This window comes from Acinonyx jubatus, chromosome D3, assembly GCF_027475565.1.
Source record: "Acinonyx jubatus isolate Ajub_Pintada_27869175 chromosome D3, VMU_Ajub_asm_v1.0, whole genome shotgun sequence".
In the NCBI taxonomy this organism is placed as follows: domain Eukaryota; kingdom Metazoa; phylum Chordata; class Mammalia; order Carnivora; family Felidae; genus Acinonyx; species Acinonyx jubatus.
This window is the reverse complement of record NC_069392.1, coordinates 28,276,196-28,564,553: the sequence shown is the minus strand read 5'-3', so window position 1 is coordinate 28,564,553 and position 288,358 is coordinate 28,276,196. Positions and strand designations below refer to the sequence as shown.

The 288,358-nt window shown below is 44.7% G+C and overlaps 5 protein-coding genes, 1 long non-coding RNA gene and 1 pseudogene across 13 annotated transcripts; 3 read left to right on the top strand and 4 right to left on the bottom strand.

Moving 5' to 3' along the window:
• Positions 1-62,871: 62,871 nt before the first annotated feature.
• On the bottom strand, positions 62,872-67,480 carry LOC113596443 (uncharacterized). Its single transcript, XR_003417180.2, has 4 exons — positions 66,399-67,480; positions 65,180-65,255; positions 64,158-64,248; positions 62,872-63,101 (listed from the first exon to the last, which is right to left on the bottom strand). It is a non-coding gene; the product is annotated as an uncharacterized LOC113596443 (long non-coding RNA).
• A 35,130-nt stretch (positions 67,481-102,610) lies between these two features.
• CLDN5 (claudin 5) lies at positions 102,611-104,130 on the top strand. Its single transcript, XM_027049654.2, has one exon. It carries the CDS (start codon positions 102,815-102,817, stop codon positions 103,469-103,471), a length of 657 nt encoding a protein of 218 aa, XP_026905455.1. The 5' UTR covers positions 102,611-102,814; the 3' UTR covers positions 103,472-104,130.
• A 2,610-nt stretch (positions 104,131-106,740) lies between these two features.
• CDC45 (cell division cycle 45) lies at positions 106,741-140,137 on the bottom strand. 2 transcript variants are annotated; one of them, XM_015081823.3, is made up of 19 exons: positions 139,757-140,133; positions 139,565-139,624; positions 138,707-138,799; positions 137,126-137,263; positions 136,017-136,163; positions 130,009-130,064; positions 128,354-128,402; positions 126,525-126,586; positions 124,744-124,794; positions 123,232-123,351; positions 121,507-121,638; positions 121,138-121,236; positions 120,387-120,548; positions 115,013-115,151; positions 114,846-114,929; positions 113,125-113,243; positions 110,514-110,590; positions 108,475-108,541; positions 106,741-106,876 (listed from the first exon to the last, which is right to left on the bottom strand). In XM_015081823.3, exons 1-18 carry the CDS (start codon positions 139,805-139,807, stop codon positions 108,477-108,479), a joined length of 1,704 nt encoding a protein of 567 aa, XP_014937309.1. In that variant the 5' UTR covers positions 139,808-140,133; the 3' UTR covers positions 106,741-106,876; positions 108,475-108,476. The 2 variants fall into 2 exon arrangements, with proteins under 2 accessions (XP_014937309.1, XP_053062302.1); XM_053206327.1 differs by lacking the exon at positions 121,507-121,638 and having other exon boundaries at positions 123,238-123,351; positions 139,757-140,137.
• A 408-nt stretch (positions 140,138-140,545) lies between these two features.
• On the top strand, positions 140,546-167,360 carry UFD1 (ubiquitin recognition factor in ER associated degradation 1). 3 transcript variants are annotated; one of them, XR_008291807.1, is made up of 13 exons: positions 140,546-140,707; positions 143,927-144,059; positions 144,438-144,470; positions 148,009-148,130; positions 151,265-151,395; positions 153,754-153,826; positions 158,149-158,217; positions 159,519-159,584; positions 159,855-159,902; positions 160,681-160,769; positions 162,183-162,264; positions 165,728-166,493; positions 166,936-167,360. XR_008291807.1 is itself a non-coding variant. In XM_027049626.2 (12 exons), the coding sequence occupies exons 1-12, from the start codon at positions 140,705-140,707 to the stop codon at positions 165,800-165,802; spliced, it is 924 nt and encodes a 307-aa protein (XP_026905427.1). In that variant the 5' UTR covers positions 140,546-140,704; the 3' UTR covers positions 165,803-166,713. The 3 variants fall into 3 exon arrangements, 2 of the variants coding, with proteins under 2 accessions (XP_026905427.1, XP_053062303.1); XM_027049626.2 differs by lacking the exon at positions 166,936-167,360 and having other exon boundaries at positions 165,728-166,713; XM_053206328.1 differs by lacking the exons at positions 165,728-166,493; positions 166,936-167,360 and adding an exon at positions 162,372-165,537.
• On the top strand, positions 166,988-271,923 carry LOC106983596 (protein HIRA). Of its 5 annotated transcripts, XM_027049623.2 has the most exons (27): positions 166,988-167,122; positions 167,839-168,489; positions 168,637-168,804; positions 201,110-201,172; positions 202,923-203,033; positions 204,273-204,363; positions 205,693-205,787; positions 213,105-213,200; positions 214,368-214,528; positions 216,349-216,516; positions 218,213-218,326; positions 220,302-220,372; positions 221,024-221,129; positions 222,984-223,199; positions 224,131-224,216; positions 228,620-228,817; positions 229,966-230,127; positions 246,924-247,128; positions 247,529-247,633; positions 248,892-249,040; positions 250,230-250,391; positions 250,984-251,042; positions 251,414-251,519; positions 253,399-253,521; positions 254,024-254,187; positions 256,302-256,390; positions 271,044-271,923. In XM_027049623.2, exons 3-27 carry the CDS (start codon positions 168,669-168,671, stop codon positions 271,158-271,160), a joined length of 3,153 nt encoding a protein of 1,050 aa, XP_026905424.1. In that variant the 5' UTR covers positions 166,988-167,122; positions 167,839-168,489; positions 168,637-168,668; the 3' UTR covers positions 271,161-271,923. The 5 variants fall into 5 exon arrangements, with proteins under 5 accessions (XP_026905424.1, XP_026905423.1, XP_053062299.1 ...); XM_027049622.2 differs by lacking the exons at positions 166,988-167,122; positions 167,839-168,489; positions 168,637-168,804; positions 256,302-256,390 and adding an exon at positions 180,082-180,220; XM_053206324.1 differs by lacking the exons at positions 166,988-167,122; positions 167,839-168,489; positions 168,637-168,804; positions 201,110-201,172; positions 256,302-256,390 and adding an exon at positions 180,089-180,220.
• Positions 175,814-179,758, bottom strand: MRPL40 (mitochondrial ribosomal protein L40). Its single transcript, XM_027049627.2, has 4 exons — positions 179,014-179,758; positions 178,603-178,686; positions 177,501-177,659; positions 175,814-176,207 (listed from the first exon to the last, which is right to left on the bottom strand). Exons 1-4 carry the CDS (start codon positions 179,064-179,066, stop codon positions 175,883-175,885), a joined length of 621 nt encoding a protein of 206 aa, XP_026905428.1. The 5' UTR covers positions 179,067-179,758; the 3' UTR covers positions 175,814-175,882.
• Positions 262,069-262,807, bottom strand: LOC106983586 (60S ribosomal protein L17-like; annotated as a pseudogene).
• Positions 271,924-288,358: the final 16,435 nt, after the last annotated feature.

Genomic DNA, 288,358 nt, shown 5'->3' with positions numbered 1-288,358 from the left:
CCATCAGTGGGCGACAGAAAGGGTGTTGGTGAACAGGCGGGAGAGGCAGGCAGAATTCTCTATGTCTGCATCTTTTTACACTTCTGGAATTTTGAACATTGAGACTCTGTCACCTACCGGAAAAAAGTTAAAAAGTAGATTGCTGAAGGGAGGCCAAGCGGAGGAAAACAGGCAAAGCCCCAGGACCAGGCTGCTCTGCCCCACCCCACTGCGGGGAGCTTGCTTGGCAAGGAGGAGTCGGGTGGCCCTGGAGGAAAACCGACTTTTTGTGCAGACACAGCAACCCTGCCCCACACGCAATTCTCCAGATGAAAACTTGAAGCTCCCGTTCTGTCAGGAGCTGAGTAATGGTGACGAGTGTCTGCATACCAAGCCAGGTCAGCGGGGAAGGAGGCGATTTTGTTTTTCTCCCCCCACTCCTAACCTTGCAAGTCTTTCGCTCAGAAGTCTGGCAGTGTGGTCGGCCTGGCCCCAGTGGCTAGACCAAAGAGACCAAACATATTTGCTTAGGCTGTGGAATTCTGAGCAGGAGGCAGGGCAGGAAGAACTCTGGCGTTCCCCAAGGCAATGCTCAAACCCAGAGCACAGACTCCCAGCAGAAAGCTGCATCTGGACCTCTACCGGGCAAGAATCTTACATAGGGACGGATTAGCCACAGCGGAAAGAGTGAAATGGAATAAGCAGAAAAAGCCAAGGTTTGTGGAAATGCAATTAAAATCTACTTAGTGTAAAGTCAGGGATGTTAGCACAGACACATCTTTTAAGAAAAGAGTTAAAACCAAAAAACCAGAGTTCATTTTATTCAGAATTGTATTCCAGCAGCCCAAGACGCCAGGCACTTAATTAAAGAAAAATAATAAGACATAGAATAAGGCTTCTATTTTTATTTTTACATTTCAGAAAACTTCCAAATAAGCTATTACAAAGCTGGTTTGAGGTTTGAGAATCAGAAGAAAATTCAGTATTCAAATTAAGGAGTCATTTTACAGTATCCAGCAGATGAACAGACCTCCAGTAGCAAAATGAAGGAAAGATACATTTTCCTAGACTGAATTCCCCCCAAAATAGAAATTTCTCATGCTTTCTCACCTGAATTCCAGCTGCCCCTGATGCTTCGAGAAGACAGGTCCTAATGAAAAATAAGGATATTCTCTGGGGAGAGAGGCACCAGCATTGAGCAAAGTTAGCCTCCACACGGAAAGAATAAAATCCTTTTGGGACATGCAAACACCGTCTGCACCCTTATAACTACCACAGTGCACGGCTGTCCCCGAACAGGAGGGCAGGAGGGACAGGATAGCACAGTCCTTCTTGGCCACGAGTGGCCGCCGAGCCCCTGGGATGTGGCTGGTCCTGATGTAGATGGGCTGTGAGAATAACACAGCCAAGCTTGTGAGCAAAAGAAGTCAGGTTACCTCATCAATCATTCGCCTATATTGACTACATGTTGAAATGATATTCTGGCTACATGAAATTAAAAAATATTAAAACTGGGGGTGCTTAGTCAGTTGAGAATCTGACTCTTGATCTCAACTCAGGTCTTGATCTCAAGGTTGTGAGTTCAAGCCCCGTGTTGGGCTCCACACTGGGCATGAAGCCGACTTAGGAAAAAAAAAAAAGATTCATCTTACCTGTTTCTTGTTATTTTTTTAATGTGGTTCTTAGACAATTTAAAATTATACATGTGCCTGGATTCTATTTCTACTGGTATAGAAAATTAAGGAACATTTGGAGATTCAGTATATGACAAAGGCAGGGGAAAGACGGACTTGTTAAAAGCAAATGACACTATGGGGTGCCTGGGTGGCTTAGTCGGTTAAGCGTCTGACTCTTGGTTTTGGCTCAGGTCATGATCTCAGGTCATGATCTCACAGTTTTGTGAGTTTGAGCACCTCATCTGGCTCTGTGCTGGCAGTGTGGAGCCTGCTTGGGATTCTCTCTCTCTTCTCTCTCTGCCCCTCCCTGCTTACCTGTCTCTGTCTCTTTGAAAATAAATAAACTTTAAAAAAATAAACTTAAAAAAAATTTTAAGCAAATAACACTAAAGTCATTTATTTATTTTAAGTTTCTTTTTGAGAGAGAGTGCAAGTGGGGGAGGGGCAGAGAGAGAGAGAGGGGAACAGAGGATCTGAAGCAGGCTCTGCACAGACAGCAGAGAGTCCAATGGGAGGCTTGAACCCATGAACTGTGAGATCATGACCTGAGCCAAAGTCTCACGCTCTACCGACTGAGCCACCTGGGCGCCCCTAAAGCCGTTTAGGAAAAGGCAAAATTGGATGCATACCTCATACCTTCACAAAATTAAACTGCAAACAACGCAAAGTTCTAAACATAACAATGAAACCATACAGAGAGGATGGGGAAACATGGCTGGATTCCTTTGCAGACAGACTCGAAACACCATGCAAAAAAGAAACGATTAAAATTCAATGACGTGGGGGTGGCTGGGTCGCTCAGTCGGTTGAGTCTGACTTCAGCTCAGGTCATCATCTCACAGTCTATGAGTTTGGGCCTTGCATCAGGCTCTGTGCTGACAGCTCAGCTCTGTGCTGGAGTCTTCTTCAGATTCTGTGTCTCCCTCTCTCTGTGCCCCTCTCCTGCTCATGCTCTTTCTCTCTCAAAAATAAATAAACATTAAAAAAAATTCAATGACGTGGAGAAAAAAAAAACAACAACGCTGCCCGTGTTGAAAGTTGGCAAAGGTAGAGATGGATGAAACATAACAAATGGAGAGTACCTTCAGGTTATGTGCCAATATCCCTAGTATATAAAGAACTCTTAATAATCAAGTGTGGGGACAGATAGGAACATGGGCAAAAGATAGACAACACGCAACATGCAGTATAAACACGGTCTTAAATGCACAAAGAGATGCTCAAATTCATTTACAAAGACGAAAGTGCTCATTGACCCACCCTGAGATGGCTCAGCTGACACGACAGCTCCCTGTGGGGTAGATGCACCTCACAAGCCCAGGCTGCAAATTTCTCTGCGCCAAGGGGAATCTGGGGTATCTAATGGGACCGCATATGCCTTTACCCTTGGATCTACAACCCTGCTTCTGGGAATTTGCCCTGAAGATACACCTCCAACAGTGTGAAATGCATGGGAACAAATATAGTTATTACTGGCCATTACAACTATGGGAATAATCTGGAACCATAGAGCAGCAGCCATGCAGGGGAATGTCTTGGGGTGGGGTGACCTCCTGGTCCATAAGAAGTAGGTCCAGACTACATTGACAAGCATAATTAATATGCTACCTTTTGTTGAGAAAGAAAAATAAGACCACATGTGAAGATATCTATCTCCTGATATATGCAGAAGAAACCATATCTATCGCTCTGATTTTAAACCTTGCTAATGTTTGCTATAGTCGTAAGTAACATTCAGTCAAGAACAATGGATAGGGTACCCTAAAATTGAATACAAACGGAAAGCCAATCCCAACCATATTTCAAATGATTAAGAAAACGACAGAGATGAAAACAAAAAACAAACTCAATTAATTTCTAAACACAATACTGTCACTACAGACTCAGTCTAAAGACAAGAAGAAATTCAGACCAAGCTTTGTAGGTTTGCCATTTGCGGTGGTGGGTATAGCAATTCTAGAACTGTCTTGTGTGTTCAGAAGACAAACTAGATAAGAAATACAGGGATTCTGTCAGAAGTTGGGGAGGTGGTGCAGATGTGGTCTGGTGGACGCAAGGAGGAATCCGCAATGTTAGGGTGGGGCTAGAAGTGACAGCGTGAACTCATGGTGCTATTCATTATACTTCTTTCTAGCACCCAGATGACACCCTGGTGAAAATGAGCACACCTAGCTCCTAGACCTGGTGTTGAAGAAACATTCTGCTCTAAAGGAACCCCGGAGAAGTGGTGGAATCCAGGGCTAGGGCAGTGAAAGTGTAAGCTGGATTTGGAGCAGATTGTAGTGGCAGAGAGCAAGGAAGTGCTCAAAAAGGATGGGGACATGTTGGAGGACGCGGGAGCCAGGCTGACAGCATCAGTATAAGCAATGACAGTAACGGATTATAACTTCCTGAATAAAGCAAAAACCTGCAAGCCCATATCGCAACAGACAAATGAGACCGGGAACCAACAATTCTTCCTTGCAGTAGAATGTCAACCAATAAATGGAGAACAAGAGAAGGAGTTTAAAGACCATTATCCTGCAATCACAGTAGTAATAATTGACTCAGGCAAGAATTGCCAATAGGTGCTAGAAAATGGTTGGGGGAGAGGTCCCAGGGAGATGTTTACTTAGCCTCAGAGTTTCTCCCATTGGCTCCTTTATCATTGGCACAGGCGAGAACACCTGGCAGGCATCACCTTTGCCTGGAGTGTTCTGGGCCTTTGGGAAGGGACTCGGTGTCACTCATAATGTGTGGCCATGAACATCTGACCTGGAAGAAATGGTCAGACATACCAAGCAAGGGACATGCTGCAGAACAGGTGGCCTGTGCTCACAGATGCTAAGGTCAGGGACACAGTAGCCAAGGGGTCACTCCAAACGCCTGACAGCAAAATTCAGGGCATGGTCCTGGACGGGAGAAAATAGCTAGAGAGAATATTATTGGTACAACTAGTGGAATTTGAATATGAACTATGTATCCATAACAGTGTTGCATCAATGTTAAATTTCCTGAATCAAATACTTAACAAAACCACGATGAGATATCACCTCACACCTGTTAGACTGCTGCTACCAAAAAATACTAGAAATAACAAGTGCTGCTGAGGATGTGAGGAAGAGGGAACCCTTCTGCACTGTTGGTGAGAATGTAAATTGGTTCAGCTTTATGGAAAACAGCATGGAGGGTCCTCAAAAAATTAAAATAGAACTACCATAGGATCCAACAAGCCCACTTTTGGGTATTTATCTGAAGAAAATGAAAACACTAACTTGAAGAGTTATCTACACCATTATGTTCATTGCAGTGCTATTTACAATATCCAAGGTATGGAAGCCAACTAAATGTTCATCAATGGATGAATGGATTACAAAAATTATTGTATATGTACACAATGGAATATTATTCAGGCACAAGAAGGAAGGAAATCCTGCCATTTGAGACAACATGGATGGAGCTTGAGGGCATTATGAAAAGTGAAATAAGCCAGGCAGGGAAAGAAAAATTCCGTATGATCTCTCTAATATGTGGAAGCTAAAACAAAAAAATAATGAACTCATAGATACAGAGAACAGATGCATGGATATGCAGAAGCAGAGGGGAAGGGAGGGCAGTGGGTGAAACGGGGGTGGGGGGGGAGAATACTTGAGCTGAGTGTTCTTGCTCTTAAGTGAAACACACCGCAGTTTTAGGGCTGAAAAACCAGACTTCCCAAGTGCCCAGGAATAACACTCATCAGCAGTGTGATGGGGCCATGCATATTTATACAGAAAGTGAGAAAGGAAATGAGACAAAACAGAAACAGGTGGTAAATGAGGTAAAGCGTTAAGGAGCTCGCTGTACTTTCTTTTTCTGTAAGTTCCAGCACACCCCAGAAGGAGCCTGTGCCCACTGGGGCTGTCTGGCCACTAAGAGGGGAGGCTGTGGCCCTGATCTGCCACACCATTTGAGGTCCTTTGCAGGAGACAGCCAGCCCTCTGCTGGCGCAGATCAAGAAGAAGCTGACTTGACCATACAGGACATCAGGCTCAGGGAGGGACCAGGGGTGAGACCCTCTGGCCAGCACTCAGTTCCATGCTGTCTTGCAGAGGCCTCCCTGCCCCAGGCACCCGTCCCCTCCCAAGCAGCATGATCAGGTTCCCACCCTGACCCATGAAGACTCAGCACCTTGGGCTCTAAACATTGCACTTAATTAAGGACCAGGCTGTGGTTTGGCCTTGACGGGACAGCACTGACTGAAACAAGCTTCCAAGCACATGTGATGGGCTGTGCTCAGTTGGAAACGTTGATTAAGTGGGAACAGGGCAAGGGGTGTCACATCAGAATCTGAGCCTTATCTGCACCATCACCTCCTGCGTCTGCAGAAGCCAGGGTGGGGAGGCATGTGACAGTGGGGTCTGTCCCCTAACCCAGGGAGACAGGACCCCTCTGACTTCATGTATTGCCATTGTGACCCCTGACCCCTCCCCCACCCATGGAGCAACACTGACCACTCCCAGCACCTGGTGTTTCCTCTTGGTGCAAGTTGGTCCCTGGTTGCCCGTGAGCAGAGGGTGGCCAGAGGAAGAGGAGCTGGCAAAGGAGGGCCACAGGGAACCCAGAGGGCACAGAGACAAAAGCCAATGTGTGGGTCTGGAGACAGACAGTTCTGGTGAGCCAGGAGGGAGGAGGGCCCGGGGCCCCAGGGCTGAGGGCAGGGCTCCCAAGGCCTGATCCATCACATCCATCCTACCTCTGCCCTTGGGGGCATCGGTTCTGGGGGATATGACATACCATCGAGCACCCTACAACAGCTACAAGTCCCGGGAGGCCAGCAAACCCTGCCTCCAAGCCAGAGAAGGCCGAGGCGCAGCAGACAGAGCACTTGGGAAGGGTTCTGGGTTCAGCACTTGAACCTTGGAAAAGAGGAGGTTGGCGAAGCAGCGTGTGGGCCTGGACTGAGGGGGTCAAGGACCTAAGGCTGTAACATGGCGAGACAGACCAGGGTGGTTCTGGGGTGGGTGGCATGAGCAGACCAAGGATTTAGGGGGAATAACTTGGTTGTGGCAGCAGCTCCCCCTGTCCCTGGGAGGCAGGGTGATGCCAGATGGCTGAGGCCGAGGGGCCAGTTAGAGAGAGAGCGGGCTGTGGGGGGAGATCGGGGACAATGAGCCTGGAAGGAGGGCAGGAGGGCAGGGCAGGGATGGATAGGGAGATGCAGAGTGAGGACCCAGCATGAAGCAACCCCAGCAGCTGGATCCACCAAAGTCGGTCCTGCTGTGGTTTCTACACACGCTGGCTGAGACCATAAATCAAAAAGCCGACTGCAGACTCAAGGGCGCTGTGGCTGAGACATTCATTCCTCCAATCTCCTGCCAGATGCCAGTCCGCCTAGCAGATTCCTGTGCCCATGCACACAGGCCACAGGGCTCCACAGGCAGGTAGCAGGTAGGAGCACTCTGCACAGGGCGTGGCTGTGATTCCAACACCCAGTCGTGGGGAGGGGAGCCTGAGAGGCAGGCTGGTCGCGGCATGTGCGCTGGGATGCCAAGAGGCACCTTCCAGCCTCCCCAACAGGTTCCTGTGGCGGAAGACCAGCCACCTCCCCAGATGTGTGGAAACACACAGGGCTGTGTTGCAACCCATTTCTTTAGCAAGTATGACCCAAGAGGGAGTCTGGCCCAAATGGAGGGCAGAAGATAAATGGGTTCCTTGACGAGGATGTCCTTGTCACAGGGGGAGGGAGATGCACTGTCTCCCCTCTTGTGCAAGGTGATGAGCCTCCGTGGGGCACCCATGTGCCATGCCATTGCTTAGGGCTCTGTAGGCCCCAAAGGGAAGCCGGACTCCTTGAAGGGAACCTGAAGGAGGAGGAGAGGCAAGTTTTGCAGGAACATGGAGGCCACAGAGAGGAAGGGGCAGAGAGAGCAGAGCTCTGAGGGGGCAACGGTGGGGTGGGGACAAGGAGAGAGGAGCAAGGACTGAGCACAAAGGAATACAAACCCATGGCCCTTGCCCCAGAGTGAAGCTGAAACGCTTTAAAAATACAATGTGTGGGGGCGCCTGGGTGGCTCAGTAGGTTGGGCGACCGACTTCAGCTCAGGCCATGATCTCACGGTCTGTGGGTTCGAGCCCCACATTGGGCTCTGTGCTGACGGCTCAGAGCCTGGAGCCTGCTTCGGATTCTGTGTCCCCCTCTCTCTCTTCTCCTTCCCCTCTCGTGTTCTGTCTATCAAAAATAAATAAACATTAAAAAATTAAAAACAAACAAACAAACACAACACAATGTCTGGGTGCTTCATGAGAGCTCCTGATGGGGTCTCTGAGGGTAGCCTCAGATTCTAATTTTCAAAAACTGCAGATACTAGTTTATTGCTAGGCTTGCAGTTAGATGAACACCAGCCCCAGAGTCTGCATGCTTGAGATTTGTTCTGATCCGAATGACACATTGTTACCTGTTCTGCACTTAAAAAAACTTTTTTAATGAAACATTTTTTTGACATAATTATAGGTTGGCATTCAGTTGTAAGAATACAGAGAGGCCCCCTTGCACACTTTCTCCAGTTCCTTCCAGTGGTAACATCTTGCAAAACTGCAGCACAACATCAAAGCCCAGATATTGACATTGGTGGTGTCAGGTCACCACAGGCTCCCTCCTGTGGCCCTTTTATACCCACACCTACCCTCCTCCCACCTCCTGACTCCTGGCAACCACTAATCTGCTCTCCATTCTGGTAATTTTGCCATTTCAACAATGTCATATAAATGGAAATGGAATTATCTAGTGTGTGACTTTTCAGGAGTGGATTTTTTCACTAGGCATAATTCTCTGGCGATTCATCTAGATTGTTGTGCATATAAACAACTCAGTTCTTTTTTCTTCTCTCGGCCTTGTGCACTTTTCTGTGTCCACATTTGGTGTATGTTTTCTCAGATGTACATCCAAGTTTTTGCTTTTTGAGCATTTTATTTTATTTTTTTAATGTTTATTTATTTTTGAAAGAGAGAGAGAGAGAGAGAGACAGAGTGAGAATGGGGGAGAGGTAGAAAGAGAGGGAGACACAGAATCTGAAGCAGGCTCCAGGCTCTGAGGTATCAGCACAGAGCCTGATGTGGGGCTTGAACCCACGAACTGTGAGATCATGACCTGAGCTGAAGTCTGGCGCTTAACTGACTTAGCAACCCAGGTGCCCCCTTCACTTTTTGAGCATTTTAAATGGCATTGTATTTGTTTTAAATTTCAGCATCTATGTATTTACTGCCAGCCTATAGAAAGATAATTAATTTGGGAAGGATGTGTATGCTGGGTGACCTTGCTAAATTCACTTATTAGTTCTCAGAGGGTTTTTTGGTAGATTCCTTAGGATTTTCCCTGAAGACAGTTATGTCATGTGCAAATAGGGGCACTTTTATTTCTTCCTTTCCTATATTAGTGACTTTTATTTCCTTTTCTTGCCTTATTGCACTGGCTAGGACTTTGGCACTTGATTGAATAAGATTGGTGAGGGCAGACATCCTTGCCTTATTCCTGACCTTGGAGGAAGAACATTTAGTCTTAATGTTACCTGTAGGTATTTTGTAGATGCTCTTTACCAAGCTGAGGAAGTTCCCCCTTTATTCTTACTTTTAGAATTTTTATCATTAATAAAAGTTAAATCTTTCCAAATGCTTTTTATGATCATTTGATAGGATCATGTGAGCTTTCCTCTCTGCATGTCAATATGGTAGGATACTTTGATTACTTTTTGAATCCTGAACCAGCCTGGTATCCTGGTATCGCGGTATCCCAGGAATAAACCCCACTTGTGCCTTGGCCTCCTCTGGCTGCCTCCCCATTAGCAGACACCTGAGAGGTTCCCAGTCTCTTAGATAACTGGGACAATAGAGAATGACTTCCAGATCTAAGCTAAGAGTGTCTGCCAGGGCCTTGGGGATGGTCCACCCAAGGGGCTCAGTTCTGGACTAGAACCAGGGCTCTGAGGACAGTAGTCTCCTGCAGGCTATACTGCCCTCTGGTGGCAGGGCCTGACTAGAAATGTGCAGGGGCCTTATTAAGGCCTAGGACCTCAGGGCTGTGGGCTGAGACCCCTGGAGCAGGTACTAGAAGTGGAGATGTATACAGGGGAAATGCATATACTTTCTAGAACCCTCTTCCAAGGTTTTGTGATGCATGAGGGAGCCCCACTTGTCTCAGAGATTCATTGTCCAGGTGGCAGGACTCCAGATGGCCCAGGTCTCAGAACACAGGGAGTGAGACCCAAGAGTGCCTTGCTGGGCATTCATTCCAGCTGGGGCCCTGAGAGGGGCAGCTCGACATCCAGAGGCCAGATGCTTGGGTGTTTTTGAACACGTTCTGGAGGTCAGGACCCCTCTCAGAGAAGGGACCCTCCTTAGCAACCTGTCTCCATCCATCTGGGTCTGGTGATGCTAAGCCTGGCGAAGCCCAAGTCCTCCCCAGGGCTCCTCCCTCCCAACACTGCCCAGGAGCCTCTTCAATTTCTGCACCATCCTCCCCTTCGTTCCTCCACCAACCTCCTCGGACCCTGCACAGGGCCTGAAGAAGGCCCAGTCTGGCCACAGCCCAGGATTGCTGAAATGAACCCCTCCCCTCCTCCAGATAACTGGGAGCTTAGGCATAAGTGAGTGTGAAAACTCACATAAAAAGCAAATAGGGTTGTCTAATCATCATTGAAGAAAGTTTCCACTCACTGATTTTTTCCCCCCTGTGGTAAAATATACAAAAGATTTATAATTTTAGCCGTTTTAAAGTGTCCAGTTCAGTGGCATTAAGTTCACTCACACTGTTGTGGAACCATCACCATTACCCATCTCCAGAACTCTCTTCATCTGGCAAAACTGAAACTCTGTCCCTTTTAAACAACGTCCTCCCCTCCTCCTTCCTCTGGCCCCTGGCCCCACCATCCCACGTTGTGTCTCTAGGAATTTGACTACCCCAGTAATTGCATCATACAGTATTGGTCATTCTGCGACTGGCTTATTTCACTTAACACCATATCCTCAAAGTTCATCCACCTGGTAGCATGTTGGGACTTCCTCCGTTTTTAAGGCTGAATAATATTCCATTGTATGGATACATATTTTGCTTATCCATTTTTCTGTCAATGGTCATTTGGATCGTTTCTGCCTTTTGGCTATTGTGAATAATGTTGCTATGAACATGGGTGTACAAGTATCTGTTGGAGTCCTTGCTTTCAATTGCTTTGTACATATACCCGGAAGTAAGATTGCCGGATCAAATGGCAACTTTATGTTTAGCTTTTTAAGGAACCACCATACTGTTCCCCACAGTGACTGCACTGTTTTACATTCCCACTGGCAAAGTACAGGGTCCCAATTTCTCGACATTATCAAAAACCCTCCTCCTCCTTCTTCCTCTTCCTCTTTTTCTCCTTCTTCTCCTCTGTCTCCTCCTCCTTCTCTTCCTTCTCCTCCTTCTTCCTCTTCCTCTTTTTCTCTTTCTTCTCTGTCTCCTCCTCCTTATTACTATAATTGCCATCCTAATGGTTGTGAAGTGGCCTCTTACTAATTTTTACAGACATATAAATTTAAACAATGTTGACATACTTGGCCTATCCACAATAGAAACTTTTTTAAAATTAGAATACCCAAGGATGGACACTTCTCTCCCATGTGGGTGCAATCTTTTTGGAAAGTGGTTGGTAGCATGCCCAGGAGCTTCCAAAGGCTGGTGTCTTTGACCCTGTAATTTCCAGTTCAGAAAATCTAAGCCCAGAAAATGTGCCCACGTGAACAAAGATACACATGTGCTTGATATTCTATGGAGTGTTATTCATGTGAGCAGAAAGATGGTTATACTAGTCAATAAAATTGGGATGACTGTCCAGCCATTTGGAAAAAAAATAAAGATTTCAGTCATATATCCCACAGAAAATTGAACTGTAGACTGAAGAGCTCTAGGGACATAGCAAAACCATTAAACTAGTAGAAGAAATGACTGGAACTTCAGGTTTTAACATAGCCAGCTTTATCCTGGCTCCATCCTTAACCCCCATTAAAATGACAGCAAGAGACTGAAAAGAGCAGATTTGGGCCCCAGAGCGTGGGGCAGGGAGGGAACAAAGTAGCACCAAAAGCAAGTGGAGACCTCAGCCCTGGACATAGCGAGGGGGCACCAGGATTTGGAGGAAAGGCTGGGAAAGGTGGGGAGGCTGGGCACCTTTCTGGGAATCGGCTGGTCCTGCCAGACAGCAAGATGGGTTCCTCCCCTGGCAGAGGACAATGCGTTAAACAATGTCAGTGCTCGTGGAGGTATGAGGAGGCCTTACGGAGAACTAGTGTGTGTGTGTGTGTGTGTGTGTGTGTGTGTAAAGATCTGTATGAGAAATATACAAAAATATTATGTTATGTCTCTGTGCCTTAACATAATATTAAATTTTTACAGTTTTTTTGTTTTTAAAAAAGTCAAAGTTCCCTGTAATCATTAACATTTATTACTGTTTTCAAAATATTATGTTTTTAATAATATTATATACTATTGTAATAATATTATATATTATTATGTTTTCAAAATATTATGTGTCACTATTTCTTGCTTTAAAGCAAATATTATATTCTCTGACAACACTTTTTGACATCATCATTCTCAAATCAGAACAGAATTATGAATGTCTTTTTTTTTTTTTTTTTTTGCCTAAACTATAATTGGATTGGATTCCTGGCATCTCCACTGCCTAAAACAAAGACCCATTCCTTCATCTTGTTAAAGCAAGGACACTAGGAATAATTTGATCTGTTTGTCATCCTCTAAATTTAAATTCATTCAAATCTATTGTCAGAGTTCTGTTGTTTACTAAGTTCAGGGTGAAAAGAGAAGAAGGAAAAAACGTCCAGTCAAAAAAGAATTTCAGCATGCTTAGGTTAATGATGAATAAACTGTGTTATGTTTCAATCATCGTGTGCTTTTTAGATTACAAAATACTCATGTTCATGCCCAAAGATTGGCATAACAACTGTCTACAAAAATCTTTTGTGTCTGGGCTTAAGTAGGCTTGTCAATTGCTGATATTTATAAATCAGTTAAGGGGATAAATCAAAAACCTAGAGATTTTCTTCTTTCTGGATAATGACCAAATGAATCACTAGTTGTGCATTGCTTCAGTTGGGGATTCTCTGTTCTGATAAAGTGAGTGATTATAATAGATGAATCTGGGTCACTTAGTCTCACTGTGGATGGGGGTTTCTTCTTGTTACTTACACTTACCTCGAGGATCCTGATGTACATGAAAGTTGGGAGTTGAGCCTGTGAAGAGACTTCATAAAAGACTGTCCCAGGAACCTGTGACCAGTGCTGCCACAGAGCAGAGCCAGTGTCACCACCATGATCCTGAACCTGGAGCAGGGGTCCTAGGACCATATGGTCCGTGGCAGAAGATGACATGAAGAATGCTCTCACCCCTGCCATGGGCTTCTCTACATGTTTCTGTTTTTTATTTTCTTGACCACTTCCCCTTCTCTGTTGATTCAGGTAATACATCACTAATGAACACTCCTAGTCTTTAGTAATGATATTCCCAGGACCCTGGCCCTTGACAGGCACCAGGTATAGAATGAATTCTTCAAATGCTAACAAAGCTGAACAAACTATATTCAGATCAAAGGGTCATCTAAAAAAGATCCAAATCGGGTCGCCGGGGTGGCTCAGTCGGTTAAGCCTCTGACTGGCTCAAGTCATGATTTCACAGTTGGTGAGCCCTGCGTCGGGCTCTGTGCTGACAGCTCAGAGCCTGGAGCCTGCTTCAGATTCTGTGCTTCCCTCTCTCTCTGCCCCTCACCCACTTGCTCTCTCTCTCTCTCTCTCTCTAAAATAAATGAACATTAAAAAAACCCCAAAAGTTTGAGAATATTGAGTAATAGCAAGGATGATGAGAAATGGTACTCAGATACATCACTGGTAAGAAGGTAATTAATACAGACATGTCAGAGGGCAATATGGTATTATTAATATGACCAAAATTTTAAATATGCGTCCCTCAGGATCCAGCAGTTCTGCTTCTTGACTTCCCCTACAGAAAGAAGACTCGTGTGTGTGTGTGTGTGTGTGTGTGTGTGTGTGTGTGAGAGAGAGAGACAGAGAGAGAGAGAGAGAGAGGCAGTGTTGCTTATAAAAGCAAAATCTCTCTGGGTGCAATCTAAACGTTCATGCATAGAGGGAGGCAAATGAAACACTGTTTCCATTGCTTGGAACATCATGAAGCAATGAAAAGAATGTGCATCAGCAACATGTCTGGTCATGGAAAGATACTAAGACATATTATCAAGTAGAAAACTGGTAAGCCACAGGATGCCGTGTGTGGCGGGATGCCATTTTTATTAAAAAAAAAATCCAAAACTGTATTGTTATTAAATATGTAAGTATGGAAATTCAGAGAAAAAGGCCTAGAATGCCATGCACCAATCTGATGACAGCAGTCTCACATCGCGAGGGGCATGGGGTGGTCAGAGTAATCCAAGTAACTGGAAAATGGTGTTGACATTACCTGAGGGAGAGCAAACATAGGAAAACACCCCAGGTTACAGCCTCACCCACAAGGGATGATGCATTCACAGTGCTTAATGATCAGAGTGAAAGTCAAAATCACCCCTGAGCTGTCCCAGCCCCTCCTGCCAAGCTCAGCTCCCTGAGGCTCCAAGGGGCAGGTCTGGGTGGGCCCTGCCTGTGCCCTGGTATAGCTCATCCCACTCCACTATTCTGACACACCTAGGTCAGCTCCTCTGCTAGAGTTCTGCCACCAACCAACATCACTTTCAAAATCAGATAAGATTTCTTTTTAAGAGAAGCCAGAAAAATGTGTCTGTTCCTTTGTCATTTGAGCTGTCCCTTCTTCTCTGGACAGTGTGTGCCAGCAGTCAGACACCTTTATTCCTGAATAATAAAAGCCCAAGTCCAGGCTAGGGCCTCTGATCTGCCCCTACTCCCCAGGAGCTGGAGTGGGTTTCAGAATCCAAATATTCTGAAGGAATCCTCATGTATTTCTTGCTACCAAAGACTCCAAACAGGGCTTTGTCCCCACTGTATCAATAGGAAGCTCATTCATTCATTCAGCAAGAATTTCTGGGTGCCTGCTATGAGTCAGCTGCCTTGACCAGCTCTTTAATGCTTAATGCTTAACACATCAAATCTAAAACTGTCACAAAATGGCACAACAGTTGCCATGATCCCCATTCTAAAGAGGAAGAGACTGAGGGTCAGAGTGGTTAATTGGATTGCTAGAGGATCCGGAGTCAGGACTTCGTTCTCGGTGCTCCCCCTCTGGATGAGGAACCAAAGCACTTTCTGCGAAGGTTACCACTTACCACACCCATAAGATGAGTACATGCACCAGCAAAGGGCATGACCATTGTTACATTGTGTTGTGGCCGACAGCATCTAAGACGGCCCCATGATTCCCCTCCTGGAAGGCATGGCCAGTGCAATCCCTCATCCTTGAGTAACTGCTTTCTAACCAACAGAATGCGGCAATGTCGCGGATGTCACTCTGGGATTAGATTACAAAAGACTCAGGACTCTCCATTTTGCTAGCTTTGATGAAGCAAACTGATGTGTTGGGGAGGCTCCTGTGCCAAAGAACTGAGGGTGGCCTCAGTCCAACAGTCCACAGGAACTATGTCCTGCCATCGACCACGTGAGTGAGCTTGGAAGGGGACCCCACCGGTGGAGCTTTCCGATGAGACCACAGCCCCAGCCAACACCTTGACTGCAGCTTCACAAGAGACCTCAAGCAGAGGACTGATGCTCAAATTCCTGACCCACAGAAACTGTGGGATCACAAATCTGTGCTGTTTTGAGCTGCTAAGTGTGTGATAATTTGTTGTGCAGCAGTTGATAACTAAAGCACCTCCATAACTTAGTGATTGCTGATGTATTTCATTTTTGTCTTGCTTGTTCCAGCTAGAGCATGCAGTTAACTGACGAGTGGGGGCATCGATGTCTGGCTGGGAGGGGCAGGGCCACTGGCCCACCCACTTGCGCTGCCTGGATGTGCCATACAGTCTGGTCCTTTTTACCTTCTACCTCGCTTTCATAGATCTGGGGCAGGAGAAAGAAGAAGGAATAACAGTTGGGGAAGGCCAGTTTCCTCAGTTCTATCCATGTTTCAGTCTGAAATCGAAATGAACAAAAATAGACATCCCATTGAGTGACTTTGACTCTTCAGGGAGGAAGGTTGGGGGTGGGGCTGGGTTGATTTTAGACTACAGACACGCCAGCAACTTCAGGATGTTCCCACGATACTGGCTGCATTTGTTAAAAATACCTTCAATTCCAAAAATTACAAAGACTGTAACTAATCCTGTTCATTAAAGCCAAGAAAAACACACCGAGTCAAACACAATGTATGGCTGAAAGAGAGGGATTTCCACTAAGAAGGGGAACGTGCAGCTGCCCTATAGGCCTGGCTGGTCCTACATGCCTTGTGCTCTGCCCCTGGACCCAGACGGCAGAGCCCAGCTCTTCCTGAGAAAGCAGGCCCAGCCCCCAGTCTTGGCCACCTCTAGGGGCTTCTCCGAGGCCCCATATCCTCCACCCCCCAGACTCTAGCCCACATAGGCTGTTTCTACACCCAGCAGAGTCCTTACCAGGCACCCGGAACACACCAGGCACAGGGATGGGCCCCTTGACCTAGAGAAGAAAGCAAGTCACTACTTTAGAGTGGTTGCTCCCCTGCCCCCACCCTCCCCACCAACATGGGGGAGCAGTCCAGGTGGCTGCAGGATCACAGGCAAAGGAAAACAGAATGTTCCAGGTGACAAGAGCAGACCAGACTGTGGACTTGGCATGACCTTCCACATGAGGTTGTCTCTGCAGCCCATGCAGCCCTAGGGTCAGGTCTGAGCACCGCCTAGCTGTGCCCTCCCTTCCACTGCCCACAGCATCCTCTCCCGATGCTGGCAGGGTCTGCATGCTCAGGGCTCCCTCCCCCTCGGCTCCCCACCCGGCAAACCTGGGGGGCACTGGCCAGCCACAGCTCCTGAAGGCTCATATCCTGCAGGAAAGGGACAAGGCCTTTCAGAGGGAGAACTTCCTCCTGGGCCTTCCTCATGCTAGCTACCCCCCACCTCAGGTCAGTTCTCCCTCTGATCTGCAGCAAAGAGTATGCCTGCCGGTGACCTGAAGTGACCGTGCCAGAGAGGCCCGGTGAGGCAGCAAACGGGCCGTTGGCACGCACAGGGATGAGTGGGAACGGCCGGCACATCCACATTCTCAGAGGCGGCTCTCTGCAGACTCCATTGGCTCAGCAAGCCTTCTTCTCCCCGACGTGTGGGGACTGCATGCACGGTCTCACTCTGTGCCTGGGACCTACCTTAGCAACCCCACACTGTGAGCCAGTCTCTCTGAGCCTCATATTTACTTTTTTAAAAAGTTTTAATAGACTCTTTTTTAGAGCAGTTTTAGGATCCCAGCAAAATTGAGCAGAGAGCACAGAGATTTCCCACACACACGCTGTCCCCACACACGTAAGCCTCCCCCACTATCAACATCTCCCACCGGAGTGCGACATTTGTCACAATTAATGAACATACAGTAACACGTCACTGTCACCCAAAGTCCATAGTTAATGTTAGGGCTCAGTCTTGGTATCGTACATCCCATGCATCTTTATAATATACAGACTAGTTTCACTGCCCTAAAAATCCTCTGTACTCTCCCCGGCAACCACTGATCGTTGTATTGTCTCCACGGTTTTGCCTTTTCCAGAATGCCATATGCTTGGAATCATATAGTATATAGCTTTTTCAGATTGGCTCCTTTTACTTGGTAATATGCATTTAAGGTTCCTCTGTGTCTTTTCATGGCTTGCTAACCCATTCCTTTTTAGTGCCGAGAAATATTCCACTGTTTGGATGGACCGTTCATTTCCTGCAGGACGTCTTGGTGGCCTCCAAGTTCTGGCAATTGTGAATAAAGCTGCTATACACATCCACGTGCAGGTTTTTGTGTAGACATACATTTTCAACTCCTTGGAGTAAATACCAGGGAGCGTGGTTGCTGGGTCATGGGTTAAGAATACGTTTAGTTTTGTAAGATACCACCAAGCTGTCTTCCAAAGTGACTGTAGTGTTTTGCATTCCCACCAGCAGTGGAGGAGAGTTCCTGTTGCTCCACACACACTTACTTTTTAAAGCAGCATTTATTGTTTTTTTTAGTATAAAATGTCTTCTTTATAGAAAATCTGAAACCCAAAAGGAAAACATAAAGAAAAAAATGAAAATCACTAGCGATTCCCTGACCCTTCCCTTACTCAAAAACAAATGAGCATCTGCCACGAGGACCCCGTTCCAGGACCAGGCAGTGACCTGCCCGACCTGTCTTCACGTAAGGGAGGAAGGGAGGCCGACTGTTCAAATACCAGTAAGTCCTTACTCAGGAAGCCTCAGATGGTGAGGCAGCAGGAGGAAAGCAGGGAAGTGCCGAGCAGAGGAACAGCCAACTACCCGCTCTGCATGGCACAGAATGCATTTTACCTAATTGCACGTTTCCCTGCTCCTGGCTTGTGCTGATTGATCCCAGCCCACTCAGCCACTGGCTTCCCACCAGGCTGCATCGTGACTTTATACGGTGGCACAGCAGTCCCCGGAATTCAGCCAGCCCCCTTCTGAGAAGTGTAGGCTGCCAGTTTTTAAGATTTGGCCACGGGTAGATAATCCGACAGTGAGTCCCTTGTTCACAACAGGCTATCAGCTCAGGCTAGTGCCCTGGCCACCGGACAAAAAGCTGAGGCATTTTGGAGTTTGATCTTATTTTTATGTTCATCTCAATAATCTATAGGGCTTCAAAACAATTCTTACAACAAAAATCTATAGGGCTTCTAAATCCCATTATTCGATTTCATTTCTAAAGCGACGGGATCATAACATCCTGTATTTTTGTTCAAAGAGAACAAAATTGGGGCACCTGCTGGCTTGGTTGGGGGAGCACGTGACTGTTGATCTCAGGGTGGTGAGTTTGAACCCCACATTGGGTGTGGAGATTACTTAAAAATAAAATTTTTAGGGGCACCTGGGTGGCTCAGTCAGTTAAACACTCAACTTCAGCTTAGGTCATGATCTCACAGTTCATGGGTTTGAGCCTCCGCGGGCTCTGCGCTGACAATGCAGCCAAAGCCTGCTTGGGATTCTCTCTTTTTTTCTCTTTCCCTCCCCCGCTTGTGCTATTTCTCTCTCTCTCAAAAATAAATAAATAAAAACATTTTTAAAATAAATAAAATAAAATCTTAAAAAAACAACAAGGAGAGCAAAATCATTTAGAAGTAATGAGTTAAGTGGGAAAAACACCTTTGAATGTGCACTTGCATGCAGGTACTTTTTCAATGGAAAATCTTCATATTTAGAAAGATATAAATTGAGGTATAGATATAGATATTTATTAATAAAACGTTAATACCTTTCAAATCTAGCTGATGAGTATGTGGGGTTCCATTTAACATTTTCTTAGATGGCTATATTAGATATAACACAGATATAGGTATAGGAGAATCCATTTAATATTTTCTCACATAGATACAGATATTAGATAGATAGCTATAGATTAGATATCTATATCTGTGTACCTATATGGATATGTATATTAGCTACATAGGTTAGAGATATATGGATATATCTTTATCTATCAATCTATCTATGAGAAAACATATACTCGTCGGCTAGATTTTAAAAGTATTAACATTTTGTCATATCTGCTTTATCTCTTTTTTTTTCCTTTGCACAAGTGTTTTCCAGCACAGCCCAGACACATTTTATCCTTAAATATTCTAGGAGACATTAAAATGTAAAAATTTTAAAATATTACCCCAATCCAGCGATCACATCTGACAGTATAACAAACAACAGAACACAATTCCTTTCAATCATCTGACATGAGCTGGCATTAGGTTTTCCCCGAGGGTTCCAGAGACGCCCCTCCGCGAACATTTCGAATCTCGCTCTGGGACCAGGCCCACCTCCCAGCCCCCCAGCAGGCAGTGCAGTGTGGGCAGCAGTGGCAGACAGACACTGCCCCCGTGTGGCTCCTTCCAGCCCCAGAGAAAGGCCTCTGCATGGGGGGACCTTCACCCCACCAGGCACAAATACGCTCCAGCAAACCTATTCATAACCAGAAAGACATTTATTTTACTTTGAAAGAGTTTAGAAAGAAACATAAAGCATTTCAACCAAACTGCTTTTTACGTTACTGATTTTTTATTTATGAGGAAAATGGTCCAGATCTATTATTAGGACCCTCACTCTTTAAGGCACACTTAAAACAGGGGCTCCCTGACGAACAGACTTGCCTCACTTCAGCTGCACCGTCACAAGACACCCACGATCCTTCTAGGCAGCAGGATCAAGACCGTCGCCCTCTTTCACTTTTTGATTTGGATTTCTGGGGTGTGTGTGTGTGTGTGTGTGCGTGTTTAATGTCACATAATTCATACACCACCACCCTTTTAAAGTGTATGATTTAGTGATTGTTACTATATTTTAAAATCTGTGCAACATCGTGAACGATCTGGTTCCAGAATCTTTTCATTAAATCCCCCAAAAGCTCCATACCCCATCAGCAGTCACTTCCCATTACCCTCCTCCCCCTACTATCTCCCCCCACAACCACGAATCTACTTTATGTCTCTATAGCTTTTCTTATTCTGGACATTCAGTAAATGGAGTCATACAATATGCGGCCTTTTGTGTCTGACTTCTTCCACTTTGCCTAACGTTTTCAAGGTTCATCCATTTATAGCATGAATCAGAACTTTAATTCATTTTTATGGCAGAATAATATTCCATTGCATATATATACAACATTTTGTTTATCCACACTTCAGTGGATTGGCATCTGGGTCATGTCCATCTTTTGTCTCTTATAAACAATGCTGTTAGGAACAGCTGTGTACAAGTTTTTGCATGGGCATATGATTTCAGTTCTCTTGGGTATATCTATAGGTGTCGAATTGCTGAGTTTTATGGTGACTCTGTGTTTGACTTTTTGAGTAACTGCCAGACTGTTTTCCATAGCAGTGGAAATGTTCTCATTAGCAATGTATGAACGTTCTCATTTCCCCATGTCCTTGTTATGGTATATCTTTTTGATTATAGCGACCCTAGTGGGTGTAAAGTAATATCTCATTGTGGCTTTGATTTGCCTTTCCCTGATGGCTAATGATGTTAAGCATCTTTTTATATGTTTAGTGTCCATTTTTATACCTCTTTGGAGAAATATTTATTCAAGTCCTTTGCCTATTTTTAAACTGGATTATTTAGCTTTTTATTGTTGGATTGTAAAAGTTCTTTACATGTTTTGGATACCAGTCCCTCATCAGATACACAATTTGCAAGTATGTTCTCCCATCTTGTGGGTTGTCTTTTCACTTTCTTGATGGTGTCCTTTGAAATACGAAAGTATTTCAATTCTGATGATGTCCAATTTATCTATTTTCTTCTTTGGTTACTTGAACTTTTGGTATCATTTATCTAAACCATTGCCAAATTCAAGGTCATGAAGATTTATACTTATGTTTTCTTTGAACAGTTTTATAGTTTTAGTTCTTATCCTAGTTCTAAGTTCTTTCTTTAGATCTTACCAGTCCTGATCAATTTTGAGTTAATTTTTGTATAGGGTGTGAGACGGGGATCCAACTTCATTCTTTTACATGTGGATATATCCAGTTCTTCCAGCATGATTTGTTGAAAAGACTTCTTTCCCCCATTGAATTATCTGGCATCCTCATCAAAAATCTGATTAACCATAAATGTGAGGGTTTATTTGTGAACTCTTGATTCTATCCCATTGATCTATATGTCTATCTTTATACCAGTAACTCAGAGTCTTGATTATTGTAGCTCTGAAATAAATTTTGACATCAGAAAGTATGAATCCTCCAACTTTGTTCTTCTATTTCAAGATTTTTGGTTATTCTGGGCCCCTTTAATTTCCATATGAATTTTAAAATCAGCTTGTCAATTTCCCCAACAAGGTCGAATTGCATTGGATCTGTAAAACAGTCTGGGGGTATTGCCATTGTTACAATATTACATCTTCTAATCCACAAATACAAGATGTCTTCCCATTTACTTATGTCTTCTTTAATCTCTTCAACAATGTTTTGTACAAGAGCACTTCTTTGCAAGTGCAAAGAGCTAGTATGAGTGCGAGAGCACTTCTTTGGTTAAATGTATTCCAAGTATTTTATTATTTTCATGCTATCGTACATGGAACTGTTTGCTTACTTTCATTTTCAGATTGCTCATTGCTAGCGTGTAGACACCGAATTGATTTTTGTATATTGATCTTGTATCCTGCAACCTTGCTGAACTTGTTTATTAGCTCTAATCACTTTTTAAAATTCTTTAGGATTTTCTATATATGAGATATGTTATTTGCAAATAGCTTCATTTTTTCTTTTCTAATCTGTCTGCTTTTTATTTGATTTTTTCTTTTTTAAAAAAGATTTTATTTTTAAGTAATCTCTACACCCAGTGTGGGGCTCCAACTTACAACCCCAAGATCAAGAGTTGCATGCTCCACTGACTGAGCCAGCCAGGTGCCCTGGCTGAATTGCCCAGACTAGAAGCTTGAGTACAATTTTGGGTAGAGTGGCAACAGGGAATATCCTTGTCTCGTCTTATTCTTACATCTTATAATGTAAGCTGTGAGGTTTTTTGGTAGATACCCTTTATCAGGTTGAGGAAGTTCCCTTATATTCCTGGTTTGTTTGTTTGTTTGTTTGTTTGTTTGTTTTTAATACAAAGCTTGCTAGATTCTGTCAAGTGCTTTTTTTCTGCACCTGTTGTGGTGGTCAGGCATTTTTTGTTCCTTTAGTCCATTATATGGTTATTGCATTGGTTGATTATTGAACCAACATTTGTGATACAAATGTCACTTGGCCATGGTATGTAATTCTTTTTTAGATGCTGCTGGATTTGATTCACTAGTTTTTGTTGAAGATTTTGATATCTATATTCTTAGGGGATATAGGTTTGTAGTTTTCTTTTTTTGTGATGCTTTTGTCTGATTTTACAATCAGGGTAGTTCTGGTCTCATAGCATAAGTTGGGGGGTGTTCCCGCTTCTTCAGTTTTTTGGGAGAGTTTGTTGTGTTCATGAATTTCACTATCTGGCCCTGGGCTTTTCATATGGAAAGTTTTTGATTACTAATTGAATCTCTTTACTTGTAAGTCTATTCGAAATTTCTATTTCTTCTTGAGTTAGTTTCAGTAGTTTCTATCTTTCTAGAAATGTGTCTACTTCATCTAGGTTACCTAATGTGTTGGCATATATATTCCTTTCTTGTTGCACTAAAATAAATGATCACAGATTTGCTGGCTTAAAATTTAATATTATTGAGCTCCTGAGGTTAGATATCTGAAATGAATTTCGCCGAGCTAAAATTAAGATGCCTGCAAGGCTACTTACCGTCTTCTTCTTCTTCTTTAAGTTAATTTATTTATTTTGAGAAAGAGAGGGAAAGAGAGAATCCCAAGCAGCTCCACAATGACAGTGCAGAGCCTGACTTGGGGCTCAAACTCATGTACTGTGAGATCATGACCTGAGCCAAAATCAAGAGTCAGACACTTAACTGAACACTTACCTGACCAAGCCACCCAGGTGCCGCTACATACCTTCTGAAGTCTCCAGGGCACAACGTGTTCCTTTGTCTTTTCCAGCTTCCAAAGTTCACTCGTATTCTTTCAAGCCAGCAGTGTAGTATCTTCAAATCTCTGACTCTAACCCTCCTGCCCCCTTTCTTTTATAAGGACCTACATGGTTGCGTTGGCCCACTCAGATCACCCAAATTAATATCCCCCATATCAAGACCCTTGATTTAATCATATCTTCAAAGTTTCATTTGCCATGTAAGGCAACATATTTATGGGTCCCAGGGGTTAAGACGTTGATATTTTAGGAGGAGCATTATTCTTGCCACCATGGCATTCAATTATTAGTAGTATTCCTTCCTAGTCTTGTTTAATTTCTGTAACATTGGCAATAATGTCCTCTCTTTCATTCCTGATTTTAGTAATTTATGTCTTCCCTTCTTTTTTGGTCAGTGTAGCAGAAGATGATCAACATTGTTGATCTCTTAAAAAAAATCAACCTTTGATTTTGTTGATTTCTCTATTGTTTTTCTATTCTTTTTAATGTATTTTCATTCCAGTCTTCATTATGTTCTTCCTTTGGCTTGCATTAGGTTTAGTTTGCCCTTTCTTTTCCAGTTTCTTAAGGTGGAAATTTTAGGTTATTGATTTGAAAATTTTCTTTTTTCCTAATATAGGTGCTTAGAGCTTTAAATTTCTTTCTGAGTACTGTGTTAGCTGCATCATGTAAGTTTGTTGTATTTTTTATTTTCATATATCACAAAGTATTTTCCAATTTCCTTTATGATTTCTTCTTTGATACAGTGTTTATTTAGCTCAATGTTGTTTAATTTCCACATACTTGTGCATTTCCCAAATTTCCTTCTGATTATTGATTTCTAACTTTATGCCATTGTGGTTGGAGAAGATGATTTGTATGATTTCTATCTTTTAAAATTATTGAAACCTGTTTTATGGCCTCATAGAGGATCTATCCTGAAGAATGTTCCACGTGAACTTGAGAAGAATGTAATCACCTCTTTAAAGGTCACATCTCCTGGGATGCTTAGGTGGTTCAGTTGATTAAGCGTCCAACTCTCGGTTTTGGCTCAGGTCATGATCTCACAGTTTCATGTGTTTGAGCCCTGCATTGGGCTCCGTGCTGACAGCGCAGAGTCTGCTTGGGATTCTCTCTCTCCCTCTCTCTTTGCCCCTCCCCCACTCCTACTGTCTCTCTCTCAAAATAAACAAACTTAAAAAAATGTTTTAATCTTAAAAAGTAAATAAATAAAGGTCCCATCTGTAAACAAAGTCACATTCCAAGGTACTGGGGGTTAGGATGTACGAATGTTCAGACCACACAACTCAGCCTATAACAATGCGCAATTCATCTATGTCCACGGCACCTGGCACATGTACAAACTCACACATATACCGAAACCGATTGTAAGGTAATGATCATAGTGTTATGCACGGAATCACTCAGCAGCCACAGCCTTTACTGGAGAACATGTTCTGAGACACGGCATGTCCTGCTTCCATCTCACCACTAGAGGGAAGTAAGTGCCCACGAACTCAGAGCCCGGGACCCTCCCTGGGGAGGTGGCATTCTGAACCGCGCCTTCATCACCAGGATGTTCTGAGTTTTCCTCTTTTCTCTGTGCCCTGCTGACCCAACATCATTAGTATGGGCCCCTGCTGTCATCAGTGAGGGGAGAAAACCATCTGTCCTCAGGCTTATTCTGTGTAGGATCACCGTCTGTACACACGCCTTGAAGGACAGTCACCACCATGTCCTAGAGATGGATTGCAGGTACCTGAGACTCAGGACAGATTCTAGATGGATTTAGAGAAGCCAGCGAGTTCACTGAATTCCAAGTGGTGGTATTACTGGCTAGTAATCTCCTGCAATAAGACAGGGAAAGGGGCTTCTCTGTCACTTCTCTTGAACCTCCTGTGCCAATTTTCTGGTACTCCCAGGCACCCTTTCTCTCTAACCAAGGGCTCCTCGATGCCACCTCCCTCTCAATAACTGCACTGTCCAAATTGTTGAGCCCTTAGCTCAGCTTTCTGCAATGCACTTGAAGGTGGCCCTTGCCCAGGGATGACCTGGGGGTTGGGTGGCATTGCATCTAATCCCCGTTCCTGTAAGAGGCCACTTTCCATTCCGGGATGTCAGGGGAGCACACGCTTCTCTTAAGAGAGTATCTGGCTGAGTTTTACTCTCAGTTTTACCCTGTGATTTAAGGTCTCCATGGCACTTCAATCTGCCTGGTGAGCTGGGGGGACCACTGGCTGCTAATGGAGTACTGGCCCAAATGAGCACACAGGTTACCTCATTGGTGTCCCAGGTGACCAAGTGTGTTGGGAGCATGAGGAAAACTAAATGGACTCTTGGAGCTAAAATGACTTGGGGTTACTGCCAAACCTCTTCCAAGTGTAACAAAAAATCTAAAATGTTAACATTCATAAAAGCAGGAACTTTTCAAACCTCTGAAAGCACCCTCCTTGCACTTTTGTTCACAGCAACAATGTTCACAACAGCCAAAAGGTGGACCAAAAGGTCCACAGACAGAAGAATGGACAGACACAATGTAGTATATCCATACATTAGAATGGTGTTCAGCCTTAAAGAGGAAGGAAATTGTGACACCTGCTACAACATGGATGAAGCTTGAAGACATTATGCTCAGTGAAACAAGCCAGATAGAAAAGGACAAATACTGTATGATTCCATTTATATGAGGTCTCCTAGAGTCATCAAATTCATAGAGACAAAAAGTGGCAGGTGGCTGCCAGGGGCTGCTGGAGGGAGAGGAGAATGGGGAGTTAGTGCTTCATGGGGACAGAGTTTCAGTTTTGCAAGATGAAAGAGTTCTGGAGATGGATGGTGGAGGTGGTTGCTCAATGTGAATTTACTTAATGCTACTGAACTGTACACTTAAAAATGGTTAAAATGATAAGTTTTATGTCATTTTTTTTTTTACCATAGTCTGAAAACAACCACACACAGAAAGTACTCTCTTAAGACGGTGCTCCATCAAGAAGGGACCATGAGACCTAGGAGCTGGCTTTGTCCTTCCCAGCTTGGAAAGGTACTCTACAGGCTTGTGGGGAGGCAGCGAACAGAGGCAGAGGTTCCAAGTCATATGCACACTGTGGAAGGAGCATCACACCCACAGCATGAGAGATAGAGTCTTTTCAACTCCAGGCCACAGAGGAGGACTGAAGGCTGGTCTGGAGCACATCTAGGGGGCCCTATGATCCTCCCAAGAGCCTGGGTGGAGAGGTCAGCTGTGTGCACACTCTTGCAGTGACATTCAGTAGGATGGCAAACCCCAGGGGAGTGAGGGAGGTTGTCTTACATGCCAGGTGGGACAGTGTTCCCGGGTGGAGAGCCCCCTCTTTCTATATTCCTCACTTGGGTGATGGGTCCAAGGAGAGGTGGCCAGAATGGGAGCAGGCGTGATATCTCATCCGTATCGAGTTTGTTTGCAAGGGCGATCTGCCAGGCACAGGAGCAGGAGTCACCCCTCAGCCCAGGGAACCTCCGGTGACTGCTCAGGACCCCCAGTGGCTGCACAGAGCTTCCCTCTGAGAGTCTCAGCCCTGGCCCTGCTGCCAAGAGGAGAGCAGGGTTCAAGAGATAGGTGAGCGGGGAAGATAGGTGGCCCCTTCTGTGGCCCGTTCTCCTGGACAGTCCCAGAGGGTCATGGCCAGATCTTAATGTGTTTCCACCCCAAGAGGGTCTCAGAGGCCACATGTACTTTTACATGCACTGTATCTTTTTTTAGAAGGAAAATAGAAGTGGATGCCAGACCAAAGCCATCCCTTCTGGACCCTGTTCTGCTGCTCTGTGGTGTCACCTGGCCTGGAGAAAACAGGGAAAGTGGCCATACCCTAATTGGGAGGTGCTTCCGCCAAAGCCCAGGCTGGTGGGTGTGACATTCAGGCTCTCAGATGCTTGTTCGGGGTGCAGGAAGCTGTGTGTCATGGCCTCATAAACACTGCCTGGGGTCCCCCCTCACATAACTGGGAGTCCTTGGGTGCTGGGAGCCTGCTGCCACGCACCTGTGTGGCCAGCGTGCCAGGCCCAGCTCTTGGGGTGGGCCTAGGCAGCCCGCTGGGCACCTGCTGCCACCTCCACACGCTGCTGTCTTGTGTGGCCTCAGGTGGTCGACCTGTTGTCTCTACTTCACAGGTGAGGTGCTGTCTGGTGTTCCTAGGCACAAGGAAGGCTGGAAAGAGCTTTATGTAGAAAATATGTGTTAGATGAACCTTGTCCAAGCCTAAGTCAGCCCTGTTGGCTGTGAGTTAAATGTTAAAGAATCAACATATAGGGGTGCCTGGGTGGCTCAGTCGGTTAAGCTCAGGTCATGATCTCATGGTTCGTGGGTTCGAGCCCTGGGTTGGGCTCTGTGTTGACAGCTCAGAGCCTGGAGCCTGTTTCAGATTCTGTGTCTCCCTCTCTCTCTGCCCCTCCCCCACTTGTGCACATGCAGTTTCTTTCTCTCTCTCTCTCTCAAATATAAATAAACATTAAAAAAGAATCAACAGTATATATTCAATACAGTGTCTTTACCACAAATATACATATGTTATGTATTGATTGATGAATGGATGTCACGGCCAGCGGCTCGTGAGAGGCCCTACTTTCCCTGGGAACAGCAGTTCAGTATTTGCAGGTTAAAGGTTTGGGTAAGACAGTTCCAAACAAGGTTGGATTCCTGGAGTGCTGCGTCCTCATTCCCCTGAGCACGGCACTCTCCCCAGCCTTCCCGGACCCCTGAACCCCCAAGAGCCCCGAGTGACAGAATTGACACTGCAGAGGGTCTGTGCCCCAGCACACCAGCCAGGGAGGATGTGACGTCTTTCTTCTCCCAAGATTAAAAGACAATGCCATTTTAACAAAAGCAGAGCATTGCTGACACTCATGACTACCACAAACAAAGACATTTTCATGTGATAAATGCTCCTTCTAGATGACAGCAGATGAGCAAGGTTGGTCCCTGCTTCCATGAGTTACCTGGACAGCTCCATCTGGGAGCTACTGGGGCAGAAAGGGGACCCCACACCTCCTGCCTCCTATCCCCTCTCCTCGCCTAAACTTCCCCACTGTTGAACTTCTTTGCCCCAATTCCCACACATTTAACTGCCCTCTTGCACATGAAAGCATTTCAGTTCCATGGATGATGCTCTTGGTTCCCTACCCCTGTCTTGGCATTCAAAGGCAGTACCCCAAGGCCAGAATGCTGTCATTTCTGCCTGTGGTTGCATGTTTCTGTACAATAAATAAATGCTTTCTCATGACCAGAGGCACAGGGCAGCCCAAGTGTTCACACGCAGCAGGCCAGACCTCACTGAACCCCACCACCGAGGAGCCCACAGGTGTAAAGAGAGGCTTTTGATCCACGGTGGATGCCTGCCCACCCGCCACCAGGCTGGGGAATGTGGAGCGGACAATCCAGAGACACTGCCGTCCTGCCAACACCTGAACTGGTTTCAGGGCTGCTCAAGGCCGTTTGCAACATGAAAGGGTGGTGACGGGGCCACACACCATCACCCTCCGGGACTCTGGGCAGAGGCGGGTGGTCAGCTCAGTGGCGGGAACAAGTACATGAAACAAGAATGGCATTGAACTTGACACAGATCTCGGTGATAAAAAGGCAGCTGGAACAATGGGGGGAAAGCCAGAACCAGGGGGTGCAAGAATAATCTATCAGGGCTCCTAACCCAGCGCTTTCCTGAAGGGAAAAAAGAAAAGCAATAAAAACAAACTGTAGTTCATGATGGCAACAATGAAACAATCTCGCTTCTCTTACCCCTCCATTTTATTGGCCTCCAGAGGTTCTGTGTTTCTACAGATTAGCCTTCCCTTGGGAAATGAGAAAAACAAGAAGAAACGGCAAATACTAGCTCTCCTCTCATGAAGTCATTCTTTTGAGCGGGTTTGCTCAGGAATTCTACGTGGCACACAGCTTGTGAAACTGTGTCCCAGGCCCTCTCAACTCAAGTGGGGGAAAAGGCTTAAAAAATATCTTTGGATTCCAGCAAGACAAAACAGGAATGGCCCCAAGCCGTGCTTCCTTCTGAAAGTATTGCACGAGCTCCTGGGGCTCAGCCTGAAAGAATGGGACCCAGAGCTCCTGGCGCGCCCCCAACGGGCCCGCCACTCGGCAGCAGCAGCCGCATCTCACGACAGCGGAGGGTCCAGCTGGGCCAGCGGGACAAATGCTGATTTTTACTCCTGATTAGTAATTGTGCGGAGAGATGTTTTCAGCTGAAATAATATACAAGTGTTTCCCCAGAGAAAATATACACGCTCGCTTTTTGGAACCACTTAACACAACTCTGTAGCAAGCAAACGTACATTTGGAACAACATAACACGTTTCTTAACTTGGAAGAACAGCCTGGTACAAATTGATGTCATCACAATAGAGATTAATGTGCCCGTTTTATTAGCCTCTCAGGCCGCAGGTGAATGGTGAGCCATTGTTATTCAACTAGTTAGTATTATTTTTACATAAATCAAGGTAACGCCTAACAACGTCTTGAGTCTTTAAATCAACCCGCCTTTTCCTATTTGGAACATGAAATTGGGCCATTGCCAAGAGCGCCGGGAAACAGTGGACTGAAAGTGGCATTTCAATAAGGAACGTACCCATTCACGACAGGATGCCGGGCTCACAGCTCACAAGAACTTGCCAATATTACAAGTAACTCTTGGGAGAGTTTCACATTAATACTGACAGTGGCATACGACTGCTGGAGGTCATAAGTGACTCATGTGGTTGTACTGGAAGAAAGGAGGGGTCGTGGGTAGGTGTACTGGGGCTGCCAGAACCAAGTACCACAGGCTGCGTTGCTTACACAACAGAAATGCATTTCTCACAGTCCTGGAGACTGGAAGTCCTACACCAAGATGGCGGCAGGATGGTTTCTCCTGAGGCCTCTTTGTTCTCCTGTGTCCTCACATGGTCTTTCCTCTGCCTGTGTCCTAATCTCCTCATCTTATGAGGACCCCAATCAGATTGGATTAGGGTGCACCCTAATGATCTTGTTTTAACTTAACCACATCTTTAAAGACCCTGTGTCCAAATACAGTCACATTATAAGGTATTGGGAATTAGGGTTTGGGGGAGGGAGGGCAATATTCAGCCCATACCAAAGGGACACAGAAAACCTTTGGCATCTTTTTGCTGATGTAGAAGGGAATGGAAAGGAAGAAACGAAAAAGAAAAGAATAGATGACACCCAGTTCCCTGCTGCTGTTTCTACTATGGCTTGATTGGCATGGCCAGGCTTGGATGGACAGATGTGAGGGAGCATGGGGGAGGGAGGTCTGCCCCCGAGACCCCCACTGAGGCTCTCTAATGCCAGACAGATGAGCTGGACAAAGGACTGTACGTAGTTTTCTGTTTGTGGCATTTCTTGCAGAGATAGACACCAAGGGGTGAGGCTAGCCCCATATGTGGCAGGGGAGGGGAACGTCCCACTGTAACACACAAGGGACAGCAACTCACTCTCCCCGACCCCTGGCTGCCCAGAACTCCCAGCCCAGGACCCAGAACAGAGCAGGGCTCCAAATGCCCTTTGAGTACCGAACAGGGTCAGCAACTTCTGGAGTTTTTTTCTCATACTAGTCAAAATTATGTCTTCGTTTTTATTTTTAGCAAACCAGTAATGCTTCCTTATTCAAAAGGGCTTTGCTGTCTTTGGAACTGATGCTAAGATCTGCTCTCTCTGCACTGCCCACATGGATCCCACAGAAAGATACCTAGGACCAGCTGCCGACCCTGGGTTCCTTCAGGTGATGGTATCAGCTTTGGCAAACTGATTTTGCCATGAAGAACTTTCATGAATTCCAAGTCTGAGAATTTCAGACAGGAAGGAAATGAGAAAAGTCCATCAAACGTGATCAGAGAATAACTGGCTTGACATTGCATCACCAGAAATAAGAGAACCCCATACCGAATTTTGGGCCCATACAGACATATAGTCAACAAAAACCAAGCCGTACAGGACTATATCAAACTTCAAAACTTTTGTTCATCAAAGGATACATTCAACAAAGTGAAAAGGAATAAGAGAAAATATTTACAAATATCTAATAAGGGGTTAACATCCAAACTATATTAAGAACTCCTATAACTCAGGGCGCCTGGGTGGCTCAGTCGGTTGAGTGTTCAACTTCAGCTCAGGTCATGCTCTCACGGTTTGTGGGTTCGAGCCCCACGTCGGGCTCTGTGCTGACAGCTCAGAGCCTGGAGGCTGCTTTGGATTCTATGCCCCCCTCCTTGTCCCTCCCCCACTCATGCTCTGTCTCTCTCTGTCTCTCAAAAGTGAATAAAGGTTAAAAAAAAAAAAGAACTCCTAGAACTCAACAAAAATCAAATAGTCCAGTTAAAAAATGGGCAAAGGACTTGAACAGACATTTCTCCTAAGATGATGTGCATATGTCCAAGAAACAGGAAAAGATGCTCAACATAATAACCATCACAGAAGTACCAATCAAAACCACAATGAGACATTATAATACCTATTAGGATGGCTACTATGAAATAACAAGTGTTGTCAAAAATACGCAGAAAGTGGAACTGTTGTGCATTGCAGGTGGGAATGAAAATTAGTGCAGCTGTTATAGAAAACAATATGGTGTTTCCTCAAAAAACTAAAAATAGAACTACCATATGGTCCAGCCATCCTACTTCTGATTATATATCTAAAAGAACTGAAAACACAGTCTCTAAGAGATATTTGTATACTCACGTTCATAGCAGCATTTTTCACAATAGCCAAGAGGTAGAAACAACCGAAGTATCCATAGACAGATAATGGATGAGAAAACTGGAATATTAGTCAGCCTTAAAAAGGAAGGAAGTCCTGACATGTGCTACAACATGGTTGAACCTTGAGGACTTTATGCTCAGTGAAGCAAGCCAGTCACAAAAGGACACATGCTGTATGATGCCATTTATCTGAGGTTCCTAGAGTCAAATTCACAGAGACAGAAAATAGAATGATCGTTGCTGGGGGCAAGGAGAGGGCCTGGGGAGTTATTGTTTATGAGGATGGAGTCTCAGTTCTGCAAGACAATAAAATTTTGAAGACCTGTTGCACAACAATGTAAGTATGCTTAACACTACTGAACTGTACACTTAAAATGATTAAGATGGCAAGTGTTATTATATTGTTTTTTAACACACACACACACACACACACACACAACCAAACCATAGTGATAGTGCTCCAATCCCCAATTCATTCCGATGCCTCCCCGGTATCTGGGCAGTGTCTGGAATGCCAACACAGCTCCTTCCTACTTCCCTACTTTTAGGTAAAATAGCAATACCAGCTTCTTCCAAATGATATCACACTCCTCCAGGAATGCAGACAGAGTCAACAAAAATTTTCATCCCCCAAACCACTGCGATTGAGGTGGTCATCTGACAGCTTGGGAATGACTCCCTTTCCATGGCAGCTTGTGGTGTAGCTAGGGATTGCTGCTAACACAATCCCAAGAAATGCCCCACCTTCAGCACATAAACTCCCCTGCCCATGACCTTCCCAATCGCTGTGGGCCGGTCATCCGGGATAGGGCAGTGGTGAGCTCACCACGAAAGTGCTGTTAACACTGCCTGTGACACAAGGAAGGATGGTCCTGGGCAGTAGTGGGAGGAGAGCCATGGTTTGCACCCTCTGCCCATCTCAGCACACATAGCAGGGAAGAGAAAAGAGGGCAACAGCAATAAGAAATTGTGTTTAGAAAAAAAATAGAAAAAATGAGCTTAGGCTTAGGCGTAAACTGCAAGCCCTAACTTTCTGGGCTGAACACATACTCCCCCTCCTTGTCTTGTTAGATGACAATGGCAGACAACATATAAGAAGTCAGATGTTGTTCAGCTTGGGTCAGAGGCAAAAGAGACAGAAAGAAGACGTGATTTTTCTTTTTTTAATTTAGAAAGTTTTGATAGGGGGAGATCCTAGGTGGCCTCCTGCTGTCCGCTCTATGGCCACCAGGCTGGAGACCCAGCTCTGGAATAACAGGCTTAGGCTGTAACCCCAGATGTGTCTTTTCCCCCCCACTGCTACCCTACATTATTTTCCCTTATAAAAGGCAAAAAGTATCATGAAAATAATTGTAAAAAAAATACAGCAAGGGAGCAAAAAAATATGCCTGTTTCTTTTAGATTCAGATTTTGGAAATTCTATTTTTCCCGGGAAACTGTCCATTTCAATGAAATGGTCAAATGTATTAGCACATAGTCGTGCATCACATCCTCTTATTATTTAAAACATTTTTTCTTTTAAGTGTATTTATTTTGAGAGGGAGAGAGTGCATGATGAGCAGGGGAGGGGCAGAGAAAGAATCCCAAGCAGGCTGTCAACATAGAGCTTGACATGGGGCTTGATCTCAGGAACCATGAGACTGTGACCTGAGCAGAAATCAAGAGTAGGATGCTTAATGGACTGAGCCACCCATGTGCCCCTTAAAATTTCTGCTGTATCATGCCTGCTTTCACCCCTACTTTTCAACATGGTGGTGAAGGTCCTAGGTCATATTAAATGTCAATGAGAGGGTGTGAGTGTCCAAAAGGGACAGATAGATGGACTCGTGTGGCAGGTCATGGCTGAGTGATTGTCAGAGGGAGTGAAAGAGCTGACAATATCAGTACTGAAACTCAACTTTATCTGTACTCACTGGCACCATGATTAGGAAATGTGGTTTTAAAAAATATCCTTGACATAGTAACACAATTAAAAGGTACTTAAGGATAAGTCTAAACACTGTAAAGCCTTTACAAATAGAATAATAACATTTCACTGGAAATATAAGGACTCTAATAATATTTTTAAAAAATGCAAGACTCAATATTATAATTATGTCTATTCTGTAGAAATTACTCCTAATTTCAAAGCAACTGTCACCCAAACCTTGATAAGATTTTCATTGGAACTTCACGGGCTGATTCCAAAATGTGTGGTAAGAGAGCAAATTGCCCAGAAGAGCCTGACCTATTCTGAAGAGCAAGGCTGGGGTTCCCCACCCCTGGATATAAAGATGAATCAGAAAGCTGAACTAACTGAAGGCCTTCTGGCTTAGGAGAGATGAGCTGTCTTATGATTGAGAACAGAGCCCAGGACCAGACCCGAGGAAATGTGGAAACGTGGTAGATGGCCGTGAGAAGGGCTTTACACTTCATGTCCCAGGAGAGTGGGTTATCTACATGAAGAAAAAAATAGAACTGAATCTCCACCTCACACCTTACCACCAAACACCTAAAGATAAAGCCTTATACCCTGTAGAAGGAAAACCAGAAGGTGATCTTTATGACTTTAGGTGGTGTAGAACTTCTGAGCTAAAACACTGAGAGTACAAAGCTCCAAATATTAAAAGACACTTCAGGGTAGTGAGAAGTCAAGCCACAGATGGGGAGAAAATTTGTGCAGGGGGCAGAGCCAACATTGCATTAGGATCCGGTGGCAGAGTCAAAGAATCCTTACACATGAGTCAGAAAAAGACCAATAACCCAACGGAAAAGGGGGAGAAGATAAATTGACCATTCATCATCTGGAAATGGAATGGCCAATAAATACAGGGGAAAAGCAGCTCTCATGCCTGCCAGTGGGAGGTGACCTGGAGCAGCTTCGGTGGGCAGCAGCTTGGTGGCATCCAGGAGGACTGAGGACGTCCAAGCTGGGCATCACGGCAAGTCTGTTTCGTTTTACTTTTTTCCTTATTTTTTTTCTCCAAGTTTTTGTTTAAATTCCAGCTAGTTAACACACAGTGCAATGTCAGTCTCAGGCATAGAATTTAGTGATTTATCACTTACATACAACACCTGGTGCTCATCACAAGTGCCCTCCTGAATCTCTATCACCTGTTTAATCCATCCCCCCCCACCCGCCTCCCCTCCAGGAACCCTCAGTTTGTTCTCTATAGTTAAGAGTCTGTTTCTTGGTTTGCCTCTTTCCCCCTCCGCCCATGTTAATTTATTTTGTTTCTTAGATTTCACATATGAATGAAGTCATATGGTATTTGTCTTTCTCTGACTGACTTATCTAGCTTAGCATAATACTCTCTAGCTCCATCCACGTCGTTGCAAATGGCAAGATTTCATTCTTTTTGAATACTGAGTAGTATTCCATTGTATATATATAACCACATCCTCTTTATCCATTCTTCAGTTGATGGATATTTGGGCTCTTTCCGTAATTTGGCTATTGTAGATAATGCTGCTCTAAACATTGGGGTGCATGTACCCCTTTGAATCAGTATTTTTGTATCCTTTGGGTAAATACCTAGTAGTGCCATTGCTGGATCATAGGGTAGGTCTATTTTTGACTTTTTCCCCTCAAAGTCCCTGTTTAAATATATATCCTTAGAAGCCTCCATGCCTGCCCCAGAGTGTTGAGTAGCTTTGCTATACAAACAGAAAACTGGAATCCTCTGAAGGTCCACCAACAGAAAAATGAGTGAACAGACAGGCAGCATTGCTGTGGTAAAAAACAAAATCCAACTGAGTACATTTTAAAGATCTTATTAGTTTTATTCAGCAGTTCATGAATCGACAGCATCCAAATTGGCAGATAGAAAGGGGCTCTGAGCAGCTGAACAAAATGAGAGACTTTTATAAGCAGAACCGAGTGGGAACAAGGAAGTTATACTAGGCAAAATAGCAGGCTGATTATTGCAAGGTCACTTTCCTTTAGGGGATACATGGTCCTATCAACTAGACACCCTTTGCTTGTTTCTCCTTTGACACCATTGCCAGGAAAAATTTCATTTAAAGAAAGGTTTTGTTGGGGCGCCTGGGTGGTTCAGTCGGTTGGACGTCCGGCTCAGGTCATGATCTCACAGCTGGTGAGTTTGAGCCCTGTATCAGGCTCTGTGCTGACAGCTCAGAGCCTGGAGCCTGCTGTGGATTCTGTTTCCCCCTCTCTCTGCCCCTCCCTAGCTTGTACTCTCTCTCCCCCTCTCTCTCTCTTTCTCAAAAATAAATAAACATTAAAAAAATTATTTTAAAGAAAGGTTTTGCTATTAAATACCAAAACAAACTGAAAGCCATGGTTTCACTGCATTTTCCCCCTTGTTATATGATGAGCAGAAAAACCACAAAACGAAAGAAATGATAATCACCGATCAACACAGGCCTCAAATTTTCCGCCTTGCCAGCCGAAACTGACCATCTGGCCCACTGTGAAGCAGAGTGTGGAATTACAGATATGTTAAGGACCAGAAGTGTGAGGCCCTGTCGTACACCGAGCCTTCCCAAAGTGCTGGTGCTCACTGGATCTATGTGGGTTCCTCGTCCCTCCTGTCATCCTGGCTTTATAATAGTTCGGGGCCATCAGCTACGTACTCAGAAGCATGCAGGTAGCAGGAAACAGCCCCTGGACGCATCTACCTGGTTAAGTCGCTGGGCTGTGCCCCTGGGGCCAGTGACAGGCTACCATGGTGCACATGAAGAGGGGCAGGAAGTACCTGGGGAGAGGCTAAGACAGAACAGAGTAAATGCTGACTTCTGGCCGCTGATTTTTTTTTTTAATGTTTGTTTATTTTTGAGAGAGACAGAGTGCGAGTGGTGAAGGGGCAGAGAGAGGGAGACGCAGAATCTGAAGCAAGCTCCAGGCTCTGAGCTGTCAGCACAGAGCCCGATGCAGGGCTAGAACTCATGAACTGTGAGCTCACGACCTGAGCTGAAGTCAGACCCTTAACCGATTGAGCCACCCAGGCACCCCTGGCCGCTGATTTTTGAAGAGAGCATTGCTCTGTTTATTTTATTCCATTTTATGTTATTTTTAAAAAGAAACCTAACATTCATGCAAGAATAAAAGAGGTTCAAAGACTGGTCACCCAGCAATGCAAATATACTTAGCACTGCTGAGTTTTGTACTTAAAATGGTTAAGATGATAGATTTCATGTTGTGTATATTTTACCACAATTAAACAGAGAAAAAGGGGTGGGAGATGCTCAAGATGGAAAGCAGAGCTCTGAAAGTGCACTGCCTCCTGCATTCCACCCCATTTTCATTTGCTTTAACACATTTGAATTTACTGACCCTCACTTTGAAAATGAGATCTCAGGAATGCATGATGTGGTTGCCAGCCACCATCTGAGGACACGAGGCAGCCTCAGAGCCAGGCTGGGAGGCACCTGAGTACAGAGGGGATGCTGTGTGTGATGGGGTAAAAGGGGCAGCATGCCCCGGTGAAGCCAGTGAGTGGGGACTGTGACCCCTGCCCCCTGAAGTGTCCAGACATGAGTCCCACCTGGCATCTTTCCAGAAAAGGAGCCATGAATCGTGGCAAAGTCATCAAAACCAGTGTTAGGAAAGTTGATTTTAGGGAAGAGAACTGAAATAGAAATTTTAATCTCTTCCTGCCAAGCTAATGAAGGCCCTAGGATCCCAGCCACTAAGGCTTGAAAAGACAATTCTGGGGGTGCCTGGGTGGCTCAGTCAGTTGAGTGTCTGACTCTTGATTTTGACTCAGGTCATGATCCCAAGGTTGTGGGACTAAGCCCTGCATCTGGCTCCATTCTCTCTCTCCCCCACTCTGGACCTACTTGCTTCTCTCTCCTGAAAGAAAAAGAAAAGACAATTCTGGTTCTGAGTCATATCACTGCTCCCATGAGCTCTCTCCCAGGCTGCTGGATGTCTACTATGCCCCCTCCTCCCAGGAGCAGTGACTGCGGGACTGTCTCTGAGTGTCCCTGTGCTGTCCCTGAGCTGTCCAGTGACTGTGCAGAAAGGCCTGCCTGCTGAGCCCTTCCACACACATCACCTTGGAGATGGCTGTATCCTGAGCCCCAAGACTCAGACACCTCTGCTTGTGTCACTGGTAGATCCTACCCATCCTTCAGGTGTGACTTCCTCCCAGGGACCCTCCCTGACCACCCCTGATCTGAATGTTGTCCCTTCACCACACTTCCATAGATATTTAGGAATTGTGCTATCACCTGTTCATGTCTCTCTCCCCTACTACCTGTCCTGCTCAATTCCGTGTGACAAGCGCCTGGCAGAAATAATCGTGTGTTGAAGTATCAATGAAAAAGCAAAGTTCTGAAAGAGGAAAAGACTTCTCCACTGTCACTCAGCAAATCCATGGTGAGATAAGACCTAGTTCACCTCTAGGCAGCAGCCTGGACATGGGAATGGCAGCTTTTCAGGAACCTGCTGTTCATAAAAACCTCACTGTTTTCAAAGTTGAGCATATTTGGGGAAAAGCTATTGTGAGCATTGCTGACATGTTATTGGCTCAGTGGTCCAGCCCTGTCTTCGGGAATCTTCCCCCCCCAGCCCTGCCCGGGAAGCACCTGGGCTGACCTCACTCTCCTGTCATCCAGCAGAAGACAGTGCATCCTGTGCTGAGTCCTCCAAAAGCAAACACAGCTCTGCTCTGAGAAGCCAGGAGCTGGGGCCCAGTCCTGAGCCTAAGGAGACTCTGCATGCTGCAAACGAAGACAGCCCCCACCCCCAGCCCCAGCTCCTGATGGCACAACAGGGACTTCTTCCCCAGAGAGGAGAGTGGCCCTGACCCCACCAGACACAGGGAGGCATGCTTGGGTCAACAAAACTTGCCACAGTCCCCACAGTGTGGGGACACCTACATCGAGTCAGAGGACGGGCACAACCCATCTGTGGTGACTGCTGGTGGGGGGGGAGGGACTGACCTGAAAGGCAGAGAGGGAAGCTTCTGAGTGCTGGAAATGTCCTGTCTCTTGATGGGAAGTGGATTTCATGAGGGTGTTCACCTGTCCAAGTTCCTCTAATGGGAAACAAGATGTGTGCATTTCATTGGATGAAAATTATGCCTTATTTAAAAACAAAACAAAATAAATCCACCCCACCCCTGTTAGGGTGGCTGCTATAAAAAAAACAAAAACAGAAATAGCACGTATTGGCAAGGGTGTGGAGAAACTGGAACCCTTGGGCACTGTTGGTGGGAATGTAAAATGGTGGAAATTTTTTCCTTCCTCAAAAATTAAAAATAGAGGGGAGTGTGGGTGGCTCAGTCAGTTAAGCATCCAACTTTAGCTCAGGTCATGATCTCACCGTTTGTGAGTTCGAGCCCACAACACTCTGTGCTGACAGTTCGGAGCCTGGAGCCTCCTTCAGATTCTGTGTCTCCCTCTCTCTCTGCCCCTCTCCCATTCACACTCTGTCTCAAAAATAAATAAACCATTAAAAAAAATTAAATATAGAAATACCATAGGATCCAGCACTTGTAGTTCCTGGTATAAATCCCAAATAATTGAAAGCAGGATCTCAAAGACATATTTGCACACCTATGTTCAAAACATCATTATTCACAACAACCAAGCATTGGCTGCAACTCAAATGTCCATCAACGGATGAATGAAGAAGCCTTATGATAAGCAAAATATACATATGACGGCATGTTATTCAGCCTTAAAAAGGAAGGAAATTCTGATACATGCTACACAGTGGATGAACCTTGAAGACATTATACTAAGTGAAAGAAGTCAATCACAAAAGGACACATACTGTATGATTCTACTTATGTGAGGTACCCAAACTAGCCAAATTCGTAGAACTGTCATTGCCAGGGGACAGGGAGAGGGATAGGGAGCTGGTGTTTAATGGGGACAGAGTCTCAGTTTGGGAAGATGACAAAGTTCTGGAGATGGGTGGGGCGACGGCTGCACAACAGCGTGGATGTGCTTCATGCCACTGAACTGTGCCCTCAACAATGGGTAAGGTGGTAAATTTCATGCTATGTGAATTTTACCACAATAAAAAAATGGGAAAAAAATACAAACAAAAACCCAAAACCAAACAAAGAAAACCACAGTGATGGCAAACAGATGTCTACAGTGTGGGCATTTTGCTCTGCTGCCAACGAGCGGCCCCAATGAACTATGGTAAATCCAGTGTATGAAACACTTGTTGCAAGTTTTCTCCTACTTCATTAGGTTGCCTTTTCCATTTGGTTGACAGAAGGGGAGGGTTTTTTTTAATGTTTATTTATTTTGGGGAGAGAGAGCAAGTGTGAGTGGGGGAGGGGCAGAGAGAGAGGGAAAGAGAGAGAATCTCCAGCAGGCTCCGCACTGCCTGCACAGAACCCAATGCGGGACTCGATCTCATGAACCATGAGATCATGACCTGAGCTGAAATCAATAGTCAGTTGTTAAACCGACTGAGCCACTCAGGCACCCTCAAGCATATGGAATATTTTCAAAAGAAAGAGTATTTTAACAGGATAGTGTTCAGGCAGAGGGATGGCAAATCTTGAAAGTTTAACTGTGTTTATGGCTGGATCTTGTCCAAGTGTGCATTTTAATACATTACTAAGTTAATTTCTTCTACTGAAGAGATAATTCTACAACCAGCCTGGGCTACCTGTGTCATGATTTTTGGTCCTATTTAAGATTTCAGACATTCTGAGCTTGAAACAAGTACCCTTCTAGGTCTGAGAAGCTGTAGGCTAGCAGACCCTGGACTTTTCCCACCAACTTTAATGGTAAGCATTCAATAATTAATCTGGGAAATCTGTCTCTCACATAATAGTTGTTGTTTTGTATCTTTGATGCCCAACATACTGCCCAGTATACAGTAAGCACTCAATAAACATTTGTCAAAGGGAGGAAATGGTTAAGATGGTAAATTTTATGTGTATGTATTTTATCACAATTTTTTAAAAAGCTGCCCAGTGAAAGGGGGCAAAGGGTCTTTGCAAAGCCCACTGTGTCCTCATCATCAATTTTTGCGTGAATGCTGAGGGGGCACCAAAATGCCACATGGCTCTGTCCCTTCCACGTGAGTCCGGCTTTCAGAGGAGCTACAAGTCACCAAGGGCTGACTCCAGTCCTGCTTCTCCACCGACTAGCTCAGGCCCTGGCCAGGCCCTCAGTGTTTTCTCAGCTCTTCCTGCCATCTCAAGAAGTGGCTTCCCAGGGCAAATCTAGAAATGCTACCTTAGGAGCAGACAGTGCTGTGAAAGACATGGAGCCATCGTCACATGGGTGGACTATTGTCACACACACATTTACACACACACACACACAGATAGGTCAGGACAAGCGGTTCTATTGGGATCATTCCAGCAACACAGGGAAGTCTCCCCAATCAGCATGCCTTTGAAGAGCATCCCATGAGCTCTGGACACAGGCCTGACTGACTACTGGGGCCCTCCAGCACAGCCCAGTCCTCTCAGTGAAATACATGTGACCCTAATTGGTCTCAGGCCCTGAGCAGTCAGAGCTGGGGACCATCAGGGCACCCATGAACCCTGCCGTCTCTCTGGAAGCCCAGAGGTTCACCCTCCCCACACCTTCCATTTTTTCCCACTCTGATTAAGAGCTAGAGATTTGAACTGACCATGTAAAACTCTACTACCAACCTGAATTTCTGTCATCACAGGAAGGAGGACTCTGTTCCTGGGGTTGGCAAACTTTGGAAAAGGCCAGAGAGGAAATATTTTTGGCTCTTCAGGCCACATAATCCCTAATTGTACTGAGAAAGCAGCCACAGGCAATCCTTAAACAAACGTGTGACTGTGTTCCAATAAAGCTTTATCGTGGACACTGACATTGCAATTGCATATAATTTGCAGGGGTCATGAGATCTTCTTTTGTTTCCAACCATTTAACAATGCAATGGCCATTTTGAGCTCCTGAGCCATTGCAGAGTGACTGGGGGGATCGGGCGGCGGTGGGGGCGGGGGCTTCAGCTGGCTGGTGGCCTGCAGTGGGCCCTCAACACCCCTCTCCCCAAGGACTAGCCTAGGGCAAAATATGAAGTCACAATGACATCAGCTGCAGAGGAAGCAGAGTGGATAAACACAGAGACAGCGGGGCCAGAGGGTCAAAGCCCACGTATGCCTTGGCCTGGAGCTGCTCCCAGAGCTGACGTTGTCAGTCACTCAGAAAGTCAGCTGCTCCAGCCCCGCCCGAGATCTTCGACATCATTCTTTCCCTTTCCCGAAGCTGCTCACAAAACACACGTACTGATTCATGTCCCCGAAGGCCTGTAGTGGACCTTTGTACTAGAAAATCAACCCAGAAATGACACGTCAGTCTCTGTCCCCCGGGGGGGAAGCCACTCTGAGCACACACTCTGGGTCTTGAGGCAGGTGGTGGCCCAGCCCCCTGACAACTCAGGGGCGACAAAGGTCCAGAGACACTCTGGCACGGTCCATGGCACAGGGCTGAGTCGTTTCCGCACCAGCCTCGCCTCCCCTCCCGCCATCCATCCACGCACACCTGTGGCAGGTGTAGCGGGACCCGAGACCACTCCGCAGCTGCCGGCCCCCAGCTTACGCAGGAATTGCCAAATGTAGAAGAATGCCCCCTTTGACTCTTGTCCTGGTCAGGATCCAGAAACGCACCCTTAGATTTAACTTCTCTGTGCCTATTTTCTCGGATGCAAAATGGCAATGAGATATCTCTGGTCCTCATGGGTCGTTGTGGGGATTGGGACTGAAACAGAATAAAATAAAACCCCAGCCTGGCCTCGGAGAGCCGCTCCCTCTCCTTCACTCCACAGTCAAAGGTGTGACTTAATGAAACTGGCTTCCTGCTGCATCCATTCTGTAAGGACTAGACCAAAGCTGGTTGAAAGACAAGAACTGCCTGCAGAGGGCTTTAAGACAGTGCCTAGGAACACAGGCGCTCCACGGGTTCAGCTTTGACCTCTATAAAGATGACTGACATCTGACAGATCCGCTTCCTTAAGATGCAAGCAGCTGTCCTCAGCTCCATCCAGGACCAGGACAACGGGTGGCCAGCCCACACCAGGAGGAATTTGGGCCAGGACACAGGGCCACCCTGTATCCCATGCATGGCTGCAGAGATGATACTTCAGCTGTAGCCCCTGGGTGCCTTGGGTGGGAGGCGGCCCTCAGGCAGGCTCCCCAGAGAAGCATGGGGATCAGGGAGTTCATGTGTAAGGGGGGTAGTGTTTCCACTGAGGAAGATGAAAAACTTCTGGAGATGCATGATGGTGACGGCTGCACCAGAGTTTGAATGTGCTTAATGTCACTGAATTGTGCCCTTAGAATGGGGGAATGGCCAATTTTATGTTATGTATATTTTACCACAATAAAAAAAAAAAAAAAACAAGAAGGAAAAATCACCTTGGGGGAAAAAGTTTTTAAAAAGAATACTGTCCGGGAGCATTTCCAAGGTTATGCTTAGGTTTTTTTTTTTTTTCTTCCTAAGCCAGGAAACATGTAACTTGGCGTTTGATTTATTCCGTTCCCATCTTATCAGCACTTCTAAAGAAGTGAAAACGGAATTGGAGCGCTCACAGCCTCTGAGCGAAGACAGGCAAAAGATGAAAGTGCCCAGCACCCGCCGCAGCCTGCCAACCCGCTTCCTGTTAGGCCTGCCCCTGCCCAGTACTGGGACCAGGACGTGGCCAGCCCCTCAGGTCCCTGAGCGGAGTGTGGGGGTTGTGACTTTCACCCAGGGTCCTCATGGCCTCTCTCCAACTCATGTTAGGTCAGATGGAAGCCCCGCCAGAAAGATGCTGTCCTGTCCGCGCTGCGCTCCCGAGAGGCCTGTGACACACACACACTTTGCTAAGCCTGCACATCCAGGGGCTCTTGGTTAGAGGCCTCTTCATGGCTCCCCCAGACCATGATGCTAGGCTCCTCTGGGCCACGTCCAGCCCAAGGCATGCCCTGTGTGTGCCCTGCACCCCAGGCACTGATTGGCATCTGGCTAGCCCTGAGTGACCCCACCCCCAGGCACTCACCCATGCTCTTCCCAGCAGGAGAGAAGGGCTTCTTGCCCGGGTCCAGCGCGGCAGTGTGGTGGCCACATGCATACAAATCTTCCTCTGTTCCCTGCACGTCATGCCAACCAGCAGCAGAATGCGTGAATGGCCGTCAGGGCCGAGGGCGGAGAGGCCGGCAGCACGGGCTTGGACAGGGAGGCTGAAGGGCCCCAGCAGAACCTTGGGGGACTGTTTGGTTGTTGTTGTTGTTGTTGTTAATAAGTGAACTTGCTTCGGAGTCTGGTATGGTAACATCTTTGCCCTAACATGTTGTGTGATGGGGATCTGCCCTGCACATCCCTGGGACCACTGGATTCTGAAACCCACACACCCGCAGCCCTAGGAGTTCAGTTCTGGGGAGAGGCCCCGCCCGAAACAAGCTGCTTGTCTAGGTGGAGTTTCCTAAACCCGATGAACCTGCAAGAAAACCAAGCGATGAGTAAGTATTTAGTTTTCTTTCCACTGCTCTTTGCAACAACCTGCCATTTGTGATAAACATTTCAGAGAACAAGTTAAGCAGTGTTAGAGAAAACAGGAAAAATAAACTCCGAGTCTTTATATAAATATATATTCTACCAAAGCCTAAATTTAATCTATGAGCTGGCACAAGACAAATGTAAAGGTCACCTGGAGTTCTCTGCGGCTACTCACACAGAAAATAATATCCCAATGTTGTACCACTTGCTTCTATACAATACGAAACTTTGAACTGTTTATAAAATAATACAACAGACGCCCAATCACTCAAGAACATAGTTACTCTGCCCTTTGAAGCCTGCAGCTCAAGTATTACACAGGCAGGAAGTAGAAATCAGTGCTTTGATTTGTTTAAAATAAATTAAACACAAATGGCAGCCATATTTCCTCTTATTCAGAGGAAGTTACAAAAGGTACAGAAGACCAAAAATACCAGGTGACTTTGAAATGAAGAGCCAGTCTCTTCATGTGAAAAAACAACAAAAAACAAAAAAAAAACCCCAAATACTCACCTTTAGCATATATTGGAAGACCTTGCATGCACAAATTTTAAAGCGTTATTGCTGTTCAAAATAATTCAGAAATCACTCCGGGTTTCTTTCAGTTTTAAGAGTAAGTCGTTCAAATAAATGTGCCTCAACATTTTAGAATCGAGTCCTTTTTTTTCTTTTCCTTTGAAATCCAAACCTATACTGTGTTTCACTGCATTGGACCTAGCCACTTCCAAACCTATGCATGGAGGAAACCGTGAGAACTTGGTGCCAGAGGCAGAGTGCAGGAGGCGGAACAGAGTGCCGGGGTTCAGTCTGAAAGCCAGCCCTCCAAAGACAATGGGGGGCATCTGTTTCTGAGCTGTAGGGAGGCAGGCAGCCCAGGGCAAGGGCCAGAAACCTGAGACCAGGGTTCATTGGCCTGTCCTGTACTCCGCCCGTGCGATCAAGACAGATCCATCCATGCTCATTGTGGGCAGCACAGTGAGGGGGGCCCAGACCTGGCCTTGAACCTACCTGTACCGGGTGTGTGGCCTTGTGGGGTATCAAGAAAAGCAGGCACAAGGTGCAAATCCCCAGGGGCCTCCTGAGTCATTATTTTCATCATCCTAAGCCAGAGCAGCAAAGCATGGTATGGAAGGGCATGGGCTCAAAGCCTAGCGTCACTGTGCAGAACGTGGCTTCAGTTCTCTCATCTGTAAAATGGGAATAATTGTACCCACTTCAGAGAGTTGTGAGGGCAAAGTGATTTAATATTTATGAAGCTTTTAGAGTAGCGTTTGGCACCTAGAAAGCCCTCCAGATGGTGGTGGGGGAAACCACATGGCAGTTTGGTTCCTTCCGTGCAAAGCAGAAGGTGACAGTAGGCTGATGTGCAGCAGCCACTGTTTGTACGTGTACAGGTTCACGTTGTTTACACGGTCCAGGCCTTGCTCACCTGTCTTCCTCTTCTTTATCTCTGGGGCACCTGCTTCTGCCCCTATTGCTCTCTGATCCTGCTTGTGCTTATGGGGAGTCCCGCCTTCACATATGTTCAGCATTAAATAAAGGCCTGTGTGTCTCTGCCTTGGATCCTTCATGGTCCAGTCACCGTCCCATTCCAGATTCAGAATGCCATCCCTGGCATTCTCCTCCATCTTCCTACCAACTTGGGGTGGTTCTTGCCTTCCCCAAACTTGTACTTCCACCTCTAATTCAATGACTCCCCAAATTGTGTCTCTGCAGCCCAGAAGCCCTCCCTGAGTTTCAGACCATCTATCCTTCTGACTGACCTTTAGATGTCCTGCAAAAATCTTTCAAGCCAAAACAATCCATTCTCCGCTGAACTGGTTTTATGTTTTGTCAAAAATCAATTGACCACACCTGTGTGGGGCTATTTCTGGACTCTGTATTCTGTTCCATTGATCTGTGTATCCATCCCCTCTGCCATGCCACACTGTCTTGATGACTGTAGCTTTGAACTCTTGAAATCAGATGGTGTGTGTCCTTGGAAAGCCCCATGCAAACCCATAGAAAGGGTTGTTCTTCTCCTCTGAAGTTGTCTTTTGGTGTGAACTTCAGAATTGGCTAGCCAGTGTTTACAAAAAAGGCAGCTAAGATTTTGATTGGGACTCAGTTTACTCTCTACATCCATTTGGGAGAACAGACCTCTTAAAATAATGACTACTCCAACCTATGAACACAATATATCACTCCATTTATTTAAGGAATTCTTTGATTTCTTTTCAGCAGTATTTGGCAGTTTTCAGCAAAAAGCTTTTGCACCTATTTTGTAGGTTTTATTCCTAGGTGTTTCATGTTTTCTGGCGCTATCATAAATTGAAATGGTTTTTATTTACATTTATTTATTTATTTTGAGAGAGAGAGAGAAAAAGCACACAAGCAGGATAGGGGCAGAGAGAGAGGGGAGAGAGAGAATCCCAAGTAGGCTCCACGGTGCAGAGCCCAATGTGGGGCTTGGACTCAAAAACTGTGAGATTGTGACCTGAGCTGAAATCAAGAGTCGGACGCCTAACCAACTGAGCCACCCAGGCTCCCCTATAAATTGAAATGTTTTTAATTTCAACCTCTGATGGTTCTTTGCTAGTACACAGCTAAGTTCACTTGTTAGTCTTAGCTTTTGCATAGATTTCATTGGGTTTTCCTCATAGAAAATCATGTCATCTGCAGATAAAAATGTTTTTATTTCTTCCTTTCCAATCTGTGTGCCTTTGATTTCTTTTTCTTGCCTTTGCCCTTGCTAGGACCTCCAGTACAATGGTGAATAGAAGCGGTGAGGTCAGACATCCTTGCCTTGTTCCTGATCTTGAGGAAGAGCATCCAGTCTTTTACCTTTAAGCATGGGGCCAGCTGCAGGCACTTGCTAGATGCTTTTTACCAGATTAAGGAAAATCTCTTTTAATCCTGGCTTGCTGAGTTTCTTTCTTTCTTTTTTTTTAAATCACAAATGGGTGTTGAATTTTGTTAAAGGCTATTTCTAGATCTATTAAGATGATCATAAACTTTTCCTTTTTGAGTCTGTTGATATGAAGAATTCTGTTGATTGACTTTCAAATGTTGAACCAACCTTCTATTCCTGGGATAAACTCTAGTGACCATGATGTATTATCCTTTTTATACATGGCTGAGTTAAGATTCGATAATATCTTGTTGAGGATTTCACATCCGTATTCATGACAGACCTTGATCTATAGTTTTCCTTTCTTCTGTGTCTCTTTAAGGTGGGAATTTAAGTCCCTTCCAGATTTTTTTTAAATTAATTTATTTATTTTGAGACAGAGAGAGAGAGAGAGAGAGAGCACAAGCAGGGGAGGGGCAGAGAGAGAGGGTGACAGAGGATCCAAAGCTGGCTCTGTGCTGACAGCAGAGAACCCAATGCGGGGCTCGAACTCACGAACCCTGAGATCATGACCTGAGCCAAAGTCAGTCGCTTAACCAACTAAGCCACCCAGGCACCCCACATCCCTTGCAGATCATTAGCTTGACCCTTTCAAGACTTGTTTTTAAGCTTTGTTGGGGAGGTTCAACATACACTCACTCTAGGGCTTGTTCATCCCACTACTAAAGTGGAACTCTTTGAGAGTCTCTACAGCATGCCAGCAGGTCCCTGAGAGCTGTCCGCTGAGGTTGAGCTCCTGGAATTGGCCTCCTTGCAGCTCCCTGGCATTTGCTCTTGGTCCATCTCCATGGCATCTCACATTGCACATGCACAGCTCAGTAACTCACGAATGTTCAAGGCACCTTGAGGATTTCTGGAGCTCCTTCCCTGCAGAATTCCCTTCTCTCCAGGACTCTGTCCCACAAACCACAGCTGAGTCCCTGCACTCCCAACTCCACTTCTCAAGGCAGCTAAGCTACCAGACACAGCTTGGGTCCTTGTTCCCCAGCTGTGGTCCACGCAGTAGCCCTGGACAGAAACCCACGGCAACATTAGCACTTACCTTTCTTTTTCTTTTCTAAGGGATCACAGCCTTATGCTGCCTAGTGTTCAATGTCTGAAAATAGCTGATTTATGAATTTGTCCAGGTTTCCATTTGCTTAGTGCAGCAGAGTACATGTGGTACAGTTACTCCAAACTGTTGACCTGATTTGGTATGGCCAATACTAGGACAGTCCAGTCATGGACCTGTGCTTGACCAGCCTTATGGCGGGCACTGCCCCAGAGAGCCATGTGTCCAGCCCCGAGAGTGGCCCTCACTAAAAGGGTATGTCTTTCCAAAATGCTGCTTCGGGGGCACTCCTTGCTGGTGGCTCTCTCTAGAGGTCTGATACAACAGGGATGAAGGAGGATGACCTACTTAGAAAAGTTCCAAAGGATAAATTATGAAAAATGATTTGCATTATTCAAAATAGATGTCAGTAGAATCATGTCAGTCATTTGAATACAATTGAGTCTGGGGCTCATTTCAATTAGTTTTAAAAAATTTTTTTAAATGTTTGTTTGTTTTGAGAGGGAGAGACAGACAGAGTGTGATCAGGGAGCAGGCAGAGAGAGAGAGGGAGACACAGAATCTGAAGCAGGCTTCAGGCTCTGAGTTGTCAGCACAGAGCCTGATGTGGGTCTCGAACTCACAAATCGCGAGATCGTGACCTGAGCTGAAGCCGGTCGCTTAACTGACTGAGCCACCCAGGCACCCCATCATTTAACAATTTAAATGTAAGCCTATATTTGTTACACACTGCATAAAACAATAAAATTCATGATCGTAGAAGATTGGGAAACATTAAATGCCAGTTAGAGAAGAATGTCTAAATAAATGATGATATATTAACCCAAAAGATTATCATACAGCTATTAAAAATAAGTAAAGATGGAAAAGATATTTATGAGCAAAGCTGAGCAGAAAGAACCTAAATTTCCCATGTACAGTGGTTACAACAATGTAAAATATGTGTCGGTAAGAGAAAAGACTAGAAGAAAGTCTGGAGAAATGAAGGCAGCTATTGTGCTGTGATGGTGGAAATATGAGTGACATGTCCTTTTTTCATTTTTTTTCAAATGCTGTGATAAATTTTAATAATTAAAAAGGTTTTAGAAAAACTACCTAACGCTCAGCCAGCAGTCCTATTCAAACTTAGCAAACAATAATAATAGGAAAGAGCCAGGAAGTGACCCACCAGCTCCCACGAGGGTGAGAGCCAAGCCCTTGTTGGCAGACTTCCTGTGTACCCGGCGGGCAAAGCCCATGCTGCCCTGTGGACTCAGCAGGAGTCAGAACACACAGCAGATGCGTTAGGAGTGAAGAGGAACAAAAGTACCGGTCCGACCCTCCAAACACAACACACATATTTTTGCCTTGTAAATGCCAATTTTTAAAAAGTGAACATTTATCCTGCTACAGAGTTGGAAGTTTACCATTTGAGGGCTTTCTATATATAATATATGAACAGCCTACAGATCTTCACTGTAGACAAGCCTGCAGGAACAGCAGTGACAATTGGGTGTCAGCACCACACAACACAGAGCACTCACTCTTGTTCAAGAGATCTTGAGAGAATATGCATATACTGTGACCACAGTCACCACATTGCTGAAAACAGTCCTGAGGCAAACCACATATGTGAACCCCATGCTCAGGTCATGGTCAGGAGCACCTGCAGCAACATCATGGGCTTGCTTTCACCATTAAGGTGATTCCATCAGGCTCTTTGCGCGCACCTGGCACGCATGGGAAGCAATGTGCCTTGCTGCCTGCTGTGCTTTCCAAAGCACTTGTGAAAAGAGAAGGGCCGGAGCCAGGACCCCTCAGCCTCTTGAGCCTCCCCTTCCTGCTTCATGAGAGGAAGGGATGTGCTGCCACTCCCCTGTGCTATGTGGCCCCTTCCATGAAGTCCACACCTCCCGTCTGTTCATTGTGCACATCTCCAGGGGTTCGTCTGACTCAACCTCAGCTTCCGGCCCCTGGCCCACTGTGCTGCTTTTCTACTACAGTCTCCACAGAGCTCTAGGAGACCCAGGGAAGGGGCATGGATGGCAAAGTTTGCAGATTTCAGCCATAGTGATCTTCATTAGTAGTGACAACGGTGATGATACCAGCTAGCATTTATTACAGCATTCACGTTTACAGGCATTTACATACATTTGTGGTTTGTTTGTTTTTTTTAATTTTTGAATGTTTATCTTATTTTTGCCAGAGAGAGAGAGAGAGAGAGAGAGAGAAGGGGAGGGACAGAGAGAGAAGGGGACAGAGGATCCAAAGCAGGTTCTGTGCTGACAGTCCTATGCAGGGCTTGAACTCAAGAAATGTGAGATCATGACCTGAGCCAAAGTCGGACGCTTAACCGGCTAAGCCACTTAGGTGTTCCTACGTACATTTGTTCATTTAAATTTCTTAACCACACTAGAATGATAATATTAGCATTTCCTGCATTTTGGAATGGAGGAAAGCAAGGTGTAGAGAGCTTAAGTTGCTGAAATTGTGTTTCACCAGATCAGAGATTTTAGAGAGATTGGAACCCTCCTGCACAGTTGGTGGGAATGTAAAATGGTTCAAACTGCTGTGGAAAACAGTTTGGTGGTTCCTCAAAAAGTCAAACACAGAATTTACCACATGGACCAGCAACCCCACTCCTAGGTATACATGCAAAAGAATTAAAAGTAAGGACTTGAAAAAATGCTTGTACCCCAATGTCCATAGCAGATTATTCATAATTACCAAAAGGTGGAAATAACCAATTGTCCATGGATTAACAAAATGTGGTCTACCCATACAATGGAATATTATTCAGCCACAAAAAGGAAGTTCTGACATGGAGGAACCTTGAAAACATGCTAAATGAAATAAGTTAGACACAAAAGGACAAATAATGTATGATTCCACTTGTATGAGGTTCCCAGAACAGCTGAATTCATTCCGGTTTAAAGATGGATAATGGATGGCAGGTGCAAAACTAAAGCAAAATGGGTTTCTGCAGTAATTCGGGTGAGAAATGAAGACTTGCTTGTAAGTGGCTGACAAGATTGATTTGAGAGAGATTAGGAGACTGAAACTGGGCATGGTGGTTCTTGGATTTGGAAAATAGAAGGAGGAACCAAAAATGATCCCTAGGTTTCTGGTTTGGTCAACTGGACAGGTCACTGCTCTGCTCACTGGTTTAATTATCCAGGAAGCTCCCATTCATCGTTTTCCAGGAGTTATTAGCAGGTAATGAGGAAGCAAGTAATGATTTTTAAAAATCATTTGAGGAATACTATACTACTCAGAAACCAAAGGAATGCATGTGGCAACATGGATAAATCTGAAGAATATTGTGTGAAAAAAAGGTGCCAGACAAGAAAAAGTATACATTGGATAACTCCATTTATGTGAAACTCTCGAAGAAGATAAATCTGATCCGCAGTGTCACAAATTTGATCAGTGTTTGCCTGGGGCTTGAATGTGGAAGCTGAGGGAGACTGGGGCCCAGGGAAGTTTTCTAGAGTGATGGGAATGTTGTATATTTTGGTGGTGATGGTGGTTACATTGGCCACTAGCATTACAATTTACTTAAAACAAATGTATTTTATTGTATATAAATTGTACTTCAATAAATTTTATCTTAAATTTTTTTTTAAGAATTAGAACTTTAGGCAAATGTATTCTCTTCCTTTGGAGCAGGAATTGTCCTAGATAACGTCATGGAATTGAACTAGTAACAAATCTTTGCAGTCACATGGATTTCTACTTCTTGAACCTATTACTTAATGAATCTAAGGTTTAAAAAAACATATATATGTGGTTCCAAATCTGTGAGCTTTTCTTTACATCCCACTCACTGAAATAAGTTCAACTGTATTCTTGAAGTTAACAAAATTTAATTTCTTGGATAACTGTTGTTTTAGATTATACTGAATGTCCATGACTGGGATTACTGCACTGCAGCAAGCAATGTAAGAGGACAGATGGAGCGTCTTGCTTTGAGAGGCACACAGCCTCTGCTTATGTGAACACCCTTATATTTAACCCTCGTTTTCAAAAGAATTGGATTTTTGCTGTGACTTGGGTATGATTAGGAAAGTGTGGATGGGAGCAATATGGGGCTGACCAGGGCCACACCACCTGCCAGGACACACACTGCCCCTGGCTCCCAGGGCCGTGCACAGGAGGACACTCCTAGGAAGACTCCCCCTCATCACTCAGACTTGAAGTCTAGCACTGCACTACCCAGCACTTTGGTTTCCTTAGTACTGTTTCCAAGTCATTTGGCAGTCCCAGACTGAATGGCACATTTTTTTAGCGTCATCAATTGTAAATCAGAAGTTTTGGTTTCTGTTAGGGAACAGGTGCCCATGATGAAAAATTCAAGTGTCTCTCCCTCTCCGCCTATCCCCCATTACCAGGGGAACTTTTACAAGCAGATTGTGTACACTGATTGACATGGACAAGCATATGGGTAAATAGATCCTTTGAAAAATGGTAGCAATCTTTATGTACCATTCTGGGTTTCCATTCTTTTTTCTGATATAAACTGTAGTTATTTTAGAAAATCCAGAGTAGAGGGGCACCTGGGTGGCTCAGTTGGTTAAGCATCAGACTCTTTGACTTCATCTCAGGTCATGATCTCACTGTCCTGAGATTGAGCACTGCATCAGGCTCGGCACTGGGTGTGGATCCTGCTTAAGAGTCTCTCTCTCCCTTTTCTACTTCCCCTCCCTTGCTCTCTCTCTCTCTCTCTCTGTTTCAAAAAAAAAGAAAAAAGAAAAAGAAAATACAGAGTAACTATACTACTGTACATAAGTTTTTTTTTTTACCTTGGTTGCATACAAGATTTTTGTGAATCAACTTTATTAAGGTATTGTCTATATACAATAGAGAGCACTTAGTTTAAGTGAGTTTCACGAGTTCTCACAAGCGTGTATACCTGTGTAAGTAACCATTGTCACAATCAAGACATAGAACACTTCAATCGCCCGAAAAGTTCCTTTGTGACTCTTCCTGGTCAATCCCCTCACCTCCCAAACCATGCCCCAGGGAACCACTGACCTGTTTCCTGTCACTCCAGATTGGATTTGTCCTTTTTAGAGTTTCTATAGATGAAACCACGCCATCTGTGGTTTGTTTGTTGTTTTTTTTTTTTACTTATTTTATTCAACATAATGTCTGTGAGATTTATCCACTTGTGGCATCTTCAGTAGTTTCTCCTTTTTATTGCTAATAGTGTTCCACTGCACCACTATACCACAATTGTTCATCACATGTTGATGGACATTGAAGTTGTTTTCAGGGTTTTTAAAAAAAAATTTTAATGTTCATTTATTTTTGAGAGGGAGAGAGAGACAGTGTGAGCAGGGGAGGGGCAGAGAGAGAGAGGGAGAGAGAATCCAAAGTAGGTTCCAGGCTCTGAGCTGTTAGCACAGAGCTGGATAGGGGGCTTGAACCCAAGAACCGTAAGATCATAACCTGAGCCACGATTGGATGCTTAACTAACTAAGCCACCCAGGCGCCCCAGTTTTTGACTATTATTAAATAAAGCTGCTGTGTGAGTCTTTGCAAGGACAGATGTTTTCTGTTATGTATTACATAGCAAGGAATTGCTGAGTTGTAAATAGGACATAAATGTTTAAGAGTGAAGAAAACTGCCCAACTTTTTCAAGCATACCATTTTCTTTTTTTTTAAATGTTTATTTGTTTATTTATTGAGAGAGGGAGCTCAAGCAGCAGAGGGGCAGAGAGAGAGGGAGAGAGAGAAACCCCAAGCAGACTCCATGCTGACAGCACAGAGACCGAAGTGGGGCTCCATCCCACAAACCCATGAGATCATGACCTGAGCTGAAACCAAGAGCCGGAAACTCAACGGTCGGAGCCACCCAAGAACCCCACCAATCATATCATTTTTCATTCTCAACAGTAACGTATATCTCCTTGGCAAAACTTGACATGGTTGATCTTTTAAATTTTAGCAATTCGAATGGATGTCTCATGCTATCTCACTATGGTTTCAATTTGTATTTCCTTTATAACTAGAGATATTAAACATCTTTTCATGTGCTCATTGGTCACTGGTATATCTTCTGTAAAACACCTGCTCAAATCTTTTGCTTAATGCATAAGGAAGTTTTGCTTTTTTCTGATTTTTGAGTTATACATTCTTCATGGATTCTGCATAAAAGTCCTTTGTCAAATGTACAGTTTTTGGCTCATCTTTTCCTTTTCTTAAGGGTGCTTTTAAAATAAGTTTTTAATTTTGATAAATTTAAATTAATCAACTTTTTTTCTTTTATGGTTTATGCTTTTTCATGTTCTAAGAAATCTGCCAAGGTGGCAAATATTTTCTTCTGTGTTTTCTTCTTCAAGTTTTATAATGTTAGCTTTTATATTTAGCTTTATGATCTATTTCAGGTTAATTTTTGCATACTTTATCAGATAGGGATCAAGATTCATTTCTTCCCATGTTGATATCCAACAGTCCCAGCATCAACTGTTGAAGAAAAAACTGTCCTTTCCTCCACTGAATTCCCTTGGCAACTTTGTCAAAATCAATTGACTCTGTATCTGTGAGTTTATTTCTGTTTCATTTATCTATATGTCTACCTTAATGTCAGTACCACACTGTCTTGATGATTATAACTTTGTGTGAGTTTTGAAATAAGATAGTGTAGGGGCGCCTAGGTGGCTCAGTCGGTTGAGCGTCTGACTTCAGCTCAGGTCATGATCTCGCAGCTCGTGAGTTCGAGCCCCGTGTCGGGCTCTCTGCTGACAGCTCAGAGCCTGGAGCCTGTTTCAGATTCTGTGTCTCCTTCTCTCTCTGTCCCAACCCACTCACATTCTGTCTCTGTCTCTCTCAAAAATAAATAAACATTAAACATTTTTTTTTAAATAAGATAGTGTAGATTTTCCAATTTTGTTTTTAATTTTTTTTACATAAAAATTTATTTTATTTTATTTTTAAAATTTTATTTTAGATAAACTGAATTATTTACATTATTTAAGATATGTAAGAATTTTTATTTCTTTCATTTTCTTTTTTTTAATTTAAAATTTTTATTTTTAATTTTTTTTTTCAATATATGAAATTTATTGTCAAACTGGTTTCCATACAACACCCAGTGCTCATCCCAAAAGGTGCCCTCCTCAATACCCATCACCCACCCTCACCTCCCTCCCACCCCCCATCAACCCTCAGTTTGTTCTCAGTTTTTAACAGTCTCTTATGCTTTGGCTGTCTCCCACTCTAACCTCTTTTTTTTTTTTTTCCCTTCTCGGATGTGGAGAAATGGGAACCCTCTTGCACAGTTGGTGGGAATGCAAATTGGTGCAGCCGCTCTGGAAAGCAGTGTGGAGGTTCCTCAGAAAATTAAAAATAGACCTACCCTATGACCCAGCAATAGCACTGCTAGGAATTTACCCAAGGGATACAGGAGTACTGATGCACAGGGGCACTTGTACCCCAATGTTTATAGCAGCACTCTCAACAATAGCCAAATTGTGGAAAGAGCCTAAATGTCCATCAACTGATGAATGGATAAAGAAATTGTGGTTTATATACACAATGGAATACTACGTGGCAATGAGAAAGAATGAAATATGGCCTTTTGTAGCAACGTGGATGGAACTGGAGAGTGTGATGCTAAGTGAAATAAGCCATACAGAGAAAGACAGATACCATATGGTTTCACTCTTATGTGGATCTTGTTTTTAATTTTCAAAAGAGGTCTGATTAAAAAAAAACTTGGCTTCAGCCCTTTGCATTTCCACACACTTTTTAGAACAAACTTGCCATTTTTTACATAAAAGCTTCTGGGATTTTTATTTGGGATTGTATTTAATCTATAGATTAATATGGGGGGAATTGAAAACTTAACAATATTAAATTTTCTGATTCATGAATTTGGTATATCTTTTCATTTATTTAAGTATTTTTGAATTTATCTCAGCAGTATTTTGTAATTTTTAGTGTACCTCTCTTGCATATAGTTTGTTATAGTTCCCCTTTAGTATGTTGTGTTTTTGATGGTATTGTAAATGGTATTTTTAAACTTTTAACTTCCAATTGCTTATATCCAGCATTTGAAGAAACAACTGATTCTTGAATATTAACTTTGTGTCCTATGATTAGCTTATTAATTCTTAATAGCTTATTAATTCTAGATTTTTGATAGAGTCCTTGGAGTTTTCATGGTACATGGTCATGTCCTATTTAAGATGGACATGGTGTCTATCAATAAAGATAGTTTTACTTCCTTCCAGTTTGTATACTTTTCTTTTTCTTGCCTTAGCCCACTGGCTAGCATTGCCACTAGAATGTTGAATAAAAACAGCAAGAACATCCCTGTCTTGTTACTGACTGGAGGAGGAAGTGTTCAATTTGTCCTATAATATTAGCTCTATGTTTTTAGTATTTGCTCTCTACAAGGTTATGGAAACTCTCTTCCCTCCTTAATTTGCTGTGCGTCTTTTGTTGTTGTTTTGATTTGGTTTGATTTAATCATGAACAGGTGTTGAATTCTGTCAATGCCTTTTTTTTTGCAACTGTTGAGATAATCATGTTTTCTTAAATTATTATTCTGTTAATATAGTAAATTACATTGATTTTTTTAAATGTTAAATTAATCTTGAGGTGCCTAGGTGGCACAGTTGGTTAAGCTTCTGACTCTTGATTTCAGTTCAGTTCATGATCTCATGGTTTGTTAACTCAAGCCTTGCTTTGGGCTCTGTGCTGACAGCACGGAGCCTGCTTGGGATTCTCTCTCTTTTTCTCTCTCTCTGCCCCTCCCCCACCTGTGCTCTTGCTCTCTCTCTCTCTCTCTCTCTCTCTCAAAAATAAAATAAACCAAAAAAATCAATCTTGCATTACTGGGATAAACTCCACTTGTCCAGGTTAATAGTCTTTTTTTATGTGTTGCTGGATTCAATGGGCAAATATTTTGAAAGAGTTTTAATGTCTATTTACATATGAGATACTGGCCTGTAGATTTCTCCTAATATTTTCCCCAGGTTTAGGTATTAGGGTGGTGCTGCCTTCATAGCATGAGCTGGGAAGTACTCTCTCCTCTTTTGTTCTCTCAGAGATATTGTGTAAAATTGGCACTATTTCTTCCATAAATGTTGGGTAAAGTTAATCCTTGGAGTCACATGGGCTTGGAGTTTTCCTTGTGGGAAGGTTTTCAAATATAAATTTAATATCTTTAGTTCATGCAGGGCTACTCAGATTTTCTCTTTCCTCTTGAGTCCATTTTGGTAATTTGAGTATTTAAGTAGTTTGTTTTATCCAAGTTTTTGGATTTACTAGCATAAAGTTGTTTATAATTTTCTCCTATTTCCCTTTTAATGTTTGTGGAATCATTTCCTGCCTTATTGCCTATACTGGTAACCTAGGTCTCTCTCTTTTTTTCTTAATCAGTCTAACTAGAGTTTTATCAGTTGTATTGCTCTTTTAAAGAACCAGCCATTGGGGCACCTGGGTGGCTAAGTTGGTTGATCCTCCAACTTCAGCTCAGGTCATGATCTCATGGTTCATGGGTTCAAGCCCTGCTTCGGGCTCTGTGCTGATAGCTCAGAGCCTGGAGCCTTCTTTGGATTCTGTGACTCCCTCTCTTTCTGCTCCTCCCCCATTCATGCTCTATCTCTGGCTCTCAAAAATAAACAGCAATTTTCTTTTTTTAATTTAAAGAAACAGCCATTGATTTCACTGGTTTTTAGCTATTGCTTTTCTGTTTTATTTTATTGATTTTGGTTCTTTCATATTTTCTTCTATTTGGGGTTTAATTTTTTTCTTCTTAAATGTGAGGCTTAGATCATGGTTTAAAAGGCCTTTCTTTCTTCCCAATAAAAAAAATTTAAAGTTATAAATTTCCCTCTAAATACTGCCTTAACTGCATCCCACAAATTTTATTACTATTTTTTTAAATCATCATTCAATTCAAAATATCTTCTAATTTTCTTTGTGACTTCTTGAACTTTGGGGTTATTTGAAAAATGTATTAATTTCCAGATATTTAGGAGTTTTTTCCAGATGTCCTTCTGTTATTGATTTCTAATTTTCGTTGTGGTCAGAGATCATACTATGTCAATAAAGTCACACTGATAAGGTTGCTCATGTATTCTGTATCCTTATACTGATTTTCTGTCTACTTGTTCTATCATTTACTGAAAGGTGTTGAGATGTCTAACCACAAGTGTGTATTATCTACTTATTTTAATTTGGTCACTTTTTGCTTCATATATTTTGAGTCTCTGTATTGGGTGTATATATATTTAGAATAATTATGTTTTCTTGGTAAGTGTTGATCTCTTATCAATATGAAAAATCCCCATCCCTATTCCCCCTGCCCCTGACAACCACCATTCTACTTTCTGTCTCTATGAATTTGACTGCTCTAGGATCCGCATATAAGTGGAATCATAAAGCATTTATCATTTTGTGTCTGGTTTAGTTCATTTAGCATAATGCATTCAAGTTTCATCCATGTTGTAGCATGTGTCAGAATTTCCTTCCTTTTTTTATGGCTAAATTCCATTATATGTATATACCATATTTTGTTCATCCATTCATCTGCTGATGGATATTTGGGTTATTTCCACCTTTTGGCTATTGTACATCATGCTTTCAACTCTTTTCAGTACCTAAGAGTGGAATGGCTGAGTCATATGGTAATCCTATGTCTAACTTTTCAAGGAACTGCCAAACTTCCAATTTTCCACATCCTCTGAACACTTGCTATTTTTTCATGTTTATTTCTATATTTTTGAGAGAGAGGGAGAGAGCAGGAGAGGAGCAGAGAGAGAGGGAGACAGAGAATCCCAAGCAGGCTCTGCACTGCCAGCACAGAGCCTGACAAGGGGCTCAAACCCAGAAACTGTGAGATCATGACCCAAGCTGAAATCAAGAGTTGGTCATCCAACCAACTGAGCCACCCAGGCACCCCTTGACAGTAGCCATTCTAAGGGGTGTGAGATGATATCTCATCATAGTTTTGATTTGCATTTCCCTAGTGACTAGTGATGTTGAGCATTTTCCATGTGCTTAGTGGCCACTTGTATGTCTTCTTTGGAGGAATGCCTATTCAAGTACTTTGTCTATTTTTCAATTAGGCTGTTTGGTTTTTTGTTGTTGAGCAACATTCTTTTTTTTTTAATGTTTATTTATTTTTGAGACAGAGAGAGAGCATGAATGGGGGAGGGTCAGAGAGAGAGGGAGACACAGAATCTGAAGCAGGCTCCAGGCTCTGAGCTGTCAGCACAGAGCCCGACACAGGGCTCGAACCCACAGACTGTGAGATCATGACCTGAGCCGAAGTCAGATGCTTAACCAACTGAGCCACCCAGGCACCCCAACATCAGGTTTTTTAAAAATACATTTTAGGGGCATCTGGGTGGCTCGGTTGGTTAAATGTCTGACTCTTGATTTCGACTTGGGTTCGTTAGTTCGAGCCCTGCATCTGGCTCTGCACTGTCAGCATGGAACCTGCTTGGAATTCTCTTTCTCCCTCTATCTCTGCTCTTCCCCCACTTGTTCTCTCTCTCTCAAAATAAATAAATAAACATTTTTTAAAAACCCACATTTTATCTTGATTTGTTTTGCCAACCGAGAGATGTTTTATTTTCAGCATCAGAAGCTCAAAATAATAAAAAAAATAATATCATATTCAAGGCCACATTTTTTCTCCCATAATTTTTAACAATTATTGACATTCCACTGAAGTGACTCAATGTGTATAAATATGAGATTTACATTTCCCTCCATCATTCATGTAAGAATACACATTTAGCAATGTGGCAGAAGACCTAAAAGCATACCTGTTTGTATATAAACTAAAAACAAAATCTGTTTCTTCCTATCCCACTGGAACATTAGCATTCCTCATATTACTGATACTCATGATTTTGACCACAATTTCTAATAAATATGTGGCACCAACTCTGAGAGTAAGTGAATGGTTATCAGATCAACATACCACTCTTCCTCTCTGTTTCAAAACCATGACAGGAAATGGAAAAAAGGAAAACCCCTCAGAGTTTTTGAGCTGGTGACAGTGTCCCTGACCAGCACAGGAAGGAAATGACCATGGAGACACCTGTGCAGTGGCTAGAGCCAGGCTTGACCCTTCTGGATGTCATGCAAATAGCACACACACCCACTCAGGGCGGGTAACATAGTATGCTGGGCACCATCCCACTGGGTCAGCAGAACATGGGAATTAGCAGTTCATCTCTCCCTCAGACTATCTTTCTAGAAGCCTCATTTTGAATACAAACTGAAATACTTAAGGATGGCATATCTGTGGTTTGCTTCTAATTAACCCAGGAGTGGGGACAGGGGGCTGGATGAAACAGGATGGGTGTGAATTGGGACTTGTTAGGGCTGGGGCAGGATCATGGGAGGTCACGTGCTATTCTGTTTGTGCATATATTTGTATTTTTCTATAACAAAGTTGTTTTTAAAAAGGAAGTTTCCTCCCTTTTTTCCTCCTTGGCACTTTCTAAATATCCAAATGTTAATCATGCTCTCTAAGCAAAAACTAAAGAGTGATCATCTCAGCAGAAATGACTCAACCCTAATCAGCCAGAAGTCTTACAAATGGGGGTGCCTGGGTGGCTCAGTTGGTTAAGTGTCCGACTTCAGCTCAGGTCATGATCTCAGTTTGTGGGCTTGAGCCCAAAGTCGGGCTCTATGCTGACAGCTTGGAGGCTGGAGCCCGCTTCAGATCCTGTGTCTCCCTTTCTCTCTGCCCCCTCCCCTGCTCACGCTGTCACTCTCTCAAAAATAAACAAATTGTTTTAAAAAGAAGTCTTACAAATGAACTCTATACATTTGTTCACTCCATGTATATTTATTGGGAAACTACACTGTATCAGGTCCCCTTCTGTCACCAAGGAGCAGCAGGGAGCAGATGTCCTATGGAGTGGCATGAGGGACACAAAATGTGGGCAGAGTGGAAAGCAGAGCCAAGTGAGGGTGGTCCTCAAGGGCTGGGGGTTCTGGGAAGCCACAGTGTGGCCAGGCCAGGCTGGGTTGGGTGGGTGGGCCTGCAGGTCTGGAGAGACTGTGGTTTGTATCCAGGAGACGTGGACACCTGCCTTTACATAGGCCTGACTAATCACTAACCACATCTTAACCACAGCTCACCATGTTACCAAGGGATAAAGAGGGACTCCACCCAACTGGGATGTTGGAGCCCCAGGGAGAAGACAGGAAGAACCCAGCTCTGGCCCTCTCCACAGCCTGGCAGCCAACAGGTACCAAACAATTGGCCCAAGGAAGCCTGTGACATAGGTCATGCCCAGGGTACAGAGCTGGGCACTGCAGTAGCGGGAAGAGAGCACTTGGCCTCCAGTCCCCTGCACAGACAGGCTTATACCCTCTGAGAGGCAGAGGCTGACTTCCTTTCTCCTGGATTCCATAATGTCAGAACTGCCAAGTGCATGAAGGAGCCAAACAGTCCTCATGAGGACAGAAACCCAAGGCCCAGTAGGACAAGGGACTCTTCCATTGTGGCCCTGACTTTCCATATTCACACTAGAGCTGTTCACTTCTTCTTCCAGCAGATACTTACTGGGTGCCTACTCACCACCAGCAGATACTTACTGGGTGCCTACTCACCAGAGAAAGCAGACTCTGAGCAGCCCTGGGAGAAGTGAGTTGGGGACAGAGCCTACTCCAGACAGCAAGGACAGTCTGCTGTAGGGAAGGTTCTGCAGCATGTCCCGAATCTTAAGGGACCAAGAACAGAGTTGTCAAGATTCTTCAGAGGAGAGCAAGCAGGACCTAGGGACAACAGACAGACACAGGGTGCTGGGGGTGACAGAGAAGAAGGGGAGGTTCTCAGACTGCAGTTAGGTTGGGTGCATCCTTAGACTAGAGCTGTTAATATCCATATCACATAAAGAACTGTTATAGCTCAGTAGAAAAAGGAAAGTAACCCTAAAGAAAAATGGGCAGGGGCGCCTGGGTGGCTCAGTCGGCTGGGCTGGGTGGCTGACTTCGGCTCAGGTCATGATCTCGCAGCTCGTGAGTTCGAGCCCCACATCGGGCTCTGTGCTGACAGCTCAGAGCCTGGAGTCTGCTTCGGATTCTGTGTCTCCCTCGCTCTCTGCCCCTCCCCCGCTCATGCTCTGTCTCTCTCTTTCAAAAATAAACATTAAAAAAATTTTTTAAAAAGAAAAATGGGCAAAAGATACAATTTTCTCATGAAAACTGGCTACAGCCAGTGGACATTTTAAAGGATACTTACATTTGCAAGTAATAGATGCTATGTAAATTAAAGTGTCGCTAAAATAAGACTTTTCACCCAAGAGACTATGAAAAACTCAGAAAGGTAAAGTCCAGGACTGGTTAAAGGGAAATGGGCCTTCTGGAGCAACTGGGCAATGTCTGTTAAAACTCTGAAGTGTGCACGCACTTTGACCCAGTGGTTCCACCTGGAAGACTCCAGCCTGCCAAAATACTCACAAATGTCCACAAATGAAAACATGCCCTCAAGGACCCCCACTACAGTGCTACTTTTTAAATTTGTTTAATGTTTTATTTATTTTTGACAGAGTGAGAGACAGAGCATGAGCAGGGGAGGGGCAGAGAGAGGGAGACAGAATCCGAAGCAGGCTCCAAGCTCCGAGCTGTCAGCACAGAGCCCGACGTGGGGCTCAAACTCTCGAACCGCGAGATCATGACCTGACCCGAAGTTGGACGCTCAACCGACTGAGCCACCCAGGCACCCCAACACTACTTTTTAAGAGCAGGAAATCTGTAGACAGCCTAGGCGTCCTGTAACAGAGGAAAAATTAAATAAATAGCGATGCATCCGTATAACAAGATACCATACAAGCATGGAAGAAAAAGTTGAAGGAATATGTCAACGGCGATGCCCTCCGGAAGACAGGATTGTAGGAGGAGACTTTATGATACAGAAACATCAGGAAAAAAATTTTTCAAAGCAAACAAGCTGCTGAGTTGGTGGTGTGGGTAAATGCTGAGTAAAATTTAGGTAAAATGGAAAACCATGTGTGCGTGCACATATGTACATATGCAGAACAGTACTGGCTCTGTAAGGGTATGTGTCTGGATGCACGTGCCATGGCTTAACATCTTTATGACAAGCATGCTCACGCATAACCTGTTTGATTCAATTTATTGTTTTTATTTTTATGTTTACTTATTTTGAGAGAGAGAGAGAGTGAGTGACAGAGAGCAAGCAGGGGAGAGAGACAGAGAGAGAGAGAGAGAGAGAGAGAGAGAGAGAGAGAGAATCCCAAGCAGGCTCCTCCACACAGTCCATGCAGAGCCCAATGTGGGGCTTGAACTCACGAACCGTGAGATCATGACTGGAGCCAAAACCAAGTCGGATGCTTAACCAACCGAACTACCCAAAGGTCCCATAACTTGTTTAATTTTAAAAAGGAAACTACCCAAGGTGGGCTGGAGCTGGTCACTGTTGTCCTATCCTAGTTTCTCACGGAGGGTTCCTCTTTCCAAGCAGCTCTGACTCCCAGCACCATGCGCATGTGAGGAGTCACCGGCTTCTTCCCTCTGCCCACATCTCAGCCCTGAGCTCCAACCCCATGTGACCAACTGTCTCAGCATTATCTCCCTCCACCTCTACCAGACCAAACACAGGGCTTCTCCTCCACATCAGGCCCTCCCTTCTGGTGCCCATCTCAGCACATGGCGGACCATCACCATCACGCTGACCCTCCCTCTCCCTGACCCACATCCACATGGTCAGCAGCTTAGATTCTAGCTGTTAGACACACCTTTGTCCCCACCTCCACCCCAGACAGCCTCAGTGTCTCACCTATATGACAACTCCTGCCCCCCACTCACCCTCCACGCTGTAGCCAAAATGGTGCCTGGGAAGGGGAGGTGGATCCATAGCTACTTCCTGCTTCAGCTGCTTACTAGCTGTCCATTGCTCCTAGGACCAAGGGAAATTCTATAACAAGGCCTGGCAACATGCCCAGCCCACCTCCGAGCCACAATCCCCTCCCTTAGGACTTTATCACCCTGACCGCTTCAGGTCCCTGGCACTACACAAGCCCATCTCACCTTCTAGAACTCTCTTCTCCCTTTCTCCTTGGCATCCAGTTAGTCACGCTTCAGACTTCAACTGGGTAAATCCTTCTGTGAAGGAAGCCTTCCTCCCCCTAGCAGTTTCTACTATTCAAAGTTTTCCTAATACCTCATCTCTGTGCTTCAAAGAATGCCTCTCTGTTTGATATTCAGTATTTGTGTGATGTGAGATTCATGTCTGTCCCCCATCGCTCTGAGCACCGTGAAAGTAGAGAATTGTCACTGCACCCAAACACCCAGCACAGCGTTTGCAGCAGAGACAGGGTGCAGTGAGAATTGCACGGACCAAACATTTACACAAATGTTTAAATACCGCACATATTTTTAAACATACACAAAGAGTATGATGAATCCCTGTGTGGCCACTATCCGGCTTCGCTAACTATCAACATGCTGCCATTTCTCTCTCCACCCGCCACGCCTTTTTGCTTCTTTGTTCTTTTGCTTGTTCTACTCACAAAAACTTCACTATGTACACAGTGACACTTTTACACACACACACACACACACACACGCATGGACAGGAGGAGCTTTGTGTATCTGCTCGGAACACACCGTGAGCAGCCATCACGCAGCACACGGGGAGTGCCACATAGGGCCATCTGCTTCCCACATACTCGGTTTCTCAAGAAGCCGAGACTGGACCCCTCAGAAGAGCTGCCTCGTACCTCAGGTGGAAAAGTTATTTGGCTGTAAGCCGAGTATCTCCCAGTGCGCTGTCACACCCTTCCCGACCCGAACAAACACAAAGAGACGCGTCCCATCAAGTCACCTACTTGGCTGAACTGTGCACCTGGTCACCCTCTGAGAAGCTTCCTTCGTGGGTATTTTTCTCCCCTACACAAAGCATGCCTACGAAGTAAACGGAGAATGACAAAAACAGGAAAGCCCAATTTTGCAGAGACTGAGGAGCCAAGGCCTGCCTGATAACGGGGCCCAAACTCGTAACTTGGATCCCAAAGAAAACAAACGATGCCATGGTTTCTGTGTCCACTTCCAAACTAAGAAATACACTGCAGGGAATAAATCACAGTTTCGCACATAGGAACTGCTAGCACTTACCGATCATATAATGAATAGGGACAAATGTGTTTATCCTTAACAGTCACAAATAATTTCACAGCTGTTAGTTTTGGCAGCCACCGCTTTGGAGGCAGCATGGGCTTGTGACACACATCTCCATCACCGGCAAAAGTCCCATATGCCAAAGGTATGTAATTGTCCGGAGGAAAAAGAGGCTTATGTAATAAGATTTTTAATACTTAAGAGTGCCTGGGTGGCTCAGTTGGTCAAGTGTCAGACTTCAGTTCATGTCACAATCTCACAGTTCGTGAGTTCAAGCCCTGCATTGGGCTTGCTGCTGAGTGCCGAGCCCGCTTCGGATCCTCTGTCTCCCACATGCGCGCACTCTCTCTTTCTCAAAAATAAATAAACATTAAATTAAAAAAAAAAGATTTTTAATAGTCAACACTTAAAAGCACATGAAAGTATTTTTTTAAGACCCATAGTAAATTCAGAGATGTGTGAGGATCAATGCTTTATCCATTTACCAATCCAGATCACATGGCCGCTTCCCACTGACTCTGTCAGGACACTAGGCACAACACTGCAGACAAGCCCAGGTTGTCTGTGCTTCTGCTGCGGCCCCCACCGAACCAGCTTACCTCCAGCCCTTCTGCTCTAAATGCTGCCCTGCCCCCCACCCTCCAGCCCCCTAGCCACCAATAGGCTCCATCTCTACCACCATTATTTATACCTGAGAGTCTGGAAGGCCAGACACTGGCAAGTGACGCTATGTGGTCAGAGAGGTGGCCCTCAGCCTTCCCAGATTAAGCCAGTAGCTGAGAAACTCAGAGGTGTTTGAGTCACTGGATCTTATTTTGCGGGGGTGGGGTGGGGGGAGGCATTTCAGAAAATTATCTTCTACACACATGCCAAATCTTTCCGAGTTTTCAAACTAACACCATTCGCTGAACCGACCGCACTGCTGCCTACCTTGGGATGCCGGCTCAGATGTTTCCCCCCTGAGGGCAGAGGCCAACGCTCCTTACTGCCTCGGCTTCCGCAAACCCAAGGCTGCACAATTTGTGTGTGCCCTCAAATCCTCCAGCAAATTCCCATTTCAGTTCCGTCGAGGAGAAAAGCTGCCCCTTATTTAACTTGAACAACAAAGAAGGATAAGAAGGTGTACCGAGATCTTGCAAACAACAAAAACAAAACAGTTTTGGCTGCTGAATGATTGCTGTTCCTAGTTAAGATCACAAAGACAAATCCTATCGGAGGTGATGTGCCTAGTGGTCAGGAGCTGAGGTTCTGGGCCTAATATCCTGAGTTCAATTGCTGGTTCTGCCTCTCACTGACTAAGTGACTTGGACCAGTTACTCTACCTCGCTTCTACCTCACTCCATTACTCCCCCTCACTCCAACCTTCCTCCCCCTAGCTCCCACCTCACTCCATCTCAATCCAAATTTACTTCACTCCAACTTTATTCCACCTCACTCCACCCCATTCCAATCTTACTCCAACTTTACTATCAGTAAAAATAGTGATAATGATCACACCTAACTCGTGAGGTGTTGCAAGATTAAATGAGAAAATGCACATGAAGTACCTATGGACGCATAACCCCTGAACAACACCGGTTTGACCTGCATATGTCCACTTAGACAGGGATTTTTCTTGATAAATACCAAAGTGTAAATGTATTTTCTCTTCCTTACGATTTTTTTTTCTCCAGCTTACTTTCTTGCAAGAATACCATCTACAATACATATAACACACAAAATAATTAACTAAGTGTTCATGTTATCAGTAAGACTTCTGGTCGACAGTAGGGCTATTCATAATTAAGTTTTGGGAGAGACTTAAGTTACATATAGATTTTTGACTGTGGGGAGTTTGGTGTCCCTACCCCCATGTTGCTCAAGGATCAACTGTACTATGTTTATGAAGCATGCAATAAATATTAACCACTATTTTTATTAGTCTTTGAAGATTTGAAATTCAGTTAAAAATTATGAATAAAACTCAAACTTTATTTATAAATATATGATAAATTATATTTATAAATTTATAATAATTTATAAACTTAAAATAAATTTATAAATAAAATATATAAATCATTATTGCTACTTCATTTTATTTTAAAATGTTTATTTATTTATTTTTGAGAGAGAGAGAGAGAGAGAGAGAGAGAGAGAGAGAGAGAGAATCCCAACCAGGCTCTGTGCTGTCAGCACAGAGCCCGATGTGGAGTTCCATCTCATGAACAGTAAGATCATGCCCTTGAACCAAAATCAAGAGTTGGATGCTTAACCTCACTGACTGAGCCACCCAGGTGCCCCAAGCTACTTCATTTTAAACAAAACATTAATTTGTTATTTACATTCATCTGAGCAGAGCTTTGAAATACTTCTGGGACACAGATCAGATAGTCAAGAAAAAGAAAAAGTCCCTCAGATAACTGTATCACCTCTGGCAAGGTACCTAATCTCTTCATGCCTTAATCTTCTCAACTATAAAACAGAACTACAGTTAGCCTACTCCGAATAGTGGTGATAGAAGTCAATATGCCCCTCTTAATGCACCTAGCAAGTACACGATCATTGGAAAACAGTGTTTTAAGAGAAGGCAGGCCCCTGACAGAGCTCCACAGAGCTGGAGTCCTCCCGGTAGACCCCTAGGATCTTGGTTCCTTGTGGCTAAACTCTTAGGGTCAGCTATTCCATGAACAGAAATGGAGGCATCCAGGTGATCACCAGAAGTTATGACACCAGGCAAGAGGTTAGAGATCGCCCCGTCCCAAATCATTCTTTTAAAGATGGCCTTGCCAAGACCATTCAGGCATACATGAGTGCTCAGTTTCTTCCACAGCCAGCTCACTGTCACCAGGCAGCCTCCATCTTGCCCTACAACTGGGGGAATCTTGTTCACTCAGTGCTCATCTGCCTCTTTTCTGGGAACTAATGGGGATGACAGCCAAATCTGCTTGTGCCCACCTCTAATTGTGCCCTCTTTTTTTTTTTTCAACTTAATCTGTATGTATTTCCTCTATATTTTACACTGCAGCAGTTCAGCTGTATCTTGGGAATTTAGAACACTGGAAAGTGCTCAGTAAATTTGTCAAATGAATCACCCCGACATCATGAAGTGAATACTGCCATCCCTAGTTGGCATGTGAGGAGACAAGCTTATCAAGGTTAAGTGAACTGCCATTCTGCTTAGCCAGTAAACTGCCAGTAGGTATCTCTACTCCTCCTCCTCAAGGCCCCATGCACCACCCCCCTCCAGCCTCCAGTTCCCACCCCACTACCCCCACACCAGTCTTCTTCTTGCATGCCCCACCATAGCCCAGCTTCAGCCTCCACTCTAACTTACCAACACCTCCTCCATGGAGAATAAAACTCAAGCTCTACCTCCCACCTCACACTCCAGAACTCAGTTCTACTAGTTGATCTAGTTTTATATTCCCACATCTGCATCTAGTGCTCTAAGCATATCACAAATGGCCTGGCCTTCCCACCCGTGCATCTTCTGTGCCTCAGATGCCCACACTGCTTAGGAACTCCCGTTTCCCTGAAATGCAGGCCTCTCTCCTCCAGGAAGCCCTCCCTGCCCTCACCCCCACCTCAGTCTCAATAAAGACACCTGTAATGCTGTACACCACATGGATAAAGACATAACCATCTAGGTATGCATCCATACCTAGAAGGCAGAGACTAGGTCTTTTCTGGTCTTGAATGTTGAATACCTGGCAAAAGGTCTGCACTTGGTAGAAACTCAAATGTATTAATGACTCATTCCCCCCTGGTTTTCCAGACCCTGGAGTCATCCTACAGTAGGCTGTACTGGGGAGACACTGAAGCCTGTCAATTACTATCTTCAAAATCTCCCTGAAATCCTGCTTCTGTCTCCATCCCCACTGCACTGCCAGGCTCAGGCCCTCATTACTCCCAGGACTATGAGATTAACTTCCTTCCTCCAACATCCCCTTTGTATAATTACAATTCCTGTCTGGTTCCTGCCAGAGATACTTTGCTGAAATACACATCTGAGGTCAGTTCCCTGCCTGTAAGACTCTCTGCAGTCTTCCCTCCCTGGCCTGCAGGGGCTTTCAAGGCTCTCCACACTCGTTCCTTACCTTCCCCTTTCAAGCCCACCTATTCCCTCCCCACACACCCCAACACTGGTCTCACAGCTATTCCCAGAACTCTCCAGAAACGACGACAGCCTGCCTGTAGAGGCTTTCAGGTATCCCTGTGCCAGGCGCACCTCATTCCCATCTCATCCTTCAAGGCTCATTTCAGAGGTCATCTCCTGGGTGAAACCTCTGCTGACTCTCCCCCTCCCATGCATAACTCACACCTGGCCTCCACTCTATCCGGTACTGTGCTTTCAACATTACTCGTGTCACCACAAGTTCCAGGCTATCTCTTCCCTCACGGGATCCCTGCAGGTGAGCCAGGCCAGACACAGGCTGTGACATCCAATGCAAGCGCATGCATAAGTCAAATGGCCATCTCATTTCCTTCAATTTAATAACCTGTCGTGTTGAACAGAGGCGCACCCTCCCCCTTTTAACAATGGGAATAAAGAGCTCAGGAATATGACGTGCCTGGCCCAAAGCCACGGTGTCAGGCAGAGCTGGCCCTAGAGCATCCGAGTAGAAATCTTATTCACCAACAGTTAAACAAAACCTCCGCACTGAAGGCGACGGAGGGTGCTAAGAAACCACCGGCGGCTTAGGAGTGGGCCCCAGCTGTTCCACACGGGGGGGGGGGGGGGGCGGTCCGCCCCTTTGCCGCTCCAAACCGCTGAGCCCGGGTGTTCCTGGGAAGTCTCCGCTTTGGCAGCCAAGGCCAGAGCTCGGGGGAAAGTTGCTGTTCAGGGTCCCGCGACCGCAGGGACAGGCCAACACCCAACTGACGGCCCAGCACACCTGAGCTAAGGGTGTCTCCTGACTCCGGCTGCGCTCCGCGCGCATGCACCGCCCACCGCCCACCGCCGCGCGCGGGTGTACGCGCCGCCACCCACGCCCCGCTCATGCGCAGCCCTCGCTCTGGCACGAGCCGGGGGCATTGTGGCCGCTGCCTGGAGGCGTGTAGCGGCCAACGTCGTCGGGAATTGGCCCCTGATCCGGGAACTGCCTTGGTCCCGGGAGGCTGGAGAGGATGGAGCGGTCGCTGCGCATCCCCGCCCCCTCCGCCCCGCCTCTCCTCACCCCGGGGGGAAGGCTGTTGGATCCGCTGGGGGCCCTGAGCGCCTTTAACAGGATGGGCGGGTGCGCCCCTCGGGTAGGGGTGCTGGGCAGAGGGGAGCGGGCTGCGCAGCGGGAAGTGGGCTGAACGTGGGGGGAGGGGGGTGTCAGGATGCGCTGGGGCTCCCCCTCCACCACCGACAGCAAAGCAGAGCGACCAGTCGAGATTTGTACTCTTTTGCCCCCAACCGTGGACTTCCTTGTTCATACTTGACTTAGCCAAATACGCAGCTAAAACTTGAGCTTTGTGGGTACAGTTGTCTTGTGTCTTTTCTACGTGGAAGGCAGCACAGGTGGTGCCTCGCATTGTGGACCTGAGCCAGACCCGCTGAGTCAGATTGAAGCTCTGTGGCTCACTAGCCCTGAGAGATTGGCCAGTTTACCTTATCTCTTCTGTGCCTCAGTTTCCTCAGCTGGAAGAAAGGGGTTAGGGATCGTACTTCACAGGCCAGGCTGTTGTGAAGATCAAATGAGTTAGTGTAAGAATGAGATTGGTGCCTGGCAGACACTATATGAGCTTGTGGGTGTTGTTATTACTCTTTTTTATTAGAGCTGTGTGTAACAGGATGTTTAATGGGCCTTTTCCTGTTACCCTAGAATTTATGAGTCAGGGCACAAAGATGACCCAGAGGTGTTTAGTATCCTACACAGTAAAGAGAATATTGGACATATAAGCAGAACTTATTAAAGGGCTGTGGAACCAGACCTGCCAGAAGAGAGTATGGAGGAGTTTGGGGACGGTGATGGGAATATTACATATCTTGATTGTCGTGGTAGATTTTGTAGAACTCTAAACCTAATAAGAATGAGTGTTACTTGTGCAAATTAAATGTCAATAAACCTGAAGAAAATTAATTTTTTTAAAAGACCTGTTAAGACAATGTAAGGCAAGCCACAGACTGGGGGGAAATCAAAACACATATCTGATAAAGAATACATAAAGAACTCAATCCTGTAATAAAACTACAGATAGAACAGATATTCCAACAAAGAAGTTGTACACATGGCAAATAAGCACATGAAGGATGCTCAGTCATCATCAGGGAAACACAAAGCCACAGTGAGACACCACTGAACCACGACACATTCACTCAAATGGCCAAAATTAAAAACCCTGACAACATCAAGTGTTAATGAGGATGCAGAGCAACTAGCATTCTAATACATTGTTGGTAAGAGTGCAAAACAGTACAATTTGGAAACACTTTGGTAGTTTCTTATAAAGTTGCCATACACTTACCATTCACACCAATCCTATTCCTCATTTACCCAACAGAGAAGAAACATGCCCATGCTAGACCTGTAGGTACACTAAACTGTTCACAGAAGCAATATTAATAGTCAAAGCTAGAAACAACCTAAATGTTATCAATTAGTGAATAGGTAAATTGTGATAGATCCATACAATAGGTTACTCCTCAGCAAAAGCAGGAACAAACTACTGATACATGAAACAACATGGATGAATCTGAAATTTGTTAGGCTAGATGGAAGAAGCCAGACACCAAAAGACTACCTACTGTAAAATTCCATTGATAATGAAATTCTAAAGACAAAACTATAGTGACAGAAGCAGATCAGCAGTTGGGGGTCGTGAATCAGGGGAGTCAATTCTCTGCAAATACTGCAGTCAGTTCTTGGCAAAGAAGGTGAACTCCGGGAGTGGTGGGAATGTTCTACATCATAATTGTCGTGGTGGTGTTTACCGGATTTCATTTGTCAAAACTCATTGAATTATACTCCTAAAATTGGTGAGCTTTGTTGTAAACAAAGTATACCTGAATTTTTTAAAAAACCAATTAGTTTTTCCTGAGAGGAAACTACAAGCAGTGGCCCTTTAGGTAGCGAGATCTTTACTCTGCAGTAATTCATTCTCCATGACCCAACACCAGAGAAGCAAGATCCTAAGGCAGGTGGAGGGGAGAGGTGGGTAATCAAGAGGCAACCACATCCCACCCTTCGTCTTAAGGTTCTAAGTCATAAACCCAGCTGGCAATGAGAGTGGGCAAAGGTTTAACTTGTATTCAATATTGAAATGGCTGGACTTTGAATAACTGCTAGGCATTAGGAAGTTATACGTTCTGCCCAAAATATGATTAAGGGGAAATGTGGGAAATTCGATAGGGATTGATTGAAGGCAACAATCAGAGAAAGCAATTTATATACCTCCTGAGATGAGAGAATTGAATCATTTGATTGCATATGTCATTAAGTTAGTATAATAAACTACAGAACATAGAGTGTGTGACTCATCATACATAATAATGTATTGTTAAATAACAAGATTTAATGGAGTAAATATTAAAGATATAATTGGCTTTATTAAGTGATTCATGAATTGAGCAGCATCTCAGCTAGCAAGTAGAGGGGGGCTCCAATGGGCCACAGAAAGGGAAAGGTTTTTAAAGGCAGGACAAGGAAGTCATAAACAGAAAAAAGGATTCTTTCAAGTGAGATCACCTTCCTTTGGGGAAAAAAAGGGTCTTAGTTAGATTACTTCATCTTCCTTTGGGAGATGGAGAGAGCCCATAGGACTGGTTACCTTATTGGTGCTGCAGAAAATTCCTGATGGACCAGTTAAGACTACATTTCTGGGAGAGCTTGAAACTGCAGTTAGGTTAGGTATTTAAGCCCTGGTTTGGTGATGTGGCTTAGCGTAAGTGACTCCATTTTGGGCCTGTGGTTTTCTTTTTAATGGTATTTTTCAAGTGTATGTAGGCACTGTTCCTGTTAATAAAACACAGAATCACTTAAAATATTACTGAACTCATACCTTTGTCATTATTTATTCTCTTGATCAGCAGGTACTCCAAGTATAACTGCTATAAGGGGGAGTCCCTACCCGCCCCCCCCCCCCACCACCAAATTTTGTCTGTAAAAAGGAGCACTTGTCCTTGGGAGCACTGGTACAGGAGAACCATCCCAGTCCTTTGGGAACAAGAATGAGAATGGATCCTGCTGGGGACTGGAGATATCAAGCAGGAGAAAAGAATGAGGATAATGCCATGTTGTGGACATTATAGGTGAAGAACTTTTCAAGAAATTGGGAGTTTGGGAGCCTAGTTCTGATCCTGAGCGCAGCCTGACCTGCCATCCTACCCACAGGCCCAGACAGGCTGACCAGTCACTGTGGCCGTCCAGCTGTATCCCTATACCTAGAACACTAGAAAGTGCTTGGTAAATATTTTCAGGTAAATAAACAATGTTATGAAGTGCGTACTGGCATCCCCATTTTGCATATAAGGAGATGTGTTCACTAAGGTAAAGAGAATTGCACTTAGCTAATAAATGGTAGACTTGAAGGTGGGGTTGAACCTAGCCCTATTGAACTCAAGAGCCCAAGTTCATGACTACTGTGCTAGTGGCCTCCGAAACATGCAAGGTACTGAGATGAGAGGCATACAGCAGTGTGGCTGCTGCTCTGTGTTGAACAGGGATATGCTTAATGTAGAAGTGGCAAGGACCCAGGGTGGGAGGGTGCCCTTAGAGCCAGGCTCCTAGTGGCCAGCCACGTGATGATGGCAGGTGTCTGGGGCCAGGATACAGAAAAGGAAGATGCCTTGCCATCACCAAGGCCACACACAAGCTTGGAGAGGGGGTTGAGTGGGAAAGGTATACAGCTGTGAGTGATCAAGGCCACAGGGCAGCTGCAGGCCTGGTTCTACAAGGACTCTAAGGAGAAATCAAGGCTGTACACCCATCCACCAACATCTGGCTCCTCCTATGCATCCCAAAGACCACTTCCCAGCCAGTCTCCACTCTCCCTGCAGGCTATGTGGCTGGTTTCCCCACTTGGAGGCCACTGTGAAGCACACGTCCCACTTTTAAATGAGGTGAAAAGGTCGGCCATGACTTTGGGCATGCTTACCTGTAATGGTTTGTAGAATGTTTGCCCTAACACATCTCGGGGACACTCTTTAACAGACTTACACAGGTGACCTTTGAACAATACAGCTTTGAACTGCATGGATCCAGTTATACGCCGATTTTTTACAAAGCAGTGCTGTAAAAGTGTTTGCTCTTCCTTAGGATTTTCTTAATAACATTTTCTTTTCTCTAGCTTACTTTATTGTATGAATGTAGTATCTGATATGTATAACATATACAATATGTGTTCATCAACTAACTGTTCATGGTATCATCAAGGCTTTCAGTCCACGGTAGGCTATTAGTAGTTAAGTTTTGGGGGGAGTCAAAAGTTATGTGTGGATTTTCAACTGCACAGGGGTCAGTGCCCCATCTCTTACCTTGTTAAGGGGTCCATTGTATTTGAGAAACAAAAATGAGCAATTATAAGACTATGCTTTTACTTCTACTTTCTTTGCTAATTCCCCAGAACATGGTTCACCAAAATGGACTTATTTTCTGAAATTTAAAACTTCTAAAATTAAGACTTGAAAATATGTACAGTAATGATAAAACTTGACTCTGACAGCATCCTATTTTTGCCTTTAATTTTCCACGACTCCCCCATTCCTCTTTACTGTGGATGCTAATCTTCTCCCTCCACCTTCAGAAGGCAGCGCCTCAGGCATGTTTCTCCCCTGGTATTGCTGAGATAAAGCTCCCTTTGTTCTAGTGGAGACAGTGATGTTGGGAGATGGCAGCCATGCCCTGCCTCTACACTTCCAAATCACTGCACCACTCAGAATACCCTGGTCTTTCCCATTGTTAGGAAAGACTTGTCCCACCTTCGTGGCCAGCGCTGGCTTTCTCTTTTGGGTGGGCAGCAACAGCTGACAGCTCTCTCTGCATTTGTGTATTCTTTGGGTTCAATTTCCCAAAGGCCTAACATGGCAGACAGAGCTCGGAAGGCAGACCCTCAAGATTCCTTCCCCAGGTTATTCAGTCAAACAGGACTCCTGGTGCTCCCGTGAAGGGCCTCAGCTGATGGAGTGAAGGTTATGATAAGCTGACCTTAAATGAGAGCTGTCATCCTGAATGGCTCGGGACACAATGGAATCCCAACAAGCCCCTTAGAAGCAGCAGCAAGAGGCAGAAGACGCAGAGCCAGAGCTGCAGTGGAAGGGAGGAGACGATGGGGGTGAAAGAGAGCCACCAAGGGGTGGAAAGGACTCCACCCGCCACTGGGGGCTTTGAGGGGGCCATGAGTCAGGGAATTCGAGCAGCCTCTGGAAACTGATAGTGATGTCTAATTGACAGCCAGGAAGGAAACAGGGACCTCAGTCCTGCAACTTTGTGGAACTACATTTTGCCAACAACATGAATGAGTATGGAAGGGGATGCATCCCAAAGCACCCAGAAAAGAGCGTGGCCCTGGCAGCACCTTGATTTCACCCCAGTGAAACTTGAAGCTGAGAAACACCTATGCCTTTTGAGTGTTGAATGGGAGTAGAGTATGCCATCCCAAAATGTGCCACTTTGACATGTGGACTATTTTGAGCTAAAGTCAATAAAGACCTAGCAGACTCAAGAAAAACTTTTACCTCTTTCTTCATTACTTAAAAGAATTTAGATAGGGGGCCTGACCCAGAAAGGGAGCTATTACCAGAAATGACTTTTTATCTGGAAGACCGATTTGTTTGACAGGACACACATCTAATTACCAAACATCTGCTCTTTTTACAGTCCTGCAAATTACCCTCCTCCCTTTTTTAACATATGTATATTAAAAAAAATTTTTTTTTTAATTTGAGAGAGTGTGTGTGTGAATAAAGCAGGGGAGAGGTGCAGAGGGAGAGAAAGAGAAAGAATCTTAAGCAGGTTCCATGCTCAGAGCAGAGCTTGACACAAAGCTCGATCCCATGACCCTGAGATCATGACCTGAACTGAAATCACAAGTCAGATGCTCAACTGACTGAGCCACATGGTGAGCCATCCAGGTGCCCCTACCCTCCTCCCTTTTGAAGCCAGGCCCCATCCCATTCTTTAGCTCAGGATGGCAAATAAGCCTCAGTTGTGTAACTTGCCCTTGAGTCTCATGCCTGTGGGGCTCCTGTACATATGAAATAGTTTGTTTTTCTTCTGTTAGTCTGCCTCATATCAGCTTAATTAATAGACCAGCCAATGAACCTAGAAAGGAAGAAAGGAAAATTTTTCTATCTCTGTAGTGTGTACACTGTTTCCAAATGTCTCACATTTTTGTTAAGATCTCCAATTATGAGGGGCGCCTGGGTGGCTCAGTCGGTTGAGCGTCTGACTTCAGCTCAGGTCATGATCTCACTGTTCGTGGGTTCGAGCCCCGCGTCGGGCTCTGTGCTGACAGCTCAGAGCCTGGAGCCTGTTTAGGATTCTGTCTCCCTCTCTCTCTTTCCCCCACCCTCCCTCGCTCACACTCTGTCTCTCTCTCTCTCTCTCTGTCTCAAAAATAAACATTAAAAAAAATTAAAAAAAAAAAGATCTCCAATTATGATATGAAGGTTGTAGTTGGTCACACTGACTCAAGCACTTGTCACCATTTGTTTTATTGTGGCTCCTGAGGACATGTTGGTACCTTTCTATTAATTTTATTCATTTCCCTTGCCATTATAGTAACAGTCTATTTTATGTACTGGAGGTTTGTGGATACTCATTTCCATTCTTTGGTTAGATCCTGACAGTGCCATTCCCTAGCCCCATGAAATGTCACCATGTCCTTCTCTCGGTGAGTGTGCTGATGGCTGTGCCCAAGGGTTATAGAGTCTGTGATATTGTGATTTATACTAAATATTTATTTGGCCTTCACCTTGTTCCCAGCACAGAACTCATAATAAACTCTTGGAATTTTGTAAATGAGAAGAGTACCAAAGATGTCTTTTGTTATCTTATTGAGGTGACTTTTGGAAGCACCAAAAGTGGGAGCTGGTTGCCAAGGGAACCAACCCTGTAATTAGAAGGTTGGAACCTTCATCCCCACCTCCCTGACCTCCAGGAGGGGAGAAGGATTAGAGATTGAGCTCAAGCACCAATAGCCAATGATTTAATCAGTTGTGCCTATGTAATAAAGCCACCATGAAACCCCCAAAAGACAGGATTCAAAGAACTTCAGGGTTGGTGAACACAAGGAGATTTGGGGCAAGTGGTGCATACAGAGGGCATTAAAACTCCACACCCACTCTCCAGACCTTGCTCTGTGCATCTCTTCCTATCTGGCTGTTCCTGATTTATATCCTTTTATAATAAACCAATAATCTGGTAAGTGTAATGTTTCTCTGAGTTCAGCAAGCCACTCCAGCAAAATACTCAAACCTCGGGAGGGGGCCATGGGAACCTCTGATTTATAGCCAGTGGGTCAGAAGCATAGGTGACAACCTGGACATGTGGTTGGCATCTAAGATGGGGGCAGTCTTATAGGACTGAGCCCCTAGCCTGTGAAATCTGATGCTGTCTCCAGGTGGATAGTGTCAGAATTGAGTTAAACTGTAGGACACCTAGGAGAATTGCTTGGTGTTGGGGAAAACTCCGTGTGTCAAAATTGGGAGGGGACTCAGAGAATCGTATATATGCATCACTCTGAACAGTGCCTGGTGCACAGCATATGCTGGGTGAGTATGCTTGTGGCTACTGTCATCAATAAGTCACTGACCAGTCAGCTCAGATGGGTTTTGGCACTGTGCTTATGAAACCTGGGACACACCTATAGGTCCATTTGGCAGGTAGGTACAGAAGCTGGAGGTGGAAGAGGCTGACCACACCTTCTGAGAACTGAGGAAGAGCCAAAGCTAGTTCTCACCATCCACAAAGCCAGCGGGGAGAGTGGAAGAACTAACATCAACAAAGACATGAATTCTTTTTAAGAAGCATAGCATTTGGGGGCACCTGACTGGCTCAGTTGGTAGAGCTTATGACTCTTGATCTCAGGGTCATGAGTTCAAGCCCCACATTGGTTGTAGAGATTACTTAAATAAATAAATTTAAACCTTTGAAAAAACGCTTTAAAAAAAAAAGCAAAGAATTTGCCTTGTGGACTGGGAGCTGGCAGGGGCCTCTAGGTGGGACCATATCTGATGTTTTCTGTGGGGTTCCCCTGGCCTCCCTGAGCTCAATTCAGGAGGCCTGTAGAGCAAGAGTCAAGGTTGGCCTTAATGGCAAGCCATGTCATGTCACTATACCTTCTTGCCAGTTAAAGTAGGAACACTCCTCTCCCTTCCTACATCCAGAGCTTGGCTGCCAGGCTCAGCTTATGTGCTGTTTCTTCTGAGAAGCCTCTCTGCTCCAGTAACCCTGCCAGACTTCTCACAGTACTGTGGGAAACCCCCAACACTAACTCCTGAAGTATCTTGCTTAGCTCATCAGAGCACAGCATCACCCTGGCTGGGAGTACCAGAAGGCTCTGGTCCCAGTCTCACCTCCCATTGATCCCTCCCTCCCTATCCCTGCTCTTGAGTGGACTGTAGGCTCCATCAAAAAAAGCTCTTTGACTTTTCTGTTTGGAGGTGCTTCCCACGCTAGCACAGGATGTTTGGGAAGGGAGAAACACCTCCAACCATGGAAAGGACAACGAGTCTCTGGCATTTGCTTTGGATCGGAGGGCTTTGGGCTGGATAGTCTAGATAACCTTCACCCTGAAAACAACCCTGCAGAGCAGGGGTGCTGAGGGAGCCACATCCCTCCACTGTGCAGGGAGGAGCACAGCTGTCATCACCTATCCCTTCCCCAGAAGCAGCCATCCAGCTTGGCTCCCCAGCATATCCTGTCAGGTGGCCCCTGCCCAGGCCTCTGAAACAGTTGGCTGGTGAATCCAGGGTGTAAGCTAAGCCAACTACCCACAGCCAGCTTCCAAGCAAAGTTTGTTTTTGATTTTATGCTTATGTTTTTAAGCTCCAAAGGCTACTGGTTCTGGGAAGGACTGGGTCACTATGTGACTTTGGGAAGATCCTTTGCAGCCTCTGTGACTCCAGGTTGTAACTCTTGGCTTCTTTAAATCATGGTGTTCTCCTCATGTTGTTGGCACACACTTGCTAGCACCCTCTTCTCTGAAGCGAAGTGGTTAGGACATGGCCCATGCTAAAGGAGAGGAGCCCTGCTGGTGCCAGGATGCATGGTGCAGTTGCAGCCCCTGGCCAAGGGATGGTGGGCAGGACTGGGCTGGCTGAGGTACCAAGAAGGCAAAGCAGAGTTGTTGGCCAGTAGCCCCCTCCTACTGACTTCCCTATCACTTTTGTTTGTATCTGTTTTATTATAAAGAATAACAGTTGCATTTGAAAAAGGAAGTTCAGGGGCACCTGGGTGGCTCATTTGGTAAGTGTCGACTTTGGCTCAGGGCATGATCTTGCAGTCTGTGAGTTTGAGCCCTGCATTGGAATCTCTGCTGTCAGCATAGAGTCCACTTCGGATCCTCTGTTCCCTTCCTCTCTGCCCCTACCCTACGTGGGTGCTCTCTCTCTCTCTCTCTCTCTCTCTCAAAAATAAATAAACATTAAAAAAAAGTTCAAACTGTAAGGAAAAAAGTCAAAGTTGCCCTGTCTCACTCCAGCCCCCTCCCTGAAGGCCACCTCCCTTCACCATTTCTGTTTCCAGTTCTTACTATGGTTACCTCCGTAACTGTAACCCATACACCCATGTCTTGATTTCTCAACTTTAGACGGTTTCTCTTGGCTGTGGTCTATGAAAAATATGAAATGAGCACATTTACATGATCCTTTACCTTCCAACTTGTTTGTTATTACTTTTCATTCTTTGAATCCAGTGCTTCTCAAGGGCCCACTGAGTGCCTGCCTGAAATGCAGACTCCCAGGCCTGGGGCAAAATTATCTGAATGTGTGATGGGACCTAGGAATACCCATTTATAATCATCACCTCTAGTTAATTCTTATGTACGTTACAGTTTGAGAACCATCAACCTAATGCCTACCTCTATAACTAAATACATCTCTTATCAGTTGGGGTGCTTTTGTCTACTCTATCAGAAACCCAACTAAGGAGCGATATCAGCAAAAATGGAGAAGTGGGGAACTCCACATTCCACCATGCCATAAAACAATGATAACATGGGCAGAAAATTTCAGGATCAACTTTTTTGGAATTCTGAAGACTAGCCAAAGGCTTGCAGCAACCTTGGAAAAACCTATTCCAGAAGAATAGCTGATGGAATGAATAAGTCACAAGAATGAAAGGTATAGCATAGGAAATACAGTCAATGGTACCGTAATAGCATTGTTTGGTGCAGATGGTAGCCACACTTGTGGTGAGCACAGCATATAGTTCAAACGCTATGTTGTACACCTGACACTAATGTAACATTGCATGTTCACTATACTTCAGTGAAAAAAATCAAGGCTGAACTCTTCCCAAATTTGATGAATTTTAGTTAGTAATAAAAAAATGTCTAACAAAAAAAATCCCAGGGCCAAATTATTCTAGTAGTGAATTCTACCAAATGGCAGTACTCACCAAATTGATCTTCAGATTCAGTGCACTACTATCCAAACTCAATCTTAAAAACAATTTAAAAAGACTGATTCTAAAGTTCATTTGGAATTATAAGGGATACAAAAAAGCCAAAACAGTCTTGAACAATGTTAGAAGACTCATAATTTCTGATTCCAAAACTTAATACAAAACTATAGTAATCAAGACTGTGTGGTACTGGCATTTAGACATATAGACCAGTGGAATAGAATTGAAAGTATAAAAATAAATCCATACATTTCTGGTCAATTGATTTTTGACAAGGCTTTTAATGGGGAAAAAAAGAATCTTTTCAACAAACAGTGCTGGAACAACTGGATAGCCACATAGTGAAGGATGATCTTGGACCCCTACTTCATATCATATATGAAAATTAACTCAAAATGGACTACATACCTAAATGTAAGAGCTAAATAATAAAACTCTTGGAAGAAAACATAGGTGAAAATCTGCATGACCTTTGATTAGACAGCAGCTCCTTAGACATGACATCAAAAAACATAAAGCAATCAAAGAAAAAAAATAGATAAATTGCTCTTCACCAAAATTAAAAACTTCTGTGCACCAAAGGGCATTATCAAAAAAAGTGAAAAAACAACTCAGAATGGGAAAAATATTTGTAAATCATATATCTGATAAGTGTCAAGTATACAGAATATAAAAAGTACTCTTCCAACTCAGCAAAAAACAAAAACAAAAACAACAGCAACAACAAAACGACGACTCAATTAAAATGGGCAAGGAACTTGAATTGACAGTTCTCCAAAGAAGATATACAAATGGCCAATAAACACATGTAAAGATTCTGAACATCACTGATCATCAGGGAAATGCAAATCAAAGCCACGAGACACCACTTCACACCCATTTGACTGGGTAAAATAAAAAAGTAATGACAATAGCAAGTGTTGATGAGGATGTGGAGAAATTGGAACCTTTATACATAGCTAGTGGGAATACAAAATGGTGCAACCACTATGGAAAAGTTTAGCAGGTCCACAAAAAGTTAAACATAGAATTACCATATGACCCAGCAATTTCTCATCTAGTTATTTGAGAGAAATGAAAATATATGTCCACCAAAAACTTGTACACAAATGTTCATAGCAGCTATATTCATAGTAGCCAAAAAAGTGTAAATAAGCCAAATGTCCATCAACTGATGAATGGATAACAAAATGTGGTACAGTAGTTCCCCATTATCTGTGGTTTTGCTTTCTACGGTTTCAGTTACCACAGTCACTTTCAGTCTGGAAACAGTAGTGTCAGAAGAGCAGTAGTAGCCTAATGCTACATCACAATGCCTACATCATCCACTTCACTTCATCTTGCCACATAGGCATTTTATTAGCTTACATCATCACAAGAAGAAAAAAGGTGAGCACAGTACAATAAGATATTTGGAGAGAGACACTACATTCACATAACTTTTATTATAGTATATTGTTATAATTGTTGTATTTAATTACTAGTTACCATTGTTAATCTTTTACTGCATCTAATTTATAAATTAAACTCTATCATAGGTATGTATGCATAGGAAAAAAACAGTATTTATAGGGTTTGGTATTTTCCACAGTTTCAGACATCCACAGGGGATCTTGGAACATATCCCCCATGGATAAGAGAGAACTACTGTATATCCATAAGGTGGAATATTTTTCAGCCATAAAAAAAACTAAAGTAGTGACACAGGCTACAATGTGGATGAACCTGGAAAACGATGCTAAGTGAAAGAAGCCAGACACAAAAGACCACAGTTTATATGATACCACTTATATGAAATGTCCAGGACAAGGAAATTCATGAGACAGAAAGTAGATTAGTGGCTGCCAGGGCTTTACTAGTATTTCATGTTGTCAAGCTTTCTAGAGTTTGCCTTTGTTCTCTCATTATCAGGCTTCCATCTGAGACTTCCAGATTGGCTCTACAGTCATTGTGGTGGCTGGCATGGGTTTCTCTCATGGTCATGCTGGCCTACCACTCCCAGCAGCTTGGACCTTGTGCAGGAGGGTGACTGTGGGTTGCGGGGTCCTGGGCAGGGCCAGGCTGCTCTATAGGATGTGTGGTGGGGGCTGCTGGTGGGGGCTCTGCCCCACATCATCCAAGCCCAGAGAATCTTACTTTATTTTGTCCTTTTATTCTGAATGTTTATTTATTTTTGAGAGAGAGAGAGAGACAGACAGACAGACAAACTGTGAGCAGGGGAGGGGCAAAGAGGGAGATAGAGAATCCCAAGCAGGCTCCACACTGTCAGTGCAGAGTCTGATGAGCGGCTCAAACTCAGGAACCATGAGATCATGACCTGAGCCCAAATCGGACGTTTAACCAACTGAGCCACTCAGGCGCTCCTCGCCTTTCTTTAAGAAAACATGCTTTTTTATTCCGAAAGATAACATTCAACATAAAGAGCTTCACAAATTATTATAAAGCAAACATTCATGTAGTCACTCCCCAGGTATCTCCTCAGGGTCTCCAATGTCCTTCCACTCACCTTTTCCCAGAGGTAAAGCCTATCCTCACTTTCATGGTAATCATTTCTTTGTTCCTTATAGTTTCACCATGTGTAAACGCATTCCTAAACAATATGGTTTAATTTTGCCTGCTTTTAAACTTCACAGAAATAAAATCTGGTTATCTATCCCTGTGGAGCAAATATCCCAAACCTCAGGGGCCTGAAACAGGGATAATTCTGTTATTCTCTGGCAAGAGCTAGAGTTGATTGAGCTCAGGGTGGGTGATTCCTGCTCAAGGCCTTGTAAATGGTCATGGGGGTGAGGGGCACCTTTGGAATGCCCTCCCTCTATCCCTGGTAGTTAATGCTAGTTGTTGGCTGGATCATCCACACATGGCCTCTATATCTGGTCTGAGCTTGCTCACTACACAGCACCTGGGTTCCAAGAAGGAGCTGCTGAGGGAGACTGGGAGGAACTGTACCACCCTTTAAGACCTAGCCTGGAAGTCACATAGCATCATTCCTGTTTTGGCCTTCCCAGATCCTAGGGGAAGAAACATAGACACCCCCACCCCCCACCCCGCCACCTTTCAATGGCAGGGGCTGGGGATGGTAAGTCAACATCCTGTGAGAAGAGCATGTGTGTGTACACACATGTGCATGCTGGCATATTGCAATAGCCTAAAGATGGAGGCAGCCCAAGTGTCCATTGATGGATGAATGGATGAACATAATATGGTCCATCTATACGCTGGAATATCATTCAGCCTTAAAAAGGAAGGAAATTCTGACCTGTGCTACAACGTGGATGAACCTTGAGGGCATTATGATCAGTGAACTAAGCCAGTCACAAAAGGCCAAATACTGTCTGATTCTATGTGCATGAGGGACCTTGAATCAAATTCATAGAGACAGAAAGCAGAATGGTGGTTGCCAGGGACCGGGGGAAGGAAGGAATGGGGAGTTATTGTTTAATAGGTACAGACTTTCAGTTTGAGACGATGAAAATGTTCTGGAGATGGGTGGTGGTGATGGTTGCACAATGTGAATGTACTTAACTTTGCTGAAATGCACACCCCAAAATTTAAGATGGTATGTTATACGTGAATTTTACCACAATTAAAAAAACTTTTTTTAATGTTTACTTATTTTTGAGAGAGACAGAGACAGAATGCGAGTGGGTTAGGGGCAGAGAGAGAGGGACACAGAGAATCCGAAGCAAGCTCCAGGCTCCGAGCTGTCAGCACAGAGCCCAACACGGGGCTCGAACTCATGAGCTGTGAGATCATGACCTGAGCCCAGTCGGACGCTCAACCAACTGAGCAACCCAGGTGCCCCTTTACCACAATTTTTAAAAAATTAAGTTACATTTCAAAACGGAGAGAATATGTGATAAACGATATCTTCAGATATCCCTGCATTTATGCATCTTTGGAAAATATAGTCTGCCACAGAACACGCAACTTACAGTTTGGGGTCTTGTATCTCTTACCCAACATTGAATCTGTAAAATTCCCACAAGTTGTGTGTTGCTAAGTTTCCGAGGCTGTACACTATTCCCCCATGTGGATATGTCACAAAATTTATCCCATCTCCTGTGGATGGACATTTGGGGCACTCTAGCTTGGGGCTAATAAAAACATTGCTGCTATGGATATTCCTGCACATGGGCACTTGTTTCTCTGGCTCATGGGATAGATGCTCACTTAACTTTTTGAGATAATAGCAAACTATTTGCTGAAGTGGTTGTACCAACTCACACCCCCATCAAGTGTGCGAGAGGACCTATTTCTTGATCTCCTCCCTGACACTCTAGGGGCGCTAGGATACATTTAACTGACACTGCTTGGTTTCTTTCCTGGCAGGGCCTGCCTTTCTCACTCCAGCTGCCCTGGTGGCGGGCTGGCACTTACAGAGGTGCATGTCTGCATCCTTCCCAGCCACAGCCCACCCAGAGGGGCACTCCCAGGACAAACTGGCTCCCAGGGATACACCTGGATGCTGCAACCCTCTTTCCTGGCTCGTGGCTCCTGTCTGCACACAGGGTTGGCATTTACTTCCATTGCAGTTTATCCCTCCATCTGATCCCATCTCCTTCCTGTCTTCCAAAAACTCTTCCAAGTTCCTCAAAATTTCTGGTCTGCTGATGCAATTTTAAATGATTTTGCATGTTGCCATGAGTTTGTTTATTAGCTCTCAGTATCGTGATTGTTGTACATAATGGGACACACTATAATGGGAGGGAGGGGAACACGTGGGTGGGTTCTGTCTGCTGTCTTGAACCCTATCCTCAACCCAGGGTCTCTGATTCACCCCAGCCTCTCGGGCTCTGAGCTTGTGAGCCCTCAGAGCCCAGCATTCAAGGGGATGATCGCTGCCCCCTGGGAATAGGAGGCCTACTGAGTTTATGTCTACTCAGCTGAAAGACTACGTCTCACCTTTCCCAGCAGCTAGATGTGACCATGTGACTATTTTGGAATGGCAACTTCTGGAACCATAGGCCCTTGGCTTTGTCTCCTTGAGTTCTCTTCCAGGCACCACCCAGGCCAAGTCCAGCCATGCCGGTTCTTCCATTGTTCTACTGCTGTTTCCCCTAGCCTACCCCAACTGTGCTTGTTACTTCTCTGTCCCAGGGTCTCCCCTCGCCCAGAAAGCCAGTTCCCATCTTCACCCTAGTAAACCCTAAAAAGTAAACCCATGTAAATGGCAGCTCTTCTCTACAACCTCTCAAACTCCCAAGTAGGTGACCGCGTCTCCTCTGCCCAGCACTTCTCCACCCACTGTCACTCAGTTTATGCGGTCTGAGACAGTGTCTTTGTGGATGTTCACTTGACCAGCATATGCTGCAGGGGTCAGGCCCAGCTAAGGCCAATCACAACACAGGGAATCCCCAGCTCTGCCTCTTTGGTGAGAGTATGAAGAGAAGGGGGTCTTCAGGGGGCAAACAAGGGCAACTGAGGGGTTAATGTGCATACTCCAGACCCTGCCAGACTCCCTGGGCATGCAGGCTAGTGGCAGGCTGGGAGGCACCACATCCTCCCAATCCTGGGAAGGCGGCAGGCTGGGAGAATGTCCCCATGTCCTTGGCATGGTCAGCCTGGCCCTGGATGTCCAGCTCTGACTCACTCCTTGTTTGGGCAAAACGCTGGCTTGGGTGCCAAGTCCCGAGAGCTTGACAAAGGCAAAGGGAGTAACAAGATAGGATCTGAGGGTCAGCTCCTGGGAACAGTGTGGGTACCCAGCCTGTGTTTACAGCTGCTTCCTGCTCTGGCTCTCCGTCTGGTGAGCTGGGTGCGGCTACCGTCTGAGGAGGTGGGGGATCCTCTCCCAGCCCTCCGGGTGGACCCTGCACACCAGTCCTGAGTGTATGGAACAATCACAGGGCAGTGAGGACAATAGCATGAGAGCCGGTGGCAGATAACAGGATTAAAACATTCTAAGGTTTTGGTCTTGGTGGGAGGAGAGCAACGATAGCAAAGATATTAATTTTAAGTTTATTCACTTCAGAAGGTGACTGCTGAAATAGGCAAAGAAGGTATCATTTGCAAACAAGTAAAGGAAAAAAATATGAAAGAGACAAAAACAATTAATCCAAAAAAAGACAGAAAGGAGGAGTAGAGAGGGGGATCTGCACATAAGCTGTTACAAATAAATCCAAACATACCTGTAATCACAAAAAATGTAAAGGGACCAAATGCTCCAGATACAGAGAAAGATTGCCACATTATATGAAAAGCAATCCAGCTTTCTGCAATTATAGGAGACCCTCCTGAAGCATAAAGAAATACAATATTGAAGGTCAAGAGAGAGAAAGATACACCATGCAAAGACTAACTAAGAGTGAACTTGTGAGCTATGTCAGATGAAATACAATTTAAGGCAGCAAAGTCCAAAGTTGATTTGTTGGAAATACAAATATAAAGCTAAGTTTCTGGTAATATTAACAAGAAAAAGAGAAGGCACTAGTTAATAATAATAATAATAATAATAATAATAATACCAATAGGAAAGAAAAGGAGACAACCATACATGCTCCAGCAAGTAAACAGAAATAATAAGGGGCTATTTGTCAACTGTATGGCAACACATTTGAAAACAGACAAACTGAATAATTTCTTGGAAAACACCATTTTCCAGAATGGAATCCAAAAGAAATAAAAAACCTGATTGTCTTACAATTAAGCTCAGGTCATGATCTTGCAGTCCGTGAGTTAGAGCCCTGCTCTGGGCTCTGTGCTGACAGCTCAGAGCCTGGAGCCTGCTTTGGATTCTGGGCCTCCCTCTCTCTGCCCTTCCCCTGCTCGTACTCTGTCTCTCTATCTCTCTCAAAAATAAACATTAAAAAAAAAAAAGGTTGGTATAAAATTACCTAATGTAAATCAACCCTGTTAACAGAATAAAAGAGAAAAACCACAGTAATATGTCAACAGATGCAAAACTGTCCAATGAAATTAAATACATTCAAAATAAAAAGTTATAAAAAGAATGAAAATAATAATAGAAGCTAATAAGGGGCACCTTCCAAGAAACTACAGCAGACAACATAGCAATGAGAGCATTCCCTACAAGACTAGAAGCCTGGCTTGATGTCCATAATGAAGACTTCTCTATGATGATCTACTGGACATCCTAACTGGTGCAGTAAAATAAGAAAAGGAAATAAAAGGTAATGGATTTAGAAAGAAAAACACAAAACTCTCATTATTTGCAGATGATATGACTATAAGGAAAACCCAAAGGCATCTATAGAGAAATTATCAGGACTAAATAAGTTTGTTGGATTCAAAGTAAAATTCATTTGCGTTTCTAAAAATTGGCAAAAATCTCTTAGAAAATACAGTTTTATATTTATTTTATTTTATTTTATTTTATTTTATTTTATTTTATTTTATATTTTATAGAGAGAGCATGCAAGCGGGAGAGAGAGGCAGAGGGAGGGAGAGAAGGAATCCTAAGCAGGGTCCATGCTCAGTGCTGAGCCTGACATGAGGCTCGATTCCATGACCCTGGGATCATGACCTGAGCCAAAATCATGAGTGGGACCTTCAACCAACTGAGCCACCCAGCTACCCCAAAAATACAACTTTAAAAATATACAATCTAAAATAGCAGCAAAAGGGTCACCTGGGTGGCTCAGTCGGATAAGTGTCTGACTCTGGATTTTGGCTCAGGTCATGATCTCATGGTTTGTGAATTCAAGCCCCACATGGGGCTCTTCATTGGCAGTGTAGCGCCTGCTTGGGATTCTCTCTCTCTCTCTCTCTCTCTCTCTCTCTCTCTCTTAAAATAAATAAATAAACTTAAAAAATAATGAAATAACAAAAATATAAAGAATCCAAGAATGAATTTTATGTATATATAAAAAGTATAATCCTAAAATTTGGTAAAAATATTATCTGTGGCCTTTCTTATGGACCATTACTGCTCTAAATCCATGAGCTGGTTTAATCCTCACCATGTCCCAAGAAGAAGCTGTCCTTACCTTTCCACCTGGTAGCTGAGTGAACTGGTCTACCCACCTAGCATCTGGGCACCTGGTGGGAGGATTTAGGTACAGATAGCCCAGCCACACAACCTGGGCTCTAGCCACTATGTTTTCTTGCCTCTTGTTGGTATGCATTGCTTCACAGTAAACATAGTACCCACAGACACTAGGAAAGTTAATAAAAGAAAATTTAAAGAAAATAAGATCAGCTCACCACCCTTGTTCACCTGTGCTCCTCCTTGCTTCTATTCCTGTTCATTCCCATATGGTGTGGGCGACTCCAACTCTGGGTCCCACAACCCCTCCTCAGAGCCCAGGCAAACTTCACCCTAAATTCTCTCAAGTCTGGCCAATGGGATAAGAATTTTTCTTTGGCTTGCTGTTGCCTTAAATAAAATTATTCAAAATCAGAGATTTTCTCTACTTTACTACTATAAGACATATTCCTGTCCTCAAAGATGCTTCCTGGGCCAGGCTGCTTGTTATGGCAAAGTCCTCCTTGCCAGTGACCCCCAGTGGCCTGCTATCTTTCTGCAGAGAGAGCTCTCCCCTTGGCCTCTTCCAGTTAGCAGAACTCCTGACTAATCTCCTCTGATGGTGTTGTGAATGTGCCAGGTATTGTCAGAGGACCTCCCACTAGCTCCAGGGAATGAGCTCACTTTGGCTGTCTTCTGTTGCTATGTTGGGTGTTGGGAGACACCAGATGTGTGTCATCTACTTCTGGTGGGTGGGGGACATACAATTCCTGACATTATGCTGCTCTTTCAGTTCTGGATCCCCAAACCACTTTCCTCTTACTACCTTTCAGAGTTCTCCTTTGGCTGTCTCTTGAATTATTTCCAAAATTTAACATTGTACTTGGTGGAGAGGAGTAAGATCTATGCCATCTTGTCCAAACCAGAAGCATCTTTTTACTTTGACCTATTTGTATTTTCTATTAAAATTTTTTTTAATCTCAAAAATAAATAATTGAGGTGGGGGAGGCAGAAAGAAAGGGAGACACAGAATCTGAAGCAGGCTCCAGGCTCTGAGCTGTCAGCACAGCTCAAACTCACAAACCTTGAGATCATGACCCGAGCCGAAGTCAGATGCCCAACTAACTGAGCCACCCAGGTGTTCCATGTATTTTACTATTTAGAATGAGTTTCTTGTAGACAACATATAGTTGGATCTGTTTTTTAAATCCAATTGAACAATCTCTGTCTTTTAATTGGGATGTTTAGACCATTAATATTTAATGTGATTATTAAGATGGTTGAGTTTAAATATACCAGCTTGCTATTTGTTTTTTTTATTCATCCCATCTCTTATTTGTTCCCCTTTTCCTAAATTTTTTTTTGTTTTTTTGGGGTTAAGTATCTTTTAAGATTCCATTTTATCTCCTTTGTTTGCTTGTTAACTATATTTCTTTGGTCCATTTTGGTTTTTTAGTGGTTGATTTATTATTTGTAGTATTGATTTTTTTGACTTAGCACAGTCTACATTCACATCGTATCATATGATTTCACATATGCTTTATAGACTTTACACTAATATACTCAGCCTGTATGGTGACAGAGGGTAGCTACACTTGTGGTGAGCATAGTATAACATATAAACTTATCAAATTACTATACAGTACCCGTGAAACTAGTAACATTGTATGTCAATTGTGCTTCAATAATAATGATAATAATAATAATAATAATAATAATAATAATAATATATGTTCAGCCTTTGTGTAAATATTGCACTGTCAGCACAAAGCCCGATGTGGGCTTGAACTCATGAACCTTAAGGTCATGACCTGAGCCGAAGTCTGACATTTAGCCACTGAGCCACCCAGGCACCCCAGCAATAAAGTATTTTAAAAGAGGCTTTAAAATAATTTAAAATTTGTCAAATTGACTCCCATATTTACCATTTCTGGTGTTTTTATTCCTCTGTGTACTTTCATATTCCCATCTGGTATCATTTACCCTGTGCCTAAAGGACTTCCTTTAATATATTTGTAGTGCTGGTCTGTTAGTGATGAATTCTGTCATCTCTTCTATGCTTAAAAAAGTCTTTATTTTTCTTTTAAAAATATTTTATTTTGAAGTAATTATAGATTCATAGGAAGTTACAAATATAATATAATAGAAAGGCCCTGTGTACCTTTCACTCAGTTATCCCCGGTGATTACATATTACATAATTATAGTGCAGTATCAAAATCAGGAATTTGACAGTGGTACAATGTGTGTGTGTAATTCTGTATCACTATGTACACCCAATGTGTATATGTAATTCTATACATGTAATTTATCAAATGTGTAGATTCATGTAACCATGGCTGAAATCAAGATACAGACTACTGCAGGGGTGCCTGGGTAGGTAGCTCAGCTGGTTAAGCATCTAACTTCAGCACAAGTCATGATCTCATCATTCATGAGTTCCAGCCCCACTCTGGGCTCTGCACTCTCTCTCCCTCTCTCTCTTCCTCTCTCTCTGTACCTCATAGGATTTTCTTTCTCCCTTTCTCTCTGCCCTTCACTCCTTCATGCTTGCTCTCTCTCTCTCTCTCTCTCAAAACAAACAAACAAACCTGTATATATAGACTACTCCATCACCACAAAGATCTGCCTTCTACTATGCCTTCATATCCATATCCACCCTCTCCCTCTGCCATAATCCCTAACCCCTAGGAAACACTAAACTGTTTCCATCTCTATAATTTTGTCATTTTATAGAAATGGAATCAGAGTATATAGCAAATTGCGGTTGGCTTTTTTTCATTTAATACCCTTGAGATCAAAGTTATTGTGTGTATCAAGGGTTTGTTGGTCTCTTATTGCTGAGTACTATTCCACACTATGGTTGTGCCATAGTTTTTTTAGCCACTAACCTATTAAGGGACTTTTGCATTGTTTCCAGTTTGGGGCTGTAACAAATAAAGATGCTATTAACAATTGTGTACGGGTTTTTGTGCACTCATAAGTTTTTCTTTCTTTGAAATAAATGCCCAGAAGTGCAATTGCTGGATTATAAGGTATACACTACCATATAGTCCATGTTTAGTTTTTTAGGAAACTGCAAAACTGTTTTCCAGGGTGGCTATACCATTTTATGTTCCCACCAGCAACGTGTGAGAGATTCAGATTCTCTGCATCCTCACCAGCATTTGGTGTTGTCATTATTTTTTTATTTTGGCTGTTTTAATAATTGTAATCTTATTTCATCCTTAGATATATAATGATCATGTCATAGTTAAAAATTTAATTTTAATTTCCCTCATAGTGATTTGAACATCTTTTCATTGGGTCACTTGCCATCCTTTTTGGCAAAAGATTTCTGTGTGTCTTTTGCCCCATTTCTTCTTTTTTTTCAATGTTTATTTATTTATTTTGAGAGAGAGAGCATGAGTAGGGGAAAGGCAGAGACAGAGGGAGAGAGAGAATCCAAAGCAGGCTGTGCACCATTAACACAGAGACCGATGCAGGGGTTGATCCCATGAACTGTGAGCTCATGACCTGAACTGAAATCAAGAATCGGAGGCTTAACTGACTGAGCCACCCAAGCACCCCTGCCCCATTTCTAATTTTTTTGCTTGGGGGGGGGTTTAATTAAATATTTTCATTTTTTTAAATTAATTAATTAATTTATTTATTTTGAGAGAGAGAGAGAGACAAGGCACAAGTAAGTAAGGGACAGAGAGAGAGAGCTGAAAGAATGCCATGAGGGGCAGAGAGAGAGAGTGAGAGTGAGAGACAGAGAGAGAGAGAAGTGGGGCTCACCTGAACTCGGGGCTCAAGCTCACTCAATGTGGGACTTGAACTCATTAATGGTGAAATCCTGACCTGAGTCAAAGTCAGATGCTTAAAGACTGAACCACCCAGATGTCTTTTTTAAAATTTATTTTAGAGCAAGAGAGATCGAGCACGTACGAGTGGGGGAGAGTGGCAAAGAGAGAGAGAGAATTTTAAGCAGGCTCCACACTCAGTGCACAGCCCCAGGTGGGGCTCTATCCCATGACCCTGGGATCATGACCTGAGCTGAATTCCAGCCCAATGTTCAACTGACTGAGCCACCCAGGTGCCCCTGGATTGCTTTTTTTTTTTTTTTAATGATCAATTTTCAGAGTTCTCGACATATTGTGGATATTAGCCCTTTGTTGAATATGTGGAATGCAAATATTTTCTCCCACTGTGTAGCTTGTCTTTTCATCTTTTTAAAAGTATCTCTGGGTGCCTGGGTGGCTCAGTGGGTTAAGAGTCTGACTTTTGATTTCGGATCAGGTCATGACAGCATGGAGCCTGCTTGGTATTCTCTCTCTCCTTGTCTCCCTCTGCCCCTCCCATATGTGCACACATGTTCTCTCTCTCTCTCAAAATAAATAAACCATTTTTAAAAAGTGTCTCACAAAGAAAAAGTTAATTTTGGTAAATTTAATTGGTCATTTTCTCCATTTATGAGTATGCTTTTGTATCATGTCTATGTCCCAAAGATTTTCTCCCGAGTTACTTTCTTTTTTCCCCCTGAGTTACCTTCTAAAATTCTTTAGTTTTACATTTTACATTTAAATCGGGATTCATTTTGAGATTTTTATTTTTTATGGTGTGAGGTTTAGATTCAGGTTGGTTCCCCACCCCCTGTTGATATCTAATTGCTTTAGCATATTGTTGAAAAGATTATCCTTCCTCCATTGAGTTCCTTTTTATTTTATTGTGGTAAAACTTACAATCACATAAAACTCATCATTTTAACAATTTTTACAGTTCAGTGGCATGAAGTACATTCATATTGCTGTGCAACCATCACCACAATCCATCTCCAGAACTTTTTCATCTTCCCAAACTGAAACTCTGTCCCCATTAAAATTCCCCATTCCTTCCTCCCCTGGCCCCTGGCAACCACCATTCTGCTTTCTGTCTCTATGAATCTGACAGTATATACTAGGTACCTCATGTTAGTGGAATCATACAATACTCTTCCCTTTGTGTCTGGCTTAGTTCACTTAATGTAATGTTCTCAGCCATGCTGTAGCATGTTTCAGAATTTCCACATTTTGGCTGTTATGAATAATGCTGCTATGAATATTTGTGTACAAATATCTGCTCAAATCGCTGCTTCCATTCTTTTGGGCCATTGAATTGCCTTTGCATGCTTGTCAAAAATCAGTTAACTATACTTGTGTGAGGCTGTTTCTGGGTTCTCTGTTCTGTTCCATTGAACAATGTCTCTGTCCCCTAATAAGCAATACATTAACATCTATATCATAAGTCTCAAAATCAAATAGAGAGATTCTTCCCAATTTATTCTTATTTTTTCAGAATTGTTTTAGCTATTTTAATTTATTTTCAAGTTTTAGAATAATCTTGTGTATATCTATAAGGAATCTTGCTGGGATTTTGAAGGGAATTGGCATTATAAACATCTTTGTCACATTGAGTTTTCCAATCAGTGAACACACAAAGCTTCTCCATGTATTTAGATCTTTGATTCTTTTCATCAGTGTTTTGCAGTTTCCAGCATACAACTTTTGTTCACATTTTGTTAGATTTACATCTATGTACTTTGGTTTTTGAGGGATTGTAAGTGATGTTGTATTTTTAATTTTGATTTTCATGTGTTCATTGCCAGTGTATAGAAGTGGAAATTGATTTTTGTACTTTGATCTTGAATCTTTGTATTTTGCTGAATTCATTTATTAGTTCTAAGGCCTTTTTAAAACAGTTTATTTATTTTGAGAGAGAGAGAGAGCACATTTGAGAGCGGGGCAGAGGCAGAGAAAGAAGGGGAGAGAGCCATAAGTGCAGAACCCAATGTGGAGCTCGATCCCACAACCGTGAGATCATGACCTGGGCCAAAACCAAGAGTCAGATGCTTAACCGACTGAGCCATTCAGGCGCCCCTAGGCCTTTTTTTTAAAAGTTTATTTATCTTGAGAGAGAGTGCATGCATGAGCAAACATGAGCAGGGGAGGAAGAGAGAGAATTCCAAGCTGGCTCTGTGCTGTCAGTGCAGAGCGTGATGCAGGGCTCAATCCCATGAACCATGAGATCATGACTAGAGCTGAAATCAAGAGCAGGAGGCCCAACCAACTAACACTCAGGCATACCTATCTAGGACTTCCATAGCTGGATGGAAGGTTGTTGCTTTTTTTTTCTTTTAATGGCCCAGAATATGGTCTGTCCTGGCATAGGTTCTCTGGGCACTTGAAAAGAATGCATATTCTGCTTTGTTCGATAGTATTATATAAATGTTGATAAGATCCTGTTGTTTAATAGTGCTGTTGAGTTCTTCTATCTTCTTTCTGATTTTCTGTCCATTTGTTCTATCAATTGTTAAGAGAGGAGTTCTGAAGCTTCAGCTATAATTATCAATTTGTCTATTTTTCCACTCAGTTTTATCAGTTTCACATTATTTCCTAGCTCTTTTGTTTGGTGCAAATGCATTTGTGATTGTTATGTCTTCTTGACACGTTGACCCTTTGTAATTAGGTAATATTTTCCTCTGTTTCTGGTAATTTTCTTAGTGAAGTCTACTTTATCTGATATTAATACAGCCACTCTGCATTTATTGGATTGATGTTTGCTTAGTAAATCTTTTTCTATCCTTTTGCTTTCAACCCACACATAACATTGTATTTGAAATTTAGGTTATATATTTTTGTCTGCTCTACCAATCTCTGTTGTTTAATTGTATTTAGACCACATACATTTAAATCAATGTAATTAGAAGGGTGCCTGGGTGGCTCAGTCAGTTAAGTGTCTGACTGCAGCTCAGATCATGATCTTGTGGTTTGTGGGTTCTAGCCCCACATCAGGCTCTGTGTTGACAGCTCAGAGCCTGGAGCCTGCTTCAGATTCTGTGTCTCCCTCTCTCTCTGCCCCTCCCCTGCTCGTGCTCTGTCTCTGTCTCTCTCAAAAATAAACATTAAAAATTTTTTAAAATAACGTAATTATTGATATGATAAAGCTTAAGTCTGCCACTTGATATTTGTTTCTGTTTGCACTCTCTCTTTTTGTTTCTGTTTCTGTTTCCTGCCTTCCTGTGGTTTACTTAAATATCTTTTAGAATTCCATTTTGAATTATCTACAGTGGGTTTTTTTTTTTTTTTTGAGAGAGAGAGAGACAGAGAGACAGAGAGAGCAAGCAGGGAAGAGGGGACAGAGGGAGAGGGAGAGAGAAAATCTTAAGCAGTCTCCACGCCCAATGCAGAGCCTGACACGGAACTCAGCCTCATGACTCATGAGATCATGACCTGAGCCAAAATCAAGAGTTGGACACTTAACCAACTAAGCCACCTAGGCGCCCCTATAGTGTTTTTGCGTGTATCTCTTTGTATAGCTTTTTAATGGTTGATCCAGGATTACACTATTATACACATAACTCATCAAAGTCTCCTGGTGTCAATATTTATCAGTTGGAATAAAGTGTAGAAACCTACCTCCCTTTATGTCCTTTTATCCTCCCCTAATTATAGTATAAATATCTAGATATCTCCTCTACATAGACCAAAAACCGCTTGAGGCAGTGCAATAATTTTTGCTTCAAGCATCAAACATAACTTAGAAAATTCAAGAAGAGAAGGAATCTATTATATTTATCAGGATTTTGCTTATCATTTTCTTCTTTCCTGATATTTCAAGATTCCTCCTCTTATCATTTTCTTTCTGTTTAAAGAACACCCTTTAGTCATTCTTTTAGGGTACATCTGCTGGTGATAAATTTCTTAGTTTTCCTGCATCTGAGAATATATTCATTTCCCTTGCATTCTTGAAGAATAATTCAGATATCAAATTCTGGGTTGACATTGTTTTTCTTCCAGCACCTAAAAAAATATATTACTTATCCTGTTCTCCATGGTTTCTGATGAGAAATCTTTGATCATTTGATTTGTTTTCGCCCTATAGGTGAGGGTGTCTTTTTTCTCTGATTCTTCTTAATATTTTTCTATGTCTTTAGTTTTCAGAAATTTAATTATGATGTGTCTTGGTGTTGATTTTTTTGGGGTTTATCCTGTTAGGAATTCGGGCAACATCTTGAATCTGTAGGATTTTTGGTGTTGTTTTGTTTGCTACATTTAGGAAATTTTCAGCTATTATTTCTTTGAGTACTTTTTTTCTTTTTTTAAAATCCCTACCCTCTTTCTCTTCCCCTTTTGGAACTACAATGGCATGGATGTTAAATCTTTAGTTATCATCATACATTCATCATACATTTCCCCAAGGCTTTCTTTTCTTAATTTTTCCAGTCTACGTTCTCTTTCTTGCTTAGATGCAATAATCCTAGTGTTCAAATTTACTTATTCTTTCTTCTATCCCCTCCATTTTGCTGTTGAGCAAAACTCTAATCTTAGTTTAGTCCCATCTACCTTGGTCAGAATGGGAAGCCCTCCTTGGCATGAGTAGAAGCAGAAGACAACTATAAGAAAATATAATTTAACTTGTATCTTCTACACATAGAAGGACTTTTTAACAGTTAAAAATAAAGGTAGGTAGGGGCACCTGGGTGGTTCAGTGAGTTAAGCATCCGACTCTTGATTTCAGCTCAGGTCATGATCTCATGGTTCGTGGGTTTGAGCCCCATGTTGGGCTCTACACTTATAGTGGGAGAGATTCTCTCTCTCTCTTTCTCTCTCTCTCTCTGTCTCTTTCTCTCTCTGTCCCTCCCCAGCTCAGTCTCACTCTCAGTCCCTCAAAATAAATAAATAAACTTAAAAAAAAAAAATAGAAGGCACAGTGAGAAAACCTAAATAGATTCAAATACTCAAAAATTCAAATTTCTGTAACATCCTGAAAAAAATCAGTAACAGATTTCATAGCAAATGGCAAAAGGTATGTGCCACATATATGACAGCATGTAATGTTTCTAACATATAAAATGAGAAAAACATCAATTCACCAAAGAAAAATTCACCAGAGGAAATAAAAATAAGCAATATAAATTAAAACAAAATTTTAACACATTGCTATTCAAAGCAAGTTAAAGATACCATTTTCTGCCATCCAATAAGTAAACTTTTAAAACTGTGGATACCCAATGCTGGTGACAGGCAATGCAAATGCATACTCAGATAAGAGGTCTATGTGATACAACCTCCTGGATGTGAGCTAAAATTCTTGGAGGAATTTTTCCTTAGGAAATCACTCAAAATACCAAGACCTACTTTTGCAGCAGTATTATTTACAACAGAAAAACCATCATTTATCAAAGTATGTCTTGAGGGATGATTGCATAATTAATCATCATCATTAATGTTAATCCAGCATTCACCTTGAGCTAGGGAACACTGTCCCCTTGACAGCCCTTTGACAACCCTTTGATCCTTATCATCCCCATTTTACAAAACCTCAGAACAGATTTCCCTGGTCACATCCTGCTCCTGGGAATGGTGGAGATAGATTCTATCCTGTCTCTGTCCAACCCCCAAGGCCATCTTCCGGGCAGTTAAAAACAATAGTAATCATGAGGGTGTTTTTAACAAAGTGTAGACATGCTTATTATATGATGCTAAACAAAAAAGGCAGGTCTAGAATCACTTTATGATTTTAAGTGGAAAGAATATAAAATTGTTGTAAAATGCAGCATGCAGAGAAGGAAAGAATAGGAGAAGGAAGCGGTTTAGGGAGAGAAGGTGGACAGAGAGGCCATGGAGGCAGTGCAGGCATGAGGGGTGAGGAGTGGGAGTGGGGTGGAGGACTACTTCTGGTCCCTGGAGGCACTACTGCCATGGGCTAGCCTCCTCCATGCTCCCAAGGTGGCCTATGCAGAGACCACCATTTGGTACAATCTATGACGTCATCAGGGGCCTACAGGACCCTGGGTCTCTGTCAACCAGAGCTCCCTGCTCTTCACTCCCCATCCCACTGGGGAAGTAAAAGCCACAATGTCCTCCAATTTGAGCAAATAGCCAGTGGCACCTGTTCTGAGGACTGAAGTCAGATGAGCTGCAAAGATCAAGGGAGCCAGGGAGGACATCTCAGGAACCCATAGAGTGATCAGGAATGGCAGCAGAGGACCCAGGATTGGTGACAGTCTCCCCTCCAGACTTGCAGCCTCCATTGTGAGGGCTTTGTTATCAATGGGGAAAGTAAGACAAGGAGAGGCCAACTCACTAGTTTGAATTGTGAATTCACTAGCTGTTTGTCAAAGGGTGCTCTACATGTCATCACAGGCCCTGTGCCCCTAGTAGGCCCCCAGAGCAGGGCCAGATGATGTGGGGATTCATGCTGCCTCTGGAAGCACCAAGAAAGGGCACCAGGAGGTGTTCTGTGATCAGACACTCTACAAACATCTGCTGCACTGAGGGAAAACATCCTTAACTGTTTCAAAGCCAAAAGATAGAAGGTTGTTTTCACTTCCTGTGCAATTAAATTGGCTACTAGGAGCTTCCCAAGCCCCAGTCCCTAGGAATCAGGAGCCTAAATTTAGACTGTCCTTGGAAGGTCACCAGATCACCCCTGGCTCTGGGTCAGTCAGCAGCTGCTCAAGATAAACTTTACTTTCTGCTGACTCAGGCCTTTCCCTCAAACAATTAATGAGATCCTGCTGCACTTCCCCTGGGAAAGCAGAACAATAGCTGTAGATGAGCAGGTGGCCTTGGCTGGCACACTGGTCTGGGAGCTCCTCTCCAGAGATCAGGGATTCATGGCCCTGCCCAGGCCTGGACCCCTCTGACCTCAGCCTGCAGGCCCTGGCCCACTATCTTGCCCCAACCTCATCGGGCTCCATTTGCCCCCCCCCCCCCCCCCCCCCCAGTCACCGTGCTCCTTCCCATCTCTGGACTATGACATGGAACTTCTTTCCTGGACCTTGGCTGAGCTGTCACCTCCTCAGAGATGGCTTTATCACTCTGCATCACACTGCCATCTCTTTACCCCATGGCCATGGGCACATCTGAAATGGCCCTACCCAGTTACTGGTTGAGGGCAGGAGCTTGCTGGGTGTGTTCTCCACCCAGAGACCGTACTTGGTGCACAGCAGGTTGTCACAAGACCACCACGAGTAGAAGGAAGGGCAGGTGCACACTCACGCCCCTCCTAGGTCTGGGCTGGGCTTTCTCTGTGCTGCTCTGGTTCCACCAAAGGCCTAGGCCACAACCAACACAGTGGTGTTGGGATAGAAATCAGACTGTGATAGGTGGAGACTGAAGCTTTTCCATCAAGTCCCCAAGATACTATGAAGCTGTCCCCAAAGAGACAAGGGCTCACTGGGGCCACCCTGGGGTGCCAGGCTGGAGGTGGACCCTGGGAGAGCCACGGTGAAGGAGGCAGGTGGGCAGGCAAAGGGGGAGATCCTCATGCTGGCTGCAGCTCCAAGCTGGCTGGAGGGGGTGGCAGTAGCCAGAAGTCAGCCACAGATCACAGGAAGCGCCTTGCCACGGACAGATGCATGAAGATGGTCACTGTGTGGAGGCTCATTCCTGGATACTGATGGGGAAAATCACTAAGCAGAAGGACAGTTCTAACTTGGGCATCTGAGAGTAGGGTTGGGGGACAGAGGCAGAAAGACATCCAAGAGCAAGTGATCTCAGCAGCACAACTTAGAAGATGAGCAGCCCCTACCTGAGGGACACACACTGCAGGCAGAAGAGGCTACGAGTGAGAGCAAGATCAGCCTGAGGGCCTAGAGAAAGACAAGTGTGGATGGAGCATGGAGTGTGTGCTGCTGGACTGGCCAGGCCCAAGGCAGGCAGGCAGGCAGGCAGACAGGCAGGCACACATCACCCTGGGCAGCTCCCAGGAGTCAATGCTTTGATCACTTTGTCATGTGAGTCATGACAGATTTCAGGCAGAGTGTGACCTGGGAGAGGGGCCTGCAAGCATGGCCTGGCTGCTCTGAGAACATACTGAGTGGGCAAGGATGGGGTCCAGACGGCCTGAGAAGGCTACAGCAGTTATCCTGGGAAAAGAGCAGTGTGGAGCATGGTGGGGGACTTGGGCAAGGTCCCTGGACTCAGGCCCAGAGGGAGCAGGATTGGGAAGGAGGTGGGTGGTGTAGCTGGGCCCCCTGTAGTGGACAAAAGGAGGGCATGTCCAGGAAGGTCTGCGGGGTGGAAGGGGAATGGCCCATGAGTCTGCAGTGGGAGGGAAGCAGTGAGGTGATAGCTGGGAGAAGGCGGTGGTCCTCAGAGCCCCATCCTGTGCAGGGATAAGGAGGTTGGGGGTGAGGAAAAGGTTAAAACTTCTCCCCTCTCTCCACCTTCACACACAGGGCCCAACAAACTTGCCTTGGGTGCCTCTCCATGCTAGCTGAACCGGGCATTGGCCTTATCTCAGAGCCAAATGAGGGGGGGGAGGAGAAGGAACCAGGTCCCAGGAAGGACAGATTTATCAAAACTCCTAGGCTGTGGCTGGCCTCAATGTCAGGCCTTCTCTGTGGAGGGCCCTGTCCAGCAGCACCAAGCACCTTGGACCAGAGGAAAGAACCCAGGTCCCAGCCACCTCAGTCCAAGACATTATAGATTTTGCTGGAAACAAAAGGGCTGATGGGGAGTGGGGAGGGAGCTGCCAGAAAGGGGCTGGTGCCCTCATGGGGTTCTGGGCTGCAGGGTCTGTTGCCCCCACCTGAGTCTCAGGGGGACCCAGTGTCCATCCCAGCGGGCCTTTCGAGAAACGGCTGGGCCATTGTGCAGAAGAATGCCCGGAAATCCCGCGCCTCCCGCCTCCAGCGAGGATGGGGGCTCTTCCTCCTGGCCAGGAAACTCCAAGTTAGCTTCCGGGAGGGTGGCCTGGGGCCTGGGGTGCCAGGGGTACCACTGCCACTGGTGGGAGGGCAGAGCACAGCACCTCTGTGTCCCTTGTGTTTCTCCTCCCTGAGGGCTAAAGGACGCCCCCAAGCCCCCGGCCACAGGCTGCTCCTAGGAGGACAGCATGTTTGTTGAGTCACTGGAGAACACTGGGGACTTCCTGAAAGTGGTGTCGCCTGAGCTGGGCCTCAAAGAATGGGGGATGGAAAACATCTCAGGAAGAGCAGTAGCCAGCACAAAGGTTGGGAGGTCCGGGAATCCCCGGCGACAGGGGCAGAGTGGGGGTCTCCGGAGGCGGCAGAAAGGCCCCTGTTCCACCTGCTTCATATTGGGGAAGGTGATAGAGTGGGCAGTGGCGCTGGGCAGGACCTTGGGTTGGAGACCCACACACACCTGCCTGGACTTGTGGTCTCTGAGACACAGTGCCAGGACTCAGAGAGGAACTGCGCAGTAAAGGTGCAGAGAAGGGACTGGGGATGCGACTGGACTCCAGGGCGAGATTCCTGGAGTAATAGGCGGAGCTGTCGGTGGACAAGAGTCTGCAGCGCAAGCCTCTGCAAGGCGATGATGGTGAGGGGTACAGTGGAGCTGGCTTGGGTGGTAGCGACCTCCCAAGGGCTCATTCCTGGATGTAGCCGGAGAAGTTGGTGCAGTCATACAGCTCCCTGAAATGGAGGCTGGGACACAGGGAGTGGGGGCCCGCAGAGCGCGCGCCCAGCTACCCCAGGTCAGTCCGGAGCCAGCTCTGGACAAGAGCCGGGCGGCGGCCGGGAGAGGAGTGGTCCCGGCGCCCTCCGCTACCCCCGAGGCAGTTGTTTCCCTAACTCCGGATGCTGGGGGTGGCTGTGATTGGTTGAGGGTCGACGGCCGGTGCACGGATTGGCTACTCGCGGACCAGAGGCTGGATCCGCAGCGCAGGGTCCGCCCCCGAACCTTCAAATGGGAAGCCCCCCTAGGAGGCGCCCGCAGTTCTGAGGCGGTGGAGCAGACTTGCTGGAGCGGCGGACAGGAGGCGGTGAGCCGGCAGTGAGCCGGGCGCATTGGCACCAGGGCCCTCTCAGGCTACAAAGCCGCTCCACCGAGGCACCGCCGCGCTCTCCCGGAGGCCCGGAGGCCCGGGGGCCGTCGGGCGCCCATCTCGCCTTCAGCCATGGGGTCGGCCGCGCTGGAGATCCTCGGCCTGGTGCTGTGCCTGGTGGGCTGGGTGGGCCTGATCCTGGCGTGCGGGCTTCCCATGTGGCAGGTGACTGCCTTCCTGGACCACAACATCGTGACGGCGCAGACCACCTGGAAGGGGCTGTGGATGTCGTGCGTGGTGCAGAGCACCGGGCACATGCAATGCAAGGTGTACGATTCGGTGCTGGCGCTGAGCACCGAGGTGCAGGCGGCGCGGGCGCTCACCGTGGGCGCCGTGTTGCTGGCGCTCGTCGCGCTTTTCGTGACCCTGGCGGGCGCGCAGTGCACTACCTGCGTGGCCCCAGGCCCGGCCAAAGCGCGCGTGGCCCTCACAGGCGGCGCGCTCTACGCGCTCTGCGGGCTGCTGGCGCTCGTTCCGCTCTGCTGGTTCGCCAATATCGTGGTCCGTGAGTTCTACGACCCGACCGTGCCCATGTCGCAGAAGTACGAACTGGGCGCGGCGCTGTACATTGGCTGGGCCGCTTCGGCGCTGCTCATGTGCGGCGGCGGCCTCGTGTGCTGCGGCGCCTGGGTCTGCGCTGGCCGCCCCGACTTCAGCTTCCCGGTCAAGTACTCCGCTCCGCGGCGGCCCACGGCCAGCGGCGACTATGACAAGAAGAACTACGTCTGAGGGCGCTGGACTCGGCGGGGCCCCTCACGCCGGCCACTCCCGCAAGCGGGACGACTGGCCAGGGGCGTCGTGCATGGACCGCAGCCTATGCTAGGTGGTGCGGCGCAGTCTCCGCGGAATGGCCGGTTCTGCCCCTGGACGCGGCGCACCGGCCGACTGAGACCTTTCACGCGCCCGCAGCCCGTTCTCTTCTACGGCCACTAGCCGGGCCCTGCCCGGAACAAGAGCCACGCACTTGGAAGGACTTGCTCGGTTTCTTTTTCGGTGCGCAGAACTTGCTCCGATGTGAGTGGGGCGCGGGGTTCCTTAGGCTGAATGGACAATGGACCGAAATGCCGCTTTCCTCCCCAACCCTCAGGGTCTTGGATGCTGCCATCCTCCCCAGCGGCTCCTGCTGATTCCAGCCAGGCAGACGGAAAGCCCAGGGACCCCAGCCTGGACTGCCGGAGGGCTGTATACAACCGACCTTTACCCCAAGATCGGGGCCTGAGCCCAGGGGGCCTTGAAAGACTTGGCCTGGACCTCCCTGCCTCACCCCGGCAGCTCCCCAGGAGAGGATTATGGGCACTAAATCCTGCGTGGGGAGCTAGGGCCCTGCCCTCCTTTGCAGCTTGTGGGGGAGGGTAAGAATTTGCTTAGTAAATGGTTTGAATACCCTCCCACCTGTGTCCTGTCCTCTGTCCAGTCACTGCAAGTGCCCAGCAGCACCCCTCATCCACTCACCCACCCACCAACTCCTCCCTGAAAGGCTTTTTTGGAGACCTCCCAGGGATGTCCCTGGGACCCAGAAGATGTATGGCCTTATCCCTGGTCCTCTCTGCCACTCAATCACCTTCCCACTGGGTGGGAAAAATAGCTACAGCTCATAGCAACCCAGGAAGGTGAGATCTGTAGTTAGAAGAGCCTGGGGCAGAAGGGTGATGCAGACCCCAGAAGAGGATGCAGGTTGGAAATTACTCCCCCCATCCCAGGTCCCCCAGCCACCAGCCAGTGTGGCATTTTCAGATGTAGGAAGTGCTGAGGGTGGGCTGCCAGGCTGCTGGCTTTGAGGAGAGGCCTGGCTCCATGCACCACAGGTTGGGTGTTTTCCACCAGCGCTCTCAGGGCTTGCCTATCTGTGGATCACAGCAAATGACCAGACATCTGTAAAACACTGACTGGGACCTTTCAGTCAACAGTGCAGCAGGAACAGGCAACTCCAGGATGTGTGCTTGGCTCCAGCAGCGCTAGCTGTAGGTCCACAAGCATGTTGCTATGGGGAGGAGGCACTTGTGCAGGTTGCCCAGAGAGTACCCGGGCCAGGCTCCAGACCCTTGTCCTGGCTCTTCTGCCAGTCTCAGCGCAGACTCTGCAGGGCACGTACTCATGTAGCTGGCCTGGCAGCCAGCCCAGAGTTGTACTGACCATTAGCACCTCTGTGCCAGCCCCTGCCAGGAGCACCCTGTGTAACCTTCCTCCTGTGAGTGGGACCCCTGGAAGCCAGTACTCGCCTGGGCCAGGAAGCCAGGGGTTGGGGGGGGGGGGGTCACAGAACAGAGCACACCAGAGTTATCTATTGCAGTCACTGAGAGCTCCTTGCTTCCAACCCCATTCTAGGTGCTTGGAATGAAAGCAGTTTTACTTTTGCCAAAGGCCAGGGCAAAAGACAGCTGTGGATGGGGGGAGGGAGGGGTCTGTAGGGAGGAGCTCCAAGCCCAGGCAGCAGAAAGGCTTGGCATCTGCCCCCAACCCTGGCCTTGGGGACCCTGTCCAGAAATGCTTGGTCCAAATCCAGTGGCAAGCAGTCTCCCATGCCTGGCCAGACTCCCCACTGTGGGGAAGAACCCAAGAATATGGGCTCAGGACAGCTGCGACAAACACTGCTCTGAATCCCAGGGTTTGCAGCAGAGCCAGTGAGTTGAACTATTGGGTGGCCTGAGCTCCTTGCAATGGGATGAGCTGCAGCGAGATGGGTCCCATAGCATAGAGGTCCTCAGTAGCCCCCCCGGGCCTGTGTAGCCAGGACCACAGAACAACCCTCAAATGCAAGAGTGTGTGAATCTGGGGCCTTGGCTCTTGGTGGGGCTGCTGAAACAAAGGTCCTTAACTCCTGGGGCCAGCCACACTGGTGTTTGGCCAGGAGTGCAGGCCCAAGGCTACATCCCACACAAGCCTAGAGCTTTCTGACTCCTTTGGGACCCAGGCATCAGCACAGTCCCAATGATGTGAATGGCCAAGGTGGGCAGCTTGAGGGCCCTGAGCAGTTAGGCTGCTGCTGCCTGACTCATGCCAGGCCAGCCAGGAGCACATTCCATTTACTAGAGGTCAGGCAGGAGGAGCCAGCCTCCAATGCGGCCAACCTTTCCAAAGGTTATGCCCCTTTCCAAAGTTCACCCTTAGACCTGGCCACCCATGTCCTCAGTTCCAGGCCACTGGGGCTTTCCACCAACTTAAAGCCTACCTAAACCACTCTGCTTCCTCCTGCCCAGGGCCCCAGGCACCACACCCAGGTGGCTGTGTCACTCTAGCCTGCTTCCTTGGCACCCTCACTCCAGGCAGAACAGCCAGATAGCCTCAGACACTTATGTCAGCAGCTCTCTCTTACCTAAAGGGCAGGAATGGCATCCTCCTTGCCTCCAGATTCCCTCAACCCTTGCCAGGGCTCTGGGGACATCTGGGAGAGTGGGACCACCAACTGATGGCACAGCTCCCGACTGAGAACTCTTGCTGTTCTGAAAACTCTGAAAGTTGCCAAGGTCCTGTCCTGCTCGAACCTTCTGTGACCCGGATGCCAGTTAAGCCATCTCCGTCCAGGGCCCCTTAGCCAGCCACACCCTTCCCAGGTGAGGACTGTGCCCTTGCTATCTGCTTGACTCTCCCAGCAGCCTGGGGGTGCTGTGTGTCTATGGGGGTGCCAGGACAGGAGGTGCTGGAGGGTAAGATGGCTGTGGGAGGGTGGGCCTGGCAGGGGGACACGGTCAAGAAGGTGGGCTTGAGATGTTGCCAAGGCCAAGTGGACAGGAAGAAGTGATGGGAGAGCAGAGTGAGGTCCTGGCTGGCATCACTGAGCAGTGGTCAGCGCAGGAAGTATGTAGAGGCCCAGGTGCTGAGGCACCCGACATCCACCACCCCCTGCTTTCCAGGGAGCCTGTAGGCCACTGCCCCCCCACATGCTGTTTACTGCTGGGCCTTGAGGTTACCCAGGACACAGGAAAAGGCTCCTCCACATCCACAGAAGGCTCAAGACAAAAACAAGTGCTGTCCCTATGACCAGAGCCAAGACTGAGGCACCAAAGCTAAAACAAACATTTTATTCCATTAAAAACCCACTGTGGGTGTCTAAAACCATGTCCATAACTTATAGTCTAAATAAAACCCAGTTAATATAAATTAGGAGAAGGAGGACACATCAGAAGAAATCAAACTCTAGAAAAGAAAAAAAAAAGTAAATTTCAAACAATTCTAACGTCTTTCCAAATTAAGCAAACTGCTCAGGCCTTGCCTCTGACATGCTGGGCTTGCTTCTGAGTAGCCTCCACCACTCACACAGGTGAGGAGTGGTGACCATGGGTGGAGGGCCGCCCCAGAACTGAAGTGCCCACTGGCCAGGTCCAGGCTGTCATTTGCTTGAGAACCTCCAAGGCCTCATGGCCCTCCACCACTATATCGCCCTGCAGACCCTGCCAGTGCCCTGTCCAGTCTCAGCCCCGTGGTACCTTCACAAGGTTTCTCCCCTGGCCTGGAACGTCTCCCCATACTGTCCCCCTACCCACCTTCCTGGCTGGCTCACTGTGCACACTGTCATGGTGGCAGGGCACACAGCAGCACTGGCATCATCACTGAGCAGGCCGCAGGGGAGGAGTATGCTTCAAATACCAGCCCCCAACCCAAAAGCCCCCACTTGTAGCCTTTGATTTGGGTCATAAACTTATACCCTGCCCCCATCTGAAGGCTCAGTGCTCATTGTCCAAGGGGTGTTAGCCCCACTTCAAATGAGGAACCCGTCATAGCCTGGTGAGGTACCCAACAGACCTTGCTGAAGACCCGAAGGGTCTGAGTCCAAAGTTCCTCCCCAACACGAGCCCCTTTATACCCCAGCCTACTCTGAAAGAGGGACTGTGGGGTCCCTGAGACCCCCTATATCATTCTCAGCAGAGCCCACTGGGGCCCTGACAGGGGAAAGGCACCTCCACAGTTTCCAACTCACTATGGATGGTGGGGGAGCGGGAAGACCCTGGGCCAGAACAAGGGCACCCCTACCTCAGAGTCTTGACAAGGCCTGTCTACCACAGCAGTGGCTCCAGCCCAGGGCTCAAGGAGATGCAGGGCTGGGTGTGAGCATCCACTGTGTGGGGGGCCCTTCAAGAGAGATGGCATGAGTGGCACTGGAAAGAGCCCCAGCTGGTGAGCATCACTGTGGACTGCCAGTGACAGCCTCATGCTGGTACAGGCCCACAGAGATGACATTTTATAGTTATTGATGAGTGGCTGCCAACAGCTTTGTTTTCTCCTAAGTCAGATGCACAAGAGCCCAGATAGGAGCCTCTGTGGGCTCTTGCCCAGAGCCTGATACAATGCTGCAAAAAGCAGCAAAGCTCCAGGTGTCCCTCCCCTGCCCCCCTCGCCCACAGGGGTCACCCTCTTTCCCTGCAGTGCCAGGAGGCCTGTATTTCATTCACTGATGCCCAGCCCATAGTGTGGTCAGGAGAGGGTAAATGCCAGCTCTTGCTGAAGGAGTCCCAGGAAGCTTAATGAAATTAGCTCTTTCAAAAATGCCCCGTTGTGGCACTGCCGCCAGCCCAGGGACATCCTTGGGAAAAATGTGTTGGTCCCAAATCTTAGAACACTGCTTGGGTCTGAAACCCAAGTAGAAAAGCCTGGCTTGAGGAGGAAAAACTCAAAGCAGGGAATGAGGGGCCCTCTTTACACTTCAACAAGGCTGGCTTTGTGGCAGGGCCACCCCCAGCCTCTTCTGGGGAGCCCCCCTGAACTCTCCAGCACCCCACCCCTCCCCCACATCTCACCATCAGGACAGGAGAGAAACAAGTGCATCCAGAAACTTGCTCCGATCCTCTGCTTTCAGTTCAATTACTGAAGTAATGAAAGAAAAACACCTCGTGAGGTGGAGGAGTAGGGCTGAGGGTGAGGGAGCAGTAGGAAAAACAAGTCAGGGTGTTTGAACTCCTTCTTCCGAGTCATCCAAGATGGGAACCACCCTCCAGCACATTTCAAAATATACTCAGCTCCTTGAGGCCTGGAAAATTCTGAACTCAGAGGTTGTACTTCACTGTCTGTATTTAATCCTCAGAAACTGCTGGCTGCCCTGTTAGTGAGGCTAGCTGGGCTTATAGTCTATGGGGAGGACCCTCTGGGCAGCTAGGAGATTGGCAGTGACAGCCAGTAAGGGGGACATGGGATGTGACAGTTTAGAACAGATCTAGGCAGAGACAGGCCTTCCCATCCTGCTGGACACAGAGCCCTGCCCCATCATGGGTTGCAGGAGGCCCTGAGTCTTGCTCTGGCCAGTCTCTCGGCTTCAGTGCTCTCCTCTGCACAAGGGGGACACGATGTGAACTGCCTCCATTTCTGGGGGGCCATCAGACTCAGACAAGCACATGGACCCTCATCAAACAGGGCAAAACTGGACCAGCCTGGTCCTGTGAGCCATCTGGAACCCCAGGCCCAGTGTACCCAGGTGGGTGCTGGCCTGGCTCCCTCTGCCGTGTCCCTCCTCACTGCTCTCCACCCATGGGGGAAGCCGAGTAACTCCCAGCCCGCAAATCTTCTGTGAGAAGCTGGGACATCTTGCAGGCCAGCCAGCACCAACATCTCCCGCATTGGTGTGTGCTGCTGCTGGGGTTGAACCCACCCAACATAGAGCCACAGCCCAAGTGGGCCCAGCATGAAAGAGCTGGCTTTAGATGACTGAGGCAGCTGGGATAAACACTGGGTCACTGATGGTAGGAACTCATTGTAACAAATCAGCTGATGGTGATGAAAGACACTGTCCTTTCTCACAGATGGGGGTTATGGGCTGAAGTATATTCTCCCCAAGTTCTTGAGTAGAAGGCCTAGCCACCAGCGCCTCAGACAGCATGTGCTTTATTTGGAGAGGGGGCTCTTGAAGGTGTTTAGGTTCAATGAGGTCATATGGGGGAGCCCTAATCCAGTCTCACTGGGGCCCTTATAAGGAGACAAAGACACAGACGCAGAGGGACGACTGTGTGAGGACACAGCCAGAAGACGGCCATCTGCAAACCAAGGAAAGAGGCCTCAAAAGAAAATGATCCTGTGTACACTTTGATCTTGGACTTCAGCCCCTAGAACGGTGAGAAACGTACTTCTGTTGTTTAAACTTCCTAGTCTACGTATGATGTTATGGCAGCCTGAGCACACTAATACAAAGGGTGAGGGGTCACCATGTCTGTTTTACTTAAAAATCTGTCAGTGAGAATAAAAAGTAAATATGGCTAAATGTCAACCATGTTCCACGCTGGCCTATGGAGAAAACTGTGGGGTGTTGTGGGGGGCACTAGGCCAGCTTGCAAAGCCACCCCCTGGACTGCGCTCTTCCATTCTCTGGGTTCATGTAACATAAGGGTGGGGCCAGTACCTGGGCTGTCACAGGACTACGTGGGACCCTTCATGATAACACAGATAAGAGCTGCTGGCCTGCAGTGGTGGCCAGCATAGCCTTAGAGGCAGTGCTCTTGGGTTGCCATAAGCCCTGTTTCCATACCCACAGAAGAGGCAGGTGACCCTGATGGGTGAGGCTGGCCCAGGAGGCTCTAAAGGCCAGTCCTCGGGACTCCTTTGTGAAGTGGTCTCAAGGGCTGGACTGTAAGGCCGAAGCCAGGCTTATGGCTCTATGGGCAATACCCGTTCTCTCTCTGCCCTGGGAGCCCACCAGAGGCAGGGGCATCCTAGAGCTCCCTGAGCCACCTGGTCCGGGGCTGGCTCCAAAAAAATGAGGGCTGCTTGCAAGGTATTTCTAGCGATGCCAGCTTCCCTAGTTCAAGGCCAGCGCTGACCTTGAAAGGGCCCCAGTACAGCAAACTCTTACCTGAGAGGTCAAAATGGTTGTGCAGCGTCCGAGAATTGGTGCCCTCTGCTGCCTTCTCAAACGCCCGCCCAAAAAAGCTGCAGACATATAAAAGGTCTGTTGGGAACCCATCCACTGTAATGGACCTTCCTAAGTCCCCAGAACAGACATTAGACTTGGCCCAGACTCCTCCCTGGCCACCGGTTCTACCTGTTGGCACTCATACTCCTTCCTGGGCCACTGTCCTCTGAGGTCTCACCCACACTCACTAGATAGTCACCTTCTCTGGCTGCTGTTCAGCATCCAGCTGGACCCTGTTCAGCCCTCAGGGCATGAGTGTCCCTGGGCACCTCCCAGGGTATGCCCTGACTGTAGCCTCTCTCATGCCTGCCACCGTGCCGGCAGCTGGGAAAGAAGCAGAGGCTCAATGGGAGGCATGCTGGGATGGGAGTCTCGGCCAAGGCTGGGTCACACACAGGGTGGAGATGGGAGGAACCTGCAGGGCCGGGCTACAGTGTGCGGCCACAACTCAGGGGCGCAGGAGCATCAAGGGTGCAGGTGTGCGGCAGGGAGGCACACCCAACCCCTGGGGGCTCAGGGTTGCTGCAGGTAGTAAGGGCTGGCAGTGGAGGGAGAGCATCACGGGGAAGGGACTCGGGCTGGTCACAGTCAAGGAGAACAGGAAGAGGAGGGGCGAGTGCTTCAAACCTCTATGGCAACTCTCACTCGAGACTGCATACCAGCCAGAGTGAACCACTAACCACAGTCACATACAGCAACAGATTGATGACTGGAGTGAGGACGCAGGCAGCTGTGGTGGCCTGTGGAGGAAGGGCTTGCTGGCTGTCTTGGGAACACAGCCCAGGAGCCCCTGGCCAGCTCCACCCCATATGACTGAATCCAAGATCCATGGCATAGCTTTGGAAAGCAGCCCAGCAACATGGAAGCATTTGTCTTAAAAAAGTCCATTGTCTCTCCCAACTTGCTACCTAAATGGCCTTTGCAGACACAGAAGGAGGTCAAAGCTCACAAACCAAAGCTAGGATTGATCCAGATCCAAGACCAGCGTCTTCCACAGCAGAGGCCAATAAGAGCTAACTGGGAAAACTGAGGAGCACAAGACACTAGTGGTCCTTGGTCCCCAAGCTGCCCCACTTGGGGGCTAGGTGTCTTGCTGCCAGCTGTCACTCAGTATCTGACCAAGGTCACCTCTTGGGATGTGTTGGGGAGCACTGAGACTCTGCCAGAGAGGCAAAGGATGGTCACACATAGCCCCTGGGATTAGTCACAGGGCTCTCTGGCCATGCAGAGCATGAAAGGGGCAGCAGGGAGAACTGGGGAGCCCCTCAAGGCCCTGCCTGTTGGCCAATACAATGTCTGGATGGAGTGGGCAGGAGAAAACCTGACCTTGCTGCAGGAGGAGAATGAGAACCCAGCCCAACAGATGCAGGGAAGACGTTTAGAAGACGGTGGGAGAAGCTTCTCAAAAGCACAAGAAGATGAACCTATGCATTCACAAACCCACTGGTACAATGTCCACAATAACAAAAAGTTAAAAACAGCCTGAATATCCAATAGAAGATGACAGGTAAACTGTCACCTTCATTTAACAGGTTTCCTACTGCTAGAAGTCACTTTTGAAAAAATGTGCATAAAGGGCTGGTACTCGGTGAGAAAACAAAATGCAGAAGTACACCACTGACGAAAGTCCAAAACGTTTCCTAGACACTAAATAAAGAAAAGGTTGAGGGAGGACAGGGAGCCACCACCCCAGTCTGGGTGACTACAGCAGTTCTGTAGGCTTCTGCCAGCATGCGGGCGGTGGGGGGTGGGGGGGGTGGTGGGGTGGTGGTGGTGTGCTGGATTCTCCACTTGCTGCCCAAACCATGGGGGTGCAAGTGAGCTCAACTTTGGAATGGCAACTCTGTGCTGGCAGGCAGCAGCCTGGGTGTGCATGCCCCTGCACACACTCTAGTGAATGATCTTTGGTATTTCAGCTCTTACAACTAAACTTTTAAATGTTTGGCAAATGCCTGAAGTGGGGATTTAGTGAATAGTGACTCTGACTCACTGGGGTGGGGGAAGGGATGGGAGACACTGCCTGGATCTCCTCAAAGGTTAATGTGAGGCCCCAACAAGATGGTGATCACTCATGAAGGCTTTGAAGGCATTGTACAGAGTTGGTCTCAAGGATCCTTATAGGTGAAGCCTAATTTCTGGGGTGGCTGACCTGAAACCCCTCAGATTTTCAGTATAAACCATTTGTACCTCAGAAGAGGGTTCTGGCCCAGGAAGGGCTGGGGTTCCTGCCCAAGGCCACACAGAGCCAGGATACCTTATCACACCTTGCTGTAGGTGTGGAGCCCATTCTGGATCCTGGAAGAGCCAGACACTCTTGTCTGGGAGGCCTTGAACAAACTAAAAGAATTCAAAAGTCCAGTCAAGGGGTAAGGCAGAGGCTCAGTGGCTAACCTGCAGCCCACATATTTAAACCCTCACAGTCCCACCACATGGTGGAAAAGGCTATCCTTGGTGTGGCGTTGAGGGCAAAGATCACCCAACTCAGCAGAACCCATGGGCCAATAACACCCCTTGAGATCCCAACTCCCAGGAGATGCAGAACCCGGCTCACTTCTTCCTGTCTGAGCTGTCCGTCTCTGGGGGGATGCCCACCACAGTCACAGTGCCCTGCTCCACACTCAGGGGTGCGGCCATCACCAAAGGCAGCAGCTTGCAGCGCCGGTTCTTTGTCTGCGGAGGTAAATTGCACTCTTAGTCACAGCCCCATAGGGCAAGCACACCACTCCATGCCTAGAAGCTCTAACAGGGCCAGCCACCCACTCTCCAAAAACCTCCAGGGGCTTTCTCTCACCACAGATGCTCAAGTCCCCATGCAGCTGCCCCCCACGCTGTGACACCCTATTCCTAGCCTCCTTCTGTGCCAGTGTCCCTTGGTTGTTCCCTCCCTCACCTCCTTTAGGTCCTGAAGCAGTTGTCACCTTCTCCAGGAGGACCCCCCAACCAACCCCCCTCCGTCATCCTGCTTCAGCTTCTCCATGGCGTGCCACCATCTGACACCATACATAATCTTTCGTCATCTGTCCCCTTGCCAGCATGCATCCGCCTTCAACATGGAGACTCATGTGTTTCCTTCACTGCTGTACCCATTGCACCCATACCCTATAAAAGAGGTGACCAACTATCCTGATTTGTCCAGGACTGAAGGGTATCCAAGGGTCATTGGTCACCCTATGATATCAGAGCCTGGCTGGTGGTGACTGCTTAAGGAATATTTGATAAATGATGGGTCCTGTGAAGCGGATATTCATTCATCCTTTTTACAGATGAGGAAACTGAGGCCAGAGATCAAATAATTGACCTCACATCACACAACTGGTAAACAAGGAGGCTGAGATTTAAAAGAAGCCTAGACAGGGGCGTCAGCGTGGCTCAGTTGGTTAAGCGTCCAACTTCGGCTCAGGTCATGATCTCGTGGTACATAAGTCTGAGCCCCATGTCAGGCTCTGTACGGACAACTCAGAGCCTGGAGACTGCTTCAGATTCTGTGTCTCCCTCTCTCTCTCTCTCTGCCCTGCCCCCACTCACACTCTGTCTCTCTCAAAAATAAATAAACACTAAAAAAATAATAATAAAAGAAGCTTAGACAACTTTAGAGCTCATGTTTTGTCCCTAGTCCAACTTTTGTCATTATCTGACTGTCTTCACATAATACTCAGATAATCATTTTATAGGTCAGTTCAGTGGTATGAGATAATGTCAACATCCTATTAAACATTTTGTTTAGAGTAGCCCCTAGTGTAAACTGTCATACAGGAAGCAGAGTAAGACTTTGATTGTTGACATGTGTAGGATCATCCCTTTTGTGATCATACCCAGGGGGTGTGTTAGCCTGATGTTAGCTGGGTAGGGGTGGGTGTCCCAGGCCAAGGCAAAGAAGGCTGTTAGGCCATACAAAAGATGGAACCACACATGGAAAAGGGAAAGCCAGCCCAGAAAACAAAGTTTTGCTAGGAAGCAAGTCTGTGCTACAACCAACTTCATCTCTCCCTGATCTGCCACAGCTGAACATAAGCCATAGCCTCACATTCCCCATGAGGTCCCTTCCTACTTGTCCAAGAGACCAGGATGGCCAAGTAACAAAATCAGAGCTTCTAGGAACTAGAAGATTCCGAAGGGTCAGCTGAGGAAAACACAGCTCAGAAAAAGTGAGCGTTTTCCTCAGACCCCACAGCTGGTGCACGGCTACCAGTACCTCAAGGCCAGCCTCTAACGCCTAGTCCAAGCTCTGCTTTGGGCATCTACCTTCTGGCACCCACCCACCCAGTTCCTCACCGAACACACAAAGGACTTCAGCAGGTGTCTGCTGAGCAGGCTCAGGGATGCTGGCTTGGAAAATAGCACAATGTCCGGAGTGCCCTGCAGGGGAAGGACACAGAGACAGTCAGACGGGGCTGCTGGCAGGCGTGGCCTGGTGCTCAGCTGTCCACAGGAAGCCTGACCTCCATGAGGGAGCAGTAGAGGAAGGGCCCCTGGGAGATGACAAGGTTGGTGCAGAGGCAGCTGGCGATGGTCTGCTGCGTGGCTCGCAGCTGCTTCTTGGCGAGTTCCAGGCCATGGTAGAGTTTGTCCAGGTTACTCCTGTAACACGGCAGACACACAGCTTCAGCATAGAGTCACAAACAGAGCACTTGGCTCCTGGGAGGGTATATGGGGATGAGAGTTTCTTTCTTTCCCTCCTGAGTTCCCTTTCATATGAAAGGAAGGAATAAAACATACATAAACCCAGTGACAAACATGAGATGTGGGAGGGGCATCAGAAGACAGGAAACTGAAAGCCAACAGAGGGAAGACACTGTCCAGCAGGACCTGGAAGGTGTCCAGAGGGCTCTGACAGAGGGGCCAGGGCAAGGTCCAAGAGGAGGATCAGGGACACCTCACCTGACGGATGGATTATTACCCTTCCCCCCACGAAAGGAGGGTTCTCCTCTAAATACATTAAAATGAACTCTGTGGAGAAGTGCACCAAGAAGTTAAAGGTCTCAAAGTGTCATATTGGCTCTCGACCTGCCAAGATGAAGCAATGCCTTCTAGCCTGTATGCTATACCCAAAGACCCAGTGCCTCACCAGGTTTCCACAGCTCCCCCTCTTGATCATGAGGACCACCAGGTATTTGAGAAATGCCTATGCCCAGAAAAAGTGACCCTAGATGAAACAGAGATAATTTGGAGAACAAAAGAAAACTTGAAATGAATTCTAATTAAAATCTTCAAAGGAATTTGGGCAACTAAGATATTTGTAAACCAGTAACAGGATGCCATGAAAAAGGAACAATCAGAAACTCAAAGTGTTTGTGGAAAGTAAAGTGATTGCAAAAAAATAAAAAATTCACTCAAAGGATAAAGTCAAGAAGCTTCCGTAACACCAAGAATAAGACAAACATGGAAAACATAAGGCAAAAATCAGACAGAGCATTATTCCAGGAAAGAAAGAATAAAAAAAACACGTATGTATGTTTGAGAGGAGTAATAAATAGTACAAAAGAATTCCCAAGCTGAAAAATCTGGGGCTTTGGATCAAAAGGGCTCGCCTGAGAACCCAGTACAATCCATGAGGCAAGATCTACCCAAGACACATCACTATGAAATCACAAAACACTGAAAATAAAAGAAAAAATCCTGCAAGCTTTTTTAGGTGGGGTATGAGGCATTGATAAAGAAACAAGAACTAAGATAGCTCAGACCTCAATTAGCACCACTGGCTGCTAGAAGACAGGGGAGCAATAAAATCCACATTTAACAGGAAATTACCTTCAACCTTGAATTGTATACAAGCTATACCAGGGACCAGGTGAGGGTAGAATAAAGATATTGTCAGATGTGCAAGAACTCAGAACATTTACCTCATATGTGCTCTTTCTTTAAAGAAAGGGAAGTATGCTCTAAAAAAATGAAAGGCTGAAAAAACCAAAGACAAGGACCCTAAGAAACACTGGCTCCAACCCAGGGCAGAGTCAGTGCCTGGGATTGGCACAGTCAGTGCCAAACATCAGTGGTGGCAGCGAACAGCAGGCCTAGAGAGCTGCAGGTCCAGGCTGGTGTCAGAAGGCAGAACCCCAGGCTCTCCTAGACAAAAGGGACTCAAGGAATAGCTCCTGGAAGTAGAGCTGGGGTAAAAACTGGATATTATAAAGAAGGCAATTAAGAGTTCCAGGAAAAACAAAGAGCAGCATCAGAAAGTAACATAATCACTGCACACGAGTGATTCTGGAACATTGATTTTCATCTTTTAGAATCAAATCTATAGTCAAGGATGAGATGACTTGCATTCTATTCTCTAACCAAGTGTTATTAACCCTAAAAATATAAAAGCATAGATTTCACAAAGTAGAAGGTATAGGGAAGAGAAAAGTAAGAATGCTAATATCTTTTTCTTACAAAGTAGGGAGAAAAGAGACAATGGTGATAGAACAAGATGCAAGTATGTTACAGTTACAAAGGAGCTAAAAACAGTGGCACAGGAAGGGAAAGGAGCACAAAAGAGGAATAAATATTCTGTCATAGCAGGAAGTCAGTAAACAATGTCTAAAACTGCTCCATCAACTCTGGGATGAGGGCATCAACAGTTGATACTATAGTTTTGGGATTTCCTTATATTTCTAGATAAAAATAGAGCAACCACATTGTAAAACCAAAAATCTAGGACTCTCATGACAAGAGAATAAGGGAACACTGTAGACCCCAAAATATAAGCAGGGGGAATAGACCACCAACTGGCCATAAGACTGGTGTATCTTTGGGAGTTAGTGTGGGAGGGAGCAGAGAAGCAGCAAGAGCTAAGAATGTTTAAAAACACCAGGCAACTGGGGCACAGTGGTTCAAAGTGAGAGTTTTACCCTGTCCAATAGCAGGTGAGTGCAGGAGCTGTGATAAAGTGCAAGGGGACATGGTAAAGACTAGGGGGCCGTAGCAGTCTAGCTCTGACCAGCCAGAGCTCCTTTCCACTCTGGGTCCCTCACTGAGGAGAAACTGCCAAGATGGAATCAAAATTGAGTAAGACAGAGACAATACGAAAAAGGAAAAAGAAGGTACAGATAAAAATGTACCTGGGATTGTAGTGGAGGTTCTAGCAGTTGGAAAGGAAGAAGTAAAACCATCTCTATTTGCAGATAACATAATCTTGTATACAGGAAATCCTAAGAAATAACTAAAACCTATTACAACTAAAAACAAACAAACAAAAAAACTATTAGAGCTAATATATAAGTTCAATACTGTTGCAAGACACAAGATAAATATACAAAAAGCAACTGTATTTCTATGCAATAGCAATCAGTAAACAAAAATAAAATTAAGAAAACAAGTCCATTTACCATAGTGTCAAAAAGAATAAAATATTTGGGAATAAATTTAACAGGGGCAACCTGGGTGGCTCAGTCGGTTAAGCATCCAACGCTTGATCTCAGCTCAGGTGATGATCTCAAGGTTCGTGAGATCGAGCCCCAAGTTAGGCTCTGTGCTGATGGTGTGGAGCCTGCTTGGGATTCTCTCTCTCCCTCTCTCTTGTCCCTCCCCTGCTTGTGAATGTGCTCTCAAAATAAATAAACATTAAAAAAAAAGAATAAATTTAACAAAAGAAGTACAAAAAGAATTTATTCTCTGAAAAATACAAAACGTTCTTGAAAAAAATTAAAGAGGATCTGAGTTAATGGGAAAACATCCCATGTTCATGGACTGGAAGACTTCCTATTGTTGAGACAACAATACTCCCCAAATTTATCTATAGGTTCAAAGCAATATGACTTCTTTGCAGTATCTGACAAGCTGATCCTAAAACTCATATGGAACTTCAAGGAACACAGAATAACCAAAACTAGCTATAAAGCTAGAGTAATCAAAACCGTGTGGTATTGCCACAAGGACAGATACACCAATTGATGGGACAGAACTGAGAGTCTAGAAATAAATTCTCATATTCACAGTTCACTGATATTCAACATGGGTGCCAAAATGATTCAGTGGGGGGAAAGAAGTCTTTTCAACAAATGGTATTAGAACAATTTGGATGTACACATACAAAAGGATTAAGCTGAACCTGTTCCTTGCACCAGACACAAAAATTAACCTCAAATGAATCATACACCTAATGTAAAGGCAAAAACTATAAAACTCTGAAGTCGTTTCTTAGATATGACATCAAAAACATAAGAAACAAAAGAAAAAGGATAACCTGGATATGACTGAAACTAAAACCTTGTGCTTCAAAGAACTGTATCAAGAAAGTGAAAAGATAACCCACAGGATGGGGGAAAATATTTGCAAATCATGTATTTGGTAAGGGATTTATATTTAGAATATAGGAAACAATTCTTACAGCTCCATAATAAAGACAATTTAAAAATGGACAAAGGACTTGAATAGACAGCTCTCCAAATGAGATCTACAAATAGCCAATAAGCACATGAAAAGCTGCTCAACATCATTAGCCATGAGGGAAATGCAAATCAAAACCACAATGAGATCCCACTTCACGTCACTTCACACTAGGATGGCTATCGTGGGTGTGGAGAAATTCAAACTCATACACTACTGATGGAATGTAAAATGATGTAATCACTTTGGAAAACAGTCTACCCATTATTCAAAAGATAAAACAGACTTACCATACGACCCAGAAATCCCATCCTCAGGCATATACGCAAGAGCAATGAAAACACGTCCACACAACTTATATATGCGTATTTATGGCAGCATTATTCATAACAGTCAAAAGGTAGAAACTACCACTGATCAATGGATGAATAAAATGTGGTATATCCATACCATAGAGTCTTATTTGCAAGAAAAAGGAAGGAAATTTCTTCATGTTGCAACATGGATGAACCTTGAGAACACTAGTCTAAGTGAAAGGAGTCAGTCATAAAAGGACATGTATTGTTCAATCCTGTTTATACGAAGTGTCCAAAATAGCAAATCTATGAAGACAGAAAGTAGATTAGTGGTTGCCTAGGGCTCAGAGAGATGGGAGATTTGGGAGGTGATGGTTAAGGGGAATGGGGGGCTTCTTTCTGATGCAACGAATATGTTCTAAAATTAGGTAGTGGTGATATTTGCACAACCTTGTAAATATACTAAAAGCCACTGAATTGTACACTTTAAATGGGTGGATTATATGGTGTACAAATTATAACTCAGTAAAGCTGTTTAAAAAAAGTATGTCAGGGAACAGGGCAGGAAACCCCAGAAAGCAGACCCCTACATTTTTTAACACTGCACAGCAACAGAAGTGGCAGTTCTCTGAAGTTAGAAAGCTGTCTGAATCATGCCTCCTCTGAAAGTCAGGGAAGCTAAATTTACACACAAAAAATGAGAAACAGACAAGGAGCAAGGTCAAATCCTCTCAAAGTTACTATCAGAAAAAAGGGAATAGGGAGAATAGCATACCTATATCGATAATAAAAGTACTCTAGAAAGATGTGCCCCCAGAAGGTCAACACTGTAATGTTCTATTTCAAAGCAAGCTCAGACACATTAAAAACAAAATATAAAATGAGACATCTCAGGAAATGAAATAAAAAAATTAGAAATAAGAGGCAAATAATTGATAAATGAAGATTAAACTAGAAAAAAACTCACAAGAATGAATAAACACCACAAATAATGACTGAAGAGGTCAAGGAGGTAAGAAACGATGATTAAAAATCAAAAAGAAAGGAGAAGGAAAGGGTTTGAGAGGAAGATGGACAGGAAATGTGTCACATGCTCCCCTGGTGGACTGCGATTACTTTCTGCAGGACACAGTCACCCCCATGCCCCTGGGGTCCCTGTGACTTGCCTCCTTGAAGAGTATTAGGATGAGGGATAGTGGCCCACTACCTGGAGAGACTGTCCAAAGCCTGGATGAAGTTATCTGTCCCTGAGCCATCCTTCTCGGGACTCTCCATCAGTGACATGGTGGCAAAGACCACGTCACTGGCCAGGAACTTATGCTTGAACCCGAAGTGAATGCTGAAAGTCTGCACGCGCATGTCCTTCATCCTGCAATGGGAGCAAGCAACATGGCTGATATCCCTGTGTGCATGTGGGAGTGCTCTCAAGTTGTGGGTGCTCTCATTGCCAGGCCAGGCCAGCAGATGTACGGCTGTCTCTCCCTGGCCCCTGCTAATGCACAAGGCAAGACCACTGTGGTCCAAGAATGGAGGGGGGGAGAAGACCTGACATAATAGCCCTGTAACCTGGGGCACTGAGTGCCTTGTCCAAAGCTGTCCTATTGGTTGGGGGAAAGAGCAGAGATGTGTGTGCAGCCCCTCCCATGTCCCAGGATGCTAGAAGCAGCCACAGGACCCTCTAGGCAGAGCGCGCCTGAACCTGGCCTCAGGGGGCCCTTTCCACAGCTATTTCCTGTGTCCAGTCAGGGATAGACCAGGTTGACCTAGAGGTCTACACCTCAGCCCCAGGATGTAAGGACCCGGACTTCTCTAGACCTGGACCTACTTTTAAACCAAAGAGAACTCAAAACTTTGGGAAAGATTAGACAGGTCATATTTGCTTGTGTATTCTTGTTTTTGCATTATTTTAGGTTAAAGCTGAAGCCTGAACAAAGCTTAATGCCGAAAAACATGTTTACCCAAATTTATTTGCAGACTCTTCAATCATCTCCCGCAAATTCTCCTTCAAGGAGACGTCCATGGACTGGAACTTCTGCTTCACCTGTTTCAAGGGGAGGCTAGAAAGATGACAAGCACCAGTCACATGAGTAACCTGGCTTCAGATGGAGGTCACCAAGCACCAGTGGGACTGAGAGCACCCTACAAGGAGTCCCAGTGCTCATGAGAGGGGTCTTCATATGTAGGCCTTTGGGCAATATTCTGGGGTCTCCGAGTGAGACACTTCAGGTAGAAACAGGCAGCCTCTGAATGTTGGTCACAACCAAGGGGAGGGACCTTTCCCCTGGTGGGAGGAGTGGGGGTGCCTCTGGGCCAAGGCGGTCACTCACCCCACGTCTGCAAGGAACTCCTGGAGACGCTTCTGCCCATGCACAGACCAGAGCTTGAACCTGGCTGCAGTGTAGCATGTGTTGCATAGGCTGTCATGGAGGGACCAGTGCTGGTAGAGTGCCAGGCGGAGGCTGGGCCCAGTCAAGGAGGCAGTGGCTGGGCAGTGACCCGTGGCTTGGGCAGTGCACGGCCCTACCCATCCCCAGAGAGCCTGCCTGCACAACCAGTTACACCTCCTTAGCTTCATTTGACCCGTATGGAGAGCTTATAAGGGGGTGTCTGCACACCATTATCACTGTTGGACAGACGGGGAAACTGAGGAGCAGGGTCTAGGTACTGTGGTACTGTGGTGACAGAGACAGTCCTCATGGCTACACAGGGCAGTCCATGCTGTCATCACATCTGCTCCCTGCATGCTACACCTAGCTTGGCCCTCTCCCACACCCGCCTCTCTGCTGGACACCCCCTGAACAAAACCCCCTCTTCTTAAACACAGTTTACTGCCAGTGGGGCTGTGAGCATGGCTGTGTGTGAGGGTGATCCTGTCCCCACCCCATTGTGTGCCCCTTCTTCCCCGTCCCAAGGGTCTAAGCAGGATGTCAGGCTGGTTCTGCCTGCCTCCCAGTGTCATGCTGGTGCCCTGACACCATTTCTGCCAACACATCTCCCCTTGAGGCTTGGCTCTGACCACATGGTGGGCTCTGTCCTCAGTGCTGCCCAGCCTGATGGCTGGGACCTGATCCCTGGACATCCTGTGTCAGGCCCTGGTGGGCTCTCCAATCCTGGGAGCTCAGATGCCTCACATTTAACACCTCTTCCTAGACATGACCTTCTACTCACCTATCCAAATCCACGTTTATTGGTCCCCATCCATCCCAGCAGGCATAGGACAGCATCATTCCTGCCATCACTACCTACCACTGAAGCAGCAGGACCCAGCCCTGCCTTATACCTATGGCTGCCAGTCTGTCTCCCTGCAACCAGCAGTCCAGGGACCTTTTAAGCATAAAGAATTGAACTCAACAACCTCCTCAACCTCCCACTGCCCTGGGCTCTCTGACCTTCAGATTCCACTCACCTCTCCAGTCCCTTCCTCAGGGCCTTTGCACAGCCACGGTCTTGGCCCAGGCTGTCCTCCCTCCCACCCCGTGTGTCTGAGTCTCAGCCTGGGATGTGGCCCCCCCCAAAGGCCTTTCCTGAGTATTGCCACCCAACAACCCCCTGGTTACTCCATCAATGCCCCACCTTCTTATGAACATTTGTGCTCTGTAATCACATGCTGGCTTACTGCTTCCTGACGGGCTTGGCAAGAGTCTGCGCTCATCATTAAACTGCCCGCACTGCACAGATAGGCCCTGCAACACACCAGGCCTACAATGAGCTGTAAATAAATAGATGATGCTTCTGAACACAGCACTGGCATTTAGGAGCCAAAGCCATACAGAAGAGCCAGGACAGAGTCTGCTCCCCAGTACCTGGTGCTTTGCCCAGCCTGGAGAGCACACCAGGGCCCCTTTCTCAAAGCCTCTTGTTTCATCCACTGCCTGCCTGGGTACACAGTAGACACAGCAGTACAATCCAGGCCTGCGACTTCACAGCCACAACCACACCACCCCCAGGGGGATGTGGGCTGGGCTTGCAGAGGTGATAAAGTGGTGTGTGGTTGAGCAAAACTGAGGGCAGGGGTGCTGCTTGTGCTTGGCCAGCCTGAACAACAAGGATACTCGTACTCGAAGGAAATCCGTGTACAGTCCACAGAGAGGGAGTTCTCCTCATCCTCATTCCGGTGGTTGTGCCGAGACACATGGCGCTGCAGGATGCCAATGTCCGTCACGTACTTCATCCTGGAATGAAAGCACTGCCAGCCGCCTGGGGGCGCCTGAACCTGGCCTCAGGGGGCCCTTTCCACAGCTATTTCCTGTGTCCCTCACGTGCAGCCAAGCCACGTGGCTTCCCTCCTTCCCTCGGGGGACCCCCCTCACAGGCTAAGGGGCTAGCCCACCATACAGGCTGTTCCTGTCAGGATGAGGAAGGTCCACCGCCTCTGCAAAGCCAAATGTGGCTGTGGCACCAGGGCCTTGGCAGCTAGGTTCTAAGCCCTTCCTCCACGACGAGGATCCAGGCCCAAGGGGGCATGTGAGTAGACAGAGATGGGAGGGGTGGGTTTTGGCCGCAGCCCCTGCCCCCTTGCACTCTCCTCTGGGTGGCAGCTGTCCTGCCCTTACTTATTTGAGGCTTCCTGAGGGCAGGCACTGCAGGAGGCCAGAGCCCTGTCCAGCAGTCACAGTCAAGTGGACGGACTACATAGTGACAGTAGTCCACAGCAAAGGGTGTGGATCCTCTCAAGCACAGCAGGAGAGGGCAGACCCCAGTCCAGGTCCACCTGCAGATGGCCACTGAGGAGGACAGTGACAGTGGAGCCTCATGTGAGGGGCTGCCATAGGCCAGGGACAGTGCCTGGCGCTGCACACAATGCATGCCATCTTTAAGAGAGAAGGGGGAACAAGGCCCAGCAAGGTATCCATGCCTGTGAGACTCAGAACCCTCCTAGTCCCTAGGCTACACCATATGACTCAGGTGGGCAGAGTGGGGTGGAGAGGCAGGGAATGGGGGTGCTGGGGCCTCTGTAAACTGCACAAGGAGTGTTCTTGGACAGGGTTAGGGTAGGGGTCCCTGTCAATTCTCTTAGAGTCCTCACCTGATGGCCACCAGAATGCGGATGAGAGGGGGTGCCGGCACCCCATGCTTCCCAGGTATCTCTATTATGGGGCAGCCCTTCAGCTCTCCATCAGGAGTGATGGGGAGCACTAAAGCCCGCTCACCAAGGGGCAAAAGAGAATTCGGCTCCATGCCAGCCCTCCTGGCAGTCCTTGCCAGCCTTCCCCTTGCCTTTGAGATCACATCCACCCTCCCTGGTAGGACTCCTGGGGTCCTCACCTCCTCCTCCCAGAGCCCCCATGTCTACCATGCAAGGACCACATGGAGAGCCAGGATACTGAGCTCCCTCCTCTCACCTCTGGCTCCACCTGCTGGGCTCCCCGAGGGTGGATGAAGCATACACACAAGGCCTAGTTCTAAGCCCTTCCTCGGTGACAAGGATCCAAGCCTAAGGCCAGCCCCCTCCTCATCAGGGCTCTGCCACCCATCTTCCCACTGCAAAACTGGGCTGCAGCCAGGCCATGCACATGGCCACAGCACAGGCCAACCTCTGACAGCCTGAGTGAGTGCATCCTTACTGGGTGATCTTGTCTTGCACCCACTGGTCCGTTAGTCCAACAATGGCCCACCTGGAAGAGAAGAGTGCAACAAAGCTCACAGGAGCATGGCCTGGCCCAGGCCCACCGCCCGACAGTCTCTCCTCTGCAGGGTAGAAGGTTATGGAGCCAACTCAGGGCTTGCAGCATAGCAGCACAGCAGTGGGAGCTTTTGGTGCACAGGAGGGAGCGCTCCCAGGGCAAGGATGGCAGGCCTGATGTGGTCTCTGGGAGCTGGCTGACCCTAACACTCTCCACCCTCATCTTTCTGGAGCAGAGCTGCAGCAGACTCGGTGCTCAGTTGCTGGTGGGTCCTGGTGTGTCACTCCACCCCCAAGCCCCTCATGTCACCTGCCCCTCTGCAATATGGCTTGCAGCACAACAGACCCTCATCAAGTCCATGTCGGTTGTCCTGGTATGAAATGGCAGGACATAGAGTCACAGAATTTAGGCCTCATAAGAGCCTTCCAAGGTCCTGTCTCTAAGCTCATCTTTTGTGGATGAGATGATGGAGGCCCAAGCTGGCCTGACCTCCCCAAGGACCATGGCCAGCCCATGGCAGAAGGAACCAGGACCTCAGGTATTACCCTCTGTCAGTCCCCAGGCAGTGTCCTTCAATAACCCCCTCTGGGACCAGAGCCAAGAATAGTCAAAGATGCTGGGAGAAGTGAGATGGAGAGGCCCTGGAAGGTTCATGTGGGGGCAGGGCATTCGAGCACCCCACCATATCTGTCAGTGCAGTGAGTCCCTTCTCAGAAGGTCTTCTTCAAAACATGCCACCATGGGGCGTCTTCCCAAGCCCACCCTTTCCTCCTTCCAACCTTCCCATGCATATATTTTGTATCAGATTATTTTGTATTTGTTCTTGTGCTATATCTGGAGTTTTCTGGAGTCATTTCAAGGGGGCATATTCTGACATCAATGCTAAACTGGAGGTACTTGTTGTGAGTGGGCCGTCAAGGGTGCCCCTAAGCACACAGCAGGGGGTGCAGGTGAGGCTAAGAAAGCTGAACCTGAGGATGGCAGGTAGGCATCTGCTCAGGGTGATGACAGAGCACCCTGGGGCCTAGGTGTAACCAGGGCTTTGGTCCTGCCCCAGCCCCTGGCTGTCATAAAACCCTGATTCAGCAAAGACCATTACAATCCCCACCATGGGCTCAGGCCTGGAAAGAATATCCCCTCCTCATCTCGTAGAGGAGAAAATCAGAACTAGAGCAGAGGACCGAGGGGGTGGAGCAGGCCGGACCTGTATTTTTTTCCCTCAGACTCTGGGTTTAGTTTTTAAACCAACCTGTGTACAGCACCCCAATGTGCTGGGTGCTCCCGCTTGCAGCCAGTGCAGCAAACTCAGAGGTGGGCTAAGGGTTATTCCTGTACCAGATTTCACAGCACGCCAGGGAAGCAAAGCTGCCTGACAAAGGCTGCCATAGTCAAATCTCCCACTCCTACTGTCACCTGAATTTATGAGGCAGCAAGGCTGAGTGGTAGGGTGGGAAGGTTAGAGTTGCACTCGGGACCCACCCCCTGACCCTCTGTACCCAACAATGCTCCCTACATTTCCCCTAGGAGTTTGTATGCAGACAAAAGCCTCAAAGGAAGACAACCAGGGCTATGCCTATTCCCAGAAAGGGGTTGTGTCCAATGTTCCTGGTGGGGACCACACAGTGATGTCTTCTTCCAGACCCTGTTCTCACTGTGGAAGGACAAGGCTATTTGGAGAAGAAAGCCCCACACAGCACTGGTCTTGACTGGGGCCTACATACCACAGCATGTCGTTCAAGTCCTTTGACATCATCCACGCCAGGTCAAACATCACCATGGCTGACTGAAAGAAAGAAAGAAGCCTGAGGTCCAAGGCAGCTGTGCTCCTAGGCAGGGTGTGCACCAGGGCTGGGTTGTCCAGGATCCCAGCCAAGCCCCTGCAGATTGAAGGTTTTCCCAACTAGGGAAGGAAGCATTGGTGGATTCCAGGCCAAACCAAGGGAGGAAGACAGAGGAACTCAAGTCATCTGCATGGTCTCCTCTGTTAACTAGTCATTTCTATGTACGTACTTCATCATGCAAGGGAGAACACCTGAGTACAGCACTGTGCTAGTGCCTCTACACATCTCACTGGGTCCCTCAGTGATACCTGGGGAGGCAATGAAGCCAGGAGGTTAGGGACCTTTGTCCACACACTCCTCCTGGCTGGCTGGCAGGCTTACACACACTCTCAGGAAGGCTGGATGAAGCAGGGCCTTGGTTCTCATCACCTGGTCGTTAAAGAGGAAGGGTGCTTCAGGACCTCTGTGAGGAAGATCTTTCTAACAGGGCTGTCTGCAGACAGAAGCAACTAACTCCCTGTGAGCATAGTCTGGGTTTTGGTAGGAGACAACAAGGGGTATCAGTGTCTGACCAGAAGATTCTAAAGTCCCATTGGCTGTGCGATGCTGGGCTGCCCACCAGAGAGGATTTCCAAGGGAATGATTCACAAATCTGGAGGGAGCTGGGCGTCTGCTGCCCCACCCACCTCCCACTGCTTGGAATTTTCCACGTGCTGGGGCAGAGCAGAGAGGGAAAAAGATGATCTTTCAAAGGACAATGAGATCTTGATACTAAAAGGGATACTGGAAATATGGCACTCAGAGTTAAGGCCCCAGGGCCAAATGCTAACACCGAACACATATTTTACTGGAAACTAATTTTCTAGGGATCCTTACAGCCTTGAGCTCTGCTCAACAGTACCAGAGTCAGGGGCACCTGGGTGGCACAGTTGGTTAAGCGTCCGACTCTTGATCTTGGCTCAGGTCAAAATCTCACAGTTCATGAGTTCAAGCCCCGCATCAAGGTCTGCACTGATGACGCAGAGTCTGCTGAGGATTCTCTCTCCTTCTCTCTGCCCCTCCCCTGCTTGTGCATGCTTTCTCTCAAAATAAGTAAACAAACTTAAAAAAAATTTGTTTTTTAATTAAACAAAACAAAGCAAAAAAATCCCTGCCACAGTCAACACAGTAGGTTTTCCATGTGAAATTCTGTTCCATAACACATGCAGTGATGGGCCTCGGTAATTATAAACAGACTTGTTCTGTATTTTTGATGGTGAACAAAAATAATAGCTGTTGTCCTTTGGGCACCTATTGGGTGTGCAGGATCATCCTAACAACTGCCTCTGAAATGAGGGCTGTTCTCTTCCTTTTATGGAGGAGCAAAAGTTTAAGTCTCAGAGAGGCTGCCCCACATGCCCTAGGTCACACAGCAGAAGTTGTGAGGCTCAGATTCAAATCAGGCTTTTATGGTTCTAAAATTTTTTTTTTTTAACGTTTATTTTTGAGACAGAGAGAGAGCATGAACGGGGGAGGGGCAGAGAGCGAGTGAGACACAGAATCTGAAACAGGCTCCAGGCTCTGAGCTGTCAGCAGAGAGCCCAACGCGGGGCTCAAACTCATGGACCGTCAGATCATGATCTGGACCGAAGTTGGACATCTAACCACCTGAGCTACTCAGGCACCCCAGGCTTTTGTGGTTCTAAAACATATGCTCATTTCTCCTCATGTTTTAGGTCACTGACCCTTGAGTCAGAATTTTATGGTGAAGTACACCTATTCGTACATACCGACGTCCCATGATATTCATACTGTTCATAGTCAAAGAGGATGTCTCTTCTGTAATGACATAAAATGCAGTTCTTCAACAGGAAGCAGTACAAGGAAGACAAACATTTGGAAAATGCTAAAACTTGACAGTAATCAAAGAAACACATTAAGTCACAGTACTCTTTGTATTCGCTTATGGACTGTTTCAGAGTGCACATGTGCAATGCAGGAAAGGGAGCAATATTGACATAAAAGTCTTGTGGCAATGAAAGAAGTAAAATGGCATAGAATAATCTTAGAATCCCACTTTTATCCTAAGACAACAATTCAAAGGAACAAGCAAGACAACACTATGTGCACAAACACAATTGTTCATTGCAGCCTTATTTGTCATGGCAAAATACCAGAAGTAACCTCCAGTTTGAAAAGGAGATTGGCCATATAAGTATAATGCAAGTCATAAAAGTGTTGGAACTATCAAAAATGGTTAGATTAAGTAAAAACAATGCAAAATTAGGTGCGTGTTATGATCACATAAAAAATACACAAGTATGGATACCCCAGGAAGATTGATTCAAAGCCAGAATCTCTTCCAATCATTGAATAGGGATTATATTCACTTTCCTTTTCATTGCACTTCCCGAAATATATTTTCATTGTCCTTTCATGAGGGAGTAGCCAAGTACAACGCCCTCAGCTGGAACAGCAGAGACTTTCAGGGACTGGATCAAGTAACGAATACTCAACTCAACGGCACTGTGGCACGGTCACCTCAAGCTACAATAATCTTTCCATTTTTTTATTTTAGAGTGCTTCAATTTTTTTAAATATTTATTTACTTTTAAGAGAGAGAGAATCAGCGCATGAGTGGAGGAAGGGCAGAGACAGAGGCACAGAATTCGAAGCAGGTTCCAGACTCTGAGCTGTCAGCACAGAGCCTAAAGTAGGGCTCGAACAAATGAACAGTGAGATTGTGACCTGAGCTGAAGTCAGACGCTTACCGACTGAGCCACCCAGGTGCCCCTGGAGCACTTCAATTTTTTAATTTGCAATATGAAGAGGAATTATAGATAATTCAGTTTTCTTCTCATTCACATTTTCTATGAAAACTTTTATACAATTAGCATCTATCTCATTTAGGAAGAACTTACAAATAAAACTATATCTGGAAAAACAACAAAAATAAAAGACAAGGGGCTGTTACCCCTAACAGAGAGCAGAAGACCTCTGGGCCCAGTCCTGCCACTTGTAAGACCACAGCATGATACAGAGGGGATCCAGAGCTCTTCTCCGATACAGGGAACACATGCTCACTCCTGGAGCCACCAGCCCAGAGACTCTAAACTAACTGAATTGGGGGTGCCTGGGTGGCTCAGTTGGTTAAGCATCCAACTCTTGATTTTGGCTCAGGTCATAATCTCACGATTCATGAGATTGAGCCCTGCGCCAGGCTCTGCAATGACAGCGCAGAGCCTGCTTGGAATTCTCCCTCTCTCTGCCCCTCCCCTGGTCGCATGCACTCTCAATCTCTTTCTCTCTCTCTAAATGTATTGTCCTCAAATGCAAAAAAAAAAAAAAAAAAAAAAGAAAGTATCCAGTCGCCATGGAAAACATAGGTATCCCAGAGGGATTGCAGACTCCATGGCACAGGGTGCTGCTTGAAGTACACACTCACCTCCGAGCCTCCCACTCTCTTCGCTGCCTCCTCTTCATGGTTTGTGCCACTATCTCCTGATGTAGGGACAAAGAGAACAAAAGGTTGAGCAAATAGGGGAGGCTGGGTGGCTCAGTTGGTTAAGCATCTGACTCTAGCTCAGGTCATGTTCTTAGAACTTGTGAGTTCGAGCTCCACATCAGGCTCTGTAGTCAGAGCCTGGAGACTGCTTCGGATTCTGTGTCCCCCTCTCTCGGCCCCTCCCCTGCTCATGTGCTATCTCTCTCTCCTTCAAAATAAGCATTTAAAAAAAAAGTTGAGCAAATAAGCCAGGAATGTACCCCTGTAGCCCGAGAAGGTTCCGATCAGGCAGAAGCCACTGGGCATGGACCCCTGAGGGAAAACATGGGTCATTCATTCCCATGTCCTGAGCTCAGCCTGGTCCTAGAGAAGAGAAGAACTGAAGTGGGGGATGATTGAGACCTCTCTAGCCCACTGGCACTACAGACACCATATGGTGGACAGAAGCAGATGCTTCCCCAGTGCCTGCTCAGGCTACACTCTGTCCATGTGCTCCGTCTGTCCACTCCAGCCTTCCATCATCCCCATCACTGTGTGATCCAGAAGTGCATAGCTACTTCATACTGGCTTCCCCGCCAGATCACTAAGCACTAATGTTACCAATATCCTTCCACGTACCAGCCACTGGGTTTTTTTTTGTTTTGTTTTGTTTTGTTTTGTTTATAGATCCTAGACTTGGAGCTGAAGAAGCCAGCAACCTGGAAACCCCAACAGGCACAGAGAAAAAAAATCCTCAACAAAAGCCAAAGGATCCTGAAGAGCAGCCTTGAAAGACAAAAAACTTTTAGACAATAATTGGTCTAATCCAGCCACCACGACCAAAAACTGTGGCCCCACCCCTATCCACTTGGCAAAGATGAAGTAGAAGCCTAGACTCCCACCCTGGTGAATACCTCCCACCTGTAACACTTCCACCTTTCACTTGTAACATCTCCCAACATGCTCACTGGGGTGGTATCAGAGGAGGCCAAGTAGTGAGCCTAGACCTTTCTTGCCCAGTGGTAACAAGGAGCCACTCCTCTTGGTGGTTAATGGAGGTTAAGTGGAGAATCTTTACTTCTATCTCCACCTGGCTATAAAGAGACATGCTGCCCACCTGCTCCTTTGCCAGAATGATGTCAGAGAAAGCAGGTAACACAGAAGGCTTAATTAAGATCCAGAGTCTCAAAACATAATATAAAAATGTCCAGGTTTCATTTGAAAAGCACTCATCACACCAAGAGCCAGGAAAATCTCAAATTGAACACCAAAACAGGAAATCCATAAATGTTAATGCAAAGATGACAAAGATGTGAGAATTATCTGACAAAAATTTTTAAAGCAGCCATCACAAAAATGCTTCAATGAGTAATTAAAAACACAGTTGAAACGAAAAAAATAGGAAGCTTTAGTAAATAAGTAGAAAAATGAAGAAGAACCAAAATGAAATTTAAAACTGAAAATTACAATAACTGAAATAGAAACACAGTAGAGGGGCTCAAGAGCAAAACGGAGGAACAGAGGAAAGAACCAGCAGATACGATGATAGAAAATATCCAGTCTGATTAATAGAGGGGTAAATGGACTGGAAAAACAAACAAACAAACAAACAAACAAACAGTAACATGTGAACCTACAACAAAAGACCTAACTTTCCTGTCATTGGTGCCCTGGAAGGAGAGGAAAAAAAAAAGGGTGAAAACACCCTGGAATAAATAATGCCTGAAAACAAAGAAATATAGCTCAAAATCTGGCAAGAGATATAAACCTACAGATTCAAGAAGCTGACTGAATCCCAATAGGTTAAACCCAAAGAAATCCACACCAAGACACATCGTAATTAAACTTCTGAATATTAGAGCCCCCCCCCCTTTTTTTTTAATCTCAAAAAAAGCAAGAGAAAAATGACATCTTATGTATAGGATAAAACAGTATGAATGCCAGCAGATTTCTCACTAGAAACCACAGGGGCCAGAAGTAGCATAACATTTTCAAGCACTGACCAAAAACAGCTGTTAACCCCAAATCCCATACCCTGTGAAAATATCTTCCAGGAATGAAGGGAAAAGTCAAGAAGTTCTCAGGAAAAGGAATACTAAGAGAATTTACTGCCAGCAGAGTGCCTCTAAAAAAAGTTAAAGGACTTTCTGTAAATAGAAAATGACAAAAGAAAAAACCTTGGAACATCAGGATGGAAGGAAGAACGGGTAAATACAATAGGCTTTCCTTATCCTCTTGAGTTTTAGAATAGAATCATGTTTGACTGTTGAAGCAAAATTTATACCATTGTATGAGGTGGATCTAAATGTACACAGAGAATATAAATAAGAAACTCACATAAACAGAGAAGAGTAAGAGAAGTAAAGGAAGGTAACGTTTCCATATTTATAGCCTGTTGTCTCTAAATCTCTTTGAGTGTACACTCTTATTAATAAAAATATTTCTGGGGCGCCTGGGTGGCTCAGTCGGTTGAGCACCGACTTCGGCTCAGGTAACGATCTCGCGGTCCGTGAGTTTGAGCCCCGCATCGGGCCCCTGTGCTGACAGCTCAGAGCCCGGAGCCTGTTTCAGATTCTGTGTCTCCCTCTCGCTGACCCTACCTCGTTCATGCTCTGTCTCACTCTGTCTCAAAAATAAATAAATAAACGTTAAAAAAAAAAAAATTTTTTTTTTTAAATATTTCTGAGAATATATCTTGAATCCACGTATATTTACAAATCATGAAGATTTAATTACCGTTGAGGTAGTCTCAGAGGGCTAACTTACCAAAATCAAATATGTAGCCCTAAACTTGGATTACAGAAAACACAAGGATAGAGGAGCAAGTAAAAGTATTCCACAAACAAGTGATAAATACTAGACAACTGGATTGGCCTCCAATGTCATTCAAAACAAAACAGAAAAAAAAAAAAAGAAAAAAACAAAAAGAGTGGGGTCCTGGTCTAGGTGAAAAGACAATTAAGAGGGGTGTCTGGCTGGCTCAGTCAGAGAAGCGTGTGACTCTTGATCTCAGGGTCATAAGTTCCAGCCCCATGTTGGGTGTAGATATCACTTTATTAAAAAAAAAAAAAGAGAGAAATAGCTAAACACAAATGTGCCAGCCCTGGTTGGATGACACTTCAGAAACAAAAGCAGCTGCAAAATCTATTCTGGGGAACAAGTGAAATTTGAATATGGGTTGAATATTAGAGGACACCGTTAATTGCTTACATACAATAATGGTATTGCATTTATAGAGGAGAATGATCTTAGAAGATGCGTTTTTTTGTTTTTGTTTTTTAACATTTATTTATTTTTGAGAGACAGAGCATGAGCAGGGGAGGGGCAGAGAGAGAGAGGGAGACACAGAATCCGAAGCAGGCTCCAAGCTGTCAGCACAGAGCCAGATGCGGGGCTCGAACTAACAAACTGCGAGTTCATGACCTGAGTGGAAGTCAGACGCTTAACCGACTGAGCCACCCAGGTGCCCTGAAGATGCGTTTTAAAGTCTATTTATTTAGGGGCATCTGGGCGGCTCAGTCAGTTAAACATCCAACTCTTGATTTCAGCTAAGGTCATGATCTCACAGTTTGTGGGATCGAGCCCCTCATTGGGTTCTTTGCTGACAGTGTGCAGCCTGCTTTGGATTCTCTGTCTCCGTCTTTTTCTGCCCCTCCCCTGCTCGCATACATGCATGCTCGCGCTCTCTCTCTCTCTCAAAATAAATAAATAAACACTTTAAAAAGTAGATAAAGCTTATTTATTTTGAGAGAGAGAATGCATGTGCCTGGGGGCGGTGGGGGACAGAGAGAGAAGGAAAGAGACAGAATTCCAAGCAGACTCCACACTGTCAGCACAGAGCCCAATGAGGGCTTGAACCAACAACCTGCAAGATCATGACTTGAGCTGAAATCAAAAGTCAGATGTTTAAATGACCAAGCAACTTAGGTCCCCCTGCAACTTATTCTCAAATGATTAAGCAAAAGAAAAAAATATACATATATATACATATATATATATAAAAGAAGGCAAATGTGGCAAAATGTGACAAATGTGCAAAATTGCTGAATCTATATGAAAGGTATACGGGCATTCATTATACCATCCTTTCAACTGTTGTATACATCAAAAATTTTTTTAAAATAAAAAGTCGGTGGGAAATTATGCATGTTACACATGCATAATTATGCATGTGAATATCATAGAAAGCATTCACAAACTCAGATTCTAAATAGATGCATTAAACATGTCAATGGAGGCTCTGACATGTTCTGACATCTCATCAAGACCAACGACATTCTCTTTACTGACAAACCCTCCCGTCAGTTCTAGCCTGCCTGTTCTTCCCTCAGAGCCCTCGTGTCTGGGGACACTGCACTGGATGTACCTTCTAGGGATATTCTTGGTTCTTTCCTTCCTCATTCAGGTCAAGTGTCCATAGCCACCTTCATAAAAGCAGCCCATTCCCTGTCCAGCCCCTTACCTTGCTTTATTTTTCCTGATATGACACAGCTCTCTACCTGAAACCATCCTTGACCTGTGCTCATTCCTGATGCCTCCCCCACTGGAAAAGAAGCTTTGTGAAGACAGGAATTTGTTCTCTCCCAGAGACACCAGGGCCTTACTGACACCTGGCACAGAGTAGGTGCTGAAATATATTAGTCAGGATGGAGAATTCTAAGACTCTTATCTGCAGAACGTGAATGTTTCCAAAGAAAATCCCCCAGATACTGATATTTGGAGCCTGATGAAAAGCAGTTCGTTAATAGTTAAAAGAATGCTACAACAAAAAGGAGCTTTAGATAACAAAAAAAGAGCTGTTAGAAATCAAAGATTAGAAGATAAAGACCAGATGTTGGCCAGAGAGTGGAACAGATAAAGAGCTAGACAAGATGAAAGAGAATCTAAGAATGTATCTGAGGTCTCTGATCAGACTACCCAAAACTCTAGAGAAAGGATGGCTCAAAGGCAGGGAAGGTAAGGAGAAAACACTCCCAGGACACACCCCTCAGATGGACAAAGTGTACTGAATGTCCCCAAAATGGCTCAAAAGAGCTCTGCTAAAGCACCTTATTGGGAAATGTCAGGCCAAGGATGAAACATTCCAGAGGCAAATTTCAGCATGAACACCCAGGACTGGGAATCAGAGGGCATCAGCTTCTTCCACAACACTGAACACTAGAATAAAACATGGCCCTATTAGAGGAACAACCACCTCCCACCTTTAATTTTCCATGTAGCAGAAGCCACCAGTGTTGGGCAGGCCACTTCTGTTGGCCAGGCCCCAGATCGGGTAAGCATCTCAGACCCAAGACTCACGAGGCTCAAACAACTCTAATCTTTGCACACAAGATGCTTCCCCTGGAATCACCACTGGAGACTGAGCCTGGCTGAGGGCCATAGATCCATGTCGTTCCTTCATGATGACTGCAGAGAATCCGGAGGGGAGTGGGGAAGGGAGAGGATATTTATGCTATTTATCGTTTCTCTGTATTGCTGCCTTTTTTTTTAATGTTTATTTACTTTGAGAGAGAGAGAGAGAGAGAGAGAGAGAGAGCATGAGCGAGCATATGAGCAGGGGAAGGGTAGAGAGAGGGAGAGAGAATCCCAAGCAGGCTCTGTACTGTCAGCGCAGAGCCCAACATGGGGCTTGAACCCACAAACTGCAACCCCACGACCTGAGCTGAAATCAAGAGTTGGATGTTTAACTGACTGAGCCACCCAGGTGCCACTTTCTGTATTGCTCAGCAAAGAGCTGAGCTATCCTAAGTTTCATTTCATCTGATGAAATTCTACTGTACAGACAAGGATGCCAAAGCTCAGAGAAGTTCGGTAGCCCGCCTGAAGCCATGCAGCCAGGGGATAGCAGAGTCCAGGGTCAATACCGGTGCCTGCTGAATCCCAGCCACCCCTGGACCCCGAAGGCTCCAGCCTGAGCTCTGACCTCTGGGAATGACGTTACTCAAGACTGTGGTAAGGCCAAAACCCACCTCTTCTAACCGTGTGCGCTTCACAGAAGGCTCTGACCCATTGTCACTTTCATTTCCTGAATGCTCTTCACCTTCTTCTTCATCCCTGAAGATATCATCATAGGCAGGAACTTCGAGATCATCATCTTGTTTAATGAGTAGTTTGATCTAAGATTAAAACAAAAAGCAATCAAGGCTCTCTTCTCTCATTGACAGAAAACTCTCCATTACATGTTTTCTCTTACAGAATCTTATTTCCCAATGAGCTGACTCATTAAGGTTTCTGTACAAAGAGCCACTTGAGAATTTCAGACTTCTCAAACATTTTCTTGCTTTCATTTCCTCTCAGAGGCATTGGAGTTGCACCATGCGATATGCAAAAATTCCAAAAATTAAAAAACTATCCAGTCATGTAAGTCTGGGGAAAAGACTCCCTCTCATGCCACACTCCAAGCAAACAAAATGAACACCCCACAACTTGGACTCTGAGAGAAGACAGGGAGGTGTGCGACCCCTAAGGGAGTAAAACTGCTGTCTCTAAAAGCAGTTCCAGGCTGACTTCACTTAGAGTGGTCCTTCACATGAGAACATCAGGGCCAACACTTTGATAACATGGGTGGGATCAACTCAGAGAATGGTTAGGTGGCTGTCCTGTGCCAGGCTCCATGTTTGCTGCTGGGGGTTCAAAGAGGAAGCACAGCATGACCATGTTAGGCTAACAGTGGTCTCTTACACTATTGTCTTGTTGGTCCTCACACTACCCTTTGGATGGGCAGGGCAGGCCCTAGCCCCACTTGTAGGGCTAACGCCTCTAGATCCCCTAGTATTCAATGACACCAGGCTGGGCCTCAGCTCGCAGGGCAGGCTCAGTGCAGGGTTCTGGTCCCTACACTTTCCAGGTTAAGTGAATTCCAAAATGCATTCTGAGCGCCTCCAAGACTTACTTAGGTGCTATGTTTCTCACCACAGATAAGCAAGACCAGATTCTTGCCCTCAGGCTGGTCTAACTCTTGTAGGAGAGGTGGATACATGCCTTGCTTAGAACATCAGGTGCGATGTTGCCCATGGCATAAAAGGTACAGACAAAGGATAGAACTTGGGGAAGACATGGGCCCCAAAGGCCTAGTTACCTGGGTGTCATTATAGACATTCACGACATTAACTGGCCTGTGGGTGTCACACACAAAAAATATGGCATCTTCATCAGGCTGAAGGATATCCAATAGGTCTACATTAGCTCCACAGTTTATGAGAATAAAATAATGGAACTGAAAAAAAGAGAGATACATTGGGAAGTAAGTGCCTTGAGTAGATCCTTTACCTTCAGCATATTAGGTCTCTGAGTCCTTCTGCTGAGACATATCAAGCCCCTGACACCAGTGAGGCCCTGATGGCAAGGGGCTTTACACAGCTGGCCTGTGTGAAGTGCTTTAATATACTACATATGCCATTTCATTTCCATGATGACACCTTGAGATAGGCCCCATGGGCAGCCCTGTGGCTGTCTCTGCTTCACCAAGGAGCACATGGAGGTTCAGCATGACTCAGTCTCATGCACAGGGTCAAGAAGTTGATGACGAGCAGAACAAGACTTCAAATGCATAAATGGGCCTCTGCAGGGGTACCTGGGTGGCTCAGTCAGTTAAGCATTTGACTTCTATGTCTCTCTCTCTGCCCCTCCTCGACTCACGCTTTCTCTCTCTCTCAAAAATAAACATTAAAAAATAATAATAATATGGGGCATCTAGGTGACTTCGGCTCAGGTCATGATCTCACTGTTGGTGAGTTTGAGCCCCGTGTCAGGCTCTGTGCTGACAGCTCAGAGCCTGGAGCCTACTTCGGATTCTGTGTCTCCCTCTCTCTGCCCTCCCCTACTCATGCTCTGTCTCTCTGAAAAATAAATAAGCATTAAAAAAATTTTTTTAATAAGTAAATAAATGGGCCTTTGAAGATCTCAGTCACTCTACTGTGCTGCCTCTTTGTACTGACAGTGTCGTACAGGTTTAAATTTGTAACAAGTCTCGGGCACCCCATGCTTAATAAGCATCTAAATACCATTTTAAGTCTTACTATATCCTATCTCTATAAAGAACCTTTTGCTTATAAATATCAGGTTGGTACAGGTAGCTCCTTCCGTGATGACAGGAGCTCCAGGCAAGGATTATCTCTGGACAGTCCTAAATGTTGCCACAGACTCCAGAGACCCTCTTCCCTACTCCAGTCCCATCCAGTGGGATCTAAAATGTCCCATCTCTCAGCATAACCCCATGCAGAGGTGGTAAGAGTCCTGGCCTCTACTGTTTAAATTGCAAAGGGAGAAGATATGTTCCTGGATTACCAGTTGGAACTGGGATACTTTCTCTTGGAAAGATAATGTAAAATAGCCACCTTATCTAACATAATTTTAACTAGGCCATATCAAAATCAAACTGCTAAACTCTAAGCACCTTACAATGAAATGTCTGCAACACAAATTCAAAGTTAGACGGTGTCCACACTCACTATCTTTTTTGGTTATCAATTCTGTCTCTACAACTTGAGAGTAAGTCACTCTGCATATATCTCATTTTTTCCTTCCATATTGCCTAATGTAGTTGATACTTAAACATACAAGCAACCTATTGAGGACCTAGAAAGCATGCTAGTGTTAAATTGCAACTGAATAAAAAAAAAAAAAAAAGACTAATGACTCTAAAATGCTTCTATCATACCTGTTCTTTATGCTCAAGAAATGCAGTTTCAAGTTCTTGCCACCCAGAAACCGGAACTAGCGTATACTGCACGTGATCACACTGGAACAGAGCCTGAGAGAGATCATTTCCAAAAGTTATCATATTTAGGACGTCTGCAATTTACTTTGAAATACACTTAAAAAAAAAAAATAAGGTTGAGAAACGAATGACCTGTGATAAGTTTAGTAAAATGTTAATGGAAGAAACTAGGTGATAGAAATATGAGTGTTGACTATATCATTCTGTGAACTTTAATGAATTTTTGAAAATCACCAAAGGAAAACATCGAGGGTGGGGGAGGCTTATTTTATTTCTAGGTCTTCGGAGAAGTAGTTCCTGACCCAACAGCCTGATCAAAGGTCATGTAAAAATTGCACCATATTCAAAACCGAACCAATGATCTTCCCTAATAGAGAAAAGAATCCTGTATTTCCTATATTGCTTATGACACCACTGTGCCCTCAGTTGTCACAGACTCCTCTGAAACCCCACATTTGAGAAGCCACTCCAGGTCTAACGGTCTCTCCAACGCAACCATTTTTCAGCCAGGTTATTGCAAAAATACCGCCTTTTGCCGCATCCTTCTCTAACCCACCCAATACTCTTGCCAGAGAGGCGACCTCTAAAAGTCCCTCTCCCCAGATTTCAGTTGCTCCAGCACCTTACCCTAGCCTGCACTCTCTCCTGGCGGGTGGGGAGAAGAGCGGTTCCCTATGCGCTCCTCACCTCCTGCGCCGACTCCCAGCCCATCCTTCACTCCTAAACTCTTCCCGGGGCCCCGCCTGCTCCCTCACCCTTTGGCCCTGGCCCTTCCCTCCCAAAGTACGCAAGGCTCACCTGAAGAATCTTGCAAGCGCACAGAGCGTCCACGTCCGAGGCCACAAAGAGAAGGACCCTCTGTCAGGAAAAGAGAGGGCCAGTTGAACGCAGAGAACAGAACTCGGGCCCCTCGTGCCCTCCCAGGGCCGCTCCCCCGGATCCTCCCCCCGCCCCCCCAACAAGGCCACGAGATGTAAGAAAAAGGGTCACCTGGTTTTGAACCACCTCGTAGAACTCCTTGCGGAAATCGGACACAAACATGGCCACGGCGGCCGGACACCCAGAGGTAGCGCTGAGGATCCAAGAGCTCCGGCGGCGGTCAAGACTCCCGCCAAACAGGGACTCTCCCGATTAGCCCAGAAGCCAACCAATACCTACTTAGTTCTCAGCTTTTCCCTCTTCCCGATTGGGCCATATTGGAGGCGGGCCTAGCGCTCCGCCAACCGGGCTGGAAATGTTAGGCCCGCTCCTAAAGGAGCGTCATCCACAAAAGCAAGACGCAAACAATGTTGCCCACTTCAGTTCTGACTCCCTTTTACCCACAAATCCGACGTTTGGTGGACATCTTTAGTTTGGGAAGAGAAGCCTATTGACTCCCACTGGGCCCTCCAGGAAAAGGAAATCACGCCATAAATTCAATTCACTTACACATTGAACGAAGTCGTCAGTTTACGATTTCGGTAAACTCTCGGCATAGTTCGAAGGCAAATGTGTAGCTTACTTCCGCCAGCTTCCTCGATGGCGGACGCAAAGGCTGGAAGGTCTACGTGCATTCTGGGTAGTGTAGTAGATAAGGAGAATGGGCCCCACTAAATTGGTCTAGAGGGGAGTACTATAAAAATGTAATTTTAAAAAATTACACAAATTACCCTAGAGTGAACAAAAATTATGAAATAGTATTTTAGTAAATATCCCAGTGAAATTTTAGGCCCTAGAGCCATTGCCTGGCCTTTTCCCTTTTGTAGCCGACCTCTGTCCTCCGTACCTACCCCCGGGTCCCGGGTCCTGCACTTCCGGTGAGCCTCCCAGGGCGTCGGAGCGGAAGCAGCGGCGGCGGCGGCTTCGGCGGTTTCGGTGGCTGTGAGCTGAGAGGGTCGGCGGGCTCCCATCCTAACGTTCTCTGGGTGAAGCGACATCTGCCAGGCAGAGGTGTCCACCATGGTGAGTGTGGCCTGTCAGGGTCTGGGAGCTGGGGCTGGGGCATGGAGCCAGGGGCCGAAGCCGGGCCCGGCGGGGCGGACAGAAACGGCCACGGAGATGCCGAGTCACCCCCGCCGGGCGAGTGCCGGACCCTTGACCACGATCGGCCTCAGCTTATCTCCGGTAGTCCTGGGCATGGTTCGAATTTCCTCTCAGTTGGACTTGAACTCCTTCAGGGTGAAAACTCTTCTACGTTTGTGTCCACTCACGGGTCTCATAAGTGCTATACAGGTGACAGGTTTCCATTCCACCAAATTAATTGAAAGGTTGGGCGTGAGCAGCAGAGTCAGCCCGCCTAGGGAGAATGCTTGGGAACCCTTCCGGTGGGCCGGAACACTCAGCCCTTGAGCCAGTTCCTCAAGCGCAGTACCTCTTGGTCTTGGCTGGGTTGTAATGATGCCTTCGGCTATTTAAGTGATTCAGTGGATAACAACAGTAGTAGCTAATTGTTGCTGGCGCTTTTTCTCTTACACTTCAACACCCACAGTCCCTTATTACACCTTATCCCATTTAATCCCTACTATGCCCTTGGAGACAAGGACGATTAGTATGATTTTAACCATGAAAAAAACAAGGTTTAAAGAAGTAGGTAGTTTACTGGTAGTCAAAGAAGCGGGTAGTGGAAATTTGAGGCCAAGTCTGTCTGGATGCAATGCTGAGTCTCATTACCGTTGTACAGCATTGCCTCAGTGTCATTTGCTTATTTTAGCAAAAATAACGACTACTAGGTTTTGTCCCAAGTATTTCATTGTTGAATCATGTTTCCATTCTCAAGTTCATCCTCATCCACTTAAAGACCCTGAATACCTGATAGGTCTAGGCAGTATACTAGACATTGGGATTATGAAGGAAAGTAGGACTTGGGGTAGGGAGCAGCAGAGAGGGGCAGAAGGTCAGGTTCATGGGTGGATTGAAGGCAGATTGTTAAGGGTGTTAAATACTTCGTGGGGATTTTCTGACTTAATGAGGAACAAAAGCAAAGAGAAAAAATGCCTTGGATGGGGTGGTGTAGTGAAAGCCTCAGGGAAGCCCCACTCCACGCTCTACCTTCACATTTGCTATGCTTCTGGCCAAGACTTTGTTGAACAGAGTTCTGTTTAAAGGAAGGAGAGACAAAGGTTTGAAAACTACTGTGCTAAAGCCCCAGGGATTGAAGAGCCATTTGAGATTTTAAGCAGTAACTTGCTGTGTTTGCATTTTAAGAAGACTGCAGATTCATCTTGCTAATTTTGATTTTGGAATTGCTAGTAAACTACCTAATCAGGCTTTGTCTCTACTTGATGTATATTTGGAATCAAGTCAAGAAATATTTGTCTATTGTGAAATATTTTTTAAAACTTGTAAAAACCACATAAATTTACCATCTTAACTGTTTTAAAGCATGGATTCTGTAGTGTTAAGTATATTCGCATTGTCGTGTATTAGATCTTCAGAAGTTTTTCATCTTGCAAAACTGAAACTCTACCTATTAAACAACAATTCCCCCCATTTCCCCTCACTTACCCCCTGGCAACCAACATTTTAATTCTTGTCTCTATGAATTTGATGGCTCTAGAGACCTCCTATAAGTGAAATCATATAACATTTGTCTTTTTGTGACTGGCTTATTTCTCTTGAGCATAAAGTCCTCAAGGTTCATCCACGTTGTAGTATGTGATAAAGTTTTCTCCCTTTTAAAGGCTGAATAATATTCTATTATATGGGTGTACTACATTTTGTTTATCCATTCATCTGTTGATGGACACTTGGATTGTTTCTATCCCTTAGCTATTATGAATAATGTCGCTATGAGCATGTGAACATCATACAAATATCTTTTCAAGACCCTGCCTTCAATTCTTTTGGGTTTATGCCCTATAGTGCAATTTTATATTTGGTTGGGGGGACGTCATGGCAATTGCAATACTTTGAGAAGACTCCAAATTGCTGTGTAAAATGTTTTCTAAGCCTCACCATAGTCCACAAGTTAAGAGCTGGGATATTAACTTTGGTGGCACAATATCTTGGCTCTACTTATTAGCAGGAGGGACTACCATGGCATAACACCATGAGAGCACATTGGAGGGGCATCAGTCCAAACCCTGGGCAAAGCAAGGAAGGTTCCTGGAACCAGGAAAGGATGGTCATGGAAGCCAGGGGAAAGGGACGGGGTGCAAATGCTGGGTGCCTGCTCTTCCTGTTGTCTGGAATGCCATTTCCTGTTTTTTACCTGGCTCCCTCCTGGCACTCAAGTCTTTGCAGAGTCCCTTCCTGACCACCCATTTAAAATAGCATTCTCAGGAGCTCTTTCCCTTACCCCGTCTTGTCCTTAGAGCATTTATCAATATCAGACGTGGAAACATTTTCTCTTACTTGATTCCCTCGTCTTGAATGTCATTTCCTCCAGGGGCAGATGTTGTACCTGTTTTGTTAGTGAGCAAACATCATTAGAGTGTTTTGCTAGTGCTTAGCTCAGAGCCTGGCAGATAGTGGGCACTCAATAGATGTTTTGGCGGAGGCATCTAGATGGCTCAGTCGGTTCAGCATCTGACTTCGGTTCAGGTCATGCATGATCTCACGGTTTGTGAGTTCGAGCCCACATTGGGTGAGCTCAAGCCCCGCTCCAGGATCTGCACTCTTTCCCTCTCTCTCTCTGCACCTTGGGGGATTCTGTCTCTCTCTCTCTCTCTCTCTCTCTCTCTCTCTCTCTACCCCTTGCTCACTCGGGCACTCAGATAGATAGATTTCTTTAAATTAACAAGAAGAGGGCAAGTGTTTCTGTTGGAGAAACCAGGTGTGGCCGGTATAGGAGATTGTAAGGGCTGTCAGTAGCCAGTCCCTGAGGTGTATGTGAGATCTGGCCTGGATCCTTGGGGAGCGGAGGCATGGGAGACTGAAAGAAGTTAATGACAGGCTTGACGTGGCCAATCATATATTTTAGTAAGATTTAGTAAGAAAGCAGTAGACTCTAGATTGGAGGGATGATACTGGGCATGGCAGAATGTGTAGAAACAGATTTGAGATCCACTGTGCCACCGGGAAGTGCTTCAGGCAGACTGCTCTGGTCCATCAGGATTGCCGTGCATCTTGCCCTTTATACACGTGCAACAGCATCAACTACCCTGACCTGTTTGGGCTTTTGACGTGAAGAGATGTACCTTTGTTCTGTTCTAACTCCAGTATCTCTTTCCTTCCTTGTAGTTCTCCTTCAACATGTTTGACCACCCGATTCCCCGGGTCTTCCAGAACCGCTTCTCCACGCAGTACCGCTGCTTCTCCGTGTCCATGCTCGCAGGGCCTAATGACAGGTCAGATGTGGAGAAAGGAGGGAAGAGTATGTGCTCGTTTTTATTTTGAATAGTAACCTTTCCTGCCCTCAGCCTACAGTGCTTGCAGTCTTCAGGAGCCCTTGTTTTGCATGTGTAACCAGAAGTTAGTTACAGTGAGAGTCTTGCTTGCCCCAGACTTCCTAAGGGGGGCCTGGGGTGGGAGGGAGAGTTCTAATTATGATTAGCTTTATGGCTAATAGCTATCTGGTTCCCGCAGTAAATTACAGCAAGTAAAATTCCTTATCAAAGATCATTATGAAATTCTGGCTACTTTACAAGTATCGTGTAGTACGTTTTAAAGATATGACAGCAACTAAATTTTGGCTTTGTGCTGCCTTTTTAATTTTTACTTTCTTAATGTTTCTTAAATGTTCTTTCCACAGTAATTATGCCGCCCTCAGCCCTCGATCAACTCAGTAAGTATTTTCTCCATGACCTGGGAACTGAGGTCATTTAAGTATGGACATCAGAAACTTGGGCATATGTTCTTCAGTATGTCCAGACGTAGGCAACCTTCATTGTGTCTGGATGGGAAGTGTCCCTGGAGGTTGCATACTGGGCTGGACTGCTGGGCCCACGGATGCCTGGTGAGGTGATGGCCAATGGCGGCCAGCTGTCCAGTTGGGGGCCAGTGAGTACTCAGCTCTAGATTTCTCCCCTATGAAGGAGGCTCTCTACTCTCCTGACACCGACCCCCCCACCTCCACACACACACACACTTTATCCAGATCCCATCAGGACGAGGAAAGTTTGAACACAGTGCTTTTCACCCTGCGGAGGCAGCTGACTCTGTTGGCTGGGTTCACTAGGTTTTTCCCTAAAGGAGGCTGTCAGCTCCCAAGAGAATGCTGTGCATAGGCTTTTCACCTCCTCCCCAAACATGTTTCTTTAGTTCCAGGCCCAAATTTCTAGCCCTGTCTGCCCCCACTGCATCGACAGCGCATTATCTTCTGCCCCAGAACCTGCCCCTCTCATCAGGTTCTGTCTTTTATAGCAGGAGCCAGAAAGTTCCAAGGGTTGTGAGAGTGGCCACACTTCCTCTTTCCTCAACCTCTCATCCCCTGAGAACAACCCATAGAGACACCTCATGCCCCTGACTACAGGCACAGTCACTGCTTTTTGAGATTCAGTGGTGTTTCTGGTGTGAATTCCTCCCATCCAAGGGAGGATAGTGGAGGTCACCAAAGCACAGGTCCACACTTGGTATCTGCTACATGTGGGACAGCACTGTAGAGAAGGGGTGCAGCCTGGCCTGGCTATAGACTAGTGACTTGGCCTCTGAACTTCAGTGTTGTCATCTTTAAACAGGGACACATGGCACCTGTCCATCAGAGCTGCTATGTGGCAGGAGTGCCTCCTCTAGATGGTGCCCTGTGGCGTGTGTATAAACAGCCCAAGCCCATGTGACGCCAGTCAGAAAACAGGAGGTGGCCTTTAGCCAGCATCGCTTAACCAATGCCAGCAGTGGCAGTGGCCACGCACAGTAGAGGCCTTGAATTCTGGCATTTGCTTAGCCAGTGGGTAGATAGAGCACCCTGGAGTTCATAGCCCTCAGGCTGTCATCATAGAGGAGGGAACAAGGCCCCTCCAGAGAGTCTGCCCTTCTATTTGAGCTGACCCAGGAGCTGAGTGCCAGGAGTGACCTTTGGTACAAGTGTCTAAGAAGTGACTTGGATTGGGACAGTAGAGTTTAGATCAGTGTTCAGATCTTTTAAGTCTTGGAAGAAATTTTGTCTAAATGAAATCTTACAGGGAGTCTTAATTTATAAAAGTGTCACTACTCAATTTGGAGGAGGTGAGGGAGTGCAGAGGGCTCAGAGCCTCAAGGCACTTCTCTAAATCAGGAAATGCACTTTGAAAACTACTAGACTGAGGAACATAGGGGTTTCCTCCAAAGACAAGAATCTTGGATCCTTGGCTACAGCCTGATCTACTTCACCCTGACTGACCATGGTTCTGCTTCACAACTCCACAGCTGAGAGGTGCCCTGGGGACAGAGGGCCTGGTCTCTGGGCCCTTGGCCATTGTACTCCAGCATCCAAGGCACCCTTGGTGACTGGCGGGGGGTGGGGGGGTGGGGGGGTACCCACACCCACTGCTGCCACTTCTGAAGGCTCTTCTCCCTCATCTGTGGCTTCCTGCCCAAGCTTCTTACTTGATCTGCATCACCAGAATCCTAGGTAGAGTCTGCCATACCTCCTGGTGCTGAATGGAACTTTTGTTGCCATGTTTAAACCGACAGGTCAAAGTGGGCTTTAGCGGTTAAGCCAGATCAACCTGGGCCAGTAGCCTGGGTTGAATCCCAGCATGGTCACTCCTGGGCTGTGTGATCCTGGGCTTCTTGCTGACTGGGCATGTTAGTTCCCCATAGATGAAAAGGGTAATGATTGTCCCTACCTCACTGTTCTGGGAAGAGTAAGCAAGAGCCTGGCACATGGCAAACAGTGTTGTTTGTCACTGCATCAGTCTGTTGCAGAGCCCTCCGCCAGGTCCCCAACTCTTGGGTTCTCCTGCTTCACATTGCCTGCACCTCCTACACTCCTGAGTCAGCCTGCCAATGGTCCTGTTGCCTGCCTCTGGCCATCCATGGGGCTTCAATTTGGGACCACTAGAGTGAGGGGACGGATGGACTGTGTGGTGACCTTGCAAAGAGCCACATTGCTGAATGCTTCCACCCTGCATAGTGTCTGGCCCATCCCTTCTCCTCCTGACCACATTCACACCCTGTCCTGGTGCCCCAGCCTCACCCAATTGCTAGCCATTCCCAAACTGGCTGGGTTTCATGCCTTTATTCAGGCTGCTTCCTCTCTGGAATTCCCTCCCTGGCTGGCCTGCCCATGACTCTCACAGAGCACTGCAACATCTAGGTGTACGTGTTTATTTCTTTTCCACCCTTCTTTTTTTTTTTTTTTTTAATATATGAAATTTATTGTCAAACTGGCTTCCATACAACACCCAGTGCTCATCCCAAAAGATGCCCTCTTTAATACCCATCACCTAACCTCTCCTCCCTCCCACCCCCCATCAACCCTCAGTTTGTTCTCAGTTTTTTCTTTTTTTAATTTTTTTTTTAACGTTTTATTTATTTTTGAGACAGAGAGAGACAGAGCATGAACGGGGGAGGGGCAGAGAGAGAGGGAGACACAGAATCGGAAGCAGGCTCCAGGCTCTGAGCCATCAGCCCAGAGCCTGACGTGGGGCTCGAAGTCACGGACCGCGAGATCGTGACCTGAGCTGAAGTCGGACGCTTAACTGACTGAGCCACCCAGGCGCCCCTGTTCTCAGTTTTTAAGAGTCTCTTATGCTTTGGCTCTCTCCCACTCTAACCTCCTTTTTTTTTTTTTTTTTTTTTTTCCCTTTCCCTCCCCCATGGGTTTCTGTTAAGTTTCTCAGGATCCACATAAGAGTGAAAACATATGGTATCTGTCTTTCTCTGTATGGCTTATTTCACTTAGCATCACACTGTCCAGTTCCATCCACGTTGCTACAAAGGGCCATATTTCATTCTTTCTCATTGCCACGTAGTACTCCATTGTGTATATAAACCACAATTTCTTTATCCATTCATCAGTTGATGGACATTTAGGCTCTTTTCCACCCTTCTAACTAGAAACCCTTGCAGGCATGGATTTTGTCCAGCACATGGGTGGCAATGAAATTATTTATGAATAAATGAGTTAACGTATCACTTTTTAAAATTGGGGTTTCAGAAAACTTCAAGTGTGAGCCGGTACTGTGTACCTGGGTCACCAAACATTCCTGAGCTCTGGGCCAAGTGATATGTCAGGGGAGCATGGGGTCTACTGGGTGGGTAGGCATCCAGGGGCCTAAGCACCTTGTGGGTTTGAGTGCCTGCTCTGGGGAGCACCCAGGGAGGCTGATTTTCAGAGGAGCACATTCAGAGAATAGAACTCCCTCACCGAAGCTCTGCATCAGCCTCTCTCTCCTCTTCAGGCCGACTCAACATTACCTACCCCATGCTGTTCAAACTGACCAACAAGAACTCAGACCGCATGACGCACTGTGGTGTGCTGGAGTTTGTGGCCGACGAGGGCATCTGCTACCTCCCACACTGGGTGAGTGGGACTGTGCCAGTCTCTGAGAGTCTGAGAGTCTCAGGTTGGGGCTTTGAAGTAGGGAGGCCCCCAGCACGTGGGAGAGCCTCGCCCCTGGAACAATAACATGGCTAATAGAGAAGGGTTTCGGAACAAGGTTCTGCATGCTGGGGGGTGACCTTTCTTTGACAGTAGACCAACTGGTAGCCTAGAAACCACAGCCACCTGTTTACCTGCCATTTCCTAGGCAAGGCTTTTGCGAAAATAATGAAGCAGGAGTATTTTTGAAGTGGTCTGTGTACAGAATTTTAGGTTTCTATTTTGATTTATTTTTTTAATGTTCATTTATTTATTTTAAGAGGACAAGCGGAGGAGGAACAGAGAGGGGGGGAGAGAGAGAGAGAGAGAGAGAGAGAGAGAGAGAGAATCCCAAGCAGACTCTGCACTGTCAGCACAAAACCCAATGCAAGGCTGGAACTCAAAAACCATGCATGATCTGAGCTGAGATCAAGAGTTGGATGTTTAACTGACTGAGCCACTAGGGCACCCCTGGAATTTTAGGTTTTTATACATTTGCTCCCCAAGTCTAATTTCTCCCCCAGTTTTGTCACATCATCGTGTGTGTGTTTAGATATTTGTCTGTAACTGAGTCTTTCCAAAGTGTATCACTTCCTTGCCATAAAAACAAAGTCTCTTTTTTGCACTCAAACTTTCTCTTGAGCCTGGGTCCTTCCTTAATGGTAGGCCCGGCCAGCCTCTTCCCCACGGGAGCCCTGCACTCCCATCACACCTGCTTCCTGGTCCCTCCTGTGTTGTTTCCCAGCCTCTGTCCCAAAGGAGCTCTTACTCACTCCTCAAAGCCCAGACTCAATTTGCTTCCTTGCTCAGTTGCCCTTCCCAACACTCGCCACTTGGTACCTTATTGTCCTGTAGGTCTGCAGGTGCCCCTCCTGGGCTGGACGACTTGTCCCACTCATCAGATAGAGTGATGTGGGTGGCTGAAGTGTTGCACACTGACAACTTCTCAGGGCCACTCTGGATCCTCAGAGCTGCTCTGGGACCCATGTGTAGAGGTAAAAGAGGAGGTGGTAACACTGGGGTACACCGTACCTCCAAAGTTCTCTCTCCAACCCACAGACTTGGTGGCCCCTTGTCCAATCTCCCAGGATGCTTTGGACCAGAAAACTAATTGGATCCTTTTTGCCAAGAAATATCATATTCCCTGGGAAGCTTCTTTAGGTAGCATAGACCTGCCTCTTCCTGGGCTGGCCTTCCAGCTCTTGGCCAGAGCAGATGATTGCCTAGGGGTTTCCAGTTGCTGCTGCAGCGCTGGCCTAAGGATCTTTTGACCCTCAGCGGTACGTGAGCAGGTGCTTTCTGTTAGGTGCTCTGTCCCACCCAGAGCTCCCAGGCCTCTTCAGGACAAGTCAGCCTGGAGCAGATGCTGGCCTTTCTTCTAGCACCTGAGGCCTCATCTGCTGGCCTAGATCGAGATCTCCGCCCAGGACCACTGGGAGTGCGTGGAAGCCTGCTGCCTTGTGCCTGTCCTGCTATGTGTACTACATTTGTTGGAGCGACCACACCAGCCTGAAGAGTGTCCTTCAGTGAGAGTGTGTCAGGACCTCTACAGGCCCACAGGGCCCTGCTCACCCTCTAGCTTCACTCATGACCTCTGCCCTCCTTGGCCCTGGCCTACCTTCCTCTTACCTGTATCTTGTCCTTGGACTGTTAGAGTTACCTCCTAACTGCCTCTGTGAGCCACAGTGCTGGTCCGTCAGTGCCGCCTGGGTGAAGCGTTCTTGAAGGGATGTGATGCCTGGGACTGGCTCCAGGGCAGCCCAGTGTGGGATGCGGTCAGGGAGTGGGGTGTTGAATGAGGAGCCGAGGTTAGCTGTGATCTGTTGAACCGAGGGATGGGTGTGTAGAGGCTCACTCATACGGTTCTCACTGCGCTTTTTTTTTTAAGGTTTTTTTTTGTTTTTTGGGGTTTTTTTGGTTTGGTTTTGGTTTTTGGCTTTTTTTTTTTTTTTTTTTTTTTTTTTTTAAGCTACACCCAACATGGGGTTCAAACTAAACCTCAGGATCAAAAGCTGCATGCCTTACTGACTGAGCCAGCCAGGTGCCCCTGGTTCTCTCTCAGCCTGGGTGGCTCAGTCGGTTGAATGTCTAACTTCGGCTCAGGTCATGATCTCGTGGTCTGTGAGTTCAAGCCTGGCATTGGGCTCTGTGCTGACAGCTCAGAGCCTGGAGTCTGTTTCAGATTCTGTGTCTCCCTCTCTCTCTTTGCCCCTCTTTTGCTCATGCTCTGTCTCTCTTGCTCTCAAAAATAAGTAAAACATAAAAAAGAAATTGTTTTTTAAATAAATAAAATTTTAAAAAAAAAAGTTTAAAATAAAAAAAGCAAAAAACCACTCCCAAGACATGCAGGGTTCCTCATTCCTGGCCCACCCTCCTTGTCTCAGACCCTTGAGTGTCAGCCTTATGGTCTCTTGACTTCCTGCACACCAGGTACTCACAAGCCTTTGTTCGTATCTTTCTGCCTTGTTCCTCACCCAGCACCCACCACACAGGGTGGTTTCATAGAAGTGTGAAGTTATCTTGTCAGTTTTATGTGACCCCCTGTAGCAGACACCTCTGGGGACTTGTCACCACCCTGCACCTGCCTCAGCTATATGGCCATTCCATTTGAGGTAAGCCCACCTGGTGCCATCATTATCCTACTCCCGTTGCAGCCGTGTTTGCTCCAAGGCCTTGTAAGTTGTGTGTGAGACAACTCAAAGGTATGAAGGGGTGAGCTTCCCTGGGGAAACACTGTCCCTAGGAGACCTGGAGCTAGTGGCCTTTCCTTCTAGGGGACCATCTTTTCTTAGAGGCTGACAGAGACACATTGCTGGCTGCAGGCACCAAGGTAGTACCCCAAGGCCTCCTTCCTTTCACGCCTTTGACTCACTTGCTGGTTGGCTTTACCTTCTTTCCTAACATCAAATCGCAATTAAATTACATGTCCCCAAGTCCTCATCTCAGGCTCCTCTTCCAGGGACCCAAGGAAGAGCCATCAGAATGCCAGACTTTGGCCTGCTGAGTGTGTGGTTAGATGATGCTCATGCTGGCCACTTGATTTCCAGGAGCCTCATGTAGCTTTCTTCTTCTTTTAGATGATGCAGAATTTGCTGTTGGAAGAAGGGGGCTTGGTCCAGGTGGAGAGTGTCAACCTTCAAGTAGCCACGTACTCCAAATTCCAGCCTCAGAGCCCTGACTTCCTGGATATCACCAACCCCAAAGCAGTGTATCCTTTTGAGATAAGGGTTCTTCTGGACAAGGGAGGGGTGTGCTGGCAGTCTGTAAAAAGCGAGCTCTTTGTTGAGCATGTGCCTACTTTGGGGACCACACATTTGTTTCTGATTGGAGTTGTGGTTTGAGAATAATGGTGTTTAGCCAGCATGTCCACCCTGGCCTGGACCTGGGCTTGGGCCTGGACAAACACACACGGCACTCTCTGGGCCTCTTCTGGACACTCTCCAGACACTTCCTTGAGAGCAAAGTGGAACCCTTCCTCCAGGTGGACTGGGGCACCTGGCACAAAGCTCAGTGTATTTGGTGGAAGGAGGCTGGCTGGTTTGCCTCTAAGGCCCAAACCCTCACAGGCCCCTCGTGCCCCACCTCAACCATGAATGCTACTCAGCCTCATCTTTTACCCAGGGTTAATGCTTTTCACTCCAAACCATTGGGGAGCAGTGACACAGTACATTTTTCTGTAAGCAAGAGAAAAGAAAAGGTTTTAGGTTTTAGTGGTTTTTGATAATGTTCTCTGAATGTGAGCCAGACATGGGTGTTGATAATTTAAGAAACAACTGGTGTGGGCAAGGAGCATGCTGTGTGTGGTCTGTGGTCTAGACCTCTAGATTGGAGGCCCTGGCTTGCTTGTTGAGATCTTGTTATAGGGCAACCACTCCACTATCTGTTTTTAAAAGGCTCGATAAAACACAGTTGAACAATACAGACAGGTAGGTAGTTTAAAAAAAAACAAAACTGCTTCTACCCGCCCTACTTGCACACTGTCCTCAACCCCAACCCAGGAGCAAGCTGATGTCGGCTATATCCTGGACGTGTGGGCTGTGAGTCTCCTGCTGACTATGTCTGGACCAGCGTATTGAGTTCCCTATGACTTGGTCCTGGACATGGTGTGGGCTTGGGGAGCTGTGCTCGCCACACTCATTGTTGGAGGCTTCCCGTTTTACAGGCAGGGTGACATACTGTGACATGTCTGCTCACCTGATGCCTCAGAGCACTGCCTTGGAGGTGCTTGTCTGGTGATCAGTGTCCAAGAGTGTCTGCCTCGATGACCATGCCCCCTTTTGATCTTCTCTGGATTTTCATGTGTGTTGCAGTGCAGACTTTCCAGATTGTTTTCAGAGGCTGTTTCTATCTGCATGGTTAACTTGTTAGTTCATGGAGAAAGAGTGTCAGTTTAGTCAGCGGAGCGGCAGTCTGGTGCTCCTGGGTCTGGCTGACAGTCAGGATAAAGGCACTCTTAGTAAAGGCAGACTCAGCACAGAGCCAAGAAGGTTGGGCACGTAGAGCTGTGATGCAGAAACCAAGTGGGCTGGCTCTGACAGCTGGGCTGGAGCTAAGGGAAGGGCACCCCAACAGCATGGCATTTTATGCAAGGGAGCGAAGACAGTGTACACAGAATGCCCTTTCACAAAGCTGTTCTCATCTTGAAAGGCTATCTGACCAAGAGAAGGGATCCTGGACAGGCTGAGTCTTCTCCCCTCAAGTCAGACTCTTGAGAGCCTTGCCTGGTATGCCATGTCACAGTGCTAGGTTCTGGAGGAGTGTCGTATGTTTGCCCATTCTATTTAAAGTAATTCTCTGAATTGACAAGGATGATATGGTTAAAGTATTCCGTGTGATTAGGCATAACTCCCTTGCCTGGGCATTTGGGTTATTCAGTTTTAGAGAAATTATTATTATTTGCAATTATAAAAAGGGTTTACAGGTTACCTTTCCCTCTTTAATTTTTATTTTTTTAGTTTTTATTTTAGAACATACTGCCCTAAAGTTGGGTTACCACCTAAAAGATAGAAGAACAAGTGTCAGAACATCTTTGATTTTTGATGAACTTTTGAGGGGGCCTATTTATGATTCATTCAGTCTTTTTTTTGTTCCATACTCCCATAGGATTTTTAAGATCAACTTGTTGAGTGTAATTTACATACAATAAAACTCCCAGTTTGGTCAGTTGACAAACGTGAACACCCATGTACCCAGAACACTTCCATCTTCCCAAAAGGTCTGCTGTGCCCTTGCCTGCCCCTCCTCACCTGATATCCAGCTCTAGGAACCTCCCTGCTGCTTCCCACCCTCAGAGAGGCACCTCTCTGAGAGAGCTGCCTTTCTTGAGGGAACACTTTGTGGCAGGTTCTTTCCCTCAGCAGTGTTGGTGAAATTCATCCATCTAACGAGTTCACCCTCTCTTATTGCTGAGTAATATCTCACTGTATCAAAGCCGTGTGTTTTAGTACCAGCCCAGTATATGCCTGTCTGTATACTTTATGACAGTGATCATCTAAACCTTTATAGAACTTGTTTCAGATTTAAGGTACCCATCTTGCCATGTTGCCTTAACAGTGTGTGTCTGCAGATTAGAAAACGCATTAAGAAATTTTGCCTGCCTGACCACAGGGGATGTGATTGCCATCAACTACAATGAGAAGGTGAGTGTCTCAACCGCGGGGCCAATAGGGCCCAGAGCCAAGGTCAGCGTAGGTCACACCTGAAGACTTGCAGTGTCCATTCTGATGTTTGAATGGGGGGTGGGGGGAGGGATCTTTCTTTCTTTCTTTCTTTAAAAATATTTTTATTTATTTTTGAGAGAGAGAGATAGCACAAGTGGGGCAGGGGCAGAGAGGGAGGGAGACACAGAATCCAAAGCAGGTTCCAGGCTCTTAGCTGTCAGCACAGATCCTGACCCAGGGCTCAAACCCACGAGTCATGAGATCATGGCCTGAGCTGAAGTTGGTTGCTTAACCGACTGAGCCGTCCATGGGTCCCCATTTTTTTTTAAGTTTATTTATTTATTTTGAGACAGAGAACATGTGGAGCATATACACACGAATGGGGGAGGGGTTGAGCGGGAGAGGGAATCCCAAGCAGGCTTCCTGCTGTCAGGCTGTCAGCACAGAATGAATGGGGGTTCTTTTTAGGCAGGGTATGCATGGCTTTTATCAGGATTGCTGCCTACTCTTTGCTTTTTAAAATCCTTATGCGTTCATGTTTAAACCCCTGTAGTAATTCATTCAGCAGCTCTGTTTTGAGGATTGATTGCATTTACAGGTGAATGAGCTTAACATTATTAATCATAGTCTGTATCCCATGGGGCCAAGGGTACTGATTGTGCCTCCATTAGAACCTCTCCACTGCACCTATGATCTGAGCTAATCCCTTTGCTGGTCTGTGGGAACACAGAAACAAAGTAGCCTGGGTCCTTGTTCTTGTGATTCCCTCCCTTGGACGGGCCCTCAAGGAGCTGGCCCTGCAGGGTGCTCCAAGTGCTGTGAGGCACAGGGGAAGCAGAACCTGGCTTTGCCTGGGGACATTGTCACCTGACACCCAAGCAGAGACAAGAAAAGCAGATATAGACCCTTAAGGAAATCAGTATTGGCATTTTCAGATGCAAACATAAAGTACTTATGTGTAAAATGTTCAAAGATATTTTTAAAAACAGAATCATAAAATTTAGCAACCAATAAAAGACTACCAAAAATAACCAGGAGGGTTTGAAAAACAGTCAAAGAGTTAAATAACAGCTGACAAAGAATTAATGAAATGAAAGCTAAATCTGGAGAAATGCCTTAGAATTCTACACGGAGGGGCACCTGGGAGGCTCAGGTCATGATCTCATGGTTTGTGAGTTCGAGCCCCACATCAGGCTCCATACGGATAGTGTGGAACCTGCTTGGGATTGTCTCTCTCTGCCTCTCCCCTGCTCACCCTCTCTGTCTCTCTCTGTCTCTCTCAAAAATAAATAAGATTAAAAAAAATTTCTACACAAGAGATCAAGGCAATGAGCATAGGGGAGACTGAATTATTGGGTACACTGAGAGAGTCACACACACTGTGAAAATCCCAGCAGGAGAGAATGATGGAGCCACAATATTGTGAAGAGATAATAAATGAAATTGTTTTAGAACTGGCTTTCAGCCCACAGTAACAGGGAGTATAGTATATATCAAACAGGGTGAGTTGCATATACCAAATAAGCGGAGAGAAGGTACTTAGAAAAGAACGGTAAATAGTAAGCCTTTGAACAGCAACTGTTACAGCCAAAAATAGCAGAATACAGTTTGCCCTTGAAGAATATGGGGTTAGGGTCACCAAACCCACAATAACTTTTCAGTCCCCAAAATTTAACTACTAATAGCCTACTGTTGGCTGGAAGCCTTACCAAGAACATAAACAGTCGATTAACACATATAGTTTATGTTATATGTATCGTGGAGCTGGACAAAAGAAAATGTTGTTAAAAGAGTCACAAGGAGGGGTGCCTGGGTGGCTCACTTGGTTGAGCATCTGACTTTGGCTCAGGTCATGATCTCATGGTTCATGAGTTCCAGCCCCTAATCAGGCTCTGTGTTGACAGCTTGGAGCCTGGAACCTACTTCAGATTCTGTGTGTCTCTCCCTCTGCCCCTCCCATGCTCACACTCTGTGTGTGTCTCTCTCTCCCCAAAATAATAAATAAACATGAAAAAAATAAAAAAAAAGAAGTCACAAGGAAGAGAATATACATTTAAGGTATTGTGCTGTAAAACTGCATGTAAGTGGACCAGCGGCAGTTCAAACCCATGTTGTTCAAGGAGCAACTGTATCTTCAGAAGCTGACAGAAAGTAACTGTCACCAAAATCTTTAAAGAATGCAGGCAAAATCAAAATATTTTCAGATAAACCAAATCCCAGAGAGTTTATTTACTAATGGAACTTCAAAAGCATGTGCTTCAGGAATAAGCATTCTCCTAGAAGGAAAGACCAGCATGCCAGAAGGAATGGTGAACAAATAAACTAGCAAATATGAAGTAAATCTTGGTAAATGTCGCCACATAAAGCAGTAATAACGTTTGAGAGCCTCGAGCAAGAACATCTAAAATATTAGAAAAGAATAAGCCTGAAGAGTTGTTCAGAGTGAAAGTGTCTGCAACCCAAGAAAAAGTTCAATCAGTAAAACTAACTGGGAACTCCACATACATGTTGAACGTTTAAGAATAATACAAAACACTAGAAATTGTCACGGAAGTATAGGAAGTATACCTCACGCAATATATTCTAGCATTTCTATAGTGCTCCTTCTAAGATTTTTCTTTCCCAGCTCTGGTTGCAACATAGTTGGTATTATGGTCCACTAATTCCTTGTGACCTACAGTTTGAAAGCAGTACTGTAGCAAAATGAGAACATGTTCCTCCGGAGACAGGGGTGCATGTACAGATTTCATAGCAGTTTTGGTAGTAGTGTGGTGCTGGCAAACCCATTGGAGTCAGCCCAGATTTTGACTGGAGAAATTGCGTTACATCCGTACAGTAGCATGCATTCATTTCTGTTCATCTTTTTTTTTTTTCTCCCAATTTTTTTAACGTTTATTTATTTTTTTAATTTTTTTTTTAACGTTTATTCATTTTTTTGAGACAGAGAGAGACAGAGCATGAACGGGGGAGGGTCAGAGAGAGGGAGACACAGAATCCGAAACAGGCTCCAAGCTCCGAGCTGTCAGCACAGAGCCCGACGCGGGGCTTGAACCTACGGACTGTGAGATCATGACCTGAGCCGAAGTCGGCCGCTCAACCGACTGAGCCACCCAGGCGCCCCAACGTTTATTTTTGAGAGAGACAGTTTGAGTGGGAGAGGGGCAGAGAGAGAGGGAGATGCAGAATCTGAAGCAGGCTCCAGGCTCTGAGCTAGCAGCACAGAGCCTGATGTGGGGCTTGAACTCATGAACCATTGAGATGATGATCTGAGCCCAAGTTGGCCACTTAACTGACTGAGCCACTGAGGCGCCCCTGTTCATTTTCTATTAAATAATGAGGAAACTTTTAAAAACAGACTGGGCACACGAAGCCTTCTCACTTTACTTGGGGACCCTCCCCCTAATGTTGAGGCTTTTGTTTAATGGTGGGACTCTCCAGACTGTTCTTTGTAAAAGCAGGACATACTCAGGTAAACAGAAAACCAGAAACGATGCATGAAAAAGCAGATTCTGCCACTTTTTGTTCTTACCCTTCTGAATGTTTGTTTGTTTGTTTGTTTGTTGTTCATGTTTATTTATTATTGAGAGCCAGAGAGAGACAGAGCATGAGCAGGGGAGGGGCAGAGAGAGGGGGAGACACAGAATCTGAAGCAGGCTCCAGGCTCTGAGCTGTCAGCACAGAGCCCAACACAAGGCTTGAACCCACAAACCGCGAAATCATGACCTGAACCGAAGTCAGACGCCCAACTGACTGAGCCACCCAGGCACCCCGCTTCTGGATGTTTTGATACACATTTTTGACACACTTGAGATCATCTTGGACATACAGCAATATGACTTTTTTTTAACTTCTCCCATTGACTGCATGGTATTCCGCTGGCGACTATGATTTCTATATATGTGAACAAATATTATTCATTTAGCCAATTTATTGGTAGGTATTTTGAGAATGCACTATTATTAGCAATGTTGGAGTGAGCATTCTCAGAATTTTCTCTTTGGGTATTTAGCTAATTATTTGCTTAGAATAAATTCCTAGAGTGAACTTCCTGGGATAAAGGTTGTGTCTTTTGCAATTTGATGCATAACTACCTTGTCTGATTTGAACCACTTATGGGCATCAAAGCAGCCTTCCCCCACAAAGGCAGCCCCCTTGTCATAGCAAGAGGTGCATCTGGGGGAGGGGGTCATGGAGGTGAATGGTGTGTCTGCGAGCCTAGTAGGGAGCCACAGTAACATGAATGACGACAGCCCCCAATGCTGCCATGAACTGTGAAACTGATTTTTGTTTTTTTCCTACAGATTTATGAACTGCGGGTGATGGAGACCAAGCCTGACAAAGCCGTGTCCATCATTGAGTGTGACATGAATGTGAGTACCTTTGCTGCTTCCAAGTGCGCTTGGGGTGAAGGAAGATGGGCAGTTGATGGCCCCTGCAGGCCAGTTCCCCTCGAGGGTGTCATGTAGCCCCTGGGACTGTTTGGGTGAAAGAGGAGGAAGATGATATCAGAACATTATAAGGAGGCTGCTGACCTTATGATCCTTCTTAGACCAAGAGAACTGGCAGAGTTGTAGCCAGTTCTGAGATGGCTGCACCCACCAGCATCTTAGACATGCTAAAGAAGGGATATTCTTTTTTTGTTTGTTTGTTTATTTTTGAGAGAGTGTGAGCATGGGAGGGGCAGAGAGAGAAGGAGACAGAAGATCCGAAGTGGGCTCTGTACTAATGGCAGAGAACCCAATGCGCAGCTTGAATTCATGAACTGTGAGATCATGAGGTGAGCCCAAGTCAGATGCTTAACCGCACTGAGCCACCCAAGTGCCCCTAAAGAGTGAATATTCTTAAAAGCTGAGGAAACTTGGGGCACCTGAGTGGCTCAGTCAGTTAAACATCTGACTCTTGATTTCAGCTCAGGTCGTGATCTCACAGCTTCATGGGTTCGGGCCCCACGTCAGGCTCTGCACTGTCGGCAGTGTGGAGCCTGCTTGGGATTCTCTCTGCCCCTGCCCCACTTGCACTGTCTTTGTCTCTCTCAAAATAAATAAATGCACTTAAAAAATAAAAAGCTAAGAAAACTTAGCTCCTGTGTAGGAAGCAACTACTGGTACACACAACAGCCTAGTAGATCTCCAGGGAATGCTGCCGAGCAAGAGGGTCCAATCCCAAAAGGTTATATTCTGACATATGTTATATGTCCCATGTGTATTACATTCTTGAAACTGGTAAGACTTTAGACTTGGAATACCGAGTAATGGTTGCCAGGAGTTAGGAGAGAAAGCCAGGAGAGAGGCGGGTGTGGTTGTAACAGGACAACTCAAGGGGTCCCTGTGATGTTGGAACAGTCCAGTATCTCAGCTGTGGGGATGGAGACATTGCCCTACACTTGTGATAAAATTGTGAGGCCTTAACATGCACACACCAGTGAGTCAGTATAAAACTGGAAAATCTGAACAGGAAGGTGGGATCATGTCACTGTTGCTATCCTGGTGGTGATACTATATGCAATTTTTCTAAAACACTACCATTGGGAAAACTGGGCAAAGCATACAGGGCAACTTTCTGTAGCATTTTTTACAGCCACATGTGAACCTACAGTTGTCTCCATTAAACTAGAAAAGCTAAGGAAGCCTAAGTGTCTCCACATCTCAAAACTACTTTTCTGACACCACAGGTAGACTTCGATGCCCCACTGGGTTACAAGGAGCCTGAAAGACAAGTCCAGCATGAGGAGTCTGCTGTAAGTTGTTTCACCAACATCCCTCCCCAGCTCCAGCACTGTTTGCCCTCTTTGGTAATGGGACTTTTGTGGGAGGGCGTCCTGGGTTTGTCCTGACAGCTGATTCTCGTTTGGCCTCTGCCGGTGCTGACATGGCCACGTGCCCTGCTCCCGTGGAACAGTGTGTCCCAGCTGTTGGGGTGCAGGGTTGGCAGTAGCAATGAGAGGCCCAAGAGAAAAGCTGGGGTATCCCTGCTGAGAGGCTTATCGCATGATTTCTGTCCCTATCAGGAAGGCGAAGCTGACCACAGCGGCTATGCTGGAGAGCTGGGCTTCCGTGTGAGTACCAGGCCACACATTTAACTTCCTGTATGCCCACTGTGCCATCTGGGGACCTCCGTAGGGACTGGGGCTCTGGGCATCCGTGTACACACATATCTGGCACTTTCTCGGTTACGTGGCACTTTACATCCATTTTCTCCTGGAATCCTCCTAACAGTTCTACAAGGCTTTTCCAATTTTTCTTCTTCTTTTTGAAGATTTCTAACTTACCAAAAAGTTAAAATAGGACACACGTATTCTTCTCTTAGATTGACCAGACATGACGACATTTGCTCTATCCCTAATAACATGGCCTCTGTGAAAGGAAGTTGCAGTGTGACCTCCCAGCGCTGCCGCCAGCCAGCCTCCCTGGGAAGAGGTAGAGATGGCTGGTGTGCTGGCACCAGGGTGCTGGGAGGCAGCAGAGGAGATGGACTAGAAAGTAGAGCTGTGGGGCATTGCAACAGAGGCCTTAGCCCACCCCACCCCTGGGGCCCTGAGCTGGGTGGCCCTGCAGAAGCTAGGGCCAGACCTTTCGACCTGTCATTAGCTATTGGCTGCCCCCGTAGGGTGGCTGTGTTTGGGCCAGGAGGTTCCTTTCATCTCCCTGTAATCCTCTGAGGAGCTGGGCGGAGAGTTCTCGGCTGTCCATACTCCCAGCAGCTGGGGAGTGAGGGCTTCGGTTCTTAAGGGGTCTGGACAGCCCACCTCCAACACACATCCCTGCAGCGATCTCTGGGCAAAGGGCATGTGTATGCTCACTAGCTCTTGCGCACTTTCTTGCTCACCTGTCTAGGCCTTTTCCGGCTCTGGAAATAGACTGGATGGGAAGAAAAAAGGTGTAGAGCCCAGTCCCTCCCCAATCAAGCCTGGAGACATTAAAAGGTGGGTCTGTCCTGACTCTGCTCCTGCCTGATGCTTTGTCATACTACAGGGAGGCTCTGTGCCAGATTCCTGGGGTGGGGCCACCTCACTGGAGCTCTAGAGACCAAGCCTGGACCAAGGAGGCTGGCAGTATTAATGGATGACCCCTGCCTGTTCTCCTCAGTGGGCTGGAGCACCACCAGAGCCACTGTTTCTGGAGGGGTGGGGAGGGGGACAGTGGGTATTGGTGCCCTTCCTCAACTGCCAAGCCTCTCCCACAGCCTCCATTGGTGCTTCCAGTTCTGCCTCCACCTGTTCCCAAGTAGTACCTGATCAGCTTGCTTTCCTGTTTCAGGTCATTCCACTACCTGTTTAGTAATGTCCCTGTTTTCCTATTTTGTGACTTCAAATAATTCAAGTCACATTATGTCAACTTCCCTCAAACAGGAGGCAGGAACTACCTTACTTAATGTGTTTCTGTTTAGGGGCCCAGAGACTCTTAGAGCAGTTTCCCTGCTCTGGTGGCCTTCATGGAGGTAGCAGGGATATGTCATCACGTGTCTACTCTGTGTGTTAGAGCAGAAGGAGAATGCTGGCAATGTTTTTACCCAGTCTCTTAAGAGAGCTTAAAGAATTCAGTGTGAATGTAGCCCTTGCAGGCTCTATGAGGCTAGAGGACAGAGATGATGAGGCCCCCAAGCCTCCAGGTGACCCCTCCCTGCAGGCCAGGCCCCAGGTCTACAGGCCTCTTCCCCAGTTGCCTTCAGGTTACTTCAGGAAGGATGCTGGGGAGCACCAGAGGGCTGGCCCAAGGCCAGAGTGGGTACAGCAGTGTACCCCAGAATGAGAGTTGTCGGGAGGACACTTGTATCTTCTGCCTGCCTTCCTCTTGATTGCCAAGAATGAATTTTAGGGGTGCCTAGGTGGCTCGGTCAGTTGAGTGTCCGGCTCTTGATTTTGGCTCAGGTCATGATCTCATGGGTTGTGAGATCGAGCCCTATGCCGGGCTCTGTGCTGACAATGCAGGGCCTGCTTAGGATTGTCTCTCTCCCTCTCTCTCTGCCCTTCCCCTGCTTATGTGCATGTTCGTTCTCTCTCTCTCTCTCTCTCAAAATAAATAAATAAACTTTAAAAAAAACAAGGTATTTTAATGCGGGGTATCTGGGTGGCTCAGTCGGGTAATTGTATGAGTCTTGGTTTGGGCTCAGGTCATGATCTCATGGTTTGTTAGTTTGAGCCCCATGTTAGATTCTGTATGGACAGTATGGAGCTTGCTTGGGATTCTCTCTCCCTCTCTGCCCTTGCCCCGCTTGTGTGTTTGTGCTCTCTTTCTTCCACACCCCTCTCTCAAAAAATAAACATTAAAAAAAAAAATGAATTTTAATGCTTTTTTCTCTTGAAACTAACACTTCTCCTCCTTGCTCTCCTTCACAGGGGAATTCCCAATTATGAATTTAAACTTGGTAAGATCACTTTCATCAGAAATTCACGTCCACTGGTCAAAAAGGTTGAAGAGGTGAGTTTATTTTACTGGTAATGAGAAGTTTTATTTGTTAATGATCACTGGAGAGTTCTTTCCATTCTGAATAAGGATGTTTCTGTCATATTTTTCCCCATGCCTAGGGCCCTCCTCTCCCTGACAGCCTGATTGTCCCGTTGAGACTATGCGGGGAGTGTGTAGGCCACAGCTCTGGTGTCACCTGGCAGTGGTGATCGACACAATACCAGCTCACAGAGCCTTGACCAAGTGCCATAGTTAACTATTTAATCCCCAGCCCCGTCCCTTGAGGTGGCTGCCGTGATTGTCTGCATTTTTATACATGTGAGCCTGAAGATGTGTGGAGGTGAGGGCACCCAGGGTTCAGGGGCAATTCGTGTTATTTCTAGAACACCAGCACTTCAGACCCACCACTCTCCTGGTTCCTTTTCCCTAAGGCTCAGTGTCTTGGGGATCTAGAGTAGGCTAGAGGGCAGATGTTCTGTGAGCCCACTCAGGATCCTGGCTGCAGGGCCATCACCAGCCCCTTGGCCACTGAACTCTTCCCCTCTTCCTGTGGGGTGGTTGGGGATAGAGACCACTACACCGTTTACATATTTCCTACCCCTTTGCATCCCGCCCTGGTCTTAATGTTCCTTGAATTAACACGGTGTTGGGAAACTTCCAGGCTCAGAGGAACCAGTGTGGTTCCCCAATGAGACCTTACCCTCTGACTCCTCCTTGAGTGCCTTTCCAAGCCTTTGCCAGCTACATGCTGGGGCTTGCTGCCTCCAGCTTGGAGGCCTCAGGCTGGCCGTCCTCCAGGCTGACTTGTGACCTGACTGCTGGAGATACAGGAAAGGGAGGGTGAGGCACAGCTGGAGCTGTTTAATCCATAAGTACTGGAGAAGAAATGTGTGGCTGATGATGGGATTGAAGGCACATGCTTAGCGCTACCCCATCCTGAACCCTCAGGAAAGCTGTGGCACAAGGTAATAAGGTAATAAAGACATTGGCAAGAAGAGGAGGCAGCTGCTACAAAACTTTGAAAGCCCCAGAACAGAAGGGGTAACTGACTTCGCAGGCCATGGAAGCCACATTCTGAGCTGGCTGTGGGGAAAGCCAAGAGGCAGATTGGTGTAGAGAGTAGAGCTCTGAAAGGCACCTCTGGAAATGGGGGACAAAGATGGAATGTGTGTCACAAAGAACCGAACCACAGCACCTCCTCTCCCCAACCCCCCGCCACTATCCCCTTAACCTGCTGGGGATGTACCTGCCTGACCCCAGGAGAAAGCTGGAGGCTCGTCTTTTGGAAGAGGCATCACGACAGGTCCCGAGGCTGGGGCCATCAGTACAGTGGATAGGACTGAACTAAAAGAGCAAATGAGTAACAGTTTGCATCCTGAATGTTGTCACCCTTGATATCCTTCCCTTGCTTGGCTCACACACTGGCTGCCAGACTTGCGTATTGCAGTTGGAGGAGCTTTCTCTGGACAGTCTGATGAACCCTGAGGAATGTGCCAGCCAGCTCACCCCAGAGTGAAGACTGTAGTCAGGAAGTTTCTGCTGCTAACCTCTAAATCAGAAGAGTTCTGAAAAGAGATTAGAGAAACTAAAGGGGCAGGAACCATCAGGGAAGTAATTTCCCCAGACTAAAGGGCACAGAGTTTACAGATTGGAGGGCCCCCTGAGCATCCAACACTGTGAATGAAAATAGCCCCCTATTGAGGCAAAGAAGAGAACCTAAAGCTTTCAGAAGGCAGAAAGTGGCTGTACCACAGATTAAGAATGGCATCATTTTAGCAGGACACAGGAAGCTAGGAGATCTTGGAGCAGTGTCTTCAAAATTCTGAGAGGGAACTTTTCTAAAAAGTTCTGTACCCAACTCTTACAGGCTGAACTATATTCCCCCAAGTCCTGTGTTGAAGCTCTAACACCCAGCACCTCAGAATATGACTGTATTTGGAGATAAAGGCTTTTACGGGAGGTGATTAAGTTAAAATGAGGCCATTAGGGTGGCCCCCCCAACCCAGTCTGACTGGTGCCCTTGTAAGAAGAGGAAAGTTAGCTGTACAGAGGGAAGACCATGCGTGTGAGGACATTGCAAAAAGACAGACATCTGTAAGCTAAGGAGCGAGGCCTCAGAAGAAACCGAACCTGTCAACACTTTGATCTTGGACTTCCAGTCTCCAGAACCATGAGAAAATATCTGTTGTTTAAGCCACCCAGGCTGTGATATTTTGTTATGGCAGCCCCAGCAATCTAACACCAACCAAACCTATCAGGGAAACGTGAGAGTAGAAAAGGCTAATTTCAGATATGTAGGATCTCACAAAAAGGTATTCCTCAAACACCCTTTCTCAGGAAGCATCTGGAGGATGTACCCTACTAAAATGAAGGAATAAAGTAGAAATAAGAAAGCCTTAGGTCCAGGAAATAGGGAGCCCTGAAGCCATTCGTAGCACCAAGAGGATGGCCAGTCCAGGTAGGGCAGCTTAAAGGCCCCATGAGATGCACCTGCAAACAGACAAAAACAGCGGGATGCCTGCTGTGATTGAATGTATGCAGAAGAGAGAAGCCAGACACAGGGACAGCAGGACAAGACAGAAGGCTCTGCAGAAAAGGAAGGCTGATTGGTTTAGCTATGACTCAACTTGACATGGTTGCCACCACACCAGTACATTCCTGCATGGAGGTCAGGAGGGGCAAGTGCAGGCAGGGGCACGTACTATGGAGTGTGAAATCCTCTTGCACAGATAACGCCTCCAAGTGACTAGCAAATACAAACTGATGAAAAGATACCTGCTGTTTTCAGGAGTTCAGAAAAAAACAAGCCCTCTTTCTTTTGGTGGGAAAATAGCTTGATTGAATGTTTCTGAGAGCTGGTTAGTGACCATAATATTAAAAGCCTTAAAAATAACACACAGTCCTTTTATGGAAGAATAATACTTCTAAAAAAAAAAAAAATCAGAGTTGCGGACAAACACAGTAAGCTGCTCACCACAACTGTTTACAATACCGCAAACCTGGTAGTAACATCCAGCGGTGGAAGACTGCCTCTCCCACATGATGGAATTTTCTGTAGCCTATACGAGAAAAGAAATTCATTGACTTGAGACTCGGGAAGTATAATAGGTCATATATAGTCATATATAATAAAGTGGCTGGAAATATTTTTGGGTGGTGAAATTACAGATGATTCTTCTTTTGGGGTGTATTTTATATTTTTTACATTTTTCCATTTTGAAAATGTGATTCTTCTGCAAAAGGATGTACATTCAACCTGAGAATAAAGGCTGTGGTAGAGGCATAGCTGTGATTCTGTGGTTTTGTTTCTCAATTCAGTAGACTATGATTTATGTTTCCACTTCAAAGACATTTCTTCTTATGTATAATGTGGAAGTGAGGAAAATGGGTGGCTAGCACATGAGTCAACAGAATAAAGCATTTATTCTAAGCCTCCAAGGAGTTTCTGAAAATAGTATTTTATCTTCACACTTAGGATGAAGCTGGAGGCAGATTCGTCGCTTTCTCTGGAGAAGGACAGTCGTTGCGTAAAAAGGGAAGAAAGCCATAAGTTGGGACTGTTGGCTGATTGGAAAATAAAATAATCAATTGCAACATAATGGCTTTTAGTTACTGGCTCTGATGGGATTAGACTGTTGCAGAGGATGCTGTCACTTTGTGTTTTGTTTAGAGTTACCTAAGAATTACTGAGTCTGACCTGGAAGTGGAACAATCAGACTTGGTGGTTGATTTTGGGAAGGAGAAAGCTCACTCTGAGATCCCATAGGCAAGCCTCCTCCTTGCCCCTTCTTGTTTTCAGCCCTTGGGGGTGCTCCCACTGCCTTAGCCAAAGCAGAGTTCCCCAATTCCTGATAAAAACCAATGGAGGGGATTGGGTTGCTCTAACTTGAGGTGTTGTTTCTCTTTTTTCACTTAATCCTCTCTTTTCCCAGGTTGATAGCTTAGAACATTGCCTTTGGCCTAGAAAAAATGGCTAGATATGTGCTCTATAAATAGTGGTTATCCCATGACTCTGGCTGCAATTTAAGTATATGAGGAAGGGTGTTTCTATTTTTATTTTACATATTGATTTTTTTTTTCAAAAGAACCATCAGAAGGTGGATTCCTGATCTGAATACATTTCCACTTGTATTTTGATTTCATATGGAAATATGAGTGAATAAACCTAAATGAATCTGTTCTACAGTAAAACAACTTCATGATGAAGCACAAATACGAATTAGAATAAATAAGTGCTAAAGGTACATTCCTCTTTCTCCTTCCCTACCTCCCACTCCCAGTTTTAATGTATTAAATTATCCAAGGTTCTGCTGGCCTATCTTTTTTATTAATATTAATTTGGTCTCAGATCACTTTCTATAATGTGAGATCTTTTGACATGTTAATCTAATTTAATCTCTTTTGTTCCTTGAAAATAATTTTACATCAAGAATTTCAAATAAAAATGGGCAATGACTAAAACCTGGATTGCTTCCAAATGTTTGATTAGGTACCAACATGGGTTGCCCCAACCGGGCCTCCAACCAGAAGTTGGAGGAAGACTTGCTTGCAGGTGTCCCTTGTTCCATCCTGCCATTAGAAAAGAGCTTCTGTGTAGGACTTCTGGAGAATGTAGGGAGAAGTGAGGTTCTCTGAACCCTGTGTTGGGATTGTCAGCCCGAGCAGGGTCTCCTCTTGTACCAGGACTCCTGCTTGAAAACAGAGGATTCCATCTCTGGACAGAGCTCCTTGAACACTCAAGAGAGGATGCCCCCTTCAAGATGGTTGCTCCAGGGTCCACCCACATGTCATCAAGTCAAGAGAATAGATGATTGTCATGAAGACAAGAGCTGGACTATTGCCCAGACTGTCACCACTGATGATGGACAAGGTATTAAGAGGCATGAAGCACTGCTGTGACTTTCCTGACCCTCCACTTAAGGGGATCTCTCTTTCACTAGCTGAAATAGAAGCCCTCCTTGGTGGGTAGGCAGCCTCCATTTGCAGGATCACACTGGCTAATGTATCATTTGATGCATAATGAATATTAAAGTAAGGCACTGGCCTTGGGTTTTTGTCTTTCCTAAGCAACATCTACAGTGTATGCAATAAAACCACTCCTGGTGCTTTGCTGGAGCCACACTTCTTTTTTGCCTGGGCTGCAGGTGGACTCTTTTGGTGGGCCTTCTGGTGATATAGAGGGGAGGGGTCACCTTGTCATTACTGCTGCCCCCTGGTCTGCAGCCCTCTCTGTCTTCAAGCTTGGTCTATGAGCCAGCTTGGCAGGACTCCTGGTAAAATTGCAGCATTCTGGCCCACCTTGAGAGTCTGACCCTGTCTCATTCCTGGGGTGGGTCCAGCAACTGCATTGTAAGAGGCTCCCCAGCGGATGACTAAGTTTTCCCAAGTTGGAGACCCACTGCATAGGTATTGCAGGACTACTCAGATTCACTAGCTTCTTTGCTTTTATTTCCTCTTGTGGACCTCTTTTGTTTACAAACTTTCCATGTCTTCCCATGTCTCAGAGTAAAGCCTTCATTCCTAATCAGACATACAAGCTGCCCCATACTTACTTAAGGCTTCTTCTCTGCCCCTTGTCACACGCAGCCTCCATGCCTTGGACCAGCCTGCCACTGTACTGGAAACATCCTTCGCTAGCCTCCACTACTAGCCTGGGTTCCTTCAGGACATCTTTGGGCTCCCTAGACCCCCGCCCAGCCAATACAGGTTATTTTGTGAGTTCACCCTCACCCTCAAGTGGACACTCAAGTGAAACTACTGTAGCTGCAGACATGGCAGCTTCGTCACATGGAGTTGATGCTCAGTATGTGCTTATGAAAATGAGCCCTATCTTTTGAGGTTTATGATAATGAAACCGGCCTGGACCCCGTGGTTTCAGAAATAGGTAACGAAGTGCTACCTGGGCCGCCCGCCAGGCACCAGGCAGCTGTCATTCCTTTGGCCTCCAGGATGGACTACAGACTCTTACCCTCGGCCCCCCCCCCTCCCTTGGGCCTCATGGGCCCCGCCTTTCCACGTGCCACCGCCCCCGGGTGTTATTGGCTGTTCTGCCCTGATGTCTTGTTTATTAGCTCGTGACTAGGAGGTGGGTGAGGAGTTATAGGCATATCTCTGAGTTCATTGGTTCGTCAACCCGTCAATCATACGGTGCGGGCTTTCTTCAATTTTCATTGGCTAGCGAGTTCAGAGGAGGGATTCGGCAGTCGCCCGGTAATGGCGGATGGTGGCGGCTGGCGGGTAAGTGCTGGGGGCGCCCGGGAAGTGGGGGGAACCTCCTCGGACCTTGTGACCGGATTATCCGAGCCTTCTTCCAAGGAGGAGGCGGGATGGGCATCTGGGCGGGCAGCGCAGAGGCCTCCGGCTCAGGCGAGCTTCTCACTGCAGCCGCCGCGCCCCTGCGAGACCTACAGCGCTGAATGGAAGCTCTGCCGCAGCGCGCGGCACTTCCTGCACAACTACTACGTCCACGGCGAGCGGCCAGCCTGCGAGCAGTGGCGGCGCGACCTGGCCAACTGCCGAGAGTGGGAGGAGCGCCGGAGCGCGGAGGCCCAGGTGTGCCAGGGAGCCAGGGGTGGCGCTGGGCCGAGGGGGTGTATTGCTGAAGCGTCCGAGTGCACGGATCACGCCCTTCCCACGTTCCAAGTCCTGAGACGCCGGAGAGGAGTACTCACTGGGTCCCTCCTCTTTTTGTGCTTCCTTTCTTTTGAGAAATACGAAAAATAAGCATATCATCGGGGCTTTCATACATTGAAGACAAAGGAGGAAAGTTTAGAGTTTGGAGGGAGAGAGTGTTAGTGTTCTTAGCAGGCCTGCAGAGAAGGGGATATTGGGGAGGCCTGAAAAACCAGAAACCAGCCTTAAGAACCTTCACCCAGACCCAGGCGGGCACATCTGAAGAACAGAAAGAAGGTCCAGGTGTTTGGAGCAGAAGGAGGGTGGGCTGTAGAGAGGTAGGGGGTGAGGCTGGAGAGGTACCAGGTGGTATCTGGTGGGCCTTAAAAAAGGGTTTAGATTCAAGTGTAAACGTGTGCTGGGAAGTATGACTTGATTTGTATCTTTAAAAGGTCAGTCTGACTGCCATGGTGGGAGAATGTATTATGGAGGGGCAAAGAGACCAATGAGGAGATAGTTCTAGTTTTCCATTCATTCAGCAGATACTTATCATGATGGGAGCTCTTAGAGATACAAGAGTGTTGAAAACCGAGCCCCTGCCCTTCTGGCACCTTCCGTGCCTTAGAGCTGTTTTTGGTTGGGGAGATGGAGAGAAGCTTGAAGGTGCAGTGCTCATGGGAAAGGGGTGAGGGCCCAGCAGGACTGGAGACTGCTTCAGCATGGTTAAATGTATGTGATTATTGAAACAGACAAACAGATATGGAAACCAAGCTCCTGTATAAAAGAAAGTGATGACAAATCCATAAGTGGAAATCAAAAAATTTTAAACAATAGCTTATAGCCTATACAGGAAGAGGTTAATGACTTTTCTTTTTTTTTTTTTTTTTAAGAGAGAGCTCATATATCAGTAAGAAAAATGGGGAGTGCGTGGGTGGCTCAGTCAGTTAAGTGTCAGACTCCTGGTTTAGGCTCAGGTCATAATCTCATGGTGTGGGTTTGAGCCCCAAGTCATATTCTGTGCTGACAGTGTGGAGCCTGTTTTGGATACTCTCTCTTACCCCCTCTATCTACCCCTCCCCTGCTTGCTCTCCATCTCTCTCTCTCTCTCTCTAATTAAATAAACATTAAAAAAAAAGATTAAATGGGGATTATTTCAGAATAGAAAAGTTTGGCAAAGGGCAGGAAGAAGGAATTCATTCAAAAAAATCAAATGGCCTGGGATACAAGGTCAGATGACCAGTGGTTTCTGCCCAGTGACACATCAGAAGTGTCTGTGAGGATGTGGAGAAGCAGGGGTACGTGTGCAAGTGTTTGTGGAGTGTTACGTGTTCTGATTATCCAACAATTCCATCTGATTATCCAAATGAATACCTTTTGACCCCCTAGTTTTACTTCTGAAAGTCCATCCTAGGGAAGTAATTGGGTAACAGTGCACAGTTAAAAGTTTAAAATATCCATTGCATCACTATTTGTGATAGCACAAAACCTGAAAGCATCCTAAATGCCACTAATAGACATTTAACCAAATAACTTCCTCCAAACAGTGGGGTATTACATAGCCATTAAAAAGAATAAATAGCGAATCTATCTGGGCAGGGAAAGGAACCTGTAGTATATGGTTTAGTGAAAAACTGAGGAAGTACAATAGCCAGTAGATTATTCCATCATCAGGGAAATGTGTAGCATTAAAATTTAGTTCTAAAATTGTGTTGAGGAAGCTGTGAATTTCACCTCAGTTCCAGAAGCCTGGGAGTTTTTCATGTTCTTTGCATTGCTGATTGCTTTTTAAACAAGAACAAAAACATTGAGACAGTTGAGCTCTAGCAAAGACAATTAGAGAAGGTGAAATTATATGTGTAAAAAGGCTAGTCGAACACCTGGTGCCTACCAAGTGCACCTTTCATGGTGGTAAGGTACTGCCCTGTGTTTATTTGGCAGGGAGCAGGTGGGGGGAGGTTCGGGAGTGGCAGAGAAAAGCCTGCTGGTTGAGTGTCACCTATTGTCTTTCATCTAGATTCCTCCTTGCCTGTCTGGGGCTCCCTGCTCATGTGTCTCTTGCCTTACCCTCCCCACTCTAGCCACTCTTTCAGACTCTTGTTTCTCTTCTCAGCCCCATCCTGGTCTCAGGAGGTAAACCTGATTAGGTCGACCGAAAGCATCAAGCCCTGAGACCCAGGAGAAGACATTTTAAAATTTACTCAAATTATGGTGAACTGCACAATAGTTTTTCACAGTAGCTTGGGAGAAAGTATGATCTATATGTGTGTGTTCTAATACGGAACAATCGCCAAGGTTTATTAGGTGGAAGCAGCCAAGTTTGTCTGACTTGTGTTTGGGAGGGTGCTATGGAGGAGGGAGGTTCAAGGGCCATGTGAGCCAGAAGTGATTGGGGTCTCCTTTGCACAGCAGTCCCTCTGTGAGAGTGAGCGTGCAAGAGTCCAGGCTGCACGGAAACACACCCTCGTGTGGGCCCTGAGGCAGAGCCCTCCTGCAGACTGGCACCTCCCTCTGCCACAGGAGGAGAAAGACCAGTGACAAGCACTCCTGAATGGCTTCCCCTGATCTAAGTGGGGCTATCACAGGACCCTAAGGACAGTGACTGGCCAAAAGAGTCTAGTCGGTCCCTGAGAGCTTCTACCGCCTAGAACACAGAGCCTGAGGTCTCCAGCCCTACTTGCGCACCCTTCACCTGCATTCAGAGTGAACTGAACCTGAACTGCACCTGCTGCTGCAATGCTCTGAAAGACAATTTCACCCACTGCACAGCTTCCAGGATGCCAGACACCACTGCAGATCCCAGTGAGCAGCCAGGTCAGGCTGGTTCGTGTTCCCCTCTTGGGGACAGCAGCATTCTCAGGTAAATTCTTGAGTGGTAGCCCTGACCCAAGTGGTCATGTAGGGGGATCAGAATGAGGTAGCTAAATGGTTGTGTTGTAGTGAATGCCTTTCCTGGTCCTGGATTTGGTGAAACTGCATTGCCAGTCCCTGGTGCTTACACAGAGCTACAGCCCACTCAGTTCCTCTGCGGACACAGATGGGGTGTTTCTTCTCCTACGAGATAGGCCTCTTGAAGACTGGTTTTTAAGAAATGCACATAGGTACAGAATACACAAGCTTGCATTAAAAGGGTTCATAGACTCTTGGCTTAAGAAAGCCAAGCCCGAGACACAATGGAATTTTGGTCTCTTTCCTTCAGAATATCCCTTGGTCATTTTTAGAAAATGTAGATTATATCAAAAGCCATTTCACATATTTTATTCCAAACAAAAGCTGACCATTAAATCCACAATTTAATAGTTGAGATTGTTAGATTTAGCACCTGACATTGTTGTACTGGGAGAGTTTTGGGATTTTGTGTGCTTATACTCTTGTAGATGTTTTAAAAATATATGCATATGAACCAACAAGAACTCTAGTTCTTGAAGAGGTCTTTTTATTACTAATAATTTTGCATCTTGTGGCTGCATAGCAGGCCCCATTGTATGGTGCTGAGGGTGAGGCTAGCTGTGTGCCCAGCACCCTCCCTGCTCCTTCCTGGCCAGTGAGGCCCACCGCATTTTATTTATTTATTTTTTAATGCTTATTTTATTTTTGAGAGAGAGAGACAGAGTGTGAGCAGGAGAGGAGCAGAGAGAGAGGGAAACATAGAATCCGAAGCAGGTTCCAGGCTCTGAGCTGTCAGCACAGAGCCCTATGCGGGGCTCGAACCCACGAACTGTGAGATCATGACCTGAGCTGAGGTCGGACACTTAACCAACTGAGCCACCCAGGTGCCCCAGGCCCACCGCATTTTAGTACTTCTTCACGACTGGGCCTCAACCTGGCCAGAAAGGACATGTTTTAACTCCACCATCTTATAACACACTCTTCGGGGCAAAATAATCCCATCACTTCAGAAAGGCATACATTAAAGAAAACTTTGCCTTTTCATGTGCATTTTCTCCTTTGCTATGCCGAGTCCCTGTGACTGCATGTACCTGTAAATGTTAGGGGATCTGCGCGTAGGTCCTCAGTAGCCTTTCCTGAGTGTGTATGTACTTATGAGTGGGGGGCAAGGGGAGAATGTGCACACAGGTCCCCAGTGGTCCTTCCTTGTGACTGTATACCTGGGAGTAGTGAGGGGTGTGCACATAGGTTCCAGTAGCCTCCCCCTGTATGTTTGTACCTGTGAGGTGAGGGGGGGGGGGTGTGCACCTAGGACCCCAATAACCCCTTCCTGTGTGTGTATGTACCTGTTGAGTGGTGGGGATGTGTGTACACAGGTTCCCTATGGTTCCTCCCTGTGTGTGTGTCCCTGAGAGTGGTGTGGGTGTGCACATAGGAGCCCAGGAACAGAGGTGAGTATAAAGAGCCCATCCCAGGGTGGGGTGCCTTCACATCTGAGTCAACCAGGGTATCTCTTTTGTGGTGTGGCTACTTTCTGGAGCATTTTAGGCCAAGAAGGAGAGGGAAGGCTGCTGGCGATCTATGGGCATCCTCTTCACTCGGAAACATAAGGGATATTTGAATTTTCCAATCTGCATATGATCCCTTGGGCTTCCTGGGGCAGGGCTGCAATAGCAGCCAGCAGTCCTGAAGGGCTCACCTCAAGGGATCCACACTCTACGTGCTTCTTTAGGGCCGGGGGCTGCCTGCCACTGACTGCTCTGTTAAGAAGTCTTATTCCTTCTCTGCTACTCAGTGAGTTCCACGTTGACAAATAATCATCATTGCACAGAATGTTCCTACACCTGCTCCTGTGTTCACCCTTCACAACATCTGAGCACCTGCTACATGCCAGGAGGGCTCAGGCTCTAGGATTGCAGTCTTGAAATGGGCAAGTTACTTCAAAGAGTTTTAGTTGAGTTTAGGAGACAGACAAAACATTTAAACATCATTAAATAAGTCTAAAGTAATGTTAAGTGCTGTGAAGAAAATAGAGCAGGATCTCTTAAATTTCTTGCATGAAACCCATAATAACAAGGGTTTTATGATCTGTACATACTTTGTATACAGCATATATGGTTGAAACAAGTTTCACAAAACAATCCTTGTATAGTGTGTGGTACACTGACATTTTCAGTTCTGTGCCACTGAAAATAAACTGCTGCACATGTGGCAACTTGGGTGAAACTCAAGGAAACCATGCGGAGTTAAATGGATACATATGATAGTTCCATTTATGTAACACTGGTGAGATGATGTAATTATAGATGGAGAATGGTTACTGCTGCCAAGGGTTAGGGATGGGAAGAGGGATGTGGATGTGGCTATTAAGGGGCACACAAGGGCATTCTGTGGTAATGGAACCTTCACATATACAGAGCTGAATGTGTGATGACATTTTGTAGTGCTAGGCATACACACAGATGATTGCAGACATAGTGGGAAACCTAAATACACTCTAGGCTGTACCTAGGTCAGTCTCTGGGTACTGACACTACTTGGTGTTTAAGATGTTGACACTTGAGACTGGGAGAACCACACACAGCCCCTCCCTGCATCCTTATTTCCAACCTCCTGTGAATCTGTAACTACTTCAAAATAAAAAGTTAAAACTGCTGGCCATGACCCCATGAATTGATTATATAACCTAATGGATGAAAACTGTTCGAAAAGCACTACTGCAAAGCACCTGCAGTGGGCAGGGAGGTGGGGAAGGCAACATCGGAGCCCAGACTTGGATTAAGAGGCTTGAGCCTTGTAGAGAAAGGGGCACACAGGCCACAAGGAATAAGTAAGTGCCATGTGCAGACCAGGGGAAGGTGGATGGGGGGCTGTAAGGTGTAATCAGGGTGGTCAGGAGCCAAATGCCTGACCTGGCTTGTGCTTCACAGAGCCCTCTGGTTGCCTTGCAGAGGAGCTTGGCAGGGGCAAGGGGAATGCCCACATGGAGAGATGAGTTGGCTGCTGCAGTGGAACAGGCAAAAGTTGGCAATGGCGTGGACCTCAGAGGTAGCAATGAGGTGAAAAGTGGCTGGATTCGGTGACTGGCTCATAGGTAGAGCCAAAGAACTTAGAATCCTTAGGCAGGCGTTTCTCCGGTAAAAACATTTATCTAAGTAAACCAGAAGTGAACCACACACTAGGAAAACCTGAAGTCTTACTCAATTGTTTCCCCAGTTTATCAGCACTAAGGTAGTGAAGAACCCAAAGCTTTTCTGAGGTGGCTAGCAGGCTCTATTTGTTCACTTGACCTTCACTATTTATGGCCTGAATTGTGCACCCGGCCCCATTCCTATGTTTAAGCTTTAACTCCAAGTATGTCTGAATGGTACTTTATAGATAAGATGCTGAAAGAGGTAATTAACTTAAAATGCGATCATTAAAGTAGGCTGTAATCCAATTTGACTGGTATCCTTATTAAGAGAGGCACAGAAGGATGATGACCTTGTGAGGACACTGAGAAGGCAGCTCTGCAAACTAAAGGAGAGAGGTTTCAGGAGAAACCAATGCTGCCAACCCCTTTGATCTTGAGAGTTCTGGCCTCCAGAACAACTGTTGTTCAAGCCTCTTGGTTTAGGGTACTTTGTTCTGGCAGCCCCAGCACATTAATACATTCACTGTTCTAGACTAACAGCACTTGAATAAGAGGGGTGCCATGTGCTCCTAGGGGACACAGCAACTTTAGTGTGTCCCAGGCTTGCTCCAGTCTCTTCAGCCTCCCTTCCCAGCCTAAAACCCAAAGCTGGCCCTGCCAAAGATACGAGGAAACCCAAGTGCTCCATCTGCCCCAACGAGAAGGTTCTGCCTGTCTGCACAGGTGTGCGATACACAGTACAAAACTTGCATATCCTTCATTTCTCCTTGAGGTACTTTGTGCCTCTTGCTGGTGGTGTCTGCCCCACAGGATTGGAATCTTTTTACTCAAAGCCTTGGCCATTCATTCCCCAATACCAGACAAGGAAGGGTAGCATCTCTCACCCCCATCCATTCTCAGGTGAATTAATTTTGACTCTAACATAAAACAGACACTTGATTAAACATTTATTCACAACGTGCTTGAGTCCTGTTCTGGCTCTAAAGGCAGCCTGCAGCTCTACCTCTTAAACTCCACCTGTGTATACACCTTGGTGATGTCATGGTACCTGCCTTCAGGGGGCTGGTAGTTGGAGACTGGTGGCGTGTAATCTGGCCCTTCTTTTTCAAAGGGGAACAAATTGGGGTCCCGCTTGGTGGCCTCCGCATGTAGCTCTGGGGACAGGAGTTGCAGCTCCTGCAGAGCTTCCTGTTGGGCCTCAAGCATGGACTTGATGGCATCTCTCTCCATCTCATGCTCTCGATGCTTATACAGGGACCACTTCTTCAGAAGCAGAGCTCTCCGCTCACTCTCCTCAAAAGGAAGCTCCATGTGAGGCCGCTGTCTGGGAACACACAAATCCAAAGGTGTGAAGTTGGGGATCACCAGTGTCACTGGCCAGGCAGTCTGGGTGACTGCATATGACCCAGCCCTCCCCACTGCCAGAAACAGATGAGACTTTGAGAAAAACATGGAAGTTAGGGACAAAATAAAGAATGGGATGTTGGTGTAACAGCTGTAACTGACGCTGGAAGCCAGTGCTATTTGCTTTATGTGGACGCAAGAAACAGCGATGCTCTAAGAAAATTGGTAGCACTTCCTCTGCCCCAGGCTGAGACTACCTTTGGGGAGAGGTGACTTTTCAGTGAAGTGGTGTTATGAAAATGAACACCCAAATCCCAGGGAGTCAAGAGCCCAGATCAGCCCACTAGAGTACCAAAAAAGCACGTGCCATGTCCTGTAGGTATGGCAAAGTGCTACTTTATAAATGGTACACTTTTTACAAGGCAGCACACAACAAGCCTACACACAACACATGCCAACTATGAGCATTTGTATCATAAAGCTTGAGGCTAAGTGTTTTCTACCATCAAGATGGGGCAAGGGCTGCAGACCCAAGACCCAAGTCATCAGTCATATAGCTAAAACTCCTCTTGCAAGAAAGCAACAATATGAACTGGCTTATCAAACAGTTATTCCGAGTTTCTTTCCCATTTCAGCCATTCAAGAGCACCACCAAAGAATGCTTTTGCCAACTGAGGTGCCTGCGTGGCTTAGTTGGCTGGGTGTCTGACTTCAGCTCAGGTCATGATCTCGTGGTTCGCCAGTTCAAGCCCTGCATCAGGCTCTCTCCTGTCAGCACAGAGCTGCTTGGATCCTCTGTGTGTCCACCTCCCCCCCCCCCCCCCCCCCGGCTTTTGTGCTCGCTCGCTCTCTTGAAAATAAATATTTAGGGGTGCCTGGGTGGCACAGTCGGTTAAGCGTCCGACATCAGCCAGGTCACGATCTCGCGGTCTGTGAGTTTGAGCCCCGCGTCGGGCTCTGGGCTGATGGCTCAGAGCCTGGAGCCTGTTTCTGATTCTGTGTCTCCCTCTCTCTCTGCCCCTCCCCCGTTCATGCTCTGTCTCTCTCTGTCCCAAAAATAAATAAATGTTGAAAAAAAAAAATTTAAAAAAGTAAAAAAGAATGCTTTTGCCAACTCCCACAAGACAGTCAAGGAGAAAATGACTCGGACCAGGACCTAGTCACCCCACACCCACTCACCCCTTCCTGTCACAGGCATGAAATGAGACAAAACTAGCCAAAGATGATGGAACTCTTTTTTGTCCTGAGAACCTCAACCTTAGAGGACCCTTACCTTGCTTTATCCAAGAGCTTCACAGGTGTTATAAAATCTTCAATGGGGATTAGCTCCTGGCTAGCTTTCTCCAGTCGTCTGATTCTCTTTTTCAAACGGTCCTTTGCTGCTTGGTCTTTTTTAGGATCTACCTTTTTCTTCTTTCTCAGAGGTTCCGCTCTAATGGAAAAGCAAACATTAGACATTTTCCTCTTCAGGTTCAGGAACATGCTGAGACATGGCACTAGGTGAAGTGCCCTGAACTTATACTGAGCTCTCCACTGGGGAAGGAACTATGCAGGGGTCTAACCTCACCAGTGGAGTGTGTAAGGGAGATGGCCTCCAATTCAGGATCCTTGTGAGAACTGTGGGTACTGTTAAGCCAGGAAGGGCTAGAAAAACTTCATATGGCATCAGGATATAAATTAAAAGTACTCATCTTTGGTGTTGGGTTCAGGTGTGCCTTGGGGTTGCAATGGAAACTGAAAATACTAAACGGATGAATTAGAAAATCATTACGTTATAAATGGATTTGTGATTTTTTATTAAAAGTGATTTTAGTAAGACTAAGACAGTATAATAAAAGTGACTGGCATATCCCTATTTACTTTTCAGGATTTCTTAACAAATTTCCCCATCCTAGAGCATTGACAAAAGTCTGATGTACTCCTGAGAACATATATCCTCTGGTGATAATATACTACTAAAAATTAAATTCTCTAGCATCAAGACTGAGCTTTGTGAATCAAGTCCCTAGAAAGTATCCGGACTCCTAGGTGGGAAATCTAGTCCTCATGCCTCTCCCCACCTCTCCAGGGAAGCAGAAATGGAAGGCCCATGGAGAAAGTCTATGCTGTGTCCTTTAAAACATACAAGAATCCCTCTAAAACTAATTTTTATTTAAACCACTTTTAAGTTAAATTTTTGTTTTGTGTTTACAGACAGCAGTGTTCCACATATAGAATGCTGAAAGACAGAAAAGCATCTGCCAAAATTTTACTGAGAAAATTTGCAGGAAATTAATTTTGCAAACAATGTCCAGTGGTCTCTTGCTTTCTTCTGTTCATATGCACATCAGTCTCCCGCTGACACCCCCAAAGAGGTCAGGCCCACGGTAGTTTACCTCATGGGAATGAGTTCCCAGAAGGAAAATAATGAAGCTCGCTGGTGGGTGTCTCTAATCTGTGTCTGCCAAGTTCCCAGAAGCCTGAAAGAGATAGGATATATAAATGTCTGATTCTCCCCACTGAACAGGAAAAATGGAAAAAATTATGATACTCAAAATCTGGGGCCCTTGTAACTATTGGATGTGACGACGAGGTCAATGTGGGAGACTTCAACCCCCCCTCCCCCCCCCCCCGTTCACACTAGAGAGCACTTGGGCAGGGTCCCTGCTCGCCAGGGTCCTTGGTTTTCCAACCACAGGAAGAGGCGCCATCAGCTAGCTCCTCCCGAAGATAAAGTGGTCAAGAATGGTCAGGGAGGGAGCGCAGGCGAGACACCCGCCCGAGACACTACTGAGGTCCGCACTCACCAGCTCCCCGAGCGCAGAGCGCGGGCGGAAGCTCTCAGCGCTGCGACAGCCATGGCCCCTCTGGCAGCCGACCGGCTGCTTCCGGGCGCACACCCTTGGCTGTCCGTCCCGCCGTGCGCCTCGCAAAGGACCGGCCTTCCCGTGGCTCCGCGTTCCCGCGTTCCGGCTGAGGAGGGCTGGATTGCACCTGGCCCGCCCCCGACGTGGCCCCGCCCCGCACGTCCCGACGGCGCGCGGGCAAGCTCTGAGCGCTTAGCACCTCGCGTGACGTCTTCCTTTCCGCCTATGTTTGCGGCTGAGAGCCTTCCCCGGCTGAGGGCACGACCCCGCCAGTGGTTCCCCTAATTAGTCGGCCTGTGCCCCTGTGAGGGTCAAGACCCCACAGTGCAGCCGGAGTGGCCGAGAGGGCGTCCTTATGGGTCCAAGTGCCCCCGTCTGTGAAAACGGCCCCGATCTTCCATAAACGCGTTCGTCTCGGCATCCCCCTGACCCATCCCGGGACTAGTTCGTTCCCCCGTTTTCGTCTGAGCCCGGGGCTGCGGCCCCTGCCGGCAACAACATCCCGGCTCTGGCACGTGGCCTGGCGCTCTCAAGATGCCCAATAAACGCGTGTTGATGAATGACGGAAGCTAGCTAATTAGTCGGACTCGGAACCAGCGAGGTAGAGAGCTGGAGAGAGGCCGTTCACGCCATCCTGACCCCTCCCGACCCGGCGGCCCGGGCTGCAACTCGAGGCCCTGTTCGCCCGCCGCACTCCCAGCCGACCCCCTCGGCGGCAGCCGCGCCAGGGCGGGCCCCAAGCGCAGCCAGCCTGCTTTGCCCCTACCCAAGAAGGAGCCTGGCGGCCCCGTCTGCGCAGGGAGCGGTTTCCCGCCGGGGCGATTTGGCAGGTGCGCGCCGTGACTTCCGGCGTTGCCCGGGAGCCGCCGGAGGAGGAGCGGCGCAGGGGATGCGGCTGTGGCGGCGGCGGCGGCGGCCGAGCGCGGGGGGCGGCTGTGGCGGCGGAGGGGGGCGCGGGCCGGCGATGGCGCGGCGGCGCTGAGGGCGCTGGGCGGGCGGCGGCCGGAGGGCGGCGCGGGAGGAAGCAGCAGCGGTGGCTCCATGGCCCGGGCGCGCTGAGGGACACGGCTCTCGCCTCAGCCCGGCGGCGGCGGCGGCGGCGGCCGAACAATGAAGCTCCTGAAGCCGACCTGGGTCAACCACAATGGTGAGTGCGCGCAGTGGTCGCGGAAGGCAGAGCCTGGAGTGGGGTCGGGGTCTAGAGTAGGGTCAGAGCCGCGCACAGGCCGTGCCCGCCTCGCCCCCCGACGCGCCCGGTGCCCGGTACCCAAACCGCGGGGTTGGCGAGAGCGGACTTTGTCCTCGGCACGGGGAAGCCGGCGAGCTCGGGCACGTGCTCCGCTTGCCCTCAGCGAATTCCCCTTCACCCCTGGCACTTACACTGAGCCCTCGGTCGCCCACCCGTGGTCCGTGGAGGAGCCGCGGCCTGCCTCCGGGGAGCGGCCCTGGGCGCCAGCCAGCTCCTGCCACTCGTCTGCATCAGCCAGGATGTGCTCAAATGGTCCAGTGTCTGAAACTGGGGTCCAGTCCCCCTTGTGGCCTTTCAGTGGCAGGGTGAACACCTGAAATATGCGTATCTCTGCCCTGGTGAAGGGGCTGCCAGGATCTGGTGACAGTGCCCCCATTTGGGGGACTGTGGCTCGGGCCCCAAGGTCCCACAGCTGAACGAACCACGTTTGTTCTGTACTGAGACATCAGGGTGACTTGGGTTGGAGCTCATAAGGCGAGTGGTGATCTAGGAGAAGGCTTTCCTTAGCCCTGTGGCAGTGGCTCCAGAGCACACCCTTGGGGAACAGACTCTTTCAGTCCTCTGGTTGCGTACAGATAAGCACCCAAAACTGGTAGCACAGTTTGTCATAGTTGTACTTGATTGGCACAACTGCTGCAGGAATTGGCCTTTGCTCCCCAGGGAGGTGAGGAGAAAGAGCCACCCCCCTCCCCAATCTCCCTGCTGATAGCACTGAAGCCCAGGGAGCACTTCTCCAGCCTAAGGCCTGAAGCCCTGATTCCAGGCTGTCTCTGCTGACAGGAAAAGGGTCACCCTGATTGTCTTGTTCCTCATTTCTACTTTGCAATGCGACTAGAGGGAGCTAGTGTTTTCTTTGAGAGCAAGTAGAAGCCCCTTTTTTATACATGTGTAGCTTTTTAGTTTTGAACTTAATCCCAGGATGTTTTCTACTATTGCAAGTGAACTGAACTGAAACTGTATGTCCTTACAGTCAGAAGTGCTCTTTCCTTCCATCTTCTTGTGTGACATCCTTCTCATTTTTCAGTGTCCCGATGAGGTCACCTTTTTTGTTGTTGTTCCCATTTCTCCTGTTGTATTCCACTTGATGTGCCCTGTCCCTGTGGGTTTACGTTTCATATTACTCACCCTCCAGCCCCAGCCCCAGGGCAGGGCCTCATTCTATATTCCCTGCTAAACTCAGCAGTACCTCCCACACAAAGGGTATGTGGTAAATATTGGGTACAAGAGGTATGCTGAGGTTTCCATAATTTACAAATACATAATTAGGTTTACTGTGCATGAAAGCAAAAGTGGTGAACTTGAGTTTCATTTCTCCTGTGCTGATCTCCAAGAGCATTTCCTGATGTGTAGCATGTAGATCTTTCCCTGGAGAATTGGGCAAATGTTCGTTAATTATAAATTATGGTGCTTGTGAGTCAGGAAAGGAAACATTTTGTTATGAACTAGTTTGCTGTGTAAGTGAAGATCTGAAGGAATTTTTATTTTAAAATGCTTTGTCTGGATCAATTTTTGTGTATGGTCTACCCCTCTTCAGTCTCTTTTACTTCTTGCCATATAATTTCTAACTTTGTGATAAACTCCTTTGTAAGACACAAGTTTTATGCTATGTAAGCATAAGTATGTCAAGATGCTTAAGCGATTAGGTACAAATGAGAGAGAGTCTGCAACCAGGCCAGCAGCCAAACATCCCAGCCTGGCAGAGTGGGCAGAGCAGTGGGCTCTGGCCTCTTGTTGTTATAGTCTCTCTCTCTCTATGGTCCTAGAATAGAACAGGATGATATCTGCTCTGCTTTCTTCACAGTACAAATGTGATCTTTGGTAGCAAAGGTAGACACAAAAGGTAGACACAAAAAAAGGTAGAATATAAAGTGCTTTCGAAATCTAAGAGACAATAATAAATTAAGACTGGTGGGATAGGATATAACTTTCTTTTAAAATATCCTGAAATCAACCTCTGTCTCTTCAAGTGTTCAGAAGGACTGTCAGGGTAGATTACCACTATCTGAAGGACATGATAGTGATCTAGATCACTACTGAGCAGTCTTTTAAAGACTGGTGAATAGTAGTTGCTGCAGGGAACAGGGGCTGCTTAGCCAGAAGCCAGAGTTGTGGCTAGTGGCCAGTAAAATCACACTTACTTTGGATTAACAAACCCAAAAGACCGTGGTGCTTTGGAGAGTGCATCCTTGCACTTTCTGCCTTCCTGATGCTGCATTTATGTCTCCTGACCCGTTCTGTGGCTTGAACATACTTTTTCTGGTGTCTGAGAGTCCAAAGAGGGAAGGAGCAGAGAGCCCAGCATATTACCTGTGGGGGCAGAATCCATTCACACATGGTGGAGAGGACAGCTAGAATAGAGCAGGTTAAAGGCAAAGGAAGAAATATCTGTTGGTGTGTAAGCATTCTTTTGGTCTCCATCTTCCTGGTTAATAATATTGGTAAGACCTTTCCTCTAAGCTAGGTTTCTCAGCCTCAGCACTATTGACACTTTGGGTCACATAATTGTTGTGAGGACCATACTGTGTGTTGTAGGATGTTAATATCCCTGGCCTCAATCCATCGGATACCAGTACCACCCCCCACCCCCAAACACACACACTCAATTGTGACGACCAAAAATGTCTCCAGACATTGCTGGTATCCCCTGGTGGCCAGAATCATCCCCAGTTGAGAATCACTGCTTTAAAGTGACCAGTAAATTAATAAATCTTGAGGTGTGTCATATCACAGTGAAATGAGCCTTGAACATGGAATCAGACTGGATTCAAGATGCCATCATTTATTACCTGTAAATACTTAGGCTTGTGACTCCACTTCTAGGCCTTGGTAAAGTTGAGGAAATGTAAAGATTTGTTCCTGTTATTTCACCCTGTACTCAAATATGAAAGACTGTCTTAAGATATATAATAAAAGCTAATAATATTTATTACTTACATAGGAGTTATGTACCAGCCACTGTTTATACCCGTTTTACTCTGTGTTCTTGGATATTGTATTCCATATATATTTAATTTTATTTTAGGCTTGGCCAGAATAAGGTTCATTTATAAGTTAGGTTAGTTTGTATTTTAGAAAATTTCATGGAAATTCATGTTCTTGGGGTGCCTGGAGGGCTCAGTCAGTTAAGCATCCGCTTTTGATCTTGGCTCAGGTCGTGATCTCATGGTTCGTGGCATTGAGCCCTGGGTCTGGCTCTGCACAGACAGCATGGAGTCTGCTTGGGATTCTTTCTCTCCCTCTCTCTCTGCCCCTCCCTCCATATGTGCATGCTTTCTCTCTCTCAAAATAAATAAATAAACTTAAAAAGAAAAAAAAGAAATTCATGGTTCTTCCCATCCCTGGGCCTTTGTTCCTGAGAGTTTCTGGAATTTTTCACCCCTGAGCAGATAGCGTTCATGCTCAGCTCTTCAGGGAAGCCCATTCTAACCAGAAGGGCCAGGACTGAAAGAACTCTTGTCCTCCCTTGGCCTCTGGCTCACACTTTGATGGCATTGTTGTAAAAAGGCATTTGGCAAATTTTCAACACTGGGATAATTTGTCAGTTAATCACATTGCTTTATGGTGGATGTTTTTGCTTCTGCCCTTTAATTGGATTATTTTTCCCCCTACCCTATGTCCTTTCAGAAGGGATTTCAAGACATCTTCCTGAGACATATACTGCATCTGGGTGAAAATAAATAAGTCAGCTTGAAGGAGAAATGCAAGCAGGATAGTACAGTAATGAAGTCAGCAGCGGGTGTGGAAAGGCCCTGCGTGGTTGCTAGAGGGGCACCGCAGACTTATCTCTGAGAACAGCCTGGGAGGGACCCTAATGGTGATATTTTATGATTGCAGTGGTCGTTAAGATAAGCTTTGCAGTTTGTTTATGTCAGGGGTTCTCAAACAGGCCAATGTCTGGAAACACTTTTGGTTTTTACAACTGAAGTGGGGGTGCTACTGGCATCTAGTAGGTAGAGGGTGGGACTGCTGCTGAACACCCTACAGCATGCAGGACATTCCCCCATAGTAAAGAACCACCTGGCCCAAAATGTTAGTGGTGCTGAGATTGAGAAACCCTGCTCTACATAAGAACTTTGTTTTGTTTTGTTTTTTTAAATATGAGAGAGAGCACGCAAGTGGGGGAGAAGGGCAGAAGGGAGGAGAGAGAGTGAATCTTAAGCAGGCTCCATGCTCAGCACAGAGCCTGATGCAGTGTTCGATCCCGTGACCCTGGGATCATGACCTAAGCCAAAATCAGGAGTTAGTCACTCAACCAGCTGAGTTACCCAGGCACCCCTAGATAGAACATTTTTATTGTTATTTGCCTTTTTATGTATTTGTCTCATGGTTCCAACTAGATTATAAGTTTCGTGAAGACGAGAATTTTATCTTTTATTTTGGAGTCAGATAGTCTTGTTCTTGAATCTCTGTGCTCTGCTGCTCACCAAATATGTGTTACAGAGTTTCTTTTAATTTCATTTCCTGACTTGTTAAATGAAGCCAATAACACCTGTCTCACCTGCTACCTATCAAGGCTCAGGAAACCCAAGCTCTCTCCATAACTCATTGAGTTATGCCTGAAGACAGTAGGTTGATTTAAAAAAAGAACCAGAATACATTTGAAGAAGATTCAGAAGACAACTGGGTGAGATTTTAACTTAGATAATATACATGTGGATCTTTCACTTATTTATGGATGAAACTTTGAGCCATTCTGGAGGGAAGATCCATGGTGATCAGAGGTAAATAAGGCTACCCCTATATATGGAAGGCTGTGTAGTAGGTGGGAGAGAAGGACATACAGACTACATTCTACGATGCAGGTGGTAACCAGGAGCTACACGAGTGAGCCACAATAGTGCTGGGGACAAGGGCCTTGTTTGTGGGTGAGCCTTGATGGGGTTGGATTGTGGTGGTGGAAAAGGCACTGCTGCTGTGGAAGTGTCAGAAGGAAAAGCCTGGGGAAGATTGAGAGCATTTTATGAAAGGAGTAGATGAAACAAACAGATAGCAAGTGGTTCAGAACACCTCTGGCTTAAAGAAAACCCATTTGGGTCAAACCTTGCTGCTTTTGAAAGCCATACCTGTTTTGATGCATTAACTAACCTAGGATAGACCAAATCACAGGGAGGCTGCCCTGGCTAGAGCTACTATAATGAGAGACAAACAAGAGGCAGCAGGCCCCATTTGAAGGCCAGGAAAAGACCTTCATAGGAGTGGTCTCCAGGTCTGCTGCATCATCCATCAGAAGGTCCTGCACAAGAGAGGCACTCAGTGAATTCATCCATTCAACAAATAATGAGTACAGATTGTGTGCCAGGGGCTCAGTGCTGGCAATGTAACAGTGAACCAAGCAGCATAGCAGGATCTTTTGAGGAGCAGCATGTGATGCATTTAGCCAGTGAGACTAGAAGGGCTATCTGCTGGGAGCGTCCTGTCTAAGCAGACAGGGAGAGGGAGGAGAGGAGCACATGGGGGAGACAGCAGACATCATAAACAAGCAGTTGCAGAGAACATTAGATGGGTGAGTGTGTGGAGAAACAGCCGACAGATGAGGAGCACTGTGGTAGGGTTGGAGGGTGGGAGAATTTTTTTTTTTTAAGTTCATTTATTTAATTTGAGAGACAGCACCAGCGGGCGAGGGCAGAGAGGGAGGGGGACAGGGGAAGAGAGAGGGAGAAAGAGAAAGAATCCTAAGTAGACTGCGCTGACAGTAGAGAACTCAGGGCTCGAACTCATGAGCTGTGAGATCATGACCTGAGCCAAAGTCAAGAGTGGGATGCTTAACTGAGCTAACCAGGCACCCCAAGGGTGGGAGAATTTTAAGTAGGGTGCTTTGGGAAAGACTGAGTGCAAAGGTAACGTGAGCAGACTGTTGCAGGAAGCAGACTCTTAAGAGTGAGAGGCCTTGCATGCAGAATTATTAACGGAGGGGCATCTGGGTGACTCAGTCGGTTAAGCGGTTAAGCGTCTGATTTTGGCTCAGGTCATGATCTTGCAGTTCATGGGTTCAGGCCCTGCATCAGGCTCTGTGCTGACGGCTCAGAGCCTGGAGCCTGCTTCGGATTCTGTGTCTCTCTCTCTGCTCACACTCTGTCTCTCAAAAATTAATAAATGTTAAAAACAATTAAAAAAAAAGAATTATAGGGGAGTGCTGGAAGCAGGACTGGACAGGGAGAAGGTGAGTTGAGATGCAAGTGCAACAAAAGCTGCAGCTGACCTTGTTAGCTCTGCAGCTAGTCCTTGTAAATTGTCCTGAATTGAGGTGAAGGGCCAGGTCTTTCCATTTCCATGTCCACAGTCATTGGGCACAGGCTCTCTTGAGGAGGGGACCTGACCTTGGTCAAAGCAGTTCTTCCACTGAGGTCAGGTCCCCTATGGAGAAGGTCTGAGCTGGGAGCTTTCACAGGCTGCCAACATTCCCGTAGCTGGGGGCAGGTGCTTCATTCCTGGAGGGAGGGGACCTAGCCAGGTACCACTACATCTGTGACAGGCCCATTGGAGGTGAGGAAGGCTCCTCTGAGGGACGAGCATTACAGGCAGAGAGTACTTGCCTGGCAGGTTTGAGGAATAGTATGGATGTCTTGTGATTGGAGCTGCACATGGACAAGAGCACCAAGGAATGAGGCCGAAGAGAGCAATGGGCTGACTGGGAGGGCCTGGTGGCTGCTAGGCCTCAGTTCACAGTGCCTTGTGAGCAGAGGAGTAACATGGTCTGACTTGGGTCTTAGAAATCCCCCCTATTGCTGCACGGGGACTAGGATGGGTATTGGGGCAAGGGAGGAAGCTGAGAGACCCATTAAAAGGCAGTTGCAATGATCCAGGCAAGAGATGACTGTGGTTTGGACCAGGGTCATGATAAAGGAGTGATGATGGAGGTAATAGTGCTGGTGAGAAATAGCTGGATTCTATATGAGTATATATGTTTTTTGGTATAATTTACATACATTATTTTATAAAATTATAGTGAAACATACAGACAATTCGTATACAGACAATTGGATGAATTTCGGCAAATAAATACACTCTCTAACTCATTCCCAACTCAAGATACAGAACATTTGCACCTCCCTAGAAAGTTTGAGTTACAGATATATTGTGAAGATAGTCACCAGGGCACAATGTGGGATGTGAAATGGAGTGACTCCCAGGTGAAGGGCAGGGTTGCTGTCCAGTGAGATCAGTAAGACTGTGAACCAGGCAAACAGAGAGGAAGAGCCAGGATTCAATTAGAGGAGGTAGACCAAATGAGGCCACCACACAGGGCCTTCCCCAGGTGCCCATTTAAGTAGCTTCTTTATCTTCTCCCTTTTGAAAACACTATAGAGTTCCATTCTAGAGCTGTTGTTAAGGAATAGGACAATATTTTGGCTAGTTGCCATATATAATTATACTAGGATACATCTTATGGTGTATACGTGTTTCTAGATAATGAAGCATTTTGTGATTGGGTATTTTTAATTTGTAAAATTATTTTTTTTATCACAGTAATATCTGTTCAGTTTAGGAAAAAATAGAAAATGCAAAAAGGAAAACAAACATATTGCTAAAGCTTTTTAAATGGTCTTTGAGACTATTTGGAAAAAAATAACTGGGTGGCTTGGTGCTTTTTAAAAAAACACACACGTTTTATTTAGTGTACATAACACATTGCAAAAATGTCTGCATTCTTTAAAATCTTAGCTAAATCCCTGATACCATAGCAAATTCAGTATTTTTATTGTGTAGCCTCCCTTCAGATCTTGCATTGCACATATAACTGGAGTAATTAAAATGTTGCTCTGCATTTTCTACTTAAATATTATTGTAGGTTTGTTATTTTTATTTTACTTTTTTTTAAATGGAGATATAATTAACATGGCGTTAATGTTTCAGGTGTACAATGTAATGATTCCATGTTTGTATATATCGCAAAATGATAACCATAATAAGTCTAGTTAACATCCATCACCATACGTAATTACAGAATTTTTGTCTTGCAAAGAGAACTTTTAAGATAGTAAATCTTTCAAGTATGGGATACAGTATTATCAACTGTAGTGTTATTTTCTTAATCGTTAAAGCTACGTTTTCCTCCCTGTGGGAACATTGTTTTTAATTGCTTTTAATTTTCTAATGGAACTGTATAGAAGAGATTATTATGTTTACAGAAATCCATTTGCAGATAACTTTTAAGGAATTTATCTGTTCTGCAAAAATAGAGGAGAAAAGAGTATGAAGAAATAGATAATGACTGTTACCAAAGCTTCCTTGATTATGTATTGGCAAACAGTACTGGAGAAGTCAATGATATACCTGTCACTTTCTTCTTTAGTTTGTGGCAAATACACACACACACACACACACACACACACACACACACACACACACGGTTACATGATTTCTACAGCTTCCTTCCTGTGCTGTTTTGAATCTCTCAGCCACCTGATACCTATGAGATGTCATTGTGGTAGTGCTTACTTAAGGAGACTGGAGGAGAAGTTTTTGTGGTTGAAAGCAGTAGAGGTAACAGCAGCAGATGGCTTTGTGAGCCAGCCAAGACTGTACTTCCACTTGCAGGTGTTTGGTGACATCTGAATCCCCACTTCAGGAGATGAGGAGCCTGCTTTTCACAGATTGGGATGCTAGTGATACTGAAAGTGTTTTTTGAATTTTGGGCCTCTGCTGTAGGCTTTCTCCAGCCATTAACAAGTATTTATTGAGTGCCTACTGTGTGCCAAGCTACAGCTCTAGGTACCCTGGTGACTCTGTGACTGAAACAGACAAAAATTGCTGACCTCTTGGAGTTTACATTCTGGTGGTTGGGGTGGACAAACATGCAATAAAGGAAATTATACAGTATATAAAAAGTTGTTAAGAAAAAAAATAGATGAGAATTGGGAGTGGTTGTGCCAAGTTGAGGAGTAATACTTTCAACTAGGGTGGTTAGAGCAGGACTCAGTGAGAGGGCAACATTGAGCAAAGACTAAAAAAAGGTGAGAAAGGATTGTGTGTGTGTCTGGGAAAAGAGCTTCCAGCTGAGGAAGGAACCAGTGCAGGGTGCTGAGTGGAAGCGCATCTTCACAGTCTAGGAACAGAGGGGAGGCCTTGGCTCTGGGCCAGTGACTGGTGAGAAGGCAAAAGATGAGGCCAGAAAAGTTGTGGGGCTGGTGGGGCCGTTGTGCTGGGCCTGTTGGTTCCCCTGTCCCAGGCATAGTCTTAGCCAGTGGGTAGATGACAGGTAGAGTAGGTTTGAGCCGGAAGATCAGGAGTTCTGTTGTAGAGAAGATGAAGATGAGATGTCTGTAGACAGCTGGATAGAGGAGCTAGCTGCACATTAGAGCACTTAGGTGCAGAGAGATATTTGGTTGTAGATGTAAAAGTGCATATTATCACCTGCAGAAGGAATCAGTTTTATTTACAACCACTTATGTTTTGATATTTTCCTTTTACATTACTACATACATACACGCACATATTTAAAAACAGACCATATATATGTGTGTATTTATTTATTATTGAGATAGTTGTAGATTCTCACACAAATGAAATAATACTAGGAGATTCTTTGTACACTTTGCCCAGTTTCTCCCACTGGTAACATTTTGTAAAACAACAGTATAATATCACATTGACATTGATATTGACACAATCCATCTCTTATTCAGACTTTTCTACTTGTATTTGTATTCATTGGGAGCAGGGGGCGGGGGGCACATTAGTTCTATACAGTTTTTCACCTATGTGGGTTCATGTATCCACTACCATAGTAGACACTGAGCAGTTCTATTCCCCAGGAAAGCCATTTGGTCCAGGACTCTTATTTGTTGGGAGATTTTTGATAACTGATTTATTTTCTTCACTAGTTATGGGTGTGTTCAAATTTTCTATTTCTTCCTGTTTGAGTTTTGGTAATGTGTGGGTGTTTAGGAATTTGTCCATTTCTTCCAGGTTGTCCAGTTTGTTGGCATATAATTTTTCATAGCATTCCCTGGTAATTGCTTCTATTTCTGAATTTTCATTCATGATTTTATCTGTTTGGGTCCTCTCTCTTTTTGAGAAGCCTGGCTAGAGGTTTATCAGTTTTGTTTGTTTTTTCAAAAAAACCCGAACTCTTAGTTTCGTTGATCTGTTTTTTTTTTTTTTAATTCTATATTCATTTCTGCTCTGATCTTTATTATTTCTCTTCTTCTGCTGGGTTTGGGGTTTCTTTGCTGTTCTTCTTCTTGTTCCTTTAGGTGTGCTGTTAGATTTTGTATTTGGGGTTTTTCTTGTTTCTTGAGATAGGCCTAGATTGCAATGTATTTTCCTCCTAGGACTGCCTTTGCTGCATCCCAAAGGGTTTGGATTGTTGTGTTTTCATTTTCATTTGTTTCCATATATTTTTTAATTTCTTCTTTAATTGCCTGATTGGCCCATTCGTTCTTTAGTAGGATGTTCTTTAACCTCCATGCATTTGGAGGTTTTCCAAACCTTTTCCTGTGGTTGATTTCAAGTTTCATAGCAGTGTGATCTGAAAGTGTGCATAGTATGATCTCAATTCTTGTCTATTTATTGAGGGCTGTTTTGTGACCCAGTGTGTGATATATCTTGGAGAATGTTCCAGGTGCACTCGAGAAGAAAGTATATTCTTGCTGCTTTAGGATGAAAAGTTCTAAATATATCTGTCAAGTCCATCTGGTCCAGTGTATCATTCAGAGCCATTGTTTCTTTATTGATTTTCTGTCTAGATGATCCGTCCATTGTTGTAAGTGGAGTATTAAAGTCCCCTGCAATTACCACATTCTTAACAATAAGATTGCTTATGTTTGTGATTAATTGTTTTATATATTTGGGTGCTTCCGAATTTGGTGCATAGACATTTATAATTGTTAGCTCTTCCTGATGGATAGACCTCGTAATTATTATGTAATGCCCTTCTTCATCTCTTGTTACAGCCTTTAATTTAAAGTCTAGTTTGTCTGATATAAGTATGGCTACTCCAGCTTTGTTTTGGCTTCCAGTAGCATGATAAATAGTTCTGCATCCCCTTACTTTGAATCTGAAGGTGTCCTCGGGTCTAAAATGGTATCTTACAGACAGCAAATAGATGGGTCTTGTTTTTTTTTGGTCCATTCTGATACACTGTGTCTTTTGATTGGAGCATTTAGTCCATTTACATTAAGTGTTATTATTGAAAGATAGGGGTTTAGAGTCATTGTGTTATCTGTAGGTTTCATGCTTGTACTGATGTCTCTGGTATTTGTGGTCCTTGCAACATTTCACTCACAGAGTCCCCCTTAGGATCTCTTGTAGGGCTGGTTTAGTGGTGATGAATTCCTTCAGTTTTTGTTTGGGAAAACCTTTATCTCTCCTTCTATTCTGAATGATAGGCTTGCTGAATAAAGGATTCTTGGCTGCATATTTTTCTTGTTCATCACATTGAAGATTTCCTGTCATTCTTTTCTGGCCTGCCAAGTTTCAGTAGATAGGTCTGCTACTACCCTTATGTGTCTACCTTTGTATGGTAAGCCCCATTTATCCCTAACTGCTTTCAGAATTCTCTCTTTATCCTTGTATTTTGCCAGTGTCACTCTGATATGTTGTGCAGAAGATTGATTCAAGTTACGTCTGAGAGGAGCTCTCTGTGCCTCTTGGATTTCAGTATTTGTTTCCTTCCCCAAATTGGGGAAGTTCTCAGCTGTGATTTGTTAAAGTACACCTTCAGCCCCTTTCTCTCTCTCTCTCCTTCTCCTGGAATTCCTATGATATGGATATTGTTCTGTTTGATTGAGTCAGTTCTCTAATTCTCCCCTTGTGATCCAGGATTTTTTTTGTCTCTCTCTCTTTTTTTATTTTAATTTTTATGTTTACTTATTTCTGAGACCGAGAGAGACAGAGGATGAGCGGGGGAGGGGCAGAGAGAGAGGGAGACACAGAATCCGAAGCAGGCTCCAGGCTCTGAGCTGTCAGCACAGAGCCCAACACGGGGCTCGAACTCATGAACCGTTTGATCATGACCTGAGCCGAAGTCGGTCACCCAACCGACTGAGCCACCCAGGCACCCCTCTCTTTTTTTTTTTTTTTTTTAAATGTTTATTTACTCTTGAAGGAGAGAGATAGAACGTGAGTGGGGGAGGGGCAGAGAGAGAGGGAGACACAGAATCTGAAGCAGGCTCCATGCTCTGAGCTGTCAGCACAGAGCCCGATGCGGGGCTCGAACTCACAATCTGTGAGATCATGACCTGAGTGAAGTTGGTTGCCCAGCCGACTGAGCCACCCAGGCGTCCCTGTCTCTCTTTTTTTCGGCTTCCTCTTTTTCCATAATTTTATCTTCTAATTCACTTATTCTCCCCTCTGCCTCTTCAGTCCATGCTGTGGCCGCCTCCATTTTATTTTGCACCTCATTTATAGCATTTTTTATTTCATCATTACCATTTTTTAGTTCCTTGATCTCTGCAGCAATAGATTCTCTGCTGTGTTCTATGCTTTTTTCAAGCCCAGCAATTAATCTTATGACCATTATTCTAAATTCTTGTTCAGTTATATTGCTTATATCTGTTTTGATCAGTTCATTAACTGTCATTTCTTCCTGGAATTTCTTTTGAGGAGAATTCTTCCATTTTGTCATTTGGCTAGTTTTCTGTCCCTTACATGTTTTAAAAGCTTGTTATGTGCTCTACCCCTGCGAGCACTGCTATATTAAAGGGGGGGTCATACACTGTCCAGGGCCTCGCCCTTCAGAAGGTGTTTTTTGGAGAGTGTTACTTGCTCTCTGTTGTTGTGACTTTGGTTATTTTATTTCCCTACTTGTAGTGGTGTTTTGGACCCTCCACCAGGTGTGCTTTGATTTGTTCCTTGGAGTAGCCCTATGGCCCGTCAGGTTGTCCTGGTGTATCCCTGGTAGCGACTCAGTCTCTTTTCCTCCCAGCTTCTTGGGGTTCAAAGTCCTTTGGCTTCAACCCTTCTTTGAGAGACGTGGGAAGTTTGGATCCCCCTACTTCTCTGCCATGTTGGTCCCTCCCTCAATACTGAGCAGTTCTAATTAATACTTGTTATAACCCTCCCATGCCCCTGTACATTACAGACAGGTAGGTAGGTAGATGGGTAGAGTTATACAGATATATAGATACATAGATTGATTTGGTTTGGTTTGGTTTTAATTAGCATTTTTTTAAGTTGTGGTAAAATACACATAACCAAATTTACCATCTTAACCATCTTTCATGTGTGTAATTCAGTACTGTTATATGTGTTCACAGTATTGAGTAACCAAGCTCCAGAACTTTTTCATCTTGCCAAACTAAAACTATATACCCATTAAGCAACAACTCCCCATTCTCCGTCCCCCAACCCCTGGCAACCATCTTTCTGTCTTTATAAATTTGACTGCTTTAGAGACCTCATATAAGGGGCATCATACATTATTTGTGTTTCTGTGACTAGCTTATGTTAATTACCATAATATTTGCAAGGTTCATCCACTTTGTAGAATGCGTTAGAATCTCTTAAGGCTGAATAATATTCCATTGTATATATGCACCACAGTTTGCTTATCCATTCACCCATCACTGGACACTTATACTGCTTCTACTTCTTAGCTATTGTGAATATTGCTATTATGAACATGGGTGTACAATATCTCCTCAAGACCGTGCTTTCAATTCTTTTGGATAAATACCCAGAAGTAGAATTGCTGGATCATGGGTAATCCTATTTTTAATTTTTTAAGGAATGTCCATACTGTCTTAAAAGCAGATGTCCCATTTTACACTCCCACCAGCAATGCACAGGATTCCAATTTCTACACATCTCCACCAGCACTTGTTACTTTCTCTGTCTCTTGTTAATAGTAGTCAACCTAATAGATGTGATAATCTCATTCTGGTTTTGATTTGCATTTTTGTGGTAGCAAATGATGTTGAGCATCTTTTTATATGCTTATTGGCCATTTGTACATCATCTTTGGAGAAATATCTGTTCAAGTCCTTTGCCCATTTTTGAATGGGTTCTTCTGTTTTCTGTCATTGAGCTTTCTCTATATTTCTGGACATTTAATCCCTCATCAGATTATGTGGTTTACAAATATTTTCTCCCATTTTGTGGGTTGCCTTTTTATTCTGTTGATAGTATCCTTTGGTGGGCAAAAAGGTTTTCATTTTCAAGAAGTCCAGTTTGTCTATTTTTTTTCCTCTTAATTCCTGTGTCTTTGATATCATGTCTAAGAAAACATTGCCATATCTAGTGTCATGAAGCTTTCCCCCATGTTTTCTTCTGAAAGTCTTATAGTGTTAGGTTTTATATTTGAGTCCTTGACCCATTTTGAGTTAATTTCTGTATATGGTGTAAGGTTCCAGCTTCATTCTTTTGCAGGCAGATGTTCATTTTTTCCAGCACCATTTGTTGATAAAACTGTCCCTTTCCCATTGACTGGTCTTGGCACCCTTGTTGAAAATCACTTGACCACATATGCAAGTGTTTATTTCTAGGCTCTCTATTCTGCCACACTGGTCTATTTATCTGTCTTCATGCCAGTAACACACTGTTTTGATTACTGTAGCTTTGTAGTCAGTTTTGAGATCAGGAAGCATTAAGACTCCAGCTTTGTCCTTTTCCAAGATTCTTTTGGCTATTTGGTGTCCCATGACATTCCATAAGAATTATAGGATGGGTTTTTCTATTTCTCCAAAAATGTCATTGCAATTTTTTGTTTTGTGTGTGTGTGTGCATGTTGTTTTTTTTTTTTCAAGTAAATGCAGGGCTGAAACTCATAACCCCAAGATCAAGAGTTGCACACTCGACCAACTGAGCCAGCCAGACACCCCTGTCCTTGCAGTTCTGTTAGGGATTGAATTAAATCTGTAGAATTTTGGGTATTGTTGACATCTTAACAGAATTAGTCTTTCAGTTCATGAACACAATATGTCTTTCCATTTATTTCTGTCTTTAATTTCTTTCAGCGCTCTTTTCTAGTTTTCACTGTACAGCTCTTTGGCCCCCTTGGTTATGTTGATTTCTAAGTATTTTTTTATTCTGTTTTAAATGGAATTGTTTTCTTGGTTCTGTTTTGTATTTTTCACTGTTAAATGTATAGAAATGCAACTAAGTTTGTTGATTTTGTGTCATTCAGTTTTACTAAATTCATCTATTCTGTGGAATCTTCAAGGTTTTCTATATAGTAGATCATGTCCTTTGCACCCATCTTATATTTTAATATTGTTTTGTAACTTTTTTCACTTAATAAATGTTTCAAAAATTTTCCCATGTTTCATTTTTAGTTACAGATTTACCAAAATTTGTTAAAACCAGGTATTAATGGACTATACAGGACAGAAGTGATTCCAGGAACAATGTGTATTGGGTGAAAACCTCAAATTCCCCCAAGCTTCCATTTCAGCAGGGCATGCTCACATCACAGATGTATCATTGGATCTGCCTTGTGAGCTGTCAGAGCATAAAGGCTCGAAGACAGGAGCCCAAACCAAAGGTCTGAAGGCCACTGAGAGGGCCGGCTACTCTCATTTGGGCCCTTCCTGCTGCTCTCTGGCCATTGCTCTTTGTTTGGACTTTAAGTTCCACATGTGGGCTCCTCCAGGAATCTTTTCCTCTGTTGCAAGGGAGGAGGATTCTACCTTACCACACCTGGTCAGAATCCAGCTTCTGAGATTGACTCTTTATTCCTGCTATATGCAGAATAATATTCCTGCTATATGCAGACTGTGCTGCAGTCGTCAGATCAGCAACCCCAGGCAGGGGACAGGGGCCAACTGTCATGGCTCCGTGGAGAGAGTGACAACGGGGTATTGTATGTGGTCTGAGGAGGGGTGCAAGAAGGTGTCCAGGAGGGGGGACCTGGAAGCAGAGCCCCAAGGAGAATGGACTTTAGTGGGTGTGCAGGGAGAGGATGCTGGCCGTTGTCATTCAGAGGATGTGACATTGCTTGGCAGCTCTAGGATCCAGGGAATGGATTACTTTCTCTTTTGTCTCTGTCACAGTACAAAGAAAGATGGAATGCAGGAGGCAGTTGGGAATTCATCTTTATCATTGTGCTGTGCCACAGTAAGGGTTTTCTAACTAGTCAGGCCATAAATCCTTTTCCTCAGCTGTACCTCAAAGCCCTTTAGAAAAAAGGAGGTCTGTTTCTACTGAGGGAATGTGAACCACTGTTTTTCTTGGACTGAAGAATCTAGTGCTAAAAGGAGGTAGGGAGCCAGCACTATGTTCGTGGCTTTGTGTAGGTGCACTACCGTATTTCTTCTGCTTTGTGGCACATCTCTACAAAAGCAAACATGGTGCCCATTACCTCAGTCACACCTTTCACCAAAGCACATCTTGATCTCACAAATGTTCACGTGTGAAATGTGACGTCTTCAAAGCAATGTGACATGGCCCCTTAATCTCTCTCAGAAGGTGCTTGTAAGGGTGACTGTGTCTTCCCCATTGTTCTGATTAAATAACTTATGAGCAATAGGGCTGAGAATTCCACCAAGGTGCATTCATTGCTCTAACCCAGGCCTATTTCCAGCCCTCAGTTCTGTCTTCCCTTGGAGCCTTAAGGCCCCCTCCAGCTTAACAGTTCCCTCCAGTCTTAACAAAAGCCCATTCCATACAGCTTTGTGGAGCTGAAATGTGAATCTGATCGTGGCATTCCTTTGCTTCAGAGATAGCTGTAGAAGATGGTCTGCTTTCCACAGTGGTGCCTTGCTGGGCCCTGCCCCTCTCCCAAGCCTCCTTTCTCCCCACACTCTGCAGCAGCTTGTCAGGCTTATTCTGCATTTCATGCCATATCCCCTCTGCCTGACATTCCCTTCCCTCCTCTTCTGGCTGACTTCTCCTCAACCTTTGGGACTCACTTCAATTGTGATTTCTGTAGGAAGGCCAAGCTTAGGTAGCATTCCACCTGTGCAGACATCCATCACTAGGAGCTTCCTGAGTGCAGAGCTGAGCCATTCACAGCTTTACTTTCCCTCGACTTAGTCCAGTAGCAGGCTCATAGCAGACAACCACCAAGGTGGATAGATGAGAAAACATCCTATTGATGCTATGAGTGGGTTAGTGGTCAAGACTCGTGCTATGACGAGTACCTGTGCAACAGAGCCCCTCTGCTAAGGTAGCCTCTACTCTGAGTGTTCTTGGGGAGTCAGGCTTGTCTTTGGCTTGCACTTAAGTGATTTTGATGTACTTCTTGAGGGGACATACAATGTCTCATATACTTAAGGAACTGAAAAGCGCTCCTATAGTCAGGTGGATACTCCTCCCTGATGGCCTTATCAAGACTGTCGCTGAGTCAGCTAGAACTTTTTTGGTGAAAATGACAAGTATGCAGATCCAGTTACCTTAGGCAGAAAAGTGAATGAATTAGCATTTTGAGTAGTCTCTTGTATAAAAAACTACCCCCAAAACCTGCTGGCTTAAAACAATAGCTGTTTTATTATTTATTTGTGATTGTGAAACCTGGCCAGGCCCAGCAGGGACAGCTCAACTTAGTTCTGCATAGAATCTGCTGGGGTGGCTAGAGCAGTTTGGGGCCAGAACAGGTCAGTCTGGGTCCTGTGCCAGGGCCTTGATTCTCACTGTTGTCTGGGTTCTTTGACCCTTTTTATGTGGCCAGCTTGGAGCTCTCTACATGGTGGTCTCAGGGTACTTTAACTTCTCACATGGCAGCTTCTCCAGAAGTCAAAAGTTGAACTGGACCTGTTTGAGGCTTAAGCTCAGAACTAGAACAGCATCACTTCAGTCACATTCTGTTAAAACAGGTCAGAGAGCCAGCCCAAATTCAAGGAGAGGAAAACACACAAGGGCAGGAGTCCTGGGGAAATGTGGTTCAGTAGAGCCTAATCAGATAGCTGCCTCCCCTGGCCTGTGGGACTGAGGTGTCTGGGGTGATCAGTGCTCAGTATAGCAAGTCCAAGGCCAAGCCCAGGTCATCGGGACTAGTTGTGCACATATGCATAGCTCTCACTGGTGCTCTGTCTCTCTACTTCACCTTTCATCTGTAGGCTTTAAATCACTTCCCTGCAGGCAGTGTCATCCTAGCCCTCCAGCATCTCCAGGAGTATCCCCTCCTAGCTTCTCCTGGAGAAGTACATTTCCATACTTGAATCTCAGGCTCTGGAAAAAGCAGCTTGTGTGGCCTTGGGCAACTTTCCTAACTTGTGTGCCTCAGTTTCCCCCTCTGTCAAATGAGGATGTCAGAACTATCTACTTCAGAGGACACTGTGAAACTTAGAGAATATCCTGGGCTGTGCTGCCTGCAGGGCTTGAGTGGCACATCAGATGCTCATTAGAGCATGTCATGGACTGGGAAGAAGAGGTCCACAGGGCTTACCCCAGTGTGACTCTGCCTCTCCTGGAAGGAGTAGCTGGCTGGTACCTCCAAGGACTGGCCCATTGCAGCTTCCTGGGAGGTCCTGAGTAGAGATGGTGGTGCTAAGGGGGTTGACACTCCTCGCCAGTGTCCTCACCATACTGGGAGACATCTGCCCTTCTGAATTTCACGAAGCTCTTAGTGGTACTAATCGTTGCCTTCCTCTGGTGTCTGGCAGGACTCTTAACCTCACTTAGTCTCAGCAGTAAGTGCCGTGGTCTGCACAGCCTGGGCCCAGAGCCCCTACTGTCCTTTCTTGTTTCTTGAGGCTTCCCTATCAGGCATTTGTCATGGCCCAGATGGGCAAGAAATCCACCTTCTTGCTACTGCTTCCCTCCCAGGTCCTCAGCCTGTGGAAAAGTGTGGCACATTCTCAGCAGCAGCATTTCAGGCTCTCTGGCTTAGCACACCTGGCAGCCACCTGACCCAGGAAGGGTGTGGTGTGCCAGTGTAGTTGTGAGTGCACAGGCACAGGGGTACCAGTTTGAGCATTCCCAGTCCTTCTCACCTGTGTTCTCAGCACCTGCCTTCTTTTACCTACTGTATATTGTTTTCTGGATTCTTCTTTTGAAGATGAAGATGGGACTAATTAGGGTCTGCCATCTAGACTATGGAAGAACAACTTGCAATAACTCTCTCTCCTCATGCCCCCGGAGTGTGCTCCACTGCTGATTCTGGCTCCTTCAAAGCTATAAGAGTACCGAGCTGTGTGGGGGCTTGTCTTGGGAACCCTTGGAGTAAAAGCTCAGATCAGACCAGGGCTGAATTTCCTATATGTTTGGGACAGCTTTGAGTATGCATGTGCTCTAGGAAGGCGATCGGTAGCCACTTGGCTAAGTTTCACCTTTCACTGTAGAGCTCCGACTCTTGAGTATGTACCTGGAGGTGACCGAGGGTCTCAGGGACCAGACTGGAGCTGCCAGTATGATGTCAGGGGCTTGTAGCAGGCTGTGTTGTCTTGGATTTCAGTAAGTAGAAGAGACGAAATAACATGTAATGTGATTTCCAACTTTCCTAGGGTTTCTCCTTGTTCTCTGAGACACAATGGGTCCCTTGCATTTGGCATACCTGCTTGATACTGGCCTTGCACAGCTGTGTTCCCCACTACCACATGACAAGAAAGAGAGCACATTTCCCTTTGTTTTGTGGAAGCTCAGGCTCAATTTGCCTGTAGGGGTATGGCTATCCAGAAGAAGGTAAGGTGAGCTGGCTGTTTCTTGGGGCCCATGCTGGCCATTGCCTTTTTGAGTACCAATATTTTATTTTCTACACTTAGGCACTAGCCCTAGCAGGATTTTGAGCTCTTAGGCAGCCACCACCTGCCTCTGCCCTGCCCCTCCCTGCCTGCACTTGCCACCATGTGATTCTAGAGCTGGTAACCCTTGTTCTGGTGTCCATGCCAACTCCTCTTGGGTAACAGAGACAAAGCATGCTCAACTAAGATACTCCTCAGCAATAGCACCTTGACTATATCAGTGATTGCTGGTATTCATCATGCATCTAATTTGTCACTAACCAAATGTTACTGAGCCACCACTCACCAGACCTATGCTAGAAGCTGAGAATGTGGTAACGAACACGGCAACAATTGACATGCCACTCTTACCATGAAAGCAGATGAGGGAGCCAGACAAATGCCCACAGGCCCCAGGCCCCAGGAATACTTCTAGTCTGCTGGGTTTCAAGCTGTCACGACGCCTTTGCCAGTCTGGTCCACCAAGCTATAGCTAGCTACCTAGCTTCATGGGCTCCTGGTAAGGTCTGCACCCTGCACTCTAGGAGCTAGTAGCTATAGTCCTTCCCCCTAGACAGACTGAACATCTGGTTGAATGAGGGCTCATTCTGTAGAGGAAGTTCAGCCAGAGGAGATGCTGAGAATGCTGACTTTCCACGGACTTTGATGCAGCACAAATGTATAGGAGGTCTTTTGGAATCAGAAGCATGATGAGGGAAGTGATGCGTGTGATCGCAGTCAGCTACTGGTCCTACCCAGCTGTCAGTGAAGCAAAAAGGCCAGGGTGCTTTATGTGTCCAGGCTGTCAGCCAAGTGCAGATCCATGGGATGGGGAGATGGCTGGAGGTATAGCCGTTGTGACTCAGCTGTTGTTGTGACCTGCTCATAGCCTTTACAACTGTGTGTCCTCAGAAGGTGGCCAGCTCTTGTCTGCTGGACATTTGTGCAAGTGCCCAGGCGATCTGTGGACTCAGTTGTTCTAGTGACAGAATGCTTTGTGCCACTTTTAGACTAAGCTATTTAATGTCACTTGGAGAGTCTTCCAGCAGTTTATACTTTAACTGAAACTGTTAGATCACTCCACCCTTACAGATAATTTATCAACAGCCTATTATTTTTTCCTAGGAGCAGTGATTAAAGATATTACTCAGATAACCACCATTTCAAAATTTTTTACTCTGTTGATATTGTCCAATGAATACAAGCCAAGGTAGATGTTGTGTGTGTGTGTTTTTTTCTTTGTTTCTAGGCAAGCCAATTTTTTCAGTTGATATTCACCCTGACGGGACCAAGTTCGCAACTGGAGGACAAGGTACGTTCACAGAGTAACAGAGGGAGTACTCACAGCCCTGCCACCTTACTCTGCTTCTCCTGGTTGTCCACTGAGCTGAAAATAGAACACTTCTGTTTTTCAGTATGGATAAGATTCCATTTAAAATGTATAATTATAATCTATTATCTGAATAGGTTAAATAAAAATTCTTTTTTGGCTCTAGTGTGCTTGCTCTGTATAAATACTTTGATAGTGGGTGTATCTTTTTAATTCCTATTCATTGAGCTAATATTAAAATCAGTTTGCATCCCCAAGCCCCAACTTATTGAACACGGAGAGTGGCAGGTGGTCCCGGGGGTAGAGCCCCAGTCCCAGAGGCTAAGGTTGGTTCCTCATCTTTGTTCTGGCCACACTTGCTCATCTGAAAAGGAGGAGGAGGTGACTGAACTATGGAGGTAGTCGTGTAGTTATTAGGCCCATTTTCTGGGTTCAGAGGAATTTGGCTGAGTTAGAGAACAAGTATGCTGTAGGCAAGTAAAATGCCCATGCCATTTGAAAATACGGTCCATAGCATTGTCAGTGTACTACATCCAGTGTTGCGGTGTCACAATAATAGCCCTGCTTAGAAAGATAGTCATTTATCAGGCCACTACACCAAGATATATATATGGTGGCATAAAATAGCATTCCCAGAGCCCAGTCCCTGGTAGCTTCACCCCAGAGCAGTGTCTTTCTCTGGCCAGCGACTCCCTGGATAAGAGTGCTTCCGTGAGTTCCAGGTCCTCAGGCTGGGTGCTGCAGAGTGGGCTGTCTATAGACTTCCTGCTGCAGGGGTATGCAGGGAGGTCTTGATTTCCTTCCTGCATGCTGTGGGCTGCACCCAGATGGTGCCCATGATGTCACCTACGGCCACTGGACTAAGCTGAGGGACTGGGTTTTTTCCTCATCCATAAGAAGAGGCATACCTTCCCACCCTTCTCAATAGAGTAAGGTCAAGAAGAGCTGTTTAGGAAATATTTTTACATAGTGGCCAATAGGCAGTTTCAGGTATGCCTTATGGTAATTCTTATCTGTCCATTCGTAGGCATTTAGTGGTTTTTACTCCTCTAAACTAGTTCAGTGAGGGGCTAGACTTTTCATTAGGTATCAGTAATGGAAAGCTTAGAAAGAAAAATCATTGCCAAGATGCACACATAAATTTTTTAGCAGAATACTGTATCACTTTATAACACTAGAACAGTAAATGCCCTCTTTCAGTTGATCTCCCATCTGCAGGTGAAAGCAAAGGGCAGATAAGGTAATGAACCTTTTTTCCTATGTTCAGGGCACATTTCATTCAGCTATGGAACCAGGCAACATCTGGGAAGGGACCGAAGTACCAACAGGGATGTGCTGCTATCCTTGGGTCCTGAAAGGGTGCTGGGACATCAACTTTTCCAGCTCTTCATCTTACAGATGAGGAATCTGGGTCTTGGGCCTGGATGAGGACCTTCTGGGAGTCTGGAGAGGTCTGTGTTAGAGGCCAGACCAGACCTCAGTGCCCTCCTGTTTTTTAGTGCAGAGTTCTTTTCAAAGTCAGGTTGGCCTCAGCCTACTACTAAATCCACATCGGTTTTGATCCCCATAAACACTTGTTTTCTTCATCTTTTCCATATATTAGTAATGCAAATTTAGTCTCCTCCAATCTAGTCCATTATGGTTTATGAAAGCTAAATGAGGACTGTGTCTCAGAGTTAATATCAAATTTCTACTTATTGCACATTGAATTATTTTTGCTCCTTCATTCCAGGACAGGATTCTGGGAAGGTTGTGATCTGGAATATGTCTCCAGTCCTCCAGGAGGATGACGAGAAGGATGAAAATATTCCCAAGATGCTTTGCCAGATGGACAATCACTTAGGTATTACAGAGTGGCCCTTTGCAGGCTTTGCGTGTTGGCAGAGTGCCCAAGGTTAGCACATGTGTTTGTAATTAGAAAGATAAGGCCCCGTGCGGCGGTAACTCCCCTCGGCCTGCTGTCTGAAGGCACAGATGTTGGCTGCACACCTGGGTGAGTTATTCGGCAGAAGACTCGGCCCGCCCACAGAACCATCTTTGGACAGTCTGCAGGTACCTCTGGTGATTTCCTGCTCATGAGTCGTTACTGCCTGATACCATGGGGCTTTGGGGCCAGCGACCTGGAAGCAGTAGGGTTCTGGGGAAGGGTGTATTAAAGACAACTCACCAAAATGTCTCAAGATTGCCACTGTGTCACTCTGAGGCCCTCTACCAGGACCCTTTTGTTGGTCAGACAGTGTTGTGGTTTCCTTTCCTACATTTAGCACCTTAGTTTCCTGCCTCTGAGCAACAGGGTGACTGTATCTGGCTCTGGTTTCCAACCTAGTTGCCTCCCCGGAGATGCTCCGTTAACAGTTATGTCCTCCCTTCCTTGACTCTGTGTGTTCTTGCTCTCCCATCTGTCTCTCAGTGCCCTCCGACGTGGAGTACAAGTCACAGGCAAGCCGTTTGTGGGCTACAACTTGGATAGTGTCCCTTGTATTGCAGGGCTCCCAAAGGCCCAGCTGTGAGTTGCTCTAACCCATCAGGGGCCAAGGAGGCATTTCTGCTGGTCTTAATTTATAAGTGCAGAACCAGTCAACCTGCAGTGCTGACAAGTTTGGAAAATCCAAATTTAAAAGGGCTACAGATGGGATGAAGTCAGAAATTTATGCTCTAACAGGCTGCTCCCCTGAAAGTTTTGGGAAGGGCATCTCAGCCTTTTTAGTACTTGCCCTCATTTTAAGAATTCTCCCTGCTAAGAAACATATCTCATCATGAGACAGCCCTTTTGAAATAATGAGATTTAGTTATCAATTTTCATGGAAACTTACCTTCTCCTATTGACTGTTTGATCCAGCACTAACACTTTTCAGGTTGTGCAGAGTGTCGCCCTCCAAACTCTGTCCTGGTCATTTGTTATTACAACACAAGTAGAATAGTATTCGAACTGGATTGTTCTTCTGGGGCTTACCCACAGTGGATGCCTTGAATAGTTGAGACAGAGTAGGTTTTATAAACCCTTTGCATCTTGCCAGACTCTGCATAAAGCAAATGGGCGTGACTATTGGATTTTCATCACCCTATTTTTTTTTCTTCCCAGCATGTGTGAACTGTGTGCGGTGGTCAAACAGTGGGATGTATTTAGCTTCTGGGGGAGATGACAAACTGATTATGGTGTGGAAACGGGCTACGTAAGCATCATTTTCCTTTCTTCACATTTTATTTTTAGAAGCTTCTTGGCTGGTCTTAATCACAGTCACCTTTTCCCACTCTGGCACTGAAGTCCATAGAGCTCCAACTTCCTGAGTAGCAGGAAGACACGTAGGCCAGGAGTAGCTGGGGCCTGACCAGGGTGTCAGGAGGCCACCTACCTGCCTGGAGACCTGCTCAGTCACCCCCTTACAGGGCTGCAGAGTTTCTACCTGAAAAGCTCATCCTGTCCATTGCTGATGTTGGTGGTTTTGTTTGTTTTGTTTTCCAAATGAAATTTTCCAACATACAACATAGGTAAACATCAAGGTGCTCTGATGGAATTTGGGGGAGGGGACCCAGAGCCCACCCTCTTTGCCATTCACCTCATTCTCTGTCAGCCTCACCCTGGGATAGTAAGGAGTACCCCTTCAAAGTCCTGCTCTGTACCCACAATGAACTAACCATCACCTAGAAAACATTTTCTTTAAACCTAGACTGAGTCTCTCAGGGTGGGTCCTGGGACTCTGTTTCATAACCAGCTCCCCAGGTAACTCTGGGGGCTAGTCAGACTAGGGAACCAGACCCTAGCCCACTGCCTAGCCAAAGTGGCCCCATGGACATGGCCATGAGAGCAAAGGCATGCTGTCTCCTTTGGTCCACTCGGTGAACTTTTTCTGTGGGTCTCTAAGAGTTCTATGGGAGCAAAGGATGTTAACAGAGGCTCTGTGCATCAATGGTGTTAACACCACCTTCATGGGGACCCACCCAACTGCTCACATGGCAGGAGCTATGAGTGCTTTCCAAGAGGGCTTTAAAAAGACTGTTGGTTTTGCTGCTTTAGTCAACATAAATAACATATTTAGTATATAATTTGGAAATCTGAAAAAAATATATAAAAGAAAATCACCATCCCACCACCCGAAGAAAGCCAAAGTTAATATTTTGGTATTTTTTGTGTGTCTTAACCATTTTCCACGCATAGATGATACCCATGTTACATGTATTCTTTTTCTTTACATACTGATATCTAGCATATTGTATAAGATGTCCTGTGGCCTGCTTCTTTCACTTAATTATATATGGTGAACATTTCACCATGCAGTGGATAGTCTTTTACCACAAGATTTGTGATGGCTATTTGGTATTTCATAAAGTGCATGGAACATAACTTACCTAATCAGCCTCTGTTGTTCACCAATTCAATGCTTTCCAGCCATTGTCTGGTTTTGCTTTGTTCTGTCTGCCATGATAAGCTGTGCTGCAGTGAGCATCTCTGTGCAGTGCCTAGAGCATGCCTGGAGTGCCTTTCTGACTCCTCTTTCACACAGGTACATCGGCCCCAGCACTGTGTTCGGCTCCAGTGGTAAGCTTGCCAACGTGGAGCAGTGGCGATGTGTCTCTATCCTCCGGAGTCACTCAGGCGGTGAGTGGGGCTGCCTGTTGGGGTGGGCGGCCCTGGCAGCTGTCTGAAATCAGCAGCAGCACCTCCACGGCCCCCGTGGACTGTTTTGGTCCTTAAAGCAGCCTTGCGTCTGGGCCGTCCCTCCCCATCACTATCGGTCACACCCAGCCTGTCCCTCAAGGTCTGTGCAGTTACCATCCCCACTGCCTGCCTCCAGCTGCATTCAGTGCCCCCACTCCTGCCCTCATGGGGAATATGTTTATATCTTCAATGTAGAATCCCCACGTTCTGCTGTTTTTCCTGGTGAACTGAATCACTACCTTCATCAGTGGATCACTAAGTCTGTAAGCACACTTTATTTATTCCACAGAAACAAGCACACATAAAAAGGGGCTCAAGGAAAAGTTTTTCACTTGACCTTGAGTAATTTCGCAAAATGTTTAATAGATTTGGAATGGAAAGGGACAGATTTGGACTGAAGAGGAAGAAGGGCGGTCAATAGCTGTCATAAGCCATGTGCTGTACACTCAGATGCCAGGGATACTAGAGGGACTATACCTCAGAATAGAAGCCTGTGGTCTTGCCCAAGAATGGCCTGAAGTGTTTTCCTAGTCAGGGTGACAGCAGAAGCCAGAAAGGCCTGACGTGCATGGTGGGTTGGCAGCATTTCACCACTGCTAGATCTTTACATACAAGGCAAGGGAGCAGCACAGAGTGGGGCTGGCTGAGTATCAAGGACCAGGACACAGATGGTTCTTGCTCCCTGTTAATGAAGGTGGCCTTTATCGTGGAAGAGACAGGAGCCATTAAAAGCTTTAAGGTATAAGAGGGGGATCATTCTGACAGGTATAGAGAAGAGCCTGTTTTAGTGGTTCAGATGAAAACTGCAAGGGCCTGAACCAGGCCTGGGATAATTGGGATAGAGAGGGAGAATGACTTGGGAAATTCTTAAGACAAAGCAAGTGAGGGACAAAGGAGATTCCTAGCTGGTGCCTACATTGCCAGTGGTGTCCTCTCTCAGGCCACGATGATAGTGGGCTTACAGGGATGGACACCAGTTCAGTGTGGTATATGCTGAGTTTGGGGAGCGGGGATGGGGAAGAATGTCACAAGATCCATTGGAATTGAGCCTGGAGCCCTGGGAGAAAATGGGACAAGAGTGAGAGGTTTGGAAGGCATCAGCTATAATCTGCTGACAGGATATGCTCTGCAAATACTCTACAGACATGTTAAAGGTGAACAGACTTACCTCTAGGTGACTATAGATTAATTCTACATTTTTGAAAACTGACAGAGTAGCATTGTGTAATTGTTGATAGCCATAAAAACGTGTAACTTAACCTCACTTATTCACAGTTGCTCTATCTAGTTGGGCTCCTCTGGAACTTGGAGAAAGTGTCCATGCAGGTGTTCAAGTGTGGGGTAAGGCCTCAATGAGACCTTTGATGGGTTTCCTAACCTGAGACTTGGGCTGAGCCATAACCTCGACTTCTCTCCAGGGCTCTCCTTTACCAGGCAAGTAGGGTTGCCCAGTTTCAGCAGGGTTACCCACTGCTTATTCAGTGGTCCTGATAGCAGCGGTGGGCAGAACTGTTGGAAGAAGAAAAATCAGTGGGAAAGCAGAAATAAATAGAAAACACTGGGTTTTAAAAGCAAAGCGTGAAAAACATACACTTGGCATACTTAATAGGGGGATAGGAAGAAAAGACCTAGATGAAATTAGAAGTAAAGGGTCTAGAAAAACATTTAACCTAGAGGGGAAAAAAATCATCAGAGTACAGCATAATGTTTTTTAAACTAAAAAAATAAAATAAAATTCCAAAAAAATATATAATCTAGAAAATGCAAGTTTTCAGAATTGATACCATAAGGTTAAGGGAAACTTCTTAAAGTAGTTAACCAATGAAGAAGTTGGAGTCATCAGAAATGACTCCTAATACTAAATTATTTGTTGACTTGTTGATGCATTGTTTCAAGCTTTTAAGAAAATTATTCCAAAATGTAGAAATATTTATTCTTCAAAGGAAGCTATATAACTCTGGGTTTCTAAAACTTAACACACACACACACACACACAAAGCATAGATGAATATGAAAAAAGATAGAAAAATAAGAAACATAATGCAGGTGAATTTGGTAACTTTGGAAGAATTTTGTGTAAAAGTAATCTATTACTCTTAACAACATACTAGGAGGTTAAATAAGAAAAGATAGTTGGGGAACCTGGCTGGCTCAGTCAGTAGAGCATGCGACTCTTAATCTCAAGGTTATGAGTTCAAGCCTCACATTGAGCATGGAGCCTACTTTTAAAAAGACAGTCTTCTTAGGAGGTATTCTGAAAGGAATATCAGATAATTCAGCATCAATTTCTAAAAAATGTTTTTAAAATGGCCATAGGAAGTTATTTCTTTAACCTGAAAGTGTCCTATGTCTTTTTCAAACCAATGGCAAATATTATAACTCACAGTTGTTAGAACTTAAAAAACATTGAAAAGTACTTAGGACTAATAAAAACAAGTCATTGGATTGGTCTTCTATAAGAAAAAACTTTTTTTAATTTTTTTTTTAACGCTTATTTATTTTTGAGAGACAGAGCACGAGCAGGGGAGGGGCAGAGAAAGAGGGAGACACAGAATCCGAAGCAGGCTCCAGGCTCTGAGCTGTCAGCACAGAGCCCGACACGGGACTCAAACTCACGAACCCTGAGATCATGACCTGAGCCGAAGTCAGACACTTAACCAACTGAGCCATCCAGGCTCCCCAAGAAAATTGTTAATTATTCATCTTTCATTAGTAATAGCAAATTAGAATATCTAATCATAAAAAGAGAACTCTTATACAGCAGGAACAAAAGTTATAAATACCCAGAAATAATCTTACCAAGAAATATATGAGGTCTGTAAGACTTAAACTACAAACCTTTTTTGAGAGAGATAAAATGACCACTTACTTGATAAATGGAAAAACTGAATAAAATAAAGATGCAATTTTTTCCTAAATTCTTTTAACAAATATTTATTGAGCACCCAGTATGTTCTGAGTACTGTTCAACCCTCAGAGAGTTTACATTCTTTTAGAAGAGACAGACAATAAACTAGTCATGTCAGAAACTAGAAGTTAAGTGCTGGGGAACAAAATAAGACGAAGTTCTCGAGGAGGCCACACTGAGAAGGTGACATGCAAGGGGAGACCAGGTAGAGGTTAAGGGACAACTGTGTGCACATGCAAAGAACTTACCAAGCTAAAGGAATAGCCAGGGCAACAGCCTTGAAGTGTGGATGTGTGCTTGGTGTATTCAGAGAACTAGGACACAAGGAGTGAACAGGGGAGGGAAGCAGGGACAGGCCTTCTAGGCCTCTAGGAGGGGCTCTTTGAGTGAGATGGGAAGGCTCAGTAGGGCTTTGAGCAGAGAAGCAAGGCCTGTGGCAGCTGCATGGACTATGGACGGCACTAGAGAGACCACTGATGAGGCTGCTCACATAATCTTGGTGAGAGACGGTGGACCTGGGTTGTGGCAGTGGAAGTCACAAGGAGCAGTAGTCAGAGGCAGAGTTCCTGGTGGATGGGATGTAGGGTATGTGAGATAAGCAAAGGAATCAGGACGGCTTCCTTGACTGTGGCCTGGAGGGTGGTAAGGATGCATATGCCATCACCTGATGGAAAGTGTGTAGGTGGGACAGAAATGTTTGCTGGGGGAAATGTTTAGAAATGCTTTGGGGCATGTTTGGTTTGCATTGTCTAGCAGGGGTGTAAGTGTCCTGCTGCATAGGCATTTTGATATGTGAAAGTTGAGTACAGGGGAGAAGCGTAGGTGGGACTGGAGGCCAAGGGTAGAGGTTGGGCTTTGGGGTGATGAGGAACAAGTGAAACAGGCTGAGTCGGAGAGGAGGCCAGTTTAAGACAGTGGAGAGAGCATTTGAAGGAAAAGTGGTTAAGCAGTGCATCACATGTTGCCTGGGGGTCAGGTAAGGATGAGGATATTGACCATTGGACTTGATGGCATGGAGGCTGCCCATGGCCTTGGCTACTGCTGTTCGTTTTGGTGTTGTTGGGTGGAAGACTCATTGGAGGATGCTCAAGAAAGACTGGGATGGGGAGGGGAGGAAATAGCTAGATTGAACCAGGCTCGGTTTTGTCAGGCACGTGTGAAAACACAGGAGAAGAGCAGAGGGTTATGGTGGACTCTAATCCGAATAGGGAGACAGCAGAAGGCCCATAGCACCTGCAAGCCCTGTTGGAGTTGAGAGGGAGGGAGCTGGAAGCACTGGGTTGATGGTAGGAGTGTGGGAGGGTTGGAATGAGACCAGGGAAGAGTTGCAGTGATCTGTCAGGGAGGGTCTCTGGACATGACTGGGAATGAGTGCCTGAGGTAGTAGAAGCCAAGGTCACTGGAGGAGGCTGTGAAGTTTAAGGATCCAAGAGCCTTGTGTCAAAACAAAACAAAAGATTATCCTCCTAGAATCAGCAAGGATGATGATGAGAGTTTCTGGAATGACATGTGACCAGAAATATAACTCTTTAAGTGCAGGAGGGTGTCAGATATATGTAGATGTGCAATGGGAAGGAGAGGGAGTGGTATAGTCTGAAGACTGAAACTCCAAAACAGGGGTTTAGGGAGAAAATTATGTCACTTATGTGGATTTACAGCATAACTTAGCAGTGACTCTGAAGGGCATTCGGAATTATAAGGAAGGTTGTGGAAGAAAACATTCAAAGCTTCAGTGATTTAAAATGTCATGGGTTTGGGACCAAAACTTAACCAACATGGAAGTCAGGTACATGTACCTAACAACTTGATGTATTGTGAAGGAGGTATCAGTTATCAATTATGGAGATTCTATCACAAGTGATAGAATAACCATTATACAGTTTGTGGATGAGGGGAGAGTAATATAGAGCTTCACTAAGTACAGCATGCACTGAAATAAATTCCAGATATTAAAGAGAGAAACATTGTAAATAATTAAAGCAGAAGAAAACAATTGGATTGTTGCAGAAGAATTCAATATTTATCAAACCTCTAGCAGAGAGAGTATTTTTGAAGGTTAACAGGCAATAAAAGACATCACTAAGGAGAATAACAGACTTTACGTCATAAATCGCCTGCGGTGTTAGGAAGTTAAAACTGATAGAATTTGCAGCTAATGCCTGTATTATCAATAGTCTATGAAAATTGCTAAGAAAATGAAATCTCCTTTCTGGAATTCTCAGCTGACTACTTCTCTGCTCTAAGACTTAGGTACTGCGGTGAAATTCTGATGTTTACACATTTGCCCCTCCTGGCCTGGAAGCTCCTAGAGGAGGTTCCTATTCCTCATTTTTATAGGCACTACATTTGTGTTTGTCAGACCTGCTGCACAAAAAACCTCCCAACAGACGAGAAAGGAAGAAAATAGTCTAAGAAGACAACTTTGTTAGACAAACATGTGAAAAATCTTCACTTTCATTACTAATCAAAGTGAAGTTAAAATATAAAAATGTACTTCATAAGTTAGAAGGGAAAAATCATAACCCTCAAGCTAATAAGAGAATTTGAAATGGACATTCTGCTTATAAAAGTGTAAAGTTCTAGAGGTCTCTGGAATGCAGTCTACAGGGTTAAGAGAGTCTAGACTTAGGAAAACCTTTAGGCCTTCTACCCAGAGTCCCACTTTGCCACATCAGTCACAAGAAATAAACCAGAGTGTAGAGAGTGGCATATGGCTGTGTGTTCATTAGCATGAAAACATGGAAGCCAGTTATAGTTCATTGTTAAATTAGGTCTATTTATGGTAGTGGATGCTCTCAAAGACAAAGGACGCAGGGGCGCCTGGGTGGCTCAGTCGGTTAAGTGTCTGACTTCGGCTCAGGTCATGATCTCACAGTCTGTGAGTTCAAGCCCCACGTCGGGCTCTGTGCTGACAGCTCAGAGCCTGGAGCCTGTTTCAGATTCTGTGTCTCCCTCTCTGTCTCTGACCCTCTCCTGTTCATGCTCTGTCTCTCTCTGTCTCAAAAATAGATGTTAAAAAAAAAAAATTTTTTTTAAATAAATAAAAAAAAGACAAAGGATACAGAGCAAAACAGGAGAAGCCCTCAGGATCACATAGGCTATTAGAATACTAAATGCATGGGGTGGCTGGGTGGCTCAGTCAGTTAAACATCTGACTCTTGATTTCAGCTCAGGTCATGATCTCACAGTTCAGGAGACTGAACCCCTCATCGGGCTCTGCTGTGACAGCGTGGAGCTTGGTTGGGATTCCTTCTCCCTCCCTCCCTCCCTCCCTCCCTCCCTCCCTCCCCCTCTCTCATGCACACTCTCTTCCTCTCTCAAAATAAACATTTTTTTAATTAAAAAGAATACTAAGTGCAGCACACTAGTGTGTATGCTGTGTGAAATACCAAGTACAATACCATGTGGGAAAAAATGCATTAAGCTGTCCCTGAAGATTTTTTTTAAAAATAGAAAAAAACAAAATAGAACTTTTGAATATTTTGCTTACACATTTTAAAAAGTCCTGTGAGGAGAGGACTAGAAAGCTGTTAACTTGACACCGTGTTTCTGTTTCTTCATCTCTCATCAGCCATTCTCATACCTAGCACTGCACCAGGCACAGAGGTTAGAAAAAAGTCACACCTGGATGGCGAGATGGGCCTGGTCATTGTCACTGTCACAGCTGATCTATATCAATGCCTTGGTGTGTGCCTGGCACCGTGCTACAGCACTTTTTCACATTTAATCCCTGTAATAACCCTCTGAGCTTAGTTTTTTGTTTTTTTTTTTTAATCTGCATTTTACACATGAGAAAACTGAGTCACAAAAGAAGTGAATATGAATAATTGTGTTTGGGGGCTCTGTAGGGGAGGGATGCTCTGGCAGGATCTTGGAGATGAGGTCTGGTTCGTGCGAAGGGCCTGAAGATGGTCCCACTCATTTGGTACCTATTGAGCGCTGTGTGCCAGACATTCTGCCAGGTGCTGTACCTGTAGTGCTCAAAGGGCTCTCAGGCCCAATTGGGATCAGAGAAGCAAGCTTAGTGAGCCTGAGGCCACAGACCCAGCAGGTGTCAGAGCCAGGGTTCTACATAGCCCCAACCTCTCAGCTATGATCCTCAGTTGCCTCATCTGTCAAAGGGGTGATTGAGGTCACTTGGATGCTTCAAATGTCATGACCAATTCAAAAATTAGTGGGGAAGTTTTGCAGATTGGTTTTTAAGAAATAGTCTAGTTATGATCTCAAGTTTCCTCAGACATGGAATGCTAGGGGTACCGGCCCACTTGGCAGACAGGCGTTGCTGAGTACCCCCCTAGCCAAGTCTGTGCACCAGGTAAGAGACTCACTACCAGCCCTCTGTCTTCCAGATGTAATGGATGTAGCATGGTCTCCCCATGATGCCTGGCTGGCCTCGTGCAGCGTGGATAACACTGTCGTCATCTGGAACGCTGTGAAGTTCCCAGGTCTGGGCCTCTGACTGGGTGGTGGCAGAAATGGGCCGCTCATCTGGAGCAGCGTGGGCTCTTGGTCTCCTTAGGCTGGTGGCAACAAGTGTCTCATAGTGGATGAGGATTCACATTGTCTTGTCAGAGACTCCATTCTTTTGTTCTGCATCATTGACATTTGTTTAAGGTTTTAAAAGAGGTTTATGTTAAAGAAAATTATAAATGAGTGTTAGCATGGATGTGCTGCAGATCATGAGGCTGATAGGATGGCATCGCATGTACTTGGGCACCTGGCACCCGCACATACACATAAGCCCTTGAGGGTATGGCTTCCCGCCACTGGGGTCCAGCCTTCACTCAGTTGCCATCTACTCTCTGAAGCCTTTGAGCACATACAGCCTAACAAATCCAGTTTTGCAAAAGATTGTTTTTCTTATTAATGTGTTTAAAGTCACAACAGATGGCATAACCTGGCATATCACTGCAGATTATAACTGGTAAGATACATATCCTCTTTCTGCTAGTATCTGGAATATGTTTTCTTCATGGGCTAAGAAGCATCCCCCGTGACCTTGATCCAAGTCATATTCTCTCTTTATAAGCCACCAAGATGTGTAGGTCCATTTTCATCCTGGTCATGGAGTGCTGGAGTAGTATTTAGATTATAGATCCTTAGGATGTGCCGTCCCACACACCTTTGTCTCAGTGATGACTTACAAAGGACTTTTAGCACGGTGCCCTTTCCCCTGAGCTGTCAGGCCAGCTCCTTATGGGGGAGCTGCCAGGGAGGTTCACATCAGAAATGCTGATGTCAGAGCCCAGGTGGGCATGACCTTCTGTTCAGAAAGGGAAACCACTGGCAGAGCTACCAACTACAGACAAGTCCAAGAGGCAGAATTTGCCTCTGGCCCAAGCCTGTGTCCCTGCTTGCCTGCCCTTTAGGGGGCTCATGCATCGTGCCTGCCTCCTGGGTGCAGTCCTTCCTTCAAGTTGCTTTGCCTTGATAGAGATCAGATTAGGGGGCTCTTCTGCTTGTGCCCAGGGGTGGGAGCTGACGAAGGTAGACTCCTGAGGTCCCTTCTCTTGGCTAACCATTCCATAGCCCATGGATTGCAGCTCATGTTTAGACAGACTCATCATTTTCCCTTAGCTAATACCTTTCCAATCTCTTCTTTTTCTCCACAGAAATTCTCGCTACTCTGAGAGGCCATTCTGGGTTGGTAAAGGGGTTGACCTGGGACCCTGTTGGTAAATACATTGCCTCTCAAGCTGACGACCGCAGCCTGAAGGTGTGGAGAACGCTGGACTGGCAGTTGGAGACCAGCATCACCAAGCCTTTTGATGAGGTAAGGATCCAGCCCAGGGAGCTTGGTCCATCAGCCCCCACTGGCCTCAGTGCACAGAGGAGGAACTGGCTGGGGTCCAGACCTCATGGGTGAATGCGGAGTTCCAGGGCCTGAGCAGACTGGTCAGGGTTCTCTGGGGCAGGCCCTCTGCCCCAAAGAGTCAGATGATGAAAATCTTTCATTTCTCAGATGGTATTAAATGTCCAACTTTGAAGTGAGAAAAAGCTGAAGAAAACCCCTTAGCAATGCTCCCTCACCATTGTGCCACACAGGTGGAGGAGACCCTCTCTTTTATTTTTCCTAACTGTGCTGTGGCTTTGCTCACTGACTTGCACTCTGCAGGCCATCCAACATCTTTCTAGGCTAGCGTTATGAGTACAGTGTGCACAATGTCTAGAGGTTGAACTGCAGTGACTTGTAAAGTATTTTACTGTCTCTTCCTTTATTTGGGTTCTCATTTCATATGGAATCAGATCTTAAGTGCCTACTGTGCGAAGGGCAGTATTAGGTAAATGAAATGAAAGTGGACTAAGATGGAGTCTCTCCCTTGAAGCTTAGAGCCTGGTGGGAAAGATAGACTTTCACATCAGTTGTGAGCATGGTGGTGGAGTTGTTCAGAATGTGCAGAAATAGCCCAGGAGCAGTGATCGCATCAGGGAAGGCTTCTCAGAGGAAGGGCTGTGAGCAAAGTTTTGCAGGAGGAATAGACGTTCCCCCACGGTTCAGGGCTGGCTGTAGAAGGAAGGTGGAAATCATGTATTCCGTTTTCCCCAAACCAACAGCACCACATTAGCACTGTTATTCACCCTACTTAATCTTGCCCTTCTTGGCTATAGTCTGGAACAGGGGACATGGGCCTTCATGCCTTTTGGGGCTCCTCCTCAAGGTTCCAGTGACTAGTCAGTGGGGTCCCACTAGCGAGGCTCCTGTGGGCAGTTATGGAAGATGGGCAGGGGTGTTTGGAGTCCCAGTGGGAGCAGACAGGACTCCTCAGCCTCTGGGGTCAGCCTGTCCTGCCTGGGCCTGTGACCCAGCTGGAAGTTGAGGCAGATGTGTCACTGCATTCAGGCCCCACCTTGTCCTGCCCTCTTCTGGGGCTATGAGGCCAAGATCTTGACTCTTAAGTCTTTAAAACTGCCCTAAGCCAACCTTGAGCTTTAGGGGGCTGGTTTTATGGCCCATATCATCTTACTTTGCAGTAATAATAATGTGGAAAGATGTCTCGTTTCAGCCCTAGACCAGGTCAGGTAAACAGTGCCTTTCTGCTATGTGTTTTATAGTTGATATGGACTTTATGAAGCTCTTCTCCTTTGCTAGTAACACCACCAGGCTTCAGTTGAGGAGGCAGGCTCGAGAGAGCACATAGTGGCTCATGGTTACTGGCTGCCTCACAGAGACTGGCTCCTGAGGGTCCATAGGACTCTTCTTCCACGGAAGTGAATGTTCTGCAGACCTCATGTGGTAGGGTTAACATGCTGGGCAGAAGAAAGAGGTCGGTGACCAGATAGATTTGACCCATGCAGAATTGAGAGTTAAAAGAGGTGGCTGTCCTGCAGATCCCCTGAGGCCTATGCCACTGTGTGGTGTTCAGCTCCCGTAGGGGAGTGTAGGATGCTGCAGCTCCCAGTCTCATCTAACAGCACCTTTTTTGTTACATCATCTGGAGAGACTGGAGTTACAGCTATTCATGTAGCCAGAAGCTTGGGTACATGCTCCGCTATCATACATTTATAAATCAGAATTCACCTCTATTCTTTAGGCCACAGTGTTGGTCACACAATTGGCTTTGAGCTCCTTCCAATTGCAGATGTTTCTTTCAGTGTGGAGGGACAACCCATGTGTTGCGGCTCAGCTGGTCACCTGATGGGCACTACCTGGTGTCTGCCCACGCCATGAACAACTCTGGCCCCACTGCCCAGATCATTGAACGGGAGGGCTGGAAGACCAACATGGACTTTGTCGGGCACCGGAAAGCTGTGACTGTTGTTGTGAGTGTGCTTAGCCTCAGCCTGGGAGGTGCCTTGCCTCAAGGCTGGGTCAAATGTGGGACTGTGGTGGTGGGCTCTGAGAGTCAGCACATGCCACATCCTTGTTTCATTTTAAATACTTACGTTTCACAGTTTTTGAAGTGATTTTACAAAACAATATATATTCACATGTTTTAATGAGTATCACCAAAATCAATCTGTGATTGGGAACACTGTAGCTCCACACTAGCCTTTTTACACATTTGGGTCAGGTCACGGTGCTCAAGCTTGCTGGTCCTGACAAGTGCCCCACGAGCCAGACTCGGGAGCACAGGTGCAGTCCATGTGCCTGTTGAGCACATGTTCCTGCACCCCAGCACTGGACAGTCATAGCTATGAGGCCGTGCTGTGGATCACCTGAGTCTGGAGTTGCCCCGCCCAGTCAACATGGGAGCCAGCAGATGCGGGCTACTATTAACGAGGATTTTCTCAGCACTGGGCAACCAAAACGAAGAAAATAAGTTGGTGGGCTAAAGGTTGGTAAAAGTGAAGGATCATCCAGGACTCTGATCTCAGTTTTTTTGTATTCCTTAAAATGGGCTCATCCTTACCATTGTTTAAATTCATGATAAATATTGTATATTGTAGTTTAAAATATTTATAACTTTTATACAAATAAAATATTACTTCCTTAATTTTTTTTTGTATTAGAGCCCACGTAGGACTTTGTTCAAAGCCAGGCCCTTGTTACTAAAATATTTGAAAAATCACTGCTTCGGGTTAGCACGGTGCTTCCACATGACTCTGTCAAGTGGTCCTCACAGGCACTGTTTAAGAGTAGTTTTGTGAGATCATGGTACTGAGGCCTCTCAGCCAACCCAGGGTAGCCAAGACTCAAGCCCAGGATGCACACCTCCAGGTTCTATGTTTCTGGTCTCTCTGCACCTGGCTATTCTTGCCTAGCCTCTGGGATTAGAACCCCTCTGGGCCAGGCCAGCTGACCTCAGGCTCCCCGGAGCCACCTTTCCTCCTCAGTTGTCCTGGCGTGGGGATTCCAGCTCTGACTCTAGAGTTCCCACCCCTTTCAATTCAGGAATGTGGCAGGGAGCTCTCTGTGTGCTTCCAGCCTTGCCAAAAGCAGCACCCAGGTTACACTGAGGATAAACCCCAGAGTGCACTTTAGCGTGACTTAGCCATTGTCCTGGCCAAGTGAGATCATGCGGGGCTGATCAGCATCTGCTAGTTTTGACTCCGAGCAACAACTACAGTGAAGGGGAAGGGATTAATGGAGTAGACATCTGACAGTCCCATTGACCTCTGTCAGGACCTTATCCCTAAAGCCACATCCTGGAACTGGCCTTGCCCAGGCCAGGAGGAATTCAGAGAGCAAGCTTCAGTAGCTCCCATGCCATCAACCTGGCTGCAAGCCCAGAAATGTAGAGTTGGTAGAGCCAGCCTCAAATCCTTGTCTCACCACTTATCATTGGGTGACTTGGCCCATGTTTCCTGGCCTCTCTGAGACTCCATTTCATCCTCAGCAAAATGCCTCCTGGGTAGTTATGAAGATGAAATAAAGTATGCTGAGTGCCTGGGGCTGGGAGAATGTCAGTGTGGGTTTCCCACCAACAGACTGGTATTGTGCTATATTTCTGATACTGGGCATAGGGTTTGTGCTTGATGCTTGATTAATTATTTTAACATTTGTTATTTGGTTTAGAAATTCAACCCAAAAATCTTCAAAAAGAAGCAGAAGAATGGGAGTTCTGCAAAGCCCAGCTGCCCATATTGCTGCTGTGCTGTTGGCAGCAAGGACCGTTCTCTCTCTGTCTGGGTGAGCCCCCACTCCTTCCCTCCCCACCTCCCCCACCAAGACCTTTTGTGGCTCCTGCAGGGCAAAGGAGAAGGAACTGGTGAAGGAGGCAGAGCCCAGAGGCTTGGAGTGACTCCCCTACCCTCTACTTTCAGTGGTGCTCAGTGTGTGTTTCTGCCCCAGATCTGGGGTCAGGCCCTCTCATTACCCCAGGAGGAAGGAAGTGCTGAAGACTAGGCTTGGGGTGAGCTAGGAGAGGCCACCCTGAGCCCCAGTCAGAGCAACTCTTATGTCCAGATTCAGGGAATACCTTCAGTTGGCATGCTATGTTTGCTTCCTTTTAGAAAAACTTTGTGTCCTTATATAACCTACAGCAAATGTATTCACCTGAAGTATACAGGTCAATGCATTGTCATACATGTTTACACCAGTGTAACCACCACCCCAGAACCCCTCATCCCTGCCCAGTCAAGAACCTACTTCCCAACACCCCTTGGCCAAGGCAGCCACCCCAACAATGTCTGTCACATTGATGAGTTGTGCAGTGTTTACTTTTTATGTCCTGCATTGCTTTCACTTAGCATAATATTGTTGAGATTCATGTGTGTTGTCGCATTTAGCATTAGCATTTAGCTAATTTGGCATTAGTTTATTGCTAACTAATTACAAGTTCCCTGTAAGCAGAGTGGACTTATAGTTGTAGACTTGAAGGTTATCCTCTGGCAGCATTTATTACAGTTCTTTGTCACAGAGAAATTGATTGCTGTGTGTACACTGATTTTTTTTTTTTTTTAGGCCCGTATTCATGTGACATTTCAGAACCTGAACCCTACCATAGGTAGTTCCAGGTGTGTTCTTCCTGGGCTCCTTCTGGCCTGGAGTTTCATTTGTGGTGCTTTACCCAAAACATCACTGATCATATATTCATTTTCTTAGAATGCTGAGGTCAGATGTTCAGAAAGGTTCCAGATTTCTGAGTGGTCTGTAGGCACATTTTTGGGAGGAGAGACAGTGCTATTTTTTTCTGGAAGTGGAATTAGAGTAAGGACAAGAGTCTTCTTGTGGATTCCAAGTAGTTCAGACTCCCTTTCCTCGGGACTAGGGTGGCCACAGCAACTCTTCCCCTATAGAAGCAGCACTTGATGGGAGCCATGCAAAAGGTGTTCCCTCCCACCCACCGCACTGTGGCCCCAGGACCTTGTCAGCAGGGTGTCCAGACACTAGTATATGAGCTGTGGGAACAGGGAGACAGCACATAGCCCAAACTTTGAGTGACTAGATATAAGTGTGCATGTGGTGAATCTTGTGCAGTCATCAAAGACAGGTTTTTACAGGGTGTTTAATGACATAATGTATTAAATAAAAAAGTTATCATGTGCCAAAGAATAAAATATTTGCACAAGAAAGACCGAAAGAAAATAACTCATCCAAGTGTTAATAGTGGTTAACTTTAGATCTGGATTGAGGGCAACTTAAACTGTTTTTGGTGTTTCTGAACTATCTGCACATACTTTGTAGAATGAGCCCGTGGGATGTATGTAACCAGTTATACCCAGCTTTGCATACGTATGTACCAGAACTCCTTGGGCCAAGAGGAGATGTGCTGGCTTCTCTGAGGCTGTTTTCCTGTCCTGGGCACTACTTTTGCTGCCTCATCTTCTGCCCAGGCCTTGGCATCCCATCCCTTGCTTGTAAACTTCTGCTCAGGTCATGGTCTTTCTGGAACCCCATTCTCCCTTCTAGATTGTCCATTTATGAAGCCATCTCCCCAGCCAGACTACAGCGAGCCCTTCAGACAGAGACCACACTAAAATGTCAGGTTTTGGTTTGCACAGGTTTGGATCTTGCTGGTTGCTATTTGAATAGAGTTGAATATGCCTTGTATGTCAACAAAAACTCAGACCAAGCTTCTAGGACTGTTGGTATTAACAGAACTGAGTGCACGAAAAACAGTTTTTGTTCATTACATTAACCTTTGCTGCTTCTTTCCTTCCAGCTCACATGTCTGAAACGGCCTTTGGTTGTCATCCATGAGCTATTCGACAAATCCATCATGGATATTTCCTGGTAAGATGGATTCTTATTACAGTGCACAGGCTAGGAAAAGAGAAGCTACACACAGGAACATGAGGCCTTCCAGATGTGACTGGGGTCAGGCAGTCAGGGCCACCCCCCCTCCCCAGGTGTGGTAGCCAGAGCAAATGATTCAAGAAAGGGCAGCTTGGGCCTGACATTCTGAGAGTGTCAGCTGCTATGCTTCCTGCTTTGTTGGCATTTGCCCCTGGAAAATAGTTCCTCAGGCAAACTGACATTTGGGGAAAAAGTGCTGTGATCCTGGTTTTACTTCACTCTGTCATTGCATGAACCAGATTAGCATAAGTATGAAGACACATTTGTTGCTTCGCAATGACCTCATTTAGATGTATATTCCCTCATGTTTTTTTAAAACATGGTTTCAAAATAAATAAAAGTGAAATTCTTACAGAATACATGGTGAGAGATACTTTGTACATGTGCAAAGAACTAAAGGGCTCCAGAACCTTCTGCAGTGTGATTGTCTCCCCTGCCCCCACCCTACCAAGGAATGCCATAGAAGGGAACAAGGGGTTTCTGGCATCTGAGAAGAACCCTGCATGCTACCCTCCCGGTCCAGCCTTGGAGGTGTGGTTAAGCCCCATAGGGACTTGCTCCCAGACTGCTAATAGCCATCTTTTTCAGGACTCTGAATGGGCTGGGCATCTTGGTGTGCTCCATGGATGGCTCTGTGGCGTTTCTAGATTTCTCCCAGGATGAGCTTGGAGACCCCCTGAGCGAGGAGGAGAAGGTAGGAGAACAGTACACCTCCAACTGGTAGCCTGAGTGCTGCGCTTGCTCTTGGGCCACAGAAATGGCCACCACAGCCCCTTCGATTGGACCCTCTCCTTAGGACATACACAGACACATTGTTTCTTAAAGTATTCTTGGGTATTTGTCTCGTACAGATGGTAATTTTTTTTTTTTTTTTTTTTTACAAAATAGATTAAATAAAGATGAGGCTCTCATTCATGTCAGAAATCAGTTCTGGAACTAAGAATAAAACAACTTTGGGCATCTGTTCTTGAGGTGATAATTAGCCACACACTGGGATGTTTTCACATGTGGGAGATAGCAAGAGTGACTCCTAAGGGTTCCTGTTCACGTCCCTTTCCCCATTATGTCATGCAAACATAGTTGCCATAGAGCAGTAACATTGATGGTTTCTTAGCACTTGCTGCACGCCAGACTCTGGGCCATGTATTTTGCATATATTATTTCATTTGAATTCTATAAAACCCTTCAAGGCAAGGCTCATTCATTTTATCAACAAGGTAAACTAAGCCTCAGAAAATAGTGTGACTCTTCGCCAAGACCATACACAACCCTTAATTATGAGAACAGAACCATGGGCCAGGCCCATAGGCTTCCTCCCCTCTGTGCTCTCTGCCCAGGACAGGGTGACCCACGTGCCCTTCTTCAAGGACTTTAGGAAAGGCCCTGCTTTATGGACCATAGACTTAGAAGGCAGACGTTTCTACAGATGGGCCTTTGCCACCGCTCAGTGGAATGTATTCATTTGTCTGAAAGGAGCCTTGTGAAAGCCCAGAGCAGGTGGGCAGCTCTCCCCTTCGAGCTGCAATTACTAGTAGAGGCTCCCTCATAAGCTACTGTGTGGACTTCATGCTATGAAGTAAACCCCTTGGGCATAGGGGTCTGCCTTGATGACAGCACCTAAAATGGCCTGGCACCCCAAGAGTCACTTGTCAATGAAGGGATGAGTGTCTCAGTGGCTTCAGGTCTTTCTGCCTTGTCACTGTCATCAGGTAACCTGGGATCCCTATGCACTCTCCTCCCCATTGGAGAGTCTGGTGGAGGGCAGTGGCGGGGAGGGCTACAAAATAATGCCATCTAGCTTACCTTTTCCCAAATGGCAGGCAGGGACCCCATGTTTGAGACACACAGGTAAACATCTGCCAGACTCTGAATTCTCCTCCAGATTCCAGGGGAGGGATTGAGGGCAGAAGGGACAGGTAGCAAAGGAGGGAAGTTCCCAGCCACACACAACACACCAGGCCCTGCAGAAACGAATCCCAAGGCGTGACCTCCCCCTGCCCAGCATCCTCTGCTGTGAGGCATATGTCCTGCTGGCCTCCGTGTTGGTCATTAGGCCTTCCTTGTGAGTCTACTCTTCATCACACCAGTCACTCTAACGTGCTGGGGATGCTATCCCTGCCAACATGGGGTCCTGTCTGGCTTGTTGTGGCATTGAATTAATGAGACCTAGGAAGGTGAAGGGAGGGACCCTGCTCAGAAGGGTCAGGACATGTTGGGGGACAGGAGAGGCAGAGAAAGATTTCCCCAGGTTTGCTATGCCAGACATTCCCTTACTCTTAGATACTGTTAGCAGCCCCATGGTAACTTCCATTCACATGGAACTGATGACAGCAAACAAGAATGGTGTGAGAAGGCTCTGAACTTCAGTGTCTGATTCCCAAAAAGTGTTTGGGGTACTTGGGGTGATTTAAGAACCTGGGACCACTGCCCAAGACCCTTTCCATTCTCAGAACCAGGAGAGTCAACACGCAACTCACCCACTGGTGGGCACTAGCCACCACGTTGCTGCTCACAGCTGGTCTGTTGCACTTCTCTCTGCTTCCCCTAGAGCCGCATTCACCAGTCTACCTATGGCAAGAGCTTGGCCATCATGACTGAGGCCCAGCTCTCCACAGCTGTCATCGAGAACCCAGAGATGCTCAAATACCAGCGCAGGCAGCAACAACAGCAGCTGGACCACAAGAGTGCCTCGGCCAGAGAGACAAGTTCAGCTACCTCAGTTGCTGGTGTTGTCAATGGGGAGAGTCTAGAAGACATTAGGAAGGTGAGGGCTCGTCCCCATAGCCCTGAGGACATGGGTACACACCCAGGGACAGAGCAGGGGGAACAAGCGGTCTGAACATAGCACAGACACAATTCGGTAAGCAGGTGTATGCTGTGCCTAGAACAGGACCCAGGGGTAAGCCAGTTTGGGGCCACTTGGCCCCATTGCCATCAGCTGCATGAGGTAGTAATGGGGCCTAAGGCACTTTATCAAAGACCTCTGTAGAGGATATCATTTCTTATAGGAGCTTCCAAACCTCACTTCTAGCCTTTCTAGGAAATTTTAGATACTGAGAACAGTGGGTGTCAGGTTCTGTCCTTAGGATATATCAATGGGTTCCCCCTTCTTCCTCTGGAAGCCCATGTCTCACTGAGGGGGTGGAGATGGGGCAGGAACAGAGCAGGAAACGTCAGGATCACCTGGGGAACTTAAATGATCTCCAGGACCTATACAGGGCAACAAATCTGTAATTTGGACACAATGTGTGCCTGGGAACCTTTGGTTTTATGAGCCTTCAGTAGAAGAAATGACTCTGATGAAAGAAGATTTGCAAATCACAACTTAGAGACAAGAGTGGCTCACGGATACAGGTTTCATTTGTTCCCTCATTGAGCCCCCTGGCTGCTGGTTGAGAGTGGCCAGACTGGCATATGCTCACTGCCTAGGAAACCTGGCCAGGCCTGCAGTGCAGGTGATAAGAGCAAGGTACTGAAGCCAGTTCAACTGGGAGCTTTCTGTCATTGCTGCTTTACCATGCAGGAAGTTGAATGCTCACCCTGACAAAAATGCTTGCTCAGTGGCTGAGTTTAGTTGGACGAGAAGGCCATAGAAAAGGAAGTTAGAATTCATTTCTTTAGAAGCCTTATTTTTTTATATGTGGAGGTGCTTGGCAGAAACTTTTCCATTCATATATGTCACTCTATTTTGCCAGAATCTTTTGAAGAAACAAGTTGAGACTCGGACTGCAGATGGTCGCAGAAGAATCACACCTCTCTGCATAGCACAGCTGGACACCGGGTACTTATTCACTCACCGAGCTTTCTGTGGCTTTATCTGGGGAGTTCTTCCTCTCTCCTTTCACCAGTTAGCACTTTCATAATCAGGGTCTTCACAGGCTCTTGGGTCAATCCGACCCCTAGAATCTGGAAATGGGGGAGTAGAGCCCAGCTTCCCACCAGCCTCAAAGCCCTGTGCTTCCTGCAGAGCCCTTATGCACATTTGACTCATGCAGAAGGTGGGCTGGGAGGAGCCTGTGACAGGCTGGAAGGCAAGGGCACCTTCACAGGGCCTGTGTGTCCACACGGCCAGTTCTGCCTCATTGTTGGTGGGGCATTGAAGAAACCAGGGAGAGAAGTCGGACTGATTTTTTTTTTGTTTCATTGTGCCCTTTTATACACATTTTTGAATAGTAAAAACCCAAAGAAGGATATAAACATTACCCTTAATCTAGTCTCTCAGATATAATTGCTGTTAACATTTTGGTATCTGTATCTCCGGTCTTTTTCCCCACCTGTTCCTGTATCTTGACCTTGCATCCATTTTAATAAATAGTCCTCTGAAGCAAAGACTTGCTGATTGTCCAGGTTCCCAGGTTGTGAATGCACCATGATTTACTTGACCAGCCCCTTAAGTGTAGACTTGTAGTTTGTGTCCAGTGTTTTGTGATTGTAAATTAATCTTTGAGCACACCCATGACTGTTACCACAGGATACTTCCCAGAAGTGGAATTACTGGACAGAGGGTAGGGCTCTGAGGCACATTTCCCTGAGGGGGAAAAGTAGGGGAAAAGTGGACTCAGTCACCATTTGCTGTTGTCTCAGAGTCTGTAGTCAGGCTTGCTTTTGTATTAGTCGTTCTCCTCAAAACAATGCATGTTGATTCAAAGGATGGTAAGGCCCTGTGTGAAAGAAATAGTCCCCCCGCTGTCAAAGTGACTTCAGGTTTTATACTTATTCAACCAATATGCTCAGGGTGCTACCCACACTAGTCGTCTGCACTTTGCAGTTGTTTTGAAGTCTGAAGAGACCTTCTGTCATATGATGTGCTGATCTGACCTCCTCATGTTGGGGGTGTGGGCTGTGAGGCCCTGGAGGGCAGAGACCTGACTAGATGGAGCCAAGTCTCCTGACTCCTCCCAGAGAGTGGTTTTCCTTTGATCAAGCCTTTTTCCGTTGTTCACCTACCAGGGGTAATGCTACATGCTTACTTTTTATTAGGACCAAATGAGACAGGTACATGTGACTGTGCTTTGAACACTGTGAAAAGCTGTGGAAGTGAGGGTAATGGAGGTGGTGGTGATGGTGACATTTTTTTTCCAAGCATCCTTTCAGGCCCTACCTGATGAGGAGATAGAGGTGTTAGGTGGCTTTCTACCTGGCCTTAAGCCAGCTTTCTGCCACAGGACACCTATTTCTGGCACCAGAACTTGATTCTTTTGGTCTTAAAGGCTTTTTTGCCCTCTTGACTCCCGTGTTAAAACAAGTAGCAACAGAATAGGTAATGATTAGTTTAACTAATCAAGCAAGAAAAGAAAAAGCACAAATATTTTAAGTAGACGTAATCACAGATAAAGAATAAATCAAAAGGACAAAAGACTTCTTTACTGAATTCTGTGTAAATAAATTTGAAAGGTGATTTTGAGGAAAATAAAATTATGAAAACTGAAGAAAATCTGTACAAATGAATTATTATAGAAGAAATAGAGGACGCTGTCCCAGAACTAACCTACCAAAAGCCACCAGACTAAGAAGGTTTCACAGAGAAATTATAAGAAAGTTTCATTCTAATAATTAGAGGAACAGATCATTCTAATACCATTCAAAATACTTGAAAATACTCTAGTGCATTACAAAACCGTTTTTGAAATGAACACAGATTTACATCAAAAACATGACAAAGGTAGAACATAATAAATTCCTGATCAATCTCATTTCTGAACGCCAATGCAAAAATGCTAAATAAAATAACAGAAACTTACAGTGTGTTAAAATGTTAATATGCTATGACCAGGTAAGGTTTATTTCATGAAAGCAAGGTGGTTCAAATTTGGGGAAATTTAATTTGCTTCTGCATATCAAAAGATCAAAAGAAATATATGGTCATCTCCATAGATGCCTAAGAGACATCTTTATTAAATTCAACATTGTTCTGATTTAAAATTTATTTAAACAGATGGGCACTTCCTTAACTTGATAAAAACTACCTTATTTTAAAGTAAATTCAAAAACTAAGCATGCATCTAGTCTGGTAACTATTATTTAACATTGTTCTGGAAGTCCTAGGTCATACAATTAGTCAAGAGAAAGAATATATTGGAAAGGAGGTGGTAAGATGTATCATTATTTAAAAGATGGTGTGATCTGCAAGAGAATCAACTGGGAAAACTGCCATAGATAATAAAAGAAGATAATAAAGTGGATACAATCAACACAATGAGATCCGAGTGGCAGCAACAACCTTTAGAAGATCACTTTCACAAATGCAGTGCCTACAACGTAACAAGAAATGTAGAAGGTCTTTATGAAGAAAAATTATAAAATCCTACTGAGTGACCTAAAGGAAAATTCAAAGAAATAACTAGAAATGTACATCCATTTCTTCCCTAGGATGATTTGACATTATAAAAATGATAAATCTCTCTCAACATGAGCCCATACAAATAACCAACAGGAGTTTTCAGAATCAGACAGGCTCATTCTAAACTTGTGTGGAAAAATAAGCAGGAATAACTGAAATATTTCTGAAAAAGAAAATCAGGGAAGACTAGCCCCACCAGAAATTAAAACTTATAAACTGTAATAAAATGGGTACTGACATATGAATAGACAGAGTGGTGGAATACAGTAGAAAACGCAAAAGTAAGCCCAAATATTTATGGGAATTTATGTGGCATTTTGCATCAGTGATGAAACATCAGCTAATGTAATAAATTACATTACATCAGAGAGAGAGAGAGAGGGTCAGGACTACTTACCTATAGAAACAAAGTTAGATCCCTACATCACAACTTAAAATTAGATACATTCCAAGCAACTCAGATTTTTTTTTTAACTTTTTTGTTTAAAATTTTAGAAGATTCTTTAAAAGAATATTTTTATGATCTATGGCACAAAATTTAGTCCACACAAAAAACATTTTGGGTGCAAGGAAAATTGTACTATAAAGAGTCAAAACAGCATCATGGGGACACCTGGCTGGCTCAGTTGGAAGAACATGCAACTGTTAATCTCGGGGTTGTAAGTTCAAGCCTCCTGTTGGGTATAGAAATTAGTTAAAAATAAAGTCTTTACAAAAACAAACAAAAAAAAAAACAGCATCCTGGGGAAAATACTTCCTGCTCGTGTAAGGAATTTATTAGATATGTAAATAGGTCTTGGAATCAATAGTAAAGACAACCAGGTAGAACAATAAATAAGGAATATAAACAGTTCACCAGATAAAGGAAATCATATGCTTCCTCATGAAAAAATCTCAACCTCGCATCAAAGTAATTGCAAATTATTAAAACTGTAGTAAGGTACCATTTTTCATCAAATTGTCAAGTATCAAAAAATTTGGTAAAACTGTTGGTGACGGTTTGGGGAAGTAAGCACTCTGATACACAGCTGGAATTTAAACCTCCAAGGAAGGCACTTTAGAACTATTTATCAAAACTCATCAATGAACATTCCAGCTGCTGCTGAAATTCCACTTCTAGGAATTTTATCTCATGTAATCTGTGAAACAACTGTTGTACTGATGATTATGACAGGGTGCATCTTTGAGCAGCTACTATGTGTTCTAAGTGTGTGCTACACTAACCACGTTAGTCCCAGTCTCAGGAGGGTTCTGTGAATTTCTGTTTTGCAGATAGAAACCTGAAGCACAGAGTGGTTGAAGTGCCCAAGGTCCCAGAGCTTGTTCATGGCAAAGGAGTAAAACCTGGCCAGGTTGGCCCGGGGCCCTTAGCCTTAACACTGCAGTATCTTGCCACCTGTGACAGCAGTGTCTGTTACAGAAAAAGCTGGGAGACAGCGCTGGCATTCCGCAGTAGAGGCTGGTTAGGTAAATTATCGTATATCCACACAGCCCATAATGAAAGAGAGTCCTGCTCTGTGTGTTGCATTTCATGAGTTCTGAGACACACGCCTGCATATTTTAACATTTCTGAGATTAGGGTACATCTTATAATCAGGAGCTTCTGACAGTTACATTTGGTAATAACCTCTTCTTTCTTAGTGGCACATGAAGTATCAGTTCATCTTAGGTTCGATTACACATAATGTATGACATAATTTTAGTTTTCTTTTTACTTTTCTGCGACTTGGCACATTTTCTTCCATGAAAATACTTCACCTGTGGACCCAGAAAAAAATCACTTCAAACATAGAAAGTACTTGATGTGTCTGATTTCCCAGGCTGATTTTTGTTCTTGACAACAGGGACTTCTCCACGGCATTCTTTAACAGCATCCCACTCTCGGGCTCCCTGGCGGGCACCATGCTCTCCTCTCATAGCAATCCACAGCTACTGCCACTCGACTCCAGTACCCCCAACTCCTTTGGCGCCTCGAAGCCCTCCACAGAGCCTGTGGCGACAGCTGGTGCCAGGCCGGCTGGTGATACTGCCAGTAAGGACAGGTGAGTGGGCATGCCAAGGCTTGCTCCTGTCCCTGGGGAAAGTTCAAATTTGGACACAGTTCCGCTGACACTTCATGGCTCCTTCGATAAAAAAAAGAAAGGTGCTTGATTTTTGATGAGGTCCTGCTTGGGAGGGAGACCTTGTTCAGGTGAGTCTCTGATGCACAGGGCCATGAGGACTTCACCTCCTGGGGCAAGATGCAGTCCCAAGATGCACTCCTCACTCCTAAGGGTGCGAACCACCCAGGGATGCATTGCCTGCCCCAGGGTCAGCCCCACTTTCCAGCAGTTCTACATTTGAAGTGGCTTAGGCCCCCACGCACGGTGGAGATCATTGCCACACCAGTCATCTCAGGAAGGGTGTCTGGGGAAGGATAGACAGCTCCAGATCTGTGAGACATTTTAACAGTTGGCCTTGCAGGTCCTGGGAGAGGAGGAAGGAACTCCAGGATGCCTGCCAGGTGTCTGTTGTGGGGTCCAGGTGGGTGGATGTGGTCAGTAGGAGGCCCAGTGGCTTTGGGACTCAGCATGTGTGATGTGCTTGGGCATGGGGGAAACTTAGACTCATGCCTAGGCCTATTCTCTGTGGAGAAGACAAGGGCTATGAGATGAACACTTGGAGGAGAGTATGAAGATCGCATATTGCCAAGGCGGGATGAGAGAGGGGCTTCCCAGGCCACAGTGTGTTTGGCTGAGCATGAAGGCTGGAAATAGACAGTGACTTCAGGACCCTGGGTGGGGACTTTTCTTGTTAGACCATTAGTCAAAGTAGGAAAAGCTGCTTTGGTTTGGAGTGGTTTGGGATGGAAATGCTGTATTCAAGTTGTGGAGGTAGGGCTGTATAGTGAGAAAGGTTGTAAGAGCCACTTTCTAGGCCTCATGCTACCTCTAGAATCTCTCACAACAATACAGTGGGGCAAATGTGAGTGCATTTGCTCATGACCTTCTCACTAGCCAAACTTCCTGATTTTTACAGATGAAAATATTGAAGAAATAAGAATAGTAGATTACATCTTGAAATTGTATTTATAGAAGTTTGATATCTGTGGCCCTTTTATTTGGCTCCCGATAACACAAATGTAGGACTCCCAAATGCTTGATGGATTGTGCTTAACGTACTCTCCCATCTTCTTACTCCCCACCCCCAGTGTGAATGCTACCTCGACTCCTGCTGCATCGTCACCCTCCGTGTTAACAACCCCGTCCAAGATCGAACCCATGAAAGCATTTGACTCCCGATTCACGGAGCGGTCTAAAGCCACGCCAGGTGCTCCTGCCTTGACCAGTGTGACTCCAACAACTGTGGAAAGGTAGGTGGTGGCTGTGTGGGCCCCCAAGAGACCAAGTAGGACACAATCTCAGCTAGCAGTGCAGCAGCCACTTTCCCACCAAGCAGCCTGCTTTCCCATGCAGGAGCACACTCTGGTCCCTGTGGACTCAGGAGCCCCTGAGTCCAAGGAGAAAGGAGCAGGTTTTCCAAGTGGGAAAATGATTGGAAGAAGCCATGGCGGGTACAGAACAGACACAAAGAACATCGAGGGCAACAACACCACAAGGGCTGGTCAGTGCAGAGGCTCTGTGGAGTTCAAGGTCATTGTTTGAATGGAGCCGAGTTTGCCTAGAAGAGGAATGGGAGATTGGGTGGGGAAATAGAAGGCTGTGATACTGCCGCATCATGGAAGTAATGGCCTGCTCAGACACTGACCAGGTGTTTGGGAGCAGAGATAAAAATGATAGAGAAGAGGTCTTCATGCAAGTATATAAGCTTCTGAGCTCTTACAAGCTCTATGCTACTCGCCCCATTCTCTGCATCTCCCTTAGCACACGGCAACCAAGCCACATGGGATGTAGCCTATTTCTTGGAATTACAGTCCTCCTGAGGTGGCTAGAGCAAGTGGGTTTGTTGGCACAGAGCTTTTCTGATTCCTGGGGAGTGTGTCCCCAGCTCCATGACCATGAGTCCACCACGACACAGATTTCACTGCATAGCCCAGTGAGGTAGGAGTTTGGGGGAGTTAGAGGTGGGCTGGGCCAGCTTCCTACAGAGGTGCCAAGGCCTTAAGTGATGTCCTCTTGAGGTTGCACCCCAGCTTGACACGACAGGCTCAGCAGCACCCTACCTAGCCTTTGCCACTATCAGCTAAATGCAGGACATTTGTCACAGACTCTTGCAGTTACCACACAACCAACAGGCACTCAACAAAGGGAGCATTTGTGATGAGACCTGACCTTGCAGTAGACTATGTCTTGGAGCTAAAGCTGTAATATGCTGTCTCCAGGACTTGACTCATGATCTCAAAACTGCTTGTCTAATCAGAATTTGTTCTCCTTGGAGAACGGCCTCTGGAGACCAGCATGGGAGGACTCTCAGGTCAGCTACTGCATCTTTGACCTTGGTGCAGGACCTTGTATTCTACTCTATAGTGTGATCATGCCTGTTTTAGTATACAGGTATTCCACACGATCTCTTTATCTAGCAGTTTCTCTGTCTAGTAGTATGGAGGATCTGAAAACCTTCCTGCTGCTCAGTACTTTGAAGTGGTGGATGAACTGCAATACATATGCTTAAAACATGTAACCAGTTGATGATAAAGTAAGGGAAATCCCCTGGAGCCAAAATCTAAGAGTAAACAAAATGACCAGGGTGTTGGGCTGGGAGGGGTTACCTACATGGTAACCTTGAGTTTTAATGGCCACAAAGATTCAAGACAGGGCCTTGGGCCTGAGCCATGTAGTGGGTTGGAACTAAGACACTAACATTAAGTCAAACTTCTTGACAAAGTATACCTCTAGTGAGAGAGAGGACAGAAAAAGCCTGAAGGGCAGCATGAGAACATGGCCAAGAAGTTGAAATATCTCAGCCAGTCCTCAGGGTTAGGAAAACAGACTGTATAGCCACAGGCCTGCCCTCCTGTGGATTGGGGATGTTTAACACTAACCACGTCATCTCGAAACCATCAAGCAAAGAAATGAACACAAAAGGAGATTTTTGACTAATTAACACCCAGAGGCCCTTGGCAAAACCAGTGCAAATCCCCACTGCCATTTCCCTCACCCCAGCAAGTACAGCATTCCCACTGACAAAGCACTGCCAAAGAGGGACTCAGAATCCAAAGTAACAAAACACATGAAGAAACAGTGTATTACATACAAATGTCAGGAGACATAATGAACAGGTTTAGACTTTTTTATAAATTTGATCATAGAAGAGAGAATTGCCAGGTAAAGACTGTAAAGTAAGTATACTTAAAGACATGAAAGATAAAACAAAATGTGAGGAAAGGTTAGTAAACATCCCACATACAAAAATTAACTTAAAATGGGTCAAAGAACTAAATGTAAGAGCTAAAACTTTAAAACTCTTAGAATACAGATGTAAATCTATATGACACTAGATTAGGCAACTGTTTCTTAGATATAACACTTAAAGCACAAGCAACTAAAGAAAAAATAGATTGGATTTCATCAAAATTTAAAACTTTTGTGATTCAAAGATCATAATCAGCGTAGTGAAAAGACAGTCTACAGAATGGGAGGAAATATTTGTAAGTCACATCTGATAAAGATCTAGGACCAAAATGTATGAAGAACTTATAACTCAACAATAAAAAGACTAATAACCCAATTTAAAAATAAAGGATTTGAATAGAAATTTCTCCAAAGATACATAAATGACCCATAAACACATAAAAAGACTCAACATCATTAGTCATCAGGGAAATGCAAATCAAAACCACAATGAGATACCACTTCATAACCACCAGGATGACAATAATCAAAAAGTCACATAGTGAAAAGTGTTGGTGAGGATGGGAAGAAATGAGAACTCTCATGAATTGCTGGTGGGATTATAAAATGCTGCTGGGTGGGATTATAAAAGCTGCTTTGGAACACAATCTGATGGTTTCTGAAATGGTTAAACATAGAGTCCCCATGTAACCCAGCAATTCCACACCTACATATATACCTAAAGAACTGAAAACCTATATTTATTTTAAATCTTGTACACAAATGTTCATATCAGTGCTACTCATAATAGCCACAAAGTGGAAACAACTCAAATGTCTATAAACTGATGAATAAACAAAATGTGGTATATCTGTACAATAATACAAATAGCTATTTGCATAGTAATACAAATAATTTGGCAGTAAAAATGAATAGAGTACTTAAATGTTATGCCACACAGACAGACCTTGAAAACATGCTAAATAAAAGGAGTCAGTCACAAAGGACCACATATTGTCCAATTCCATCGCTATGAAATGTCCAGAATAGGCAAATCTACAGAGACAGAAAGTATTAGTAGTTGCCAGGGGCTGAGGAGAGAGGAGGTTAGGATGTCACTGGTGGGTACAGAGTTTCTGTATTATGAAATTACTCTGGTGTTAGATAGGGGGAAAAAAAAAAAACAACTACTGAATCTATATCTTAAAATGATGAATTTTGTGGTATGTGAATTATGGCTCAAAAGAAATAATGTACCGTAAAAAAGACCAGATAGACTTGGAAATAAGCCAGAAATTACTTTTAGCAAAGAAAAATAAAAATCATTGCAATTGAAAAGCCACGATAAGCATGTCCAACAGCAGATGAAACCCAGCTGAACAGAGCATTACATCTTAGGAACTGACTGGTGTGGAGGTGAGAAAGTGGAATGTAAGAAGGAGAGGCTAGAGATAGGAGGGCAGACAGAAGGAACAGTGTGCCCTAGCAAGAGTTCCCCCAAAGAGGGCATGCTATGGGGCAGTTTTGTCAAGAGGGAGTATCTGGTATTTCACAGGCTTAACTCAAATGTTGAAACCTTAGTTTGGAAACAGAGTGAGTTCTGAACAGAATAAGTAAAACTAAATCCCTGCCTTAGAGAAACTAAGAGCACCATAGACAGGAATTTCTTCTTTTCATTGAGGAAGGCACCCCACATTTGTCTTGCAGGTTTCCATGATCTTTGTCATACTCTTTTCCATCTCTTAGAGAGTACAAACCCTGATTGGGGAAGCATATAGAATACCCCTTGAAACAGGCTACTAGAAAGCAAAGTCTTGACTGCATGATCTGGGCCCTGATGCCACCACGATTGGTCCCTCAGCAGCTGTGTACCTGAGGTTTCACAAGACCTTTCAGCCATACCTCCAGCTCCAGGAAAAACTATAGAATAGAGTAAGGGAGCATCAAGTTTGTCATTCCCAGCTTCTCACTTGAAAATGGCAGCGAGTGAGCATTTACTCAGGGCTGAGTTTCCTGCCTCCAAGGCAACGGGAATGTCTGGTGAGACTCCAAGAGCTCGGTGCTAAATCCTAAGGAGTTATGATTGGATACTTATATAAGGAAAACAGAATAAAATACACTATCTTTAATAAAGGCTTTACAGAAAATGTAGCTTTCTTGATATGGCTGTTTCTTGTATTGATTCCCAGTAAAAGCCAAGGGGAACCCTTTCAATTACCCATCAGCATAGGTCTTCCTTGGGGGCACAGTGTCATGCATGGTAAGGAGCAGCACTCAGAGCTATATACCGTGAGGTTAAGTCCCAACTCTCTACCTTGTGGTGGGGTGATCTTAAGCAAGACACACAAGCTTTCTCAGCCTATCTCCTCCTAAGCAGAGTGGCTCTCCGAGGAGCACTACCTATAGGAAATATAACTTGAAAATTGAAGAGGGATGGAGTGCCTGTAAAACCATACCTTGATCTTGGTCTCATAGTGAGCAGCACATATCAGCTCCTGCTGTTACTCCTTCCATGGTGGCTTGGCAGTTGGTCACTGCAACCTGCCTGGCACTTCTTTGCCAAAAGTGTTAGGTGAGTCTTGGGGCCTAATGCTATCCTCCCAGGTTCAGGGTGGCAGTCCTAGTTGAACCTGCGGGCCTTCTACTTCACCCTGCCTTAAGTCTGTTCATCAGTCTAAGGTACAGAGAGGGGTACAAGTTGGCCTGTGTGCAGGTAGAACCTATGATGGAGCCCATGTGTAAGTGGGGCAACTCTGGCCAACTGTGCTCTTCAGCTCTTCTTCAGCAAGTATCTTAATCTAGGGGACAGCTGCTGTAGATCTATATAACCTGGTATCCCTAGGGGTACTGGGTGACCAGTGGTAGTGGCCCATACAGGCTGGGAGGCCCGTGAGGTCAGGGGCCCTGAATGGGGTGTCAGAGGCAGGAGGTGGGGAGACTACCGAGGACTCTCATAGAAGTTTCAGTCATAGAGAGTGGGACCACCTGAGCTGGTATAAGGCTAAGCAAAGTGAGGTTCATGCACTGGTATTGAGCTCAGAAAGTGATCAATTTAGAAACTTGTGTGGCAGTTTGACATTGCTGTGACATTCTTATTGTATTTTATAAAGCTATAATTACACAAAGTCTAAAAAATTTTGAAAGGATTTTGGGAAACACTGATTTAAGGTTTCTAGAACATCAAGCTACACCCAGAAGTGGATGTTTTGTCCTGCTGTAGAGCATTAGAATGGGGAGCAGGAAAGCAAAGGCTTTCATGGAGCAGAGTTAGGAGGTTCTGGGTTTTCCTAGTTTGATACATGGGTACAGATGGAAAAAGTTTAGGATTTGTACACACTGGTGTGCCTGTCTGCCTTTCTATGACCTGGGGTTACCAGGAGGAAGAACAGCAGAAGGTAGTGCCCAAAGGAAGTGCTAACAGTCCTAGGGCCTATGGTCACACTTTCTGGTTAGCAGAATGAATGCAAGCAGGTATGAGGGCTCTCAGACTAGGTTGGAATATAATTCACCATGAACTCCTTGAGGAAGGGTGTTCAGTGATGGTGTCTGACCCAGGTATTCTGTCATGTCCAAAGATATCTATTGCAACATTATAATAGAGCACATTTACCCAACTGCCTCAAAAAAGAAGTGTTGAGGAAATAAGCTGTTGATTTTGTAGCCCCTAATTAATATCTATGAAGACTGAAGTACTATAGAAAAATAGTTCACATGGAGTGTTATTTGGAAAAAGCAGGATATGAAGTTGTATTAAAGTATAAAGACAATTAGAAGGCTGTTGGAACACCTGGGTGGCTCAGTCATTAAGCATCTGACTTCACTCAGATCATGATCTCACATTTCATGGGTTTGGGCCCTGCATCAGGCTCCCTGCTGATAGTGCGGATCCTGCTTGGGATAGTCTGTCTGTCTCTCTCTCTCAAAATAGGTAAACTTAAAGAAATGAAGGCTGTTGCAAAAATAAATAAATAAATGAATGAATAAATAAATAAATAAGAAGGTATTATATTTAATTGTATACCAATAAATTAGATAACTTAAATGAAATGGAAAAATTCCTAGAAAGACATGAACTACCAAAGCTGACACAAGAAGAAATAGACAATTTGAATAGACCTATAACAAGAGTTTGAATTAGTAAACAACAACCCACAAAGAAAAGCCTAGACCCCGATGGCTTTACTTCTTTATTCTACCAATCAATTAAAGAATTAATACCAAATTCTTCATAAACTCTCTCAAAAAGTAGGAGAGGGGTACCTGGCTGGCTCAGTCAATGGAGCATTTGACTTAGGATTGTAGGTTCGAGCCCAAACTGAGTATAGAGATTACTTAAAAATAAAATCTTTTTTAAAAAAATAGGAGAGAACATTTCCCAACTTATGCTAGGAGGCCAATCATCAGGATACCAAAAGCAGACAAAGATATCACAGAAAAGAAAAATACAAACCAATATTTCTTACGACTGTGGACACAAATCCTCAAAAATACAGCCATATGTATATACATGCATACATATATATATGTATGTATGCATGTATGTATATATATATTTGGCTCAGCATATAAAAATCAATTGATACAGTATACTATATCAATAGAATAAAAACAGACACCACATGATTAAATCTAACACCCATTCATGACCTAAACAAATAACAGCAAGCTAGGAATAGACCAACTCCATCAACATAATAAAAGGACATCTTTGAAAACCCCATTCAACTAACATCATACTTAATGGAAAAGACTGGAAGCTTTCTTCCTAAGGAAAATGAACAGGAACAAGACATTGTACTAGAGTTTCTAGGCTAAATGACTTCAAGATTGGAAGGTACAGGATCAATCTATAAAAATCAGTTGTATTTCTCTACACTTGTAAAGAACAATCAAAAAACGAAGTTAAGACAATAATTACAATAGCACAGAAAAGAATTAAATGTTTATGAGTAAACTTAGCAAAAATACAGTATAAAGCTTATATTTTGGATGCTACAACTCATTGTTGTACCAAAGACCTAAACAAATGGAAAGACATTCCATTGGATGTCTTAATATTGTTAACATGGTAGTAGTACCGAAATTGATCTACAGATTCAATGCAATCCCTTTCAGAATTCTAGCTGGCTTAGAAATTAACACTCTGATCCCAAAGTTCATGTGGAAACTCAAAGGCCTCAGAATAGCCCAAACAGTTCTGAGGGGAAAAAAGCAAAATTGGAGGACTCACACTTCCTGAGTTCAAACCTTAATGCAGAGCAATAGTAATCATGATAGTGTGGTACTAGCACAAGGACAAACCTTATAGGTCAAAAGAATAGAACTGAGATCCTGGAAATAACTCACGTTTCTGTGATCAGTTGATTTTTAACAAGGGCACCAAGACCATTCAATGGATGGAGAAAGAGGAGTCTTTTTTTTTTTTTTTTTAAGTTTGTTTATTTTGAGAAAAAGTGGGGGAGAGAAGGAGAGAGAGAGAATCCCAAGCAGGCTCTGCACTCTCAGTGCAGAGCCTGATGTCAGGCTCAAATTCACAAATTGTGAGATTAGGACCCGAACCCAATTTAAGAGTCAGATGTGTAACCAACTGAGGCACCCAGATGCTCCTGAAAGAACAGTCTTAACAAATGTTACTGGGACAGCAGGATATCCACATGCAAAAACATAAAGTCAGGTCCTTACTTCACACTGCATACAAAAATTAACTCAAAATAGATGAAAGAAATAAATGTAATAGCCAAAGTACAGAACTCTTGTGACTTTGGATTTGCTAATGGACTTTTGGAGATGAAAGCAAAATCACAAGCAAAGAAGAAATAGGTAAATTGTATTTCATTAAAATTTACCACTTGTGCTTCAAAGGACACTATCAAGATGGTGGGGGAAAAAACTAGAACTGGGAAAAATATTTGCTAATCATATTTCTAATAAAGGACTTATTTCTAGAATATAAGTATTCTTACAACTCATGCAACTCAGTAATAGATTAATGACACAATTTTTAAATGGGCCAAGGATTTAAATAGCTGTTTTTAAATATGATATACAAATACCCATTAAGCAAGTGAAAAAATACTCAACATTATTAGCCATTGGGGAAATACAAGTAGAACCACAAGATTCCACTCCACACTACTAGGAAATCAAAAGATAGATAATAAGTATTGGCATCAATGTGAAGAAATTGGGACTTTCGTACACTGCTGTCAGGTATATAGAATGGTAGACACTTTGGAAAACAGTGTGGCAGTTCCTTAAAAAATTAAACATAGGCATAACACTTGACAGTCCTCAGTAAACACCCAAGAAAAATGAAAACCTGCCTACGCAAATAACATTTATTTGAACGTTAATATGAATGTTCAAATAGCCATTTGACAAAGGAACTTTTTTTAAATGTTTTGAGAGAGAGAGAGAGCATGAGTGGAAGAGGGACAGAGAGAGCAGGAGACAGAATCTGAAGCAAGCTCCAGGCTCCTAGCTGTCAGCACAGAGCCTGATGCGGGACTTGTACTCATGAACCATGAGATCATGAGCTGAGCTGAAGTCGGATGTTTAACCAACCAAGCCACCCAGGGGCCCCGACACAAGAATTTCAGTCTTCAGTAAATATCCAAGAAAAATGAAAACATGCCTATGCAAATAACATTTATTGAATGTCTTTATGAATGTTCCTATCAGCATTATACACAGTAGCCAAAAACTTTAAACCAACCAAATGTTCATTAACGGAAGCAAGGTGTGGTTATCCATATAATGAAGTACTATTCAGTCATAAAAAAGGAGTCAAGTACCAATACATTCTACAGCATGGATGAACCTTGAAAACATGTGAAGTGAAAGAAACCAATGCTGGATGTCACATATTCTGTGATTCCATTTATAGGAAATGTCCAGAATGGGGACATCTCTGGAAATGGAAATAGATTAGATCATCCCATCAGGGGAGATCTATGAAAACAGAAAATGGACTAGAATGGGAGAATTGGGGGGTGGTAACAGATACAGAGTTTATTTTTGAGATGATGAAAATACTCTGAAATTGCTATTGCGACTGTTGCACAACTTTGTGAAGATACCAAGAACTGTTGAATGGTATATTTTAAGTTCATCAATTGTGTGGTATGTGGGTTACATCTCAGTAAAACTATTCACCAAAAATAAACACATTACACACATACATATACACAGATTAAAATGGAGAAGTGTAAGAAAATGCATGAGACACTTTCTATGTCAGCAGCACCTAGGACTTGGAAGTGGCTTTTTTTCCATAAGCTTTTGTTTTGAAACTTTAAAACCTTGAGCAACATGGAAAAATAGTCCATTGAACATCTTTGTACCCTTCACCTAGATTCACCAGGTTTTGTCATGTTTGTCAGTTTTGATTTTACTTTTACTCTACAACACATATGATAAACACATGACACTTTTTCCTATGAGAGGCACTTCCTAAACAAGGATGCTGTCCTACATAATCACATTCCATTATCACACTCCACTGGGTATTTAGTCCTATACTTTAAAGCTTTTTAACAATTTTTTGTGAAGTACTGTCCATTGTTTAGAGTTCACTCTTTGTATTGTATAGTTGTATGTGTTTTAACAAATGCATAATGTCATGTATCCAGCATTATAATCATGCACACTAATTTCCTCTCCCTAAATATCCCTTGTACTGTAGCTATTCATTGATCCCTTCCTCCTCCCTGAACACCTGACAATCACTGGCCTTTTTACTGTCTCCATAGTTTTGCCTTTTCTAGAACATCATATAATTGGAATCATACTGTATGTAGCCTTTTCTAATGGGCATCTTTCACTTAGCAATATCTATTTAATGTTCTTACATGCATTTTCATGGTTTGATAGCTCATTTCTTTTTTTTTTTACCAAATAATATTCCATTGTATGGATGTACCACAGTTTGTATATATCACAGTTTATCCATTCCCCCATTGAAGGACATCTTGGTAGTTTCCATTTTGGGGAGTTATGTATAAACAACATATAAGGCTGCTATGAACATTCATGTAGAGGTTTTTGTGTGAATAAATGTTTTCAACTCGGGCAAATACCTAGGAGTGCCATTGCTGGGCCATGCCATAAGACTAACTAGGTTTAGCTTTAAAGAAACTCCCAGGCTATATTTCACAATGACTGCATTCCCACCAACAGTGATTGAGTTCTTTTGATCACATCCTTGCTCAGCATTTGTTATTGGTTTTTTAGGTTTTAACCATTTTAATAATCATTGAGTGATCTCTTATTTTTTTAATTTTCAATTCCCTGATTTTCACTTCTAATGTTGACCATCTTTTCATATGCTTATTAGCCATCTGGATCTTCTTTGGTGAGGTGCCCCTTTAGATCTTTTGTTTATTTTTTAAATTGGGTTGCTTGTTTTCTTACTGTTCTACAAATTCTTTGTATATTTTGGATACAAGTCCTTACTCAGATAATGTGATTTGTAAATATTTTTTCCCAGTCTGTGGCTTATCCTTTCATTCTTTTAACAATGTCTTTCTCAGAGCATAATTTTCTAATGTTAAAGAAGTCCAACCTAACCAAATTTTTTCTGTCATGGATCATGCTTTCAGTATCATATCAAAAACTCATTGCCACTGTAGTCAATAGTATTGTAGTAATTTGTGTGGTGACAGATGGTAACTACACTTACCCTGGTGAGCTCTTTGTAATGTAAAACCAAGCTCATCTAGACTTCCTACTGTGTTTTTTTCTAAGTTCTTATTTTATAGTTTTGCATTTTCCACATAGATCTATGATCCATTTTGAATTAATGTTTGTGGAAGATGTAAGGTATGTGTCTAGATTCAGTTTTTGCATGTGATTGTCCAGTTGTTCCAGCATTATTTGTTGAAAAGACTATCTTTTCTATGCCTTTGCCTTAATCAAAGATGAGTTGACTATATTTGTATGGATCTATTTCTAGGTCTTTTGCCTTTCCATATAAACTTTAGAACCAGTTTGTCAATACATACAAAATAATTTCCTGGGATTTTTATTAGGATTCCATTTAATCTCTAGATCAAGTTATGAACAATTGACATCTTAACAATATTGAGTCCTTTATCCATGAACATAGAATATCTCCATTTTTTAGTTCTTTGATTTCTTTCATCAGTTTTACAGTTTTCCTCATTTAGAATTTAGATATATTTTGTTAGATTTATATCTAATTACTTCATTTTTGATGCTAATGTAAATAGTATTGTAATTACAATTTCAAATACTAGTTGTTCATTACTGCCATGGACTTTTGTATGTTAACTTTGTATCCTGAAGCCTTGCTATAATTGCTTATTCTGTTTTTGTTGTTTTTGATTCTTGGAGATTTTCTACAAAGACAATTATGTCATCTGCAAATAAAGACAGCTTTATTTCTCCTTCCCAATCTGTTTGCCTTTTATTTCTCTGTCTTACCTTACTGCATTAGCTAGGACTTTTACTACAATATTAGAACTAATGAGAGGGGACATCCTTACTGCCTTCTCAGTCTTATGAGAAAGCATCTAGTGTCTCACCATCAAGTATGATGTTAGCTGTAAGTTTTTTTGTGGATATTCTTTATCAGATTGAGGAAGTTCTCTAATCCTGGTTTGCTAAGAATTTGGTTGGGTTTTTTTGTTGTTGTTGGGTTTGTTTTTTTTTTTAATGTTTATTTTTGAGAGAGAAAGAGAGGGAACGAGTTGGGGAGAGACAGAGAGAAACAGAGACACAGAATCCAAAGTAGGCTCCAGGCTCTGAGCTGTCAGCACAGAGCCCAACATAGGGCTCAAACCCATGAACTGTAAGATCATGATCTAAGCCAAAGTAACCAACTGAGCCACCCAGGCGCCCCTGAGAGGTTTTTTTTTTTTTTTTTTTTTGTCATGACTGGATGTTAGGTTTTGTCAAATGCCTTTTCTGCATCTATTGATATGATCATAAGATTTTTCTTCAGCTTTGTTGGGCGTGATGGATTACATTAATCACTTTGGAAGTCAGCTATGCTCACCACTATACCACCAATGCTACATTAATCACTTTGAATGTTAAGCTAGTATGCATTTCTACAGTAAATTCCATTTGGTCATTGTATGTAATTCTTAACGTTGGATTCAATATGCCAATATTTTGTTGAAGATTTTTATATCTATGTTCATGAGTGATACTGGCCTATAGTGTCAGTATCTGATTTTTTATTTGGGTAATATTTGCCTCATGAGTGTTAGGATCTACCTCCTCTTCTTCTCTTCTCTAGAATATATTGTAGAGAATTGGTATAATTTTTTCCTTAAATATTTGGTAGAATTCACCAATAAGACTGTGTGGACCTGGTACTTTTTTTTCTTGGAAAGTTACTAATTGTTGATTCAATATCTTTAATAGGCCTATTCAGATGAGTTCTTTTTCCTTGTGTGAGTTTTAGTGGATTTTTTTTTTTTCAAGAAACTGGCCCATTTCATCCAAGTTATCCAATCTGTGGGTATATTCATAATATTCCTTTATGTTCCTTTTATTGTCCAGGGGATCAGTAGTGAAGGCCCCTTTGCATTTCTGACATTAGTGATTTGTGTCTTTTCCCTTTTTTTCTTAGCCCAGCTACAAGTTTATTAATTTTATTGCTCTTTTCAAAGAATCAGTTATTTATTTCATTGATTTTCCTCTGTTTTCCTGTCTTTAATTTCATGGGTTTCTCTTCTAGTTTTTATTATTTATTTTTTCTATTTGCTTTATATTATCTTGCTTATTATTGCCTTAATATATTATTATATTGCTACTTATTATTTATTTGCTTCTGCTTGTCTTTTTCTAGCTCCTAAAGGTAAAGTTTAGATTTTTTATATCAGGTCTTTCTTCTTTTCTAAAATATGCATTCTCTGCTACAAATTTCCTTCTAAGCACTGCTTTGACTGTGTTCCACAAATTTTGATAAATTGCACTTTTTCATTTAATTAAATGTTTTTACATTTCTCTTGAGACTTTGACCCATATATTGTTTAGAAGTCTGTGGTTTAATCTCTGGGGATTTTCTGGTAGCTTTCTGTTATTATTGTTTAGGTTAATTCTGTTGTGGACCTGAAGCATACTTTGTATGATTTTTATTCTTTTAAATTTGTTGAGGCCCTTGGGTGGCTTAGTCAGTTGAGCAACTGACTTCAGCTCAGGTCATGATCTCACAGTTTGTGAGTTCAAGCCCCCCATCAGGCTGTGTGCTGGCAGCTCAGAGCCTGGAGCCTGCTTTCAGATTCTGTGTCTCCCTCTCTCTCTGCCCCTCCTCTGCTCACGCTCTCTCTCTGTCTCTCAAAAATAAATATATGTTAAAAAAAATTATTTTCTAAGTATGTTTTATGAACCAGAATGTGGTCTACCTTACTGAATATTCTTTGTGATCTGGAGAAGAATGTGTATATTATTGTTGAATGAAGTATTTTATAAATATCAGCTAAATTCAAATGATAGTACTTTTCATTTAATTATTTCCTTATTGATTTTCTGTCTCCTGGATCTTTGAATTACTAATAGAGGTAGAGTGAAATCTCCACTTGTAATTGTGGATTTGTCTACTTCTTGCAGTTCTGTCAGTTTTTGCCACATGTATTTGGACACTCTCTTGTTAGGCATGTATACATTTAGGTCCCTTTTATCATTATGTAATGCTCCTCTTTATCCTTAATAATTTTCCTTAGTCTGGTGTCTACTTTGTCTGAAATTAATATAGCTACTCCAGTTTTATTTTAAGTAGAATTAGAATGGCATACGGGTATATGTTGGAGATGTTGCAGGTTCCAGACCACCACAATAAAGCAAATATTGTAGTGAAGCAAGCTAAATGAATATTTTGGTTTCCTAGTACATGTAAAAGTTGCTTATACTCTATGGTAGTCTAGTAAGTGTTCAATAATAGCATTATATCTAAGAAAGCAATGTACATACCTTAAGGGAAAAAATACTTCATTGCTAAAAAATGCTAACCATCATCTCTGCTTTCAGCAAGTCATAATCTTTTTGCTGGGGGAGGGTCTGCCTCAGTGTTAATGTCTACTGACTGATCAAGGTGGTGATTGCTGAAGGCTGAGGTGGCTGTGGAAATTTCTTTAAATAAGACAATGAAATTTGCTACATCGATTGACTCTTATGAACAATCTCTACCTCTTATGAACAATCTCTCTAGCATATGATGCTATTTGATAGCATTTTACACGCAGCAGAACTTCTTTCAAAATTGGAGTCCATCTTCTCAAAGCCTGCTACTGTTTGAGCAACTGAGTTTATGTCATATTCTAAATCCTTTGTTGTCATTTCAACAGTCTTCACAGCATCTTCAGTTCTAGATTCCATCTCAAGAAACCACTTTCTCAGGGCGCCTGGGTGGCTCAGTCAGTTGAGCATCTGACATCGGCCCAAGTCATGATCTCATGCCTCATGAGTTTGAGCCCCACATCAGGCTTGCTGCTGTCAGCACAGAACTCACTTCAGATCCTCTCTCCCCTTCTATCTGTCCTTCCCCACTTGGGCTCTCTTTGTCTCTCTCAAAAATAAACAAACATAAAAAAAATCACTCTCTCTGCTAAACCATGAGAAGTAACTGCTCATCCATTCAGGCTTGATCCTGAGATAGTAGCAACTCAGTCACATCTTCAGGCTCCACTTCTCATTCTAGATCTCTTGCCATTTCAACCACATCTGCAGTTACTTCTTCCAATAAAGTCTTGAACCCCTGAAAGTTATCCATGAGAGTTGGAATTTACTTATTCCAAACTCCTGTTTATGTTGCTATTTTGACCTCTTCCCATGAATCTTGAATGTTCTTAATGGCATCTAGATGATGAAGGTTTTCCATTTACCTTGTCCATATCCATCACAGGAATCACTGTCTGTGGCAGTTATAGCCTTAGAAAATGTATTTCCTTAATAATTAAGACTTGAAAGTCAAAACTACCTTTTGATCTATGGCCTGCAGAACAGATGTGCTAGCAAGCATGAAAACAACATTAATTTCATATATCTCTATCAGAGTTCCTGGGTGACTAGGTGTATTGTCAGTGAACCAGTAATATTTTTAAAGGAATCTTTCTATCTGAGCAGTAGGTCACAACAGTAAGCTTAAAATATGTAGTAAGCCATGTTGTAAACAGATATGCTCTCTCTAGACTTTGTTCTGTTTATAGGATATAGGCAGAGTAGATGTAGCATAATTCTTAAGGCCCTAGGATTTTTTGAATGGTAAGTGAAGATTGACTTCTACTTAAAGTCACCAGCTGCATTGGCCCCTAACAGTAGAGTCAGCCTGTCCTTTGAAGCCAGGCATTGGCTTCTCCTGTCTAGCTATGGAAGTCCTAGATAGGGATGACCTGAGTGGCTCAGTGGGTTGGATGTTCATCTCTTGATTTTGGCTCAGGTCATGATCTCATGGTTTGTGGGAGGATTGAGCCCTGCATCAGGCTGAAAGCACAGAGCCAGCTTGGGAGTCTCTCCTCTTCTCTTCTCTTCTCTTCTCTTCTCTTCTCTTCTCTTCTCTTCTTCTCTCTCTCTCTATCTCTGTCTCACCCTCTGTCTCTCTCAAGATAAATAAAAAAAATTTTTTTTTAAGTCCTAGAGGTGGTTGGGTGGCTCAGTTAAGCATCCGACTCTTGATTTCAGCTCAGATGGTTATCTCACAGTTTGTGAGTTCAAGTCCCATGTCCAGCTGTGTGCTGATAGTGTGGAGCCTTCTTGGGGTTCTCTCTCTCTCCCTCTCTCTCTGCCCCTCCCCTGCTCGTGCTCTCTCTCTCCCTCTCTCAAAATAAATAAGCTTTAAAAAAGTGTAAAAGTCCTAGATAGCATCTACTTTCAATACAAGGCTGTTTCATGTATATTGAAAATCTGTTGTTTGATGCAGCCACCTTTGCTAATTATCTTAGCTAGATCTTCTGGATAACTATCTGCAGATTCTACATTAGCACTTGAAGCTTTGCCTTGCCTTTTTAGTTATGGAACTAGCTCCTTTCCTTAAATTCATGAACTAACCTCTGCTAGCTTCAAACTAGTTATTCTACCCTTATTATACCTGAGCCCTGTCTAATTGGTGGTGAGATTTGGGGGAGGAGACACATTCTCTTATCTTGTGATTAAATCTTTTGTTTTTTGGACCAGAGACCCTGAGCTATGACCTTCAGATGTGTTCCTTAGCCTGTGTGTGTGTGTGTGTGTGTGTGTGTGTGTGTGTGTGTGTGTGTGTGTAAGGCTACTCTGTTGTTGGTTAATTGCCCTGCCCACAAATTATATAGGACTCTAGTAAAGTAGTTCCTCTTAAAGGTAGGCTTTTGTTAAGGAGAAGGGAACTCTGGGTGTGTTTCAACTGGTTTTCTTCCCCCTTTGCCAGCCCAAAGCACACAGGGGATTTTTCCATCGCTGATCTTCACCCATGAGAGCCTGTTGGAGCTCCTGGAAGTAAAGTTAACATAAGTGTGGGTACCTTTCTGCCACTGGACCCCCCAGAATTTTAACTCACAAGCCAGCCCACACTCAACCTCTAGCAGTATACCAGTTATTTTAAGTCTTCCTACCAGTTAGGGCTCCAGGGGCTTTGGCTGCGGGTGAGCTATAGCTTTATGTCTTCACCTGGTGTCTCCAGTTTTCAGGGTGGCAGTTTGCCTTGTGACCTTACTTCTCTGATGAATCTAAGAAGAGTTGTTGATTTTCAGTTTTTCAGCTTTCCTCTTACTTTGAAGATGAGAAAGACAACTTCCAACCCCTTTGCATATTGGAGCAGAAACCAGAAGTCCTTTCTTACAATTTTTATTTATTAACTTTTGGCGATGAGTATGGATTTTATTCATCATTATAAATGTAATAGACACATGGAGAAAGCCATGGATGTCTGTTTGCGCAGGTTGAAAGAGCAGAACCTTGTGAAAGACCTGAGGCCCCGGGACCTCCTGGAGAGCAGCAGTGACAGCGACGAAAAAGTCCCTGTGGCCAAGCCCTCCTCGCTGTCCAAGCGAAAACTGGAGCTTGAGGTGGAAACAGTGGAGAAGAAGAAGAAAGGGCGACCTCGGAAGGAGTCTCGGCTCATGCCTGTGTCTCTGTCTGTCCAGGTGAGGCCATCGGGCCCATGCTGCCTCCCCCAGCCTACCTCATAACCTCAGTGCTGGAGTCCCCATGTGCCCAAGTGGGATAAGAGAGGCTGTGCATGCCACAGTGTGCCTTATCAGTTGGGAATGGTTGGCGAGACATGCGTACCCCCAGAGGTAGTATGGAGGCCATGCTGCCCCACACCTGGCGCTCAACCCACTCAGAGTCCTTGAGCAGTGCCCTGAGGTCAGCTATTCATCTGGAAAGTGAGGGTCTTTAGAGCATTCATCTGCGCTTTCACCCTCACAGAGTGGGTGGAAATGCCTGGGGAACCAGCCCGGTGTCCCCTGTGGGTGACTCACCTTTACCTGACATTGCCCTACAGTGCTGGGGTGGGGCTCAGGGACATTTCTGCTCTTGCAGTCCCCAGCTGCCCTGACCGCAGAGAAGGACACCATGTGTTTGTCTGTACCAGCACCTGCACTGAAGCTGCCCATGCCAGGCCCCCAGAGAGCATTTACCCTCCAGGTGAGTAGGTTTCCTGTCTCCCCCAACAAGCGTGCACATTCTCTCCACTCTCCCCCTGTGTAAACCCTCAATTGTCACTGACTTAGGGCTGCGTTCCAGGGGCTCTCCATCTCTTTCTGGGGGAAGTTGTAGCTGATCAGGGCCCATTACTAGCCTCTTCCCCAAGGGCCCCCTTGCTGCCTGCCCACACACATGCACATTTCTCTTCTCTGTGCTTCGCTCTTCCAGTCCTGCTGCCATCTTCTGGATGGCCAGCTCCTTCAAGACTTGTCTCAGTTGTTCCTTTTGGTAGCCTCCTTCAGCTCCACATTCAGCCTTTGGTAGCCTCAGACTTGATACAGTTGGACTGCATCATAATGGCCTGTCTCCCATCCAGCTCACTGGCCCTGTCCTCTTCCCAGGACCCAGCAGAGTCATCATCAGAGCTGTTTGAGCTCTTGGAGTAGAAGCTTATGACCATGTGCTTGTTCAAAGCACAGCTCTAGAGCAAAGAATCCTTTATACCCAGAGCTCTTCCATTCACTCAGTCTAGCACCTGACCTTGGACGTGCCATAGGTTTATGCCTCTTGTTCCTCAGCTCAGATGCACATCCTTGGGAAACCTTCTAGGGCCCCGCATACAGGTCACTTTCTACTGAGCATACACTGCCCCACCCAAACTGGTCCTCATGGGATACCAGAGGTGTCAGCCCTTCCCACCACAAGGCTTTCTGGGCCTAAAGGTAGGGACCTACGTGGTTTGTTCTTGTTGTTGATGTACTCGGAGACAGGGCACACAAACCCTTTTCCAAACTCTAGCTGCCCCACCCCGTAACCCAGAGGCTTTACCACTGAGTGCCGCTTAGGGCTGTTCTTGGTTTCTGGGGATCTATGAAGGGACCCGTCTCCCAGCAGCATCCAGCCCTCTGCCCCACCTCACCCACTTGTTTGGCCATATGAGTGCAGACTGTTCAGCTGTTCTCCCTTGGTTTTCCATATGGGCTATCCGTCCATCAGCTCCCTAGGCATGAGAGATGAGGCTGAGCCAGCTCCCAGCCCTCTCCCTTCTCTGGGGGCCACACATCTGGACCTCCGTCCTACTTGTCCCACCCCATTACTACATATGCCACCACTGTCCTGTTGGCTAGCCAGCTCTGTCTACTTCTCTGTGTCTTTTTCCTGCTGCGGGGTCTCTGAACATCTCATCTGTCACATGACCCAAGTCTCAGTGGGCCCACCATCACCTGAAAAGACATTTTGTTTGTTTTCTTCCATCCAGGTGAGCTCCGATCCCTCCATGTACATTGAAGTGGAGAATGAAGTGACTGCTGTGGGGGGCGTGAAGCTAAGTCGTTTGAAGTGTAACCGGGAAGGGAAGGAGTGGGAGACGGTGCTCACCAGCCGGATCCTCACTGCTGCTGGCAGTTGGTAAGGGTGAGGGTCTTCGCCCAGCTCAGCCTTTAATGTCAACCAAGCACCACGTGCTATGCTGTGTGGCACTGTTACTGTCTGAGGCATGATGCATTGCCCTACGTGCTAGCTCTCACAGAGGCCTGTACCATGCCTTGCCCTGGGCTTAGGACGTGTATCTGTCATCTCAGTCCCCACAAGACCTAATAAAGCCGGCATCATTATCACCATGTTACAGGTGGGGAAACTGTCTTAGAGGGTCACCCAAGGCAGGATTTCAACCCAAATGTTATGATTCCCTTATCTGGTCAGGTTCCAGGCTGAGTTCTGCCTGGCTCTCTCTGACGTGGAATGGTTCCTTCTCTGGACCCCAGATTTTCATCCAGGGAGAACAGGATGGATTTCTGATTGTCCTGTGAGTCCCCAGCCCAGCCCTGTCCATATTCTGTATGAGGGGAGAGCTTAATTCAGTGGTTAGTCATCCAGTGTCTTCCCGTGGGCTTCCAGGACACAATCCCCTGGAGCTGTTTTTACATGTGCTTGATCTGAAAAGAGGACCAGTGTTTTCCTCAGGTGTCTGTTGAAGTATAGGATCTGCCGTCAGGACCATGTATTTGGTACTATTATAAGGATTTTACAAAGATAATTGGCTTAGATACAGTCATTTTAACTAGATCCTTAATCAGTTATCATGAGACTGCATGTAAAATGCTTTCATAGTGCCTACAAGTACTCGGCCTTCCATCTTAGGTCACGGTTCCCATGGGCTCTGAGCGGGTGCATAATGTTGCACCTAGAAGGAACCATCATTCTGTACCTCCTTTTCATTCTCTGCCAAGATGAGTAGACTGAGCTTCTCAATCCCAGGCACCCATGAATGACTAAGAGGCCTGTGTGGTAGATACTGCTGTGGGCTCCCCCTGGATCAACATTAGTCTGAGCTCAGAAAAGCTCAAGCAGCCGCTGAAGGGAAAGAGAACACATTCTCTTTAATCAGGTCTCATTTAGGCTAAGCTCCCATGAGCCCTGCTACCCTGATCCTTGTGGCAAGCCCTTGCTCCACCTCTCCCTCTGCTGCTTCTGCTCAAAGGAAGGTCACAGCAAGTATAGGTAGGCACAGAAAGAGGAAACGTTCTGCATTTCAAGGCTGCTGCCTCTGCCACAGCTCCCTGTCATCATGACACCTGTCCCTTCTCTACCTTTTCAGTGACGTGGTATGTGTCGCCTGTGAAAAGAGGATGCTGTCAGTGTTCTCCGCCTGTGGTCGCCGTCTCCTCCCTCCCATCCTCCTGCCGTCCCCAATCTCCACTTTGCACTGCACGGGTTCCTACGTCATGGCACTCACAGCTGCAGCCACATTATCTGTCTGGTGAGAGGCAGGCCCAGGGTGGGATGGGCTCCAAGCAGGATAGGGCTGTGCAGATCCCCTCTCACTGCAGGGACAAAGAAGGAAGCAAAGGAGGCCACTCAGCAGAACAGTCCTTGGACACTGTAGGTCTGGGGGTCTTAACGCCTAAGGGGCCCTAAACAGTCATACACTGCTTGTGATAGCCATCCCGTGTTGGGGGAGGGAGGATGTGCAAGGAAGTGGGGCAGGCTGCCTACCCCTGCCACCATCCTTAAAGGAGCAAACCTCATGACAAATCATATGCCTGATTGCATGTGCCAGGGTCCAGAAATGGGATCTCAGCTGCCAGAGCCTGGCCACGCTTCTCCCAGAGTTGGCATGGTGTTGGTGGCAGACCCCACAGCTCTGTTGCCTAAGCCCTCATCTGTAGACTTGTACAGAGGTAGTGTAGTGACACATGGGGAGTGGAAGCCACTTGTGGCACAAAGCCCCTGTCTGGGGAAGCAAGGGCTGGCTCTATACCAGGAACCGTAGAGTGGGGTCTGACCACCAAGGCACACTCTGATGTATTTACTCCAACTGGAGAGTAAGCTGTTCCCTGTCTCTCTCCTAGGGATGTTCACAGACAGGTAGTTGTGGTGAAAGAAGAATCGCTACACTCCATCTTGGCAGGTAACCTCAGCGGTGGACCACCCCTTGTTCCCAGGGGGTGGGGAGGGGGTGGGGAGGGATGCCAGGGCTAGGCAGCTTCAGTTCCTGACATGAACCAGGCTCTGGGCCCAGCCTGAGGCATTCAGTGTTGGAAAAGATGCATTCTCTCCCGGGGCACATTTGAATGGGTCTCTGAGAGGTGACAAATAGCCTAGTGGGTGGCAGTGAGACCAGCATGCACAGAAGAGCAGCAGCTGCCTAGTTGCTGAGTCAGTGTGAAGGCACGTGTTGCTGGGACAATGGGAGCCGTGGTTTACGTTTCTCCTTAGGTCATATGCAGGCACCTGCTGATCAGAACACACCCAGAACCCATTCTTGTACTGTCTCCCTAGGAAGTGACATGACAGTGTCACAGATCTTGCTGACACAGCATGGAATCCCAGTGATGAACCTGTCCGATGGGAAGGCATACTGCTTTAATCCATCACTTTCTACATGGTAAGTAAGCCAGCCCCTAGCCCTGCCCTTCTGGGAGAGTGTCCGTCTGAGCTGGAACAGACTTCTGGTCCTGGCAGTCAGGCCTTCCTGGCCTGGCTTCTCCTCACAGTAAAGCCCTGTGGTTCTGGCAACAGTGGCAGCCCTGCTGGACTCTATCTGCTTTATACAAGGAAAGAAAGAGCTTAAACCCACCAATAATGCCCCACTGTCCCTGGGCAGGGGTGCTTTCCTTCTGCATTATTCTCTGAGGTCACTTTGGAAAAATTAAAAATTTTTGTAAATTAAGAAAATTGGTTGTCAATACACATGTCCAGCCTGGCGTCCTTAGCATTGTCAGCATAGGTGAGTGGGCTTCACAACAACATTGCCACCACTCATCAATTTTTGTAACTTAGCAAGAGCCAAGTAGCGCTTCCGCTGACTTTGTGAATTAGTAAGTTTGCACCATCACTCGCCATGTGTCATGGTCTGTCTTTCCTCAGCCCATTTTGGAGTTTAGAGCTCTTTTCTGTATTTGTCAAATCTCTATTCCTCCAAGATCTTAATCGAGACATGTGAAGCCTATACATTGTGTACCAGCCACTCTTTTCTTCTGCCTGCACCTTTGGTCCTTCATACCCAAGCCAGCTATCTGTCCTCCAGCCCTTGTCTGTCAAGAGTTGCCAGGCACAAGTTTATCCTGCCACTGAGATTTCTTTCTTGAGTTAAAAAAAAAAAAAAAAAAACAGGTCCCTGGCTAGCTCAGTTGGTAGAGCATGTGATCTTGAGGTTGTAAGTTCGAGCCCCACATTAGGTATAGAGATTACTTAATAAAATATTTTTGGGGGCACCTGGGTGGCTCAGTCAGTTAAGCGTTCGACTTCGGCTCAGGTCATGATCTCACAGTTCGTGGGTTCGAGCCCTGTTGGGCTCTGTGCTGACAGCTCAGAGCCTGGAGCCTGCTTCAGATTTTGTGTTTCCCTCTCTCTCTGCCCCTCCTTGGCTCGCACTCTCTCTCTCTCAAAAATAAACAAACATTTAAAAAAATTTTTTTAATAAATAAATAAAAATAAAATATTAAAAAAAAAAACCTCCCCATTCATAGCTCTTCCAAGTTACAAACCTTTGTATATTTTATGTGATTACTGTAATTATGGAAATAGGCTGTTTCTTTAAGAAGAGAAATGTTGGCTCTGTATTTTGGAAACATTTTTACAAAGGCACCCAACTTTTTTTTTTTTTTAATTTTTTTTTTAATGTTTATTTTTGAGACAGAGACAGAGTATGAGCGGGGGAGGGGCAGAGAGAGAGGGAGACACAGAACCCGAAGCAGGCTCCAGGCTCTGAGCTGTCACCACAGAGCCCAATGTGGGGCTCGAACCCGTGAACTCTGAGATCATGATTTGAGCCGAAGTCAGACACTTAACTGACTGAGCCACCCAGGCGCCCCAGCACCCAACTATTTTAAAAGTGTGGGTAGAATGTTTTCTTAACAAAAATATGAAAGGTCCTGAGAAGCTGATTGCTTGTGATGCTGTAGAAGCTCAGGAAGGCTATGGCCTGGCATTCCTGGAAGCTTCCAAGGGCTAGGCCAGGTGGGCCCCAGGCAGACAGGCATCCGATGCACACTTCACACACAGGCCTCTGTCCTCAAGTGCTGAGACCATGGAGCTCAAGTGGTCCCAGCAAGAGCCCTGTTGGTGACCTTCACCATCATCAGTTTTGCCTCATAATGAAACCTGTCCATGAGTACTCTATGGAGAGAATGCAGTGACACTCAGCCTCTGCTGGTGCTCTGACCACAGGTCATGTGGTGCTTGCTCCTTGGTGGCCTCACTGCCAGCCTTTCTGGTGGACCTCTTGGTTTTCCTGACCTCTGCTCCTACTGTTGCCTCCCCAGGAACCTGGTTTCTGACAAGCAGGACTCCCTGGCCCAGTGTGCAGACTTCAGGAGCAGCCTGCCTCCCCAGGACGCCATGTTGTGCTCTGGACCTTTAGCCATAGTCCAGGGCCGTGCCTCCACGTAGGTGACCCAATTTGCTGGGGGAGGTGGCTGGGTCACACAAGCACAGTCCCACCCAGGCCTGCGCTCTGACTGCCCATCTCCTTTGCCTGGCTACTGCTTAAAACAGGCAGGCTCGAAGGTGCCAAGGATCGTGGGCCCATATTAGGTAATAACACACAGTGCTGGGTCACAAGCCCTGTCACTTCAGAGCACAGATGGTGGTCTGAGTTGCTATGTGTCATGGACATGATGATGGGCAGTATTTTGAAGGGCAGTGGGGGAATGGGCTGCTGGCCTGTCACCTCAGGGGCCTTGATAGGAGTTACAGGGTGGGATATACCCAGGATGCTAGACAGACCAGGAGGCCTGTGGCTGGGACCTGGGGATGGTTTGGCCAGTGTGGAGTCTGACACCTGCCTCTTTACTGGCTCCTCACTGGTGTCCAAGGGCACAAGGTGGCAGCCTCCTGCCCCATGCAGTGCCCACTGCCTCATGATGCTTGCTCTGCCAATCTCTGCAGTTCAGGAAGACAGGCAGCCCGACTCTTCTCCGTGCCTCATGTAGTGCAGCAGGAGACCACCCTGGCCTACCTGGAGAATCAGGTTGCAGCAGCACTCACCCTGCAGTCCAGCCATGAGTACCGCCATTGGCTACTCCTCTACGCTCGGTACCTTGTGAATGAAGGTGAGGTTTCTGGTGGTCCCTCCATCTTCCTGGGTCTGGCTCAATTTCTATCCCAACATGATCTTCCAGAAAGCCCATGAATCAAGGCAGAGATGCAGTGGCCTAGGACTGTCTGCACTCTCCTTCCTCCCAGTCTCCTATGTTTACCCCCAGAGGCCCTGGACTCCAACTGCCCCATCAGCAAGATGGCCCTCAGCCCCCATCTCTTAGCCTGAGCTCTAGTCAAAGCAGCTCAGCAGGCATCCAACCCTATTATAGACTCTGAGACCCTGAATTGGGTAGGCCCTGAGGACCAGGAGGACTGGCAGTAGGAGGGGGTGGGGGCACAGGATGCTTGAACAGACATGCTCCAGAGGAGCAGAAGGCTCAGACTCTTGCCTTCCCTCATACCCTGGAGCTTCAGTGGTAGCTGGTCACCCCAGAGGAGGGCTTCTTCTGGCAATATCCATTGAGCCTGCATCTCTCTTCCTCCAAGCCCCTCCTGCCCTGGAAGGGCCTGCCTGATGTCCAGCACCTCTCCATGGCCTTCTAGCCCAGCTTTCCCTGCCAGCACTTCTGATCTCTCCCACCACCCCCTCTTCCCTTTTCGGTCAGCAGAAAGCTCGGTGTGTTGGAAGAGGTGGACATCCTGTTGTCAGGGCGCCCTGCAATAAATAGACTTTCATCTCTCTGCTAGGCAAGTGTGGGGTTGTTTCTTACCACCTTCCTCCCACTTGTCCTCCAGGGTTGTGGCTTGGGAACTAGCACTCCCAAAACTCCCTGCGTGACCACACAGCTCCAGGCCTGGTCACAGAACTGCCTTCCCCACAGCCTCTCCTGGCCTTCTTGGTTTTGGTTTGCTTTTGACCTCACCCTCCCTATTTTGTTTATAATTTAAAGTACAGAAAAGAGAAAAAAAAAAACGTGCCAAACCCCTACAGATGTCACTTCCAGAGCTCACATGTCACATTGCCTCTGATGACATAATTGTGTGTATATATAAACCTCTGATGACAACAAATATGGCTGACCAACTCAAAGTCCTTGCCAGCAGACTCCAATGATGAGTTTAATTTGCCTCTTCCCGCCCAGTCTGCATGGTTGCCCAGCCTGTGTGGTCACTGAGTCTTCTAAATACTCAGTCTTCCCAAGCCCACACCTTTGCTGGGGTGCTCCTGTCACATCTGAGCCTCATACCCCAATTCCCTGGGCAGACCTGTCCTCTGACTCCTCTAATTTACTTCATCCTGGGTGTTGATCAGGACTCATCCTGACACCCTGAACAAAGTCACTGCCTTCTCTGGGGCCTGCACCTACTTGTGGGATCACTTCTGCTTGCTTCTCTTTCTCCATCTTTCACACATCTGTTCCTGCGTCCAATAACACAAATCACCTCTGTTTTATTTCTTGCTTCCTTGACTATAAAAGGACTAAAATTTTAAAGGGAGACCCCTTTCACTTCTAAAATTCCTCAGATTCCAGCATCACCCTCTTACTCTCCACCCTTATCTTTGGGCGATTTCATCATACCCTATGGCTTCAGCTGCCACCAGTGCTAACAGGCCCCCAGATTCTGCCACCAGCATTTGTGGCACTCCACGTGGCTGTGCCATAACCTGTGAGTTGATGGGCCGGTGACTGCTTCTCCTATCTCCTCTGTTCCATCACCACCTCACTCTAAATTCATACCCTTGCTATCTCTTACTTCCCGAAGGTGCCTCCTGACCCTGCTGATCTCCTCTCACTGTCAACATGTCTTGTCTGAAACAAATCTGACCAGCCCACTCCCCTCCTTCCACAATTCCCACATTTTCCCATCACCTTGGGGAGTTTGTCCCAGAGCTGGCCACATCTCATTTTTCCCATGGGCCCAGCACATAGAGGGGCTGCTGTATATGCTATCAAGGGAGTGGGTTCGTGAGTGAGTCTGTCATTATGGGTGTCAGTGCCCCAAACTGAGAGTCGTTCAGGAGGCTTTTTGCCCAAAGCAGCCAATAAAATAAACATTTGTTCAATCTATTTTGATATACACAACAACTTAGCATATTCTTGATTTTTTATTTCTTTTTGTAATGTGTTCCTATTTCTGTTTTGTTTTGTTGTTTTTGTTTTGTTTTGTTTTTTCCCGTAATTAGGGTTTGAATACCGACTCCGAGAAATATGCAAGGACTTACTGGGTCCGGTTCACTACTCCACTGGAAGCCAGTGGGAGTCAACGGTAGTGGTAGGTGCTGCTTTCATTCTTGCCACAAGAATTCTGTCTTAAAAAGTGAAGGTAGAGATGAAAAATAAGTCAAAGTGCTTTGAAATTCTTCCCCATTAGACTTCTTCAGCACACCGCCTTGGACCCCAGCATCAGTGAGAGGCTGAGATGTCAGTACTGCACTTGTGGGCAGGAGCTGGGTCTTTGGCATCAGTGGCCTAGAGAGTGCTCGGCCACGCGTGCACGTGTGCTGAGGAAAGCTGCCTGCCAGGGGCTGTGGGTTTGTTCAGTAGAGAAGATGAAAGATCTTTCCCTGCTTTCCTGGAGCTCCCAGTCTGGTAGCGAGGCAGACAGAAGCAAGTAAGCAATTCCATCAACAAGATAGTTTTAGACCATGGATTATGCTAAGAAGGAAATAAGTAGAGCAATAAGCCGAAGGTGCCTGGGAATGAGCAGCCAGGGAGGACCCAGAAGGGGACTTTTAGGATGAAACCCAGGGATAAAAATGAGCCAGCTCTGCTGAGACCTGGGAGTCTCCTGGTAAAAGTGATAGTGAATGCAAAGAGGGCGTGGTACATGGGGGCCACTGTGGCTGGAGTATAGTAGGCAAAGGAGAGGGTGGTGTGAGATTAGGTGAGACAGATGAACAGGAAGGAGATCATTGAGACCTTATGAGGAGCTGGAGCTGTTGGAGGAGTTTGTGCAGCGGTGACATGAAGTGACCCAGATCAGTCAGCAGGAGTGATATGAACTGATGTAGCAAAGCAGTAAGAGCTTGTTTTTTGCAGCAGTCTTGCAATAGGTGAAGGTGACTTGGATTGGCACAATGGCCATGGAGAGAGGAAAGGAGAAAGATTCAAGTTGTATTTTGGAGGCAGATCCAACCAGACTTGGTGGGTGGATGGGTGAATATGGAATAGGTTAAGAGAGAATAATGAGTACGCATACAGTTGCCTCCAGAATTTTTGGCTTGCACACACGGCTGCTAATTCATTGAAAGGAACAGGTTGGTGAGGGATGGGAGTTGTAGATATAAGTTAGCTCCCCAGCTTCTTCTTTAGTCACTGAGCAAATACTGATGGAGCACCTGCTGTGGCCAGGCATGGGACAGTGATCAGTGAACAAAGCCGACAGGCCCCACCTTCATAGGTCTACATTCTTGTGCAGAGAAGCAGATTCTAAACAACTGAGCAAGTACCTGTATTGTGATGGGTGGGGGTGGTGCTATGGACAAACATAAAGAGGGCAAGGGGATACTTTCAGGATGCTACTTTATATTGGGTAATCAAGGAAGCCTTAACTAACTGAGCAGAGAGACCAGAAAAGGTGAGGGGCAAAGCCCCACAGATAACTGGAGGAAGAACATCCAGGCAGAGGGAACAGCAAGTTCAGAGGCCCTGAGGTGGCAGGGCTTGCAATGTGGAAGGAATAGCTGAGCAGAATAGCAATGGGAGGGTGAAAAGGGTTGTAGTCAGAAAGGTTGGAGGGTCAAACCTCAGGTTCTATAGGCCATGGTGTGTGCTTGGCCTGTGTGTTTTATTCGATTTTTATTTTGTTGTAATAGATCTTAATTTGGTCAGTTAATAGAATCCTACCTTCAAAGTCCCAATTCCCCTTACACCTTTGCAGGTATGGTGCCACAGTTTTAACATCCACTGTTGTTGCTAAAAATCACTGCTGTAAATCTGATTTCCATTGCTTTGTAAGTTCTTTTGGGATCCTCTCTTATTGTTCTGAAGTTTTACACCATAGTCTGTTTCTTTCATTCATACTGTGCATTTTTCTTGGTTCTCTTCTTCAGTTATATCTTCCTTTCCATTTTCCCCATCATCAGAGAGATGTAATGTCCTCTCTTTTTAAAATCTTCTGTATAATTTTTTTGTAGTTTCAGTTTTCTCCCCAGATTTTCAATTTAGTCTTTTATCTGCTTGAGCATAGTAAGTTTAGTTGTTTTAAAGTTGTATGTCTGATAATTCTGGTATCAGGAATCCTTGTGGATCTGTTTCTCTTGTCTATAGATGTGTCTGTGCTTTCTCATTTATATTCCTATTTCCTTACACGTTTGATTATTTTTAACTGTCTGCTGGACATGTTATTTGAAAAATTATTTGTAGGAATGATATGAGGACTTAGGTAATGTTCCTTTATTTCATGGAGTACTTTTATTTGCTGTTGCCAGTTCTTGAGGCATTAGTACTGCAGGGTTCCCTCAACCCAGTTCAGGGATTTAGGTTTTCTGGGCTGTCTTGGAATTCAAAGCCAGATACTCATTTGTGCAGGGTCTGGTTTACTTCCAGTTTACCTTTATTCTAGGGTACATCCCCTTGGGGTGGCAGCAGAAGGTGGGGGATGACTTACCAGGAACTCCCACTTTTCATTTTGGCCCCTGCTTTGATCCCCCTATGCCCTCAAGTCTGGCAGAAGCTTGCTCAGCCTCTTTCTCATCAATAAATGTTCCTAAGGCAAAGGTGTCATTCTCTGGCCTTCTACCTTCTCCACATGCCAGCTTAATCCTTTGTCACTAGCACATTAGCTGTCTGAATTCTGTTTCTGTTTGTGTAGCTAGGTCCCCAACGGGAAGGGTTCTGAATTATCAGTAAGAGTAAAGCTGTTTCTTTACCACTCATCACCTCCAGAGCACCCTGACAGGACATCTTCTTAGGTGAGAGATAGGCTGGCACATGTCTGACCAACCCTTCTCTGGGCCAAGTTGTAGAGGTTCACTCTGTGATCCAGCAGCCACTCTGGGAGCCTTAGCCTAGGATGTCAGCTGGAGCTCTACTGTGTAGCAGTTTTCTGTCTCAGCCTTAGGGTAAGCATGCTAGGCCAATATGGTGCAGATGGAAGGGGGCACAAGCAGGCCACCAATTATTAGCCATGTGCTCTTTTCTCCCACTCCTTCCTGCTGCTTGTTCGTGCCAGCTCCAAGCAGAATACCTCATTGGAGCTTTGTCTAGGAGAGCCTGGAGCTCTCTTCACAGGAGGGAAGGTGTAGTCCTACCTGCTTTTTACCTTCTGTAAATTACCTAATATAGCTGGTCTGCTCACGGTCCCTGGTATCCATAACAAATGCTTTCAGCTGCAGGTAAATGATACTCCTTCTAATGGTGCTGAAATCTTTTTTTTTCTCTCTCTCTAAGTCATCTGGAGGTAGGTGGTACCCCTATATCTCTGTGATTCTCCTGGCCTTTACCTCGTGGTCACAGGTAGCTTTCATACCCAAGTTCAAGGAAAGAGGATAGTAGGAAGCCAGTACTAGCAACATCAGAAAAGGAAAAGCTACCTGGCACAAAAACAGACACATAGACCAATGGAATAGAATAGAAACCCCAGAACTAGACCCACAGAAGTATGGCCAACTCATCTTTGACAAAGCAGGAAAGAACATCCAATGGAAAAAAGACAGCCTCTTTAACAAATGGTGCTGGGAGAACTGGACAGCAACATGCAGAAGGTTGAAACTAGACCACTTTCTCACACCATTCACAAAAATAAACTCAAAATGGATAAAGGACCTGAATGTGAGAGAGGAAACCATCCAAACCCTAGAGGAGAAAGCAGGAAAAGACCTCTCTGACCTCAGCCGTAGCAATCTCTTACTCGACACATCCCCAAAGGCAAGGGAATTAAAAGCAAAAATGAACTACTGGGACCTTATGAAGATAAAAAGCTTCTGCACAGCAAAGGAAACAACCAACAAAACGAAAAGGCAACCAACGGAATGGGAAAAGATATTTGCAAATGACATGTCGGACAAAGGGCTAGTATCCAAAATCTATAAAGAGCTCACCAAACTCCACACCCGTAAAACAAATAACCCAGTGAAGAAATGGGCAGAAAACATGAATAGACACTTCTCTAAAGAAGACATCCGGATGGCCAGCAGGCACATGAAAAGATGCTCAACGTCGCTCCTTATCAGGGAAATACAAATCAAAACCACACTCAGATATCACCTCAAGCCAGTCAGAGTGGCCAAAATGAACAAATCAGGAGACTATAGATGCTGGCGAGGATGTGGAGAAACGGGAACCCTCTTGCACTGTTGGTGGGAATGCAAACTGGTGCAGCCGCTCTGGAAAGCAGTGTGGAGGTTCCTCAGAAAATTAAAAATAGACCTACCCTATGACCCAGCAATAGCACTGCTAGGAATTTACCCAAGGAATACAGGAGTACTGATGCACAGGGGCACTTGTACCCCAATGTTTATAGCAGCACTCTCAACAATAGCCAAATTATGGAAAGAGCCTAAATGTCCATCAACTGATGAATGGATAAAGAAATTGTGGTTTATATACACAATGGAGTACTACAGGGCAATGAGAAAGAACAAAATATGGCCCTTTGTGGCAACGTGGATGGAACTGGAGAGTGTGATGCTAAGTGAAATAAGCCATACAGAGAAAGACAGATACCATATGGTTTCACTCTTATGTGGATCCTGAGAAACTTGACAGAAACCCATGGGGGAGGGGAAGGAAAAAAAAAAAGAGGTTAGAGTGGGAGAGAGCCAAAGCATAAGAGACTCTTAAAAACTGAGAACAAACTGAGGGTTGATGTGGGGTGGGAGGGAGAGGAAGGTGGGGGTTGGGTATTGAGGAGGGCACCTTTTGGGATGAGCACTGGGTGTTGTATGGAAACCAATTTGACAATAAACTTCATATATTGAAAAAAGAAAGAGAGAGAGAGAGAGGAATGAAGGAAGGAAGGAAGGAAGGAGAAGGAGAAGGAGAAGGAGAAGAGAAGGAGAAGGAGAAGGAACCCAGAAGTTAGTCCATGCTTCACAGGCAACCAGCAAATCACTTGAGCACACTCGTTGCAAGGGAGCCTAGGGAAGTGAGCAATTAAAGAGTATGTAGAAGAGGTCTTAGAGCAGGTGTAGAAATAGCCAACTCCTGACCTCAGCACTAGGCTGAATTTATTCTTTTTAAAAAAGCAAAACTGCTTTGTAGTCTCTTTATCGAGATACTGAGGGCAGGTTTGAATATGAACACTGTACTCTTGTTGAGTTTCTTTGTGAGCACTTTTATGGTAAGAATTGATCCTTAAAATGGAACTGGTTCTCAAGGTAGCTGGGAAAATGGAGCGGTGGATGGAAGGTGGACTGAAAACCAGCAGTGCTGACTCAGCAGCCAGCCCTCCCAAGAGGCTCATTAGAAAGCATCATTTAATATATTTAAGAGCCACTTATACTCCCTTTCTTTGAACTATCTGTTGAAATACTTTATTGCCATGTGTTCTTACTGGGTTTGTAGGAGCTCTTTATATACTGGGAAATTACTCTTTGTGATATGAGCTACCAGTTTGCTTCAGGAGACCCCAAAGGTCCAGGCTCTTTCCCTCAAAGATCATTGTTCAGTGTTGAAGGGTTGGACCAGTCTTCGTGGTGGGACCTGTGACAATGGCCAGAGAGGTAGTAATGAGCTGTGTCCCACGCTGCTGCCTTAAACAGTAGAGAGACATACTGAGAGCCCAGAGTGGGAGGTGGTACTTGGTGGCAGTTGGTATTGACATAAGCCTTCAGGCCAGAGGGCAGATCCTCTTGCAGCTTGCCCCTGGTGCCGCAGGCAGGCAGTACGTTCTGCTTTGTTTATGCAGTTTACTTCATCCCCTTTTATCTTTTTTTAATTAAAATTTTCAGGTTTTTAATTTAAAATTTTATTTTGGCTGGTAATATAGTCACATAGTTCAAAAATTAAAAGGTACAATAGTTTTGAAATAAGCTTTGTTGTTTTGGTGGGGTTGTTTTTTGGTTTTTGTTCTACTTGTACTTGCATTTATTTTATGTGGAATTTACTCCCAGGCCATAAATTTTTGTTCAGTTTCTTCTGGGGTATCTTTTTCTTCCGTGCAGCCTCCTCTTCTGGTTTAGGAACAATCTCCTTTTCAATAAAGATCGGCTCAGTGTGGCAGGAAGAGCTCATATATGGGTCAGTCCAAACATGACCTCTGTAAGTTCTACGCTGCATCTTGGGGTTTTGTTCACCTGAATGTGCTGCTCAATGACCAGAGAATCTACATCCAAACCCTTAAGTTCAGCATTACTCTTAGCATTTTTAAGCATGTGTAGTAAAAATTGAGTGCTCTGTTTGAGCCTCTGGTTCTGTGTCCAGCCCCACTCTTTGGCCTGGGCATACCTACCACCTCCACCATTGTAGTAACAGAATGGCACACATTGCTTCTATAAAGTGACAGTCTTCAGATACTTGGTGACTTTTCGGATATGCATACCCTTGATGCTTGTGCAAGTTCACATGCATTCATAAAGTGAACACAAAGCTTTGAACCTCTTGATTTGTATGATTTTGTAGGACTTTCTGGGTCAAGTGAATAGTGACCATTTGCAGAGATCACCTCAGACCACTTCTAGGAAGAGCAAAAATAAGTCTTGAAGTCAGAAACTAAAGGCTTCTCTACCTTTTGTCTTCTTTTTCAAAATTCTTACGGCTATTCAGGGTCCCTTGAGATTGCATATGAATTTTAAGATGAATTATTCTATTTCTGTGAAAAACACCATTAAGATTTTGATACAGAGTGCATTAAATCTATAGATTGTTTCTGGTGTTACTGACATCTTAATATTAAATCTTCCAATCCATGAACAGAGGATGTCTTTCCGTTTACCTTTAATTTCTTTCAGCAATATTTTATAGTTTTCAGTGTACTAGTCTTTTACCTCTTTGGTCAAGTTTATTTCTAAGTATTTTATTCCTCAGAGACTATTGTAAATGGAATTGTTTTCTTAGTTTCATTTTCAGAATGTTTGTTGTTGGTGTACAAAAATGCAACTGATTTTTGTGTAATTTCTTATTGTGCAAATTTGCTGAATTCACTTATTCTAACAGGTTTTTTTTATAGAGCCTTTGGGGTTTTCTACATATAAGATGATGTTGTCTACAAACAAGAAAGATTTATTTCTTCCTTTCCAATTTGGATGCCTTTTATTTCATTTTCTCTCCTCATTGCTCTGGTTAGAACTTCCAGTACTCTGGTAAAAGCTAGGATTCTTGCCTTGTTCCTGACTTTGGAGCAAAAGCTTTCAGTCTTTTAACATTGAGTGTGATGTTTTCTTATATGGCCTTTATTATACTGAGGTGGACTACTTCTGTTACTAGTCTTTGGAGTGTTTTTGGAATGAGAGAGTGTTGAACTTTGTCAAAAATTTTTGCATCAATTGAAGATTGTTAATAATTCTTTAAATGTTTGGTGAAATTCACCAACGAAGCCATTTGGGCAGTCATTGGGTCTTTTTTTGTTGAGAGATTTGTGATTACTGATTCAATATCCTTGCTAGTTATAGATCTGTTCAGATTTTCTATTTCTTTATGATTCAGTCTTGGTAGGCTGTGTGTTTCTAGGAATTTGTCCATATTGTCTAGGTTGTTCAGTTTGTTGGTGTACAATTGTTTGTGTAAAATTGTTTATTTATAATGTTTACTTTTATGGCATCAGTTGTAATGCCCCTGTTTCATTTCTGATTGTGATTCAAGTCTTCTCTTTTTTTTTTTTCTTAATCCATCTAGGCAAAAGTTTATCAATTTTGATGACCTTTTCAAATAATATGTTTCGATTTCATTATTTTCTCTATTTTTCTATTCTCCATTTTATTTTCACTTGTGTGATTTTCTTGCTTCTGCTTGATTTGGGTTAGGTTGCTTTTATTTTTCTAGTTTCAAAGATGGAAGGTTATGTTACTGATTTGAGGTCTGTCTTTGTATATTCTTAAAGCTATGAATTTCTGCTAATGACTGCTTTTGCTGCATCCTGTCATTCTTGGTATATTGTTTTCATTTTCATTTGTCTCAGATATTCTCTAATTTCCCTTGTGATTTCTTCTTTGAATCATTGGTTAACAATATGTTGTCTCACATTTGCAGATTGTCCAGTTTTCCATTAGCTTTTGATTTCTGGTTTCATTCCATTAATTGGAAAAGATACTTCTATGATTTCAGTCTTTTTAAACCTATTGATATTTGTTTGTGACCTAACATGTGGTCTTTCCTGGAGAATGTTCAGTGTGCACCTGAGAAAAATGTATCCTGTTGTTGGGTGTGATGTTCTATATATGTATGTAAGGTACAATTGGTCTATATTGTTTTTTAGGTCTTCGTATTCCTTATTGATCTCTCTGGTTGTTCTGTCCATTATTGAGAATGGGATATTCAAGTGTCCTACAGTTATTGTAGAACTATATATTTTTCCTTTCAACTCGATGTTTTCTTCATATATTTAGGAGCTCTGATGTTTGGTGCATATGTTTATAATTGTTACATCTTCTTTGGGAAGTTGACCCTTTTATCATTATACAATGTCTCTTGTATACTTTATGAGAGACAGAGAGACACGTATACATACATTATACTTTTGTCTCTTGTAATAGTTTTTGAAATAATATCTATTTTGCATGAAACTAGTATAGCCATCTCTTCTGTATTTTGGTTACTATTTCCATGAACTGTCTCTCTCTGTCCTTTCATATTCAACCTATGTGTGCCCTTAGATCTAAAGTGAGTTCCTTGTAGGTAGCATATGGTTGGATCCTGGTTTCTTACCCATTTTTTTAATTGGGGAGTTTAATCCATTTACACTTAAAGTAATTACTGACAGATAAAGACTTAATATTGTCATTTTGTTACTTATTTTCTGTATGTTTTATAGCTTTTTATCCCTCATTCCCTCCTTTGCTATTTTACTTTGCATTTAGTTAATTTTTTTAGTGATATGTTTTGATTCTCTCCTCTTTTCATTTTGTGTATATTCTATAGATATTTTCTTTTTGATAACCATAGGGAAAACAAAAACATTCTAAAGTTCTAGCAGTCTATTTTAAACTAATAACAGTTTAATTTCACTTGTATACAAAAACATTGCCTACTCCTTTACAGTTCCACTCCATCCACTTTGTTATTGAAGGCACAAATTATATCTTTTTATATTCTATAACCTTTAACATAGATTTATAATTTCTTATGCTTTTGTCTTTTAAATCTTATAAAAGAATAAAAAATGGAATTACCAAACAAATGTACACAATATGGGTTTTTATATTTGTCCTTGTTTTCACCTTTACCAGAAAACTTTATATTTTATTGTCTAGCATCCTTTTATTTCAACTTGAAGGACTCCCTTTAGCATTTCTTATAGGGTAGTTCTAATCATAATGAATCCATCAGTTTATTTATCTGGGAATGTGTTCATTTCTTTCTTGTTTTTGAAGGATAGTTTTGCTGGATATGGTATTCTCAGATATCAGTTTTTCTCTGGCCTTTAGTGTTCCTGCTGAGAAATCACTGATTGTCTTATTGAGGATGCTTTTTACATAATGAGCCACTTTTCTTCTTTCAAGATTATCTCTTTGTCTTTGACTTCACATAATTTGATTAAAATGTGTCACAGTATGAGTTCATTTGGGATTTTCCTACACAGAGTATTTGTTGAGCTTGGATTTGCAAATCCGTGTCTTTCCTCAAACCTGGGAACGTTTCAGCCATTATTTCTCCAAATAAGTTGTCTTCCCCTTTCTCTCTCTGTTATTCTTCTGGGACTTACATAATGCATGTATTGGTCTGCTTGATGGTGTCCTATAAGTCTCTTATGCTGTTTTCTCTTTTCTTCGTTCTGTTTTCTTTTTGCTGTTCAGATTCAATAATTTTAAATAACTTGAATTCAAGTTTATTTATTCTTTCTTCTGTCTATTCAAGTCTACTGTTGAACCCCTCTAGTGAATTTTTCTATTTAGCTACTATGTTTTTAAGCTCCAGAATTTGGTTTGGTTCTTTTTTATAATTTCTGTCTCTTTGTTAATATTCTCATTCTGTTCACATATCATTTTCCTAATATGTCTGTTCATGTTCTCTTTGAGAATATTTAAGACAATAGTTTTAAAGTCTTTGTCACATAAGTTCTAAGCCTGTGTTTCCTTAGGGTCAGTTTCTGGAGGTTTATTTTGTTATTTTGAATGGGCCATGTTTCTTTGTTTCTTTGAATGCCCTGTCATCTTTTGCTGAATATTGGGCATTTGAAAAAAAAGGCCACCTTTCCAGTCTTTGCAGACTGGCTCCCCTACTCAGCTGGTCATGAAGGCTCTTGGTCCTCCAGCCTTTTCTGGGGATGCCTTTTTCCCAGGTCTTTGCTTGTGCTTTTCTTCCATTTCCCCATTTACGTAGCTGCTTTTAAGTGTTTCACTTTCCCTAGAAATCTCACTCCTGCTTCTTTTCATAACCTTAGATGTTCTGTTGTATTCTACTCATTGTATCCTTTCCATAGGCATCCACAGGTCCACAGGTCCCCTACAGCTCTCAGTTACCACTTTGCCCACCACTGCCCTTTTGCAGCCTCCATCATGATATCTAAACTATGCCATTGTTCCCATCAGCACTCTCTGTTCATTTAGGTTTTCTTTAATGGCTTTCAATACAGTTTTATAACTTTCAGCACATAGGCCATCCATGTCTTTTGTTAGATTTATTCTTAGATGTTTTATAATTGTGGCTATTCTAAACAGTATATTGTCCTATTTATGTTTTCTAATTATTCATTGCTGCTGTATATATATATAAATGCATTTGGTTTTGGTATTTTAGTCACCAAACATCTTTCTACACGTTTTTGTTATGTTTATTATTATTATTATTATTATTATTATTAATTTATCAGTAGTTTTGTGTTTTCTGTGTAGAGTAAGCAGCCAAATCATCTTAAATAGTTGTTTTATTTTCTGTTTTCCAATTCTTGTGCCTTTTTTCTGTAATATTAAAACCTATTAAATTAATAAGCTTTCTAAGATTAAATTATCCTCAATTTCTTGGATAAACAATAACTTGGTCATAGTATCTTTTCATTCACTGTTAGAACTAATTGCTGATAATTTATTAGAGATTTGTACACCTGATTTCATGGGTGAAATTGGCCTGGGATCTTTCATTCTCATTTTATTTTTGTCTGGTTTTAGAATCAAGGTTATTTTGTCTCATAGAATGTATTGGGGGTAGTTCCTCTTTTTTTGTTCTTTGAGTTTATATAAATTTGGAAAAATCGGTTCCTTGGAAGTTTCTTAAACATCAGTTTACAAAACTAGTATACCTGTTATTTTCCTTGTGGTAAGATTTAACTCCTATTTTCTATTTATTTTTGAATTGATTTAGATAAATTATATTTTCCTAGGAATTAGTCCATTTTGTCTAAATGTTCAGTTTTGTTGGCATAAAGTTGTTGATCAATAAATGATCAGACAAATGACTTGTCTTTATTCATCTTTTCTATCAAAAGTTTTTAATTTCATTGATTTCAATTCTTTATTATCTCATTTTCTTTTTAAAAATGTTTTTTCTTGGGGTTCCTGGGTCGCTCTGTCGGTTAAACATCCAACTTTGGATCAGGTCATGATCTCACAGTTCGCAAATTTGAGCACCACATCGGGCTATGTGCTGTCAGCACAGAACCCACTTCAGATCATCTATCCCCCTCTCTCTCTGCTTATCTCTCTCTCTCCAAAATAAAATAAATAAGTTTTTTTGATGTCTTTTTTCTTTCTTATTTTATTTTATTTTATTTTAGTGTGTGTGTGTGTGTGTGTGTGTGTGTGTGTGTTGTTTTTTTGTTGTTTTTGTTTTTCTGATACCTAAGTTGGACTCGGGTAATTGGTTGTCATTTTTGTATGTACTCTGATAGATGTTTTATGTTTTTAAGTATCCTTATAAGAGCCCCTCTTCTGTTGCATTTCACCATTTTCGCAGTATATAGTGTTTTTATTGCCATTCACTTGTAAGTCATTTTTAGTTTCAATTAACAATTTCATTAATTAATTGATTAATTAGATTCATGAGTTCTATTTGTGTCTTAGTTAGAGAACATGAGCTATATCAGGGGTTGGCAAATTTCTTCTGTCAGGGACCAGAGAGTAAACATGTCAGGCTTTGCAAATTCATGCAGTCTCTGTACAACTGCTTGACTCTGCTGTTGTAACATGGTATATAAACAAAAGGACGGGTGTGGCTGCATTTTGATAAAATTATTTACAAAAACATATAGTAGGCTGTATTCGACCATGCCAATCTGCAGTCTACATGATGCCTATTTTTTGAGGTTTACTTTTAGAGCAATTTTTTGTATTTCTATGTGTGCCAAAGAACATGTATTTTCATTTTGTATATGTCCATTAAGTCTTATTTACTAAATGTTCAGTTCAGATTACCTGAATCTGCAGCTTTTTCACTTTCTGACCCATCACTAGTTGGTTTTTGTATTAAAATCTCCCTGAGGGTGGTTTTGTCCCTCTCTTTGACTTTCTCTTTCCTCAGCAACTTTTTTGTCGTGAAGTCCTCTTTGGTAATTGTAAAATACTGGCTCTCTTTTTACTCTTTACTAACATATCTCTCTCCAACTTTTAACCCTTCTGCATCCATGTTTATATGTTTCTTACTAACATTGGATGGCTGGCTTTTATTTTATCTAATCTGACAAGCTTTTTTTTTTTTTCCCCTCATTGCTAAGCTCAAACCATTTACATTTTTTGTTTTCTTGGTTTTCTTAAGGCTAATATAAACTTTAGCCATGTTGATCACATTTCTTTTCATGTCTCTTAGCATTGTCTGGATTTATCTTCTCTTCAAGTATTTCCTCCAAAACATTTTCACGGTGGATCTTTTTTGTGGCAAACCTTTTGAGGTCTTATAAGCCTAAGAATACTTTTCATTATACCCTTTAATATGAATACCTATTTGGGTAAAAAAGTTTAGGTTATGAGGTTTTTTCCCAGTATATTATAAATACTACTTTATTGTGTATCTTGGTATCTCTCCTTTTGTAGGTAATATGCTCTTGTTTTTTAGAAACTTTCAGAATGTTTGTGTCTTTGATATCCTCAAATTCTGTATATTTTATCCTAACATGTCTAGATACCAGCTTTTCCATATCTTTTTTTCCCCCAGTTTTGTGAAAAATGTTGTTGGTATTTTAATAGGGATTGCATTAAATCTGTAGATTGCTTTGGGTGATCTGGACATTTTTACAATATTGGTCCTTCCAATCTATGAACATGAAATATCTTTCCATTTATTTGTGTCTTCAGTTTCTTTTATCAATGTTTTACAGTTTTTGTGGAGTACAAGTCTTCCTAGGTATTTTATTGTTCTTGGTGCAGTTGTAAATGGGATTGTTTCCTTATTTTCTATTCTGCTACTTCGTTATTAGTGTGAAGAAATGTAAGATTTCTATATATTAACTTTTTGCTGTGATTTTACTAAACTCATTTATCAGTTTTAGTTTTTTGGTGGAGTCTTTAGGGTTTTCTACATATAATATAATATATTACAATAGTGTAATATATTATAATGGTATAGTATAATAGTGTCATGCAATCTGCAAATGGTGAAAGTTTTACTTCTTACCAATTTAGATGCCTATTTCTTTTTCTTATCTGACTGCTGTGGCTAGGACTTACAGTACTATGTTGAATAAAAGTAGAGAGAGTGGACACCTTTGTCTTATTACTGATCTTAGAGGAAAAGCTCTGTTTTTCACCACTGAAATATGTTAGTTGTGTGGTTTTCATATATGACCTTTATTATGTTTCCATATCTTACATGATCAGCATTCATGGAGGCTTTCAACCTAAGGCCATTTGATTTTATTATATGAAATCCACCTGTATTATTTCCTTAAATATTTCCTACTCTCTTCTTTCTCTCTTCTGGGACCCATTATGTAGATATTGCGCCCATTTGCTGCCTCCTTCTGCCTTTACTTTTCCCATACAATTTCTCCTCTTACTTCCCCTCTCTTGCCTCTCTCCTCAAGCATGATCTGTGGTCCTCCATCTGACTCTACTCTGACTTGGTCTTCAGTAGTGTCTGTTCTCCCACAAATCCCATCTCCTTCAATGACTATGTTGCTCATACTTAATATCTACACTTGGTTCTTTTCTGTAATTCCTTGTCTTGTTACCATGCTTATCTTAACATCTTGGGCCTTCCTTCACTTCCAATGGTCAGTGTTGTTGGTTGGTGGTTTTTTTCTTTGCAGCAGATGTGCTCCTCAGGGTTCTGTGCAGTGGAGACCCCTCCTCACACTACATGTTGCAGGAGAACCCAGGCAGACCATGGTGCCAGTGCACCCAGGCATGAAAGATTCCTGGCAAAGCCCAAGGGCAGAGGCCCCAGGATTATAAAACCAAGGCCAGCCACTGCCTCCCAGGTGCTTCTTCTCCCTTGAATTTGACCTCAGTCCCCTAGAGAAAATCCACATGAGGGAACAGCCATTCCTGGATGGCTATCCACCTGTCCCTCTACCCTAATATCCTACTTCTGTCCTGGTCTGGAAGGCCAAGCTACCATGGCCACTAATCAGTACAGTTCAAGGCCAGTGGTGATTATGCCAGCAAACTTAGGGGACACAGAGGAGCAGAACCTACCCTGGTTTTCTTTGCTGTATCCTTGCACTGTGTCCTTTCCCTACTCCCTGCCACTCCATCCCACATGCCCCAGCTCACACTTTTGGCTTGCCTAGGACTTGCCAGCATGTAGAGAAATTGCTCTCATCCATCTGTAGTTTCTCCAGGGGGTCTCTGGGGGTCAGATGGGAAGACAAAATTTCTCTGCCAGGCCAGGGAAGTCCCCCCATCTTTCAGGTCTCCTCACTGACACTTGAATTTAACTGTCACTCTTTGTGTCCACAGGGTCTCCGGAAGAGGGAGCTGTTGAAGGAGCTACTGCCAGTCATTGGGCAGAATCTCCGCTTTCAGCGCCTCTTCACCGAGTGTCAGGAGCAGCTCGATATCCTGAGGGACAAGTAGCCTGCCTAGGCCTCCCCTGGCTACAGCAAGGGCAGGGCCACACTCTCGCCGCTGACAACACAGAGGACCACCTCTCACCTCGTCAGGCTACAGAAGGACGAGGAGACACTGGCAAGAGGTGGGCTGTCCCGTGCCAGCACCAACCCAGCTTCCTGGGCAGACTTCCCCTATTTCCTGGGCCTGTTGCTCCCTCAGAAGGGGGAACCTCTGCCAGCCAGCTCCCTCCAGGACCCCTGTGCAGAGCTGGGGCTGGGGCCCTGCCCTGCTGCCCTGGGGTCAGTGAGGCACTCCCAGGCCTGCCGTCTCCAGCACGGTCCCAAGGTGGACGCTAGTCCCTGCCACTGCAGGCACCGTGCTGCTTCAGCTATGACGAATGAGCCATTTGTGAAAGAGAACCCCGAAATGTTAGTGTATTATGCGGTCAGTAGACTGACCCCGAGACCTATGTAAAAGGAAAGCCTATTCCAACACGGACTATTTTTGTACTAGAATTTGCTAACTTGTAATATGGAATTTTCCTTTTGGCCAATAATCAGGATTTCCCCTATAAGTCACTTGGACATTGGTCACTTGTAGGAAATTTAAACTCTAATTATGACAGCTACATTGAAAAATAATTGTACTGAAATTAACTTGTCTATCTTCATTTGGTTTTAATTTTTAAATGTTTGTAAAAAGAGACTGTTTTTTGGGGGAATGGGGCAGAGGGGTGGGCGATTTCTTTTGTAAGTGTAAAATAAATGAACACGCATTGGATACCAAATCATCCTGGCTTCCCCTGCCTTTTCCTTCTAACTTCCACCTTCCCCTGAAATGGGCAATAATGGAACATCAGAACCAGAAAGGATTTTTGATGTCATCTATTGGCCCCAGCCTGTCTGTGCAGAAATTCTTTCCCACTGTGGAGGTCACTTTGAAGGATCTGAGGCTGAGCTGGGGGTAACCGATAGGCCACCTCACATAAGTCTCTTCCCAAGCCATGCCTCAAAGTTCTTCTGGTGGTGGGGCCCCTTGGTCTCTGATCATACTGGCAACCAAGAGCTACAGCTGACTTGCCAATTTCATGGAAGGAAATCAGTAAGTACAGGCTTGAGTTTTCTGAAGAATTACCTGAAAGCTGGGATTTTCTTAGAAAGTGGTCCAGAGGCTGACCCACAGGAGAGGAAATAGCTAGAATCACGGAAACCTCAAGTGTGGTAAGGACTGAGCACCTTTACCTCTGTGTTATGCACCTCACTGTTGCCTCCCTGCCAGCTGTGTGGGATCTCAAGTCTGGAAACAGAGACCTGGATTCGGAATTAGAAGGCCTGGGTGACTTTGGCCACTGATAACCCTCTCTGGATGCTTCCTTACTTAGTGTCCATCTTACTGCCTTCTCATTCATGTCAAGTGGCTGGATGAGACACCAGCATACATGCATGCCTGACCAAGCCAGAGTACAGAGTGCATGTGGGTATGAATACCTCAAAAGCCAGGCTACAAGTATGAGCCCTTCTTTAAGGAATGAGGAACCAGAGATGCTATGTGGGTCAGTCAACTCCCCAGACAACTCTGCAGCAAAGCATTAAGAAATTTTTGGAGCCACAGAATGCACATGGCCTCAGGACTGACAGGCTTGCTGAAGTCCAAACCAGCAAAACTCTGGGCCTTGCTTTTCAGCTGTCAAATGGTGATGAGGTTAAGAAAACCTGCATGGTTGTAAGGACTAACTGGGATCATGTAGTTAAAGTCCTGACACTTAACAAATACCTCCTTGAAGAAAATTTTGACAATCAGTGTTTTAACACTCTTATTTGGAGAGGAGAAGTTAAGCAGAAAGATGTCAGGGACTTCCACTTCCAGCCAAGATGGAGTAACAGAAACCAAATCGACCGTCCTGCCTGAACCAACCAAAAAAGCCAGTCAACATACATGAAACGATGATCTCAAGACACTGAATGTCAGAAAGCAAGGGACAGTAATCTTGGGAAATAGGAAAAACAAACAAATTGAGCCCTATGACTGCTCCAGTTTACTACCCAGAGAGAGAGTTTCCAGTCTGCAGCAAAGGTAGGGTAACCTGAGGAAACCAGCAGACCTACTTGAGTTGAAGAAATAAAGCCTAGAGCCCAGGGAGACCAAGGCAGCTAGAGTTCACAGGACATAACACCAGAAAGGAGAAAACTCCGTAGAGAGAGAACCCTGGAACTCAGCAGAGGAAGCCCTACCCTATCCGTGCATATTGAACTGAGCACTGATCAGTGTGTGCAAATGAGGAAATAGCCAAGGCTAGGCAAAAAACCACCTGAACAGATTAGAGTGAAAATTGCCTACGTTTTACTCAGGGTTAAGAACAGCACTTGTTCCTACGAACCAGACTAGAAAAACATAACTCACAGGCTTGGTTGAGGTAGAGTACTTAGGAAGTATTGCCTCAATATTGAAGAATAATTAGAACAGTGCTCCGGATTCATCTAACAAAAAAGCAAGACCCAAGAGGATTAAATTGTCCAGCTAATTAATTACATTGCAAAGCAAAGTTCAAGAGGATTTACAACAATACTAAAGTATGCAACATCCAACAAAGTAGAGTTTACAATGTCTGGCATCCAAACAAAGACTACCAGGCACACAAAGAAGCAGGGACACGATCCAAAATGAATTATAGCATTATCCATTATGATCAAAAAATTAAGTGCAAACATAACAAGAAAGTCACAAGCTTCTAAAGATGAAATAGATTAGACATCGCAAAAGATTTGTGAATGTAAAGCCATAGCAATAAAAATGTTCCAAGACAGAAAAAGTCCATAAGAGGAAAGAAAAAAATAGTATTAATAAGCCATGGGACAACATCAAGTGGCTCAGTATACAAGTAATTGAAGTCCTCAAAGTACATGATAGAAAAGTGAGTGACAGAAAAAAATATTTGGAGAAATAATGGCCAAAAATTTGCCCTATCCTTATCCTTTGTACTCTTCCTGGTGACCCCTGTGCCACTGTCCCTTTTCTCCTCACACCTACCCCTAATGCCTGATGACCTCCCTACTCCATCTACTGATGCCCCACACCTTCCCACTACCTCTGCCCACAGACCTTGTTTGCAAGCAGAACACTGTGGGCCTGTATTGTCCAAGCCTAGGACTCCTTGCCTCTCAAAATTCTGACCTGATCATATTGGACACCTCCTAACTTTAGCCTCCAGATCACATGGGAGGAGTCAGAGCATTTTACAAATTAGGTTGGTGCGGTAAGAGGTTATATATACACACAGCAGATACACTCAAAACAAAGAGCAAAGTCCATCATCTCTTCACATATGGTATCTACTCTCCCTGTCCTTTCACATACATGGCAAATATTATTCTCCACATCGTTCTTCATCTTTAAATGTTATTTCTGTTTTGGTTTTAAGTTTCTAATTTTTGTGAAAATTACTATTCTTTTGTAACTTAAATTTAACTTAATTACTTCTGTAATTTTTTAAAGTTTGTTTTTGAGACAGCGTGCACATGAGCAGGGGAGGGACAGAGAGAAAGGGAGAGAGAATCCCAAGCAGGCTCTGCTCTGTCAGTGTGGAGCCCAATGTGGGGCTCAAACTCATGAACTGTGAGATCATGACCTGAGCCGAAATCAAGAGTCGGACGCTTAACCAACTGAGCCACCCAGATGCCCCTTTAATTAATTATTTTAAACTTAGGACACTTTACTAAAGATACATAGATGGCAACTTAAAACAAGTACATGAAAAGATGCTCAACATCATTAGTCATTCAGAAAATGTAAGTGATAGATGATAAAACCACAATGATATAACAACATATACCTATTAGAATGGCTTAAATTGTTAAAAATTACAATACTGAGTATTCATGAGAACATGCAGCAACTGGAACTTTTGTACATTGCTAGCAGGAACACAAAGTAGTCACTTTGAAGTTTGACAGTTCCTTATAAAGTTAAAAACATACACTAACCATAGAACTCACGTATTCCATTACTAGGTTTTTGTTTTGTTTTTAAAGATACAGAACATTTTAATCAACTCAGAATGCCTCATGTTGCCCCTTAAAAATTTTTACCGAGATAAATAATTCACATAATATGCAGTTCATCTATTTAAAGTGTACAATTCAGTGGTTTTTAGTAGAGTCACACGTATGCACAATCATCATTGTGATCACACATAAGTGCAATCATCACTGCAGTCACTATTAGAACATTTTCATCACCTCAAAAAGAAACTCCATACCCTTTATTATGCCCCATTCCCATAATCCCTAAGCAGCCATCAATCTACTCTTTGTCTCTATCATTTGCCTATTCTGGATATTTCATAATAAATGGAATCACAGAATATGTGGTATTTTGTAACTGGCTTCTTTCACTTAGCATGTTTTCAAGATTCAACCATGTTGTAGCCTGTATTAGTGCGTCACTCCTTATGGCCGAATAATATTCCATTGTTTGGATGTACCATATTTGGCTTATCCATCCACTGATGGACACTTGAGTTGATTTCACCTTCTGACGATTATGTGTAATGCTGCTATCAACATTGGTTACAAGTTTCTGTATGGACATGTTTTCATTTCTCATTAATATATACATAGGAATAGAATTACTAGATCATATGGTGACTAACTGAAGAACTTCAAGACTGCCTTCCAAATGGCTGCACCATTTTACATTTATACCAGCAGTATATGAGGGTTCTGATTTCTCCACATTCTCACCAACGATTCTTGTTACCTGACCAAGTGAATGTGAAAAGATATCTCACTGTGGTTTTCATTTGCATTTCCCTAGTGACTAAAAACATTGAGCATCTTTTAATGTACTTATTGGTTATTTAAATATCTTACTTGGAGAAATGTCTATTCAGATATTTTGCCAATTTTTAAATTGAATTATTTTTCTTTATTTTTGAGTTGTAAGAGTTTTTTATATATTCTAACACAAGTTCCTTATCAGATATAAGGTTTAAAAATATTTCTTCCCCTTCTGTAGGTTGTACATTTACTTTCTTGATAGTGTGTTGAAACATAGAAGTTTTCAGTTTTGATGAAATCTAATTTGTTTTTCCTTTGTTATTTGTGCTTCTAGTCTCATATAAGCAACCATTGCTAACATCTGAGGTTATGCGAATTTACCCCTGTGTTTTCTACCAAGAATTTTATAGTTTGGGCTCTTATATTTAGGACTTTGATCCATTTGGTGTAAATTTTTATATATGGTGTGAGTTAAGAATCCAGCTTCACTATTTTGCATGTGGCATTCCAATGTGCCAGCACCATTTATTGAAAAGACTATTTCCCCCATTGAATGGTCTTGGCCCTTTTGTTGAAAATCATTTGGCCATAGACACATGAGTTGTTTCTAGACTCTCAGTTCCATTCCATTGATCTATATTTCTTTATACCAATATTACACTGTCTTGATTAATGTTGCTTTACAGCAAGTTTTGAAATCCAAACATCAGTTTGTTCTCTGTATTTATGGGTCTGTTCCTGCTTTTTATTTGTTTTGTTTTTTAGATTCCATATTAAATGAAATCATACGGTATTTGTCTTTCTCTCTTAGCATAATACTCGTAGGTCCATCTCTGTTGTCACAGATCACAAGACCTCATCCTTTTTTTTATAGCTGAGTAATATTCTATTACACACACACACACACACACACACACACACACACACACACATGCCACATCTTTATCCATATATCAACGGGCACCTAGTTTGCTCACAAATTTTGGCTATTATAAATAATGCTGCAATAAACATAAACATAGGGGTACATATATGTTTTTGAATTAGTGTTTTCATTTTCTTTGGGTAAATACCTAGTAGTGGAATACTATTTCATATGGTAGTTCTATTTTTTAATCGGGGGGGGGAGTGGGAACCTGCATACTGTTTTCCACAGTGGGTGCACCTATTTGCATCTCTACCAACAATGCACAAAGGTTCCTTTTTTCTCCACATCCTCACCAACACTTGTTATTTCTTGCTTTTAAATTTTAGCCATTCTGACAGATGTAAAGTGATACCTCACTGCAATTTTGATTTGCATTTTCCTGGTGATTAGTTATGTTGAACATCTTTTCATGTGTCTGTTGGCCATCAGTATGCCTTATTTGGAAAAATGTCTATTCAGGTCCTCTGCCCATTTGTTAATTGGATTATTTGTTTTTCGGGTGTTGAGTTATACAAGTTCTTTATATATTTTATATATTAACCCCTTATCAGATGCATCATTTGCAAATATATTCTCCCATTCAGTAGGTTGCCTTCTCATTTTGTTGATGGTGTTCTTAACTGTGCAAAACTTTTTATTTTGGTATAGTCCCAATAATTGATTTTTGCTTTTGTTTCCTTTGCCTGAGGAGACATAGATAGAAAAATGTTGCTATAGCCAATGTCAGAAAACACTGCCTATGTTTTCTTCTAGGAGTTTTATGGTTTCAGTTCTCACATTTGGATCTTTAAATCCTTTTGAGTTTATTTTTGTGTATGTTTTAAGATACTGTTTTTAAGTAATCTCTACACCCAATTTGGGACTCAAACTCACAAACCCAAGATCAAGAGTTGCATGTTGCACTGACTGAGCCAGCCAGGAGCCCCTATCTTTGTGTACGTTTAAGACGTGGTCTGGTTTCATTCTTTTGCATGTAGCTATCCAGTTTTTCCAGCACCACTCATTGAAGAGATTCTTTTCCCCATTGTATATCCTTTATCATAGACTAATTGACCATAAAAGCATGGGTTTATTTCTGGGCTTTTTATTCTGTTCTATTGATCTATGTGTCTATTTTTGTGCCAATACCATACTGTTTAGATTATTACAGCTTTGTAGTATATCTTGAAGTCTGGAATTGTGCTAACTCCAGCTTCGTTCTTTCTCAAGACTTCTCTGACTATTCAGGGTCTTTTGCAGTTCCATTCAAATTTTAGTATTATTGGTTCTAGTTCTGTTTTGGGGTTGGGGGGAAGTGCCATTGGGGTATTTAGATACAGATTGTGTTGAATCTGTAGATTTCTTTGGATACTATGGACACTTTACCAATATTAATTCTTCCAACCCATGAACATAGAGTATCTTTTCATTAGTGTCATCTTCAATTTCTTTCATCAGTGTTTTATAGTTTTCAGAGTACAGGTCTTTCACCTCCTTGGTTAAGTTTATTCCTAGGTATCTTATTCTTTTTTTTTTTTTTTAAGATTGTTTTTAGGTTTTTTTTTTAATGGTTAATTATTTTTGAGAGAGAGAGTGCACAAGCAGGAGAGGGGCAGAGAGGGGAGCAGACAGAGGATCCAAAGTGGGCTCCATGCTGACAGGAGAGAGCCTGATGCAGGGCTTGAACTCACCAATCACAAGATCATGACCTGAGCCGAAGTCAGACATTTAACTGACTGAGCCACCCAGGTGCCCCCTAGGTATTTTATTCTTCTGGTGCAATTGTAAATGGAATTGTTTTCTTAATTTCTCTCTCTGCTACTTTATTATTAGTGTATAGAAACATAACCAACTTCTGTGTATTAATTTTATATCCTACAACTTTACTGAACTCATTTATTCTAGTAGTTTTTTGGTGGAGTCTTTAGAGTTTTATATGTATAGTATCATGTCATCTGCAAACATAGTGACAGTTTCACTTCTTCCTTACTGATATGTATGCCTTTTATTTCTTTTTCTTGTCTGATTGGTGTGCCTGGGACATCTAGTACTATATTGAATAAAAGTGTGAAAGTGGACATCCTTGTCACTGATCTTAAAGGAAAAGCTCTCATTTTTTTCACTATTTAGGATGATGTTAGCTGTGGGTTTTTCATAAGTGGCCTTTATAATGTTGATGTATTTTCCCTCTAAATCCCCTTTGTTGAGAAAGTATCCCTTAATTTCTTTCAATAATATTTTGTTGCTTCCAGTATATAAACTTTTCAGTTCTTTTATAAAATTTATTCCCAATTATGTTATTCTTTTTGATGCTATTATAAATGGAAGTGTTTTTATTTTTGTTTTTGAGAGAGAGAGAGCATGTTAACAGGGGAAGGACAGAGTCGGGGGGTGGCAGGGACAGAGGATCTGAAGCGGGCTCTGTGCTGACAGCAGAGAGCACCACGAGGGGTTTGAACCCATGAATCACCAAATCATGATCCGAGCTGAAGTCCAACGTTTAACCAATTGAGGCACCCCTATAAATGGAAACATTTTTAAAATTTTGCTTCCAGATTGTTCATTGCAAGCATATAGAAATACAATTGATTTTTGCCTGTTAATCTTTTATCCTGGAACCTTGCTGAACTCTTTTATTAGTTTTAATACTTTTTACTGAACTCCTGGAGATTTTCTACATACCAGATTATGTCATCTGTGATTAGAAATAGTTTTACTTCTTTTTCTATCTAAATGCCTTTTATTTCTTTTTCCTGCCTAGTTGCTCTGACCAGAACCTCTGGTACAAGGTTGAATAGAAGTGGCAAGAGTGGATACCATTGCTTGTTACTGATCTTAGAGTGAATGTGTCCAAGTCTCTCACCATTAAGTATTATATACTAATTGTAGGTTTTTAAGATGATTTAAGATCCGATTGAAGAAGTTCTCATCTAATTATAATTGATTTTTTTGTATATTGAACCATCCTTGCATTCCTAAGATAAATCCCACATGGTGATGGTATATAATTCTATTTACATGTCACTGTATTTGTGTCCATATTCAAAAGATATATTGGTTTGAAGTTTATTTGTGAGGTCTTTTATGGTTTTAGAGACAGGGTGTCACAGAATGAGTGAATAAGTTGTGAAGTATTCCCTACTGTTCTATTTCTTTGGAGAATTTGTGAAGAATTTATATTAATTTTTTTAGTGTTTCATAGACTTAAGCAGTAAAGCCACCTGGGCCTGTGCTTTTTTTGAAAATAGGTTTTTTGTATTACTAATTCAATCTTTTTACTTGTTAGAGATCTATTTGGATTGTCTATTTCTACCTGAGTTGATTACAATAGTTTGTATTTCTAGAAATGTGTTCATTTTATCTAAGCTATCTCATTTATTGGCATACAGTTGTTCATAGTATTGCTTTATAATTTTTTTTATTTTTGTAAGATGGTAATTTCCCTCTTTTTTTCTGATTCTAATCTAATTTTCTCTCTTATTTCCTTGATCAATATAGCTAAAGCTCATCAAATTTTTTAACTTTTGCAAAGAAACAGCTCTTGATTACCTTTATATTCTCTATGGTTTTCATATTCTCTCTTTCATAAATTAGTGCTCTGATCTTTATTACTTCCTTCCTTCTGCTTGTTTTAGGTTTAGTGTATTCTTTTCCAGTTTATGTAATTAAATTAAAGCTATGAAATTTCCCTGTAAGTACTGCCCTAGCTGCATCCTATGAGTTTTAGTATGTTGTGTCCTTGTTTTCATTTATCTCAAATTATTTTCTTTCTCTTTTGATTTCTTCTTTGACTCATCAGTCATTTAGAGTGTGTGATTTAATTTCCACATATTTATGAATTTCCCAATTTTATTTCTGTTATTGGTGTGATTTCATTCTACTGTGGTCAAAAAAGTACTTTGTATTATTTCTATCTTTAAATGTATTGAAACTTGTGTTACAGTTTATCCCAGAGAATGTTCCATATACACTTGAGAATAATGTATATATTACTGTTATTAAGTGGACTCATGTTGCTCTTTTATAGCCACAACAATTCCCATTCACCCCATCATCTCTTTAATCTGTTCTCCCTTTCTGCAATTTTGTCATTGCAAGAATATAAAATAAATGGAATCATATAGTATGTAACCTATTGGAATTGGCTTTCTTCACTCAGGATAATTGGAGACTAATTCAAGTTGTTTTATATATCAATATTTCATTTCTGTTGCTAAATACTAGTGTGGTTTTGCTACATAGTTTTTATAATCATTCACCTATTGAAGGACATCAGAGCTGATTCCAATTTTTGATTACTATATGTTAAAACTACTAAATTTTTTGTATAAACCTACATCTTTGCTTTTCTTTTTTCTTTTTTTAAATGTTTATTTATTTTTAATAAAGAGAGAGAGCACAAATAGGGGAGAGCCAGAGAGAGAGGAAGACACAGAACTGAGGCAGGCTCCAGACTCTGAGCTGTAAGTACAGAGCCCAACATGGGGCTCAAACCCATGAACCACAAAATCATGAACTGAGCCAAAGTTGTACACTTAACGGACTGAGCCACCCAGGCACCCCATCTTTGTTTTTCTTAAAATAATGCCTAGGAGGACAATTGCTGGGTTTTATGATAGATGCCTGTGTCATTTTTTCAATAAACTGATAAAGACAATTCAATGAAGAAAGAAAGAATAGTCCTTTCAGCAAATGGTGTTGTAAGCACTAGATATCCACATGCAAAAAAAAAAAAAAAAAGAATCTAGACTTTAAAAATGCTGCTCTAAGTCAATGTTTTTTAATACAATTTTATCATTTTTAAAATATTTACTTATTTTAGGAGAAAGAGCACAAGCAGGGAATGGGCAGAGAGAGAGAGGGAGACAGAGAATCTCAAGCAGGTGCTGCTGTCAGCACAGAGCCCAATATGAGGCTTAAACATCATGAATTGTGAGGTCATGACCTGAGCCAAAACTAAGAGTCAGGTGCTTAACCAACTGAGCCACCCAGGCGCCCCAGAAGTCAATGTTAAAAGATTAAAAATACAAGCCTCATACTCAGAGAAAATATTTGCAAATAAGTTATCTGATAGTAAGGACTTGTATGCAATGTATATAAACTCTTCATAGAACTCTCAAAATTCAACAATAGGAAAACAAGCAACACAATTTAAAAATGCACAAATGATGACAGACACTTCACCAGAGAAGATATACAGATAGCTGTAAGTATGTGAAAAGATGCTTCAATTAGGGAATTAAAAATTCAAAAAAACGATGAAATAACTAGTACACATCTATTAGCTTGGCTAAAATAAAAGAACTGACAAAAAACAAAAACAAAACCCTGGCAATACCAAATGCCAACAAGGATGTAGAACAACAGGAACTCTAATCTATTGCTGGTGGGAATGAAAAATGGTACAGCCACTTTGTTGTTTTGTTTTGTTTTTTAAGTTTATTTATTTTTGAGAGAGTGAGAGCATAAGTGGGGAAGAAGAAAAGAGAGAGGGGGACAGAGGATCTGAAATGGGCTCTGTGCTAACAGCAGAGAACCCAACATGATCTCTTAACTTGTGTTTTTCTATAGGAACATCTTTATTTTCCCATCATTTCTGAAGAACACCTTTGCCAGATATAATATTCTTGGATAACATTTTTTTCCTTTCAGCACTTTGAGTTTATAATCCCACTTTCTCCTAGCCTATAAGGTTTCTGCTGAGAAATCCACTGATAGCTTTATGAGGGTTCCTTGTAAGGTACAAGCTTCTGTTCTTATCCTGTTTTTACGATTCTCCCTCTGAATATGATTTTTGTCATTTTTATTAGAATGTATCTTGAAAAAGATCTCTCTCGAGCCAAAGCATAAGAGACTCTTAAAAACTGAGAACAAACTGAGGGTTGATGGGGGGTGGGAGGGAGGGGAGGTGGGTGATGGGTATTGAGGAGGGCACCTTTTGGGATGAGCACTGGGTGTTGTATGGAAACCAATTTGACAATAAATTTCATATATTGAAAAAAAAACAAAAAAATAAATTAATTAAAAAAAACAAAACAAAAAAAAAGAAAAAGATCTCTCTCTTTTTTGAGAGAGAGAGAAAGAGAGAGAGAGAAAGCACCAGTGGGGGCAGAGGGGCAGAGGGAGAGACTCTTAAGCAGGCTCCATGTTCAATACAGAGCCTTACACAGGGCTCAATCCCACACCCCTGGGATCATGATGTGAGCTGAAATCAAGAGTTGGATGCTCAACCGACTGAGCCACCCAGGCACTCCTTGAAGAAAATCTCTTTAAGTTGAGTTTGTTTGGTGACCTATGAACTTCATTAGCTTAGTAATCTAAATCTCTCCCCAGATTTGAGATGTTCTCAGCCAGTATTTCTTTAAATAAACTTTCTGCCCTCTTCTTTCTTCCCCTTCTGGAACACCAATCATTTACAAATTCTTCCTTTTGGTGGTATCCCATATATCATGTAGGCTTTTGTCGCTCTATCATTTTTTAAAAATTCTATTCTGACTAGATAATTTCAAAGTTCCTGTCTTGAATTTACAGTTTCTTTCTTATGCTCAATCCATTCTAATGTTGATGTTCTCTATCTCATTTTTCATTTCATTTATTATATTCTTTAGCTCCTGAATTTTTGTGCAGCTACTTTTTATTATTTCTATCTCTCTTTTTTAAAGGTTTTATTTTTTTAAGTGATGTCTACACTCAACATGAGGCTCAAACTCATGATCCTTAGATCAAGAGTTACATGCTCTTCCGACTGAGCCAGGCAGTGGCCCCAATTTCTATCTCTTTTTTAAACTTTTCATTTTGTTTGTGTATATTTTCCTGATTTCACTGAAATCAGGTTTTTTGTAGCTCAATGAACTACCTTAAAACAGCTATTTTTAATTCTTTATTAGTAAATCTCAGATCTGCATGTCTTTGGAATTGATTACTAGTAAATTGTAGTGATCCCTGAGTGGTGTTATGTTTCTTTGATTTTCCATAGAAGTTTTGTGTTGATGTCTTTGCATTTGAAGTAGCAGTCACTTCCTCCAGTCTTACTAACTGCACACAGGAGAGAAATACCTCTGTCAGCTCTGCTAGTGATTCTGAGGCTTTCTTGGTCCTTCTATGGACATGGTTACTGTACACTTTTTGCTCCCTTTGATGGCAAAATTATTAAGTTTGTATGCCTTTTCTCAACCCTGCAATGCACCAGGGTGGGTGCTGACAGTCTCTTTTTTTCTTTCCCAAGGGTGGTAGAAAAAAATTTATGTTTGTTGTCTCTCCCTAGCCTGCAGTTTGGGGCTGCTTTCTTTGCATGCTCACAAGCCATCTGCCAGAGCCTGCTCTTACCACCACCATTGAGAACAAACATAGGGAGCCAACCATAGGATGTGGCATGTGGGTGAGGTACACGGAGTTCTGGGGGTGCCTATGGACCAGATTGCAGGCATCTGCAGGTGAGACATCCTTAGCAGCTTGTGGGTGGGCTTTTTGATGGAGAATTCAATGTGGTTGATAGGATCTTCATTCCTTTAATGTCCTCCAGGAGTCCTATCTGCCACATTCCCAGCCTCTTCCTGGCCCTCCAGTTATGTAACTCATGATTCAGTATCTGGCTGGCATGAGGAATAAATAGGCCCCTTTGGCAGCATACTGCACAGCTAGGAAAGCCAGGTGCTCACTCAACACTCTCACTTTCCCCTGCAGGAGAAACCACAAGCTGAGAAGATATCTTGGCCCTGAGCTGTGCCACCTTGGAGAAGGGGTGATGCAGATAAGTTAAACTGTTCCTCTTACCTTCTCCAATGCATCCAAATTCATATTTTTTTGCTTCAGTGGTATGATGGAACTTCTCCACTGGAAACGTGGACTTCCACAAAGACTCTTTCCTATAATTGATTGTCTAAGACAGCGTTCTCCAGGGGCTCCTGGACCATGGCCAAGAGGGGCTGGAGTCAGTTCTTGGGTCACTGCAGGGTTTCTGTGAGGACTAAGGTCCATATGCCTATTACCTGATGCACAGTGAGCAAGACTCCTCCTGGATCCATTGGTGTGTAGTACTGGATCCCATAGACTATAGATGGATGCCAAATTGTTGTTGTTGAGGAGGGTCACAAATGAGAGGAATATTATTAAGCCATCTTTCTGATGCCACTCCCTCATTTATAATATAAGCATTTACTGCTAAAATTCCCCTCTCAACATTGCTTTGGCTACATTCCACAAATTTTGTTATGTTTAATTTTTATTTTTGTTCAGTTCATTGTATTTTTAAAAATTTCCCTTGAGCCTTTGTCTTTCATCCATGGATTATTTTGAAGTATATTGTTTAGTTCCCAAGTATCTAGGGATATACTGTTATCCTTATACTGTTGATTTCTAGTTACTCAACAAATTTTAAATTTGTTGAGGTTGTTTTATAACCTAGTATATGGCCCATTTGATTTATATTCCATAGGTGCTCGAAAAAAATGTGCATTTTGTTGTCACATGGAGTATTCTACACAACTCTATGAGATCCTGTTTGTTCCTCTTTTCTTCTCTTAGCTGATTTTAAGAACAATTGTATGAAACAATATGTTTATAATGTTTCTTTGGGCATATAACTTATAGAAATATAAAATACTTGCCAATAATAACACAAAGGAAATGGGTGCAGCAAAACTGTACTGAGCTAAAGAAATTACTCCAGATGCCAACTCAAATACACAAGAACAAATAAAGAGAACTGGAAATGATAATAAAGAAGGTAAATATTTTTTAAAGCTATAGATATGTATTTGCTCTCTTTCATTTTCTTATTTTAAAAGCCATTAAATTATATGAAGTAATAATTACAACAATGCATTTAGAGCTTAACATGTGTGAGGTATAATATATATAACAGTAATATCACAAAAAGGGGGAAAGGAATAGTGCTATATAGTTATGTTTATGTATCTTACTGGAATTAAGTTAGTATAAATCTGAACCTGCCTCTGATAAGTTAAAATGTGTATAGTAAGTCCTAGAGTGACCACTAATGATATAACTTTAATATGTGTGTATATGTATGTGTATGTATGTATGTATGTATGTATGTGTGTGTGTATATATATAATTGAAAATCATTGAAGATGTTCATCAAAAAGTTAAACATAGACTTGTCATATGATCCATTAATTCTACTCCAAGGTATAAACCCTAAAGAATTGAAAACAGGGTATGCCAGTGTTCATAGCAGCATACTTCACAATAGCCAAAAAGTGGAAATAACCTAAGTGTCCAATCACAGATTAATAGATTTTTTAATGTGGTATATACATACAATGGAATATGCAACTAATATCATTCTGATACTAAAACCAGACAAAGACATCACAAGATTTCAACAAGGTGTCAAGACAATTATATGGAGGAAAGAAGTTTTTTTCAACAAATGGTATGGGGACAACTGGATAGTGAATCATAATTTGCTGGCTTCAGGTTGACAGCAATAATAATATATTGTGGGATTTAATAACGTGTATGACAACAATAGCACAGATTACAAGGGGATAAATTTGAAGTATGTTTAAATTATTTTTTTATAAAATTTTTAAATTATTTATTTTTGAGAGAGAGACATGAGAGAGAGTGTGAGTTGGGGAGGAACAGAGAGAGAGAGGGAGACACAGAATCCAAAGTGGGATTCAGGCTCTGAGCTGTCAGCACAGAACCCGGATGCAGGGCTTGAACTCACGAACTGCGAGATCATGACCTGAGCTGAAGTTGGAGGCTTAACCAACTGAGCCACACAGGCACCCCATTAAATTATTATGCTATATGTGAAATGCTATTGTATTACTTGAAGGTAAACAGTGACAAGTTAAATATGTATAAAGTCTAGTGCAACCACTAAAAATAAAACAAAAATAACAATTATACTTATTAAAGCCACAATGGAGATGAATGGCATTATAAAAATACACTGTTCATTCCAAACAAGCAAGAACAAAAATAAGTAAACAAGGCAGGAAAAAGTAGTAAAAAATACAGATAGGACAAATGAAAAAAAAACAGCAAGGTAGTAGACTTAAATCCAAGCTAATCCATAATCAAATATAAATGGTATGAAAAATCTAAGTGGTATAAACACTCTGAATTAAAATGCATGGATTTTCACTTTGGATAAAAAACAGCAAACTGCTATAAATACTGCCTATAAGAAACCCACTTTATACATAAAACAAATAGGTTAAAAGTGAATGGATGGTACGCGACATTGTGAATATAACTAATGCCTCTAATTGTGCACTTAAAATGGGAAAAATTATGTTATATGTATTTTAACACAATAAAACAAATAGTAAAGTTAAAAAGTGAAAGATTAGAAAATAAATTATGGTAACAGTATAGAAAAAGATTAACATAGCTAGTTTGACTGCTATGCTTTGATAGCATCTTATAAGGTTGGTCCTCGGCTGTTGTCTGGAAACTTAGATTTCAGGAGAATTTCTACCGTTAACTGGTAATAGAGGATTGTTGAATCTAAACTTTTTGTACAAACAATATGGTATATGCTGAACACTTGCTTTCACCCTGGCAGTCTGGAATTTGATTATTCACCAGAATAAAGTTATCTTGTGATCATACCCCAATCAAAATCTTGGGCATTTAGTTTCTAATGACCTCTCTTGATAAACAACATTTCACGCAGGTTGTGACATCTTTTGTTGGCAGAACTAAGCATGTCCTGTGTGACTCCACTAGGACAAGACTCTAGAACCCCGCACTTAGTTTCCCCTGAACTGCACCCCAGCGTGCACTTGATTTATAGATTAAATTTATTCCTAACCAAATTTCAATCAGCTTTTTTTGAGAAACTGCCAAACTGATTCTGTAATTTATTCAAAAATGCAAAGGAACTAGAAAAACCAAAAAATTTTGAAAAAAAGAACATAGTTGAAAGACCTACACTGATTTTGAGTTACTTTAAAGCTAGTCATATTGGGGTGCCTGGGTGGCTCTGTTGGTTAAACAGCCGACTTTGGTTCAGGTCATGATCTCATGGTTCATGAGTTCAAGCCCCGCATTGGGCTCTGTGCTGACAGCTCAGAGCCTGGAGCCTGCTTCAGATTCTGTGTCTCCCTCTTTCTCTGCCCCTCCCCCACTCACTCTGTGTCTCTCCCTCTCTCTCAAAAATAAATAAATATTTAAAAAGTTTTTTTAAAGCTTTGTATGATATTTATACAAAAACACATAAATAGATGAATAGAATAGAATAGGGCATGCAGAAATAGACCCAAAGGTATATAGTAAATTTATTTTCAACAAAGTTGTCAAAGTAACTCAATAAAGAAAACATAGTATTTTCAACAAATGGTGCTGGAACAATTTGACATCCACTTGTTTAAATAATGAACTTCAGTTCACACCGTATCATTTTTTTTTTAATCTCAAAATGGGGTAAAGACCTAAATACAATATTTTTTTATAAAAGCAACTGGGATTCTTAATGATAACACAAAGGAATGAAATATGAAGAGAAATATAAAATATATGTCATCAACATTAAAACATTGGAGTGAAGTAAAGGAAGATAG

Excerpts from the sequence above, each read along its gene's own strand:
- MRPL40 (XM_027049627.2), bottom strand. The coding sequence starts at position 179,066 with ATGGCTGTCGCAGCGCTGAGAGCTTCCGCCCGCGCTCTGCGCTCGGGG. Across the intron at positions 177,660-178,602 it reads TGGGAACTCATTCCCATGAG|AGCGGAACCTCTGAGAAAGA; the intron begins GTAAACTACCGT and ends CTTTTCCATTAG. Across the intron at positions 176,208-177,500 it reads AAGCTCTTGGATAAAGCAAG|ACAGCGGCCTCACATGGAGC; the intron begins GTAAGGGTCCTC and ends GTGTGTTCCCAG.
- CDC45 (XM_015081823.3), bottom strand. The coding sequence starts at position 139,807 with ATGTTTGTGTCCGATTTCCGCAAGGAGTTCTACGAGGTGGTTCAAAAC. Across the intron at positions 136,164-137,125 it reads ATGTCTATAATGACACCCAG|ATCAAACTACTCATTAAACA; the intron begins GTAACTAGGCCT and ends TTTTAATCTTAG. Across the intron at positions 130,065-136,016 it reads AGCGCACACGGTTAGAAGAG|GAGATAGTGGCACAAACCAT; the intron begins GTGGGTTTTGGC and ends TCCCTACATCAG.
- UFD1 (XM_053206328.1), top strand. Across the intron at positions 144,060-144,437 it reads TGTGGAGAAAGGAGGGAAGA|TAATTATGCCGCCCTCAGCC; the intron begins GTATGTGCTCGT and ends TTCTTTCCACAG. Across the intron at positions 159,903-160,680 it reads CTGGAGAGCTGGGCTTCCGT|GCCTTTTCCGGCTCTGGAAA; the intron begins GTGAGTACCAGG and ends TCACCTGTCTAG.
- CLDN5 (XM_027049654.2), top strand. The coding sequence starts at position 102,815 with ATGGGGTCGGCCGCGCTGGAGATCCTCGGCCTGGTGCTGTGCCTGGTG.
- LOC106983596 (XM_027049622.2), top strand. The coding sequence starts at position 180,184 with ATGAAGCTCCTGAAGCCGACCTGGGTCAACCACAATG. Across the intron at positions 214,529-216,348 it reads TCACCAAGCCTTTTGATGAG|TGTGGAGGGACAACCCATGT; the intron begins GTAAGGATCCAG and ends TGTTTCTTTCAG. Across the intron at positions 223,200-224,130 it reads GTCTAGAAGACATTAGGAAG|AATCTTTTGAAGAAACAAGT; the intron begins GTGAGGGCTCGT and ends CTATTTTGCCAG.